Genomic DNA, 288,358 nt, shown 5'->3' on the forward strand with positions numbered 1-288,358 from the left:
GCTGTGGCTACCTCTGTGTCGGCACTCGGCAGCCCGTCCATAATTGTATATACCACCTAACCGTGGTTTTTTTTTCTTTCTTTATACATACATACTAGTTACGAGTATACTATCTCTTTATCAACCAGTCTATATATTAGCAGCAGACACAGTACAGTGCGGTAGTTCACGGCTGTGGCTACCTCTGTGTCGGCACTCGGCAGCCCGTCCATAATTGTATATACCACCTAACCGTGGTTTTTTTTTCTTTCTTTATACATACATACTAGTTACGAGTATACTATCTCTTTATCAACCAGTCTATATATTAGCAGCAGACACAGTACAGTGCGGTAGTTCACGGCTGTGGCTACCTCTGTGTCGGCACTCGGCAGCCCGTCCATAATTGTATATACCACCTAACCGTGGTTTTTTTTTCTTTCTTTATACATACATACTAGTTACGAGTATACTATCTCTTTATCAACCAGTCTATATATTAGCAGCAGACACAGTACAGTGCGGTAGTTCACGGCTGTGGCTACCTCTGTGTCGGCACTCGGCAGCCCGTCCATAATTGTATATACCACCTAACCGTGGTTTTTTTTTCTTTCTTTATACATACATACTAGTTACGAGTATACTATCTCTTTATCAACCAGTCTATATATTAGCAGCAGACACAGTACAGTGCGGTAGTTCACGGCTGTGGCTACCTCTGTGTCGGCACTCGGCAGCCCGTCCATAATTGTATATACCACCTAACCGTGTTTTTTTTTTCTTTCTTTATACATACATACTAGTTACGAGTATACTATCTCTTTATCAACCAGTCTATATATTAGCAGCAGACACAGTACAGTGCGGTAGTTCACGGCTGTGGCTACCTCTGTGTCGGCACTCGGCAGCCCGTCCATAATTGTATACTAGTATCCAATCCATCCATCTCCATTGTTTACCTGAGGTGCCTTTTAGTTGTGCCTATTAAAATATGGAGAACAAAAATGTTGAGGTTCCAAAATTAGGGAAAGATCAAGATCCACTTCCACCTCGTGCTGAAGCTGCTGCCACTAGTCATGGCCGAGACGATGAAATGCCAGCAACGTCGTCTGCCAAGGCCGATGCCCAATGTCATAGTACAGAGCATGTCAAATCCAAAACACCAAATATCAGTAAAAAAAGGACTCCAAAACCTAAAATAAAATTGTCGGAGGAGAAGCGTAAACTTGCCAATATGCCATTTACCACACGGAGTGGCAAGGAACGGCTGAGGCCCTGGCCTATGTTCATGGCTAGTGGTTCAGCTTCACATGAGGATGGAAGCACTCAGCCTCTCGCTAGAAAAATGAAAAGACTAAAGCTGGCAAAAGCAGTAGCACCGCAAAGAACTGTGCGTTCTTCGAAATCCCAAATCCACAAGGAGAGTCCGACTCCAATTGTGTCGGTTGCGATGCCTGACCTTCCCAACACTGGACGTGAAGAGCATGCGCCTTCCACCATTTGCACACCCCCTGCAAGTGATGGAAGGAGCACCCGCAGTCCAGTTCCTGATAGTCAGATTGAAGATGTCAGTGTTGAAGTACACCAGGATGAGGAGGATATGGGTGTTGCTGGCGCTGGGGAGGAAATTGACCAGGAGGATTCTGATGGTGAGGTGGTTTGTTTAAGTCAGGCACCCGGGGAGACACCTGTTGTCCGTGGTAGGAATATGGCCGTTGACATGCCTGGTGAAAATACCAAAAAAATCAGCTCTTCGGTGTGGAAGTATTTCACCAGAAATGCGGACAACAGGTGTCAAGCCGTGTGTTCCCTTTGTCAAGCTGTAATAAGTAGGGGTAAGGACGTTAACCACCTCGGAACATCCTCCCTTATACGTCACCTGCAGCGCATTCATAATAAGTCAGTGACAAGTTCAAAAACTTTGGGTGACAGCGGAAGCAGTCCACTGACCAGTAAATCCCTTCCTCTTGTAACCAAGCTCACGCAAACCACCCCACCAACTCCCTCAGTGTCAATTTCCTCCTTCCCCAGGAATGCCAATAGTCCTGCAGGCAATGTCACTGGCAATTCTGACGAGTCCTCTCCTGCCTGGGATTCCTCCGATGCATCCTTGCGTGTAACGCCTACTGCTGCTGGCGCTGCTGTTGTTGCTGCTGGGAGTCGATGGTCATCCCAGAGGGGAAGTCGTAAGCCCACTTGTAATACTTCCAGTAAGCAATTGACTGTTCAACAGTCCTTTGCGAGGAAGATGAAATATCACAGCAGTCATCCTGCTGCAAAGCGGATAACTGAGGCCTTGACAACTATGTTGGTGTTAGACGTGCGTCCGGTATCCGCCGTTAGTTCACAGGGAACTAGACAATTTATTGAGGCAGTGTGCCCCCGTTACCAAATGCCATCTAGGTTCCACTTCTCTAGGCAGGCGATACCGAGAATGTACACGGACGTCAGAAAAAGACTCACCAGTGTCCTAAAAAATGCAGTTGTACCCAATGTCCACTTAACCACGGACATGTGGACAAGTGGAGCAGGGCAGGGTCAGGACTATATGACTGTGACAGCCCACTGGGTAGATGTATGGACTCCCGCCGCAAGAACAGCAGCGGCGGCACTAGTAGCAGCAACTCGCAAACGCCAACTCTTTCCTAGGCAGGCTACGCTTTGTATCACCGCTTTCCAGAATACGCACACAGCTGAAAACCTCTTACGGCAACTGAGGAAGATCATCGCGGAATGGCTTACCCCAATTGGACTCTCCTGTGGATTTGTGGCATCGGACAACGCCAGCAATATTGTGTGTGCATTAAATATGGGCAAATTCCAGCACGTCCCATGTTTTGCACATACCTTGAATTTGGTGGTGCAGAATTTTTTAAAAAACGACAGGGGCGTGCAAGAGATGCTGTCGGTGGCCAGAAGAATTGCGGGACACTTTCGGCGTACAGGCACCACGTACAGAAGACTGGAGCACCACCAAAAACTACTGAACCTGCCCTGCCATCATCTGAAGCAAGAAGTGGTAACGAGGTGGAATTCAACCCTCTATATGCTTCAGAGGTTGGAGGAGCAGCAAAAGGCCATTCAAGCCTATACAATTGAGCACGATATAGTAGGTGGAATGCACCTGTCTCAAGCGCAGTGGAGAATGATTTCAACGTTGTGCAAGGTTCTGATGCCCTTTGAACTTGCCACACGTGAAGTCAGTTCAGACACTGCCAGCCTGAGTCAGGTCATTCCCCTCATCAGGCTTTTGCAGAAGAAGCTGGAGACATTGAAGGAGGAGCTAACACGGAGCGATTCCGCTAGGCATGTGGGACTTGTGGATGGAGCCCTTAATTCGCTTAACAAGGATTCACGGGTGGTCAATCTGTTGAAATCAGAGCACTACATTTTGGCCACCGTGCTCGATCCTAGATTTAAAGCCTACCTTGGATCTCTCTTTCCGGCAGACACAAGTCTGCTGGGGTTGAAAGACCTGCTGGTGACAAAATTGTCAAGTCAAGCGGAACGCGACCTGTCAACATCTCCTCCTTCACATTCTCCCGCAACTGGGGGTGCGAGGAAAAGGCTCAGAATTCCGAGCCCACCCGCTGGCGGTGATGCAGGGCAGTCTGGAGCGACTGCTGATGCTGACATCTGGTCCGGACTGAAGGACCTGACAACGATTACGGCCATGTCGTCTACTGTCACTGCATATGATTCTCTCAACATTGATAGAATGGTGGAGGATTATATGAGTGACCGCATCCAAGTAGGCACGTCACACAGTCCGTACTTATACTGGCAGGAAAAAGAGGCAATTTGGAGGCCCTTGCACAAACTGGCTTTATTCTACCTAAGTTGCCCTCCCACAAGTGTGTACTCCGAAAGAGTGTTTAGTGCCGCCGCTCACCTTGTCAGCAATCGGCGTACGAGGTTACATCCAGAAAATGTGGAGAAGATGATGTTCATTAAAATGAATTATAATCAATTCCTCCGCGGAGACATTGACCAGCAGCAATTGCCTCCACAAAGTACACAGGGAGCTGAGATGGTGGATTCCAGTGGGGACGAATTGATAATCTGTGAGGAGGGGGATGTACACGGTGATATATCGGAGGGTGATGATGAGGTGGACATCTTGCCTCTGTAGAGCCAGTTTGTGCAAGGAGAGATTAATTGCTTCTTTTTTGGGGGGGGTCCAAACCAACCCGTCATATCAGTCACAGTCGTGTGGCAGACCCTGTCACTGAAATGATGGGTTGGTTAAAGTGTGCATGTCCTGTTTTGTTTATACAACATAAGGGTGGGTGGGAGGGCCCAAGGACAATTCCATCTTGCACCTCTTTTTTCTTTTCTTTTTCTTTGCGTCATGTGCTGTTTGGGGAGGGTTTTTTGGAAGGGACATCCTGCGTGACACTGCAGTGCCACTCCTAGATGGGCCCGGTGTTTGTGTCGGCCACTAGGGTCGCTTATCTTACTCACACAGCTACCTCATTGCGCCTCTTTTTTTCTTTGCGTCATGTGCTGTTTGGGGAGGGTTTTTTGGAAGGGACATCCTGCGTGACACTGCAGTGACACTCCTAGATGGGCCCGGTGTTTGTGTCGGCCACTAGGGTCGCTTATCTTACTCACACAGCTACCTCATTGCGCCTCTTTTTTTCTTTGCATCATGTGCTGTTTGGGGAGGGTTTTTTGGAAGGGACATCCTGCGTGACACTGCAGTGCCACTCCTAGATGGGCCCGGTGTTTGTGTCGGCCACTAGGGTCGCTAATCTTACTCACACAGCTACCTCATTGCGCCTCTTTTTTTCTTTGCGTCATGTGCTGTTTGGGGAGGGTTTTTTGGAAGGGCCATCCTGCGTGACACTGCAGTGCCACTCCTAGATGGGCCCGGTGTTTGTGTCGGCCACTAGGGTCGCTTATCTTACTCACACAGCGACCTCGGTGCAAATTTTAGGGCTAAAAATAATATTGTGAGGTGTGAGGTATTCAGAATAGACTGAAAATGAGTGGAAATTATGGTTTTTGAGGTTAATAATACTTTGGGATCAAAATGACCGCCAAATTCTATGATTTAAGCTGTTTTTTAGGTTTTTTGGAAAAAAACACCCGAATCCAAAACACACCCGAATCCGACAAAAAAAATTCGGTGAGGTTTTGCCAAAACGCGGTCGAACCCAAAACACGGCCGCGGAACCGAACCCAAAACCAAAACACAAAACCCGAAAAATTTCCGGCGCTCATCTCTACTTCCTGGTGGTACTTGTAAAGTTGTAAGTGCTTAATAAAAGTTTACTTTATTTTAATTATAGTAAATACAGTATATATCCATGTGCATGCATATATACACACACACATGTATATACATACATATAAACACACACACACATGATATATATACATGTGTATATATACGTGTACTGTATGTATATATATATATATATATATATATATATGTATGCATGTTTAATATGCTATGTATATATATATATGTGTATATACGGGTGTTGTATGGTATGCCGGCGGCCGGGCTTCCGGCGACCAGCATACCGGCGCTGGGAGCCCGACCACCGGCATACCGACAGCGTGGCGAGTGCAAATGAGCCCCTGTCGGTATGCCGGCTGTCGGGATTCCGGCGCCGGTATACTGTGCGCCGGGATCCCGATAGTCGGTATACTGAAGACCACCCGTATATACGGTATATATATATGTGTGTGTGTGTATATATATATATATACACACAGACACACTAGTTTTACGGACCCAGCATATACTGGGTCACCTCAGTCCCCACCCCCAGTGATTGGCTCCACCCAGTTCTGGAAACCCCCCCATGCAAATCCTGCGTTTGCCACTGGGGAGAAGGCCAGGAATCTCCATGGTAGAACGAAGATTTCCTGGCCTCTGCGACGGGTGGCTTGCACGGCACCATGTGTGCCACAAGCCTCCTGATGGTGAGTCCAGTGATCCCATGGATGCAACTTGGATCACTACTGCACCAGGAGGCATCTGCTTACAATAGACGCCTCCTGCTTCCTCACCATACAGCGCTATCACTGCTGCTTCCAAGGAAGTGAGAGCACCTCCTACCACAGCTGAATTAGGCCCAGTGTATTGTACTACAAAAGGAAGAGAAAGTACACAATGATACATTGCACTCTTGCCGAATGTACACATTCCGGAAGAACACATCGCGTCCACCCACATCACAATTTTGCACACCCAAGTAACTGAATCTCCCCATAGAATTAGAGTTAGATAGAATTAGATGGGCCTTTTTCTCAGTTGGGCCTGGTTTTACATGTTGCCCACAAATGCTGGGCAGCTTTTGTCACACTGCAACTTAGATTTCAAGCTGTACCCCTCAAGATCTACAGTAAATCTCCCTGCACGTGTTACATCTGCCCCACCTGCAGTGCAGCATGGTGTTGCCCTGGTGCCCAGTTACTGGCTCATTTTGCTTGCCCCACTTCAGATCAGACCTTCTGCCTCAATTAAACAATGCATTTGTTTAACATTTTCCTGTTATTCTATATATTACTCTGAACAAATAAATCTGCTATCAAAGGAAAGCGACCTGTCCTTTACACATTTGAATTTTGGGCCTAATTCAGACCTGACAGGATAATTCCCGCCCAGCCAGAGTGAAACCCCCCCCCCCCCCCCCCCTGCAAGTCTGCGTACTCTGTGCAAAAAGCTTTGCAAACCCCGGCCAGCTGAAAATCCATTCGCAACTCACTCCATCGAATGATTTCTCCAGTCTGTGCAGTCTGTGTGCGTAGCCCAGGACTTACTACTACAGTACAAAAAAACAGACTGATCGTGGCCGGAGCTGCATACTTACCAACTTTTTGGCTGCTCTCTCCGGGAGAGAGCAGCCAGGTCGGTTCGGCAGGGGGGCGGGCTGCGATGTGAGTGCAGAGGGGGGCGGACCGGAGGCGTGGCGTAGGTGGGCCGGGGGCGTGGCTATGGGAATCATCCTGTGTAAGCCCCGCCCCCACTGTGTAATGCCGCTATTACCGGCATTATACAGCAGGGGGCGTGGCTATGATGACGCGATTCAACAAGAATCGCGTCATCGCCTGCCAGGACCGCCCACTTTACTCGCTAAGTGGGCGGCCGGGCAGGGGGGGACCCTTGTAATCGGGAGACTTGCCTGCAGTTCCGGGGGGCCGGGAGGGTCACCCGATTTTCGGGAGCCTCCTGGCCATTCCGGGAGAGTAGGCAAGTCTGGGGAGCTGACGTCACACACCCGCCCTGAAAACGCTTGGGAACGCCTGCGTTTTTCCTGACACTCCCAGAAAACGGCCAGTTACCCTCCAAACGACCGGTTCCTGTCAATCAATCTGCGAACGCCAAGCGACCAAAAAAGACGCAGGATTTTTTTCCGCAGTTTGGCCTTATTGACGGCCTATTGAAGAGTAAAACACTGATCACCAATTAGTTAAATTTGGGCTACGAAGGTCAAGAAGAGATATCATAGAGGACCTTTCACCTTTTACAAGGTAAGCCTGTCTGCTATAATATTCTACAGCATTTCATGTATTTCCCAAAGCTATATTTTTTTTTACCCTGACCAGTTCCATAGATTTATTAAAGCATAAATTGTTATTTGGCTTTATTGTGATCCGCGTGTACCGTAACAAAAACAAGCTAATGGCCAATTCAGGAGAGGAACCGCGCTGTGATTTTACAATGGGATAAGAATAGATAACGTCATTACTGGTGCTTTTAACATAAATCACATGTAATGAATATTATGAGTTCTGAACAGAATTGATAAATGACTCCTTAATATATACTCTGCAGTTTGTCATTAGGAAGCAGAGGACTCGTCCAGCTTGTTGATGTCCCTGTATACGTCATCGCTGTGTAACACTGATATTTTTCTATATAAATCTAATTCTTGTGTGATTCCCGAAACCAGTTGGCTGATCTAGAGACGCTCCATCACACTGTAGGTAAGTTACTCCTACTCTTCTGCTTACCCTTTAACTTAAAGGAAACATAGAAAACATCAGATGTATTATACAGTAGCTAAAAAATAACGTATAGAGGTGTAGAACATTTCATAAAATGTTTGTGATGACATTTGTAAGGCTTGTTAGATCATTCGTAACCTATAGTTTTTCTGATGTTTGATTTTTATACTTTGTTTGTTGATCAGTTTAAAACGCAAGGTGATATTATAAAGAGGATGACATAATTGCCTGGTAGTTAGTAGCAAGGATGGTATTTAGAAGGGCAGGGTATGTATATATATATATATATATATATATAGGGAATGTCCCACACTCTCACCCAACAAAGGTAGCGGCTGGGGTGCCAATTCAAAGCCTGACCCAAATCGTGGAATCGGACCCATAGTACAGTGCAGTGTTTCTCCACATAAAGAGGAAAAGGATAGCATTCTCCAGACTTATATCATGAATGTAAACACCATAAGTGATTTATTGAAAAAACGGTTCCAATACAATTCCACGTCACAAAAATGGAAATGGCTCACCAACGTTTCGGTCCTGAGGTAGGACCTTTCTCAAGGTAATTGCCAGTCAGTAAATAATCCAAGTAAACAATGGCAGCATCAGCAGTATATAGCAGGAACCGGATACATGTATGTATATATATTATCTTAACCATTGTTTTGGTTTTTTTTTGTAATGCTTTGCAAAATTAGTTTGATCCATTTTAAGAACTGTCCTGGTTTAAGCACTCTAATGGCCCCCAAACATCAGCAGCCGTGATTCCCTGACCCGCTGGCACAGCGGATCGGCGAATAAAATACAGCGAAAGGAACGTATTGTTGTAAACGTTTACTTTTTTGAGCTGATAAGGATGTGTTTTTGAGGTTGGCCCTATAAAAAGTTGGTCACCCTAAATTATTGTTGTATCTGCCCTGTATTACGAACTTTGTTACAATTGCTATAAACCTCTTGTTGGCTCAAGTGTCCTTCTGACAGCTGCTGATTTTTGGAGCACAGCCTGTGCTAGACAAACTCATGATTGCGCTATATTCTATTTCCTTATGAAGGACTTGACAGTGCACCATGGTACAGTAAAAGTCGTTGAAATTGTTTTATTTCCTTTTCTTGATTAATGCTTTTCAACATTTTCTCAGATTTGCTTTGAATGTTCTTAGGTCTTCATGGTGAAACCCTATTTGAAAAGCCACTAACTAGCTATGGTGTCTCTTACAGATAGTTGTATTTAATTTGAAATAAATTAAAATAATTTAATTGTATATACAGTACATGTGGTCAATTAATTATAGGACATCTGGAGACAGCTGATAGAACCAACATTTATTTAATGTGTATAACAACAAAAATAGTGAATACTTATAGAATCATTATTTCTGGTTTTCATTAGTAATTAGAAGCTGTAAGCACTATTTTTTTTTTTATTTGTTACATTGTATTTTCTGTTGATTAGTGTTAAGGATTCCCAAATCAATTAATTTTGATATCGTACTATCAAAATACACAGTGGGGGGAATAATTTTTATATCTACTGTATTTTATATAGATTACATTTCCTTCTTACATTTTACCATTGGATTGATACACCCACTAACAGGGTGTATCCTGATATCAAGTTTGTACATAGTGCTGCCGGGAGGTGATAGAAAGCCCCATACACAGGTACCACTGATGGTGTCCTTGCTTGTAGGCATCCCCATACATACTTACCCACCTCTGCTTGCCCACCATTCACCTGAAAACAGCAGGTTTGAGTACCACAACACAATCACAGTATTTTGATGTTTGGTAATTATTATCAAATGATGCAGTGACGGGTAGCTAGGAAACGGGCTGGGTATGAAATGCCAGCGCTTGGGAAGCCGGCGGTCACATGACTGACCGCACCATCCTGACAGTGAGAATCCCGACACAGGTTGTGGGTAATTTTTTTACCCCCCACTCCAAACCTAACCCTCCAGGGGTGTCGGTTAGGGTTAACCCTCCGGGGAAGTCGGCTATGGCTAACACCCCCCCTAGTGCCTAACTCTAACCCCCCCTAGTATCTAAACCTAACCCTAAACCGCCCGGTCCCTAACCCTAACTCCCGCCCGGATACTAACATTCGGGATGTCAGCTGTAGGTGTTCTGGTGCCGGTCTCCTGAGGGGTTTCGGGATTCTGGTGTCATATGACCGATGGCATCTCGACCGCCGGGATGCCAAATGCATCCCCTAGGAAACAGCGAAAACGTAACTTTTTAAATAATTTTAAGGTATAAAATATTTTCTATCAATTTATTCCAGTATTTAATTAAACATTGCCAGTAATGCTGGATACACAGTAGGCCATATCTTGCCTCAATATATCACTATTGGGTTGGCAGGTTTATGCAAACAATATGTCTCAGAACGACATCATTCACAGATATATCTCTTTGGCCGTGCAGCACAGCTGGTGGCTAATATATCTGGCTGTGTGTACGGGCGTTCCACCAGCCACCCATCCACTTGCTGCTGGGGATGACATTAGAGATGTGCACTTGAAATTTTTCGGGTTTTGTGTTTTGGTTTTGGGTTCGGTTCCGCGGCCGTGTTTTGGGTTCGACCGCGTTTTGGCAAAACCTCACCGAATTTTTTTTGTCGGATTCTGGTGTGTTTTGGATTCGGGTGTTTTTTTTCAAAAAACCCTGAAAAACAGCTTAAATCATAGAATTTGGGGGTCATTTTGATCCCAAAGTATTATTAACCTCAAAAACCATAATTTCCACTCATTTTCAGTCTATTCTGAACACCTCACACCTCACAATATTATTTTTAGTCCTAAAATTTGCACCGAGGTCGCTGGATGACTAAGCTAAGCGACCCTAGTGGCCGACACAAACACCTGGCCCATCTAGGAGTGGCACTGCAGTGTCACGCAGGATGGCCCTTGCAAAAAACACTCCCCAAACAGCACATGACGCAAAGAAAAAAAGAGGCGCAATGAGGTAGCTGTGTGAGTAAGCTAAGCGACCCTAGTGGCCGACACAAACACCTGGCCCATCTAGGAGTGGCACTGCAGTGTCACGCAGGATGGCCCTTCCAAAAAACACTCCCCAAACAGCACATGACGCAAAGAAAAAAAGAGGCGCAATGAGGTAGCTGTGTGAGTAAGCTAAGCGACCCTAGTGGCCGACACAAACACCTGGCCCATCTAGGAATGGCACTGCAGTGTCACGCAGGATGTCCCTTCCAAAAAACCCTCCCCAAACAGCACATGACGCAAAGAAAAAAAGAGGCGCAATGAGGTAGCTGTGTGAGTAAGCTAAGCGACCCTAGTGGCCGACACAAACACCTGGCCCATCTAGGAGTGGCACTGCAGTGTCACGCAGGATGGCCCTTCCAAAAAACACTCCCCAAACAGCACATGACGCAAAGAAAAATGAAAGAAAAAAGAGGTGCAAGATGGAATTGTCCTTGGGCCCTCCCACCCACCCTTATGTTGTATAAACAGGACATGCACACTTTAACCAACCCATCATTTCAGTGACAGGGTCTGCCACACGACTGTGACTGAAATGACGGGTTGGTTTGGACCCCCACCGAAAAAGAAGCAATTAATCTCTCCTTGCACAAACTGGCTCTACAGAGGCAAGATGTCCACCTCATCATCATCCTCCGATATATCACCGTGTACATCCCGCTCCTCACAGATTATCAATTCGTCCCCACTGGAATCCACCACCTCAGCTCCCTGTGTACTTTGTGGAGGCAATTGCTGCTGGTCAATGTCTCCACGGAGGAATTGATTATAATTCATTTTAATGAACATCATCTTCTCCACATTTTCTGGAAGTAACCTCGTACGCCGATTGCTGACAAGGTGAGCGGCGGCACTAAACACTCTTTCGGAGTACACACTTGTGGGAGGGCAACTTAGGTAGAATAAAGCCAGTTTGTGCAAGGGCCTCCAAATTGCCTCTTTTTCCTGCCAGTATAAGTACGGACTGTCTGACGTGCCTACTTGGATGCGGTCACTCATATAATCCTCCACCATTCTTTCAATGGGGAGAGAATCATATGCAGTGCCAGTAGACGACATGGCCGTAATCGTTGTCAGGTCCTTCAGTCCGGACCAGATGTCAGCATCAGCAGTCGCTCCAGACTGCCCTGCATCACCGCCAGCGGCTGGGCTCGGAATTCTGAGCCTTTTCCTCGCACCCCCAGTTGCGGGAGAATGTGAAGGAGGAGATGTTGACAGGTCGCGTTCCGCTTGACTTGACAATTTTCTCACCAGCAGGTCTTTGAACCCCAGCAGACTTGTGTGTGCCGGAAAGAGAGATCCAAGGTAGGTTTTAAATCTAGGATCGAGCACGGTGGCCAAAATGTAGTGCTCTGATTTCAACAGATTGACCACCCGTGAATCCTTGTTAAGCGAATTAAGGGCTCCATCCACAAGTCCCACATGCCTAGCGGAATCGCTCTGTGTTAGCTCCTCCTTCAATGTCTCCAGCTTCTTCTGCAAAAGCCTGATGAGGGGAATGACCTGACTCAGGCTGGCAGTGTCTGAACTGACTTCACGTGTGGCAAGTTCAAAGGGCAGCAGAACCTTGCACAACGTTGAAATCATTCTCCACTGCGCTTGAGACAGGTGCATTCCACCTCCTATATCGTGCTCAATTGTATAGGCTTGAATGGCCTTTTGCTGCTCCTCCAACCTCTGAAGCATATATAGGGTTGAATTCCACCTCGTTACCACTTCTTGCTTCAGATGATGGCAGGGCAGGTTCAGGCGTTTTTGGTGGTGCTCCAGTCTTCTGTACGTGGTGCCTGTACGCCGAAAGTGTCCCGCAATTCTTCTGGCCACCGACAGCATCTATTGCACGCCCCTCCCGTTTTTTAAATAATTCTGCACCACCAAATTCAAGGTATGTGCAAAACATGGGACGTGCTGGAATTTGCCCATATTTAATGCACACACAATATTGCTGGCGTTGTCCGATGCCACAAATCCACAGGAGAGTCCAATTGGGGTAAGCCATTCCGCGATGATCTTCCTCAGTTGCCGTAAGAGGTTTTCAGCTGTGTGCGTATTCTGGAAACCGGTGATACAAAGCATAGCCTGCCTAGGAAAGAGTTGGCATTTGCGAGATGCTGCTACTGGTGCCGCCGCTGCTGTTCTTGCGGCGGGAGTCCATACATCTACCCAGTGGGCTGTCACAATCATATAGTCCTGACCCTGCCCTGCTCCACTTGTCCACATGTCCGTGGTTAAGTGGACATTGGGTACAGCTGCATTTTTTAGGACACTGGTGACTCTTTTTCTGAGGTCTGTGTACATTTTCGGTATCGCCTGCCAAGAAAATTGGAACCTAGATGGTATTTGGTACCGGGGACACAGTACCTCCAACAAGTCTCTAGTTGGCTCTGCAGTAATGATGGATACCGGAACCACGTTTCTCACCACCCAGGATGCCAAGGCCTCAGTTATCCGCTTTGCAGCAGGATGACTGCTGTGATATTTCATCTTCCTCGCAAAGGACTGTTGGACAGTCAATTGCTTGGTGGAAGTAGTAAAAGTGGTCTTACGACTTCCCCTCTGGGATGACCATCGACTCCCAGCAGCAACAACAGCAGCGCCAGCAGCAGTAGGCGTTACACGCAAGGATGCATCGGAGGAATCCCAGGCAGGAGAGGACTCGTCAGAATTGCCAGTGACATGGCCTGCAGGACTATTGGCATTCCTGGGGAAGGAGGAAATTGACACTGAGGGAGTTGGTGGGGTGGTTTGCGTGAGCTTGGTTACAAGAGGAAGGGATTTACTGGTCAGTGGACTGCTTCCGCTGTCGCCCAAAGTTTTTGAACTTGTCACTGACTTATTATGAATGCGCTGCAGGTGACGTATAAGGGAGGATGTTCCGAGGTGGTTAACGTCCTTACCCCTACTTATTACAGCTTGACAAAGGCAACACACGGCTTGACAAATGTTGTCCGCATTTCTGTTGAAATACTTCCACACCGAAGAGCTGATTTTTTAGGTATTTTCACCAGGCATGTCAATGGCCATATTCCTCCCACGGACAACAGGTGTCTCCCCGGGTGCCTGACTTAAACAAACCACCTCACCATCAGAATCCTCCTTGTCAATTTCCTCCCCAGCGCCAGCAACACCCATATCCTCCTCATCCTGGTGTACTTCAACACTGACATCTTCAATCTGACTATCAGGAACTGGACTGCGGGTGCTCCTTCCAGCACTTGCAGGGGGCGTGCAAATGGTGGAAGGCGCATGCTCTTCACGTCCAGTGTTGGGAAGGTCAGGCATCGCAACCGACACAATTGGACTCTCCTTGTGGATTTGGGATTTCGAAGAACGCACAGTTCTTTGCTGTGCTTTTGCCAGCTTGAGTCTTTTCATTTTTCTAGCGAGAGGCTGAGTGCTTCCATCCTCATGTGAAGCTGAACCACTAGCCATGAACATAGGCCAGGGCCTCAGCCGTTCCTTGCCACTCCGTGTGGTAAATGGCATATTGGCAAGTTTACGCTTCTCCTCCGACAATTTTATTTTAGATTTTTGAGTCCTTTTTTTACTGATATTTGGTGTTTTGGATTTTACATGCTCTGTACTATGACATTGGGCATCGGCCTTGGCAGACGACGTTGCTGGCATTTCATCGTCTCGGCCATGACTAGTGGCAGCAGCTTCAGCACGAGGTGGAAGTCGATCTTGATCTTTCCCTATTTTTGGAACCTCAACATTTTTGTTCTCCATATTTTAATAGGCACAACTAAAAGGCACCTCAGGTAAACAATGGAGATGGATGGATACTAGTATACTTATGGATGACGAGCGACTGCCGACACAGAGGTAGCTACAGCCGTGGACTACCGTACTGTGTCTGCTGCTAATATAGACTGGATGATAATGAGATAAAATTAAAATATATATATAAATCACACTAGTACTGCAGCCGGACAGGTATATATTATGTAATGATGGACCTGCTGGACACTGTCTGTCAGACTCAGCACTGCAGACTCCTAAAGTAAGCTACTAGTATCAAGAAGATAGAAAGAAAAAAAAAACCACGGGTAGGTGGTATACAATTATGGATGGACGAGCGACTGCCGACACAGAGGTAGCTACAGCCGTGGACTACCGTACTGTGTCTGCTGCTAATATAGACTGGATGATAATGAGATAAAATTAAAATATATATATATATCACACTAGTACTGTAGCCGGACAGGTATATATTATGTAATGACGGACCTGCTGGACACTGTCTGTCAGACTCAGCACTGCAGACTCCTAAAGAAAGCTACTAGTATCAAGAAGATAGAAAAAAAAAAACCACGGGTAGGTGGTATACAATTATGGATGGACGAGCGACTGCCGACACAGAGGTAGCTACAGCCGTGGACTACCGTACTGTGTCTGCTGCTAATATAGACTGGATGATAATGAGATAAAATTAAAATATATATATATATCACACTAGTACTGCAGCCGGACAGGTATATATTATGTAATGACGGACCTGCTGGACACTGTCTGTCAGACTCAGCACTGCAGACTCCTAAAGTAAGCTACTAGTATCAAGAAGATAGAAAAAAAAAAAACCACGGGTAGGTGGTATACAATTATGGATGGACGAGCGACTGCCGACACAGAGGTAGCTACAGCCGTGGACTACCGTACTGTGTCTGCTGCTAATATAGACTGGATGATAATGAGATAAAATTAAAATATATATATATCACACTAGTACTGCAGCCGGACAGGTATATATTATGTAATGACGGACCTGCTGGACACTGTCTGCAGAATGCGTTTATAAAAACACCACACGACGAGTGTTTAACTTTTTCAGGCAGACAATCACAATTATACTGGTGGTCAGCAGACAATCACAATACTGGTGGTCAGTGGTCACTGGTCAGTCACACTGGCAGTGGCACTCTGGCAGCAAAAGTGTGCACTGTACTTAAAATATGTACTCCTGCTATAACTGCTCCCCAGTCTCCCCCACAATTAAGCTGTGTGAGCAGTGAGCACTCAGCACAGTCAGATAATGATATACAGTATTACATATGATGCAGCACACTGGGCTGAGCACAGATATGGTATGTGACTGTGTCACACTGTGTATCGTTTTTTTTCAGGCAGAGAACGGATTAATTAAACTGGTGGTCACTGGTCACACTATCAGCAGCAAGTAGTACTCCTCCTAATAATATGCTCCCCAAAATTTGTGTCTCTCTCTAGTACTCTAGTCTAAACGGAGAGGACGCCAGCCACGTCCTCTCCCTATCAATCTCAATGCACGTGTGAAAATGGCGGCGACGCGCGGCTCCTTATATAGAATCCGAGTCTCGCGATAGAATCCGAGCCTCGCGAGAATCCGACAGCGGGATGATGACGTTCGGGCACGCTCAGGTTAACCGAGCAAGGCGGGAAGATCCGAGTCGCTCGGCCCCGTGTAAAAAAACCTGAAGTTCGGGCGGGTTCGGATTCCGAGGAACCGAACCCGCTCATCACTAGATGACATCACAGCTGGGCGGGCAAATTCAATTGTCCGCCCAGCTATTATGCAATACCAACGCATTGAGTGGCTGATCGGTAAGTCTACTTATATATTTACCTGGATTGGCCGCTCTGTAGGCGCAATGGCGCATTCACGACATCTCTGTCTGGTGTGCACCCAGCCTAAGTCACCACACCAGGAAGGTTGGAAAATATATGATACTGTATGTTCTAAAGATATAAGTTCAGCTACATTTCTCTTACGTCCTAGAGGATGCTGGGGTCCATATTAGTACCATGGGGTATAGACGGGTCCACCAGGAGCCATTGGCACTTTAAGAGTTTAATAGTGTGGGCTGGCTCTTCCCTCTATGCCCCTCCTACCAGACTCAGTTTAGAAAATGTGCCCGGAGGAGCCGGTCACAGCTAGGGGAGCTCTACAGAGTTCTCTTAGAAAAAGTTTTTTTATTTCTTTTCAGAGTTTGTTATTTTACAGGGAGGCTGCTGGTGACAGCCTCCCTGCAGCGAGGGACAGGGGGGGGGGGAGCAGTGTCCGCCCTACGGGGTTTGAGCCACTGCTCCCGCTGACTGGACATTGAGCTCCAGAGGGGTCCGATCGCGCCCCGCTGCAGGGGAACGCTCGCCCCGGCAGCCAGCCGCCACCCCCTCAGGGAGCTGAAATGTGGCTAGTGAGTCACTATCCCCCTTGCAAGAGGGGGGACAGTGTGAAGTGGGCGGCTAGAGGGTAGGAGCGCGGTCTTAACCGCGCTCCTGGAAGGCTCAGCGGTACTGCGGTGCGGCCCTGGAAGGGGCGCCCTGGGCCAGCTCCGGACCTTACACTGACCACTACAAGCCTGTCGGGGTCTGTGGATCCAGGCCAGCATAAATCCTCTGGCCAGTATAATCTGTCAAAGAGCGGGAAGACAGCGCCATTGAGGGGGCGGAGCTTCTCCTCAGAGCGGACACAGCAGCATTCAGCGCCATTTTTCCTGCGTGCACTCACTACCAAGTGGATCCAGGTCCCTCCAGAGCAATCTCCAGCTATCTGTACGGTACCAGGGGGTTGTAGAGGGGTGGGGGGGGGGGGGGAGGCTGTATAAAGACTGTGTCACCTATTAAGGGACACAGTCAGCGCTGGTTAGGGACTCCCTATACCTCTAATAGCGCTGTGTGTGGGTTGGCTCCAATCTCTGTGTCTCTCTACCATTCTTCGGGTGAAACTCTGTCTACATAATACCCTGTGTGTTTGTGGGGTGTTTGGGGGTGTGTGACAACATGTCTAGGGACACTGTTTCATATGCTGCAGAGGATTTGTCTTCCCTGGCAGACTCCATTCCATGTAATCAGGATTGCACTGTTTTAGCACAGATCCCAGCTAGAGAGCCAGAATGGTTAGTCTCTCTGAGGGGGACTATTTCTCAGATTTCTGATAGAGTTGCTAGGACTGAGCATGCCACTCAGGTCCTCCAGTCCTCTATGGTTGTATGGTCTGATACTGCCTCCTCAGGGTCCCCTGCTGTACATTCTCACCAACGTGCACTTGCAATTATGCAGGATGACACGGATACCGACTCTGACGCTGCAGACGGTGACGGGGATGTGTTGAGGGGGTCAGCATCACTTGCCAAGGGGGTGCAGTTGATGATTGGGGCTGTTAGGGATGTTTTACACATTTCGGACACAGCTCCGGAACAGGTGGAAGAGGCCTTCTTTACAGATAATAAGAAGCCTCCCCTCACCTTCCCGGCATCCAAAGAATTAAATGCTATCTTTGAAAAGGCATGGGAAACTCCGGAAAAGAAATTCCAGATTCCCAAGAGAGTCTTGGTGGCTTTTCCCTTCCTAGAGGAAGATAGGAAGAGATGGGAGTCCCCACCGATAGTCGACGCCTCTGTCTCCAGGCTGTCCAAACAGGTGGTGTTACCGGTCCCGGGATCTACCGCGCTAAAGGACCCGGCAGATCGCAAGGTGGATGCTACGCTGAAATCCATTTACACGGCTTCAGGGGCTATATTGCGGCCTTCTATAGCCTGTGCTTGGATCGCTAAAGCTGTTGGCAGGTGGTCAATCACTCTGCAGGAGGAATCGACTACGCTGGATAAAGGTGACGTTGATTTATTTTTACGTAATATTCAGGATTCTGCAGGGTTCCTGGTGGACTCCATGAAGGACCTGGGTTCCATGGCTGCGGGGATCTCCTGCATGTCCGTCTCGGCTCGCAGGGGTCTCTGGCTGCGCAACTGGTCTGCGGACGCGGAATCCAGGAAGTGTGTGGAGGGCCTACCATACGAAGGTCAGGCTCTCTTTGGGGAGGCGCTGGATGCGTGGATTGCCACGGTTACCACGGGTAAGTCTCCTTTTCTCCCCTCAGCTGCACCGGCTACGAAGAAGCCTTTTTCATCAACCGCATCACAGTCCTTTCGGCCCGCGAGGCCTAGAAAGAATAAGCCTTCGAACACCTTCTTCAGAGGTGATCGTGCCAAAGGAAAGAAACCTGCTCCTGCAGGTTCCCAGACCCAGAAGCCCGCTTCTGATACCCCTAAGTCCTCTGGGTGTCGTCGGGTCTGGACCCCTGTTTTCTGGATATAGTGTCCAGAGGGTACAGACTGGAGTTTCAAGATCCCCCGCCTCACCGTTTCTTCAAGTCAGGCTTGCCAGCCCTGCTGGCAGACAGGACAATTCTTCTGGAGGCCATCAGAAAATTGGTGGTGTCTGAGATCATTGTTCCGGTCCCACTTCAGCAGTGGAACAAGGGTTATTATTCGAACCTTTTTGTGGTACCAAAACCGGATGGTTCGGTACGGCCTATTCTAAACTTAAAGTCTTTGAACCCTTATCTCAGGGAGTTCAAATTCAAGATGGAATGTCTGAGAGCTGTCATCGCAGGACTGACGGAGGGGGAGTTCCTGGTGTCTCTGGACATCAAGGATGCTTACCTCCACATTCCCATTTGGGCGCTGCATCAAGCATATCTCAGATTTGCGCTGATGGACGATCACTATCACTTCCAGGCGCTGCCGTTTGGCCTCTCCACAGCACCGAGAATCTTCACCAAGGTGATGGCGGAGATGATGGTTGTCCTCCGCAAACAGGGGGTGAACATAATTTCATATCTGGATGATCTCTTGATCAAGGCGTCATCCAGGGAGAGGTTGTTGCGGTCCATCGCGCTCACGACACAGCTGTTCGGGAAGCACGGTTGGATCCTGAACCTTCCAAAGTCTCATCTGGAGCCGACAAGGCGGCTGTCTTTCCTGGGAATGATCCTCGACATGGAAGTACAGAGTGTATTTCTCCCGGTGGAGAAAGCGTTGGTGATTCAAACAATGGTCCGGGATGTCCTAAAGCCTACCCGGGTATTGGTTCATCAATGCATATGCCTTCTGGGGAAGATGGTTGCCGCCTACGAGGCTCTGCAGTACGGCAGGTTTCATGCTCGACCTTTTCAGCTGGACCTCTTGGACCAGTGGTCGGGCTCTCACCTACACATGCACAAGAGGATACGCCTGTCTCCGAAAGCCAGGATTTCACTCCTCTGGTGGCTGCAACTTCCGCACCTTCTGGAAGGGCGAAGGTTCGGAATTCAAGACTGGATCCTTTTAACCACAGATGCAAGTCTAAGAGGTTGGGGAGCAGTCGCTCTGGGGGAAACCTTTCAGGGACGTTGGTCTGATCAAGAATTACTTCTCCCAATAAACATCCTGGAACTCAGGGCCGTGTACAACACCCTTCAGCAAGCAGCACACCTTCTACAGGATCGGGCTTTTCAGGTGCAGTCGGACAATGTGACCACAGTGGCCTACATAAACCGACAAGGCGGAACGAAGAGCAGGGCTGCCATGTCATAGGGGTCAAAAATCCTCATCTGGGCAGAAAGGCACGCGGTGGCGATGTCGGCAATCTTCATTCCGGGCGTAGACAACTGGGAAGCAGACTTCCTCAGTAGACATGATCTCCATCCAGGGGAGTGGGGCCTCCATCCGGAGGTGTTCGAGGAGGTAACCGGTTGGTGGGGGGTTCCTCAGATAGACATGATGGCCTCCCGCCTCAGCAAGAAGCTACGGAGGTACTGTTCCAGGTCAAGATACCCACAGGCAGTGGCGGTGGACGCACTGGTAACACCGTGGGTGTTCAAGTCAGTTTATGTGTTCCCTCCACTTCCTCTGATACCAAAGGTTCTTCAGCTCGTGAGAAGAACGAAGGTTCTGACAATCCTCATTGCTCCTGACTGGCCAAGGAGGGCTTGGTACGCGGATCTGCTGGCTCTTCTGCTGGAAGATCCAAGGCCTTTACCTCTTCGGGAGGATCTGCTCCTGCAGGGGCCGTTCGCTTATCAAGACTTACCGCGGCTACGTTTGACGGCATGGCGGTTGAATGCCAGATCTTAGCTCGGAAAGGTATCCTGAGTGAGGTCATTCCTACCCTGATACAGGCTAAGAAGGGGGTAACGTCTAAACATTACCATCGCATTTGAAAGAAATATGTTTCTTGGTGTGAGGCAAAGAAGTTTCCGGCGGTGGAGTTTCAACTTGGACGTTTTCTCCTTTTCCTGCAAGCAGGGGTGAATATGGGACTGAGATTGGGCTCCATCAAGGTCCAGATCTCTGCTTTGTCCATCTTCTTCCAAATACAATTGGCTGTTCTTCCTGAGGTTCAGACCTTTTTGAAAGGGGTTCTGCACATCCAGCCTCCCTTTGTGGCGACTACGGCACCATGGGATCTTGATGTGGTGTTGCAGTTCCTGCAATCTGCTTGGTTTGAGCCTCTACAGGAGGCCGATCTCATGTTTCTCACGTGGAAGGCGGTCACCTTGTTGGCCTTGGCTTCTGCACGACGCGTGTAGGAATTGGGTGCTTTATCTTGTAAAAGCCCTATCTGATTTTCCATGAGAACAGGGCGGAACTTAGGACTCGTCCACAGTTGCTGCCTAAAGTTGTGTTGGCTTTCCATATCAACCAACCTATTGTGGTGCCAGTGGCTACTGACTCCTCAATTACTTCAAAGGCCTTGGATGTTGTGAGGACTTTGAAGATTTACATGAAAAGGACAGCTCGTCATAGGAAAGTGACTCTCTGTTTGTCCTCTATGATCCCAAGAAATTTGGATGTCTTGCTTTTAAGCAGTCGATTTCACGCTGGATCAGGTTCACTATCCAGCATGCCTATTCCACGGCAGGATTGCCGTGTCCGAGATCTGTAAAGGCCCACTCTACTCGTAAAGTGGGCTCCTCCTGGGCGGCTGCCCGGGGTGTCTCGGTGGTACAACTCTGCCGAGCAGCTACTTGGTCTGGGTTAAACACGTTTGCCAAGTTTTACAAGTTCGATACTTTGGCCTCTGATGACCTCAAGTTTGGTCAGGCAGTGTTGCAGGAGCCTCCGCGCTCTCTCCCGTACTGGGAGCTTTGGTACATCCCCATGGTACTAATATGGACCCCAGCATCCTCTAGGACGTAAGAGAAAATAGGATTTTGGTTACCTACCGGTAAATCCTTTTCTCGTAGTCCGTAAAGGATGCTGGGCGCCCGCCCAGCGCTGCGTTTTCCTGCTTTGGTTTTATAGTTCAGTTCTGCCTGGTTCCTAGGTAAGTTCTGCATTATTTACGGTTTTCAGCTGTTGCTGAGGTTTTCCGGCATGTTGGCCGGATTTGCATTTTGTGTGAGCTGGTATGAATCTCGCCACTATCTGTGTAATTCTTTCTCTCGAAGTTTGTCGTCTCCTCGGGCACAGTTTCTAGACTGAGTCTGGTAGGAGGGGCATAGAGGGAGAAGCCAGCCCACACTATTAAACTCTTAAAGTGCCAATGGCTCCTGGTGGACCCATCTATACCCCATGGTACTAATATGGACCCCAGCATCCTCTACGGACTACGAGAAAAGGATTTACCGGTAGGTAACCAAAATCCTATTTTTCCATGTTCAGAATGTCGACAGACAATTTTAGGGTTAGGGTAATGGGGCCCATACATCAGTAATCAACTGGGACAATTCTGCTTTCCACAGATGATTCTGTAAAAAAGAAATCAGCAATGCATGGAGTACTGTACACTGATTGCTGATTCAGATCTCACAATGTGATTGGAAATGGTAAACCAGGCTGCCCAACATGTTGGGTTACACCGGCCAATCAGGGCTGTAGTTTACTAGTGTATAGCACTGTACTCAGGCCCTCATTCCGAGTTGTTCGCTCGTTCTTTTTCTTTGCATCGGTGCGATTAGTCGCAAACTGCGCATGCGCAATGTTCGCAGTGCGGCTGCGTCAAGTAAATTAGCACAAAAGTTTGGTATTTTACTCACGGCATTACGAGGTTTTTTCATCGTTCTGGTGATCGTACTGTGATTGACAGGAAGTGGGTGTTTCTGGGCGGAAACTGGACGTTTAATGGGAGTGTGCGAAAAAACGCAGGCGTTTCGGGAAAAAACGCGGGAGTGGCTGGAGAAACGGGGGAGTGGGTGTGTTTGTGACGTCAAACCAGGAACGAAAAGGACTGAACTAATCGCAGTGTAGGAGTAAGTCTCGAGCTACTCGGAAACTGCAAAGAAATTTCTATTCGCAATTCTATTCGCAATTCTGCTAATCTTTCATTCGCAATTCTGCAAAGCTAAGATTCACTCCCAGTAGGCGGCGGCTTAGCATGTGCAATGCTGCTAAAAGCAGCTAGCGAGCGAACAACTCGAAATGAGGGCCTCAGTGCGGGTTGCAGCAAGCATTGCATTTTCTTGCCATACATCTGCCACTCGCCGGATGCCTATCAGCATTTACTAATACCATATGCATGAATAAAATCACGATGGACAGTTCTTGCGGGAAGAGCTATCCTTTGCGATCTGTGGATTCTTGGTTTCTGACCCGGAGTCCTATATGCGCGTTTTTTTCGACTGATGCGTGAGCCACAGGGGGTGCAGGGAAGGATCTGGGGAAGATGGCATTGCCCACCACATCCAAGCCCTGGAATCTATTGCATTCCATGGCTTGGTGACTGCATATGCCGTACGCAACTAAAACCTCCAGAAAAGGTATTTTCAGAGTGTTGCCCGTATTTTTCAGCTTGCTGCATCTCAGAAGGTTGACATTAGGTTAGTGTAAACATTGCGAATGTCAGCATCTGACATTTTCGACATGCTGCCCATGTCAAAATATTGAAGGTTTACATTCTCGCGTTGACATTCTGACAGTCAGTTTTTTCGTACCACAGTCCTACTACATAGACAGAGAAGACACATGCAGCAGCAGTGTGGGGACAAGTGAGTTGTGAGCCCAGGTGCAAAAATATAATTTGGGCCCCCCTCCTCCACTGCAACCCAAGTTCACAATATGCCACACAAGGGTAATAGGGGGAGGCAGAAGGTGACAGTGGAAGGGAGGTGGAGGCAGAGGGTGACAGCGGAAAGCAAGGGGAGGCAGAGGGTGATAGGGGAGGCAGTGGGTGACAGGGAGAGGCAGTGGGGCCCACCCTGCTCTCTGTACTGGGCTATTCAGCTGACATTGCTCAAAATGGTCTTCGGGGGGGGGGGGGGGGGGGACCGGACCAGGGGATAACTCAATTCTGGTCTGGGCAGCAGTGGACCCCTTAGTCCACAGGGGCCCCGGTGCAATGCACCTGCTGCACCAATGGTAGTTCCGCCTCTGTGCAGCAGTATCTCCTAACAGTACGGATTCTTGAGGAACATAAACTATTAATATCAACGTGTTCAAATTGCAAAGATGACAAAGTCTCTGGCAAACAATATTCATACTATACTGTGTATTTGTTTTATATGTATTATATAGACTTCTTCAAACATGATGCTCCATACTGTCCTGCTGTGTGTGGATATGTCCTTAGCAATCCAGGCCATGCTGACATCAGACACTGGCAATGGGAGACTTGCGGACTTTAACTCTGGAACCTATACTGGCAGATACAGCTACCCAGGATTACTGCGCAAAGTGAAAGAGTCCGGGCCTGTCGTGCCAGGTAAGAGTCATACAGGGGGAGGTTTATCAAATCCTGCAGACAGAGGTGTCATTTACTTATGAAACACCTTCTGCGGCTTCTATAAAAAGGGCGTGGCTTTGCATGACCTCGTCAGAAGGGGTGTAGCTTCATTCCAAGGGCGTGGCTACACTTCCCGTCCCCCGTTTCCATCACTACGGGGGTACGGAAGGTGCCGGCTTCTCCGCGGTGACAGAAGCCAGGCACTGCACGTAATGTTACAGTGCAGCACCCGGCTCCTGTCACTAAGCAGGAGCCCACACTTTGGTGACTCCCCCCCCCCCCCCCCCCCCCCCGTTGTGATGGCACTGCCTGGAGAGAGATAAAGTGGAGAAGTTGCTCATAGCGAACCAATCAGCTGCTGTCCTTTTTTTTAGCACAGCCTGTACAATGACAGAATCTGATTAGTTGATACTTTATCTCTCTCCAAGTTTTGATCAAGATAAAAAAATTTTTTGTATGAAACAACAATATTCAAAAACGTTACCTGATTTATAAAAAAAAATAGCTGCACTTTCTCTGGGCACATGACCAACTTCGGTGAAGATCACCCACTATGTCCAACATTATAAACTATTATATCAGGAAAATAAATACAGCTTCAAATATCCAACACTGCCTCAGGAAAGGACATGTTTACTATATACTACATATAGGAATCATTTCACTGTAGGTTTAATAAACATCCTAATGATACTCTGTGGACCCCTTCATTCAAAGTAAAGCATTCAGTACCTCTAATACCAAGAAATAATGACACGGAGACTTGAATTTGGCAGAAAAATTGCTAGCTATTTATTTGACCCTAACCATAGCAAACCTGTAAATTGAAAAATTTTGTTAACATGCCGATTCAGCCGGCATATGGTGGCAGAAAAAAGAACGGCTCTATTGAACTGATGCTAACCTTAAAAACGTTAAAATTCAAAACTATCCTAATTTAAATACAAACTATAAAATCGGTAATAGGTGCCCAACTCAACCCCCACGGTGACTACCCACCCTGATGGGTGCCTGCCGCTGCCCCCGGACGGGTGGTCGAGCGGCCCTAAAAGTCGATGGAGGTGAGTGCACCTAAACCACACCAAACTGTAAATCACTACAGCTAACAATACAAACTACAACCTGACGTTCTTTTCCGCCAATAAATAGCCAACGATAAAACCAGCCAACAATTCAACGCCAAGGCACTCCGTGCCAGAACCTCTACCAACAGGGCGGGAGGGCGGGAAGGCAATTCAGAAGCAAGAGAGACCAAGCTGGCCTAGCATTCACTATATATATTAACCCTCCCCTTTTTCCAAAGGCTGTACTTCCTAACAGCTAGGTCCACCCCTCACAGGATGTTTAACTCTTTCCATTCCTATGCAGTCATTTCTCTCTCCTACATAAAGTATATTAATCTTACTTGCGACTTTCTGCCTGCCTCCTCTGGAGGGCGCAGCCAGGTGAGCACAGGGGAGGGGGGGGGGGGCGTGGTACAGGAAAGGTGGGCAGTGTGGAGGGCACAAAAGCCCCACCCCCCACTATACAAAGCTGATGATACTGACAATGTAATGCGGAGGGGGGGGGGGGGGCACTATGACGTGATACTTGAATTGCGTCATTGGCTGTTTCGACTGCCCAGTTTACTCTGGAAGTGGGAGGCGCTGGGCATCTGCGGGAGACTTGCATGCAAGCAACGTAGGGAGTGGGTGCTCTCCCACACGCCCTACCTGCCAGTGGCAAATTTCCCACTAGGCACTTGAGGGACGGGCCTAGGGGCGACACTTGGATGCATGTGTTGGTAATGTCATGCCAAAAAGTGCCAGCTACTGCAACTGCAAAATATTTCCACTGTACTGTACCATATGCCATCTTGAATGGAGTGGAAACAGGTAGGACATGAACACACTGCCCCTGTAAGCTGTCCTACTTAGTAATTATGTATACATAATAAAAAACATAAAAAAATCATAGTGGCTTTTTTAAATCATTCTATTAAATTGACTATCATCAAAAGAGAGCTTATATTAGGTAGGCGGGGGTGACGGTTACTGTTGCACCCAGGGGCGCCCTTACCCCTAAATCTGCCCCTGCCACCTGCCTCCCCTTTATTAAAATGGTGACCCTCTGTGGAGCACATGGGCCAATTCTCAACCCTTCAATTATTCTTTTTTACCATTCATATTTTTTAAGGGATGTGGACCTGCCCCCTTTATAGACCACGCCCCCACATTTATTACTGGGGCTTGGCGTGGCTCTCTATGCCCCCGCCAACCAGCTCTTTTTCAAACACAGCCTGTAACATGGCAGCAAGGAGCTGCCTTGGTACTTTGGGGTCTATTTACTAAGCTTTGGATGGAAATAAAGTCGCTGGAGATAAAGTACCAGCCAATCAGCTCTTAACTGCTATGCCACAGGCTGTGTTTGAAAAATGACAGCTAGGAGCCGATTGTCTGGTACTTTATCTCCAGAGACTTTATCTCCATCTAAGGCTTAGTAAATAGACCCTTTAATCACCATCCACTTATTTCTCTCCAAAGCTTAGTACATATACTCCTTAGACCTTCATCTCATTATGTTGTAATAAACTTTCTTCATGCGTGAGACTGTGACGTATCAAAAAGTACAGGTGGAGAGACTGCCCATAGAAAGTTTGGAAACCAATCAGCATCTAGCTATCATTTTATGGAATGGGTGCACTAGCTCCCCTTTACTTTGCTTGCTTCCTCCCCTTCTGGTCCTCTGAAAATGTGGACATCTTGCTTTGTAAACTTACACAGTTGTTTGCTACTGTACCGGCAGGGCCGGCCCAAGCTTATTTTTTTCAGTAAGCAAAAAACTATTTTTGCGCCCCTTGATGGGATAAAAGGGGTGTGGTCTTACAAGAAAGGGGTGTGGCTACACAATTGTACTCCCCGTTGTATAGGGTGATAGTGGGTGACAGGGAGATAATAGGTTACTGGTCAGGCAGGGTGACAAGGAGATAGTGGATGTCTGATGTCCCCAGTGCCAGATACACATGCCCCCACAGTGCCAGATATGCCCCCAGTGCAGATACACATGCCCCCACAGTGCCAGATATGCCCCCAGTGCAGATACACATATCCCCACATAGTGCCAGATATGCCCCCAGTGCAGATACACATGCCCCCACAGCGCCAGATATGCCCCCGGTGCAGATACACATGCCCCCACAGTGCCAGATATGCCCCCAGTGCAGATACACATGCCCCCACAGTGCCAGATATGCACCCAGTGCAGATACATGTGTCTCCACAGTGCCAGATATGCCCCCAGTGCAGATACACATGCCCCCACAGTGCCAGATATGCACCCAGTGCAGATACATGTGTCCCCACAGTGCCAGATATGCCCCCAGTGCAGATACACATGCCCCCACAGTGCCAGATATGCACCCAGTGCAGATACATGTGTCCCCACAGTGCCAGATATGCCCCCAGTGCAGATACACATGCCCCCACAGTGCCAGATATGCACCCAGTGCAGATACACATGTCCCCACAGTGCCAGATATGCCCCCAGTGCAGATACACATGCCCCCACAGTGCCAGATATGCACCCAGTGCAGATACATGTGTCCCCACAGTGCCAGATATGCCCCCAGTGCAGATACACATGCCCCCACAGTGCCAGATATGCACCCAGTGCAGATACACATGTCCCCACAGTGCCAGATATGCCCCCAGTGCTGATACGCATGCCCTCACAGTGCCAGATATGCCCCCAGTGCAGATACGCATGCCCCCACAGTGCCAGATATGCCCCCAGTGCAGATACACATGTCCCCACAGTGCCAGATATGCCCCCAGTGCAGATACACATGTCCCCACACAGTGCCAGATATGCCCCCAGTGCAGATACACATGTCCCCACACAGTGCCAGATATGCCCCCAGTGCTGATACGCATGCCCCCACAGTGCCAGATATGCCCCCAGTGCAGATACACATGTCCCCACAGTGCCAGATATGCCCCCAGTGCAGATACACGTTTCCCCACAGTGCCAGATATGCCCCCAGTGCAGATACACATGTCCCCACAGTGCCAGATATGCCCCCAGTGCAGATACACATGTCCCCACAGTGCCAGATATGCCCCCAGTGCAGATACACATGCCCCCACAGTGCCAGATATGCCCCCAGTGCAGATACACATGTCCCCACAGTGCCAGATATGCCCCCAGTGCAGATACACGTGCCCCCACAGTGCCAGATATGCCCCCAGTGCAGATACACGTTTCCCCACAGTGCCAGATATGCCCCCGGTGCAGATACACATGCCCCCACAGTGCCAGATATGCCCCCAGTGCAGATACACGTTTCCCCACAGTGCCAGATATGCCCCCAGTGCAGATACACATGTCCCCACAGTGCCAGATATGCCCCCAGTGCAGATACACATGCCCCCACAGTGCCAGATATGCCCCCAGTGCAGATACACATGCCCCCACAGTGCCAGATATGCCCCCAGGGCAGATACACGTTTCCCCACAGTGCCAGATATGCCCCCAGTGCAGATAAACATTTCCCCACAGTGCCAGATATGCCCCCAGTGCAGATACACATGCCCCAGTGCCTCCCACAGTGGCAGATATACCCCTAGTGCTGATACACGTTTCCCCACACTACCAGATATGCCCCCAGTGCAGATACACATGCCCCCACAGTGCCTTCCACAGCGCCAGATATGCCTCCAGTGCAGATACACATGCCCCAGTGCCTCCCACAGTGGCAGATATACCCCCAGTGCTGATACACATGCCCCCACAGTGCCTCCCACAGCGCCAGATATGCCCCCAGTGCAGACACACATACCCCCAGTGCCTCCCACAGCGCCAGATATACCCCCAGTGCTGATACACATGCCCCCACAGTGCCTCCCACAGCGCCAGATATGCCCCCAGTGCAGACACACATACCCCCAGTGCCTCCCACAGCGCCAGATATGCCCCCAGTGCAGATACACATTCCCCCACAGTGCCAGATATGCCCCCAGTGCAGATACACATGCCCCCAGTGCCAGATATGCCCCCAGTGCAGATACACATGCCCCCACAGTGCCAGATATGCCCCCAGTGCAGATACACATGTCCCCACACAGTGCCAGATATGTCCCCAGTGCCAGATACACATGTCCCGACACAGCGCCAGATATACCCCCAGTACTGATACACATGCCCCCATAGTGCCTCCCACAGCACCAGATATGTCCCCAGTGCTGATACACATGTCCCCACAGTGCCTCCCACAGCGTCAGATATGCGCCCAGTGCTGATACACATGTCCCCACAATGCCTCTCACCCTCCCCCCCAACAAAAAAAAAAGTGCTGCTCACCTGCTGCTTTGAGGGGAGGAGAGCGCAGCGTCCGCCTCTCCTACCCCTCAGTCTCCAGCGGCGGTGTCTATCTTCAATTCGCCGCCGGCCTGTGAGCCAATCAGAGCTCGCGGTCCGGCAATCAATCAGGAGCCTCAGCTGCCGGACCGCGAGCTCTGATTGGCTCACGGGCCGCCGCCGAATTTAAGATAGTCACTGCCGCCGGAGACGTCTGTGCGTGCCTTGCAGCGGTGGCCGGGAGCGGATCGAGCCGATTGCTGGCCACCGATGCTGTAGAGTGCCCTCTACTGCCTGGCGCTCAACGCGGCTGCGTAGCCCGCGTATGCGTCGGCCCGACCCTGTGTACCGGAATGGCTGGGAGGCTCCGAATCTTGGGTGGTGCTCCCAGCTGCCTGTAAGAGCATTCAGCTCTCCCGCAGCTGCCCACCATCACTACTTCCAAAGTAAAGTGGGCGGGTTCAGCAGCCGATGATGTGATTCACGAAGAATCGCATCATCATAGCCATGCCCCCCGCTTTACAATTCCAGTAATCTAGGTATTGTATAGCCAGTGGCAGGACCACGATGATCGAATGCACCATCACGCCCCTCTCGTTGACTACCCCCCACCTCCCCCCAGCCGCGCGCGCTGTGCCAACCTAGCTGCTCCCTCCCATGGTTGGAATGACAATTTGATATTGGATGAGAGCAAATTACCATTTGCTACCAAACACTGTAAAATGTACAAAACCTGTCATCCAGACAAATTGGTTAAATCCGTGATTTAACCAATTTCTATGAACAACACTTTTTATCCGTTTTCCAGTGTTTGGAAGCAAATGGTCGATTGTCATTTGCTCTCATCCATTACCAGATTTTCATTCCAACCAGCCAGATCTGGCAGATGATCACCCAAATAGTTGTATAGTGTATGCCCAGCATTAGTGATGTCCCTTCATACGCGCACATAGGGGGGTTTCCGAGTACCTGGAAACCCCCCCCCCCCCCCGCCCGACAATCCATTGGCGCAGTGGACAATTTTTTTGAATGAGCAGAGTGCAGGCATTTATGTCAGCAGCGTGGCAGAGCTGCCATGAGAATCCGCTTACTGAATGTAGCTTCTCTCAATCATTTCCACTTCCCCTGGGGCTGGGCTGGCTGGGTGAGAGGCAGCGACTGTCTCCCTTGACTCTGGTGAGTGTGTCGCTGTGATGTTAGTGTATTAGAATGCAAAGGTCCTCTCCACGAAGGGAAACTAGACGCTACTGCGCGATGACGTCATCGCGCACCGCACAGCAAAGATCCTCTCCACGAAGGGGAACTAGACGCGTAGTGGAGAGGACCTTTGCTGTGCAGTGCGCGATGACGTCATCGCGCACCGCACAGTAAAGGTCCTCTCCACGAAGGGAAACTAGATGCTACGCATCTAGTTCCCTGACGCCCTTTACAGCGGGACGCAGTGGCAGCGGGACGCAGTGGCAGCGGGACACAGCGAGGGGCACAGCACTGCAGTAGCAGATCTTGCCATGGTGCGGCGCCCTCCGGATGGCGCCGGCGCCCACCGTAAGGCGGCGCCCCAGGCAAAAGTCCTGCTTGCTCGTGGCAAGATCCGCTACTGACGCTACCTTACACAAAAAACACTGTTTGATACCCTTCTTTCTCAGATGGAAGATAAATATTCCTTTTCAAGAGACTGTGGCATTTACATATACGGCAATAAGTCTGGCAAACTTTTATCCCGTTTGTTAAAAGGCAGACACCCTAAAGTGGTCATTCACTCTCTGCTCACCTGATAATGTCGATATCTTAAACCATAAAGCTATACCTCTAAATATACTTTTACCTTGGAGCCGCTATGGCCGCTAGACTGAATATACACGCTACGCACTTTGCACGCTATTTGCGTACAGAGTCCCGTAAGTTGTACGGTCTTAGCGTACCAATGCCGCGCTGGAGGTACAAAGTACACAAAGCGCGCGCACACTCAATTGATAACCTTTAAACCTTATTAGTAATACAATGCAATGATATGGTTACACTTTAAACCTTTATGCAGCAAAGCACTGCAATGATGTTATACCTTAAACCTTAAGTAGCGCTGACAGTATAAAGTACCAGCAGTGCGTACACCTTATCAATACACTCTTAAACCTTATACAGTTAAATACGCTTTAAACCCTAGCAGGGAAATGAGGACACACACAACACCGATATGTAGTGAACCACAGGGTTCTAAGGCCACAGTGGATTATTTCAAAAGGGATAACAGTACATATTATACACTACAGGCTAACAAGATAAATCTACAACAGAATAATGGGTACAGTCAATGTACATACGTGAGAATGTTCGCTTGCGCAACCTGGACCAGTCCTCCGCTTATCAGGTAGAAAGCGTTCAGAGTCTTCTGACCAGCCAGGCAACAACGGGCTTTTTATACACAACTTCCATACACAATACAATGGTTACTGTAATCTCATTGTCCATTGGACACAGAGATGCATCTTTACATTACAGGAGAGGTCATAGGTTGATTTGAAAAGGTGGGCGATGTCTTTCTCAACTGCTCTTGGGGGTGGTATCCTCTGGATTCCCGCCGCATACATAATATACAGTAAATACAGTTTATATCTATATTCTACTTCTGCACATAACTATACGCTGGAACATGCGATCTTTCTCTAACCAACACCGGAATGTTACCCTTAAAATACCCTACAGCTGGATACTAGACATCACCTTCTAACCTTAGTCTGACCCTTCCTATCATGAAAAGGCGAATCCCTTAGTCCTGGAACTATTTAAACTGTTGATACTTGCTGATGTGGTGCAAGGGAGCTATATCTAAAATGTGCACTATTTGGGTTAAATATGTAATGATCTAATAACCCTCTATGCGTTCACAAACTCCGCCATAAATACACATACCACGCGCAGGAACGCGGGAGCAATCATACGCAAATTGCGGATATGTGAACGCACGGCGGAACAAGTGCACACGCAGCGGGCATGTGTGTGGGGTTAGTACATGGTGTATGCATTACAATATTTTTCGACTTTGACAGTCCACCCTTTGGCAGTCAACAATAACTGCCACTATCAGAACATTAAACAGAAAAATATACAATACAATATCTACAGAAGATTGGATAAAAATATACAATGCAAATATCTACAGATGATTGGATGGTAGGAGGAGAGGTGTAGGTGGGAAATGTATGACCTAGTGGGATAGTAAAAGCATGTATGTATGAAATCCATGTCTGAGGGGCATGTATCATCGTGCCGTACATGTTCTAGATAAGCTTCGAGGTATTGCGAAGTATACATTAAATCCTTCTTATCCCGTATTAAGGGTCTGTAAGTGGGCCAACAAACACTACCGAGCTCTTTTCGGCTTCTTGTTCCAACAAATGGGGTGTACATTTAGTTGATGATACATGGAGGGGGAACATATGTGAATGCTAATATATAGATATCACCTGTCGACTATGTGTGTCACTACCTGAAGGTTGTAGAGATGAAGATAAGAAACATATCAAAAATACATTCACATAACATTTGCGTAATCATTCTTGGGTGTTAATTGGAGTCTTTTCCGGATGGGTGTCTTTTTGCTGAGGGAAAACAAAGGAAAAACGGGTGAAAGAAACGGACCGTGGCATCACGTCTTATCACAACATTGTCTCTATTGATGGGTCATAAATTAAATCTGCTGCTGTACCAATGCCCCCGCTCCTTAAACTCATCACTTTGGTACCGTGCTTGCGCCGCGTTAAAATTCGAACACACATAAATATCAAGCCAATAATTATGACGACTCCCAGGATACAAAGGAGAAACTTTCCTACACTCATGATAACATTTTGAGCCCATTCTCCTAAACCTGAGAACCAATTGCGTGGGTTCAACCATGAGACCCAGCCGGTCAGTTCATTACTCACAGCAGTAAGGGTAAGGTTGTGTCTCCTTCGGAACTCCCATTTCAACTGCAAGATATCATCCATCTTTTGATCTATGACCTCGGTTGGGTCATCAGTGCTGTTTGTAATATACGTGCAGCACTTCACACCATACTGAGTTGCCAAAGTGACACAGTACCCGCCTGTCACTGCTGTGATATAATTGAGGACCATCCTGTGCTGGATCAGTTCCGTTTTGTAAGCTTGCAACTCCCTTCCTGTATACCTGAAGGTGTCATCATACATCTCGGTGATATTATCTATCAGGTTCGCTAGCGCGTGGATATACCTATAATTTATAACTCCTCTGGCGGTGCGGGTGATGTCTAGCGCGAGTTGGAATTGAATCCTGGTGATTCGTGGATTAAATCAGAGGCTGCGTGCTCTGTCCAATCTATGAGGTGTCTCTTAACGATGTGTTCATAGTGAGTATGAGTATAAGGAGCTTGAGCACTGCGGTGAACATCTTTCATCTTATCATGGGTTATGGTCATTACTTCTGGCAACACTCTTCCAATGTAACACAATCCCTCTGAGTTTGGGGCAAGCCACTTATACGCCTTCCTCCCGCATATGAAATAGGTATCATCGAGGAGAACATATGGGAAAGAATATGACATTACCATATTGCAAACTTTCCAAGTGAAAAACCCAATCTCTAGTTCTCTCATCTGTTCAGTACACGTATCAGGCTATATGATATGCGCACAGTACCCTGGTGATACTTCTCCAACCCGCATGGTCTTACTTCCTAGGGTATACCTATACCGAAAATACCTTCCACCGTCGGCTATTTGGCGTATATGTTCAGAGTCTACGGGTATCCTATCAGCTCTGTGTGAAAATGCCATGGTCTGGTTATTCCATGTCACCTCCCAATTTCCCGGCTTTCGGGAATTGGAAATGTTGAAACACACTAAGGATCTATCTACATGGTACTGGTGGAGCTTCAAACTAGGGGGCCTAGAAATATTGAATTTCTTGTCCACCGGTCTCCCACCCCGTAATTCAAGTACCTCATCTATTGTTAAAGGGTATGGTACTATTTCTGACTTGCTCTGACCTTGAGGTACTTGTGAGCACACCCAGCATTCTGTTTGGTTTAAAACCTTACCCACTAGTGAGTGATAATCACTCAATGGATGATGGTCCATGTTGATATTAAGGCTGGACTGACATCTCTGGATGCACCCGTCCTCAACTATGTTTTCACAATTCCTACAAATGCAATTTTCCTCAGCCAATAACCCTTCACAGTGCCTGCTAGTTTCCTGACTACCAGATCATTTTCTGATACTCGCCTTTGCTCGATGGATGTGTTGCTCTTGGAATTCTACAAATCCGTCCTTGCCATCAGAACCCATTCCAGATCCTTTCTCAACCTCTCTGGTACTCTCACCAAAAACAGACTGCTCTGGTCAACAACAGGGTCAACAGGAAAACCCGGAACGCAGTCTCTTGGGGTAAGTCCATCTTGTTAAAGGAAGAGAAAAGGGAACAAGAAGGGGGAGGAAAGGAGGGTAATGGGAGATGGAGAAAATAATAAAAAGGAAAAAGAAAATTGGTGCGACAACCGCCTCTGGTCTTGTTGTTCTCCGTGCTCAGGTGCCGTGACAACAGTCCTGCCTCTCAACCTTCCCGGAACAGACACTCCAGTGATACGATGTTCTCTACACTCTGCTCTTTGTCACGGGTTCTCTCTGGGTCAGCGACCTTCTTACAGTGGGACGAGTGGACCCAAGTCTCTCTTTCGGCAACCTTTAATGCTGTCGTGCTGGTTAGTAAGACTTGGTACGGTCCTTCCCACCTGTCAATAAGGCAACCTGAGCGTAGAAAATTTCTAATCATTACATAATCCCCAATTTCAATGTCATGACAATTGCTGTTTGGTAGGTCAGGAATCACCAGTTTTAGATTTCTGTTTTGATTCCTCAGCTGCTGGCTCATCTTAACCAAATATTTTACAGTCACCTCATTATTGCATTTCAAATCATCCTGGGGGAATATCATCAGTGATGTGATATCTGTTTGTATGGGGGTGCTGGCTGCTGATTTACCAAGTGACACTGGGTCTTGACGGTAAGTGTGGGCTTTGCACTTGATAACAGCCACTCTGTCAGGTTCCTGTATCGCTGTTAGAAGCCTTTTTATGTGGGATGCATGCGCTACAGGTGTGCCAGCTGCCGTCATGAAATTTCTGAGGCGCCATAGGGCCCCGAAATCATGCACTACTCCAAAGGCATACCTAGAATCTGTATATATATTGGCTGACTTACCCTTAGCCAGTTCACACGCTCTGGTTAGGGCGACCAGCTCAGCAACTTGTGCTGAGTGCGGTGGGCCCAGGGGCTCAGCTTCTATGATACCTCTGTCATCTACGACTGCGTATCCAGTACACAAGTCTCCCGAGTACGTCTGTCTGTGGCAACTACCGTCAGTGTAAAAAGTAAAATCTATGCCTTCCAGTGGGTTGTCACTAATGTCGGGTCTTGCAGTGAAAGTTTGGTTCAGATATTCCATACAATCATGTGTGTCAGTGTCTATTCTAAATCCTCCTTCACCATCATTCTCATCCTCCACTCTTTGTGCCTGTCCAGGCACACCTGGCAGATAAATTGCAGGATTTAGTGCGCTGCATCTCTTTATGGTGATGTTTACAGGGGCCATTAGTGCTAATTCCCACCTTGTAAACCGTGCTGATGAGACATGACTGGTTTGGGCAGAGTTCAGTAAGGCTGACACTGCATGAGGTGTATGGATGGTCAGGTTGTGTCCTAACACTACGTCTTCTCTTTTACTCACTAGCAAAGCTATCGCTGCAACACTTCGCAAGCATGTGGGGAGAGACCGGGCTACGGTGTCCAGCTGTGCACTGTAGTAAGCTACCGGCCTGCTGGCATCACCATGTCTCTGGGTTAGGACACCTGCCGCACACCGAGCACTTTCCGTACTGTACAATTCAAAGGGTTTCCCATAATCTGGCATGCCTAATGCAGGTGCCTGTGATAGGCATTGTTTAAGTCTCTCAAATGCCAGTTCGGACTCATCTGTGTAAGAGATCCGATCTGGTTTGTTAGAGGAGACCATTTCCTGCAAAGGTAAAGCCAGTATGGAGAACCCTGGGATCCAGTTTCGGCAGTACCCACACATTCCAAGGAAAGTACGGATCTGCTGCTGGGTTTGTGGCAGAGTCATGTCGCGAATCGCCTGTATTCTATCAGCGGTGAGGTGTCTAAGTCCTTGTGTCAAGCAATGTCCCAAATATTTTACCTTGGTCTGGCACAGTTGCAACTTATCCTTTGAAACCTTGTGTCCCGTATTAGAAAGGTGAAACAGAAGCTGTTTCGTGTTTTTCAAGGACGACTCGAGTGAATCTGAACACAGCAGTAAGTCATCTACATACTGTATTGATACTGATCCGCTCTCAGGTTGAAAGGATTGTAAACAGTCATGCAAAGCTTGGGAGAAAATACTTGGGCTGTCAATGAAACCTTGGGGTAGTCGAGTCCAGGTGTACTGTACTCCCCTCTACGTGAATGCAAACAGGTATTGGCTGTCAGGGTGCAGAGGGACCGAAAAGAAAGCAGAACAGAGGTCAATGACAGTGAAAAATTTCGCAGTAGGGGGAATTTGCATGAGGATGACAGCTGGATTTGGCACTACGGGGAATTGGCTCTCAACTATCTTGTTTATCCCCCTTAGATCCTGCACTAGCCTGTAACCCCTCCCCCCACTCTTTTTCACAGGGAAGATGGGACTATTGGCAGTGCTGGACGTCCTAAAAAGGATGCCCTGTTGTAGCAAGCGCTCTATGACTGGGTACACTCCTAATTCCACCTCTGGCTTCAGAGGATACTGTGGGATTTTTGGAGCTATCCTACCATCTTTTACTTGCACAACTACAGGAGCTACATTCTCCATCAATCCAGTGTCTTGTCCATCTTTGGTCCAGAGGGATTCCGGTATCTGGGAGATCATTTCCTCTACCTTGGATGGACACCTGTCTATAACAGCAGAGTGTGACATTAACCTTTGTGGGGTGTCTAGCATATCCTGCACTTCCTGAACGTGATTCTCGGGTATATCTAAGAAGACACCCTCAGGAGTACAATATATGACACACCTCATCTTACACAATAAATCTCTCCCAAGTAGATTAGTCGGAGCCGATGCAGCTAGCAAAAAGGAATGCTTGGTCTGCAAAGGCCCTATCGTAATCTCCGCTGGTCTAGTTAAAGGGTAGTGTTGCACTATTCCTGTAACGCCCATTGCTGAAATTGTTTTACCCGTGGTTTTCATACCTACCGTTGAATTTAACACCGACCTGGCCGCCCCCGTATCTACAAGGAAAGGTAGTGATCTATTAGCTACATCAACTGTGACCTCGGGTTCATTTCCAAGGCTAGCAATCAACTTCACTGGCTGCAGACTACAGGTGTGGCCTAACCCCTATTGTATGTTGTGACCCTCCCGCAGTGCGCTGGCAGCTACAATATGTGAGGGGGGTAGCTGAGAATTTTCAGAGGTTTGCTAGTCCCTCCTAGGTGGGTACCTCCTTGTTTCCCCTGCATGTGGCTCATAACTCCTCCTATGCAATCCCTGATCCCTATTACGTGTATCATAATGCGGTTCATGTTCTGGTCTAGGGGGTCGATATACCTTATGTGTGCCTTTATAATTACAGTTCCGTGCGTAATGTCCTTCCCTCTGACAGTTATAACATTTTACTACATACGACTTACAATCAGGGGTCTGGGGTTTCGGCTGATGCGGCTTCGTTGTAAGGGCTTTTACACTTACTGTCATCAGCTTATCCCCCTGTGACTCCCTGTGCTTAATGATGTTCCGATCGTGCTCGATAGCGGACTCTCTTAATGCAGCCACCAAGATACCTCTCCAGTTAGGTTGAGTGGTTTGTACCCTTGTTCTCAATGTTTCTTTTAACCCGTCCATTAATACTGACACAGCTACCTCCCTATGATGTACATTTTCCTTAATGTCCTCGACCCCAGTGTATCTAGCCATTTCCTGCAGTGCTCGATGGAAATATTCAGAAGCAGTTTCACCTTCTTTTTGTCTTATGGAAAAGATTTTATTCCATTTGACAACAGTAGGGAAATATACTCCTAATTGTAGATTGATCTGCCGTACATTCTCCTGAGTGTATTCATCAGTGAGAGGTACTTCTATGTCTAATTTACAATCAGTAATGAATTTCATGGGGTCAATATTGGAGGGTAAACATGCCCGTAGCACTGTTTGCCAATCTTTGTTTGTGGGTTCGGTGGCGTTACCTAATTCTCTAATAAACCTCTGACATGCGGCTAGATCCTTTCTGGGATCGGGAAATTCAGACATAATTGTCCTCAATTCTGTCCGGGACTAAGGACAATGCATAGCAATTTTCCTGATGGGAGTGATTCCCTGAGCGACAGTCTTCCCATTGGGGACTACGATCACCCTGACAGGATTTAGTTCAATGACATCATTTTGTGTTGACTCTACAATCTGAGGTGCTATTGTCTCTGCATAATGTACGGTACCGTACTTACCTGTGGACACGACCTCACCTGTCCCTCCGCTAGGGGCCTTTGCTACTGCTCTTACTGGTTGGGCCATGCCCACTTGGGTGTCTTGTATGGTGGCTGCTAGAGAGAGTGCCGATATCGTGCTGGGCTCATCTTCTTGCTCGCAGTCCTGAGGGAAGTTTAAAATGGGATACAACTTGCACGGGTTAGCATTAATACATTTATCAAGTTCACTCTTATCATATATCAGTATGCCATTGTCTGTAGCCACTTTCTCCCCTGTATTATACGGTGGTGGTGGTGGTGCTGTTGCCATCAGTTTCCTGCTAGGTTTGGAACCGGCTGCCTGAGCTAGTTCCCTCTGCATATCGCCCTCTTGCTGCCATAAATGTAAACAGTTTGTGTGTCTGACCCTTTGTTTTCGGGATTTTATCAGACATATCCTAAACCTTAAATTCTGCAACACCTCTGGTTCAAAATTGCCTACCTTAGGGAATGGTTCCCTATCTTCCGCAGTCATACGTTCCCATTCATTGATTAAAACCTCTGTGTGTGATCCATACTTCTCACACATTATGTACCTCGCCGACCCCTTGGGCCGCGGAATATCAACCTGAACCCTGGTTGATCGTCCCTTACTTGAGCAACTGGCCCCCATATTTTGCAGGTATTGCCTTCTCAGCTAATTCCTACAAAAAAACTAAATACTCAATATAAAGCAACGGTGAAAGTTTAACGAGTGCTCTCACCCACTCACGCCCACGTTGGCCAATACTACCATACACTGTTGATAGCGCAGGCAATGTACCCAACCTAGGGCCCCTGTGTAACCTCTATTCACTGAAAGTATCTGGGAGTGACTTACCCTTTCCAGTAAATATTGGTTGTTGCAGATTTCCTGAGTGACCAGCGAAACTCCCTTAAAATAAAAAAATGTACACAAATCACGCTTGCGTATGCTACACCCAGCGCTTATGATCCCGCGATTTTACGCAAAGCTCGTAAAAAGGGTATCACGTTGCGCTAAGTATTGCACCCACGAACGTGCGGTCCAATCGCACAGCGTATAGGTAACTGTAACTTATCTGCCGTACGACCAATGGAATCGATTGTTCAGGCTGCGAAACCTCAGCCGGAGCGTATCTAAACGGGCCTATATGGGTTCTTCGCTAACCCCCTGGGCTGCGGTCTCTAAACAAAAACCTCGCTGACCTTTGGTCTGCAGTACTCTAAACCTTCACTGACCTTTGGTCTGCGATATCTACTACTTTGCTCCTTTGTACTTTAATCAATGTTAACGTGAGCAAGCCACTCTCACGCCACCAAGTGTCCACTCACCTGGTGTGGTCTCCTACGGGATCCCGAATTCCCTGGGTCCACAAAACCTTTATTGTTTGCACACTCACGCTCCTTCACTCATATACACTTTGGTTTTTCTGTACAGAAAATTTACTTTCATTCAGATAAAACAGCCTTAGTACCAGAGGTAATACAGTAAAAAAGGATTTATTTAAACTAAATCTTGGACACTGAGCAATTTGTGCTATTATCGCGTGGCTACCGTCTCACGCCTAAACTAAACAATGCTATTGTGTAATTTGTACGTAGCAGTCGTACCTTTACGCACGTTGCGTGAACACGCCACGTGCGTATGTCTTTACGTAGCGTATGCAGTCCCGTACTTTGTCCGAGACACGTGTACAAAGACCGTACATCCGCAGTAGTACACTTCTATAAATGTAAGCGATATTAACTATAATCGCTCACTTAACACCACACACAGTTTCTTCTGTATAAACCTTTACAACTAGGCCACGCTGCATGTGCGTCTTACACTTACTTCCTTAAATATTAACTCTATATTTTAACTAAATAGCAACAAATTTTTCAGTACAGGTCTAAATGAATCTAGTAATCGCTACTTATGGCAATAATGCGAGCAGATATGCAAAGCACAAAATACAGGTGTATGCGTGTGTTGTGTGCGCATTTGGCGCCAAACAGAAATTTACAGACTTTAAAAATAGCTTTGCGTTCTTACCTTACGGATCCCACCAGCATCCCTACAAACCATGCAGAGCAGACGCCATCATATCGGCAATTGAGGTAGGGTTTATCAGTGTATTCCACGACCAGGAAAAGGCTTACGTGGGATACCTGGATACCTTTCCGCCCTTTGCTGATAGATGAAGTCTGCTTTAACCTGCTAGGTTGTGGGTATGAGGAAAAACCGGACGATGCCCCCAATTGATAATGTCGATATTATCTTAAACCATAAAGCTATACCTCTAAATATACTTTTACCTTGGAGCCGCTATGGCCGCTAGACTGAATATACACGCTACGCACTTTGCACGCTATTTGCGTACAGAGTCCCGTAAGTTGTACGGTCTTAGCGTACCAATGCCGTGCTGGAGGTACAAAGTACACACAGCGCGCGCACACTCAATTGATAACCTTTAAACCTTATTAGTAATACAATGTAATGATATGATTATACTTTAAACCTTTATGCAGCAAAGCACTGCAATGATGTTATACCTTAAACCTTAAGTAGCACTGACGGTATAAAGTACCCGCAGTGCGTACACCTTATCAATTCACTCTTAAACCTTATACAGTTAAATACGCTTTAAACTCTAGCAGGGAAATGAGGACACAACACCGATATGTAGTGAACCACAGGGTTCTAAGGCCACAGTGGATTATTTCAAAAGGGATAACAGTACATATTATACACTACAGGCTAACAAGATAAATCTACAACAGAATAATGGCTACAGTCAATGTACATACGTGAGAATGTTCGCTTGCGCAACCTGGACCAGTCCTCCGCTTATCAGGTAGAAAGCGTTCAGAGTCTTCTGACCGGCCAGGCAACAACGGGCTTTTTATACACAACTTCCATACACAATACAATGGTTACTGTAATCTCATTATCCATTGGACACAGAGATGCATCTTTACATTACAGGAGAGGTCATAGGTTGATTTGAAAAGGTGGGCGATGTCTTTCTCAACTGCTCTTGGAGGTGGTATCCTCTGGATTCCCGCCGCATACATAATATACAGTAAATACAGTTTATATCTATATTCTACTTCTGCACATAACTATACGCTGGAACATGCGATCTTTCTCTAACCAACACCGGAATGTTACCCTTAAAATACCCTACAGCTGGATACTAGACATCACCTTCTAACCTTAGTCTGACCCTTCCTATCATGAAAAGGCGAATCCCTTAGTCCTGGAACTATTTAAACTGTTGATACATGCTGATGTGGTGCAAGGGAGCTATCTCCTATATAATAGCCCAGATCTGTGACTTTGTGCTTCATTTGCTAACGCTGGGCGGAGTCAAAACACTGGGCGGAGTTAGTCAAATGAGTCACAGATCTGGGCAAATCTATAGGAGACTTGGAGCAGGAGCAGGAGCAGATGGTATGGGCATGGCACAAGCAGGGGTGCATACCTCCCAGCTTTCTTCAGGCAGTAGGGACACACGCACAGCAAAAAGGGGGAATGGCCAACAAGAAAGGGGGCGTGGTTTCGCGGGTGGACCCGCGATCGCGAGCCAAGCCCCTGTTTTCGTTAGTGAGGGGGCATGCCCAGCGCTCTGTGAGCTGCTGGCATGCCCCCAGCGGCGGATTATGAGTCCGGGGGGCCCAGGGCACTTGAGACAGGAACCCTATCTCATTGCTGTGCCTGCTGTGGGTTTGGGGGCGTGGCCTAATTGCGGCCCTCGTGGCCACGCCCCTTATGCAGATTCCGGATTTTATTTTATTTTTAATGGGATTTTGGCCCCTCAGCTAGGGGTAAATCCAGAGGGGGTGGTTGTTCCCCCCTACACACCCGCACAGGTAGAAGAAAGCAGGAAGGCTGCTGCCTCCCTGCTACACCACAGACCTGCCAACACGCAGCAGTGTGTGATGACTGTAGCACAATGCTGCTGCTGTTACTGGCAGGACGGGGGAGCTTCAGAGCTGGGACAGAGCTACTCCAGCCGGGGGGCCCCCTTAAACTGTGGGGCCCGGGGTACGTACCCCCTGGGCCCACCCTTAATCCATACCCCCTGATGCCCCCTCTCCCTCTTTCCCCACTAAATAGACGCTGTGTGCATGCTAAGCAGAACAGCAAGTACAGGAGCTTCCCAACTGCCCCCCCCCCCCCACCACCACGGGACACTGCGGCCCGCGGGTGGGACAGTGGGACAGACCCGGAAAAATGGGACTGTCCCGCGAAAATCGGGACAGTTGGGAGGTATGGGGGGGTGTGAGGGGGTACGCCATACAGACAGACGGGCACCGGCTCACTGTGTGCTTGACCCCCCACATCGGCATACTCAGCAGGGTCTCTCTGACGCGGAGGAGCGTCACTTTCTGGCACACTCCACGCTTCTTAGCTGCAGTTTTGTGGGGCACCTGCCACTGTGCAGGTTCCGTACTGCCTTTGTTATCTCCAGCCCCGGCAACCCCACCGCTAGCTGCAGCGCTGCCGCCCGCAGTGAGGTGCGCCCAGCTCCTTCACACACTTTAGCCGGCGGGCAGCGCTGCAGAAGTCCGCGCTGCTTGCAGGCTCCGACCCCCTCCTCCCTCCAGCCGCAAAGTCTCCTGGGGGCTAACCAGTCACTCCCAGTCTCCCCTTACCACAGTGCCCGGCAGCTGTGACAGGAGGAGTCCTGTGACTGAGGAAGCAGGACTCCAGCCTGAGAGAGTCAGCCATGCCAAGTCTCCACCAGCAGCAGATCCAAACAGGTTGGAGTGGAACAGTAGCAGCCAGCAGCAGTGACTCCGGTAAGACACATCTGTCTGTCACCACTGTTTTGTCCCTAATACCAATCTCTCCCATGCCCTGTGTTCTGTCATGTCCCTGTTTCCCCTGGCCTTGCCCTGTCACCCCTGGCCTTGCCCTGTCACCCTTATCCTGGACCTTTCACCCTTATCCTGGCCCTGTCACCCCTATTCTGGCCCTGTCACCCTTATCCTGGCCCTGTCACCCCTATCCTGGCCCTGTCACCCCTACCCTGGTCCTGCCGCCCCTACCCTGGCCCTGTCACCCCTATCCTGTCCCTGTCATTTCTGTCCTGGCCCCGTCACCCCTGTTCTGACCCTGTCACCCCTGTCCTGGCCCTGTTACTGCATACCCTCCAACTACCTTTTTGGCAGGTACAGTACCCGCAGCGCCTCCAGACCCCACCCCAATGCACCACACCTCCGCACCTTCCCCTCCACCACATGCGACACTCCACCCCTCCCCCACACGCTGTGCCTCCAGAGCCCCTACACCACCAGCGGCTCCCACTCCCCCACCCCTCCACCACCCACAGCACCTCCAGAACCCCTCCACCATCCATCCCCCATATATGTCTCCCCCCACACCTGCCCCCCTCCACCCACAGCATCTGCAGACACCCTCCTCCATTTGCGGTCCCCCCCTCACCCACCCACGGCACCTCCGCACCTGCCCCTCCACCACCTGCAGCGCCTCCGGACCCCCTTCCCCGTCCGCCGCACCACCCGCACCTGCCTCTCACCCACCGCGGTGCCTCTGGACCCCCTACCCCACCCCCGGCACCCCCGCCCCTTCCCATCCCACAGCACCTTCGGAACCCTTCACCCATCCGCAACATCCCTGCACCTGCCCCCCCCCGTGACACCCCTGCCCCTCCCCCACCTGCAGTGCCTCCGGACCCCTCCCCCATCTACAGCCCCCACTATTCTGTCTCTACCCCACCCGCAGCACCTCCCAACCCTTCCCCATCCGGGCCCCCCCGCATCTGTCCCCCCTCCACCTGCAGCATCTACAGACACCCTCCCCCATCCGCAGTCCCCCCCGCACCCGTTCATTTTGTACATCGTGCCCCGCAGGTGCTGTTCACGCCATCGCAAGGGGCTGCGCCTCCTTCACCATCGCACGCCCTTTCATTTTGCAATATTTAACCACTAACAAAGGAATGCAGGTAATACTCCATAAAATACAAATATTGAACCCCATATAGGCATGCAAGGGTTAAAGGGGCGTAGCCCCTTGCGACGGTGTGAAGAGCGCCCGTAGGGCGCGATGAAGCACCTAGTATCTAAAATGTGCACTATTTGGGTTAAATATGTAATGATCTAATAACCCTCTATGCGCTCACAAACTCCGCCGTAAATACCCATACCACGCGCAGGAACGCGGGAGCGATCATACGCAAATTGCGGATATGTGCACGCACAGCGGAACAAGTGCACGCGCAGCGGGCATGTGTGTGGGGTTAGTACATGGTGTATGCATTACAATATTTTTCGACTTTGACACACCCAAGGTGGGGACAGAGTACGGACCTCTGCCGAGATTGCTGAGGTGCTACAGTCTTTTTACACCAATCTTTATGCACGCCCCGTTATTAACCAGACTCACAAGTCTGATTTTTGGTCTTCAACTGATCTGCCCCAAATGTCAGAGTCGCACTGTGCCTCTCTTCTGGCACCTATTACCACTGAGGAAGCTTCTGCTGCAATAGCTGGCCTTAAGACTGGGAAGACTCCGGGCCCTGATCGTTTCACCAATGACTACTATAACATTTTATCTGCCAGATTATGTGAACCTCTTTCTGTTTTATTTAATTCTTTCATGCAGGGTGTTCCCTTGCCTCAATATTTTAATTCCGCAGTCATTAAGGTTATCCCGAAGCCCGGCCGGGATCCTGAGTCTCCCAGTTCTTATCGTCCGATCTCCCTCCTAAACACGGATTATAAATTGTTCACTAAAATCCTCTCGAATAGACTTAAATATATAGTTCCTGATATTGTTCATGCAGATCAGACAGGATTTGTTTGGGGTCGGCAATCAGTAAGCAATATACGAAAGGTCCTGGCTGTTATGCAGGCTTTTCAGCTCTCCAAACCCACTGACACGAATGTATTATTGTCGCTTGATGCCGAAAAGGCGTTTGACCTGGACACCTGGGACCATTTGTATGAAACGCTCCACTGTTTTGGTGCACCTGAGGACTTTGTTTCTCTTATTTCCTGACTATATGAATCTCCTTCCATTCAAGTTTTGGGGAATGGTATCCTCTCTTCCCCCTTTCTTATCCAGAGTGGCACATGACAGGGCTGCCCCTTGTCACCTTTATTATTTGCCTTAGCTTTAGAACCCTTAGCTGTTTCCCTGAGAAATTCTCCTAGATTTACAGGCATAAAAATAAAGGACACCATGGCAAAATTATCACTGTATGCTGATGACATGCTTTTATTTATTTCCCATCCTGATAAGTCCATCCCTGAGATCGTCTCCCTGATTGAACAATTTGGTTCCTTTGCGGGGTTTAAAATTACTATATATATAACGCCGAGCTTCTCCTCCTTTCAGGTGACTCTTCCCTTTTTCCATTACACCCGGTCCTGTCCCGATTTCCAGTGGCTCGAGACAGTCTTAGATATTTAGGGGTTCAGATCCCTACTTCTCTCCCAGATCTATATGCGGTTAATTTTGGTCCTATTTTGTCCAAGGTGTCTAAAATCCTTACAGACTGGGCGTCTCTGCCTTTGTCTCTCATGGGTCGTGCAGAAGTTATTAAATCTGTTGTCTTTCCCAAATTTCTTATTTTCTTCTTATGCTCCCTATTGCTTTTGTTGAGATGGATGTCCTTTTTCTTAAACAGTGTTTCACTAGATTTTTATGGGCGGGTAAACGACCTAGAGTCCCCTACGCTAGGTTGCAGCTGTTACGTGAAGAAAGAGGTATGGGGATCCCTGGTCCTGTTTTATTTAGTAGAGCAGCGATGTATCGGTATATCACAGACGGTTCCGGTATGAATGGTCGACCATGTCATGGTCGACAGTCATTAGGTCGACCACTATTGGTCGACATTGACATGGTCAACATGGACACATGGGCGACACATGAAAATGGTCGACACATGAAAGGTCGACACATGAAAAGGTTGACATGAGTTTTTTTACTTTTTTGGTGTCGTCTTTTGCATAAAAGTGACTGGGAACCCCAATTAGTGCACCGCGTCCCCTCGCATGGCTCGCTTCGCTCGCCATGCTTCGGGAATGGTGCCTTCGCTCCGCTACCGCTTCGCTCGGCACAGATTACCGTTCCAATCGTAGTCCACGTGGAGCGTAAAGTATGGAAAAATTCCCCAAATGAAAAAAAAGTTTAAAAAACTCATGTCGACCTTTTCAGGTGTCGACCTTTCATGTGTCGACCATTTTCTTATGTCGACCATGTGTCCATGTCGACCATGTCAATGTCGACCAATAGTGGTCGACCTAATGACTGTCGACCATAACATGATCATCACAGACTGGCTTTGGGGCAGATCAGTATTTACGAACTTGCCACTTGAACTGGCCATATTCCATCCTTTCTCCCCTGCTGCACTCTTACACACCCCAAAATCCCGACTCCCATCTGAGATTAAACACAATATTTTATTTTGGCATACATATCAAACATGGCAGGCCACTCATACTAAAGCCCAGAGAAAACCTGACACCTCTCTTCACACTACGTTTTGGGGAAACCCATGTTTCATCCCTGGCCTTGATAACGCACATTTTCTGAGCTGGAAGGAAAAGGGGATCGCAGCTATTAGAGACATATACGACCCAGGAGGCAACGCAGTGCTTTCTTTCTCTGATATCCAGATAAAATTTGGTATTTCCCACTGGGAATTTTTTATGTACCTGCAGGCTAGACACTTTGCTCAATCCCAGTCTCACCCAATGATTTCTGAGGCTACCACAGACCCGCTGCGCACCTTAATGGTGCTCACTAAAGATTGTCCTTACCATCTTAGTTACTTCAGATCCACCTTTAGGGTCTCATATAGAGCCCGGCTCTGGGATTCAGCGTTGTCCTCCTGGTCCAGAGATATTCCCAATATGGGATCGTGCGCTGAATTCTTAGATAACATTTTACCCATTTTTAGGTTCCTATACTCTGCCTCTTTGCAAGAAGTTCACTTGAAGACGCTTCAAAGGGTATATATAGCGCCTAACCAGAGGGCACACATGGTCCCCGACGACACTGGCTGCTGCATCAAATGTACTGCGCAGAGTGCCACCTTGTACCACAATATGTGGTCTTGTCGGAAAATATCTAAGTTTTGGTACAAAGTGGTCGCTTATCTCAACACAGTATTTAACTTACAGCTAATTAAATGCCCGAAGGCTTGTCTGCTACTTGATTTTAGGGAATAGTCTCTTGGGCCTGAGGATAGGGATATTGTCCCAGTGCTCTCGGTTATTCTGACAATTGCCAAGAAACAAATTCTTAATCATTGGATCAAGCCGTCTACCCCTTCTTTGATGGCTGTGAAACACATGACTCTCCGGATTATTTATTTTGAGAGACGTGCTACTCTTCCTGATATTGAATTGGGGGTCAGGCGGTTTGCCAAGAAGTGGGAGAAGTATATTGATACTCTAGACATAGATGTACAGTCGTTCATCTATAAACTTTTTGAGACCACAACGTGGTATCTACACAGACAAATCGATAGGGCCCCTTAACAACCTAGGCTCATAAGCTGTTTTCCTTTTAGGACCTCCTGCTGTTTTCTTAGGAAATGCAATTATATTAATTATGATATCCCTTGCTGTATGTTTGGTCTGATGCCATCGGAGTACTGAGCCTTCTCTTTTGCTAAAACTGCTAATCGTGCCTGAATTACTTCTCTAATAACTTTACTTAGGACTTCTCTGGCCGCTACTCATTCATGCTATGATTATATTTGTATTGTCTTTCCCTAATTGTTTCTTCCCCCCCCCCCCCCTCCTGTCTGTCTTCTTTATTGACCTTTCGTGTATATTGATGCCCTATGAATCCTCAGGTGGAATTGTATGTCTAACTTTTTGGCATAAGGTGATTTTTCTTATGCTGAGACGCAAGTAGGTAATGTGTCCATCATTTCATAGACCTCATATTTGGTTGAAATTATTTATCTTTTGCCTCTTACGCAAGGTTACAATAATCTACTATGCATTTGTTATCTCACTGCTGTGGCTTAAAACCTCCTTATGATGGATTATTGTGACTATGGAGGTCATTCCGAGTTGTTCGCTCATTGCCGATTTTCGCAACGGAGCTATTAAGGCGAAAATGCGCGTGCGCATGGTACGCAGTGCGCATGCTCTAAGTATTTTAGCTCAAAACTTAGTAGATTTACTCACAGCAGAACGAAGAATTTCCATCGTTGAAGTGATCGGAGTGTGATTGACAGGAAGTGGGTGTTTCTGGGCGGAAACTGACCGTTTTCAGGGAGTGCGGAAAAACGCAGGCGTGCCAGGAAAAAACGCGGTAGTGTCTGGAGAATCAGGGGAGTGGCTGTCCGAACGCAGGGCGTGTTTGTGACGTCAAACCAGGAACGAAACAGGCTGAGCTGATCGCAGTGTAGGAGTAAGTCTCGAGCTACTCAGAAACTGCTAAGAATTTTCTATTCGCAATTCTGATAATCTTTCATTCGCAATTCTGCTAAGCAAAGATACACTCCCAGAGGGCGGCGGCCTAGCGTGTGCATTACTGCTAAAAGCAGCTAGCGAGCGAACAACTCGGAATCACCCCCTATGCCGGTTCCTTTCCGGCTTTTGTGTCATAAAATGGTGATGAAGTCCAGATAGGACGAAACGCGTTGGTGATACCTACCTTCTCTAAGTTAAGATAATTATCTTTTATTTACGTTGGTCTTATATTAACTTTTATCATTTGATAATTGGGTCCTCCTATGTTGTAGAATTATTTTTTAGTACTATTATATATGAATTTGGTTACTTTTTTACATCTCCAAAGACATTTTAAACACTTTTATTGGTTTTCTTTTTATATGTGGTTTTGTGTTATACTTTTTAGTGGTGCAAATTTTATTTGATTAAAACTTTTTAATATAGCCTCCTTTTTAAAATTTTATGACACCATTGGTCGCTTAGAAGCATCTTATCCACTGCATTTTTTACATTATTTATAAAGCACTTTACCAATGCTTTTTACTTAAGGTGTAGCTGACACCCGAACTTAATAGAGGGAGTGTCTTTTAAGGAGGGTATTTTTCTGTTTATTTGCACTAGGACTTTGGTCTACATACTAGTACTAATAGGTTATCGCTAATTCGCGCTGTTAAGCTTCTTTCTTTTCACACACACACATATATATGTATATATATATATATATATTTATTAGAGATGAGCGGGTTCGGTTCGTCGAGATCCAAACCCCCCCGAACTTCACGTGTTTTACACGGGTCCGAGGCAGCCTCGGATCTTCCCGCCTTGCTCGGTTAACCCGAACGAGGCCGAACGTCATCATCCCGCTGTCGGATTCTCGTGAGATTCGTATTCCATATAAAGAGCCGCGCGTCACCATCATTTTCACTCGCGCATTGGAGATTGAGCGGAGATAACGTGGCTACGTTCTCTGCCTGAAAAGCTCAATATCTGTGGTCAGTGTGCTGCAAATATCTGTGCTCAGTGTGCTGCATTGTGGTGACCACCAGTATATTATAGTAGTTCAGTACAGAAGGCCATTGCTGTATCTTGCAGCTCCGTGTCAGACTCAGTTCTAGACAGTATCCTGATCAGTGCTCAATATCTGCTGCATTGTTGTGTGACCAGTATATACTATATAGTAGTACAGTGTAGCATTTTGGTGACCACCAGTATATAGTAGTACAGTACAGTAGGCCAATGCTGTATCTTGCAGCTCTGTGTCACTTCTAGTATCCATATCTGTGCTACATTGTTGTGAGCAGTATATTGTAGTACAGTGCAGCATTTTGGTGACCACTAGTAACTATAAAGTAGTACAGTAGGCCAGCGGTGGCCAACCCGCGGCTCTCGAGCCGCATGCGGCTCTTTCATCCTCCGCATGTGGCTCAATCCGCTCCCAGCCACCGCTGCTGCCCGACACAGCCTGGTAGGCTTCTTGGTCTCCTCCGGCGGCGGTGATCATCTCAATTCAGTGCCGGCCCGTGAGCCAATCAGTGCTCACGGTCCGGCAGCTAAGGGTCCTGATTGGCTGCCGGACCGTGAGCTCTGATTGGCTCACGGCCTGGCACTGAACTGAAGATAGTCACCGCCAACGCCGCTGGAGAGTGAGGCTGAGGAGCAGGCCCTCCCCTCATATGCAGCAGCGTGGTTAGCAGCTCAGGGGGGAAGCGCACTGTGGGGGCATATCTGGCACTACAGGGACATATGTGGCTGGCACTGGGGGCATATCTGGCACTACAGGGACGTATGTGGCTGGCACTGGGGGCATATCTGGCACTACAGGGACATATGTGGCTGGCACTGGGGGAATATCTGGCACTACAGGGACATATGTAGCAGGCACTGGGGGCATATCTGGCACTTCAGGGACATATGTGGCTGGCACTGGGGGCATATCTGGCACTACAGGGACGTATGTGGCTGGCACTGGGGGCATATCTGGCACTACAGGGACATATGTGGCTGGCACTGGGGGCATATCTGGCACTACAGGGACATATGTAGCGGGCACTGGGGGCATATCTGGCACTTCAGGGACATATGTGGCTGGCACTGGGGGCATATCTGGCACTACAGGGACATATGTGGCTGGCACTGGGGGCATATCTGGCACTGCAGGGACATATGTAGCTGGCACGGGGGGCATATCTGGCACTGCAGGGACATATGTGGCTGGCACTGGGGGCATATCTTGCACTGTGGGGACATGTGTATCTGGCACTGAGGGCATATCTGGCACTGGGGGCATATATGTATATGGCACTGGGGGTATATCTGGCATCGTGGGGCATATGTATTACTGGCACTGTGTGGCATATCTAGCACTGTGGGGACATGTGTATCTGGCACTGGGGGCATATCTGTATCTGGCACTGGGGGCATATCTGGCACTGTGGGGACATGTGTATCTGGAACTGTGGGGGCATATGTATCTGCCACTGTGGGGGCATATGTATCTGGCACTGTGGGGGCATATGTATCTGGCACTGTGGGGGCATATATTTATCTGGCACTGGGGGCATATATGTATCTGGCACTGTGGAGCATATGTGTAGCTGGAACTGAGGGGCATGTGTATATGGCACTGTGGGGGCACATATGTATATGGCACTGTGGGGGCACATATGTATCTGGCACTGTGGGGGCACATTTTTATCTAGCACTGTGGCGGCATACATGTATCTGGCACTGTGGAGGCACCCGTTTGGCGTTTTGATATGTATGTGGCACTGTACTGGGGCATTATATGTATGTGGCACTGTACAAAATGAATAAAAACGGGGTTATGACACAACTACAAACGTCATACCGAAAGGTGTGCGCACAAAAATGGGGTGTGGCTTTGTGACAACTAGGCCACGCCCCAATTTTTGCACGCGTGCATGATAGTGGCTCTTCCCCTTGGCTACAGATCTTTTCTGGCTCTTTGCCTCTGACTGGTTGGCCACCCCTGCAGTAGGCCATTGCTGTATCTTGCAGCTCCGTGTCACTTCAAGTATCCATATCTGTGCTGCATTGTTGTGAGCAGTATATAGTAGTACAGTGCAGCATTTTGGTGACCAACAGTATATATAGTAGTACAGTACAGTAGGCCATTGCTGTATCTTTCAGCTCCGTGTCACTTCAAGTATCCATATCTGTGCTGCATTGTTGTGAGCAGTATATAGTAGTATAGTGCAGCATTTTGGTGACCTCCAGTATATATAGTAGTACAGTACAGTAGGCCATTGCTGTATCTTGTAGCTCCGTGTCACTTCAAGTATCCATATCTGTGTTGCATTGTTGTGAGCAGTATATAGTAGTACAGTGCAGCATTTTGGTGACCACCAGTATATATAGTAGTACAGTACAGTAGGCCATTGCTATTGATATATTACTGGCATATAATTCCACACATTAAAAAATGGAGAACAAAAATGTGGAGGGTAAAATAGGGAAAGATCAAGATCCACTTCCACCTCGTGCTGAAGCTGCTGCCACTAGTCATGGCAGAGACTATGAAATGCCATCAACGTCGTCTGCCAAGGCCGATGCCCAATGTCATAGTAGAGAGCATGTCAAATCCAAAAAACAAAAGTTCAGTAAAATGACCCAAAAATCTAAATTAAAAGCGTCTGAGGAGAAGCGTAAACTTGTCAATATGCCATTTACGACACGGAGTGGCAAGGAACGGCTAAGGCCCTCTCCTATGTTCCTCATGACTAGTGGGTCAGCTTCACATGAGGATGGAAGCACTCATCCTCCCGCTAGAAAAATAAAAAGAGTTAAGCTGGCAAAATCACAGCAAAGAACTTTGTTCTTCTAAATCACAAATCCCCAAGGAGAGTCCAATTGTGTCAGTTGCGATACCTGACCTTCCCAACACTGGACGGGAAGAGGTGGCTCCTTCCACCATTTGCACTCCCCCTGCAAGTGCTGGAAGGAGCACCCACAGTCCAGTTCCTGATAGTCAAATTGATGATGTCACTGTTGAAGTACACCAGGATGAGGATATGGGTGTTGCTGGCGCTGAGGAGGAAATTGACAAGGAGGATTCTGATGGTGAGGTGGTTTGTTTAAGTCAGGCACCCGGGGAGACGCCTGTTGTCCGTGGGATGAATATGGCCATTGACATGCCTGGTCAAAATACAAAAAAAAAAATCACCTCTTCGGTGTGGAATTATTTTAACAGAAATGCGGACAACAGGTGTCAAGCTGTAATAAGTAGGGGTAGGGACGTTAACCACTTAGGAACATCCTCCCTTATACGTCACCTGGAGCGCATTCATCAGAAGTCATTGACAAGTTCAAAAACTTTGGGTGACAGCGGAAGCAGTCCACTGACAGCTAAATCCCTTCTTCCTCTTGTACCCAAGCTACTGCAAACCACACCACCAACTCCCTCAGTGTCAATTTCTTCCTTAGACAGGAACACCAATAGTTCTGCAGGCCTATGTCACTGTCAAGTCTGACGAGTCCTCTCCTAACTGGGATTCCTCCGATGGATCCTTGAGTGTAACGCCTACTGCTGCTGGCGTTGCTGTTGTTGCTGCTGGAAGTCGATCGCCATCCCAGAGGGGAAGTCGGAAGACCACTTGTACTATTTCCAGTAAGCAATTGACTGTCAAACAGTCCTTTGCGAGGAAGATGAAATATCACAGCAGTCATCCTGTTGCAAAGCGGATAACTCAGGCCTTGGCAGCTGTGTTGGTGTTAGACGTGCGTCCGGTATCCACCGTTAGTTCACAGTGACTTAGAGAATTTCTTAAGGTAGGATGTCCCCGATACCAAATGCCATCTAGGTTCCACTTCTCTAGGCAGGCAATACCAAGAATGTACACAGACCTCAGAAAAAGAGTCACCAGTGTCCTAAAAAATGCAGTTGTACCCAATGTCTACTTAACCACTGACATGTGGACAAGTGGAGCAGGGCAGACTCAGGACTATATGACTGTGACAGCCCACTGGGTAGATGTATTGCCTCCCGCAGAAACAACAGCAGCGGCGGCACCAGTAGCAGCATCTCGCAAACGCCAACTCGTTCCTAGGCAGGCTACGCTTTGTATCACCGCTTTCCATAAAAGGCACACAGCTGACAACCTCTTACGGAAACTGAGGAACATCATCGCAGATTGGCTTACCCCAATTGGACTCTCCTGGGGATTTGTGACATTGGACAATGCCACCAATATTGTGCGTGCATTACATGTGGGCAAATTCCAGCACGTCCCATGTTTTGCACATACATTGAATTTGGTGGTGCAGAATTATTTAAAAAACGACAGGGGCGTGCAAGAGATGCTGTCGGTGGCCCGAAGAATTGCGGGTCACTTTCGGCATTCAGCCACCGCGTGCCGAAGACTGGAGCACCAGCAAACACTCCTGAACCTGCCCCACCATCAGCTGAAGCAAGAGGTGGTAACGAGGTGGAATTCAACCCTCTATATGCTTCAGAGGATGGAGGAGCAGCAAAAGGCCATTCAAGCCTATACATCTGCCTACGATATAGGCAGAGGAGGGGGAATACACCTGACTCAAGCGCAGTGGAGAATGATTTTAACGTTGTGCAAGGTTCTGCAACCCTTTGAACTTGCCACACGTGAAGTTAGTTCAGACACTGCCAGCCAGAGTCAGGTCATTCCCCTCATCAGGCTTTTGCAGAAGCAGCTGGAGAGATTGAAGGAGGAGCTAAAATGGAGCGATTCCGCTAGGCATGTGGGACTTGTGGATGGTGCCCTTAATTCGCTTAACCAGAATTCACGGGTAGTCAACCTGTTGAAATCAGAGCACTACATTTTGGCCACCATGCTCGATCCTAGGTTTAAAGCCTACGTTGTATCTCTCTTTCCGGCAGACACAAGTGTGCAGATGTTCAGAGACCTGCTGGTGAGACACTTGTCAAGTCAAGCGGAACATGACCCGCCAACAGCTCCTCCTTCATTTTCTCCTGCCACTGGAGCTGCCAGGAAAAGGATCAGATTTCCAAAACCACCCGCTGGCAGTGATGCAGGGCAGTCGGGAGCGAAAACTGACATGTGGTCTGGACTGAAGGACCTGCCAATGATTACTGACACGTCATCTACTGTCACTGCATATGATTCTGTCACCATTGAAAGAATGGTGGAGGATTATATATTAGTGACAGCATGTTTAGTGCAGCCGGTCACCTTGTCAGCGTTCGGCGTACGAGGTTACTTCCACAAAATGTGGAGAAGATGATGTTCATCAAAATGAATTATTCATCCGTGGAGACATTTACCAGCAATTGCCTCCAGAAAGTACACAGGGACCTGTGATGGTGGATTCCAGTGGGGACGAATTAATATTCTGTGAGGAGGGGGATGTACACAGTGAAAGGGGTGAGGAATCGGAGGATGATGATGAGGTCGACATCTTGCCTCTGTAGAGCCGGTTTGAGCAAGGAGAGATTGGTTGCTTCTTTTTTTGGTGGGGGCCCAAACCAACCAGTCATTTCAGCCACAGTCGTGTGGCAGACCCTGTCGCTGAAATGATGGGTTTGTTAAAGTGTGCATGTCCTGTTTATACAACATAAGGGTGGGTGGGAGGGCCCAATGACAATTCCATCTTGCACCTCTTTTTTTTTTTATCTTTGCATCATGTGATGTTTGGGGCCAATTTTTTTAAGTGCCATCCTGTCTGACACTGCAGTGCCACTCCTAGATGGGCCAGGTGTTTGTGCCGCCCACTTGGGTCGCTTCGCTTAGTCATCCAGCGACCTCGGTGCCAATTTTAGGACTAAAAATAATATTGTGAGGTTTGAGGTGTTTAGAATAGACTGGAAATGAGTGGAAATTATGGTTATTGAGGTTAATAATACTATAGAATCAAAATTATTTCCAAATTCTATGATTTAGGCTGTTTTTGAGGGTTTTTTTTTTTAAAACACCCAAATCCAAAACACACCCGAATCCAACAAAAAACTTTAAGGGAGGTTTTGCCAAAACGCGCCCTAATCCAAAACACGGCCGCGGAACCGAACACAAAACCCGAAAAATTTCCGGTGCACATCTCTGTATATATATATATATATATATATATATATATATATATATATATATGTGTGTGTGTGTGTGTGTGCGTACTGTTTGTTTGTATGTATGTATGTGTGTATATATATATATATATATATATATATATGTACACACTCACACAGAACCCCCGCCCCTATACTTCCTGAAAATCCTGTGATTATACCAACAAAAACAGATTGCTGTATCATTTATCAACCTTCGTTAAAACTCTGCCCTGAGCGCATTACATCTCTGTAGCAGGGTTATGTGGTAATAAAAATGAATCTGCACATTTCAGGAAGCTTGGCGAGATCTGAACTGATCAGAATGGACACAGGAACAGCAGAAGAAGATCTAATGGAAGATTACAGCCTACTGGACCCAAGGGTAACCCTTTAAATAATAATGAATATTTAAAAAGTACCTATTACCTACAGTACACTCAATGGAGGCCTTAAACAATTCCCTAGGAGTCAGGAACATTACCAGCATAGGAGCTTAGTGATGTTCCTGGATAATAGTGAATTGGATGAATTCTGAAGACCAAATTGACTGTCTCATTAACGCATGTAGACGATGAGTATACATTGTACTTACCTATACTGCCAATATGTCATCCAATTATCAACTGTTCTCCTCCTTATTTTTAAATCACTGTGTGCACTCGCGAGAGTTGCTATGGACGCTTATGACGTCATGACGCTCTCGGGAGAATGTGGCAACAGGAAGCAATGTTTGTTTATTATGCCACCCCCGGAAGTGATGTAAAAATAACCCGGAAGTGATGTAAAAAAATAAGCAGTGAGGTGGGAAAACACACCACCCAATTATACCATTAGAATGGGTATAAATAAATGCATAGGGGAACAGGACATTACACTCCTGATGAAGTCCAGGCCTGAGAAGCCAGAAGGACGAAACGCGTTGAGTACAATTGACCAGATTCTATCAACTGTATACCAGATAAGCTACCTTTATATTTATTTCATGTACGGGCATTTGATATATCTTGTAAACCATTAAATTTGTGTTAAACGTTATCACACTATTTTGGTTACCTTCTTTCCTATTTCCATGTATGAGATCATCAAGTACTAGAAGGTCCTTGTGGTTTGGGAACTGAATATGAAACCTGTTCAAACTGTGAATCCAATCTGCATCGTGTGTGCTTAAAAAGTGGATTTATCCACTTATGACGGTACTTGTGCATTACAAGGGTGTCATTTAACTGGTGAAGGTTCAAAAGATACTTATATACTACACTAGAAGGCACTGTTTTCACTTTTTCCAGATCCAATAAGACAGACCAATTGAACATCGGTCACCAGGATTACGGCTGCCTTCCTTTAAACAGGGAGTGTGGACTAGAGACAGAAAGTCAGACATTATAGTTGTCTTAGGACAGGCATGTCCAAACTGCGGCCCTCCAGCTGTTGAGAAACTACACATCCCAGCTTGCTTTGACACAGCTTTAGCATTCTCTGACAGAAAAACTGTATCAGGGCATGCTGGGATATGTAGTTTCACAACAGCTGGAGGGCCGCAGTTTGGACATGCCTGTCTTAGGACTAAGACTCTTCTTGACTTACTTATTTGGTGTAGCGCTGAGTGCCACCTATATATATATATATATATATATATATATTTACATATATATATATATATCAATACGTTTTACCTTTTATCCCGTGCTGTGGTATGGCTGCACCTCACAAATACCCTCCCACTAGTAGAGGGTCAAATAGAGACAATATATACAATATTGTGAGGGCGCACAGTGTTATTGTTTTTCCCAAACTTTTGACCAGCAGAAAACAGAACTTAGTATAACTTACTTATTTAAAACAGATATATCATGTAACAGCTTATCATAATACAATATCCATTAAAATAGTTTTACACCGACCATAATACAATTCAGTTTGTTCAGATGAAATTGTTCATAAAACCCAATGCGTTTCGTTCACGAGGGACTTCATCAGGGGTATACGTTTCTGCTGGATTTTTTACAAGGAGGAAGAGAGAAAACATGAAGAGAATTATGTATATTGTATCATAAATTATATCTAGTAGTCCGTATTAACCGAGTGATGTCTTATGTATGACAGCATGAAAAAACCATATCTTAAGCCGTTTAGGTCAATACGGTACATCTACTAAACCTTTTTTACTTAACAAAATGATATCAAATATATACAGCATTATTTTTAGAACATTGAAGGAAAAATATGTCTATTTCATTGACACAAGGTCGATCAAGCCAAATATGACACATGGGTCACACGTATTTATACTTAAAAACTATGTATCATTAGTCCACCAGCATATGGGTCTCAAAAGCAATCTCACGGAAAAAAATATTTCATACAAATTTTTGATCATTTTTCATAAATTTTACTCAGACTACATGTCATTACTTACATGTCACACATGTGGGATCTTAATGCCCAATAGGGTGATCGATCGGGTATCTGCGCTTAATTCAAAATTTTCCCTCGGTTAATATGAACTACTAGATATAATTTATGATACAATGGCCCTCATTCCGAGTTGTTCGCTCGCTAGCTGCTTTTAGCAGCATTGCACACGCTAAGCCACCGCCTACTGGGAGTGTATCTTAGCTTAGCAGAATTGCGAACGAAAGATTAGCAGAATTGCGAATAGAGATTTCTTAGCAGCTTCTGAGTAGCTCGAGACCTACTCCTACACTGCGATCAGTTCAGTCAGTTTCGTTCCTGGTTTGACGTCACAAACACACCCAGCGTTCACCCAGACACTCCCCCGTTTCTTCAGACACTCCCGCATTTTTCCCTGAAACGCCTGCGTTTTTCCGCACACACCCATAAAACGGTCAGTTTCAGCCCAGAAACACCCACTTCCTGTCAATCACACTACGATCACCAGAACGATGAAAAATCTTCGTTAAGCCATGAGTAAAATACCAAACTTTTGTGCTAATTTACTTGGCGCAGACGCACTGCGAACATTGCGCATGCACAGTTTGCGACTTATCGCACCGATGCGAAGAAAAAGAACGAGCGAACAACTCGGAATGAGAGCCTATATACATAATTCTCTTCATGTTTTCTCTTTTCCTCCTTGTAAAACATCCAGCTGAAACGTATACCCCTGATGAAGTCTTGTACGCTTTCCCTGATAAATAACAACTTTATTACTTTTGCATTGTTTAGCTCCGAATCATTATAGAGCCATTGAATAATTTTACTTACTGGGAAAATGGTTCCAAAAAGAGGCTTTCCAGGCAGGGGTGTGCCTAGAATAGATTGAGAATGTGCAATGCAGTGCACATGGAATCCTGTATATTTACCTGTCCGCCACTGCTGCAGAGGTCACTGGGAAGATTGTGCCGCAGCTGCTGCCATTTTCCTGTATATACAGTATGCACATGTGCAGTAGTCTTTGACGCTGTGCCAGTCTTCTCAGTGCCTGCCATGGTGCAAAGGAGAGGTGCCTGCACAGAGCCTACACAGTGGGCCCTTCCTCCAGGGGTGCCGATAGCGGTGCCGGGCCCAGATAATGGGAGGGGGGGGCATGGCCATTTTAAGGAGGTGTGGCCAGCCGCCCTGCTTCTGAAATGATAAAAGATTTGCAATTGTGCGGCTGCAAAGTGGGGGGGGGTGCTGGCATGGTGGCAGGTGGTGGGAGGGTGCGATGACACCCGCACATCACGCAGCATGCAGGGAGAGAGAGGAGTGACTGCTTCTGCAGCTGCCTCTCTCCCCAGCGCAGCACACAGCAGAGTTTGTGCTGGACTGGGGAGAGAGGCTGCTGGTGCAGTGGTCACTCCGCTCTCTCCCTGCTCCCTAGTGCTGCTGCCTAAAACGCAGTGGGCAGCAGAACCTGGGCCCCCTCCAATAGGTTCGGCTAAAGAGTACCCCCCTCTCGGCAACACTGCCCTCCTCTAATAAAATTCCTATGTGTCCTGGTGGACTACAGAGTACAGCTTACAACAGTTAAAGTAGCATTAATAATATCTTTTGGGGAGGGCAGGGGATCAATGTGGTTTTGTTCACTGCCAGATAAATGATGACTCTTGTAGCTGGGTGTGGTATTGAAAGTCGACAGTAACTAGGTCGACAATGTCTAGGTCGACCACTATTGGTCGACAGTAACTAGGTCGACAGGGTCTTTAGGTCGACATGTTCTAGGTCGACGGGTCAAAAGGTCGACATGAGTTTTAATGTTATTTTGGTGTCGTTTTCTTCGTAGAGTGACCGGGAACCCCAATTAGTGCACCGCGTCCCCTCGCATGGCTCGCTTTGCTCGCCATGCTTCGGGCATGGTGCCTTCGCTCCGCTACCGCTTCGCTCGGCACAGATTACCGTTCCAATCGTAGTCCATGTGGATCGTTAAGTATGAAAAGGTTCAAAAAAAGAAAAAAATTGTGAAAAACTCACGTCGACCTTTTGACCTGTCGACCTAGAACATGTCGACCTAAAGACCCTGTCGACCTAGACACCCTGTCGACCTAGTTACTGTCGACCAATAGTGGTCGACCTAGACATTGTCGACCTAGTTACTGTCGACTTTCAGTCCGGATCCCTTGTAGCTAACAATAACTTTTAAGACTCTGGGGAGATGTATCAAGACTTGGAGAGCAATCAAGTGGAGAAAGATAAAGTACCAACCAATCAGCTCCTGTGATTTTTGTAGCACAGCCTGTAACATGGCAATTAGGAGCTGATTGGCTGGTATTTTATCTCCATACACTTTATCACTCTCCAAAATCTGACAAATTTTATGTTTAATGTGACTTATGATCTAGTTTTTCTCTTCATCAGGTGCTGTCGCTGGAGGTCTCTTCCCGCGAGGAGCGTTCGCCAAGGAGGTGCGTTCAGCTTCTGGAGTCATGTGTGGGACACCTGCCTTGCTGCAGCCCCTGCGCTACCTGTTACTGCCGTTTCTTCAATGCCATTTGCTACTGCAGAAAAACTAGCACCAATTGCCACCAAGGCAAGAATTAGCAGCGTCTGTCTATTCGGAGGCCCAGAAGGATGCGCTACTATATAATGCTTTGTAATATTATCAAACTGTATATTTACCTCTATTTTCTCTACACAGATTTGTTACTTGCTTTATACAAACTCTATATAAAGGTATAATAATATGTAGAACCAGTGATTAGCTATGTCTGTATTCACGTTATTTCTTCTGCTCCTTTCTCAGTAGAAGACCCTGATCTTGGGTTAGAAAAAGTATTATCACTGAACCAATGCTGCCATATTAACAAAATGTGTCATTCATTGTAAGATAGGTGAATATACATTACAAATAGCTTGTAATACTTCTTTTAATATATATATATAAGATGAAGTCACAGTTTAGGTAATATAAAATCAGATGGTCAAATGTAATAGGCTCCGATTTTCTAGTATTGCAGCAATTATGTCAAAAAAGCCATAAGATTTAAAGTGGCGATTTGTTTTGAGGTAAAACTAGGTTGATTTCCTGTTGAAACAAATTGCTGCTTTAAATCCATTGGCAATAACGTAGGAATCGCACCAGCACCAGTCGGAACCTATTACATATGGGCCGGTAAGTCTTTGCATTTTACAGTTCTTTGTCGAATATGAGAAAAACAGTAACAGTTTTCAAACAGCAGCCGATCAGGTCTGAACTGCGCATGCGCCGACGCCGCAGTGCGCCGGCGCGGCTGTCTCAGCCCTGCGATCGCCTCTGCCTGACTGACAGGCAGAGGCGGTCGCAGGCCGGGAGGGGGCGGGCCGGCGCCGTTTGGTCGCCGTTTAGGAGGCGCGGTCAGGGCTGTTGGGGGCGGGCTGTGGTGTCTGCGTGGCATCACAGGCAGCCGCTGCGACCCTCACAGCGACAAGTAACTCCTCCTAAAGTGCGATGCTTTTGTACTTGTGTGTGTGTGTGGGGGGGGGGGGGGGGGGGGGGGTTGGGTGGACTAACCCTGTGCTGGGCGTCCCCTCCCCCCCGCATGTCTGTGTGACTGATCGTAGATGTGCTAAATTTAGCACATCTACGATCAGGTCTGAATTTAGCCCTATGGGGGTCATTCCGAGTTGTTCGCTCGCTAGCTGCTTTTAGCAGCATTGCACACGCTAAGCCGCCGCCTACTGGGAGTGTATCTTAGCATAGCAGAATTGCGAACGAAAGATTAGCAAAACTGCTACTAAATAATTCTTTGCAGTTTCTGAGTAGCTCTAGACCTACTCACAGATTGCGATCAGCTCAGTCTGTTTAGTTCATGGTTTGACGTCACAAACACGCCCAGCGTTCGGCCAGCCACTCCCCTGTTTCTCCAGACACTCCTGCGTTTTTCCCTGACACGCCTGCGTTTTTTAGCACTCTCCCGGAAAACGCTCAGTTACCACCAAGAAATGCCCTTTTCCTGTCAATCATTCACCGATCAGCAGTGCGACTGAAAAGCGCCACAGGAACACCAGCAAATCTGCTAAGTTTTGTGTTAAATAACTAAGCACATGCGCTCTGCATACCATGCGCATGCGCAGTTAGCAACAAATAGCAGCATAGCGAAAATCGGCAACGAGCGAACAACTCGGAATGACCCCCTATGTACTAAAGCCCCATACACACTAGGCGAGAAAGTGAAAGAACTCGCTCAGAAGGGCCGATCTGAGTGAGATCTTTTACAATGTCGTCCAGTGTGTACACTCAGTGGGGGTGATTTCGATTTGTTCGCTCGCTAGCTGCTTTTAGCAGCATTGCACACGCTAAGCTGCCGCCCTCTGGGAGTGTATCTTAGCTTCACAGAATTGCGAACGAAAGATTCGCAGAATTGCGAATAGAAAATTCTTAGCAGTTTCTGAGTAGCTCGAGACTTACTCCTACACTGCGATCAGTTCAGTCAGTTTCGTTCCTGGTTTGACGTCACAAACACGCCCAGCCACTCCCCCGTTTCTCCAGACACTCCCGCGTTTTTCCCAGAAATGGCAGCGTTTTTCCGCACACTCCCAGAAAACGGCCAGTTTCCGCCCAGAAACACCCACTTCCTGTCAATCACACTACGATCAGCAGAACGATTAAAAAACTTCGTTACGCCGTGAGTAAAATACCAAACTTTTGTGCTAATTTACTTGGCGCAGGCGCATTTGCGACTAATCGCTCCGTAGCGGAAAAAAAATAACGAGCGAACAACTCGGAATGACCCCCAATGTCTTTAACGATGCGTGCTCCCCTTCGTCTGAACATGTACAGCTGAGGGAGGTCCTCGTTAATGTTAATGCAGCATGGCCGTCGTTCCCCCCGCAGTAACCCCCCTCCCCGCCATCGCTCCCTTCCCCGCCGGCATCAACAAGTGTGCATCGGCGTTGGCGGGCATCGGCTAGTGTGTACTGGACTTAAGCCTTGGAGAGAGTTACAGTGGATAGAGATAAAGGGGTCTATTTATAAAGAAAGCAAAAACGAGAATTGTTACCTTTCACTATATATCCCACCAGGTTGAGGCAATACATAGCTTAGTTAAGTAGCAATTCATGTACACTTACCTTCCCGGTGATGCGATCGTGTATCCAGGGCTCCAGCGGTCTTGTCCTCCAGTGATAGAAGCGTGGAGAAAAAGGCAGGTCCTTCCTGCGCATTCGCCGGTGGATAAGGTCAGGAGAGGCTGCAGTGGCTGCTGGGACATCAAGGGGTCAGAGCCAGATCGGAAGTAAGCATTTACCCTGCCAGTTTGGTCACGGTGTTCATACTACGCTATCCTGAGATCGCGAATCTGAACGCGCTGGAGAAGCAGAAAGCTGGTGCCATTCATCCACATGGCGGGTGTGCCACTGGGGAAGTCAGGAACTTCTCCACGGTAACCCGTTCTGTGAATAGCACTTAACACAAAACAGGGCTTTTCTCTAATCCATGAATAGAACCCAAAGTACCAGCCAATCAGCTCCTACCTGCCATGTTACAGGCTGTGTTTGAAAAATGACAGTTAGGAGCTGGTTGGTTGATACTTTATCTCCATCTACTTTAGCTCTCTTTAAGGTTTAGTACATAGACCCTTTGCAGGCCTATTATCCACTATTGTCATTGCCCAGTTATACATATGGGAACCTTGTCAGTTTCCACCACGGCTGATCTCCCTGTCCTCTAGGATCACACAGCGAGCAGGAGTCAGACACAGAGGGAGTTCCGGGTCATAAAAGTGTTGTCCTATTGGTTGGCAGATAACTCCTGGGGTGGGAGAAAAATGTAATTTAGCGTTCAGTAAAAGGTAATGCCTTCAATCATTTTCCTGATTAATTAGATATATATTTTGTTTTGTTGTTGTTTTTTTCTCTTTTTAACTCTGGGAACATGTTTTTCTCTTCTTTGTCTTACTGTACAAGTTATTCGAATAAACTAGCTACAACATGAAGACCCCATTTCTATAAATAATTCTTCTTTGTTCTTCCTCAATCCTGAGATATTATTTACACTGACATACTCAGAAGAGCCCTGTGTGCAAACTCAGTGTCGGACTGGGGCATGAAGGGCCCACCGGGGGGGGGGGGGACTGGAGTAGGGGCCCATGTTTTGGGGGTGGCCAGTCTCCAGAGGGGGTGTGGCCAGCTGCCACAGAGGCTTGGCTAACTATTAGAGAGTGCATAGTCTGGGCCCCTTGCTAAATATATACTTTACAGTTTAATTATATGTATATAGTATAAGTATTATACATATGTATAATGTATAATTCAAGCGCACAGTCTGGAACTTGATCCCTAGAGGAGGAGGTGGGCCCCAAGGCAGTAGGGCCCACCGGTGGTTTCCCCTGTGCCCCTATGGGCCAGTCCAACCCTGTGCAAACTTCACCAACGGTTTTCCTACTCTGTTGGCTTCAGTTGGAAGGAACAGATATGTATCACGTGTATTCATCAATCTAGTTAACCTAATGGGCCCTACACACTGGCAGATCCGCCGCCAAGCTGCCCGACAGCGGATACGGCCGACGGGCGACCCGGCAGCGGGGGGCAGTGACGGGTGGAGTGAAGTTTCTTCACTCCCCCCGGCACCCGGCTCCATTGAAGTGCAGGCAGATATGGACGAGATCGTCCATATTGGCTGCATGCACAAGCGACGGAGCACCAGCGATGAACGAGCGCGGGGCCGCGCATCGTTCATCGCTGGAGCCTCCACACTAAAAGATATGAATGGTATCTCGTTCATTAATGAACGAGATCGTTCATATCTTTCAGTATTATCGCCCAGTGTGTAGGGCCCATAATGCGTCCTCATGTGTCTGCGATCACGACATAGGACAGCAATTTTCTGCTGAATTTAGCCAGTAGCGGATCTTGCCACGGGCAAGCAGTGTGCCCCCCAGCAGTGCCCCCCCCCCCCCCCCCCCCGCTGTGAAAAGGGAACCCTTCGTGGCGCTGGTCCCCCCCGCTGTAAAGGGAATCAGACGCTAAGCGTCTAGTTTCCCTTCATGGAGAGGACCTTTGCTGTGCGGTGTGCGATGACGTCATCGCGCACCGCACAGCATTGTGGTACAGACGCTAGGGGTCATAATTGACCTCTAGTGCCTATGCTGTGCTATGGGAGAGACGTCATGACTGACGTCTCTCCCATAGATCCGAGGAGAAGAGCGGCGCCGGCGGAGGTCTGCAGGTCTGGAATCAGGATCGGGGATAGTAAGTATACTTTGTTTGTTTTTTTTTAATTTCCTTTCAGCAGCGCTACAAATGGGGGCGTGACTGACCACGCCCTCGTACTAAGCCACACCCCTATCTTTTGCCCGGGGCGCCACAAGGGCAAGAACCGGCCCTGAATTTAGCCACTCACACAAAGCACCAGCTGGATGCAGATCTAACTAAAAATTGTCGTCCTATGTCGTGGTTGCAGAGCTCCACAGCACCACACAGTGGGAAAATCATATTATACAGTACATAAAACAGCACCATGCAAGAAAATACAAGCAGAGGGTAGGGAGAGCTTTGTGGCTGAGAGTGGTTAATTTAAATTGGATTTTGGAGCACATCATGAGAGCACAGTGTAAGGATTTACAGAGTGATGGGGTAGAAGTGGCATGGGGAGAGTCAGACAATCATACTCTCCCCTGTACGTCATTAGTATGTGTGTTTGTCCTAATTATATCTTTCTGGGTGCTTAAGTTCCATTTCCGATGCATTTATGCTTTATCGGTGCTCACAAATTGTCTACCACGAGGTATATGTTACTGAAATGAAAGTTACATTAAGCCGACGACTTCCTCTGCGGAGGACCGCGATCTTCATTGACAAAAAAGATGGTTCATTACATGCCTGCATGGATTTCAGTGCTACACTAAAGGCGACATTCAGACACATCCTTTTCCATTCTATCCTGGTCTGCTGGAGTGTATACGATCAGTTAGCATGTGCACTAAATAAGAACTGCTTGTAGTACAGATATGATAAATGAATGACGGTCTGATGAGGACTTTTATGCAAGACCCTTCAAAACTATCCAACTTCACATTGATGAAGGCCAGGGGCGGATTGGCCATAGGAATCGCTGCTGTTTATCACAGCCGAGCAAACGGGTCTCTACTGCGCATACGCCGGCGCCGTAGTGCGCCGGCGCATGCCAGACGACCGAAGGCCGTGGCAGGGCTGCGATCGCCTCTGCCTGATTGACAGGCAGAGGCGGTTGCTGGATGGGAGGGGGCGAAACGGCGGCATTTGGGCGCCGTTTTGTAGGCGTGGTCCGGCCAACGCAGGCGTGGCCGGACCGAACGGGGGGCGGGCCGCAGCGGCTGCGTGACGTCACACGCAGCCGCTGCGGGCCGGGGAGCGAAGAGTAACTCCCGTCCAGCACGCTAAAGCTGCGCTGTCCGGGAGCTACTCTTGAAGTGCAAAGGCATCGCCGCTGTACGATGCCTTTGCACTTCTGCGGGGGGGCCGGCACTGACATGCGGGGCGGGCTAGCCCTGTGCAGGGCGTCCCCCCGCATGTCAGTGTAAATGATCATAGCTGTGCTAAATTTAGCACAGCTACGATCAACTCAGAATGACCCCCTATGTCAGGTCACTGCTACAAAAGTTTACAGGGTCACTTTTCGTTCCCAATCCACCCCAAATCTGCAGCAAAAGATGCAAGGAAGGCCGCATTTGTGTAAATCAGACCCTATGAGGAGGAATCCTGCCCCCCGCAACAGACCCCACCCCCTCATCAGACCGCACCCCCCAGGCTGCTTCCATAAATTTCCAAGACTGGTTTTCCATCCCAATCTACCCCTGATGAAGTGTCTAATAATTTGTTGGCTTGCTTTGCAATTATATAATCTATATGAAATCCTAATTGATAGTGACATCACAGTGTGGCAAAGTATTCCATCATCTCTGACTTCATGTTCTTTTAGCAAAATCGTAAAAATACCATTTTGACATCTAAACTGAAGAATACCTGCGCCATATTATGGCCAGGATGTAATGAAGTCCGAGTTTGGTGGCCATGCGGGATGCCATCTGAACGCAGGCATTTTTTTTAAAGGGGCAGTCATGTACAATGCTAAACCATGCCTTGTACAAGATTGCCTCTTTAAAAAAAAAAAGTCTGAGATTGGCCGGCAGCCCGCACGGCCTTTGAACTTGGACTTCATTTCTTCCTGCCTTATGGGGTACAGCAGTGATAAGAGTGGAGAAGTGAGCCAGTGGAGAAGTGGCTCTATCAACCAATCAGCAGCTCTGTATCATTTTATAGTATGCAAATTATAGATGTTACTTCAGTGCTGATTGGTTGCCATGGGCAACTTCTCCACTGGCTCACTTCTCCGCTCTTATCACTGCTTAGTAAATGTTCCCCTAAGTCTCTTAAGGGAATATTATGGCTCCAAAAAAAAATAGAAATATATAGACGCTAATTCCGTGCTTAATCACCATCTTTCAAGAAAATCCCTTTCAACAGCAGCCATGCAAAAAAGAAAAAAATCTGCCAGCCTGTAGCAATGTCACCTATAGCAAGCTGTACATAAGAGCCATGGTAAATGAAACTGATGAACTTGTATTAATAAAACCAAATTTTATTATGTTGTATAACTTACAAAAACAACATGAAAAAATATAGCAAACCGTGGCTGAGTATTATATTTAAGTTCCTTATTATAGAAAAATCAACACAGGTTTTCCAATGTCCTTGGAATATAGGGCCTAATTCAGACCTGATCGCTAGGGGGCGTTTTTTGCATCGCTGCGATCAGGTAGTCGCCGCCCACAGGGGGAGGGGTGCAATCGCATGTGCAGAAGAGCTGCACAAACAGAAGTCTCTGCTCAGTCCAGGACTTACTCTTCCAGTGCGGTAATCGGGGGCGGAGCTGACGTCAGAAACCCTCCCTTCGAACACCTGGTCCCTCCTGCTTTTCTCCGGACACTCCTTAAAAACGGTCAGTTGCCAGGGGTTTCATGCACTGGGTGTCATGCTTGTTGCCAGGGATTTCATGAGCTGAGTGTTGTGCTTGTAACCAGGGAGTAATGCTTGTTGCTAGGGCTGTGCTCTTAGTGCCACATATGCCCCCAGTGCCAGATATTCCCCCACAGTGCCAGGTACACATATCCCCCAGTGCCAAATATGGCCCCCCAGTGCCAGGTACACACATACCCCCAATGCCAAATATGCCCCCCCCCCCCAAGTGCCAGGTACACACATACCCCCAGTGCCAAATATGCCCCCCCCCCCAGTGCCAGGTACACATATACCCCCCAGTGCCAAATATGCTCCCCCCCAGTGCCAAATATCCCCCCCCAGTGCCAAATATGCTCCCCCAGTGCCAAACATGCCCCCCCAAGTGCCAAATATGCTCCCCAAGTGCCAAATATGCCCCCTCAGTGCCAAATATGCTCCCCCAGGGACAAATACGCTCCCCCAGTGCCAAATATGCCCCCCCAGTGCCAAATATGCTCCCCCAGTGCCAGGTAAACCCCCCGACTCCCCAGCTGCTGTGCGTTTTGGGAAGGAGCTCACGAATGGGCACTTCATTTAACAGACACGCCGCTGCCGCCGGAGACCCAGAAGGGACACACAGGAGAGGCGCGCGCTGTGCCTTCCGTGTCCTTCCCAGCAGAATTCAGTGGCGGCTAGGGCGCCCGGCAGCCCTGCGCACCTCCAAGCGACCGCAGTGGGTGCGGACCCCTTGTTACGCCACTGAAGTGCTGGCTGTGTTACCCAGGGATCAGCAGCGCTGCTCTGTTTCACTGAGCCGCCACTACACAAGACACAGCGCTAAGCTTGTCTAGCCAATGGGAGTTTGGGCTTAAAACGTGTGTGTGTGTGTGTGTGTGTGTGTGTGTGTGTGTGTGTGTGTGTGTGTGTGTATACACTGCTCAAAATAAATAAAGGGAACACTAAAATAACGCAGCCTAGATCTGAATGAATGAAATATTCTTATTAAATACTTTGTTCTTTACATAGCTGAATGTGCTGACAACAAAATCACACAGAAATTATCAATGGAAATCAAATTTGTTAACCCATGGAGGTCTGGATTTGGAGTCACACTCAAAATTAAAGTGGAAAAACACACTGCAGGCTGATCCAACTTTGATGTAATGTCCTTAAAACAAGTAAAAATGAGGCTCAGTAGTGTGTGTGGCCTCCACGTGCCTGTATGACCTCCCTACAACGCCTGGGCATGCTCCTGAAGAGGTGGCGGATGGTCTCCTGAGGGATCTCCTCCCAGACCTGGACTAAAGCATCCACCAACTCCTGGACAGTCTGTGGTGGATGGAGCGAGACATGATGTCCCAGATGTGCTCAATTGGATTCAGGTCTGGGGAATGGGTGGGCCAGTCCATAGCATCAATGCCTTCGTCTTGCAGGAACTGCTGACACACTCCAGCCACATGAGGTCTAGCATTGTCTTGCATTAGGAGGATCCCAGGGCCAACCGCACCAGCATATGGTCTCACAAGGGGTCTGAGGATCTCATCTCAGTACCTAATGGCAGTCAGGCTACCACTGGCGAGCACATGGATGGCTGTGCGGCCCCCCAAAAAATGCCACCCCACACCATTACTGACCCACTGCCAAACCGGTCATGCTGGAGGATGTTGCAGGCAGCAGAACGTTCTCCTTGGCGTCTCCAGACTCTGTCACATCTGTCACATGTGCTCAGTGAGAACCTGCTTTCATCTGTGAAGAGCACAGGGCGCCAGTGGCGAATTTGCCAATCTTGGTGTTCTCTGGCAAATGCCAAACGTCCTGCACGGTGTTGGGCTGTAAGCACAACCCCCACCTGTGGACGTCGGGCCCTCATACCACCCTCATGGAGTCTGTTTCTGATCGTTTAAGTAGACACATGCACATTTGTGGCTTGCTGGAGGTCATTTTGCAGGGCTCTGGCAGTGCTCCTCCTGTTGCTCCTTGCACAAAGGCGGAGGTAGCGGTCCTGCTGCTGGGTTGTTACCCTCCTACGGCCTCCTCCACGTCTCCTGATGTACTGGCCTGTCTCCTGGTAGCACCTCCATGCTCTGGACACTACGCTGACAGACACAGCAAACCTTCTTGCCACAGCTCGCATTGATGTGCCATCCTGGATGAGCTGCACTACCTGAGCCACTTGTGTGGGTTGTAGACTCCGTCTCATGCTACCACTAGAGTGAAAGCACCGCCAGCTTTCAAAAGTGACCAAAACATTAGCCAGTAAGCATAGGAGCTGAGAAGTGGTCTGTGGTCACCACCTGCAGAACAACTCCTTCATTGGGGGTGTCTTGCTTATTGCCTATAATTTCCACCTGTTGTCTATTCCATTTGCACAACAGCATGTGAAATTGATTGTCAATCAGTGTTGCTTCCTAAATGGACAGTTTGATTTCACAGAAGTGTGATTGACTTGGAGTTACATTGTGTTGTTTAAGTGTTCCCTTTATTTTTTAGAGCAGTGTGTGTATATAGTGATGTGCATCGGAAATTTTTCGGGTTTTGTGTTTTGGTTTTGGATTCGGTTCCGTGGCCGTGTTTTGGATTCAGACGCGTTTTGGCAAAACCTCCCTGAAAATTTTTTGTCGGATTCGGGTGTGTTTTGGATTCGGGTGTTTTTTTACAAAAACCTCTCAAAAACAGCTTAAATCATAGAATGTGGGGGTCATTTTGATCCCATAGTATTATTAACCTCAATAACCATAATTTCCACTAATTTCCAGTCTATTCTGAACACCTCACACCTCACAATATTATTTTTAGTCCTAAAATTTGCACCGAGGTCGCTGGATGGCTAAGCTAAGCGACCCAAGTGGCCGACACAAACATCTGGCCCATCTAGGAGTGGCACTGCAGTGTCAGACAGGATGGCAGATTAAAAAAATTGTCCCCAAACAGCACATGATGCAAAGAAAAAAAGAGGCACAATGAGGTAGCTGTGTGACTAAGCTAAGCGACCCAAGTGGCCGACACAAACACCTGGCCCATCTAGGAGTGGCACTGCAGTGTCAGACAGGATGGCACTTCAAAAAATACTCCCCAAACAGCACATGATGCAAAGAAAAATGAAAGAAAAAAAGAGGCGCAAGATGGAATTGTCCTTGGGCCCTCCCACCCACCCTTATGTTGTATAAACAGGACATGCACACTTTAACAAACCCATTATTTCAGCGACAGGGTCTGCCACACGACTGTGACTGAAATGACTGGTTGGTTTGGGCCCCAACCAAAAAAGAAGCAATCAATCTCTCCTTGCACAAACTGGCTCTACAGAGGCAAGATGTCCACCTCCTCCTCATCCTCCGATTCCTGACCCCTTTCACTGTGTACATCCCCCTCCTCACAGATTATTAATTCGTCCCCACTGGAATCCACCATCTCAGGTCCCTGTGTACTTTCTGGAGGCAATTGCTGGTGAATGTCTCCACGGAGGAATTGATTATAATTCATTTTGATGAACATCATCTTCTCCACATTTTCTGGAAGTAACCTCGTACGCCGATTGCTGACAAGGTGAGCGGCTGCACTAAACACTCTTTCGGGGTACACACTGGAGGGGGGGGGGGGGCAACTTAGGTAAAATAAAGCCAGTTTGTGCAAGGGCCTCCAAATTGCCTCTTTTTCCTGCCAGTATACGTACGGACTGTCTGACGTGCCTACTTGGATGCGGTCACTCATATAATCCTCCACCATTCTTTCAATGGTGACAGAATCATATGCAGTGACAGTAGACGACATGTCAGTAATCGTTGGCAGGTCCTTCAGTCCGGACCAGATGTCAGCACTCGCTCCAGACTGCCCTGCATCACCGCCAGCGGGTGGGCTCGGAATTCTTAACCTTTTCCTCGCAGCCCCAGTTGCGGGAGAATGTGAAGGAGGAGCTGTTGACGGGTCACGTTCCGCTTGACTTCACAATTTTCTCACCAGCAGGTCTTTGAACCTCTGCAGACTTGTGTCTGCCGGAAAGAGAGATACAACGTAGGTTTTAAATCTAGGATCGAGCACGGTGGCCAAAATGTAGTGCTCTGATTTCAACAGATTGACCACCGTGAATCCTGGTTAAGCGAATTAAGGGCTCCATCCACAAGTCCCACATGCCTAGCGGAATCGCTCTGTTTTAGCTCCTCCTTCAATGTCTCCAGCTTCTTCTGCAAAAGCCTGATGAGGGGAATGACCTGACTCAGGCTGGCAGTGTCTGAACTGACTTCACGTGTGGCAAGTTCAAAGGGTTGCAGAACCTTGCACAACGTTGAAATCATTCTCCACTGCGCTTGAGTCAGGTGCATTCACCCTCCTTTGCCTATATCGTAGGTAGCTGTATAGGCTTGAATGGCCTTTTGCTGCTCCTCCATCCTCTGAAGCATATAGAGGGTTGAATTCCACCTCGTTACCACCTCTTGCTTCAGCTGATGGCGGGGCAGGTTCAGGAGTGTTTGCTGGTGCTCCAATCTTCGGCACGCGGTGGCTGAATGCCGAAAGTGGCCGGCAATTCTTCGGGCCACCGGCAGCATCTCTTGCACGCCCCTGTCGTTTTTTTAATAATTCTGCACCACCAAATTGAATGTATGTGAAAACATGGGACGTGCTGGAATTTGCCCACATGTAATGCACGCACAATATTGGTGGTGTTGTCTGATGTCACAAATCCCTAGGAGAGTCCAATTGGGGTAAGCCATTCTGCGATGATGTTCCTCAGTTTCCGTAAGAGGTTGTCAGCTGTGTGCCTCTTCTGGAAAGCGCTGATACAAAGCGTAGCCTGCCTAGGAACGAGTTGGTGTTTGCGAGATGCTGCTACTGGTGCCTCCGCTGCTGTTCTTGCTGCGGGAAGCAATACATCTACCCAGTGGGCTGTCACAGTTATATAGTCCTTAGTCTGCCCTGCTCCACTTGTCCACATGTCCGTGGTTAAGTGGACATTGGGTACAACTGCATTTTTTAGGACACTGGTGACTCTTTTTCTGAGGTCTGTGTACATTCTCGGTATCGCCTGCCTAGAGAAATGGAACCTAGATGGTATTTGGTACCGGTGACACAGTACCTCAAGCAATTCTCTAGTTTCCTGTGAATTAACGGTGGATACCGGAAACACGTTTGACACCACCCAGGCTGCCAAGGCCTGAGTTATCTGCTTTGCAGCAGGATGACTGCTGTGATATTTCATCTTCCTCGCAAAGGACTGTTGGACAGTCAATTGCTTACTGGAAGTAGTACAAGTTATCTTCCGACTTCCCCTCTGGGATGATGATCGACTCCCAGCAGCAACAACAGCAGCGCCAGCAGCAGTAGGCGTTACACTCAAGGATGCATCGGAGGAATCCCAGTTAGGAGAGGACTCGTCAGACTTGCCAGTGACATGGCCTGCAGGACTATTGGCTTTCCTGGGTAAGGAGGAAATTGACACTGAGGGAGTTGGTGGTGTGGTTTGCAGGAGCTTGGTTACAAGAGGGAGGGATTTAGTTGGCAGTGGACTGCTTCCGCTGTCACCTAAAGTTTTTGAACTTGTCAATGACTTCTGATGAATGCGGTCCAGGTGACGTATAAGGGAGGATGTTCCGAGGTGGTTAACGTCCTTACCCCTACTTATTACAGCTTGACAAAGGCGACACACGGCTTGACACCTGTTGTCCGCATTTCTGTTAAAATAACTCCACACCGAAGAGGTGATTTTTTTTGTAATTTGACCAGGCATGTCAATGGCCATATTCGTCCCACGGACAACAGGTGTCTCCCCGGGTGCCTGACTTAAACAAACCACCTCACCATCAGAATCCTCCTTATCAATTTCCTCCTCAGGACCAGCAACACCCATATCCTCATTCTGGTGTACTTCAACAGTGATATCTTCAATTTGACTATCAGGAACTGGATTGCGGGTGCTCCTTCCAGCACTTGCAGGGGGCGTGCAAATGGTGGAAGGTGCCACCTCTTCCCGTCCAGTGTTGGGAAGGTCAGGCATTGCAACCGACACAATTGGACTCTCCTTGGGGATTTGTGATTTAGAAGAACGCACAGTTCTTTGCTGTGCTTTTGCCAGCTTAAGTCTTTTCATTTTTCTAGTGGGAGGATGAGTGCTTCCATCCTCATGTGAAGCTGAACCACTAGCCATGAACATAGGCCAGGGCCTCAGCCGTTTCCTTGCCACTCCGTGTCGTAAATGGCATATTGGCAAGTTTACGCTTCTCCTCAGACGCTTTTAATTTAGATTTTTGGGTCATTTTACTGAACTTTATTTTTTGGGATTTTACATGCTCTCTACTATGACATTGGGCATCGGCCTTGGCAGACGACGTTGATGGCATTTCATCGTCTCGGCCATGACTAGTGGCAGCAGCTTCAGCACGAGGTGGAAGTGGATCTTGATCTTTCCCTATTTTACCCTCCACATTTTTGTTCTCCATTTTTTAATGTGTGGAATTATATGCCAGTAATATATCAATAGCAATGGCCTACTACTATATATACTGCGCACAACTTAAATGCACCACAGGTATGTATGGATGGATAGTATACTTGACAACACAGAGGTAGGTAGAGCAGCAGCCTACTGTACCGTACTGCTATATATTATATACTGGTGGTCAGCAAAATTATGCACTGTCCTACTACTATATATATACTGCGCACAAAAACTTAAATGCACCACAGGTATGGATGGATAGTATACTTGACGACACAGAGGTAGGTAGAGCAGTGGCCTACTGTACCGTACTGCTATATATTATATACTGGTGGTCAGCAAAATTATGCACTGTCCTCCTACTATATATATACTGCGCAAAACTTAAATGCACCACAGGTATAGATGGATAGTATACTTGACGACACAAAGGTAGGTAGAGCACTGGACTATTGTACCGTACTGCTATTTATTATATACTGGTGGTCAGCAAAATTATGCACTGTCCTCCTACTATATATATATACTGCGCAAAACTTAAATGCACCACAGGTATGGATGGGATAGTATACTTGACGACACAGAGGTAGGTAGAGCAGTGGACTACTGTACCGTACTGCTATATATTATATACTGGTGGTCAGCAAAATTATGCACTGTACTCCTACTATATATATACTGCGCAAAACTTAAATGCACCACAGGTATGGATGGATAGTATTTTAGGACAAAGAGACTCCCGCACCAGATTTCATCAATAAAAAATCATACAGGGAATATTAATGGCGTACCAATCTATGTTGATAAATCAAATGTTCCAACATAACGCACATATACATGGTGCTGCTTGTTGATTGTGTATTATATAGCAATTTTAAAGAGAAAGAAGTCGGACTTCCGCTTCCGGTCTCATGCAGGTCGCAGCATAGCTCCGCTGCTCCGTTCAGGACCCGTCAAACTAAACTCTAAAAGGCTGCCGAACGCCTTCATCACCTCTCCACCCTGCAGCATAAGAGAATACTGAACTCTGATGGAGAAGTATCTCGCTTCCCCGCCCGCCGCCAAGCCGCTGCAGCCCAGACAGGAGAAACGGCGCGCTGAACCCATCATGGCGCCGGACGCTGACACAGCGCCCAGCGTCCCTGCACACAAGAAAGCTGCTGCAGCAGCTTCAGAAGACCCTGACTCTCCTCAGGTACGGTGCTCCTCTGACTCCCCTGTGACATATAAAGACATAGTGGAAGCAATGCAAACCACTATGTCTCCATTACTGACACAGGCAGTGTCAGAAATAACCCAGCAGATACAGAATCTACAGGGCAGGCTCTCAGACGCAGAGAATCATATAGGAGCAATCTCCCATGATGTCTCAGAAGCACAGTGTCAGATCCTCAGACTCCAGAAAGAAAATCATCAGCTTTGGAATAAAGTTGATGATATAGAGAACAGATCAGGAAGATGCAATATTAGAATTGTTGGAGTCCCAGAATCCCTAAAAGGGCCGGATATCACATCCTTTATAACCATCACCCTCCCGAAACTCCTGAAGATAGAAATGGAATGCAAAGACCTAGTAATTGAAAGAGCCCACAGAGTAGGCCCCCCTCCTAAGCCTCATGACAAAAGGCCTAGGGTTATTATTTTTAAATGCCTAAACTACTTGCACAAGCTTGCTATCTGGAAGGGATCAGTACTAAATGCCGCCGGTCGGAATCCCGGCGGTCGAAATACCGACGCCGGAATCCCGACCACACAATCCCGACAGGGGTGGTGAGCGGAACAAAGCCCCTTGCGGGCTCGCTTCGCTCGCCACGCTCGGCACACTATTATATTCTCCCTCTATGGGTGTCGTGGACACCCACGGAGGGAGAATATGTCGGGATTGTGGCGGTCGGGATTGTGGCGGTCGGGATTGTGGCGGTCGGGATTCCGGCGTCGGTATTTCGACCGCCGGGATTCCGTCCGGCGGCATCCTGACCGCATCCCATCTGGAAAGCTTCCAGAAAGATTCCGGATCTGGTATGGGAAGGTAAACGCATACGTCTCTTTCAAGACTTCTCGGTTGAACTAACCAGGGCGAGAAAAGACTTTTCTCCAATTTGCTCCTCTCTTGTCTCAGAAAAACGAAGATTTGCACTCATGTACCCGGCGCGCCTGCGCATCTTCTACGATGACAAACATTATGATTTTAATTCCCCAGATGATGCACAAGCCTTTCTGAGAGAAGAGCACCGCCAGATACCAGAAGATATCTCAGACCCACAACCTTCACAAAAATAGGACGTTCTTCTAATACCCACTTATAGCTATGTGTCGCTTTCTGGTATTATTATAAGCAAGTTTAGCAGTTTAAAAGACTGAATTTCCCTATTTCACTAGTTATGCCTACTCTAAGTTAGTTATCACCTCTGATGTATGAATACTAAGTCTACGGAAAGTCTATTACACACACACATCCCTCCCCCCCCCCCCCCACACTCTTTCTACCTATTCCCTTCTTCCCCCCCCCCCCCCTCCCTCCTTCCCACTCCAATACACCCCTCAATACAATTCTAAATACTGCTTTCTACTTCTGACTACACAGACTAAACTCTATTAGAGGCCCTCCCCTCTGCATACCTCGAGAACTCATACTCCCTGCCTATCACACTGTCTGTACCTTTATGGTATAATACACAACCTACATCTATGCCATTCATAAAGAGGTCTATTTTAACAACTTCTAAGTGTTCTAGAACACCTGTAATGTTCCGTTATGTACCACTCTAGTTTCCTACACACTTTGATTAGTGTTGTTGCGTTATATATAAGTTTTAATAAGCTGTGGAAGATCTATGCCACCAGGCAAACAAATTTTCTGTTTACCATGAGGTACAAACCCATGGGAAATGTGTTGCATTATGTTGTTGCATTGTCTTGTCTCCCCCTCCCTTCTTGTTTCTTCCCCTTATGTTTCCCATCTGCACCCAGGTCTACCGTCATCAAAATCAAAGTATGTACTGTGCTGCTGATACTCCTAACTCCCTATCTCCCATGTCATCTTTAAAGATCGGATCGATCAATGTGGGAGGTTTCAACTCTCCAGCAAAGCGCCGTAAGGTACTGGTTTACTTAAATAGACAACATTTGGACATAGCATTCATCCAAGAATCTCACCTCATATCCGAGGAAACAGCCAAACTGCAGATGCTCAATTGGAGACTCCTAGAGCCTCCTCCCCCTTTAACTCCAAATCTAGGGGAGTTGTCATACTGATCTCGAAAAATATTCCATATGATACATTGTCCACTGAGGTGGATCCAGAAGGCCGATATATTATAGTTTCGGTTAAGATTTACTCCACCGTATACACTTTATGTTCCCTATACGCTCCTAACTCCAAACCCCAATCTTTCCTACATACACTAATCCAGAAACTGCTACCCTTTGCCTCCTCTAATATGATCCTGGGAGGTGACTTTAATTTAATTTCCCATCCCCATTTAGATAAATCCCTACCTGTGGCTTCATCCCACCCCCCACCTAAACAAGGTATTCCTTCCTTTTTATCTATGCTTCAGCTGGTTGACGTGTGGAGAGCTCTCAACCCTACCGAGCGTGAATACACCTGCTTATCCTCTGCTCACAATACCCTTTCCCGTATTGACTATATTACTCTATCTAATACTCTCTTTACCCAAGTCACAGACTCAGGTATTGAGCCAATAATAGTGTCTGATCATGCATTGGTATGGCTAAAATTAAAAACTCAAAATGAGGTCTCCACACATAGAACATGGAGGTTTCCAGCAAATCTGATTAATTCCCCGAAATTTATTGTTTCTCTAAATAAAGCTTGGGAAGACTACCATGAACACAACAAACACCTTCTTGCCTCGGACCCATCCCTATACTGGATGACGGCGAAAGCAGTCATTAGAGGATCTGTCCTATCCTATGAATCCCAGGCAAAAAAGCGAAATTCTGAATCATATATCTCCCTTCAACAAACACTTACGAGCACCTATTCTACCTATACTCAAAACCCTTCTAGTACCAATAAGTCCATATACCTGACGGCCAAGATTAAATTTGATGAACTACTACAATCAATGGCAGATAAATATCAATTTTCCTCCAATTTTCGTTATCATAGGTATGGAAATAAAACCAGCAAATTTTTAACCAATATTTTAAATGGAACCAGACCTCCAATGAGGGTACAACCATTAATACTACCTGACGGGAGGCACACTTCCTCAAATAAACAAATAACCCAAATAATGAGTGAATATTTCGCTAACATATTCCAATAGTCAGTCCTCTCTTCCCCCCCCCCCCCTCCACCACCACTCCCCCAGACTTACCTCCTGATACACCTAACACTACTAATGCATCAACCCCGGATATTCCCCTATCTATCTGGCAAGACTTACTATACCCTCAAGTCCCACAAGATCTAATCCCCTCCCTAACTCCCCCAATCACAGTCGAAGAGGTCAGACAGAATATTAAGTCCTTGAAACCTGCCAAGGCACCTGGCCCGGATGGATACTGCGGAGAATTTTATAAACTGTTCATAGATCAGGTTTCCCCAATTTTAACGACATTCTACAATTTTATTTTATATAAATGTTCACCTCCCTTGTATTTCAATTCAGCAATAATTAAATTAATTCTAAAGCCAGGGAAAAACCCTGCTCTTCCAGGCTCGTATAGACCCATTTCATTATTAAATTGCGACTATAAACTCCTCACAAAAATCCTCGCCACTAGACTAAACCCAATCCTTCCTGCGGTGATCCATCCGGACCAGTCAGGATTCATTAAAGGAAGACATTCCGTCACAAACATTCGCAAAGTGCTGGCTACACTTCAAGCTGACGAGGTGGGAACAGATGGGTCCAATGGAAAAATCATACTTTCCATAGATGCCGAGAAGGCTTTCGATCTAGTACAGTGGTCCCATCTGTTCCTTACATTAGAACGCTTTGGCTTTCCCCCCACTTTCATAAATTTCCTCAAGACATTATACACATTACCAACATCCCAAATAGCCTGTAATGGCTTCCTCTCCCCCCCCCCCCCCTTCTCTATACAGAAAGGAACACGACAGGGATGCCCTCTTTCGCCCCTCTTATTCGCCCTGGCAATAGAACCCTTAGCAATGGCACTTCGCTCAGACCCAAGATTCACAGGTATATATATTTCATCCTTAGAATTAAAAATTTCATTATTTGCTGATGATATGATTCTCTTCATATCCAACCCGACAGTATCCTTACCAATAATTCTAGGTATTATTACTTCCTTCAGCCCCATCTCCGGTTATAAAATTAACATTTCAAAATCAGTTATCCTACCCATTCATCCTTTGAATTCCGCTCTCCGAACCCATCCAGCCTTAACCCAATTTCAGATCCAATCCTCACAAATCACTTACTTAGGAATTCAAATTACTAATAGTCCCTCGTCACTTTATTCGGCCAACTTTACCCCTCTACTATTAAAAATCCACTCGCAACTTAAATCATGGACCAACTTACCGTTATCTCTATTTGGTAGAACAGCAGTTTTAAAGAGTGTTATATTTCCAAAAATATACTATATTCTACAAATGCTACCATGCCTCATTACAAAACATGATATACAAAATTTAGAAAAAGCCTTCTCTTCCTTCCTATGGAATGGCAAAAGGCCGAGAATATCCTTACAAAAACTCTATAAAACAAAAACCTCAGGTGGACTTACTCTTCCAAACTTTAATCTATATGCCCTTACCACTCACGTTCGTTATATAGCGGATTGGCTCATGGAAACCTCCAACTACACGGACAAAACACTAGAACAACAGGTTTTTCGCCCTTTCTCCCCTGGGGCGCTTCTTCAAACGCCAGCCAGCCTCATACCTAAGAAAATACTGAACCATATATTATTCCGGGATACCTACTCTAGCTGGATTAAAATTAATAAAATTCTCAAATCATCTCACACTAGAACCCCATTCATTCCACTCTGGGGTAACCCTAACTTCATTCCATCCATCTTAGACAACACCTTTCACCAATGGTCTGAGAAAGGACTCAATTTGGCAACAAAATTATTCGACCCAGGAGAAACCATACTCCCTTTCTCTTCCCTAAAAGAGGCATATACACTCCCTAACTCCCAGTTTTATCTCTACCTGCAAGCCAGACACTTTGCCCTTTCCTCAATGCCAAACAACACTAAGCCCAAGATAACTCACCCTCTGGATCCCTTCTTCAACTCTCTCTCCAAGAAAACTTTCAAATCCAAGGCACTTTACCTCTTCCTTATGAATTGCAAAACTGATAATCATATTAACACGCTAGCCCGTTCATGGAGCACAGATATACCCACAATCTCAGCCCATAATCTATTTAACGCCCAGACCCCTAAGATAATGAGCATATTGCAATCGGTATACCTGCAAGAAGTTCACTTCAAATCACTACACAGAATATATATCGCCCCTGCCCAAAGAAGGTACATGTCAAATGTGGAATCGGGCATATGCCCCAAATGCTCAATGTCCAATGCGAAATACTTTCACTCTATCTGGGCCTGTACTAAGATATTGAAATTCTGGCGAAAAGTCCTAGCTTTTCTTGAATCCTCAGTTCAAGTGAGGTTAGCACTGAACCCATTAGCCTGTCTATGTTTAAGTTTGGAGACTTGGAACATTCCCACAACAGATCGTATCCTCACCCCCTTCCTTATCGTCACTCTAACCATGGCAAAGAAACTCATCCTAATACACTGGACTGTTAAATCATCACCTTCAATTCAAGAATTGAAACACAAATTACTACAATTGATTTACTTCGACAAGAGAGCACTCTTTCTCAATCCCGATGCTCAAATAAACAAATTTACTCAGAAATGGGGACGATACATCACCTCTCTAGATGATGAGACAAAAAAAGATATATGGTACAATTTAGCTCCTATATCTGATCTTTGATACTCATGATCCACACCTTATATCGAAGATCAAGCACACTCATACCTATCGATCTATCTTGACCTAGGATACTTCTCCCCCCCCCCTCCCCCCCATCCCTTCCCTACCCTCTCCCCACCCACAGTCTTCGTCTTATTGTATGTCTTAATTAACTTCTTCTATATCTTTATTATCTGACTTTGATTCTATGGTGTATTCAATTTCCGAAATATTACCGGCTCTATGTTTTCTAAACAGTAACGATATATATGACAATGTAAATTCTTTTGCTACCTTATACATTGTAATACTCCTTATCATTTCGGCTTTTCCCAAGTCTGTTTGTATGCAACGCTAATTTACATTACTCCTCAAGGATTATTCAGTTCAAAAGACAATTTATGTTAAACTATATTGCACTTTTGTGTTAAAAATGAATAAAATCTTTAAACAAAAAAAAAAAAAAGAGAAAGAAGTCAATCAACTTGAATAGCAGCACTCTTCCCTTTCAACAAAAGATTCAATTCTTCTTTAATGAAAAAAACAACATTTTCTGTATTTTATTATTAAAATTGAGGTTACGATACCCATATGTGATGTGAATGTATTTAATATTACCACATATGATGTATTATGTCCTTTTAAAGAAGGATATACAAGTGAAATATAAAATCAATAGAGACAGAATAACGTGTAAGAAAGAAAAAGATTTTTTTTTAAATATGTTACGTGAATAAATTTTATTAAAAGAAAATGCCTGCGTGCTGTCTTTATTCTGTAATTTTAGCAAACACCTATGATGGAAGAAGTAATAAGATAATCACTCAAGACTACCACTGACTGTTATTGCCAGTGATGTCTATAATATAGCTACAGATGTAAAAAATCTTGCAACATTACTGACACTTTCTTTTGCAAAGAATCACAGTGTAATATTTGTTGCTAAAGGGTGAAGAAATTCCAAACAATGCTGCTCATACCAGATGACAGTATAATTGTCTGTAAACGTACTACTCTAAGGCTCGTATTGCCCTGTGTAACTTCAATGTTTATTAACACTTTCAGTGACCGCTGATTTTTATATCTAAATAATAATTCCGCTACCTGTTATTACACAAATGTGAGATTCATATTGTCAGGTAACTTTACTGTGTCAGTGGGTCTTCAAAGTTGCCACTAGTGTTTAATAGTATTGTGAGTATTAATTAATAACACTCGCTTGGTCCTGAATACACCAGCTTTTTGACAATCTTTATATGATGGAGAGATGTAGGATTAGACCATATGCTATAATTATCTGCCTGGCAATAATATGAATAGACTAATATGTCATCAGACTTTTATTGCCATTTTAAATTACAAACACCATAAACTACATTTATTGAGTCATAATTCTCTCACATATTTTGATGACAGTTCCACCTCTATTGTACCTCTCTGCCTTATCGGTGTTACTCTGAATATTTATAGGTACATAGTTATTGGACCCTAGGCACATAAATTGCAGTTCATCAGGCATCTAACGTAGCTGAAAACGGCCACACTAATCTCTATATCTTACAGTGGCAATATACGTGACCCAAACTGCTGCTAGACACTCCTATCTCATATTATTGCAGCCAACGAGCATCTCGTGTTATAAACAATGATCCCCTCTATATTTACATTAGTAGCCTATATTATTCAAAATTCACAGGTATTTAGTACATTTTTAAACAGTATAGACAGCGCACAGCGATGCCAATGCGCATTTCACTTTGCTAAGCTTCGTCAGGGCTATAGTCAGGGCTACTATGGATAGTATACTTCATGACACAGAGGTAGGTAGAGCAGTGGACTACAGATATTTGCAGCACACTATCACAGATATTTGCAGCACACTGAGCACAGATATTTGCAGCACACTGAACACAGAAACTGAGAGAACGCCAGCCACGTCCTCTCACTATCATCTCCAATGCACGAGTGAAAAATGGCGGCGAAGCGCGGCTCCTTATATAGAATACGAATCTCACGAGAATCTGACAGCGTGATGATGACGTTCGGGCGCGCTCGGGTTAACCGAGCAAGGCGGGAAGATTCGAATCTGCCTCGGAACCGTGTAAAATGGGTGAAGTTCGGGGGGGTTCAGATTCCGAGGAACCGAACCCGCTCATCACTAGTGTATATGTGTATATATATATATATATATATATATATATATATATATATATATATCAGAAAACAGTTTATGCGCAATTACCATTCCTCTTTGCAAGTGTTTTACTGTGGAACCACAAGTCCCAGTTTCAGCTGTAAAAAAGGAGAATGTCCATGCTTTCAAATGGATTCAGATGTATCCCCTTAAGCCCCAAGATTCTTTGAATCGGCAGCTCCACTGGACACCAATACCCACAGTTGGTAATGAATTTTGTAATTAAATGGAAGAAAAGGAGCGCTCCATAGTGCGTATCAGTTTTAAAATTGTAGTTTATTACAACAATCCGACACACAAGAGGTAAGAACACGTACCACAAGTGGCGGTATAAACCACCGTAAGTATAACAAGTGCAAGATCAATACCGGACTATTCGCCGCAGCTGTTCAGGAATATCAGAAGTGGTGGATTCAGCCTTATGGGAATTTAAATGTTCCTGTCGCCTCAGCGATCGTCCCAGGCGGTGTATCTCGACCTTCCACTCCAGAGGGTCTGCCGGAACTGTGGGAACAAAGGACAGGCCCCTCGCCAACAGGCGGTATTCTTGATCAGTTAAAGGGACGGATGATAAATTAAATACCAACTCCTTCAGGCTCTCGGTGGTTTTTGTGCGGGCAATTCTTTGATTTTGGCGCAACCTCCGCGTCCTCTCCCTCTTCTTGAATGGGGAGTGCGATTGGAGCGGGTCCGCACGCCTGATGGACCTTGGCCTAAAGGGAAGTTGCCATCAGACTGGGACATGGACCCGGACACACCTTCTGAGTCACTCGCAGAGGTGGTTGCCCCCATCTGTTGCTCACGCCTCCTCCGAGAATTGGAACGCCAATCCGATTGTGGGTGGTCCCTAGATGTCCTGGTACTGCCTAACCAGGGGTACACCTCACGTTGTTGGTAGTCTCTCTGAACTGTAGCCAGTTTTTCTTTCTTAAAGCGCACCAGGTCCTGGCGATACTGTTCAATCTGAGTGGTGAGCTTGGTTGCCCAATCTGTTTGTGTGTCCTGCTGTAGCGTAGGCTTATGTTCACCCTCAAAAAGCTGGATTTGTTCCCGTACTAGATTGAGCTCCCGTGTCGACTGCTCCACTACCAACAATAACAAGTCCATGGAACATTTGTTTAGGATCGCAACCCAACGCCGACAAAAGGTAGTATTAAAGCGGCCTATAGTTGGTGAGTTGCAAATCCTAAATCCCCTAGGTATCATGTTGGTCCGATAATAATCGGATAGGGAGATGCCATGGTAGAAAAAATCTACCTCCCTTTGCTTCATTCTCCACCATTTTCTGTAGAGTTCCTCACTTGTATTCTTTATTGGTTCATCCTCCAACCGTTGCCCCACAAGAATGGCATTAGCTTCAAGGTCAGAAAAGATGAGGCGCTCACTGGCATCCCTCTGTATCAAGTCCAAAGTGGCCTCACTTGTTATGGATGCTTCCATGGTGGTAATCACTGGAAATGCCTGCAGTGTTCCAAAAGCTGACAAACTGACGGTCAAGTGTGGGTATAAAACGTGCTCAAACACCATACACTAAAAAAGGCTAGCAGATAGTGGAACTGCAAGCCCAAAAATCAGTCCTGTGTAACTTAAACGGAATAGATGGTACCTTGGCATGGAAGGACAAAGCTGCACAGTAGCACTGCTAGGTAGCAACCGGCATAATGTCAATCCAAGAATGCATATTGTACTGTATGCCCGGCACTCACTCTTAACGGTAGTAAATGCTGCGGTGCCCTTCTGGAGGTAAATACCTCTGGATACTGGTAAGGAAAAAAGGCGGCACTCAGGCAGGCGTCTTAAGCAAGTAATTCCATGGTCAGTTTATTCCGACATGTTTCGGGGTAATCACCCCGTCCTCAGGGTCATCATAGCCCATACTGAACAAATGAACATACATATATACAAACACAACCTAACAATCAAGACTAAAATGTTACTCACCTGCTCCACCGCGCCATTCTGATCCGCCGGACACCCAGCAGCGCTTCCGCGTCGCCCTTCTTCTCTTTGATTTTGTTTATTTTTGGTTGCCTAGACACCATCCTGCCCCGCGCAGCCATATGACGTCACGGGCCGGCAGCGCGATGTCCGCAACTGCATCCAGAGTGAGCAGAGAGCGTGTCCGGTGGTTTCCATGGGAGCCGGGTCCTGGCACAGCTTAATGATGTCACCGGAGGGCGACGCAGAAGCGCTGCTGGGCATCTGGCGGATCAGAATGGCGCCGTGGAGCAGGTGAGTAGGATTTTAGTCTTGATTGTTAATTTGTGTTTGTATATATGTATGTTCATTTGTTCAGTTTGGTCTATGATGACCCTGAAGACGGGGTGATTACCCCGAAACATGACGGAATAAACTGACCACGGAATTACTTGCTTAAGACGCCTGCCTGAGTGCCGCCTTTTTTCCTTACCAGTATCCAGAGGTATTTGCCTCCAGAAGGGCACCGCAGCATTTACTACCGTTAAGAGTGAGTGCCGGGCATATAGTACTATATATATATATATATATATATATATATATATATACACACAATAGCCCAGATCTGTCACTCTGTGACTGTTAGGTTCCTGGTGCTCAGAACAAGGGAGATGTTATGAAGTGAGTCCAGAGCACCAGGACGTAATGCTGGGAAAGGGGGAATGGAAAGGGAATAGCCCCTGGCGCCCTATCTCCGTTGTCTCGCCCGTGCTGTCAGTACACTCTTGCGAGACTATGGTTGCTTGAGCCCATGGCAGCCGCGTTTGAAGGGCGGATTATGTCTGCCCAACTTCGATGCCCCCTCAGGTCTTAATGAGAGACAAAGAGTGTACCGAGACAGGGTGATAACAAGGGGCCCTCTAACTGAAACAACCAAAGCCAGGGGCTACTACTAGCCTAAAACTAAATGTATGTGCGGCTTGCCGCCAAAGGAAAAGAACAACAAAGAAAATGCTGACCACACGCCGACACAATACTCTTGTGTTCCGGCGGTGACAGCATAAGCAGAACCCTCTGCAAAACACCAGTGACAGAAATAATAACAGAATACAGCGGCCTAGGCCGACGGACGCGGCAGAGCCGCTACTCACGGAACCGGTACGAATACTGGCAAATGGACAGGAACCCCCAATGCTGCTGACACAGACTCTTAGAACTGGAGGACAGGCAGAATCCCAAACGACAGACCGGTGGACACCAAGAAGCCAGAAACTCGACCAGGCATAGGCAAAGCCACTGGACTTCTGTACAGGAACACTTCACGGCAGGACACGGGATCAGACACAGGAATCGACACAGGGACTGACACAGGAATCGACACAGGAAGCAGTTCGACAGATACTGCTACACAGGAGCTCAGGAATTGGCAGCAACAAACTCAGAACTCAAGCAGACTGGAAACCAAGAAATATCACCAGCGTCTGTGACTTGCACTGAGCCAGCATATAACAGAGAGGCCTAATTAATAATATAATGCAGCTGCCCTGTTGCATGACTCCAAACTGACAAGATGCAATTAGCAGCCAGGTGAGGCTGAACACATGGGAACAAGCTGCAATTACACAGACTCACCAGCGGCAGCAACCAAGAGTATTCTTAAACAGAGCAACGGGAAATCCTGGCCTGCAAGACAACTTATAAACATAAAATAGGAATGAACCACTACCTGTGATTCATAACAGTATCCCCTCCTAAAGGGTGAGCTCCGAGCACCCCATAACACCCACGGAGAACATGAACAGAAGAATAACATAAAATACCTAACCGACATGCAAAACAGGAATGAGCCACAGCCGTGGCTCATAACAGTGACTGTGTGGCAGGGACGTGCAGTCAGGGGAGACAGGGGAGGCAGTGCATTCCCTGCCATTAATAACTAAATGACATTCTGTATCATAAGTACCTGCTTTATATTATTTTGAGCATTTTGACTTTTAAATTGGTTTCTGAGGCACAGATAGTGGTGCCTCCCGTAGTCAATGGGACAGGGGACAAAGCGGGGGGCGGGGCCATGCTGCAGGCTGTAAAAACCGTTGGAAATAAATGAAGAAGTAGCACCTATTAAAGTGCGCCACTAAATTATTCTAGCAAAAAACTGAAGGATGACTCTGTGTGCGGCCTCCTCCTTACACTGCGCTGGCTGCTGCTGTGGGTCTAATCAGGTGCAGCTACCACTATCAGGCTGTCTCACAGAGTGCCTCAGTGCTTCCTCCGTGCTAACAAGTGTAACATCATGTCATATGAAGGCACATAGGAGGCGGATGTAACTTTGGCTCCCCAAGGGGCACCCCCACGGCGGCTCCTAATAGTCCTGATGCAGGCCCCTGGCTTCTGACTCATCAGCAGCAAGCAGCACCTGACTCCATGTCTGCACCTGCAGCATCGCTGTAATGCTTCTGCCTGCCTGTGAGAGGAGCCATAGCAATTATGAAGGAAAACAAGGAAACGCTGGCCCTCATTCCGAGTTGATCGCTCGCTAGCAGTTTTTAGCAGCCGTGCAAACGCTATGCCGCCTCCCACTGTGAGTGTATTGTAGCTTAGCAGAAGTGCGAACGAAAGGATCGCAGAGCGGCTACAAAATAATTTTGTGCAGTTTCTGAGTAGCTTCAGACCTACTCAGCGCTTGCGATGACTTCAGACTGTTCAGTTCCTGTTTTGACGTCACGAACACACCCTGTATTCACCCAGCCACGCCTGCGTTTTTCCTGGCACGCCTGCGTTTTTTTGAACACTCCCTGAAAACGGTCAGTTGACACCCAGAAACGCCCTCTTCATGTCAATCACTCTGCGGTCAGCAGTGCGACTGAAAAGCTTCGCTAGTCCTTGTGTGAAACTACATCGGTCGTTGCAATAGTATGACGCGCGTGCGCATTGCGCCGCATATGCATGCGCAGAAGTGCCGATTTTTTGCCTGATCGCTGCGCAGCGAACGATAGCAGCTAGCGATCAACTCGAAATGTGGGCCACTATTAGGTAAGTAACCCATGGGGGTTTCTGCAGGACCACAGACAGTGCAGATCTTATAGCCTGGTGGGTGGTTTGTACTTGTAAACAGCATAATAGGGAAACACAGGCACTGGGGTACAATACAGTACATATGGAGGAGGGGGGTCAGTAATTAACTTACAGATGGGGGGATGGAACACAATAAGGAGCATACAAATATATGTATAACTAGGTGATTAATTGTGCCCTATGGGCGCTCTTCACACACCCCCTTAACCCTTGCACACCCTTGTGGCGTGCAATATTTTTATTATATGGAGTATTACATCCAATCATAATTGTGTGAGTGGTTAAATATTGCACGGACAAAGGGCGTGCAATGGTTAAGGGGTGGAAGCCCCTTGCAACGGCGTGAACAGTGCACGCAGGGTCTGGTGAATCACCTAGTAGGTGCTTTGGTTGGGGGAGTAGGGGGTGCGGGGAGGAGACGGATGGGATCCAGTGGTGCCGCAGGAGGGGCGGTGGCGGTGGTGCTGCAGGTGGGGGAGGGGCTGGTGCGTGGTGCTGCAGGTGGGAGAGGGTGCGTGGGTGCCGCAGGTGGTGGTCCGGAGCCACTGCAGGTGGGGGAGGAGCAGTTGCGGGGTTGCCAAGGGTGGGGGAGGGGCGGATGCGGTGGTGCAGCGGGAGGTACGGGTGCGGGGTCGCTTCGGGTGGGGGAGGGGGTCCGGAGCTACGGCGGGTGCTGGAGGGGGTGTGGGGGGGTGCCGCGGATGAGGCCCGGAGGTACTATGAGTGAGGGAGGGGCGGGTAATGCTTCTCGTCCTGTCAGCAGCTAAGCTGCTGACCTCCTTTTGGCAGTGGCTCTCCCAGAGACTCGCACAGCAGTCAGTCACTATTGTTAGCACCGGTGTCCCAATGCGCCGCATTACAGGGAAGAAGATGTACGCAATAAACTACAGCTCCCAGCAGCCCTAAGGGCTGGAATGCTTTGGCGCTAAGGGCTGCTGGGAGCTGTAGTTTATGTAGTGCGTCTACTTCCCTGTAATGCGGCGCGTTGGGACACTGGCACTAACAATAGTGACTGGCTGGCAGAACTGAGTGACTGGCTGAATCAATGTAAAAGGTGAGCGTGCAGTGCAGTGTCAGTATCAGTGACACTGCACACAGGACCGGCGCTAGCCGCTCAGCAAAGGGATGCAGTGCAGGGAGGCACCAGGAAAGAGAGGCGTTCTCCCTGCTCTGCATCCCTGTGCTGAGCTGCTGCTGCAATCCCTGCTGCTGCTGCCGGCCAGAGCCGGCCCTAACCAATATGATGCCCTAGGCAAGATTTTGGCTGGTGCCCCTAGCACCACCGCTAGTTCAGCCTCTGACCCTGCACCCCTTTCCCAGCACCATCACCCCCACCCATAGCAGTCCTTTTTTTTTTCCTACCCCCTGTAACTTAAATAAGAACAGTGTGCACATTCGGCGCACAGCACAAAAAGGTATGTGTTTTTGCTGGCAAGGGGCATGGCCACACAATAGTACCTTATATACGACACTCCTCACAGTAGTGCCCCTCATTCACATAACATCATACTAAATTGCTCCTTATTTACATTACACCACACCATATTGCTTTTTATTCTCATTACACCACACCGTATTGCTGCTTATTCACATTACACCACAACATATTGCTCTTTATTCACATTAGACCACACAGTAGTGCCCTTTCTATACGTTATGCCACACAGTAGAGCACCATATACACATGCCACACATTGGTAATGCATTTATCCACATAATACAACACAGTAAAGCCCCTTACACATACAGGTATGACACACATTATTAATGTCCTTATAAACATAATGCGCCTTACACATTATGCCAACCCTTATTAATGCCCTTATACACATAATTTCCCTTACACATATGCCGCACATTATTAGTGCCCTTATACACATAATGACACACATAGTGCCCCTTACACATGTGTTACACATTATTAATGCCCTTATACACATAATGACACATATAGTTCCTGGCATGAGTCAACTAGCAGCTCTGCTAATGTCGGGTGCCTATTTTTTATGAAAATGCATCTTATTTGCATTGCTATGTGGCTAGGATGCACAAGCAGCTTCTGCTGATTAAAATGATATGCGGCATGCCTATGTACTGTGTGCGACTGTGGCTGTATCTGCATACAGAATGCTACACACAGAATATAGGCATGCCGCATATCATTTTAATCAGCAGAAGCTGCTTGTGCCCTAGGCAATTGCCTAGTTTGCCTATGCCTAGGGCCGGCTCTGCTGCCGGCTGCTGTCACACATGCAGCGGCGCCGGCAGTACAAAACCTCCTCTCATCCTCGGCGCCGGCAGCACAAAGCCTCCTCTCTCCCTCCCCTCCCCAGTGTGACATTCAGTGGCCGGACTGGTGCCAAAGGGGGCGGAGCTAGACTGGACCATGCTGCAGCAGGAGGATGAGCTGCTACAGCTTCAGCCAGCCAGACTTCATTAGATAAGTGTCTGGAAAGAGAGTGAGTGTGTGTATATACAGTGTCTGTGTATACTGTATATATGTGTAACTGTGTATGTGTGTAATGTATGTAAAGTATGCATGTGTGTGTGTTTGTATATACACAGTATATGTCTGTTGTATGTGTATGTGTGAATGCTGCATAATGTGTGTAAGCGTCACTGGTACAGGAGGCGTTACGTGTGTAAGCGGCAGTGGTACAGGGGGCGTTACGTGTGTAAGTGGCACTGGTACAGGGGGGCATTACTTGCGTAAGCGGCACTCCTACAGGGGGCGTTACGTGTGTAACTGTCACTGGTACGTGTCTAAGCGTCACTGCTACAGGGTGCGTTATGTGTCTAAGCGTCACTGGTACAGAGGGCGTTACATCTCTAAGCGTCACTGGTACAGAGAGTGTTACGTGTGTAAGCCTCACTGCTACAGGGGGTGTTACGTGTGTAAGCAGCACTGGTACAGGGGGCGTTACGTGTGTAAGCGGCACTGGTACAGGGGGCGTTATGTGTGTAAGCGTCACTGCTACAAGGGGCGCTATGTGGGTAAGCGGCACTGGTATAGGGGGCGTTACGTGTGTAAGCGTCACTGCTACAGGGGGCGTTACGTGTGTAAGCCTCACTGCTACAGGGGGTGTTACGTGTGTAAGCGGCACTGGTACAGGGGGCGTTACGTGTGTAAGCGGCACTGGTACAGGTGGCGTTACGTGTGTAAGCGGCACTGGTACAGGAGGCGTTACATGTGTAAGCGGCACTGGTACAGGTGGCGTTACGTGTGTAAGCGGCACTGGTACAGGGGGCGTTACGTGTGTAAGCGGCACTGGTACAGGGGGCGTTACGTGTGTAAGCGGCACTGGTACAGGGGGCGTTACGTGTGTAAGCGGCACTGGTAGAGGGGGCGCAACGTGTGTAAGCGTCACTGCTACAGAGGGTGTTACGTGTGTAAGCGGCACTGGTACAGGGGGCGTTACGTGTGTAAGCATCACTGCTATAGGGGGCGTTACGTGTGTAAGAGGCACTGGTACAGGGGGCGCAACGTGTGTAAACGTCACTGCTACAGAGGGTGTTACGTGTGTAAGCGGCACTGGTACAGGGGGCGTTACGTGTGTAAGCAGCACTGGTACAGAGGGTGTTATGTGTGTAAGCGGCACTGGTACAGGGGGCGTTACGTGTGTAAGCATCACTGCTACAGAGGGTGTTACGTGTGTAAGCGGCACTGGTACAGGGGGCGTTACGTGTGTAAGCAGCACTGGTACAGAGGGTGTTATGTGTGTAAGCATCACTGCTATAGGGGGCGTTACGTGTGTAAGAGGCACTGGTACAGGGGGCGTTACGTGTGTAAGCAGCACTGGTACAGAGGGTGTTATGTGTGTAAGCGGCACTGGTACAAGGGGCGTTACGTGTGTAAGCGTCACTGCTACAGAGGGTGTTATGTGTGTAAGCGGCACTGGTACGGGGGGCATTACATGTGTAAGCATCATTGCTATAGGGAGCGTTACGTGTGTAAGAAGCACTGGTACAGGGGGCGTTACGTGTGTAAGCGGCACTGGTACAGAGGGCGTTACGTGTGTAAGCGTCACTGCTACAGGGGGCGTTACGTGTGTAAGCGGCACTGGTACAGAGGGCGTTACGTGTGTAAGCGTCACTGCTACAGGGGGCTTTACATGTGTAAGCGTCACTGCTACAGGGGGCATTACGTGTGTAAGCGTCACTGGTACAGGGGGCATTACGTGTGTAAGCGTCACTGCTACAGGGGGCATTACGTGCGTAAGCGGCACTGATACAGGGGGCGTTACGTGTGTAAGCGGCACTGGTACAGGGGGCGTTACGAAGCGTCACTAGTACAGGGGGGGCATTACGTGTGCAAGCGTCACTGGTACAGGGTGCGTTACGTGTCTAAGCGGCACTGGTACAGAGGGTGTTACGTGTCTAAGCGTCACTGCTACAGGGGGCATTACGTGTGTAAGCGTCACTGCTACAGGGGGCGTTATGTGTGTAAGCGTCACTGCTACAAGGGGCGCTATGTGGGTAAGCGGCACTGGTATAGGGGGCGTTACGTGTGTAAGCGGCACTGCTACCGGGGGCATAACGTGGGTAAGCGTCACTGCTACAGGGGGCGTTACGTGTGTAAGCATTACTGCTACAGGGGGCGTTATGTGTATAAGCGTCACTGGTACAGGGAGGCGTTACATGTGTAAGCGTCACTGGTACAGGGAGCGTTACGTGTGTAAGCGTCATCGGTACAGGAGGCATTTCGTGTCTAAGCGTCACTGGTACAGGGGGTGTTACTTGTGTAAGCGTCACTGATTCAGGGGGCGTTACATGTGTAAGCGTCTCTGGTACAGGGGGGATTACATGTGTAAGTGTCTCTACTACAGGGGGTATTATGTGTGCTGTGCCTTTGTAAAGTATGCAAGGGTGCAAATTTATAGTTTGTAGGGGGGCGCCGAACACCGTACCACCAGGCCAGACTGCACACCCACTGCACTGCACAGCACTGTCACCTTTTACATTGATTCAGCGTCCAGATATCAGACACTCTATCTGTTAACATTAGCCATCTCTGGGCTTCCAGGCCGGCAGGCCAGGTGCTGTGTTGCGGAGTCAGGGCCTCTGGGGAACCGTGCGCGGCTGTGTCCGGGAGGCACTTCTGTGACTTCACGCACAGAGGAGGCTCCGGGGCTCAGAGAGTATGCGGCGCAGGGAGGGCTATGAAAGCCTTCCGCTGCGCCGCTTTCATACACATCTGTGCCGGTGGCCGCAGCAGCTTTTGTTCCACCTGCGGCGCGGCTAGGGAATGGGGATTGTTGATGCCGGAGGGGGCAGGTGGACTGGCAGCAGGACACAGGACGCTCCAGTTAAAGGATGTTTTTTCCCTATCTACAACGCAGAGACTTGCTGCAGATGCAGTGGCATACCCTCCAGCTGGACCTTTTTGGCAGGTACAGTCCCTTTTTTTATGGTCTGTACCGTTTTTTTGACTCTCCAAGCCTCCATTGAAAGTATATGAAAAGGGGCGTAGCCACACTGCTGTACCCGTGGCCACGCCCGCTTTTCGAATGTGCATCAATGTTTATGTGTAAAGTGTTGGAGGGTGTGTTGCTGCAGATGCAGTGGGCCTATTTTGGGGTGTGGGGCTTTAGCTGCAGCTCCATCAATCCCATTGCTAATCCTGCTCTGTGAAAACACAGCAGGCAAAGGGCCGAGCCTCCCATTGGATGTAAGCTGTGTGGGAGGGTGTTTCTAACCCAATCAGCTGTGGACTGGGTGTGATAGACCTGCTGCTAACCCAATGAGAGCTCCTAGCCACGCCCAGCATTAGAGTTCCAGGCACAGAGTCACAGGGCTATTATATAGGAGATACTGTATGTAAGTATTGTATACACATACAATTAAATATCCCACCAGACCCCATATACAGATGCAGTGTATACAGGACAGATAGATAGATAGATAGATAGATAGATAGATAGATAGATAGATAGATAGATAGATAGATAGAATTGTTATCCCAGCACTCAGCAAAAAAAATTAAATTGGCCTCAGTGTCCTATACAATTGCCTATATGAAGCGTTCACAGGACTGTGGTTAGCATTTGTAACACTTTACTTGTTTTTGTTTTTTTATAATGTAGACTCTGAACTTCTGAAGACATCACAGTCACACTTATAAAGACAAATGTACTCAGTAAAAACTGGAAGCACATTAAAAATAACAGGCAGCTGCACTCCTCAGTATCACCTATAGGGGGAGCTGCTTCGAGCGGTGCGAGTGCTGGCAGTACCCACTCACAACCGTCAGCTGCCGCTGCGGTGCAAGCCTCATTATGGCTGGCGACGTCACTTGCGTACAGCGATGCCGATTGGAAGCCCCGGGCCTCCACCATCCTGACAGCAGGCTCGTCATGTGACCTGGTGGTGGGGCTGTTATCACGTGACTCATTCCAGCTGCTCTCCGGGTCCGGCGGCCGCTGCACTGACGTCATTCATCCCTCCGCCGGGGCCTCACGGATACCGATCACTGCTGTTCCCCCCCGCCGCCGCCATGACGTCCTTCTCCGAGCTCTACTTCAACGTGGATAGCGGATACCTTGAAGGCCTGGTCCGCGGGTTCAAGGGCGGGATCCTGTCACAGGGGGACTACTTGAACCTGGTGCAGTGCGAGACCCTGGAGGGTGAGTAGTGATCATGGACTGTCTGTATCTGTGTACACCTTGGGAGGAGGTTCATAATGCTGGGAAGGGGAGGGAGGTGCTGCTGTTGCCAGTCACCCTGGGGTCATACTGGGTTAATCCATTCATCCCATCACCTACTGGTTCCCTGTGTCATAGGGAGGCACTATCATGTGCCCTGTATCACAGCACGCCCACCACCTGCGCCCGTATCCGGCGATAATGGTAGCCCTGGCAGTGCAAGTTTTCCTGCGCGCCTCTGTGGGTTGCGGCTCCCCAGGAAACGCTTGCAATGTATATTGACGCAGTGTGCCATCTTGGAATGTATCCATCTCGCTGAATTTAATTCTCCCACGTAATGTCTCCTGGGGTAATTCAGTGGCAGACGATGCTAGCGGTCTATTTCGTGCCTCACTGTAGCCTTGAGATCGTGTATTTTATTACTCCCCTATACGGCTCTGAGCAAATAAGCATGAACCGGAGGCGATTTGGTGTTGCGCTGCGTTCCAGCATCGTTGCAATGGCACAGCTTATTTGAATTGACTGCTATATCCCTCTTCCAGCTCCAGACCTCGCCAGGAACACGGTTGACCAGGGATCTTTCATAGGCAGTCCTCATAATAATTAGAATTTTTGTCTGGAGTAATTATGGGGTGCGTACAGTAGCGGTCCTCGTCTAGATCGATCGTCATGGCTGCTCCTAGTCCTCTAAAGCAGGAGATGGTTCCGCCAGCCGGTATGACATCCCAGTGTGTCCAAGTTTGTGTTATGATTCAGTTTTATGGAAGATCCATTTGGTGATCGCAAAGATTACCGCAAGGGATCCTCTTTGTTTTACGCTGCTGAAGGGCAGATTTAACAAAGAGTGAAAGAGTGATATCCTTGTTATCATTCATTACGGATGATAAATGGTGTTCCAGCCAATCAGCTCCTAACTGTCGTGTGTGTGAAAAAAAAATGACAGAAGCTGATTGGCTGGAGCACCGTTTATAATTTGCAACGAGTGATAAGACTATCACTCTTTAAATCTGCCTCTTAGTATGTGTGATCTGTTCAAACTGAGGGGGACATTTACTAAGCCGTGATAAGAGCGGAGAAGTGAGCCAGTGGAGAAGTTGCCCATGGCAACCAATCAGCACTGAAGTAACATCTATAATTTGCATACTATAAAATTGTACAGAGCTGCTGATTGGTTGATGGGGTAACTTCTCCACTGGCTCACTTCTCCGCTCTTATCACTGCTTTAGTAAATGTCCTCCTGATGATACTGTGTGTATATTGTATTTCATACTTTGTATCTCCCCTATCTCCACTCACTGCTTGTTACAGCCATTGTAACCCTATGTACTCCACACAAGATGGCGGCCTTGTTTGTGGGCGGGGTGGAGAAGCCATGGAACTAATGAGTCTGACTACTGGCATCATATGTGTTTTTTCATGTTCACGAACTGTAAACTTTTTAGTGCCCCCAAGATAGCTGCCATCTTTGCTTCCTTTTAGAGACAGGCGCTATATAAATAAACATTTATTATAGTGTTATTACTACTAGAATGCTGCGGAACCCGTTGTTTACTTGCGTGGCTACTGATCCCGAATATTGGACTTGACACTGTAAAATCAAATCAATAACTATGGAAGTAATCTTCTTTATCAAAGAACCAACTAACAAGGATTATGATACTTATAATAACTATCAGAAAATGTTAGAGGATGTACTAATGACCTTTCGTTGGACGTTTACTTGAATACACACCTTGTTGGGTGTTCATGTTGAATACGGGAGAGAGTAATCAAATCGTGGAGGAGTTGCTTATATCAACCAATCAGCATCCTAACTGTCATTTATCTAGCACAACCTGTGAAGTGACCATTATAAGCTGATTGTTTGGTATGGGAAACTTCTTCACTTAGGGGGTCATTCCGACCCAGCCGCATTGCGCATGCACGTCGTTGCCTGGCGACAAACGTCGCCAACGAGAAATGTGATCACAGCGGCGACCGCAAGAAGATGGACAGGCGGGAGGCGTTTCGGTGCTGATACTGTTTTCCAGGCGTGGCGAGTCCAACGCAGGCGGATTCAGGCGTTTAGAGGGCGAATGTCTGACGCCAGGACCGGGATCTTCATCGCTGGATCCGTCGTACTGGGTAAGTAACTGCAGCCCTGGTCTTTTGCGTGAAACTTTTTTAGCATAGCAGGTGTGCACAAGCGATCGCAGCCCTGCTATGCAGAAATACACTCCCACCATAGGCGGCGTCAGGTTGATCGCACGAGCAGCAAAAAGTTGCTTCGTGCGATCAACTCGGAATGACCCCCTTAGTCTCTTTCCAGTGTGTGACAAACACAGCCATACGAATATACGGAACATCAGGACCTTTCTTATCTCTTTGCAGAAGTGAGACTACAGACTAGGAAGTAGTTACTTTGCTCTCGCAATTGGCGTCCTGTGTGTTTCTTTTCTCTCCTCCAACTAAACCTCTGCCCATCCCACACCGTATGACCGTGTTATACTCATTGGAGTAGTTGGATTGGGCAGCTCATATAGGGTTTGATGAACAATGTAACATATTCCATCCCTTTTGTTCCAGAATCTTATTAATATTACATAAGATCATAATTGCCATGGAAATTCTTGATATTGAAAGTGCTGTCTTAATCGGGTATTGTAATGAAAAACACATAGGGAGGAATTCAATTGCTGCGCACATGTGGGTCCGTTACGGTAACAGGACATTGCAAATGTTCCTGCGCATTTCTGTGGCGTGCGGGGCATCTGTATGGGGTTTACCTGCGATGCAGATGTTACCAAGCCATAAAACTACGCATTTCTGCTGGACGGAATAAATAATATCACCTGGATCCCACAGAATGTTACTTATTCAATGAATGAAGGGGAGGGCAGTAATGTTATTGAGCGTTCCAGTGGGGCGCTGCGCTCTCCCTAATTTTAAAGTACTGACGTGCTTTGTTCTTATGGAGGTACCCTGCTGATCACATAGTGCCCTGCCTCCACTGTGCTGCGGCTGGTGTGGCTCTCCCTGTCCCGCGTCTGCCATGGTAGGTCCACAGCAAATGTACTCGTGGAAGGGGATCGGGAGATAAAGGGCACCACATGCCAGTTTGTTATGGTGAGTATATTGGCACTGACTGTACCGCAGCTACTACATCACAGGCTGGATTCCATTAAATCACGAATGTTGTATACAGTTATTGTAGTCCTGTTCCATGGTCCGGCCTATCCGTGCCCTGCAGAGCTGTGCCATGTACACAGGCTGTCATTTGTGTGGTAAGCGACCATGAAGTGTTGTTCTGAGCGGCCTGTTACTTGCTGATTATCAGAGATTTCCCTGTTAGCTTTAATATAGAAGTGTGCTGTCTGTATAAGTCACTGTGGACGTCTTTCATGTAGGCCGTACATTATTCAGTGCCAATCTCAGGCTGTGGAGATCGGGTAAATACCAGTCTTTTGTTTCTGTTCTCGTAATATTTACGTGAAAGAAATAACATTCAGAAGTAATGTTGCTTTATTAGGAAATCAGTAAAAGCTAGTGTCTTGTCGCTACTGTATTGTTTGTGTTTATATTAATGCTGCTCTTATTTTATTGAATTCGTCTTCTTGGGACTGTTACTCTAGCTCATGTAGTTTCCCTTCCTCAGTCATGTGACCTATGTGCTGATAATCACATGACTGCATTCCTGTTACTTATTGCAGCTCCTGGTTTCTCAACATGACATGAGAAGTCTCTCTCTCTCTCTCCAGAGTAATTTTTTTTTTTAACCCACCGTAACAGACATGGCTCCTCTGCCACCACCCTTGTAGTTGTGACTAGTGTCCAGGATAGCACATTGTGGTGGCTAGTACACAAACCAGCACAATTCTGGTAAGTGACTATAAAGCATAGTATTTGGCTCTATTCATCTGGGGCAGTGGTTCCCAAACATGGGGGGTGATGTGTGAAAAACGTCCTAACAGACGTTATGTGCTTGGGGGCGTATCCCCACATTATCGTGTTGATATGCCCTCACCCACCACCACAATGTATGATATGTGTGCCTGCCGATGTGGGAGGGCGTTATCTCACCTGTCCTGCGATAGCGCTTCTCCCACATCGGCTAGGCTGTTATCGGCGCCGCAGTTGTTCGCATGCGCCCTTCTCCCCTGCTTCCAGACTGCGCCGCTGGCGGCCCCCGGCGCATGTGCAATTAGGCTGTGTTGGATACCTGCATAATGTCCACGTTCAATAAAGTTTCGTTAAAAAAAAAAAACAATGAAAAGAAAAGAAAAATATAGACTGAGCGATTGCACATTTTGCACCCATCGCCAGACTGGGGGAGGCGAACAGGAGCATCGCGGTTAAGAGGCGAAGACTGCCAACAGAGGCAATCATACATTGCCGCTGCCCTTCGTCTGTCATTCACCGCGGAGGGGGCGCACGGCTGTCACTGCACACAGCGTTAACACGCCTTCATACATTATTGGGAAGCGCTAAATGCAGCCTTTAGGTGCGCTGTGGTCAGCAGAAACCATAGCGCACTTTCATACATCACCCCCATGGTTCTCAAGCCACCCCAACAGTCCAGGTTTTAAGGATATCCATGGCTGAGCACAGGTGGTTAAATCAAAATGTTAAGGCACCCAAACAGCCCAGGTTTTAAGGATATCCAAAGGTGGTTAAATCAAAATAACCAATGTACTAGTTAATTTACACATGCTCCGTCATGAATATCATTAAAACTTAGACCGTTGAGTTGTCTTTGCGGACATTGAAAGTGAACTATCCCCCCTCTTCGTCGATTACTCCCCCTCCCCATAAATGGCAGCTGAGCTCCTGTGTTCTGTACTGTACTTGCCACCGTGCAGCTGGATGGTTAGTATAGGATCTGATCCTTTAATCAGTGCACTGGACTAGAGAGTAGGTGCCAGGAAGAAGAAGCCCAGCGCAGCATGGTGAATGGAGAGCAGGAGGCATTCGTGTTAACAGCCACTATACAGCCTAGTGAGCCAGTATATCACCCCACACTATCCGGACAAACAAACCAGAGATAATCAAGCGTGTTGCACGGTGCGATGCAGCCAGAGGCAGGGCGGGGTGCGATGGAGCCAGAGGCAGGGCGGGGTGCGATGGAGCCAGAGGCAGGGCGGGGTGCGATGGAGCCAGAGGCAGGGCGGGGTGCGATGGAGCCAGAGGCAGGGCGGGGTGCGATGGAGCCAGGGCGGGGTGCGATGGAGCCAGGGCGGGGTGCGATGGAGGCAGGGCGGGGTGCGATGGAGCCAGAGCGCGATGCAGCCAGAGGCAGGGCACGGTGCGATGGAGCCAGAGGCAGGGCGGGGTGCGATGGAGGCAGGGCGGGGTGCGATGGAGGCAGGGCGCGTTGCGATGGAGCCAGAGGCAGGGCGCATTGCGATGGAGCCAGAGGCAGGGCGCGTTGCGATGGAGCCAGAGGCAGGGCGCGTTGCGATGGAGCCAGAGGCAGGGCGCGTTGCGATGGAGCCAGAGGCAGGGCGCGTTGCGATGGAGCCAGAGGCAGGGCGCGGTATAATAGGAGTACCATTCAGTGGGTCCCCGGAATCGGTGCAATCCTATTGTTGTTCTGAATCAGAGTTAGCTTTATTGGCCAGGTGTACTCACGTACACTAGGAAATTTTTGTGGTACAATGCATCGCCAAGCAGCAACATGAAGGGGAAAAACGTAGCTAGATGTGGGTGAGAATCTTCTATAAGTCTGAGTGAATAAACACTTATAGGGGAATATGCAATTAGCGGCGAATCGCTGCAATTTTTCGGCCGTTTTTTAATTCGACCGTCTAATTTCGGCAAGTGGGTGCCGAAATTGACCATATTCAATAAAAATTGGATTCGACAGTCCCGCTGACGAAAAACGGCCGATTTGACGGATTTTGTTCCGTTTTTTTAAAAATTGCGTGGGGTCCCTCCTCCAAAGCATAACCAGCCTCGGGCTCTTCGAGCTGGTCCTGGTTCTAAAAATACGGGGGGAAAATGGACAGGGGATCCCCCGTATTTTTAAAACCAGCATCGGGCTCTGCGCCTGGTGCTGGTGCAAAAAATACGGGAGACAAAAAGAGTAGGGGTCCCCCGTATTTTTTACACCAGCATCGGGCTCCACTAGCTGGACAGATAATGCCACAGCCGGGGGACACTTTTATACAGCGCCCTGCGGCCGTGGCATTAAATATCCAACTAGTCACCCCTGGCCGGGGTACCCTGGGGGAGTGGGGACCCCTTCAATCAAGGGGTCCCCCCCCAGCCACCCAAGGGCCAGGGGTGAAGCCCGAGGCTGTCCCCCCCCCATCCAAGGGCTGCGGATGGGGGGCTGATAGCCTTGAGAAATTGACAAGAATATTGTTTTTTCCTGTAGTACTACAAGTCCCAGCAAGCCTCCCCCGCAAGCTGGTACTTGGAGAACCACAAGTACCAGCATGCGGGAGAAAAACGGGCCCGTTGGTACCTGTAGTACTACTGGGAAAAAAATACCCAAATAAAAACAGGAGACACACACCTTGAGAGTAAAACTTTATTTCACACCTGCCGACACACACATACCTATGTTGACCCGCCGACTGCCACGTCTCCTGATCCGACGATCCGGGGTACCTGTGAATAAAATTATACTCGCCTCAATCCAGTGTCCAGATATAAATCCTCGTACTTGGCAAAGCAAATAAACGAACAGCCGACCAAGCCGGACTGAAAGGGGTCCCATGTTTACACATGTTTACCCTTTCCCCGAATGCAGAGACCCCCCCCCCCCCCCCCCCCCCCCCCGTGACTGCTATCACAGAAAGGTCTCTTAAGCCAATCAGCGAGCGCAACGTCCTGGCACTCTGCTCATTGGCTGCACGTCTGAGCTGTCAGACAGCGCATCTCAAAGCCTCTCCATTATACTCAATGGTGGGAACTTTGCGTCAGCGGTGAGGTCACCCGCGGTCAGCGGCTGACTGCGGGTAACCCCACCGCTGACGGCAAAGTTCCCACCATTGAAAGTAATGGAGGGAGCTGTGCGATGCGCTGTCTGAGCTCACACGTGCATACAGCCAATCAGGTGAGTGCAACGAAGTAGCGCTTCCTGATTGGCTGAAGGGACCTCTGTGACAGGAGTCACGTGGGGTCCCGGCATTCGGGGAAAGGGTAAACGTGTAAACATGGGACCCCTTTCAGTTCGCTGGTCCGGGTGTTCGTTTATTTGTTTTGCCAAGTACGAGGATTTATATCTGGACACTGGATTGAGGGGAGTATAATTTTATTCACAGGTACCCCGGATCGTCGGATCAGGAGACGTGGCAGTCGGCGGGTCAACATAGGTAAGTAGGTGTGTGTCGGCAGGTGTGAATTAAAGTTTTACTCTCAAGGTGTGTGTCTCCTGTTTTTATTTGGGTATTTTTTTTCCAGTAGTACTACAGGTACCAGCGGGCCCGTTTTTCTCCCACATGCTGGTACTTGTGGTTCTCCAAGTACCAGCTTGCGGGGGAGGCTTGCTGGGACTTGTAGTACTACAGGAAAAAACAATATTCTTGTCATTTTCTCAAGGCTATCAGCCCCCCATCCGCAGCGCTTGGATGGGGGGGACAGCCTCGGGCTTCACCCCTGGCCCTTGGGTGGCTGGGGGGTGGACCCCTTGATTGAAGGGGTCCCCACTCCCCCAGGGTACCCTGGCCAGGGGTGACTAGTTGGATATTTAATGCCACGGCCGCAGGGCGCTGTATAAAAGTGACCCCCGGCTGTGGCATTATCTGTCCAGCTAGTGGAGCCCGATGCTGGTGTAAAAAATATGGGGGACCCCTACTCTTTTTGTCCCCCGTATTTTTTGCACCAGGCGCAGAGCCCGGTGCTGGTTTTAAAAATACGGGGGATCCCCTGTCAATTTCCCCCCCGGATTTTTAGAACCAGGACCGGCTCGAAGAGCCCGAGGCTGGTTATGCTTTGGAGGGGGGACCCCACGCCATTTTTTTCCGGGATTTTACCATTCCATCTAAAAAAAATAAAAAAATATTTTTAAAAATATATAAATAATAATACTTGTGCCTCCCAAAAAGACAAACCAAGTACCTAATCCCCTCTAATATAAATGGATATGCTATTACCAATAAAAAAAACACCAAAAAAAACATGTTTTAATTTTTTTTTATTAGATTCACCCACCAAAGTGTGGCGGATTGAAAATGACGAATTTACTGTCTAAAAGCACTGTTGTCGAATTTCAAAACTTCAATTGAATATGCTTTTGTCGAATTGCCGCATTTGTACCATTGCAGAAAAGTCGAATTTGACAAATGTCGAATTTTGAAAGTCCGATTTTTTGACGGAAAGTACTGAATTGCATTGTCGAATTTTTTTTTTTTGGCGAAAAAGACCCGTTTTTCGGGAATTCGACCGCAATTGCATATACCCCATAATGTTGAGGCTGCTACCAAACACAGCAGTGTGATTTGTGATCATACTAATTGCATGCTTTTATAGACTGCTGACTACACGCAGCTGCACAAAGGAAGGAATCACAGTAATGAAAGACTGCTTTTCCTGCTTCTTGCCTTACTAACACGTCCATGTTCTTTTTATAGGGCCGATTTATCACCATCCGCATACAAGGATGCGGGTGACAGGTGATAAAATCAACCTAATCCACATGCACAGATGTATCAATTATCGCATGCAGGGACAGAGCTTGTGAGCAAGCTCCGTCTCTGCGATGACAATCCGCAACAGTATCGGGATATTTTTCAGGAAAAATACCCCGACGTCCTGCTGAACATTCACTGACATGGCCACTACCGCCGCTGGGTCGTCTCCTCCGTCGCAATTACATCCCCCTATGGTAAATATACTTACCAGTCCAGGGAGCCGGTGATCGCTGCTCCTGCAGAGGGCTACCGGGCATCAGATCCTGTGCGCTGCCCTGACCCCTGGTGCTGTAAAGTGAGCTGCCATTTTTCAGCATCACTTTACTGTACCGGGGATCACAGCAGCGCACAGGAAATCCCGATGACCGGCCTGCGCCGATCACCGGCTTCTGGGACTGGTAAGTATGTTTTTTTGTTTTTTTACCAGTTATCAGCCTGTGTGTCCCATCGGACACACAGAGCTGATTACACTGGCTGGGTCCCGCACAGCTTTCTCCACCATGGGGCAGAGAGAGCCATGCAAAAGGCTGCATATCGCAGTGCTGCCCTGTGATTTCGCTAGCCTGTGATGTGGGTAACTAAAAAATGACAATTAAAGGGTTTGGAGCAGTTTTTCATGAAAACTGCTCCAAATGCCCTTTAATACATTGGAGTGATACTACAATAATGTGAAAAGGGTGTGAAAACAGAAAACTCCCTTATTCACATTATTTTTGTAAAAATTATCTAAATAAATAGGCCCCTATGTGTTTTAAACGTTTTTTTTATGATGTCTGTCGCTTAATTTGCGGAGAAACTAATGTGATTTAATTACTATTGGGCGATAGGTACGATAAATTTGTTGAATAAATAACACCCTTGATTATCTGGACAGCGCTTTCTATTCTGTTCTTTTTATGGTTTGTCGAAGTCAAAAATATTACATAGAACATACAGACTCCACACATATAAGTCGCTATGCTTGCAAATACAGCAATATATGGTAACATACGCATTTACACGGACATGCCACAGAGATAGATTCGACACATATTTCATACAGCACATAATTATAACATATCAAGCGCCAGACATCATAATGATTTAAAATTATATAATGGATTAACGTCATGTATGCGTATTATTGGAGCAGCGCAAGATAGACCTGTCATATTTGGTATTAAAGCAACCAGATTAATGTGTAGATTAATTTGATACTTGTTATTAAGTTGTAGGACATTGCTATGAGTAGTTATGATTAAATGTATGAAAGCTAAAGTCACTTTTATTAGAACAATGGACAGGAAACTCAGCCAGCCCTTTTGATGTCTTCAAGGCTGAACCTGGTTAGCATACAAACAGACCAGTGACTCATCATGAATGAGAAAGTTCCCTCCCTTAGACTAGATGTGTGCACTCCCCCAAACTAGATAACGCATTACAGAGACACACAGGAGTTAGTTGCTGTTTTGTCCCAGACGATGGTGGAGATGTTGCTAGACCAGTTCCTGTATTTATTTGCTGAGAGAGAGAGAGATATATATTAAGAGGAGGATGCATTGAGGGAATGGTAATTGTATCGCTGGCCTCTAACTGTATGTATTAACTGCTTACTGTATATAGTGTAACCATGTAACTATATGTATACTGTACATTGTGATATATTGAATACATATCCTTTTAATATACATCAATGAGCTTTGGAACTCAGATAATGTGTGGGTGTATTGTTTTCTCTTATGGGATGCAGTGTTTTGCGATGTATAGCGCACAATCATGGCACATGGTAATAAGATGTGCAGGCGTCTACAATATATATTAGAGCGGGCATTTTAAATATTAGAAAGCAATTTGGTATTTACAGGTTATTTATTGAGGGTCCTCATGTCATTTGAAAAGGGCAGTCTATTTCAAGGGGGTCATTTTTAATGAATTCCAACATTCAAACAAAGCGCTTTCTATATTGGTTTTTTGTTGGTATATTGGCAGGGATGCTTGTGATTGGCTGTATGTCAATGTGACGCTGTTAGATGTTTTCTCCTTTGCACGTGCATATGTTACTTTTTTACAGATTGCACTTTACGCCTGTGATTTTGGGCGCAATTGCTGCAACCCTGTTATCTGCGCATCCCGTTTATGCGAATTACAGAAGAAGCTGCTGGAGCAGCGTTTGTGGTTTACTACAGTGGGAATATGAGCGGCATGGGACACTAAGGGGGGGAATGCAGTTGTTTTGCCATCGGGCGTGAGTGCCACAGGTGGGCATGATATCTGCTCGCTACCTCCTGAGGTGACAATCAGACATTGGAAAAAAGACAGGTTTTTGGGTGCCCAAACCGTTTTTGGCAGCGCATCCAATGCTTTGCATGGCTTTAGCCTCTTTACATGTGCGTTTCGGTGCGATAAGTAAAGGCACTTGCAGTACAAATAAAAATTACTTCGACATGGTCAAAAACAAGTGAATTCTCTCTCTAAAATTGACAGGGATGATACAGTAACCATAGAATCCACACACAACAGGCCAGATTTATATGTGGGCGTGGTGCCGTCCTGTGGAGCAAATTACTGATAGTCAGTACTTTGCGCAGGGCCCGTTCTGCACAACCGGGTCCTTTAATGCCGGATGGCAGCAGACCGTCAATGATTGACAGTCCGCTGCTGTGTGGAGGGCGGGGAGGGGGCAGCGATGTTTGCATAGAAACAAACTACGCATGGCTACTATGGGATCTCAGAGTTATGGGGCCAATACATCACACATAATAAAAACACATTCACTGATTCTGTTCCCTCCCCCCTCCTCCCCAGATTTAATGAATTTAATTTCAGGGGATGGTCCGCATGGTGCTTAGACCTACTCGAGTGTCCGTACATCTCTGCATAAGGTTGTTGGGGAATATGGTTGCCTCATACGAGGCGATCCAGTATGGGAGGTTCCATGCCAGACCGTTTGAGTTGGATCTCCTGAGCATGTGGTCCGGATCGCAACTACAGATGCACCGGATGATTCGTCTGTCACCTCAGGCCAGGATTTCCCTCCTGTGGTGGCTACTGTCCTCCAATCTCCTGGAAGGCCGGAGTTTCAGGAATTGGGATTGGACCCTCCTCACGACGGATGCAAGTCAGCGGGGATGGGGAGCTTTCACCCAAGGAGTGTAGTTCCAGTGCAGGTGGTCAGCCCACGAGGCCCTCCTTCCGATCAACATTCTGGAACTTCGGGAGATCTACAATGCTCTGCTTCAGGCCTCTCCTCTGCTCAAGGATCACGCGAACCAGGTACAGTCTGACAACGCCACGGCAGTGGCGTATGCCAATTGTCAAGGAGGAACAAAAAGCAGAGGTGTGGACAACTGGGAGGCGGGCTTTCTGAGTCGTCACGATCTCCACCTGGGGGAGTGGGAGCTCCACCATCTGGTGTTCCAGTAGATCATCGACTGGTGGGGTTGCCCACAAATAGACATGATGGCTTCTCGGCTCAACAAACTTCCCTGGTATTGCTCACGGACCAGGGACCCTCAGGCGAGGGCAGTCGGCACATCGGCTGGTCTACCTGTTTCCAATTCCTTTGCTCCCAAGGGTGCTAAAGCGGATCAGGAATCAAGGTGTCCAGGCAATTCTGATTGCCCCAGAATGGCTTCGGAGGGCGTGCTACGCGGATCTTCTGGACATGTCCGTCGAAGACCCTTGGCCTCTACCACTGAGAAGACATCTTCTTCAACAAGGACCATTCGTCTACCCGGATTTACGTCGTCTTTGTTTGACTGCATGGAGTTTGAGTGGAACATCCTAACTCACAAGGGCCTTTCCAAGAAGGTTATTACTTCCATGGTTCAGGCCAGGAAACCTGTGACGTCAAAACACTATCATCCGTTTCTGGAGGAGATATGTCTCTTGGTGCGAGGAATGCACGTATTTGACTGCAGAGTTTCCCTTGGGACATTTTTTACGTTTCCTGCAGGCTGGTGTTGATAAGGGCTTACGTCTGGGTTCCATTAAGGTCCAGATTTCAGCCCTCTCCATTTTCTTCCAGAAGAAATTGGCAGTGTTGCTAGAAGTTCAGACCTTCTTGCAAGGGGTACTCCACATACAACCACCTTTTGTGCTGTTTGGGATGTAGTGTTGGCATTTCTACAGTTCTCCTGGTTTGAACCTCTGATGACGGTAGAAGACCAGTACCTCACGTGGAAGACTGTGATGTTACTGGCCCTGGCTTCTGCTCGATTTATCTCAGAATTGGGGGCCTTATCATGTAAAAGTCCGTACTTGGTCATTTACGAGGACAGAGCGGAGCTCAGGACTAGACACCAGTTCCTGCAGAAGGTTGTCTCCGGTTTTCACCTGAATCAACCTATTGTGGTTCCGTCCAGTTCTGACGCTTCTGCTCCTCCAGAGGAATTGGATGCTGTGCGTGCCTTGAAGATCTATGTCAAGCGCACTGCTCGGGTCAGATAAACGGATTCCTTGTTCGTGCTCTGATGCGCAGAAAAGGGGTTGCCCTGCTTCAAAGCAGTCCATTGCTCGTTGGATTCGGCTTACTATCCAACAGGCCTATGTGTCGGCAGCCTTACCTGTTCCTAAGTCTATGAAGGCCCACTCTAGTCTCGGCCTTGCAACTATGCCGAGCTGCTACCTGGTCGGGAAGAACACCTTTGTGAAGTTCTACAAATTTGATACCCTGGCCAAAGAGGATACCCAGTTTGGGCAGGCGGTGCTGCAGCAGTCTCTGCCCGTTCTGGAAGCTTTGGGACGTTCCCATCATACTAGATTCCCCAATATCCCTTATGGATGCTAGAGAAAATAGGATTTTAATACCTACCGGTAAATCCTTTTCTCGTAGTCCGTAAGGGATATTGGGCGCCCGCCTCAGTGCGTGGACTTTTCTGCAGGTTCTTGTTTTATGGTTAGCTGTTGCTGTTTGTTGTTACCAGCTGTTGCTGGTTGTTATGTTAGTGGTGTGCTGGTGTGTAAATCTCACCACTCATTGTCATGATCCTTCTCTCGTATATGTCCTTTCTCCTTCGGGCACTGTATTACCTATAACTGCCTGTGGGAGGGGCATAGAGGGGAGGAGCCGGCACTCCCAGTTGAAGAAATGTAAAGTGCACTGGCTCCTTTTGACCCCGTCTATACCCCATCGTACTAGATTCCCAAATATCCCTTATGGACTACGAGAAAAGGATTTACTGATAGGTATTAAAATCCTATTTTTGTTGCTCTAATATCTGTTTATCCCTTTTGGACCCATTGCATGTTTCCGGTGTATCCCAGTGATGACACTGGTAAAGTAGATGAATGAGTCCCTAAGTAACCTCCCAAAAATACGATTTGGTCATTTAGATCCAACGTCCATCCTAATGGACAACGATTTGCTGGTGTTGTAGCTCGTACATCAAAACACTGCGAATCGTTCTAATTCGATATGTTGATACTGCAGCGATATTCGATTGATATAGTATGTGGTTTTACTTGTAATGTGGGATACTCTTTGTGGCTTTCTTTCTGGGTGAAGCCATCTTTCAGTTACAGCGTCCGTTACAAGCCGGTGCTGCCATCTGCCGGAATATATTTTGACAGTATTTTCGGACGTTTAAATTGACATTGTGCTTTGAATGGCAGCCTTTCATCACAATATAGGAGAGTATTCATTTAAGTGCCATTTTTTTCTGCAAAAACTGCACTAATTCGACCATCTCTATTCAATAGTGGGGTTCTGACGTTTTTTTAATCTTTTTCTCGATTTTATGACTCCAATAGGGGTCATAAAGGGGTTACAGGACAATATTAGTTTATTCTGACAGCATGGTAGTTCAGATTCAGTGCAGGGATGTTAATGGAGCTACAGATTAATGTACAAGATGGATTGTGATCATGTGTCTTCCTGAATATGGTGTGACCAGGAGGCAGCAGATCAGGAGCGGATTTCCACATCCACATGTATTATAAGAAGTCTGGTAAAAGCACCCACACAACTCAGATGTGGGATATTACTGTTATTCTTTATATAGCACCACTATGTTTTATGCAGCCATCAGAATGTTTACTCATTCACATCTGCCCCTTTCCCAGTGCGGCCCCAACACCGGAATACGCCCATGTCTTACACAAGATGTTACCAAATATATTCTTCCACCTCTGTCTGTCTGGTATCCCCCTCACCCATCTATCTTTAATGCTGCAGCAAAACTGTTCTTCCTCTCTTTGCACCACTATGCAAATCCATACACTGGCTCCCTGTGTCCCCCGCAGTCCTGTTCAAATGACTCGCCCTTACCTCAATATCTTCTCCCCTATTAGATCTACCTGTAACCTGCACATTGTCTCTGGCATCCAGCTGTCACTCCCTGTAATTAGACGCTGCTAGCACACATTGGGGGAATTCAAATGTTATTGCACCTTCTATCTCCCGTCTAAATAAGTCTTAATAGGTCAAACAGGGATATTAGTGAGAGAGGCTGTATTATGTATGATGGGGGGGGGGGGGGGGGGAGGGACGGAGGAGAATAACAGTCGGTAAGGTTAATTCTAGAAACGCACTAGAAAATATAGATAAGTTAGCAATAAAACAAACAGACAAGGGAGATGCTAAGCTAAATTGTATACTTGCGAATGCAAGAAGCCTATTGGGTAAAATGGGAGAATTGCTTGTATCACAGTCTCAGACCTGATATTATAGGTATTATGGAAACATGGTGGGACGACTCTCTCACAACTGGGTTGCGAATTTGGAGGGATATTCACTTTTCAGGAGGGATAGTGCTACCAAAAGGGGAGGAGGGGTATATCTTGATGTAAAACCATCTCTAAAACCTAACTTAATAGATGTTATTTACGAGGGGACTGGAGATAACGTGGAATCGCTATGGGTTGAGCTCACAAGTGGGGGCATTCAAGCAAAGAAACTAGTTATTGGCATGTGCTACAAACAACCGGATATTAGCGTTCATGACGAGGAACAACTTTTACAGCAAATTGAAAAAGCTGCGGGAATGGGGGACATCCTAGTGATAGGGGATTTCAATTATCCTGATATTAATTGGAGTAACGATTCATGTGTAAAAGCTAGGAGCTGCCGGTTTCTAAACACTTTAAAGGATCAATACTTGACTCAATTAGTCGAGGACCCAACCAGAGGTAATATCCTGGACCTAGTTATTACCAATAATGTGGACATTATATCAAACACTAAAGTTGGGGAGACCTTGGGAAACAGTGATCATTATATGATCACATTCGACATCAGTTTCAAGAAACATAGCTATAAGGGATCAACCAAAACATTAAACTTTAGAAAAGCTAACTTCAATATGCTGAGACAGGCAATAAACAACATAGACTGGGAAGTTTTGTTTCATGGTAAGGACACATCGGAAATGTGGGATGCTTTAAAAGGGTTGCTAGATAGCAACATTCACAAATTCATTCCCATGAGCAGTAAACGCAGGAGTACTAAACTCAAACCAATGTGGCTTAATAAGGATGTCAAAAAAGAAATGGCTAAAAAGAGGCGTGCTTTCAAAGCATTTAAATCTAATGGAGAGGAGGATTCATTCCGGTATTACAAGGAATGCAATAAAAGATGCAAAAAAGTTAAAAGAGCAGCTAAAATTATAAACGAAAAGCAAAACGCTATAGAGCATAAAACCAATCCTAAAAAGTTTTCTAAAAAGGTTAATGAAGGAGAAAGTAGGCCCATTAAAATATGAATTGGGAGCTTTGATAAATGACGACAAATTAAAAATATTGAACAACTTTTTTTTCCCTCCGTATTCACCAGAGAGGATGAGCCGGTGACAGTAGTGCATGGCGACAGGGAAGGATATGAGTCGTGGCTTGATGCTTGTTTAAGTGAGGAAGTAGTCCTGGAGAGAGACTAAGCAAGGTAAAGATTAATAAATCACCGGGCCCAGACGGTATTCATCCGAGGGTTATTATGGCACTTAGGTCACGGCTAGCAAAACCCCTATACTTGATTTTCCATAGTTCAGTTAGATCAGGCATGGAACCGAGGGATTGGCGCATAGCTGAGGTAGTGCCTTAATTTAAAAAGGGAACAAAAAGTAATCGTGGAAACTATAGACCAGTTCGTTTAACCTCTATAGTGGGTGAAATATTGGAAGGTATTTTGAGGGATAGCATAGGGGATCACCTACAGGCTACTAAGTTTATTAGGAAAAGTCAGCATGGGTTTGTAAGGGACAGATCATGTCAAACCAACTTAATCAGCTTCTACAAGGAAGTCAGCAAGAATCAGGGTAAAGCAGTGGATGTGGTGTATTTAGATTTTGCAAAAACCTTCAATGCAATGCCACATAGGAGACTGGTCCACAAATTAAGGGAACTTGGCCTAGGAAATACTATTTGTAGATGGATGAGTAATTGGCTGGATAACAGAGTACAACGAGTAGTGGTCAACGGGATGTTCTCCAGTTGGGCACCAGTAGTCAGCGGAATACCACAAGGGTCCGTTCTTGGCCCACTGCTGTTCACTATATTTATCAGTGATCTAGGAATAGGCCTGGAAAGCACAGTGACAATCTTTGTAGACGATACTAAACTGTGAAAGGTAATTAATTCAGAAAGAGATGTGGAGTCTCTACAGAATGACTTATTTAAACTTCAAACCTGGGCGTCTAAATGGAGAATGAGGTTCAATATAGAAAAATGCAAAGTTATGCATTTTGGGACAAAAAACACATTTGCATCCTACCTGGGGAAAATATAGGAGTAACTATGGTGGAAAAAGATTTGGGGGTGCTCATAGATAATAGGCTTAATAACAGTACACAATGTCAAATTGCAGCAAAGAAGGCAAATAAAGTGCTTGCGTGCATTAAACGGGGCATTGAGACAAGGGACGAGGATGTAATCCTGCCACTCTACAAATCATTGGTACGACCGCACCTGGAATATTGTGTTCAGTTCTGGGCATCATATTATAAAAAAGATATCGGGAAACTAGAAAAGGTTCAAAGGTGAGCTACTAAATTGATTAAAGGGTTGAGAGACACTGGAGTACGAGGAAAGACTTACTAGGTTAAATATGTATACACTAGAAAAGAGGCGTCTAAGAGGAGACATTAATATATTCAAATATGTAAAGGGTCATTACAAGGAGCTAGCAGTGGATTTGTTCATTAATACAACTCCGTATAGGACGCGTGGGCACTGACAGAGGCTAGAGGAGAGAAAATTCTGCACACAATGTAGGAAAAGGATCTTCGCGGTAAGGGCAATAAAGATTTGGAACTCCCTGCCGGAGAAGGTAATAATGGCAGACTCTGTAAATGCATTTAAAGACGGACTGGACAAATTTCTAACTGGAAAACGTATCCAGGGTTACAGCATTCAGCAGAGTGACATTAATATCTGGGAGTGGTAGAATCGTAGTTGTCAATTGGTATTAAACCATTCATTCAGCAGGTGCATTATAATATGAACAGATTAACACCCGGCACTCTGTCTCAACCCCAAACTTACTGCGTTCCTGGCACACATTCCTCCTCCCCTTCTGGCTCCCTAGCAGTGAGAGCCAGGACCGGATTAAGGCTTGTGGGGGCCCAAGGGCGACAAAGTTGTGGGGGCCCCCACTAATCGCACACAAAGCAGTGGCACACAGTACCTTTTCCCCCAAACCCCCCTTACCCCCCCCCCCCCCACAGCCCACAGCAGGAGTACACGGCTCTGGTGCTGCAAATTGGTCCGCCACCGCACAGGGAGAAGGGGGACAGGGTGGCTGCAGCAGAGAGGGAGGGAGGGCTGCAGCCCACTTACATGATCCACGGGCCGGAGGAGAAGGGAGGGCAGCCAGATCTCTCCAGCGGTGACCACACGGACACGGAGCAGCAGCCAACGCTTAAACCAGAGCACTGGAGCACACCTTGCTGCCGTCTCCTACTGTCTTCACTTGCTAACAGGATAACATTTGGATATGATGAAGCGACAGCGGATTTGCACCAAGCGGTCGATGCTTTTCAGCCTCCCAGCATCCAGCGGGCCCGTCCATATATCCCCGCCTCCTTGCTCAGGCAAATCCGTTCTTTGTTTGGTGCGGCAGTAGCCGGACCATGGTCACAGGGCTGCTGGTTTTTAGCAGCCCTAAGCTTTCTTATTTTATTTTGATAGTCTTACTATGTGATCTTTCTAAAAAGCGTCTTATACGTACCTTAGAAAGAGTCGCTCCAGCAACTCCTTGCCGGGTCGCGACCGCGCTTACCCACAAGTACGGTGCTGTTTCGGCGGGCGTCTGTGTCAGATATACTAGCAGGTCCACCAGACGTTACCAGGCTGTGGCCGGAGCACGGGGAGAAGGTAAGGCGTCGGTTCCGCTTAGAGGGGGAACGTGGACACAGCCGCACTGTTTTGGGAGGAGACTATCAAACAAACAGTCGTTGACGCGGCTGCCCCTTAGGGTGCACCAGCGCTAGGCCTTAGGGATCATAAGTGCCAGGGATAGTATGATCCCTAGGGTTGATTCAGACGCTCCCCTGGGCGCCCCTCCCCCCGGTTCATGACCAGTTTCCTCAGAGTCTCCCGCCGTCCCGCTTCCGTCTGAGATGCTGCGTATCTAAGGGAACCCAGTCACAGCATAGGCGGCTGTGTGACTAGTGCGTCGGTGTTCACTATAGATTCACGAAGCGGTGGTGTACACTATTAGCGTCTGGATCCACTCAGCGCTTGTAACGTATTGATCGGTCCTGGAAGCGGGGTGAGTCTCCCTGTATCTCACTCTCAAGTGCAGAACAAACGATATCTGACGTCATATATAACCCGACGGCTCGTACGATATATCGGGTGCACATCGGACAGTGTGTACCCATATGTGTAGATATTGCACAGTGCCTCTATGAGGTTTATTTATGGAAATGAAACGGAGTTGTATGTTTGCATATAAAACACGAGTATGTGATTGTCTCTGTAGTGCGCAGTAGCTATCATTTATTTACTAGTTATCTGCCCATGGCTCCCAGCTCTTACCATTCATATCTCTAATTACTGGACCTCGGATTCAGGTCAGTGGGCATTTCTCTAGTATATTTTAATGAAGCCTCTCTTTGGTAAGGCTGGTGCACACTTTTACATGACCTGTCTGCCGACTCCTGTATCCGCAGGCTGAGCTGACAATTCTGGTGAGCATACACACTTCCCAATCGGCCGCTAGTTTTGTCTGTGCGGAGAACAGAACACGGTGGGCATTTGAATTTGCCCTCCCAGTTGAGATGTCGGCCACCGGCGGTCCCTGTAGCAAGTGTACAGGCGGTCAGTGGGTTGTCTGAACACAGCCAGGTGCACCGATATATCTGCAGATGTATCGGGCATTGATTGTGCTGCAGGGCTGACGGGATAGGTCTGTGAACGACTTCATTCACAGATGTAGCGTGTGTACACACCCACCGATTCGCAAATTTACATGTCATCCACTGTGTAACTGTAGCCATTACCATACAGTGTGTGCATGTATCTGCTGATGCTGTGTGTACAGGTTATCAGCTACCAGATCAGAGAGGTGTACTGCTGCCACCTTGTGGCCATTACTATACAGTGTGTACAGAAACAAAAAAGGTGAAGATCAACTGCGCCCACAGATGGCTGCAGTGAGGGCGTACAGGGAGAGGTCACTCTCTCTCCACCACAGTAATAACAAAACAGATACAAGAGTCCGCCTTCTGCTGCGCTATCCGCAAGTCCTCAAGTAGAAATAGTGGCGATCTTTCAACAGGAAGAAAGTCCCGAACTCCAAAACCCAAACGAGAGGGTCACAAACAGTCTGAATAGTTCAAAATAGATTGTATAGAATATCACGGATGGAAGTGATTGACAGATATATATCGCGAGGGGATGCCGGGAAAACTTTTAACAGGTACGCACCGTACTCATATGTACAATGTGCGGAAAGTGTCCATAAAGGTATCTTTTTTTCCTCCTGGACTGCAGTGGATTTTATTGTTCTTCTTTCCTTTTTAGTCGCCCCTCATAAGACAAAAAGTAACAAACAGGGGTGGAAACCCCAATGGTGTAATACGTTCGTGGAACAGATTTACAGAAATCTATGGGATGATCTTATTTCAAGTAGGAAACGTACCCCACTTACATAAAAACACAATAAAATACTCCTATAAAGGTATCTTTAAATAACAGGAAAAGGTGAGGCGTACCCCAAACTCACGTTCTGTGGGTGTTATGCAGACACATCAAGGTTTCTTTAAAAGATGGCTTCCTCCTTCTTCTTTATGCAGTTCTCATTGAAACCATGAGGTCTTTTTGCATTTACACATCTGCAGATAATATTCAGCCTTTTTCCACTCACCAATTCCCTAAGTTTCTAGGGAACTTAGGGAATTGGTGAGTGGAAAAAGGCTGTTTTAGTGCTGAATATTATCTGCAGATGTGTAAATGCAAAAAGACCTCATGGTTTCAATGAGAACTGCATAAAGAAGAAGCAGGAAGCCATCTTTTAAAGAAACCTTGATGTGTCTGCATAACACCCACAGAACGTGAGTTTGGGGTACGCCTCACCTTTTCCTGTTATTTAAAGATACCTTTATATGAGTATTGTGTTTTTATGTAAGTGAGGTACGTTTCCTACTTGAAATAAGATCATCCCATAGATTTCTGTAAATCTGTTCCATGAACGTATTACACCATTGGGGTTTCCACCCCTGTTTGTTACTTTTTGTCTTATGAGGGGCGACTAAAAAGGAAAGAAGAACCATAAAATCCACTGCAGTCCATGAGGAAAAAGATACCTTTATGGACACTTTCCGCACATTGTACATATGAGTACGGTGCGTACCTGTTAAAAGTTTTCCTGTCATCCCCTCACGATATATATCTGTCAATCACTACCATCCGTGATATTCTATACCATCTATTTTGAACTATTCAGACTGTTTGTGACCCTCCCGTTTGGGTTTTGGAGTTCGGGACTTTCTTCCTGTTGAAAGATCGCCACTATTTCTACTTGAGGACTTGCGGATAGCGCAGCAGAAGACTATACAGTATGTATTCATGTATCTGCTGATGCTGTGTGTGCAGGTTATCAGCTACCAGATCAGTGAGGTGTACTGCTGCCACCTTGTGGCCATGCTGAAATGTTCAGAAGATATTCACTGTTAAGATCCCCATACACTTATGTGACTTCTCTGATGGGAGAAGTCATATAGGATTCCCTAGATCTCACGGGCGGCAGGATCACAAATGATACATAGTATGCGGACCTTTTGCATACGATGTATCGTATGCAATCCCAGCCAACGCTCTGGGATCTGACTTCTATAGTGCAGCCCTTGCGATCTCCGACTCCGATGAGCACAGGGCCGCGCATAGGAACGTAATCGGAGGTAAAACACCTGCGATTTGCCACTTTTCTTCCGATTTCTCATCTTGATTCGTTGAAATCTGCCAAGTGTATGGGCACCATTAGATTGGCACAAGGAAGATGTCAGTATTGCAGCAATCTGTAATAGAATCAGAGGACATTTAATGTCTGTAATCAAGGAGAGGGGCAGCACTGTGGCACAGTCATTAGCATTGCTGCATGTGATTCCAGCCAGCGCTGTAAGTGTGTGCTGTCTGCATGGGTTTCCTCCATCTACTTTGCTTTCCTCCCACAGTCCATAAACATACAGGTAGGTTAATTGGCTTCTGACAAAAAAGAACAAACAACATTAATCCCTATGTGTGTATCCATGTTGTGGTAAATATAGATTGTAAGCTTCACTGGGCCAGGGACTGCGAATAATTTACATATATACAGTGGGCTGCGTAATAAATAGTTTATATTGCAGTGGTATAATGGGTTAACACGTAATAAAGTATTTTATGCTCTTCGCTTATATTTGGCCAAAAACAGTTTGTCTGGGGAACTTTTAAACCTGGCCAGTATGTATGACTTCTTATTCCACCTTTCATTCTTTACACTGACTGCATCATACAGTATATACATGGTTGAGTCACATTATTATGACCACCAGCTAATAGCCAGAGTGACCGCCGTGTGCAGCGCGGACAGCAGCTAGACGGGCTGAACTGTCATTTTATACACACGTCTGGTAGCCCCCAGGTTCCTGCGGACGGTGAGCTGCTCCACTATAGCATGTCGGTCGGCCCTCATGCACCTTCGTAACCGACTTTCACCCCTCACATAAATGGCGTGTGGTGCTCCGCAGTTCCCACGCCGAAGATTCGCAATGAAGTCCAGTCGCGATACACCCTTCACCACAGCAGCACATGGACAGGGCACACACTGCGCTGTGTCAGAAATACTGCCGCCCTAGGCCAAAAAAGTTTATAATCATCCCTTTTTGCAACCCTGATAAATCGCCCCTTTTACCCATGACAGTAACATGCGATATGTATGCAGACGGCCAATCGCACACAATATACCCACCAAGCCAGTGCATGACACGTGACGTACTTCGTGGGCGACGCGCTGCCGACATCACATGTAGGAGGTGGTCATAATAATGTGACTTAACAGTGTATATATAGTACTGTGCAAAAGTTTTAGGCAGGTGTGGAAAACATGCTGCAGAGTAAGAATGCTTTCAAAAATAGAAGTGTTTAATAGTTTATTTTAATCAATTAACAAAATTGATCTGAAGTCAGGGAATGTTAGTTCGTGTAGGGACTGACCAAAAGGGAATGGCCGTGACGGGGCTGGTCAGCTTAACAAACTATTGCAATAACATTCCCTGAATTCAGACGAGGTACGGTGTGAAGTGTTATTGGGTGAGTGCTGAATTTGTATGATTTTTTTTATTTAAATGCTGTGGTCACAATACTACTGGCACCGCAGATGTACGAGTGCTTTGTATTAAAGCTTAGTGTGTGTGTGTGTGTGTGTGTGTGTGTGTGTGTAATGCTAAAACTGTGGCAGGGCATGCTGGGATTTGTAGTTTTACAACAGGTAGAAGAGCAATGGGTTGGCTAGGCCTGTTCTAGATTACAGCAGGGGTTCTCAACCAGTTCTCAGTGCACGTTATCAGTCCAGGTTAAGGATAGCCGTAATTGAGCACAGGTGATTTAATTAGTACCTCAGTTATTTTGATTTGACCATCTGTGTTCAAGCATGGCTATTATTAAAACCTGCACTGTTATAGGCCCTACACACTGGCCGATCCGCCGCCGAGCTGCCCGACGGCGGATACGGGTGACCCGGCGGCAGGGGGGCAGTGACGGGGGCGTGAAGTTTCTTCACTCCCCCCGTCACCCGGCTGCATTGAAGTGCAGGCATATGGACGAGATCGTCCATATTGGTCTGCATGCACAGCCGACGGAGAACCAGCGATGAACGAGCGCGGGGCCGCGCATCGTTCATCGCTGGTGCCTCCACACTGCACGATATGAACGTTATCTCGTTCATTAATGAACGAGATCGTTCATATCGTGCAGTCATGTCGGCATGTGTGTAGGGCCCATAAGTGTGCCTGGAGGACGACGGCTGGGAAATACTGGATCACATATTTGGGTATAGAAGAATAGCTGTCCATTATATTACAGCGAGAAGTCTTAAGGTGCATACACACGGGGAGATCCTTACGATGGGCGATTTTGACTATTCTATTTCCCTTGAACTCCCCCAGAGCCCAGATAGTACAGAATTTGACTAACTGTGCTTGAGATTGGGCCTATGTACGATATTGACTAAAGGGCCCTACACACTGGCAGATGTCACTGCATGATATGAACGTTCTCATTCATTAAACTTCACTCCCCCCGTCACCTCCCCTCTGCCGCCGGGTCGGCCGTCTGCCATATCGACGGTCTAGCAGCGCGGCGGCGGGTTGCCCATGCTGTAGGGCCCTTAAGTGCCAATTGTGACTATACTTTGTACTAGAATCAACTAGATAGTCAAGATTGACTTGCCTGCACAGTCTGTCTAGCCTTACGATACTGACCCCACGGGAGCGCGCATCGGGATCAAATCGGGATCGCAAGGTGGACTAACTTTAAGTACCGACCAACCAGCTCCTTAACTTGTTGGCTGGTAATTTCTCTCCCCACTTTACCTCTCTCCAAGGCTTAGTAAATACACTTCTTTGTTCCTATTGCCAGTGTGCTGTGTGGATATTGTTTCAGTCCGGAGAGTTACTGCTGCTGCTGTGTGTGTATGTAACAGCTGAGCTACAGAGCCCCTATCTCACAATCGGGTGTGGATTATTAGATCTACACCTAAGAGGTCTTCAGTCAATAGGTCTACCACTGGGTGGTAGTATCCCATATCCAAATGTTCTGAAATACGGAATGCTGAGAGTGAGATTATGAAACCTTTGTTTTCTGATGGCACAATGTACACAAACTTTGTTTAATACACCAAGTTATTAAAAATATTGGCTAAAATGACCTTCAGGCTGTGTATGTGTATATAATGTGTATATGATGTGTATATGATGTGTATAATGTGTATAATGTGTATAAGGTGTATATGATGTGTATGATGTGTATATGATGTGTATATGATGTGTATAAGGTGTATATGATGTGTATAAGGTGTATATGATGTGTATAAGGTGTATATGAGGTGTATATGATGTGTATATGATGTGTATAAGGTGTATATGATATGTATATGATGTGTATAAGGTGTATATTAATATTATTATTATTACATTTTATTTACAAGGCGCCACGTGTTTCGCAGCGCCGTACAAAGGACAGTACAGGGGACAAAACATTGCATTACAGTAAATAAATAACAGAAATAGAGTACAGGTAACAGAGCACCACACATTCTCAAGACATAATACAGCTAAGATGTAAGTATTGAGGGAGTGATCATCGTACTACTAGAGGCTGGTGGCCATAGATGGAGATGAGCCTTTACTAGTAGGATAAAGATGGTCGTTGAGTAGGGGAGAGCTGTGAGTGAAATGTGTTGAGACGAGGGCTTAGATAACAAGAGGAAAGAGGGCCCTGCTCTGAAGAGCTAACAATCTATTGGGGAGGGGTGACAGACAGATGACAAGAGGTGCAGGTAAGTGGGAGGTAGCCTGATGGCAGTATGCAAGCAAAGCTGAGATGTTCACGGCATGAGGCAGGGGGGCGGAGGCGCGGCTTAAACACTGGGTTATGCATCGGGAGGGTATGCTTTGATGAATAGGTGGGTTTTTAGTGCCCATTTGAAGCTTTGCAAGGTTGGGGAGAGTCTAATGGAGCGGGGGAGTGCGTTCCACTGAAGGGGTGCAGCACGGGCAAAATCCTGAACTCGTGCATGGGAAGCAGTGACCAGGGTGGTGGAGAGGCGACGGTCATTAGTCGACCGTAGGGGGCGGGAGGGAGTATGAAGGGAAAGGAGGTTAGAGATGTAGGGAGCAGTGGAATTAGAGATGGCCTTGTATGTGAGGGTGAGGAGTTTGAAGAGGATTCTGTAGGGGAATGGGAGCCAGTGTAGATTTTGTTGAAGGGGAGTGGCAGATGTGGTGCGGCGGGAGAGGAAGATAAGCCTAGCTGCGGAGTTCAGGACAGATTGGAGGAGCAAGATGGGAGCAAGCGAGGCCAGTGAGGAGGACATTGCAGTAGTCAAGTCGTGAGATGACCAGTGAGTGGATGATGAGTTTAGTTGCACTCTGGGAGAGATATGGCCTGATACGAGCAATGTTGCGTAGCTGGAAACGACAGGATTGTGCCAGAGCTTGGATGTGGGGTGCAAAGGAGAGGGAGGAGTCAAGAGTGACGCCCAGGCAGCGGAGTTGGGGAACGGGGGAGATGGTGGTGTTGTCAACAATGATGGAGATATTGGTCGGGGGTGTTGCTCTGGATGGGGGGAAGATGATGAGTTCCGTTTTGTCCATGTTGAGCTTTAAAGAGCGTTCAGACATCCAGGAGGAGATTGCAGAGAGGCAGCTGGAAACCTGAGAGAGGACAGAGGGGGACAGATCAGGAGATGAGAGGTCGAGTTGTGTGTCATCGGCATAGAGGTGGTATTGAAGGCCAAATGAGTTAACGAGCGCACCCAGGGAAGAGGTGTACAGGGAGAACAGAAGGGGTCCAAGGACAGAACCTTGAGGGACACCAACAGGAAGGATGGAAGGGTGTGAGGTTGTGCTTGAGGCAGACACAGAGAAGGAGCGGTTAGTGAGGTAAGAAGAAAACCAGTCAAGGACAGTGCTAGAGAGGCCAGCGTTTTGGAGTGTGCTGAGGAGGAGAGGATGATCTGCGGTGTCAAAGGCAGCAGAGAGGTCCAGAAGGATGAGCAGAGAGAAGTGGCCCCTGGATTTGGCCGAAAGCAGGTCATTGGTGACTTTCACCAGGGCAGTCTCAGTTGAGTGGAGTGGGCGAAAGCCAGATTGTAGTGGATCGAGGATGGAGTTGTCAGAGAGGTAGCTTGTGAGACGGCTGTAGACTAGTCGTTCAAGTAATTTGGAGGCGAAAGGGAGAAGAGAGATGGGGCGGTAGTTAGTGGGTGATGAGGGGTCGAGGTTGGGTTTTTTGAGAATAGGCGAGACCAGAGCATGTTTGAATGGTGAGGGGAAGATGCCGGTGGAGAGGGACAGGTTAAAGAGGTGAGCAAGGTGGGAGCAGGCAGTGGGGGAGAGGGAGCGGAGAAGACGGGAGGGAAGGGGGTCCAGGGGGCAGGTGGTGGGGGGGAGGATAAGATGAGGGAGTGGACTTCCTTTTCTGAAGTGGGATGGAAGGAGGACAGGGTGGGATTGATGGAGGGGAGGGATAAAGGGGGCAGGGGGGTAGCAGAGGGGTGACGGCGGGAGATGTCATGTCGGATATCCTCAATTTTGGAGATGAAGAAGGAGGCAAAGTCAGTGGCAGTGAGGGAGGATGGGAGGGGAGGAGGAGGGGGGCGAAGGAGAGTGTTGAAAGTTTCAAAGAGACGGCGTGGACAGGAGGACTGAGAAGAGATGAGTGCTTGGAAAAAGGATTGCTTGGCGAGGGAAAGAGCAGAGCTGTAGGAGGAGAGAATAAACTTGAAATGGAGGAAGTCCGCCAGAGAGTGAGATTTCCTCCAGGAGCGTTCAGCAGAGCGTGAGCATTTTTGTAAGAAACGTGTTAGATTGGTGTGCCAGGGTTGGGGTTTGGAGCGGCGGAGGGGGACAGAGGAGAGGGGGGCCACAGAGTCGAGAGCAGCGGTTAGGGAAGAGTTATAGAAGGTGGCTGCCTGGTTGGGACAAGTCATAGTGGAAAGAGGAGAGAGGAAAGTCTCGAGGGAGGACATGAAAGTGGGGTTGAGAGACCCGAGATTGCGTCTGGTGGTGGTAGGTCTGGGCGTGGAGAGGAGGATGAGAGGGTGAAAGAAAGCAGATGGTGGTCAGAGAGAGGGAAGGGAGAGTTTGAGAAATCAGAGAGATCACATCGGTGGGTGAAGACAAGGTCGAGGGAGTGGCCGAGATTGTGAGTAGCGGTGGAGGTCCATTGAGAAAGTCCAAAGGAGGTGGAAAGGGCGAGAAGATTAGTGGAAGCGGCATTAGTGATGTCAATAGGGATGTTAAAGTCTCCGAGGATGACAGAGGGGAGGTCAGAGGAGAGAAAGTGGGGAAGCCAGGCAGCAAAGTTGTCAAGGAAAGGTGAACAGTGGCCAGGGGGGCGGTAGATCACTGCCACAAGAAGGTGAATGGGGTAGAAGAGGCGGATAGTGTGGACCTCGAAGGTGGAGAAGGTGAGAGAGGGCTCCGGTGGGATGACACGAAAGGTGCAGTTAGGGGAGAGAAGGACGCCCACGCCTCCACCCTGGCGACCATTAGTTCTGACTGTGTGGGTGAAGGCGAGGCCTCCGTAGGAGAGGGCAGCAGGGGAGGTGGTGTCAGAGGAGGAGAGCCAGGTTTCAGTGATGGCGAGAAGGTGAAAAGAGTGGGAGATGAAGAGGTCGTGGATAGTTGGCAGCTTGTTGCAGATTGATCTAGCATTCCAGAGTGCACAGGAGAAAGGAAGGGGAGGGGACAGGGGAGATAGGGATAAGGTTGGCTGGGTTCTGAGTGAAACATAAATGCATTCTGTGCTTAGACTTGGGTCCCATCACCATGATATCTCATTATGGTATGCAGTTATTCCAAAATACGGAAAAATCCCATATCCAAAATACTTCTGGTCCCAGGCATTTTGTATAAGGGGTACTCAACCTTCAGTATGGCGGCTGTTGGGATCCCCGGTGCTCAGTATACCGGCGCCGGAATCCCGACACCCGGCATACCGACAACTATTCTCCCTCTTGGGGGTCCACGACGCCCCTGGAGGGAGAATAAATAGCGCTGAGCGCAGCAAACCCGCAAGGGGCTCATTTGTGCTCGCCAAGCTGCCGGCATGCCGGCAGTCAGGATCCCGGAGCTGGTATGCTGGGCGCCAGGACCCCGACCACCGGCATAATATACCACACCCCTACCACTAATGGTAGACATGCATTTGGTCGACACGGTCAAAAGGTCGCCATAGAATAGGTAGACAGTAGGAATGGATGACAGGGTCAAGAGTTAGACATGGAAATGGTCGACACAAAAAAAAGGTAGACCCCAATTGTACCGTGTCCCCTCGCTTTGCTCGCCATGCTTTGGGCAAGGTGCCCCGTTCCGCTACCTCTGCGCTCGGCACAGGTTACTATTCCCAATCGTAGTCCACATGGATGGTAAAGTATGAAAAAGTTGGAAAAATAAATAAAAATAAAACGTGTCAACCTTTTGACCCCGTTGATCTAATGCATGTCTGCCATTAGTGGTAGCCATATTGACGGTAGACCTTTTTAGTGTAAAGTAATACTTCAGAACTGTGTCGGCTGTGCTTTGTTTCTGTCTTTTCTAGAGCGATGAATGACGGCGTTTTTAGTGTGTTTGTTTTTTTAAGACCATTATTTTGTTTTGTGTTTTCTCTTCTGCATCATGTGACTGTATCACTGCACGTAGGAACATTTATGGCCAGTAGAAAACCTACATCACTCAACGCTGTAATAGTATCCGTTCTGTAGCACTCAGTGGATCTTATCCACATTATAAGTTCTCAGCGGGAATGGACTAGGACTGTAAAACAACCCTGGGGCGGCGCTATGCGCGAGTGGCTAGGGGGGATTTCCAGGGATGTTCTTTGTCCCAAATCTTTGACCTATTTATATAGTGCCACACAGGCTCATCAGTACCATAGAAAGGGCTAAAACATACATGTGTACAAAATGGCACCAACAAGAATATTGCTTGCATATATACTTACTTTCAGTCCTCCGAATACTTAATGACGTAGAGACTACAGAGGGGAGAGACTTATTGTCGCAGTGCGTCTGAGCCCGGCTCCCTCTTACCGTGTCCCCGGTCGCTGCGGCTCAGCTGTGGGTAGGTGCTGTCTGTCACCCGCCTTAGTAGGTACATCCTTCCTGACACCAGTCCCTCTCCCCAGCAGCTGCGGGGCTGCTGGCATTTCCTTTCCGGCAGCTGCTGTAGGTGGCTCTGGCTCCCGGTTATAGCGTATATTCCCATAGGAATGCACGTGCTGCTCTGTCAAACATTTAAATGCCCTCCATAGTTAAGACTTGATAGTTAAGACATTAGACTCCGCCTATACTTCAGCATCTATTCTGATAAAGCACCCGTGTAGCATACACACCATCCCAGCAAGAGTTGAGACACAATCTAGGAAATATAATAGTTCATAAATGGCTTATTTAACCTTGCCCTCCTATGCTTGCTGTGTAACGTGGATCATGTCGCCCACCCAGCCATTTTTTTTTTCCAGTTGCATCTGGCTGGACCAATACCTAGTACGTGGCCCTTAACCTCTTGTGTTAAACTACTGCAAGCAGGGGCCTGTTACCTCTCTGTCTTTCTTTAACACACACTCTCATTTTATGACTCTTGTCTTCAATTGTAAATTGCAATAGCATGTGCTCCATTTTCCTTACGTTTTCAATCTCTGCCGTCTGCCCTGCATGTATATTTTTATAGCACTAGGTGGCAGCAGAGTACTGCGGTTGCTGCTGACATCTGGCTTCTCCAGGTGTATTGTCACGGTGTTGGAACTGAACAAGATGTTCAGCAAGCACTGGGCTGTGGCCAATGTGTACTAGATGAACTGTAAGATGGCCTCACAGTGAAGGAAGCTACTTTACGCCTGTCTGTCGATGCGCCCCCCCCCCACCACTCAGGCTTGTCCCCCTTCGACCACACAGCACCCATGTTTTCTTTCCATAACGGTCAGGAACATCCAAATTATTGTTTCTCTGACGTCCTAGTGGATGCTGGGTACTCCGTAAGGACCATGGGGGTATAGACGGGCTCCGCAGGAGACTGGGCACTCTTAAAAGAAAGATTAGGTACTATATCTGGTGTGCACTGGCTCCTCCCTCTATGCCCCTCCTCCAGACCTCAGTTAGTATCTGTGCCCGGCCAGAGCTGGATGCACCCTAGGGGCTCTCCTGAGCTTCCTAGAAAAGAAAGTATTTGTTAGGTTTTTTATTTTCAGTGAGATCTGCTGGCAACAGACTCACTGCTACGTGGGACTGAGGGGAGAGAAGTGAACCTACCTGCTTGCAGCTAGCTTGGGCTTCTAAGGCTACTGGACACCATTAGCTCCAGAGGGATCGAACACAGGCCCAGTCCTCGGTCGTCCGGTCCCGGAGCCGCGCCGCCGTCCCCCTTGCAGAGCCAGAAGAACGAAGAGAAGTTGGAAATCGGCGGCTGAAGACTCCGGTCTTCATTAAGGTAGCGCACAGCACTGCAGCTGTGCGCCATTGCTCCCTTAGCACACCACACACTCCGGTCACTGATGGGTGCAGGGCGCTGGGGGGGGGGGCGCCCTGTGCAGCAATAAGATTACCTTACTTGGCGAAAAGCACATAATACAGTCTGATAAACTGTATATGTGCATTAACCCCCGCCATTAAAGTACATAAAAGGACAGAAGCCCGCCGCTGAGGGGGCCGGGCCTTCTTCCTCAGCACACCGGCGCCATTTTCTCTTCACAGCTCAGCTGGAAGGAAGCTCCCCAGGCTCTCCCCTGCAGTATCCTGGTACACAAAGGGTAAAAAAGAGAGGGGGGGCACATAAATTTAGGCGCAAAACTGTGTATATAAGCCGCTATAGGGGAAAAATCACTCAGTATAGTGTACATCCCTGTATTATATAGCGCTGTGGTGTGTGCTGGCATACTCTCTCTCTGTCTCTCCAAAGGGCCTGGTGGGGGAACTGTCTTCAAATAGAGCATCCCCTGTGTGTGTGGTGTGTCGGTACGCGTGTGTCGACATGTCTGAGGTAAAAGGCTCCTCTAAGGAGGTGATAGAGCGGATATGTGTGTGGGAGGGTGTCTCCGTCGACAACGCCGACACCTGTTTGGATATGTGTAAGTGCTGAGGTAAAATTATTGCACAAAAGGTTAGGGAACAGAAAGGAAATCTACCCTGGTCTGTCCCTATGTCACAGAGTCCTTCAGAGTCTCTCTATGTTCACTATCCAAAATAACAAAGTATCGACACGGAGTTTAACTCCACTGTCGACTACGATAATGCAAAGTTACAGCCAAGAGGGCTAAAAGATATTCAATATATGATTATTGGAATAAAAGATGATTTGCATATCACTGATGACTCATTTGTCCCTGACATGAGAGTACACATGTTAAGGGGAAGAATGCTGAGGTAAATTTCCCTCCTCTCATGAGGAAAAAGAGCGGGAATCTCCAGACAAGAGACGGCAGCTTCCCACAAGAGAATTCTCAGGCTGTATCCTTTCCCCACTAGGGCCAGGATGTGTTGAGAATCTTCCCCTTGGGTGTCCTGTTTGCACTAGCTATTCTCAGGGATCCTACAGATAGTGTGCACATTCAAGTATACTACCCAGACCGGCGATTGTGTCGGCATGGGTTTATAGCGCTGTGGCAGCGTGGACAGGTACCTTATCAGCAGAGATTGAGACCCTAGTATGCATATAAATATTTTAAGATGCTGTCTTAAGTGATAGATATATAATTATAAAGCATGCCCAAAGGGACATGAGTATACTGGGTCCTAGAGACAAAAGCTATGTCGATTTCTGCTTGACGTGTCCTGTAGAATATACATTGGACAGATGATGCCGACTTAAGAGGCATATGGAAGGCTGAGGATTGTGTGGAGAAAGGTTCTCGGGCCTGGTCTCCACAGCTATAGCTGGTAATTCTGATATTTTGCCTTATATTCCTGCACAGCCTAGGAAAGCACGACATTATTAAATGCAGCTTTTCGAATAAAGAAACAAGAAAGTCTGAGGTGCGTCCTTTCTTGTCAGAGTCGGGGGCAGAGGAAAGAAGCTGTACAACACAGCTAGTCCCCAGGAACAGAAGTCCTCCCCGGCCTCTACAAAAATCCACCGCATGTCGCTGGGGACACACCTTCGTCAGTTCAGCCACAAGTGGGTTCACTCCAGGGCTTAAAGTGGTCCTGGAGAGGTGGGGGAACTCACCTCGCCCGCAACACCGTAGAAAGGGGTGTGGCCTCACAAGGAAGGGGCGTGGCCACACACTACCACCAATTCAAAATAATGCTTCACAGTAGGACAATCTTATTCACATTTCCCGCCTCACATACTAGTGCCCTTTACACACACAATGCCCACAATAGCAGAGTCCCCCTTTTACACAGTACGGCAGACAGAGCCCCCTTTTACACAGTACGGCAGACAGAGCCCCCTTTTACACAGTACGGCAGACAGAGCCCCCTTTTACACAGTACGGCAGACAGAGCCCCCTTTTACACAGTACGGCAGACAGAGCCCCCTTTTACACAGTACGGCAGACAGAGCCCCCTTTTACACAGTACGGCAGACAGAGCCCCCTCCAAGGGCAAACGCAGGATTTTATGAGGGGGTTTTCCAGATAGATATACGTATATATATATAGGCACTCAGAGTTTTGAAAAAGTGCAAAAACAGACAAAAAGAGTGAGAGAGAGAGAGAATTAAAATATCACCAGCAGCAGCAGCAGAAATACTGGGCACCCAGAGCTGTGATATGTAGCAGCAGTTACCTGGAGGTCTTCATGTGGAGGGCGAGTTGTCTCTCCTGCAGACGCCATGGGGTGTGCCACGGTTAGGGCCTCGGACTGTAATGCACAATCACGTGCAGACAGCGCTCCGGTGGAGGTGGGGAGAGCATTACAGGCCGCGGGTCACTAAGCCTAGGGGTGGGGTGGACTTTAAGTTGCTGCGCTGGCAGGGAGATGTGGAGTGGGCACGGACATTACTTCCCACCGCGCAGCCTCACCTCAGTTTACTACTCCGGCTGCGGGGGGGATCGGGCATTACAGGCCGCGGCTCACACTCCGGAGGCTGCTGCAGCGGCGGAGGGGGGGGGGAGGGCACTTTGAATCTGGCGCCGACTGTGCGCCATTCACGGCTCCTGGACCGCCAGCTAATGAGAAGCTGCCACTTGGCAGCTTCTCATTGGCTGGCGGTCTGCGAGCCGTGATTGGCTCACGGCAGATTTTAAAAAAACCTTCCCTTCTTCTGATTGGTGCTGCAGCCGGTCCGCGAGCCATGATTGGCTGGCGGCCGCTGCCACCTTTACAATGGAACAGGGACATGATGCTGTGGCCTGGCGGAGGCGGAACTGGTTCCGCCTGCAATTAGAGGTGACGGAACGCAGTTCCGCCCCGTTCCGGCCCACTTTAACCACTGGTTCACTCCCTGTTAGATCCCTGGGCAATAGAAATTGTATCGCAGGGATACAGGCTGGACTGTGAGAAGATGCCCCCTCACCGAGGACCCGGCGGGCTTCCCCCCACGAGAGGGAGCCAGTGTTAACTGCAATTCGTAAATTGTATCTTCAACAGGTGGTGGTCAAGGGTCCCCTCCTTCAACAAGAGGGTGTTATTATTCGACCATGTTATAATCCCGAAACCAGACGTTTCGGTTAGACCCATATTGTATTAAAATCCCTGAACATATACCTGAAAAGGTTCAGGTTCAAGATGGAATCGCTAAGAGCAGTCATTGCAAGCCTGAAATGATTCGGGACATAAGGGATGCATACCTTCGTGTCCCCATTTATCCACCTCATCAGGCGTACCTCAGAATTGCGGTACGGGATTGTCATTACCAATTTCACCAAGGTAATGGCGGATATGATGGTGCTCCTGCGGAAGCAAGGTGTCACTATTATCACATACTTGGATGATCTCCTCATAAAAGCGAGATCAAGAGAGCAGTTGCTGGACAGGGTATCACCTTCTCTGGAAGTGAAACGGCAACACGACTGGATTCTATATATTCCAAAGTCGCAGTTGGTTCCTACAGCTCATCTGCCTCGCCTAGGCATGATCCTAGACACAGACCAGAAGAGGGTTTATCTCCCGATAGAGAGAGCTCAGGAGCTCATGACACTGGTCAGGAATCCATTGAAAACCAAAACAGGTGTCAGTGCATCACTGCACTCGAGTCCTGGGAAGGATGATGGCATCATACGAGGCCATCCCCTTCGGCTGGTTCCATGCAAGGACAATGGAACTTACTGGACAAGTGGTCCGGATCACATCTTCAGATGCATCGGTTAATCACCCTATCCCCCAGGGCCAGGGTGTCTCTCCTGTGGTGGCTGCGGAGTGCTCACCTTCTCGAGGGCCGCAGATTCGGCATTCGGGACTGGGTCCTGGTGACCACGGATGCAAGCCTCCGAGGGTGGGGGGCAGTCACACAGGGAAGAAATTTCCAAGGGCTGTGGTCAAGGCAGGAGACTTGCCTTCACATCAATATCCTGGAACTAAGGGCCATATACAACGCCCTAAGTCAAGCGGAGACCCTGCTTCGCGACCAACCGGTTCTGATTCAGTCAGACAATATCACCGCAGTGGCTCATGTAAACTGCCAAGGCGGCACAAGGAGCAGGGTGGCGAGGGTAGAAGCCACCAGAATTCTTCGCTGGGCTGAGAATCAAGTAAGCGCACTGTCAGCAGTGTTCATTCCGGGAGTGGACACGACCTCCACCCGGGAAGGTGGTGACTTCATCAGGAAGTTTTCACGCAGTTTTGCAAATTGATGGAAACTGCCTCAGGTGGACTACATGGCGTCCCACCTCAATAAAAAGATAAAAAAGGTTTTACGCTGGGTCAAGGGACTCTCAGGCGATAGCTGTGGTCGCACTAGTAACACCGTGGGTGTTCCAGTCGGTCTATATATTCCCTCCTCTTCCTCTCAGACCCAAGGGCTGAGAATTGTAATAAACGGAGGAGTGTGAACAATATTCTTTGCTCCAGATTGGCCAAGAAGGACTCGGTACCCGGAACTGCAAGAAATGCTCTCAGAGGACCCATGGCCTCTGCCTCTCAGTCAGGACATGTTGCAACAGGGACCCTGTCTGATCCAAGACTTACCGCGGCTGCGTTGGACGACATGGCGGTTGAACGCCGGATCCTAGCGGAAAAGGGCATTCCGGATGCAGTTATTCCTACGCTGATAAAGGCTAGGAAAGACGTGACGGCAAGACTTTTTCACTGTATATGGCGAAAATAGGTTGCATGGTTTGTGGCCGGGAAGGCCCTACAGAGGAATTCCAGGGGGGTCGATTCCTGCACTTCCTACAGTCAGGAGTGACTATGGGCCTAAAATTAGGATCCATAAAGGCCAAGATTTCGGCCCTATCCCTTTTTCTCTCAAAAAGAACTGGCTTCACTGCCTGAAGTTCGAACGTTGTTATAGGGGTGCTGCATATTCAGCCCCTTTTGTGCCTCCAGTGGCACCTTGGGATCTTAACGTGTGTTGGATTCCTAAAATCCCACTGGTTTGAGCCACTTAAGACCGTGGAGCTAAAATATCTCACGTGGAAAGTGGTCATGCTTTTGACCTTAGCTTGGACTAGGCGTGTGTCAGAATTGGCGGCTTTGTCATGTAAAAGCCCATATCTGATCTTCCATATGGAAAGGGCAGAATGGAGGACTCGTCCCCAATTTCTCCCTAAGGTGGTATCATCGTTTCATTTGAACCAACCTATTGTGGTGCCTGCGGCTACTAGGGACTTGGAGGATTCCAAGTTGCTGGACGTAGTCCGGGCCCTGAAACTTTGTTTCCAGGACGGCTAGAGTCAGAAAAACTGACTCGCTATTTATCCTGCATGCACCCAACAAGCTGGGTGCTCCTGCTTCAAAGCAGACTATTGCTTGCTGGATCTGTAGCACGATTCAGCTTGCACATTCTGCGGCTGGACTGCCGCATCCTAAATTAGTAAAAGCCCATTCCACGAGGAAGGTGGGCTCTTCTTGGGCGGCTGCCCGAGGGGGTCTCGGCTTTACAACTTTGCCGAGCTGCTACTTGGTCGGGTTCAAACACTTTTGCAAAATTCTACAAGTTTGATACCCTGGCTGAGGAGGACCTTGAGTTTGCTCATTCGGTGCTGCAGAGTCATCCGCACTCTCCCGCCCGTTTGGGAGCTTTGGTATAATCCCCATGGTCCTTACGGAGTACCCAGCATCCACTAGGACGTCAGAGAAAATAAGAATTTACTCACCGGTAATTCTATTTCTCGTAGTCCGTAGTGGATGCTGGGAGCCCGTCCCAAGTGCGGACTCTCTGCAATACATGTATATAGTTATTGCTTAACTAAAGGGTTATTGTATGAGCCATCTGTTGAGAGAGGCTCAGTTACTGTTCATACTGTTAACTGGGTATAGTTATCACGAGTTGTACGGTGTGATTGGTGTGGCTGGTATGAGTCTTACCCTGGATTCCAAATCCTTTCCTAGTAATGTCAGCTCTTCCGGGCACAGTTTCCCTAACTGAGGTCTGGAGGAGGGGCATAGAGGGAGGAGCCAGTGCACACCAGATATAGTACCTAATCTTTCTTTTAAGAGTGCCCAGTCTCCTGCGGAGCCCGTCTATACCCCCATGGTCCTTACGGAGTACCCAACATCCACTACGGACTACGAGAAATAGAATTACCGGTGAGTAAATTCTTATTTTTTGCATCGTGGTTAATTCAGGTAATCATGTTTTTATAGCCGATTGTTGTATTTGTGGGTCACGGTGTTCTCTAATTATTTTCAGCAACATCTTTATGAGACCTGTTTCTATATTTGTGTGTGTTTTGGGCTACTTACAATTTGTCATATTTAGCTATTTGGTCGACTGTTGCACACATTACAGAATGCTTACATAGTTGGAGTCTGCGGCTTTAGGGAACCAGGAATATCTCCGAGGCATGGCGTTTCTGCAGAATGTGACTTCTCCCTGGTTAAAAAAAAAAAATGATTAGGTAAACTAAAATAAGCAGTAATGTAAAAAGTCTCCTGTAACTAATACCCCTTTTCTACTAGCTCAAAAAACACGGGTTTTTGCACGGTGGCGCACATTTACCCATGTTTTTTGCTAGTGGAAACGGCTTTCTCTGAAAAAACCCGGGTCAAGTGATCCGGGAATCCTACCCGGGTAGCTACCTGGGTAGGACACGGGAATGACCCGGGTAAGGTGTAGTGTAAACGGGTTACCTGTTTACAGCATGTGAAGATCCCATACGTCCCTGACAGCAGGGTCTCGCGGGCGGTCGGGAGGTTGGGGGGACACACCACATGCTGTCAGCACTTCTGTCTCTCCTGCTATGCAGACAGCAGCGCTGGCCGGGAAAGTGTGTGCCGGAGGCTGGGGGCAGCCCAGCAGCTTCCAGAGTGCTGGGCTTGCCCCCAGCGTGACTGTGGGCAGCATGGAATTGGGTGCGTGGCCTAACTGGCCCGAGGCAATGCCCCGGGGGTCCCGTTCTGCCGGTTTTCCCTGCGCTTGGAGATGACGTCTTCTCCAAGCGCCGTGCAGAAGACACTGTACCCGGGCGCAGTGTAAACGGCGCCTACACTGGATATTCCCGGGTCGGCGCCGTAGTGGAAAAGGGGTCCGTCTCTGGTCTGACCTGGCTTGGAACTTTGGGGCAGATGTATTAACCTGGAGACGGCATAAGGAAGTGATAAACCAGTGATATGTGCAAGGTGATAAATGCACCAGCCAATCGGCTCCAATATGTAAATTAACAGTTAGGATCTGATTGGCTGGTGCCTTTATCACCTTGCACATATCACTGGTTTATCACTTCCTTATGCCTCCTCCAGGTTAATACATCTGCCCCTGTGTTTTCAAATCCCAGGTCAGACCTGAGACTTCTAGTGGAAAAGGGGTATCAATAATGAAATATTTGGGGCTAAGCACATTGTTTAAAATGATCTCCTTTCCCACCTGTTTAATTACCAGCAAATAAGGTGTCTAAGGGGCCTAGTCCTCTCGCAGTGAGTTACATTGGTGGATACTAAATTACTGGAGCAGTTTAGCATTGCTTCAGGGTGGGGACAGTTACTTTTCAGAGTAGCCGTGTTACTTACCGCTGCCCGTCCAGCCTGGTGCACATGTGCGCTGAGGTCACACTTGTGCACAGGCAGAGGTCGCTTACCGCAAAGGCGGCGGAGGGATCCCACTGGTTGTCTGCGCCCGTTCCCCCAGTCCCCCCCCCCCCCCCCCCCCTGAAATTGTGCGGTAATAAGTATATCCTTATCCATTAGGAATTTGTCTAACCCATTCTTAAAGGTGTTGACTGAGTCCGCCATTACAACTCCCTCAGACAGGGAATAACAAACACGTATTGTCCGTACTTTGAAAAAACCTTTATGCCGCATTGTGTGGAATCTCCTCTCGTCTAACCTAAGAGTGTGTCCACGAGTCCTCTGTGCTGATCTTACCAAAAACAGGTCCCGGGCAAGCTCTGTGTCTTGTCCCCTTATATATTTGTAGACCTTGATCATGTCTCCTCTCTTCCAGTGTAAACATGCCTAACCTTGCAAGCCTTTCCTTGTATTCCAGCTTCTCCATGCCCTTAATTAGTTTGGATGCCCTTAATTAGTTTTGTTTATGCGGATTTAAATAAGTTTTATGTAGTATGTTTAAAAACATTTCCCTGTATCTGGTAGAAGAAAGAGTCGTACATGCTTGGAAATGTGCTTTTAACAAATCCTCTATCTGTATATGAGGAATATATGTTTGCCAGGTCATTATACTGTCAACTCTAGTCGAGTAGCCCAATACTGTCTGAAAATGTTTATAACCTATAGATATGGCTTTTTTCTATAATGGTTCCCGCTTCAGCATATCGTCAACCACATTTTGCCAATCATCTGGAGAAAAATTTCTGATAAGAGATTTAATGTAATGTTGGGCCAACAAAAAGGCTTTTGGGTACCGCTCTACCACTGGAAACTTGTCAGTTTGCTTCCCGGAACGTCAACGGCCGCTGGTGTTCAGAGTTTTGTAAGCTCCCTATGTTAGTAATTCCACCCGCTCTCCATATGTTAAACGGGTGGCCAGCCTGCCCTTCTTGAAACTCGGGGTTATTTATAAAGGGAAGGAATATAGATTTGTGAGCGTTAATATTGCGTTTGTCTCCTACCCATCCATTACTTTTTAACATGCCATAGGAGTGGATTTTTCTTAATGTGTGAGGGGACCTCTTGTTCGTGCATATGTAAGAAACTTAATAAATCATTGCCCTGCAAAAATTATCTTTCCAGGAGGTCTATTCATGAAGCAGTGAAAAGAGTGGAGAAGTGAGCCTGTGGAGAAGTTGTCCATGGCAACCAATCGGCTGCTCTGTATAATTGTATAGTATGCAAATTATAAATGTTACTTTAATGCTGATTGGTTCTTCTTCACTGGCTCACTTCTCCACAGTTTTCACTGCTTCATGAATAGACCCCTAAGTCAGTGTTGGCCTAGATTTCCTTGTTGTGAATCCAATCTTGAAGGTACCTCAGTTGGGCTGCTTGAGAATACCATTGGACATTAGGGAAGTTCAGCTCCCCCATTGGCAGCTGTTTGTTGTAATTTGATTAGATTTATACGTGTTTTTTTACCCTGCCATATGAACTTACGATATAAAAAATTAAGACGTTGGGTGTCTTTAGGTGTACTTACATTTGGAAGGGTTTGAACAATATACATGAGGCGTAGAAATGAAACCATTTTTATTAAATTAACCCTACCCAGGTAGGGCAATTGCAGTGATTTCCATCTCTCCAGCTCAGCCGCCATTTTAGAGATCACAGACGTAAAATTTAAGTCGTAAAGATTCTTCGGGTTCCTAGGGATGAGTATACCTAAGTAGGTCATGTAGTCTGAAGCCCAGGTTAAAGATAGATTATCTAATCCTATCCTCGGGAAGTTATGAGGACCCAGACGAAGCTCTACTGATTTTGACCAGTTTGTACAATATCCGGAAACATAGCCAAATGATTGTAAAAGATTAAAAATATGAGTTAAAGAGTTAGAGGGATCTGCAATATAATAGTAATCCCTTTAAATTGGATATCATTTTGCAAAATACGGATCATTGTATCTATAGCCAGGTTGAAAAGAAGGGGGTACAAAGGGCACCCCTGACGCGACCCTCTTTGCATGACAATAGGATCACTACAGAAACCGTTAATTAAGAATGTAGCAGATAGTAATGTATATAAATACTGAATTGTCTTAATAAAATCAGGATGAAAGTTCCGAATTAACAAGGTAGAATATAGATGAGGCCAAAGTACAGTGTCAAACGCTTTCGTGGTGTCTAAGCTCAGTAATAGGTTTCGCGAGTGTGGAAATTGAGCCGAAAACAGTCGCAGCGATAGCGGCTCGGACCCCTTTAACAGAGTGCTTGTTCTTCACGAAACCCAGTTGTTGGGAAGTTAGGGCATGAGGAAGAATCAGTTGTAACCTATCAGATAGAATTTTAGCCAATAATTTAATGTCAGTGTTCAGTAGAGTTATGGGCCTATAGGATCCAACCAATTGGGTTTTGGGATCAGAATAGTGTGTTCAGTATTGACGTGGTGAAAAGGGGTGTGATGTTGTATTATGGTGGTCATTCCGAGTTGATCCTGCTGCTCGTGCAATCAACTTGACGTCGCCTATGGGGGAGTATATTTTAACATAGCAAGGCTGTGATCGCTTGTGCAGCCCTGCTATGCTAAAAAAGTTTCCTGCAAAACAAGACCAGTGTCAGACCTACTTACCCCGTGCGACGGATCCAGCTACGAAGGCCCCGCGATTGACGTCAGACATCCGCCCTCCAAACGCCTGGATCCGCCTGTGTTCGCCTCACCACGCTTTGAAAACGGTGAGTAGACGCCCCGGAATGCCTCCCTCCTGTCAGTCTTCTTGTGATCGCCACTGCGATCACTTTCTGCGCTTGCGGCATCGCTGCCCGGTGACTATCGTCGCCTGGCAACGACGCACGTGCGCATTGCGGACGCCGCGCAGCCGCGGTCCCTATCCGTTCGCACCGCAGCGAAGAACCGCTGCGTGCGAACGGGTCAGAATGACCCCCTATATCGTTAAACAATTCAAGCAAAGTAGGCGGAATATGTGGATGTAAAATTTTGTAGAATTCATTTGATAGACCATCAGGTCCCGGAGATTTGTGTAGATTAAGTTTGGATATTGCGTCATCAACTTCCAGGGAGTATTTGTTAGGGAGGGTATGTCTGCCTTTCTCATCAATATCTGATGTGCCTCTCTGTCACAGGGAAGGTCAGAGTACAAATCCGTATAATGCGATTCAAAATTATTCACAATTGCGCGAGTGTCTGTGATTATCTGGCCATTCTGTCTATGCTTCAGATCCGTTATAAAGCGTTTCAATTGCTTTTTCTTCACCATAGTTACTTGATTTGCCTTTGGTTGCGACGCAGAGCTGCTTACAGTGGTTCTCTGTGCATAGGTCCTAACAGAGCCGTGATGTGACACAGGGTAACTTTTCTAATGATCTTTTCTAGATTATTTCACTTCTTTAGCTGGGCGACACTGTAGCTTTATATTTTATGTGGTACCAGACATATGACGGTTATTATAGATTTATTTCTGGCTCATTCTGGCGTAGTGCTGTTAGAACTCCTAGAAAAGAATTCTTGGCATGTTATCTTCATTTGTTATGTTCCGTGTCCTCTGATTATTGCGCATGGTGTTTTATATCTTTATTGCCTATCTGTGCTGCATGCAGACCTTTTTCCTTTCCTTCATTATAGACCGCCTCCTCCTGTCGTTACCGTTCTGCTCCTTTCCTACCCCTCCCTGTGCCTGGTTATATCTGCTTTTATGTGTTTATAGATATGCATTCTTCATTTTCACATAAGAATAGGCCATAGAAAGATCCACTCATTCCAGCTCAGTACAAGTGGCAATATCTCTGCAGTGTCCTGACAAAACAATCCTTTACAATGGACAAACTGTGTCCACGTTAATCCCCATTGTGGTGCTTGTAATACGTTAATCTCCATTGTGGTGCTTGTAATACGTTAATCCCCATTGTGGTGCTTGTAATACGTTAATCCCCATTGTGGTGCTTGTAAATGCTAATAATTACACCAATTAAAGGTGTATTTAATGCAATAAAGAACAGAAAGGAAAAATTTTGGGGGGTATCCGGTCTCTAGGTCGACCACTATCTGTCAACAGTAACTAGTTGACAGGGTCTCTAGGTCGACAGGTTCTTGCTGGAGCCGGGTGGACGCTTCCGTGAGCGGTGGCTGTGACACATCCTCCTGCTACGCTTGCTGGAGCCGCTGCTGTAGCGCGTCTCTCCCCCCCATCTACCCGCGGCTCTCAGCTCCCGCATCTCAATTTGACTTTTTTTAAAGTCTGATTGGGATGACATTGAATAGGGGTTGTCGGATCCATTCCAACAAGTGCATGTCGGAATGGATCCGACTTCAATTGAATCTACCCCTATGGGGTAGAACAGCATTTTTTACGTTTTGATGAGTTTCGCACACACACACAGAATGCTTACCTCTTGCAGCAACGCTAACTAACAAACCTTAGATAATCCAACTTGAATGTCTGGAAAACGGTATTTGAAGGCAAGATAAAGCTCTCTCAAGTTTACTAGGAGCAGCCGTTTCTGTTTGAATCCTTTTTTCCTCCTGGAACTTTTACAGAAACCAACTTTATTCCAGGGCACATCTGAGAATGTTTCTCATCTTCATAAAACTGCTGTATCCGATGAACGATTTGTACAGCAAGGGCTTTCCCTCTAGATTTTTCAGGTTCTGCCAGTATTCTATGGGTTGAAGTTTTTCTTAATTGTTTTACCATGTATTCTGTGACATTAAATAAGGTAGGAACTCAAGTTATGTTTTAAGGTGCATACACACGGAGCGATATAACTGAGCGATTTTGACTATATAGTCAAAATCGCTCAGAAAGTTAGTGCAGATCGCTCCGTGTGTACACAGCCAGCGATAGCGATGCGCGTCCCCGCTAGGTCGCTATCGCTGGGAAAAATAGTCAGTGCAGGCAAGTCAATTTTGGCTATGTCGCTGCAAAAGTTAGTCAAAATCGCTAACACTTTAAGAGGCCAGCGATTTTTCCCAGCGATAGCGATGTGCAGGCGGCGGTGGTGCGGGCGGCGGCGGGTTGTGTGGGCGACGGCGGGTTGCGGCGGCGGTGGGTGGCGGTGTGGGCGGTGGCGGTGCGGGCGGCGGCGGGTTGCGGCAGCGGTGCGGGCGGGGGAAATTTACCTTTCTATTGCAGAGTTTGGCAGCAGAGCGGTACCAGTTTCAAAAATGGCGCCTCAGCGTCATTTTTGAAATTCAAGATGGCCGCCGCGAGCCAATCACGGCTCGCCGCGTCATCGCCCCGCCCCCTCCCGCTGACTTATATAAGTCAGCGCGAGGCAGCGGCTGTCAGTCCGACGGCGGAGGAGGAGCGGAGAAGAGCTCCTGAAGACGCCGTGGAAGTCCTGGATGGGCGGCGGCTATGCAAAAGAGCTTAGCAGCCGCCGCCCACCAGGTGAAGATGCTGGAAGTCCTGGGAAGGCGGCGGCCATGCAAAAGAGCTTAAAGGCCGCCGCCTCCCAGGTGAAGACGTCGTGGAAGTCCTGGATGGGCGGCGGCTATGCAAAAGAGCTTAGCAGCCGCCGCCCACCAGGTGAAGACGCCGGAGCAAGACCCCAGAAGCCCTGGGGAGGTGGCGCCCCCCCAGGTGAAGACGCCGGAAGCCCTGGGAAGGCGGCGGCCATGCAAAAGAGCTTAAAGGCCGCCGCCCCCAGGTGAAGACCCAGTTTAATAAAGGATTTTTAAAAGAATGTGTTGTGGTTTTTTTTTTATATTTTCTTTACAGGTGGACTACAGGTGCCAGCGGGCCCTTTATGTCCGGGCATGCTGGCACTTGTGGTTCTCCCAAGTGCCAACATGCTGGGGCAGGCTTGCTGGGACCTGTAGGCCTCCTGTAAAGAACAATATTACTATTGAAAGGCTATCAGCCTCCCATCCACCGGGCCACGGATGGGGGGGACAGCCTCGGGCTTCACCCCTGGCCCTTGGGTGGCTGGAGGGGGGGACTCCTTGATTTAAGGGGTCCTCACTCCTCCAGTGTACCCCGGCCAGGGGTGACTAGTTGGGGGGGTAATGGCACGGCCGCAAGGACCAATATAAAAGTGTCCCCCGGCTGTGGCATTATCTCCCTGGCTAGTGGAGCCCGGTGCTGGTTTGGAAAATACGGGGGACCCCTATGTCTTTTGTCCCCCGTATTTTTTAAACCAGGACCGGACGCAGAGCCCGGTGCTGGTTGTCTAAATATGGGGGAACCCTACTCATTTTTTCCTCTGTATTTTAACAACCAGGACTGGCTCAAAGAGCCCGAGGCTGGTTTTACATAGGAGGGGGGACCCCAAGCAAATTTTTTTTTTTAACTTTCAGCTATTTAAATACCAGCCACCCTGTAAAATCGTCCTATATATGACACTCATCCCCTTATTTAAATGAGATAGTCAAAATCTCCCATAGCCAAAATCTCCCATAGCCAAAATCTCTTGCATAGTTAGACAAAATCTCTGGTAAAGTTAGTCAAAATCTCCTACTGCCAGTTCAAGGGAAAAGTTAGTCAAAATCTCTCATAGCCAAAATCTCTCCGTGTGTATGCACCTTAAGTTTTAAAATTTCATGATTTCTTGTGTTCATTATGTTTGTGATACAACAGTAATTGAACTTTAACTTAATGATTTTTTTTTTCTCTCCACTATGAAACAGAGTACCATGCTGATTTTTTTTTAATGTGCTAATAATGTACCTTTGTTAAGCACATAAAAAAATTGGGCTATCTAATGTTGATTGAACTTAACGTTTTTAAGTATGTTTGAAAAACGTGCTTTTTTTTTTTTAACCGTAATTCAAAATGTAAAGCAGATAAAGTAATTTTGTTTGGATTTTTGGATTCGGCAGGAAGCGTTACCATAGGGGTCCAAATTTCAATGGTGATTGCTTAACTACTTCAGTGACGATTCCCCCCCCCCCCCCCCCAAAAAAAAAAACTGCTCTGAAATTGTCATTTTTTTCAATGAGTAAACTAGGTGAAGAACATGAATTTAACCCTATCCAAAAAGATTTTAGTAAAAAAAAAAAAATTATATATATATTTTTTACAAATATTTTCCCCCGAAACTTTGATCGAGAACATCGCGACCATCGAAAACATTGCGGCTTTCACTTTTAAAGCCGGGACAGCCTTCAGGTATACAGGGAAGGGTCTAGGGGTGGCTTGGGAGGTTAATTTACACTTCCCCAGGAGTTGCTATTGTCTGCAACCGCTGGAGGGGGTGTGTCCTGCCATGCTGACCAATCAGTAGGAGGGAGTGCAGAGAGGCAGGGGGGACCTTCCGGTCCCTCTGACAGCAGCAGCGGAGGGAAGTTTCTCTTCCCTGCCAATGCTAACACTCTCTATCTGACTGGTCACATCCTGTGCCACCAGGTCAGATAAAGCACTTGCAGGCATGGTCACATCTGATGCCACCAGGCCAGGAAAGTGGTTAATAAACACCCGTGATACTTCAAATAAACTGGATAAAGAAGTTGCGATTAGTAAATAATTTAATAAATTGAAAAGTCAATATTTAATAAACTGTCAGACAGTCAAGATATTTGGCAGAAATAGTTGTTTTGACATCCGCTCTTAACTTTAAAAAAAAAAAAAAAAAATCTTAAAAATCTGAGATGGGTGGTGGACATTTTTTTTTTTTTTTTTGTTTAGATGATTTGATGTGGATTGACCCAAATACTTTTAGGGCGATTGTTCTTTTTATTAGGTTTTACGTTTTACAGATATTTTTATTCGGTTTATAAAAGTAAAATGATAGTGTTTAGGTCAGTGGTTCCCAAACTTGGTCCTCAAGGCACCCTATGCCTGGTACACAATGTGTGTCCCAGCCGACCCGACGCCCAGTGGAAGGATATATGGGGCGGCTGTACACATGACCAAGCGACATATCCTTCCATCCCGCATTCAGCTGCGTGGTGTCGTCAGTATGGTTGGCCTGTATGACGTTCGGCACATCAGGACGACCCTGTTGATGATGCGTGTGAATGCACGATTGAGTGTATACACTGAGCGATATGGACAATTAATCCTTCCGCTTCACGTTGGAACGATATATCGTTGGATATGTTGTAGTGTTCACGCCACGCCCTGCTCGATTGAGAAACAGCAGAATGCACCATATCCTTTAGCGGCACCCTACTAAAACCGCCTGCCCTGTGCCTTCCCCACCTGTGGGCTGCCCGGCCAGCCATGCACAGATAATCTGCACCACTGAGCCCTGCCCTTCCTTAATGCTAGTGGGAAGACTATATTGCCTAATGTATACCCCACCCAACAATCCAAGTTTTAAGGATATCCATGCTTCAGCAAAGGTGACGTAATTAGTACCTCAAACATTTTGATAATACCATCAGTGCACAACCATGGGTATCCTTAAAACCTGGACTGTTAAGGTGCCTTGAGGACCGAGTTAGGGAAACCCTGGCTTTAGGTGCATTTTTGGGAAAGTATAATTGATTCTACATTTTAATGATCTACTATCCCTCCATTGGTGGATCATTTTTATTTATTTCATTATATCTTGTAATTTTAATCCAAAAATATTGCACATGTAAATTGTTATTTATGTATATAGAGCTATAATGAACCGCGGAAGATGTGAGCTGCACTTCTACTCTGTGTTGATTGGTGTATATTTTGTGGTCACACATATTGCTTACGTAATTGGTTTTGGTAACATTGGTGGGTCCCTGGATTTTCAGCAGAGAAAAGTATTATACATTTCAGAGAGTGCCATTTCGCCATCATGTGGCAGCCTAAGGCATTGCACCCTGTGTGGCTTCTCATCAGTTGTCACGTAGGGTGCTTTGTACGTTTGCGTGTAAACCAGTCTTTACAACCGCATCCTGCACATAAAGTAAGACTCGAAAATACATTTTGTTTTTACACATGCAAAGCAAAAGTCTAAAACACATGTTTTATTTAAGTAGAGGTTATAAATGGACTGTAAACCGGAGTGATAGCACAGTGTGCTGATCTAGTAAGTTGCTGTACATTGGCGCCCGGCGTGTTTCTCTCTTATAGCTGTAGGCCCTTCCTGTCTTTTTATTGTATTGACTTTTGCACCGTACACCAGGGAAACCTAGTTATTATTGGAGTAGCTGACATAACGAGGTCATACATCCCTCTCTCCTATTTTACTAGTATGTTTAGTGGAACAAGCTTAATTAAACACCGTCTGTTCCAGATTCGCACAGTCCGCACGCACCAGTTATCTCCATGTGAGCGGGTATGCCTGATCCAGTGTATTCACAGTCACCGGTGGCTCACTTAATGCGCAGTCTGCTGGATTCCATGACATTTATGCGCATTTCTACTTGGGTCTGACTCGGAATCAGCCCCTAAGTGTTTAAGAAACTGCAAAGTCTATTTCCAGCTTCCTACGGACACTACTTGACTCTTCAGTTGTGTTGGATTATAGAAAACTCTGTCATGTCAGCTGTTCTCACCCAGAAAGCCCCTCCGTGACATGCATCAGGTACGCTTCACATACGCATCACGATGTAGTCCTAAACACAGCAGTGTGTTCCCAGTGGTGCGGCTTACGCGAGTCTGCACGTGGATCGTGCTCTGCGTGCAGCCTGAACGCAATGGTTATCTACTTTCTCTGTGTTGGGGGGAGACGCTGGAGGAGAGTGTGTTTGGTATCTGACACACTACTACAAATTCCCATCTCCTAAACAGAAGCCACTAGCAACTAGTGCTGCCTTATGAGCAACTAGTGCTGCCTTATGAGCAACTAGTGCTGCCTTATGAGCAACTAGTGCTGCCTACTGTGGTTACCTGGAGATAATGGGCGGAGGTGGTGTACAGAGGTAATGCCAGGTCTAGTGACCACCGGCGTCTCATCCATCGGGAAATCATACTGAACCTGTAGCTACAGTCAGCAGGCAGTGGCGAGTCACAGGGGGAAGCACAAGAGCTCTCAATGATCTGGAACCCGTTGTTTGGGCGAGCAGACACTGGAGGGTGAACTAGGAAGGGGACACGTTTGGAAGGAAAGAGAAGAGTAAAGAGAGGTTTTAAGGGAAGAGAGTCAGACTTTCTGCACATTATAAATGGAATCCCTACGACACTAAGCATTACCTCTGTACACCTCCTCTGCCCATTATCTCCAGGTGGGGTTCAGTATGATTTCCCGATGGATGGGCTGCTGGCGGTCAGGTTACTGACAGAGGTATCCCGACCATCAGAATCCCAACAGCAGCCTGTAATGTACTCCGGGGGTAATTCAGAGTTGATCTTTAGCACATCTTACATGTGGGGGGACGCCCAACACAGTACAGGGCTTGTCCGCCCCGCATGTCAGGCCCTACCGCGCCCCCCCGCACAAGTACAAAAGCATCACACAAGGCCGACGCTTTTGTACTTGAAAAGTAGCTCCCTACCTGCGCAGCTCCTGCGTGCCGTCAGGGAGCTACTTGTCGCATCCCGGGTTGCAGCGGCTGCGCCCACCCCCTGCACGGTCCAGGCACGCCTGCGTTGCCCGGACCGTGCACCCAAAATGGCGTCCGAATGCCGCTGGGCCGCCCCCTCCCGCCCAGCGAACGCTGCTGCCTGTCAATCAGGCAGATGCGATCGCTGGGCTGAGATACCGATCGCATCTCTGGCATGCACATGCGCACTGTGGGGCATGCGCAGTTCAGACCTGATCGGCCGCTGTGCGAAAGCGCACAGCAGCGATCAGATCCGAATTAGACCCCCTAACCCTTGCGGGTGACTAAACCTAACCCTCCCCAGTGGTGCCTAACCCTCACGGGTGTTGTCTAACATGAACCCTCCCCACTTGGTGCCTAACCCTAACCTTCCATTCTAACTGCCTATAAACCTAACCTTCCCGCCCCTGCACCATAACCCCCCTTCCCCACCCCCTTCCTCCAATGGCAGGAAGCCAGGCCATCCCACTGGAAGGACATTCGGAATTCTGGCTGTCGGTATTTTGACGCCAGGATCCGGAGCAGCGTCGGTATTTAGACGCCGGTCTTATAGCATCCTCCGGGATTCCAGCGTCAGTTTATTGACCGTCAGGATCCCGTAGTTACAGCAAGTTTTCCTGCCCTCCCCTCTAGTCCTTGTTTCCCCCCCCCCCCCCCCCCCCTCTTCTGTGGCTCTATTGTTTCTGCTTTGTACTGTGTCCATACTGTGTTCTGTATTGGCTTTTCTCTGACGTCCTTGTGGATGCTGGGAACTCCGTAAGGACCATGGGGAATAGCGGCTCCGCAGGAGACTGGGCACAAAAGAAAAGCTTTAGGACTACCTGGTGTGCACTGGCTCCTCCACCTATGCCCCTCCTCCAAGCCTCAGTTAGATTTTTGTGCCCGACCGAGCGTGCCCGACCGAGCAGGGTGCAATCTAGGGGGCTCTCCTGAGCTTCTTAGAAAAAGTTAGTTTTAGGTTTCTTATTTTCAGTGAGACCTGCTGGCAACAGGCTCACTGCATCGAGGGACTAAGGGGAGAAGAAGCGAACCTGCCTGCTTGCAGCCAGCTTGGGCTTCTTAGGCTACTGGACACCATTAGCTCCAGAGGGACCGAACACAGGCCCAGCCTCGGAGTCCGGTCCCAGAGCCGCGCCGCCGGCCCCCTTACAGAGCCAGAAGCAAGAAGAGGTCCGGAAAATCGGCGGCAGAAGACATCAGTCTTCAACAAGGTAGCGCACAGCACTGCAGCTGTGCGCCATTGCTCCTCAGGCACACTTCACACTCCGGTCACTGAGGGTGCAGGGCGCTAGGGGGGGGCGCCCTGAGCAGCAATAAAAACACCTTGGCTGGTGAATATACATCACATATAACCCCCAGGGCTATATGGATGTATATTAACCCCTGCCAGAATACAGCAAAAAGCGGGAGAAAAGTCCGCCGAGAAGGGGGCGGAGCCTATCTCCTCATCACACTGGCGCCATTTTCCCACACAGCTCCGCTGGAAGGACGTCTCCCTGACTCTCCCCTGCAGTCCTGCACTACAGAAAAGGGGGGGGGGGGCACTAATTTGGCGCAGTAATAATATAAATAGCAGCTATAAGGGAAAAACACTCTTTATAGTGTTATCCCAGTATATATATAGCGCTCTGGTGTGTGCTGGCATACTCTCCCTCTGTCTCCCCAAAGGGCTAGTGGGGTCCTGTCCTCTATCAGAGCATTCCCTGTGTGTGTGCTGTGTGTCGGTACGATTGTGTCGACATGTATGAGGAGGAAAATGATGTGGAGGCGGAGCAATTGCCTGTAATAGAGATGTCACCCCCTAGGGAGTCGACACCTGAGTGGATGGGCTTATGGAAGGAATTACGTGACAGTGTCAGCTCTTTACAAAAGACGGTTGATGACATGAGACAGCCGGCTACTCAGCTTGTGCCTGTCCAGGGGTCTCAAAGGCCATCAGGGGCTCTAAAACGCCCGTTACCTCAGATGGCAGATACAGACGCCGACACGGATACTGACTCCAGTGTCGACGATGAAGAGACGAATGTGACTTCCAGTAGGGCCACACGTTACATGATTGAGGCAATAAAAAATGTTTTACACATTTCTGATAGTACAAGTACCACTAAAAAGGGTATTATGTTTGGTGAGAAAAAACTACCTGTAGTTTTTCCTGCATCTGAAGAATTAAATGAAGTGTGTTTTGAAGCGTGGGTTTCCCCCGATAAAAAACTGATAATTCCTAAAAGGTTATTGGCATCATACCCCTTCCCGCCAGAGGATAGGGCACGTTGGGAAACACCCCCTAGGGTGGATAAAGCGCTCACACGTTTGTCTAAACAGGTGGCACTACCGTCTCCTGATACGGCCGCCCTAAAGGAACCTGCTGACAGAAAGCAGGAGAATATCCTAAAATGTATATACACTCACACGGGTGTTATACTGCGACCAGCAATCGCCTCAGCCTGGATGTGCAGTGCTGGGGTGGCTTGGTCGGATTCCCTGACTGAAAATATTGATACCCTAGATAGGGACAGTATATTACTGACTATAGAGCATTTAAAAGATGCATTTTTATATATGCGTGATGCACAGAGGGAAATTTGCCGACTGGCATCAAGAGTAAGTGCGCTGTCCATCTCTGCCAGAAGAGGGTTATGGACGCGGCAGTGGTCAGGTGATGCGGATTCCAAAAGGCATATGGAAGTATTGCCTTATAAAGGGGAGGAGTTATTTGGGGTAGGTCTATCAGACCTAGTGGCCACGGCAACTGCTGGGAAATCCACATTTTTACCCCAGGTAGCCTCTTACCATAAGAAGACGCCGTATTATCAGGCGCAGTCCTTTCGGCCCCATAAGGGCAAGCGGGCAAAAGGCTCCTCATTTCTGCCCCGTGGCAGAGGGAGAGGAAAAAGGCTGCAGCAAACAGCCAGTTCCCAGGAACAGAAGCCCTCTCCCGCTTCTGCCAAGTCCTCAGCATGACGCTGGGGCTTTACAAGCGGACTCAGGCACGGTGGGGGCCCGTCTCAAGAATTTCAGCGCGCAGTGGGCTCACTCACAAGTGGACCCCTGGATCCTTCAGGTGGTATCTCAGGGGTACAAATTGGAATTCGAGACGTCTCCCCCTCGCCGTTTCCTAAAGTCTGCTTAACCGACGTCTCCCTCCGACAGGGAGGCGGTATTGGAAGCAATTCACAAGCTGTATTCTCAGCAGGTGATAATCAAGGTACCCCTCCTGCAACAGGGAAAGGGGTATTATTCCACGCTGTTTGTGGTACCGAAGCCGGACGGCTCGGTGAGACCTATTTTAAATCTGAAATCCTTGAACACTTACATACAGAGGTTCAAATTCAAGATGGAGTCACTCAGAGCAGTGATTGCGAACCTGGAAGAAGGGGATTATATGGTGTCTCTGGACATCAAGGATGCTTACCTCCATGTCCCAATTTACCATTCTCACCAAGGGTACCTCAGGTTTGTGGTACAGAACTGCCACTATCAGTTTCAGACGCTGCCGTTTGGATTGTCCACGGCACCCCGGGTCTTTACCAAAGTAATGGCCGAAATGATGATACTCCTCCGAAGGAAAGGAGTTTTAATTATCCCTTACTTGGACGATCTCCTGATAAGGGCAAGATCCAGGGAACAGTTGGTAGTCGGGGTAGCACTATCTCAAGTAGTGTTGCGGCAGCACGGTTGGATTCTCAATATCCCAAAATCGCAGCTGATCCCGACGACACGTCTTCTATTCCTAGGGATGATCCTGGACACAGTCCAGAAAAAGGTGTTTCTCCCGGAGGAGAAAGCCAGGGAGTTATCCGAGCTAGTCAGAAACCTCCTAAAACCAGGCCAAGTCTCAGTGCATCAATGCACAAGGGTCCTGGGAAAAATGGTGGCTTCTTACGAAGCAATCACATTCGGCAGATTCCACGCAAGAACATTCCAGTGGGACCTGCTGGACAAATGGTCCGGATCGCATCTTCAGATGCATCGGCGGATAACCCTGTCATCAAGGACAAGGGTGTCTCTCCTGTGGTGGTTGCAGAGTGCTCATCTTCTAGAGGGCCGCAGATTCGGCATTCAGGACTGGGTCCTGGTGACCACAGATGCCAGCCTGCGAGGCTAGGGAGCAGTCACACAGGGAAAAAATTTCCAGGGCTTGTGGTCAAGCCTGGAGACATCACTTCACATAAATATCCTGGAGTTAAGGGCCATTTACAATGCTCTAAGCCAAGCAAGACCTCTGCTTCAGGGTCAGCCGGTGCTGATCCAGTCGGACAACATCACGGCAGTCGCCTACGTAAACAGACAGGGCGGCACAAGAAGCAGGAGGGCAATGGCAGAAGCTGCAAGGATTCTTCGCTGGGCGGAAAATCATGTGATAGCACTGTCAGCAGTGTTCATTCCGGGAGTGGACAACTGGGAAGCAGACTTCCTCAGCAGGCACGACCTCCACCCGGGAGAATGGGGACTTCACCCAGAAGTCTTCCACATGATTGTAAACCGTTGGGAAAAACCAAAGGTGGACATGATGGCGTCCCGCCTCAACAAAAAACTGGACAGGTATTGCGCCAGGTCAAGGGACCCTCAGGCAATAGCTGTGGACGCTCTGGTAACACCGTGGGTGTACCAGTCAGTGTATGTGTTCCCTCCTCTGCCTCTCATACCCAAGGTACTGAGAATTATAAGACGGAGAGGAGTAAGAACTATACTCGTGGCTCCGGATTGGCCAAGAAGGACTTGGTACCCGGAACTTCAAGAGATGCTCACAGAGGACCCGTGGCCTTTACCTCTAAGAAGGGACCTGCTCCAGCAAGGACCCTGTCTGTTCCAAGACTTACCGCGGCTGCGTTTGACGGCATGGCGGTTGAACGCCGGATCCTGAAGGAAAAAGGCATTCCGGAGGAAGTCATCCCTACCCTGATCAAAGCCAGGAAGGATGTAACCGCAAAACATTATCACCGCATTTGGCGAAAATATGTTGCGTGGTGCGAGGCCAGGAAGGCCCCAACGGAGGAATTTCAACTGGGTCGATTCCTGCATTTCCTGCAAACAGGAGTGTCTATGGGCCTCAAATTGGGATCCATTAAGGTTCAGATTTCGGCCCTGTCGATTTTCTTCCAGAAAGAACTGGCTTCAGTTCCTGAAGTTCAGACATTTGTCAAGGGGGTGCTGCATATACAGCCTCCTTTTGTGCCTCCAGTGGCACCTTGGGATCTCAATGTAGTTTTGGGGTTCCTCAAATCACATTGGTTTGAACCGCTTAAATCTGTGGATTTAAAATATCTCACATGGAAAGTGGTCATGCTGTTGGCCCTGGCTTCGGCCAGGCGCGTGTCAGAATTGGCGGCTTTATCCTGTAAAAGCCCTTATCTGATTTTCCATTCGGACAGGGCGGAATTGAGGACTCGTCCTCAGTTTCTCCCTAAGGTGGTGTCAGCGTTTCACCTGAACCAGCCTATTGTGGTGCCTGCGGCTACTAGGGACTTGGAGGACTCCAAGTTGCTAGACGTTGTCAGGGCCCTGAAAAGATATGTTTCCAGGACGGCTGGAGTCAGAAAATCTGACTCTCTGTTTATCCTGTACGCACCCAACAAGCTGGGTGCTCCTGCTTCTAAGCAGACCATTGCTCGCTGGATCTGTAATACAATTCAGCTTGCGCATTCTGTGGCAGGCCTGCCACAGCCAAAATCTGTAAATGCCCACTCCACAAGGAAGGTGGGCTCATCCTGGACGGCTGCCCGAGGGGTCTCGGCGTTACAACTTTGCCGAGCTGCTACTTGGTCAGGGTCAAATACCTTTGTAAAATTTTACAAATTTGACACTCTGGCTGAGGAGGACCTTGAGTTCTCTCATTCGGTGCTGCAGAGTCATCCGCACTCTCCCGCCCGTTTGGGAGCTTTGGTATAATCCCCATGGTCCTTACGGAGTTCCCAGCATCCACTAGGACGTCAGAGAAAATAAGAATTTACTTACCGATAATTCTATTTCTCGTAGTCCGTAGTGGATGCTGGGCGCCCATCCCAAGTGCGGATTATCTGCAATACTTGTACATAGTTATTGTTAACAATTCGGGTTATTGTTGTTGTGAGCCATCTATCCAGAGGCTCCTCTGTTATCATGCTGTTAACTGGGTTCATATCACAGGTTGTACGGTGTGATTGGTGTGGCTGGTATGAGTCTTACCCGGGATTCAAAATCCTTCCTTATTGTGTACGCTCGTCCGGGCACAGTATCCTAACTGAGGCTTGGAGGAGGGTCATAGGGGGAGGAGCCAGTGCACACCAGGTAGTCCTAAAGCTTTTCTTTTGTGCCCAGTCTCCTGCGGAGCCGCTATTCCCCATGGTCCTTACGGAGTTCCCAGCATCCACTACGGACTACGAGAAATAGAATTATCGGTAAGTAAATTCTTATTTTCTCTACCTCTTGTACTGCGCTGCCTACTCCTTGTGCCACATAAAAACAATAAAAAGGTGATAACACCATATATCTGCTAATATCCTACTCTGCTATGCAGTATGCATTATCCATAGCATATTATCAGCTTTATCCAGATCAGTGTGTAAGAACTCCATATGCGAGGATATGATCAGAAAAAACTCAATGCGTGAATCCCTAGTAATCGTCAGCTTGTCCCCATTTTCCGTTACTTCTGTCTTATTTCTGGATCCATGGTCGCTTGGAGTAAGTCGGTAGCGATGTAACGCCATGCAGCCAGCTAGCCCACTTGGCAAGGCCGTCTTGCCCTAACTTGACCTATGAAATATCTTGGGCAGTGTTTCCTAACCTCAGTCTTCACTAACAGTCCAGGTGTTAAAGTGTTTCAAAAGTGCCCCAGTTCCTGCTTTAAATTTTAGGTACTTATCCAAAAGGGTTGTAATCATGTGACTGGTGGTCGGGATCCCACCGGTCACTATACCGACGCTAAAATCCCGACCGCAACAAATGCCGAAGTCGGCATTCCGACTAACAGGGAATAGAACCTGTGGTGAGCCAGTGAGCCGGCAAGGGGCGTCGTTGCACTCGCCCCAATCTCCCCCTCCCCTGCTGGCAGTCTAGCGGTCGAGTCCCTGCGTCGGTATACTAACCACCGGGATCCCGCCAGCCGGCAAACCATACCAACCAAACCCATCCAAAATGTATCAGGTGACTTAAGTAGTATTGTGGTTATTTGGATAAAACCTCTGATCAAGCATGGCTATCCTTAAAACCTGGGTTGTCAGTGTTCCTTGAGGACTGAGGCTGGTAAACGCAGATCTAGGGGTTCACCTTCTGAAAAATACTCATAAACTCTATTCCTCAATATATACCCGTAAATCACCTCTTCGCTGGCAGAACTGCTTAATTGACGTAATCTTCCTTTCTTATATGGACAGAGCTAATTTTACTGAAGATGATCATATTTCCCTATTCTGTAACATCCACTCCAGATCCTTCTGTTAATACCCCTCAAGCTGCCTGGTCGTGCATTTTGGCGTTTCGTCCGACATAATAAAAGGCCGTGCATAGTCCTCATTAAGCATCAGCAGAAGATGGTGGAGGGTCGTCTTAATGGTCCATATTTACATCTATGTAGTTTTGCTATCTAAGGAACATTAGGGATTGGCAAACCACTCTGCTTCCACAGTCTTTATTTTCCTGATGTGTCTTTGGTTCTTTTTCTTCACTCTGAGTGCCGAGCGTCTCACGGAGGCTTCCGGCACTCCCTCGCTAAGGACTACCTGGGTAGCATGGAAGCATCTTCCAAAATGATGGCAAAATCACTCTTTCTACTTCTCCGCAATCCTGGCTTTCAGCATGGCAAAGCCACCTACCCCTGCAATAGATGGGCTGCTCGTGGCCTCATGTATATATGCCAATTTGTTTATATGGGATGTAGTTGTGATGCCAGCGGCCAGAAGACCAACGCTGGAATCCCGCCACCTGCCGGAATGCCCATTCTGGAATCCTGACAGCTGGAATCCCTACTGTACTATGCTGGGGAGGGTTAGGCTGCGGGGTGGGTAGAGGATAGGGTTAGGCCGCGGGAAGGGGAGGGTTAGGTGTAAGGTAAGGGTAGGGTTAGTTAAGTTGCTCAGACCTGTCGGGATTAAGGCCAAAGTTTGATTTAGCTCTCACCAATCTTTTACAGTACCAATATTATACTCACCATTTAATGGCTCGCCTAACTCCGATAGATTGGTCAAATATAATATAATCATTGGTTATTGTATTCCTTGTGAGACCATTTTCAGGTAAAACATTTGATGTACATATTATATATTACCACTGAGAAGCTCTTATTCTTAATACTGTTCTTAGTATGTTCTTAATCCTATTCGGCTACAGAGCGTTGCGACTGGTGGGGGGATTATAACCACGCTGTACTGGTGGGGTTATTGGAGGGATGCTTGCTTATCCAGTTGTGTGTACCGCTTGCTATTGTCTTGCAGTACCCGTTCTATTCCTCTGTGATACAGTAATGAGGAAGGCAGCTAATATCCTATCCACATCCTGTATGGAATCATTTACAGGTTTTATGTCATGTTTATGGAAAACTATGGTTTAATGGGACCCCTTATTAATTACTGTATTATATACGTTGGCTTGAAGTGTATATTGATGTAAAGTATTTTTTTTCCTTGCTGCATTCCTGCCAAGCCGTTAATTAACTACGTACATACAAGTCGTCTGTATCGGTTACAGCTCTGCAGTTTTCTAAGAATCTTGAGAGGAGATACTTTAGGCCGTCTCCTACTGACATCTGGTACGAGCGCTTCACTGCGTCACTTTCTCCCAGGGCCTGAGGACCTGCTAAATTTCAGAACATTTTGTTCCAGGCGTCGAAACTGCTTTTAAATGTCCGAAAGAATACTTCAAGGGGCGGATGGGGCTTAGAAATAAAAAACATTTTAATATTTGCTTAGAGCTGTCCTGTTACAAAGCCATTTACGTAGAAAACGTCGAATCTGTTGCATCAATCCCGGCCGCAGCGAGTCTTGCAGTCTAATTTACCCGCTACGCCGACACACCAGGGCCAGTTTCATCCTAAACCATGTTAACGTTCAGTGGGTGGAATTCAATTGTTTGAAAAGTCGGTTGGGTGTCTGTATTTTCCCGTCTATTAGATATGAAAAAACAGACTCCCAACTGACTTTTTTAAAACAATTGAATACCCCCCTTCAGAATGTTTTTTGGATTGTGTGAGCAAATTGGAGTACTTGGAGAAAACCCATTCAAACCAGAAGGACATATAAACTCCACACATCACTCTCTGTTAGAATAGGACACATTGCTGCGGCGCTGTGAGTCAGCAATGCTGACCGCTGAGCCACTTTCTGTTTTTACATTATTCCTCAGCGACAACACATTTATTGCATGTGCTAGATAAATGTAATATATTTTCCTTCTAGGTGCCATGCACTTTTCTTTTCTCTGACGTCCTAAGTGGATGCTGGGGACTCCGTAAGGACCATGGGGAATAGCGGCTCCGCAGGAGACAGGGCACAAAAGTAAAAGCTTTAGGATCAGGTGGTGTGCACTGGCTCCTCCCCCTATGACCCTCCTCCAAGCCTCAGTTAGGTTTTTGTGCCCGGCCGAGAAGGGTGCAATCTAGGTGGCTCTCCTAAAGAGCTGCTTAGAGTAAAAGTTTTATTAGGTTTTTTATTTTCAGTGAGTCCTGCTGGCAACAGGATCACTGCAACGCGGGACTAAGGGGAGAAGAAGTGAACTCACCTGCGTGCAGGATGGATTGGCTTCTTAGGCTACTGGACACTAGCTCCAGAGGGACGATCACAGGTACAGCCTGGATGGGTCACCGGAGCCGCGCCGCCGACCCCCTTGCAGATGCTGAAGAGAGAAGAGGTCCAGAAATCGGCGGCTGAAGACTTCCCAGTCTTCTTAAGGTAGCACACAGCACTGCAGCTGTGCGCCATTGCTCTCAGCACACTTCACACCAACGGTCACTGAGGGTGCAGGGCGCTGGGGGGGGCGCCCTGGGCAGCAATGAAAGTACCTATGCTGGCTAAATATACATCACATATAGCCTCTGGGGCTATATGGATGTATTTAACCCCTGCCAGGTTGTCAGAAAAACGGGAGAAGAAGCCCGCCGAAAAGGGGGCGGGGCCTATTCTCCTCAGCACACAGCGCCATTTTCCCTCACAGAACTGCTGGTGGGAAGGCTCGCAGGCTCTCCCCTGCACTGCACTACAGAAACAGGGTTAAAACAGAGAGGGGGGCATTTTTGTGGCGATATTATTACATATTAAGATGCTATAAGGGAAAACACTTATATTAGGTTGTCCCTGTAAAATTATAGCGTTTTGGTGTGTGCTGGCAAACTCTCCCTCTGCCTCCCCAAAGGGCTAGTGGGGTCCTGTCCTCTATCAGAGCATTCCCTGTGTGTGTGCTGTGTGTCGGTACGTGTGTGAGGACGCTGAGGAGGACCTGGAGTTCTCTCATTCGGTTCTGCAGAGTCATCCGCACTCTCCCGCCCGTTTGGGAGCTTTGGTATAATCCCCATGGTCCTTACGGAGTCCCCAGCATCCACTTAGGACGTCAGAGAAAATAAGAATTTACTTACCGATAATTCTATTTCTCGTAGTCCGTAGTGGATGCTGGGCGCCCATCCCAAGTGCGGATTGTCTGCAATACTTGTACATAGTTATTGTTACAAAAATCGGGTTATTATTGTTGTGAGCCATCTTTTCAGAGGCTCCGCTGTTATCATGCTGTTAACTGGGTTCAGATCACAGGTTGTACAGTGTGATTGGTGTGGCTGGTATGAGTCTTACCCGGGATTCAAAATCCTTCCTTATTGTGTACGCTCGTCCGGGCACAGTATCCTAACTGAGGCTTGGAGGAGGGTCATAGGGGGAGGAGCCAGTGCACACCACCTGATCCTAAAGCTTTTACTTTTGTGCCCTGTCTCCTGCGGAGCCGCTATTCCCCATGGTCCTTACGGAGTCCCCAGCATCCACTACGGACTACGAGAAATAGAATTATCGGTAAGTAAATTCTTATTTTTTTCCTAACCTGCTTCCATCTCTAAACAACTTTTATGTCCCAGTTATTCATTCAAAAGTAATAGCTACCTGACTAGTAGTTACTGGAGTACAGCTACTGGGTGGTAGCTGTAACCACTTCCTGGCTGTAAGCGGCTACCTCAGATTTCCACTTACCCATCAGCAGGGGCGGATCCAGAAAAAAATTACAGGAGGTCACCATAAGTGGTTGTGCTATCAAGGAGAGGTGGAGTGGGCGTGACCAAGTTTCAGTGGGTGTGGCCAATTGTGTGAGGGTGTGTGGTCATGTGCTCAATGTGAGTATCGAGTGTGTCTATGGTCGAAATGCAATGCTGGAGGGGGTACAGGTCCACAGTTAGTTCTTATACATTATGGGGGTCATTCCGACCTGTTCACACGCTGCTGGTTTTTGCTGCCATGTGAATGGGTCGGAACTGCGCATACGCGGCGGACGCAATGCGCAGGCGCGTTATTGACCAGCGACGGCGGTTGCTGGGCAACGACAAGAACACTGAAGAAATCGATCACATGAAGATTGACAGCAGGAAGGCGTTCTGGGGCGGCAACTCACCGTTTTCGGTGAGTGGTGAGTCCAACGCAGGCAGTCCAGGCGTTTGCACGGCGGGTGTCTGACATCAGTTCCGGGACAAGACACGCTGAAGACATCGCATCGGGCGAGTACCGGCAGAAAGCATTCTCCCTCAGCAAAAGACCGCTCACAGCAGCACCATGCTCTCTCCCCAGGTCACCCCCACTCCCCCCCCCCCCCCCCCCCCCAGCAAAAGATCGCTCACAGCAGCACAAGTCTCCCTCCCCAAGGCAAACCCCCCCCCCCCCCCCAGCAAAAGACCGCTCACAGCAGCACCATTCTCTCTCCCCAGGTCACCCCCCCTCCCCCCCCCCCCCCCCCCCCAGCAAAAGATCGCTCACAGCAGCACAAGTCTCCCTCCCCAAGGCAAACCCCCCCCCCCCCCCCCCAGCAAAAGACCGCTCACAGCAGCACCATTCTCTCTCCCCAGGTCACCCCCACTCCCCCCCAGCAAAAGATCGCTCACAGCAGCACAAGTCCCCCTCCTCGAGGCACCCCCCCCCCCCCTCCCCAGCAAAAGACTGCTCAGCCCCACAGCAGCACCATTCTCCCTCTCCAGGTCATCCCCTGGGCCCCCCTCCCCCCTTCCCAACAAAAGACCTCTCACCAGCAGAAAGCAGGGCCAGTTAGGCAGGCGTCGTCTTTTTGGTCGGTGGGCGGCGCTGGCGGCAGCTATCCTGGATGGACCCTTGCGTTCCTATGTATGGGTGGGTAGCTGGCTGCTGGTCACACAGGTGCACAGCACCGTGCACTGCTCCTGGGTGCTGACCCTCGGCGGCGGGCTGGATCTGTGAATTTCCTCCTCCTGCTCTGCTCCTCTGCACTGACTACATGTCACATCAGGAGGAGGAACACACATGAGCAGAACACACGGGTGCGTGCAGCGGTGCAGACAGTACACAAAGAAAATGAATACAAAAAATCAATTAAAAATGACGGGGGGCACGTGACTTGGTGCCCCCCCCCCCCCCCCCCCCTTCACCCCCTAAATCCGCCACTGCCCATCAGACTGGACCCTGTGTGTTTTTTAAATATAAGGAAGTTATTTTTTATAACTGGCTCTTGAATTATCGTCCACCAATAATGGTATGTGTTTGTATGCGTGTGTTGTTTTTTTTTGTGTTTTTTTTCTTATGTCACTGATTGTTCGAAGATAAGAAATGTAACATTTAAGATTGTAAATGTAAAAAAAAAAAAAAACAGAGCACCATTATAGAATAATTTTAGTTGCTTATTAAGGGGGTTATTCAAAGTTGTTAGCAATGGGGCAAAGCCATGCAGCACTGCCGGTGGGGCTGATGTAAATGTGCAGAGATTTGGGCAGGACTTGTTTAAACTGAAATCTAAATTGCAGTGTAAAAATAAAGCAGCTGGTATTTACCCTGCACAGAAACAATATAATCCACCCAACGTGTTACATCTACCCCACCTGCAGTGCACATGGTTTTGCCCAATTGCTTACTTTTTTGGTTTGCTAACAACTCTGAATAACCCCCTGAATGCGTCCTCAGTCGATTGCTTGCCTTGAAGTTGTTTTCTCTCAGAGGTCCATAATCGGCAAAAGTATTGATATGTCCCAATTATTATCGGGCAATAGCTACACAGTATTTTCTCCTTTTTTTTTATTTAACACCGCTATTTAACAAAAAAACTTCAAAGGAAAAGCAGTAGCGGGATAACTTGCTTAACAATGCGAATAGTCTCCTGTTCGCATTGTTACGTCTGCGCAAATGTATGCCCAGTTCCAGCCTCCCAAAGCGTCTAAATTGATAAAAATGTGTATATAGGCTTTATCTTAGACTGTACACTATTATATTTATGTGGTTTTTATGTACATTTTATCTATCAATTTTATATTTAAACCACATAAATATATATTTTAATCCGTTTACTTTTTGGGAGGCTGGAACTAGACACCTGCTGCTCGTTTCAAGATCCTGCAGGGACTGCTGGGAAAATGTCCCCCTGTCCCTGCATTTTTCGTCAGATAAATGGATTTTCTTTATATAACACCATTCTGAAACGACGTTCTATGAAGTAACATTTTATTGGAAAGTTTAACGTTTTGATGCTTGCTGAATAGCCTAAAACCTTAAACCACAATAGAGATCAATAGATTGATCCCTACTGTGCGTTATTCCGCGAGAGGCGTATGACCGGAGAAGATAATTGCATTGTTTTCTTCATTTAACCCTTTGCTGAATAGCGTGGTTACGTTAAAAATGCGGAAACACACGTTTGCGCATTTTTATCGTGAAAATAATAAAATGAATAGAGCCCCATGACTGGAAGGGTGACATACTTCAGTTTTAATGATCTAGCCAAAACATTGAGTGGGAATGAACCTGATGGCGAAGTGGAAGTACTTTATTTGTTTTGTTTGTGCTTTTAAACCTTTATGGTTTTTTTTGTTTGTTTTTTTGTAGATTGCAATTTTAATTTTTTTGCCACAACGCAAACAAAACTGGAACGCTATTATAACAGATTAACTGTAGCTAGTGAAAGACTACAGAAACGTGTTTCAGGTCAATATTGTAAAAAAAGAGAAATCTGATAAGATCAGGAATAGGTAGGAAGCTAAAAAAACGGGTGTGGATCATTAGATTGACACTGTCTCGGTCGACAATGTTTAGGTCGACCACTATAGGTCAACAATCACCATGTCGACAGGGTTTCTAGGTTGACATGTGCTAGGTCGACCGGTTAAAAGGTCGACATGAGGGTTTTGGGGGGGGGGGTTTGGTGTAGTTTTCTTCGTAGAGTGACCGGGAGCCCCAATTAGTGCACCGTGTCCCCTCGCATGGCTCGCCGCTTCGGGCAAGGTGCCTCGCTTCGCTCAGCACAGATTACCGTTCCAATCGTAGTCCACATGGATCGTTAAGTATGAAAAAGTTCAAAAAAAGAAAAAAAACGACTGAAAAACTCATGTCGACCTAGAACATGTTGACCTAGAAACCCTGTCGACCTTCCAACCCTGTCGACCTGGTGACTGTCGACCTATAGTGGTCGACCTAAACATTGTCGACCTAGACACTGTCGATCTTCAGACCGGATCCCAAAAAAATTTGGGAGATAGACACGTGCTGTGAACTTGCATGGATAAAATGGCTACGGGGCTCCCAACATGAGCAGGGTGTGATACGGGTGATGCCAGCAATTAAAAAAAAAATCCAGACTGGTCTGATAAACAGGGATCCTGGCACCGGGATTTCGACTGCCGGCATCCTGATCATTTCCCAGGTGCAGCAGCGGCTGGGTGGTCTTGGCCAGTTGGTTGGCCTCAAGGCAGCCCCAACGGTCCAGGAGGTGCTGATTAAGTCACCGGTGGCCAAGCATGGATATACTTAGTGTTCATTCTAGCACCCTGCACCTTTCAAAACACGTGCAATTCCCCTTTCCTACCTGGGGTGTCGCTCTCTGTTCTGGTGCTTCTCAGAACACTCGGCTCTGTATCTCAGCACTAAAATACAGACCAGAATGTGCTGAGAAGCACCAGAGCAGAGAGCGACACCCCAGTCAGGAAAGAGGAATTGCACGTGTTTTGAAAGGTGCAGGGTGCTAGAATGAACACTATATACTTAAAACCTGGACCGTTGGGGAAGCCTTGAGGACCGCGTTTGAAAATCTCTGATCCAAGGCCATTCTTGTTGCCTTTTAGGCCGATGTATACCCATCAAATTAGCATGATACAGATGTGTCCTCATACGTCATTGCTGTAGTTACTCCAGAAACCTTTGCTGAGGACAGTACTAAATGATCATGCCATGCTCAAAGTTTGAGGTGATTTGAGTTGACGTGTACCACACGTGGTCCTAGATCCCTATCGGAAAAGAATGCAATTAATGATTTTTCTGGCTCATTAACTTGTTGAAAATAAACACGGCAATTAAGCGTCCATGTGATTACATTTAATGTCTCATTGAGAAATGTATTTGCTGCGCTGACTCTAGAAAACAGCTGAAATCTGTTCACCATAACTAGTGAGGGTCTGACATGTTAAGCTGGCCATACACGACGCAGCATGCGCAAATAGTGCATGTTTTATGCGTGATTACAATGCAACGGGAGGTCTCGACCTGCGGTTGGGTGGTTTCGGACATCTGTTGGTGTTCGGCTGGCTGCTGGGTCTCATCAGATGGGTTGGTTTCATTCTCAACAACTGTCTGACAGCAGGCAAAACAAAAACACCTGCACATTATTTATTTTTTTTTTTTTTTGGGGGGGGGGTTGTCAGCTGTTAAATATGGTGGTCATTCCGAGTTGATCGCTCGCTAGCTGATTTTAGCAGCCGTGCAAACGCTATGCTGCCTCCCACTGGGAGTGTATTTTAGCTTGGTAAAAGTGCGAACGAAAGGATCGCAGAGCGGCTACAAAAATAAATTGTGCAGTTTCAGAGTAGCTCCAGACTTAGCGCTTGCGATCACTTCAGACTGTTCAGTTCCTGTTTTGACGTCACAAACACGCCCTGCGTTCGCCCAGCTACGCCTGCATTTTTCCTGGCACGCCTGCGTTTTTTCGAACACTCCCTGAAAACGGTCAGATAACACCCAGAAACGCCCTCTTCCTGTCAATCACTCTGCGGCCAGCAGTGCGACTGAAAAGCTTCGCTAGACCTTGTGTGAAACTGCATCGGCCGTTGTGAAAGTACAGAGCGCATGCGCATTGCGCCGCATGCGCAGAAGTGCCGGATTTTTGCAGCATCGCTGCGCAGCGAACATTTTCTGCTAGCGATCAAATCGGAATGACCACCTATGTGTACTAAGCTAACGCAGTGCTGACCCACTCCTTCACCACTTAGCGGCAGATGGCGTATAAATGTGACCGTTGGTGAACTCTCCCTGTGCAGCTGTTGGGTGGGTAGCGTCTAGTTACCTTTCGTGGAGAGGACCTTTCCCATAAGCCCCTGGGTCCATGTCACAAGCTATTTGGAATAGTTACCTGTGGCGAGCGGAACGGAGTGAGACACCGCGCCCGAAGCGCGGTGAGTGGACAGTGGTGCAGAGAGAAAACAAAATAACCTCAGACGAACGGAGAATGGATAAAATATTTAGGTGCTGTAAGGGCGGAAGTTATCTACTGCCCTCTCGTGCTATCACTTCCTGGTCCTGATCACGAAGGGAACATAGACACAACCCTGTTGAGTGGCCTGGAACATGTGACCTGCTGGGTAGTCTGTAAGGTGAGGTGAAGCAGGAAGCTGCACAGACGACATGTGTTAACTTCTCGTTTGCCGGAGTGGGGGAGTGAACCACCCCCCTCCCCGCCAGCACTGATACGCTGTGTGTCGTTTCCTGGCCGGCTCCACCGGGCATGCATGAGATCTCCGCTCATCCGGGAGCCGGCACCCACAGCCAGGGACAGTACTGACCATGCTGTAGTGATGGGGAAATGATACCTGCAGCTGCGATGAAAGATCTAAAGGGCTGGTGATGGATTCCTGTGCGAGATACACCACTCAGGGAAACCTTTGCTGCGGACAGTACTAAATGATCATGCCATACTCAGTTTGAGGTGATTTGAGTTGACGTGTACCACACGTGGTCCTAGATCCCTATCAGACAAGAATGCAATTTAATTATTTTTCTGGCTCATCAACTTGTCGAAAATAAACGCGGCAATTAAGCGTCCATGTGACTAAAGTTACTGTCTCATTGAGAAATGTATTTTCTGCGCTGACTCTAGAAAACAACTGAAATCTGTTTGGTATAACTAGTGATGGGTTGAGTGTGTGTGTGTGTGTGTGTGTGTATATGATATATATATACATATATATATATATATATATATATATATATATATATATATACATATATATATACATATACATATACATATACATATATTATTTTTTATTTTTTTCCTTACCACGTGTGTTGTTAGGGTAATTATCCTGTACTATTTCGCCAAGTGTCTGGGAGATTGTCCTGTTAATCATAACTTTACTTTCTCCGTAAGACCCACCTAATTATATGCGTGATGTCACTAATGGCTCCCTGATTGCCAGGCTGCGGTATACATCCAATAAGGCACGTCTGACCAATGACACCGCAGTACATTCTGTAGATGTCTTGCCGTTTCATTTTTAAAACATACTTCAGGATCAAGTTCTATAAGGTCTCATCCATAGGGGCACTTGCATTTTGCCTGTGCTATTATCGGCCTGTGTGTGTCACCGAGTTCACAAACCATCTAAGGACATTCGTATTGACTTAAGGCCTATGTATGCTCATTGTATTAGCATGATGCAGTTGTGCCTTCATACATCAGACAGCCCCACGCAGTTCGCCAGGTTCTGTGAGATTCTGCTGGCGTCAGGCGTCTTTTCTTACCGATAGTGCATCTTAGTGATCCGGCGAGGACGCACCGGGAGACTGTGCTGATATGCGACACTTGTAAATCTGTGTGATACTGAGTCTGCATACAAAGTGCTGCGGTACAGCGGCTGTGGCTTTACTCCATGCCAAGTTCCATTGTGCTTAATGTGCAGACTCAGTCGCACACAGATATACAAGTGTCGCATTAATCAGCACAGTCTCCTGGTGCATCCTAGTCACGTCGTGCTACGATTCCCTATGCTAGCAGATTTGTACAGTACCGTCTATAGGTCTTTACTAAACCATTACATTGATAACTCTGTTCTCAGATTTGTTTTCACATGCACGGAGCTTATCCCATAGCTTTTACACATGGCACAAGCATTAGGAATACGGGTGAATCCTCCTAACTTCTGCACAGGAGTCTGTGGTACAAGAAGTGTGTTACCTAGAACAGGCCTATATGTGTGAAACGGTCAGGACGGGTCCAGTATGATTTCCAGAATGTCAGGATCTTGGCGGTCAGGTGGCCGACGGCGAAATCCACACTATTATATTCCCCCTCGTGCGGTGGAATGGGGGATTCCAGCATCTGTATTTCTACCGCCGGGATCCCGACGTCGGGGAAATTAACTGCATACCGTCAGAAGATCCTCAAGCCTAGGCGCTCTGTAATCGGCATCGTGTCCTGTGCTAGGCTGCAATGATCATGAGTGTAATCGCTTATTATTTTCTGGCAAATGAGCCGGTGTAAACTGCAGCAAGTTATTCTGCTACCCATCTGGATGTAGCGATATTTGTGTCTGCCAGTGATAAATGACATTCGCTGTCTGTGTGTGCACGATGTGTAGCACCCAAATATCTCCTGACGTATTCCCAGATCTCAGACTTCAGTGCTGGCTTTTAAGGGAAATCTAGAAGAATTTTAGCATTGCAAGGAGTGAACAAACTGTCTTGTATGGGATTCCCTAATTTGGATTACTGTATTTTTATATTTTCTTGCCTTTTATTTTAGTGTCTGAACAAAAATTGCCTGAGATTCATTTACCCTGGTTATACTTTTGGTAACTGTATTTCACATCCCTCTTATGGTAACAGATCGAGATGCTTATTTATCAAAGTTCAGGCTTCCATCAAGCCCAATAAATGCAGTCAGACAGTGATCGTAAACATTAAGTTCATGATCATCATCACCACAGATTTTCTGCAGTGGTCATTTTTGTCCAGCGCACTGACTAGTGCCCATCTGGCCTAAAACTAGCCCATTGGGCATCAGGATCACTGTCTGCTGGGCACCTGTTACCCGTCGTCCCAGTGGAAAATAGGTTCAGAGAGAGCGTTTTGTATATTTTGTTCACATTGCTGCAAGATATGATGTTATTAGATGTTAAACTATCTGCTTTCTTTCCTCTCTTGTCCTGCAGATCTTAAGTTGCACCTGCAGAGCACAGACTATGGAACCTTCCTGTCCAACGAAGCCTCGCCCCTCGCTGTTTCTGTCATCGACGACAAGCTGAAGGAAAAGATGGTGGTGGAGTTCAGACATATGAGGAATCAGTCATATGAGCCGCTGGCCAGCTTCATGGATTTCATCACGTAAGCCGCCATCTTTTCTTCACAGACTGCATCTGGGGTCCTGACTCCCCTCTATCCTTGACCTCTTCGTTCATTATAATTTAATGCGCACAGATTTCTGATAATCCTCATCTTAGATTATTAAGGGTGTTTCTGCCACCAACAAAGGAATAGCTTCTATGATTGTTACCTTGTGACTGTCCTATGGTGACCGCAATTGGGTAATGTATACTGTCCTGAATGTACCTCCTGTGTGCTCCAGTGCGCACAGTCAGGATTTAAGCAGCTGACTCTGATTAAACTGCTCTGGTTTTGGTTCTGTATAATCGCTGCTTTGCTGCAGAAGTTACACTTGGAGTGTAATGCTCATGTATAGCATTGGAGATACTCGCATTTATTCAGTGATCTGTTTACAGCTGCTTTTTGTTATGCCATTACTTTTGTAGAACATGGTTGAGGTAAGAATATCGCATTTGCCATGTCCCTCCAGGTTTTAGACTTTTCCATGCTAGGGAAATCAAGTTTTTCCTTTGCAATTTGTGTAAATATATGGTTCCTCTATACTTCGAAGAATAATTAGAGCAGATTTGGAAGTAAATGTCTGGGGATGTGATAGTTGCGTGAAAGGATTCATGAAAAGAACAAAAGATTCCTTTGCCCCTCTTACTGCACTCTTAACTGCACACTGTAATCATCTATGGTAATCTATTATACCCCCTTCACATGGCACAAATAACTCGGTATATTGCCAGGTCGAGGTACGGTGTGAAAGGTGTACGTTTCAGTTTCCCGGGTCGACGTGGTGTTTCAGCCTGGGAATAAAGCGGGTCTATTCCTGGGTTGAAGTGCAGCGTGAACGGGTTGCTGAGTCGAGGCGGCGCTATAGGGGCAGGCGGCGCTTGGAGATGATGTGATATCCTAGTAGCCGCCTGCACACACGTCACGAACCCAGCAGTTTGCCAGGTTGGTGCGGCCAGTCTGAAAGGGATCTCAAGTGGGTCGCACCTGGGAAGGACCCTTGTACAAGTCCCGGGTGCGACCGGCTAATGCAATGTGAAAGCGATATTAGTCGGCACTTGTGTACCCTGCTGTCCGCTTTCTACCTTTGTATGGAGCTACAGAAAACCTTTGTGGCACTTTATAAGTGAAAGATCATATATAATCTCTCTAGGGCCACCCACTTTATTAATTAGACATTTTGCAGTGTTCAGAGTACTGTTTGTGCGTCCCTTAGGTCTTGCATTAATAATGAGTGTGAGACATCTGGACTATTATTTTTCACTTATAGCCCTTTTCCACTAGCGTAGCACGGGTCGCAGCCGTGTCGCCTGACACGGCTGCGACCCGTGCTACAGCCCCCTGCAGACCGCGCTCACCAACCCGGCAATTGCCGGGTTGGTGACGCGCTAGTGACGCGGCAGGGGCAGCGCTGGGAGATCACATGATCTCCCAGCGCCGCCCTCCCTATGCACTGTGAACGGGAGCCGTGTCGCCTCGACGCGGCTCCCGTTCACACTAGACAGCTAGCCGGGTTGAACACGTGTTCAACCCGGATAGCTACCAGAGTAGGATTCCCGGATCACTTGATCCGGGAATTTGCCGGGGGACCCGTTTCCATTAGGGAAAAACACGGGTAAATGCGCGCCCCCGCGCATTTACCCGTGTTTAAAAATGCTAGTGGAAAAGGGGTATTATCTGTATCTCCCTGGTGAAGCTTTTCGTCTGATTCAGATGTGGACGGCGGTGCAGTTGCTACCACTGACTTGCAAGCAGAAGCAATGCAGTAGTATGGTAATGCAGCAGGACGCATCTAAGTAGACGCCTCCTGCTGCATTTGTGAGCCGTGCAACGCAGCATCGGGTCATGCAAACCGGCTGCCGCAGTTCTTACAAAGAGGCAGAGATTCTGACCTCGTTACTCCCCCCTCTACAGCGGTGACACTCCTCCGTTTTGGGAGACAGAGGTCATCGCTGCCCCCAAATGGCAACCGAATGTCAATCACTGGCAGTCTGCAGCTGTAGTGCGTCCAGCGGGTCCGGCGCATGCAGAAAGTACCAAGCATCGGTACTTTGCTGCGTGAGCCGCACTACCACCGGTACCTGAATCAGATCCATTGTTAGCAGCCAGACAAGGGTAGCTTTGAAAAAAATTCACCTTTTTGATTCCCGCTAGCTCGTTGTAAATAATCTCATCCAGAAAACTAGGTAGCCTTGCATGCTGATTTTGCACTCTTGCCTGCATACCCACATGATTGCTCATAAAATCGTGTGTTTGCATGCAAGTCTGCCTATAATGCCCCAAAAGGGCAATATTTGCTTTTGGACGCTTCAGTTTAACGAACGTCCTTTACTGTGCGTCTCTGAGGAGTACAATTATCTCTGCAGAAACGTGATGTGTTCTACGTGTGTCCTTCCTGCAATGTGCACAGGATCCCATTATCTGTATGTTCAGGATCTGTGAGTTGTCGTTGTCCCCCTTCCCCGCCTCTGTTATGTAACTGCAGATGTAAGCTGGATGCCTCAACTTCTCAGCGGGTCAGAGCCAATTGCTCTGGTTAAGGATCCTAGTAAGTAAACTGAATTTCCCACAGCTTGGCAGGCAGTCTCCATCTGGCAGAACTTCAAGTTATTCACTGACAAAAGTTTCTAGCTGTGGTTCATAATTAGCCACAGTTACACAGGCCTGCTCCCAGCCCCTAGCCAAGGAGAGCGTCCTGTGCAGTGCACACAGTGCCAAGATTTTGTGTGTGTGTGTGTGTGTGTGTGTGTGTGTGTGTATTCCTAGCGCTGATCGAGCTGTGGTGGTCATTCCGAGTTGTTCGATCGCTAGCTGTTTTTAGCAGCCGTGCAAACGCTATGCCGCCTCCCACTGGGAGTGTATTTTAGCTTAGCAGAAGTGCGAACGAAAGGAACGCAGAGCGGCGGCAAAGTTTTTTTTGTGCAGTTTTAGAGTAGCCCAATACCTACTCAGCGCTTGCGATGACTTCAGACAGTTCAGTTCCTTTTTTGACGTCACAAACACGCCCTGCGTTCGCCCAGCCATGCCTGCTTTTTTCCTGGCACTCCTGCGTTTTTCCGAACACTCCCTGAAAACGGTCAGTTGACACCCAGAAACGCCCACTTCATGTCAATCACTCTGCGGCCAGCAGTGCAACTGAAAAGCTTCGCTAGACCCTGTCTGAAACTACATCGGCCGTTGTAATAGTACGTCGCGCGTGCGCATTGCGCCGCAGTGCCGTTTTTTTTGCCTCATCGCTGCACAGCGAACGAATGCAGCTAGCGATCAACTCGGAATGATGTGTGTTCAGAAGGTTATAGCAGAGACATGCATTATGAAAGCCTTTGGGAGCAAAGTTACATGTGTGGACAATGACACGGGGTACCAAGAGCTTTGCTGAACAGTCTGTCCGCATGTGCCCAGGTTTTGAGGGTTCCTTACCCATGAAGGCTGTTCGCGCCTCCATGCAAGTCGGGATGTATTGTAGCGTGGTCTTTCCGCGTAGCATTTAAATGGTCTGTCCGCAGCTTTCCTGGTCATCAATCATTGGCCAAATAAGTGTAGCAGTGGCACCATCCCATCACTCTCCTAGACCAACACTTAACAATATAACTCGGATCCTTACTTATCCCACTATTGGAGAATATTTACAATAAAGAATATGTTTGAGTAGTTCCCCGTCCTCTTCTGTCCTGTCAGTGCGGATATGCACGTTAGGTGGGGTGTGTGCCCTGCGGCTGCGATTACATCATCACATAGATGCGATGACCTTCTTTTTATCGGGATACGAGTTTATACTAATTGAGGGTGTTTTACAAATTGACACGTGTCATATACTGTAAATGTAAAGCTGGGTACACACCACAGCAACATGTCGGCGGTCAAGCCGTAGCGCCGGCAGAGAAGCTGATTCGGGTAAGCATATACACTTACCGATTGGCTGCTCAACGTGTCGGCCCTGTCGTCCAGCTGGGTGGGCATTTAAATTTGGCTGCCCAGCTGTGACATCAGTCCCCTGCAGCGAGTACATGGGCTTTTCGGCAGATCACCTGTACACACGGCCAGATGTGCGGATAGATCTGCAGATATATTGGGCGTCGGCTGTGCAGCAGAGCCGATGTGATAAGTCAATGAACGACGTCATTCACAAACCTATTGCTTGTATACATCCGTCGTCCCACCCGCGATATACAGATGGGTCCATGTTTATCTTGACCTTTAACAGGATTAACGGAGACTGGGCAGTCGGACTTAATCCCCTGCTGCATTGTTCTCTGTATTGTCTTGCAGCTGAGAACAATAGATGGGTTTATGTTAATAAACCATGTTGTGCCTAGGCGCAGCAAACTAGCCAAGATAACTGTGGACCCATCTGTATCAGCTGTTCAGTCGCCCAGTGTGCAGCCAGCATAATGAGGTCACTCTAGAACTGGACACATTACCCATGTACACTGTGAGACCTGTAGGAAAATAAAAGTACACCCCAAAGCTGTTTATTACCGTGACCATCCGACCTGCATTGAGTTGAGGTATACATTGTTGTTTCTGAATCTCATTAGGGCTGCGTTCACCATTCTTACACGGTGCTTGGCCATACCTACAATTTGTCATCCTATCCCTCTTTATACTGCTTGAGGCCCCCAGACATTGGCTATCAATTGGGGCAGTTTGATGTTTTACAGATGATTGTGCAAATAAATCTGCAATGTATGGGGATCGCAGATTCAGACCAAAAATCCATTGGGATTGTTAAATCAGGTTGTCCAACATGTTTGATTTCACAGGTCAATTGGGCTAGCTAGCGCTAGGGTTGCTAGTGTGTGGTAACAATCAGCAGATCTGCAGACCGTCTCTAGTAACATAATGAGCCTTTCAAGACTGGCAGAGCCGTATTTGGTGAAAATGATCTGCAAATCACTGAAACATATCTAATCTAAGGGCGCAGATTGGTGGATTGGGGAATCTTTAAATCTGGGGGGAAAATCTCAGAATCTGCAAATTGTGATTGCTGATATATGGGGCCTTTAGACTAACTGGTGCAAATTGACTGCTGGACAAGCCATGTTGTAATGAGACAAGTGCAAATTTTTTATTTTGTTTAAATGCAGTGGAATTACTGCCTCAACTAATGTGCGTCTCTCTGTCTTCGCTGGGATTAGAGTTCAGCTAGGACACTTGCCCACTCCCCCAACTCTAAATCTGTGCACATATTTGAAATTGGCTCCACTACAGTCCAACATAGTTTTGCCACAGTGCGAAATGTCGCCTTCTATCTGGATTTATTCCTAGCTCTAAGGAATGTGCACCTATATTTAAATTAAGTCAGCTTCAGGAGATTATGGCTTTTTATGCATGAGGTGTCCACCTCTAATATAGATTAGCGTTCACAAGAAATCCAGCGTTCCGGTGAGGGTAGTGTGATACCTGTCCATCTGTATTGTTATATCCTTTACAAATGCAAGGAAAGTGTGATTTTCAGTTCAGTTTATCAAGTTGAAGTCGCCCTTTAAGCCATTCTGGATTCTGCTCCCTGTATGGGATGCGGTCAGCGTCGTGGCGGTATGGTGACCGACGCCGGAACCCCAATCGACGACATCCCCAAGGTTCATCCTCTCTCTAGATTTGTGTTTTGTGTCGTTGTATGGAACCAGATTTCTCTGCCCCAGCTGGCACAAGTGATCTGGGTTCAGTATGATTTACTGGCAACCAGGATGCCGGCTATCCGTATACAGACAATGGCATACCGGCCGCCAATATGCCGACAGCGTGGCGAGCGCTAAGAGCCCCCTTGTGGGCTCGGTGGCTTGCTGCTCTCGCCACAGGTTCTATTCGCACTCCATGGGTGCTGTGGACACCCACAAGTGGGTATAGTCCTGCATTGCTGGTATTCCAGCTGTCGGCATTGCCAGCTGTCGGGATTTCGGCGTCTATCCTGACCGCCGGAATCCCGACAGCCGGCAAATAAAACGTATACCAGTGATCCCTGCACTCCTAGATCTGTTGATACTTTAACAGTTTTAGGGGGATATTTACTAAGCAGTGATAAGAGCAGAGAAGTAAGCCAGTGGAGAAGTTGCCCATGGCAACCAATCAGCACTGACGTAACGTCTATAATTTGCATACTGTAAAATGATACAGAGCTGCTGATTGGCTGATGCGGCAACTTCTCCACTGGCTCACTTCTCCGCTCTTATCACTGCTTAGTAAATGTCCCTCCTTAGTGACCAGTTAAGGGTCTCCTGCTGCTTCCACAACCATAGAATTCATGAACTTTCATGACTATTGGCACACGCACGTGTTCTGGTAAATAGATGTTGCGTGATAATTCTATCATGGCAGTATGAGCGAAAGTATTGTTTTCTCAGATTGTTCACCATGAATTAATATTCTGTAACTCAGGAGTACTGTACATCACAAATCACTTTTGTATTATTCCGGCATGCGATCTGTTATATGCAGTGTTTGAAATAATTATCTTTCTGTAAGTTGGAGCTTCACACCTTAATGTAGACTAAGGGTGGAATTCAGTCGATTGTGCACGCGGCCGCCACTAGATGGCGCCCAATGAAGCAATTCACTTGTAGCTGCAGGGAGACTCATTTCAACGAGCAGGACTCCCCCTGTGTGCCAGCGAGAAGAAATGGGCGAAAAGTGACCTGTTTGGGCAATTTTCACTTTGCACTCAAAAACCTTAGACTGGCTTAGGCGATTTGTGTGGCTAGACCTAGCACTTCTGGGCACGAACAGCGCAATAAAAAAATTGAATAGCACCCCGCGATCTCCCGCCAGTTTAGATGGTAGAACGGGCGCCTTTGGGCATACATAAACAATTTAATCCCCCCCTCCTCCCATCTTTTAGCAGCACTCCTCACAGTGCCTAGAAGAAGGCACTATGGGGGTCATTCCGAGTTGTTCGCTAGCTGCTTTCGTTCGCTGCGCAGTGATCAGGCAAAAAAAGGCACTTTTGCGCATGCGTATGCGGCGCAATGCACATCGTACTATTACAAAGAACTATGTAGTTTCACACAAGGTCTAGCGAAGCTTTTCAGTCGCACTGCTGGCCGCAGAGTGATTGACAGGAAGAGGGTGTTTCTGGGTGTCAACTGACCGTTTTCAGGGAGTGTTTGATAAAACGCTGGCGTGCCAGGAAAACCGCAGGCGTAGCTGGGCGAACGCAGGGCGTGTTTGTGACGTCAAAACAGGAACTGAACAGTCTGAAGTGATCGCAAGCGCTGAGTAGGTCTGGAGCTACTCTGAAACTGCACAAAAATATTTTGTATCTGCTCTGCGATCCTTTTCGTTCGCACTTCTAAAATACACTCCCAGTGGGAGGCGGCATAGCGTTTGCACGGCTGCTAAAAACTGCTAGCGAGCGAACAACTCGGAATGACCACCTATGAGGATGGCGTCTGTGTATGAGAATACGGAGCAGCGGCAGTGAATTGCTTCATTACCTTATTGTCCGTACTCCCTGAGTAACCGGTTTCCAGAGAAGAGTTCCCATAGCTGACATTACATTTTGTTAGGGATTCACTCATTATCTGTTTTCGGCCTGTTTTGCCGCTAGCGTTTATGCGACATTGTCATTCTAAGAAAAGTTTCTGTCAGTGTAACTTTGAGCGAGTGATTAGTACAAACCCCGACCTGACCTCCTGCTCATTACGTGCCTCATTTCTGGCTGCTTCTGGAGACTGACAGGCTGTAAAATGCTGACCGTTCAGTACAGGGAACGTTTGATTGAGGTGGGCCAGGGTAAGCCGCAACCCATGTGTTCTGCGAACTTCAGCGGAACTGTATTGTTTTTACAACTGGACGTACTGCTCAATTGCCTGAGAAATAACACACCTAAAAAAAAAAAATAACAAAAACATATTAAAACACATTTCTGGTTTTCTCCCCCCAACAACAAGATCCATGTCACTAATACAAAATCACAAACAATGGATGTGCCCCCCCCCCAATGTCGGCCATCCATCCCACCAACGTCCCTTTTCCCTTTACTGGACTTTCTTACTTTCTCCTACTTTACTGGTTGAGTCTCCCATGTCCCAATTATTCCGGAAATCCAGCACTTTTTTGAGCATGACTGAGATGTGACACATTTAATTTCGGACTGTTCAGTATACACCAACCCTTCAGGCTGCATGTACGCGATGCAGATAAGGTGTATAGAAAATGTACATGCATTTCGAGTTGGGTTCCAAAATACGGAAAGATCAAAATTCCAAAATATTTCTGGTCCCAAGCATTTCTGTTATGGGAAACTCAACCTGTCCAGACATTCGGTTGTGGAGATCTAGAAGTTTACACGTTGGGAGTATGTTTCTCAGGCTGGGTTTATGTACAAATCCCGCCAGTCAGGATTCTGAAAGTCAGAAGACCAACAACAGGATCCTGACACATCCTGGTAAGTGTTTTCACCCTAACCCCAAACCCAGGATGTAATAGTTTGACGGCCGCCGATCTCTGACTTCGTTACATCCCGCCTCCCCCAGTACTTACCCCCGAGATGTGTCTGTCTGTATTTGGACCACATCCCTTCAGGATGGGCTTATTGCATGAAAGTAGCAATGAGAAAGTGTATTCCCTGTTGTTGCTGTATTTCCCATGTGTATGCCTCAGAGTCTCCCACCTATTACACCTTGGGCGCGATTCAATTCGAAGACAGTTGAATAGCGCCGGGAATTATATCCAGCGCCCTGTGACATCCAATGACGGGATTTCTTCTCGCGCACCCGTAGGGGTGCGAGTGGAAATCCGAAAAAAGTGCCATTGCGATGCAGATTTCTGCCCTCAGCGCAGTGGAAACAGCATCGCGCCGGGCACTTAAGTCGGAGAATGCCGGTTCTTCCGACAAAACACCCTGTTTAGTCCGACAGAACGGGCATTCTCAGACTTACCACTGCGCTGTATTGAATAGCCCCGGGAGCTAATTCCTGGCGCTATTCAGCTGTCTTCACATCATGTCACTTTGGTGTGAGATCCAATGGACTGTAATTCTGTAGGTGATCCTCCTGGCTGCGCATCATCAGCCTACCCGTAGCCTGACCTGTCCAGATGCAGCATCTCCCAGTAGCTTTAGGTTTTTTGTGTGTCTAAAAAAACGACCCCCGCAAGGTCACAGCGTTGCCTTCCAATATCTACAATTCTGATACGTTCCTGAAGCACATACACAGTGGATTGTAAATGTTTCTAGTTATTAGCTAGATGTAACTTGGCATTTTGTAGTTCCCAGCAGTGCTTTAAGTTCTATGTTTCAACTCGCTAGCTTTCCTGGGATGGACCTGGCCTTGTCTGTAAAACTCCCCCTCCCTCCGTTATTAAGATGATTTGTAAGCTATTAGCTTATTGAATGCACTGGGAATACATAAGCTTATATTTAAAGTTGTGGGGTTGTTGTTTTTTTCGTTTTTTTCCCCGTTTTTTATTCAGATCAGTTATCTTTCTAAATGTCTCTGCTTGGCAAAACATGTTTGGCAGACATATACTTAATTACTTATTAACCTTTACTTGTTTAGCAACAGCATATTCATCTGCGCTGTACAATTGCAGAGTCTGTCTACAACACAGGCTCAGAGGGGTATTTCAATACCTCTGCTCACTGCATCATGTGACTGTGGTTGTCATGGTAGTCCAAAGTTTTAAATCATGAATCGTATCCTGAAAAGGGGGTGGGATACCAACATTCTTCTTATTGGGTGCCACGTGATTATTTTTTTTATTCCTTAACATAAATTCTTGATTTGTTTGTTATTTTTTAAAGGGAGCACTGCTTTAATCTTTCATGAAGCAGCAAACTTTACAGGTTCTCAATCAAGAGCTTGGCAAGAAAAAGTATAGACAGAACCTTGTACTTTGCTCCGAGCTTTGGCATTTTGTTTCAAGCCACAGTATTAAGGAAGTTTCCTTGCGTCTCATGTAATGAGCTTTCCCATAGAACTTCATTGTATGTTACTGAGCACGTACGCTGTGTGTGTGTGTGTGTGTGTGTGTGTGTGTGTACAGGTCCATGTATGTGTGTGAGACACATGATTTATTTCAGATGTTGTAGTCACTGGGAACATAGCGGCTGCAGAGATCTGATCACCCCACTGTGTAAATCTGTCAGCACTAGGCCTTGTAATACAGCGCTGGAAATGCGGACAGCCGCAGGAAGAGATGAAAGGTAGATAACCAGCATTTAGGAGGTGTTTTATGATTTCCGTTACCCTAGCGCATTGTAAATGCACGCTTATGGAAAGGATTAAACAAACATAATAAAATAATACAACCGAACAAAGAAGAAAAAAAATATTTTTTTGCAAATTTTAGTTCTTCACTATTTCTGAGGCCCTCAAACAAAGCGGCCTCCGCGTTCCTTCATCTTTTCTTTGGCCTAATTGCCGTTGTATTCAAATATTTTGCCTTGTAATCCGCCTCAATTTTAAAGTAGTTTTCCAAGTAAAAGGTAACATAAAGAAAATGTAATACAGGTTTATATTCTGACCATGTAGAGTACTTAGATAAGTGTAGGCCTCTGCCCTACTGACCCCTGCTCTCCATTCAGTCATTGAGATGATGATTGATTCTATTTCGGAGTGGGAGAAGGGACCTTCTGACGTATCTAGGGGAGGAGAAACGTCACCAGGGGGAGGAGCTACGGGCGAACAGGGTACCCGAAAAGTACCATCGGTTGCTCGCTCCGCTCCGCTTGCCACCTGATTACTAAAGGTAATAGTTGGTGGCGTGGATAGTAGAGGAACTATCCCGCTGGCCTTGCTCCTCCCCCTTGTGTTGTGACTCCTCCCCCAGACGGAAAAGGTCCCTTAGCCCACTTGATTCTTTGAGGGTTGATTCTATTTCGGAGTGGGAGAAGGGACCTTCTGACGTATCTAGGGGAGGAGACACGTCACCAGGGGGAGGAGCTACGGGCGAACAGGGTACCCGAAAAGTACCCTCGGTGGCTCGCTTCGCTCGCCACCTGATTACTAAGGGTAATAGTTGGTGGCATGGATAGTAGAGGAACTATCCCGCTGGCCTTGCTCCTCCCCCTTGTGTTGTGACTCCTCCCCCAGACGGAAAAGGTCCCTTAGCCCACTTGATTCTAGCATCTACCTTGAGATGATGTCTGTCTGTCTGTCTGTCCTTTTACAAATGTTGTCTATCCACCCTGCACATGGCTTGGAGAATAGTCTATGCCATATAAAATGGACTATTTACTTAGTAATTCTTATTTGTATAGCGCTGACCTATTATGTAATACTTTACAGAGGTTATTTAATCATTCCCATCAGTTCCCCCCTCTCTCTGGTGAATGCCCGAGATACTCCTGAATCCTCGCAGAAAAGACATAACTTGACGGATCCCATGGAAAGTATGCTCCCATATATCACAGTGAGACTATGGTGGTCATTCCGAGTTGTTCGCTCGTTATTTTTTTCTCGCAACGGAGCGATTAGTCGCTAATGCGCATGCGCAATGTCCGCAGTGCGACTGCGCCAAGTAAATTTGCTATGCAGTTAGGTATTTTACTCACGGCATTACGAGGTTTTTTCTTTGTTCTGGTGATCGTAATGTGATTGACAGGAAGTGGGTGTTTCTGGGCGGAAACTGGCCGTTTTATGGGAGTGTGTGAAAAAACGCTGCCGTTTCTGGGGAAAACGCGGGAGTGGCTGGAGAAACGGAGGAGTGTCTGGGCGAACACTGGGTGTGTTTGTGACGTCAAACCAGGAACGACAAGCACTAAACTGATCGCACTGGAAGAGTAAGTCTCGAGCTACTCAGAAACTGCACAGAGAAGTCTTTTCGCAATATTGCGAATCTTTCGTTTGCTATTTTGATAAGCTAAGATTCACTCCCAGTAGGCGGCGGTTTAGCGTGTGCAAAGCTGCTAAAAGCAGCTTGCGAGCGAACAACTCGGAATGAGGGCCTATGAACGGGAAACAATAGGCCAGTGCAGTATACAGTACAGGGGTTAAGGGAAATTAGAATTTTAGTTATTTTACACATTAGGTATAGTGGACATCGCCTATTGCTATAGTGCTCATAGGCTGGACCAGTATCACGCTTGTAAATGCACACAGACGAGTAACCGTTGGCAATATGGCGTTTTATTATACAGGATTTTTAATGTACATACACCAGAAAATAAAGGCAAAATAAGGTGTGGAAAAAGTGCCTGTTTCCGCCTCCATTGCCTGTCACTACGGAGATTCCTGAATGGATTCCATGTTCTTATGTAGAAGCACTGTACTGTAGCCAGTATGTTGTGCAGTATTTCCCCTACATACAAAATATAGTTTGCATTTAGACCCCTTGCAATGCATTGTGGTTTAAAGGGAAAATGAGACTGCACACCCAATTTTTGAACATAATGAGAGGTGCTACCATGATGAGGCTTCTAGTGCCATACAGGAAAAAGAAAAATGCTGATGCACACTCTAAGCACTAAGGGTGTGTACACACGGTGAGATAAATCTGTAAGATTTTGACTATAGTCAAAATCTTATGAAAAGTTAGTGCATATCTCATGGTGCTAGGCAGCTTGCGATACAGATTCGATCCCGATGCGCGCTCCCGTGGGGTCGGTATCGTAAGGCTAGATAGACTGTGCAGGCAAGTCAATCTTGACTATCTAGTGTACTATCTAGTATAAAGTATAGTCAAAATTGGCACTTAGTCAAAATCGTACATAGACAAAATCACAAGCACAGATAGTCAAAATCTGTCCTATCTGTGCTATCTGGGCTCTGGGGGAGTTCAAGGGAAATCGCATAGTCAAAATCGAACATAGCAGGGATCTCACCGTGTGTACACACCCTAAGAATACTGATAGTCCATCAGTATTCTTAGTGCTTAGACTTAGAGTGTGCATCAGCATTTCTCTTTTTCCTGTAATGCAGTGTGGTTTTTCAGCTACTTAATTACAAATCACACCTATTGTGTTTGCTTTGCACGCTATATGTTGGTCCAAAAACAGTGTTACAGCATTGTCGCACATTCCCATGCATTGGCTCTGTTTCTTAGCTACAACACTGGACCCTTAGAGGTTTATTTCCTAAACTTTGAATTTGCATTTTCTATGCTTTTTCAGTGTATTTCAAACAGTGTTCCGGCAGGATTGCCTCCTGCCGATTTACTAATTCCAAAAATGCTGCAACCCGCTTAGAAAATCCATGTTAGAGAATAATAGAGTATCTATTTGACCTTGGATGTTTACTATTGTGGTGGTTTTATAACTCGCAGAGTAATCTGCCCAACTAAATTATCTGCCTCAGGCTGTTTCTAGGCTCTGTGCTTCTGCATTAAAAATGTGAGGTTCTCCCACCATTGGTAACCAGTCCTAGCCCTTGAAGCCTTGGCTAGATGTAGCAAAATCAGGAAGGGGAAATAGGGTGTTAGAAGCTGATGGGAACCATCGGCGGTTTCCCAAGCACAGTCAAAACCCATGTTTCGTAAATCCTGCGTTTTGTCCCCCCAAACCGCCTGCAGTGCTGATAGGTTTTAAAACAATGGCAGACCCACCGTTTAGTGTATATATAGGGCCTAATTCAGTAAGGATTGCAAATTCTGCTAATTAGCAGAATTTGAAATCCTTGTGTTAGCATGCTGGGGGCCGCCCATCGCAGGACAAGACCGCCCAGCGCGCTGACCGCCACCTCCCCCCCTTCAACAAGCAGAAATTGCAATCGCATCGCAATTTCTGCTTGTTAGCAGAAAGTAAGAATTTACTCACCGGTAATTCTATTTCTCGTAGTCCGTAGTGGATGCTGGGAACTCCGTAAGGACCATGGGGAATAGCGGGCTCCGAAGGAGGCTGGGCACTCTAGAAAGATCTTAGACTACCTGGTGTGCACTGGCTCCTCCCACTATGACCCTCCTCCAAGCCTCAGTTAGGTACTGTGCCCGGACGAGCGTACACAATAAGGAAGGATTTTGAATCCCGGGTAAGACTCATACCAGCCACACCAATCACACCGTACAACTCGTGATATGAAACACAGTTAACAGTATGAAACAATAGAGCCTCTCAACAGATGGCTCAACAACAACCCGATTTAGTTAACAATAACTATGTACAAGTATTGCAGATAAACCGCACTTGGGATGGGCGCCCAGCATCCACTACGGACTACGAGAAATAGAATTACCGGTGAGTAAATTCTTACTTTCTCTAACGTCCTAGTGGATGCTGGGAACTCCGTAAGGACCATGGGGATTATACCAAAGCTCCCAAACGGGCGGGAGAGTGCGGATGACTCTGCAACACCAAATGAGAGAACTCCAGGTCCTCCTTAGCCAGGGTATCAAATTTATAGAATTTTGCAAACGTGTTTGCCCCTGACCAAGTAGCAGCTCGGCAAGTTGTGAAGCCGAGACCCCTCGGGCAGCCGCCCAAGATGAGCCCACCTTCCTTGTGGAATGGGCATTGACAGATTTTGGCTGTGGCAGGCCTGCCACAGAATGTGCAAGCTGAATTGTACTACAAATCCAACGAGCAATAGTCTGCGCAGAAGCAGGAGCACCCAGCTTGTTGGGTGCACATATGATAAACAGCGAGTCAGATTTTCTGACTCCAGCCGTTCTGGAAACATATATTTTCAGGGCCCTGACCACGTCTAACAACTTGGAGTCCTCCAAGTCCCTAGTAGCCGCAGGCACCACAATAGGCTGGTTCAGGTGAAACGCTGACACCACCTTAGGTAGAAACTGGGGACGAGTCCTCAATTCTGCCCTATCCATATGGAAAATCAGATAAGGGCTTTTACATGATAAAGCCGCCAATTCTGATACTCGCCTGGCCGAAACCAAGGCCAATAACATGACCACTTTCCAAGTGAGATATTACAGATCCACGGTCTTTAGTGGTCCCAAGGTGCCACAGGAGGCACAAACGGGGGCTGAATATGCAGCACTCCTTTTATACATGTCTGAACTTCATGTACTGAAGCTAGTTCTTTTTGAAAGAAAATCGACAGAGCCGAGATCTGTACCTTAATGGAACCTAATTTAAGGCCCATAGTCACTCCTGCTTGCAGGAAATGCAGAAATCGACCTAGTTGAAATTCCTCTGTTGGGGCCCTTTCGGCCTCACACCATGCAACATATTTCCGCCATATGCGGTGATAATGATTTGCTGTAACCTCTTTCCTGGCTTTAGTAAGCGTAGGAATGACTTCCTCCGGAATGCCCTTTTCCTTCAGGATCCGGCGTTCAACCGCTATGCCGTCCAACGCAGCCGCGGTAAGTCTTGGAACAGACAGGGCCCCTGCTGCCGCAGGTCCTGTCTGAGTGGCAGAGGCCATGGGTCCTCTGATATAATTTCTTGAAGTTCTGGGTACCAATCTCTTCTTGGCCAGCCCGGAACCACGAGTATCGTTCTTACTCCTCGCCTTCTTATTATTCTCAGTACCTTTGGTATGAGAGGCAGAGGGGAGAACACATAAACCGACTGGTACACCCACGGTGTTACCAGAGCGTCCACAGCTATCGCCTGAGGGTCCCTTGACCTGGCGCAATATCTTTTATAGCTTTTGTTGAGGCGGGACGCCATCATGTCCACCTGTGGCCTTTCCCAATGGTGTACAATCCTTTGGAAGACTTCTGGAGGAAGTCCCCACTCTCCCGGGTGGAGGTCGTGTCTGTTGAGAAGATCTGCTTCCCAGTTGTCCACTCCGGGAATGAACACTGCTGACAGTGCTAACACATGATTTTCCGCCTATCGGAGAATCCTTGTGGCTTCTGCCATCGCCATCCTGCTTCTTGTGCCGCCCTGTTGGTTTACATGGGCGACTGCCGTGATGTTGTCTGATTGGATCAGTACCGGCTGGTTTTGAAGCAGAGGCCTTGCCGGCCTCACGGCATTGTAAATGGCCCTCAGGTCCAGAATGTTTATGTGTAGGGAAATCCACCTGACTTGACCAAAGTCCCTGGAAGTTTCTTCCCTGTGTGACTGCCCCCCCAGCCTCAAAGGCTGGCATTCATGGTCACTAGGACCTAGTCCTGTATGCCGAACCTGCGGCCCTCTTGAAGATGGGCACTCTGCAGCCACCACAGTAGAGATACCCTGGTCCTTGGAGACAGGGTTATCAGCCTATGCATCGGAAGATGCGGTCCGGACCACTTGTCCAACAGGTCCCTCTGAAAAGTTCTTGTATGGAACCTGCCTAATGAGATTGCTTCGTAGGAAGCTACCATTTTTCCCAGGACTCGCGTGCCATGATGCACCGCTACCTGTTATGGCTTCAGGAGGTCTCTGACTCGAGATGACAACTCCTTGGCTTTCTCCTCCCAGAGAAAACTATTTCTGGTTTATGTCCAGAACCATCCCCAGGAACAGTAGACGTGTCATAGGAACCAGCTGTGACTTTGGACTGTTTAGAATCCAACCGTGCTGTTGTAGCACTTTCCAAAATAGTGCTACCCCTACTACCAACTGCTCCTTGGACCTCGCCCTTATAAAGAGATTGTCCAAGTGCGGGATAATTAAAACTCCCTTTTTTCGAAGGAGTATCATCATTTCGGCCATTACCTTGATAAAACACCCTCGGTGTCATGTACAGTCTAAACGGCAGTGTCTGGATTTGGTAATGGTAATCCTGTACCACAAATCTGAGGTACTCCTGGCGAGGATAGTAAATGGGGACATGCAGGTAAGCATCCTTGATGCCCCGGGATACCATGTAATCCCCCTCGTCCAGGCTTGCAATAACCGCCCTGAGCGATTCCATCTTGAACTTGAATTTTTTTATGTATGTGTTCAAGGATTTTAAATATAAGAAGGGTCACACCGAACTATGCGGTTTCGGTACCCCAAACCGTGTGGAATAGTAACCCCGTCCTTGTTGAAGTAGGGGCACCTTGAGTATTACCTGCTGGGAATACCGCCTATTAATTGCCTCTAGCACAGCCTCCCTGCCTGAGGGAGTTGTCAGCAAGGCATATTTAAGGAAACGGCTGGGGGGAGACATCTCTAATTCCAGCTTATACCCCTGAAATACTACTTGAAAGAAACAGGGATCACCTGTGAGCGAGCCCACTAATTGCTGAAATTTTTTGAGACGGCCCCCCACCATACCTGGCTACACCTGTGGAGCACCCGCGTCATGCTGTGGACTCACAGGAAGCGGGGGAAGAATTTTGATTCTGGGAACAGGCTGCTGGTGCAGCTTTTTCCCTCTTCCCTTGTCTCTGTACAGAAAGGAAGCGCCATTTGACCCGCTTGCTTTTCTGAAGCCGACAGGACTGTACCTTTTTCTGTGAGGAAACCTGAGGTAAAAATATTTCTTCCCAGCACATTGCTGTGGATACGAGGTCCCAGAGACCACCCCCAAATAATTCCTCACCCTTATAAGGCAGAATCTGTATGCGCTTTAAGTCAGCATCACCTGTCCAGTGACAGGTCTCTAATACCCTCCTGACAGAATGGACATTACATTCATTTTGGATGCCAGCCGGCAAGATATCCCTCTGTGCATCCCTCATATATAAGACGACGTCTTTAATATGTTCTCATATTAGCAAACTAGTATGCTTAACAGGGTCACCGACCACGCTGCAGCAGCACGATCTGCAGTTTTCAGTCTAGTACCTGAGTGTGTAAATACAGACTTCAGGATAGCCTCCTGCTTTTTATCAACAGGTACCTTCAAAGTGGCCGTTCCTAAAACGGCAGTGCCACCCTTTTTTTGACAACCGTGTGAGCGCCTTATCCACCCTAGGGGATACCTCCCAGCGTAACTTATCCTCCTGGCGGGAAAGGGTACGCCATCAGGAACTTTTTATAAATTACCAGTTTCTTAACGGGGGAACCCACGCTTTTCACACACTTCATTTATTCATCTGATGGGGGAACAAAACACTGCCTGTTTTTTCTCCCCAAACCTAAAAACCCATTTTCAGAGGTGCTTGGGTTAATGTCAAAAATATATAACACATTTTTTTATTGCCGGGACCAAGTCACGGCTGTTCCTAGTGGATTTTGTATATGTCTCAACCTTGTCGACACTGGAGTCAAACTCCATGTCGACATCTGTGTCTGCCATCTGAGAGAGCGGGCGTGTTTGAGCCCCTGATGGCCTTTGAGACGCCTGGGCAGGCGCGGGCTGAGAAGCCGGCTGTCCCATAGCTGTTACGTCATCCAGCCTTTTATGTAAGGAGTTGACACTGTCGGTTAATACCTTTTACCTATCCATCCACTCTGGTGTCGGCCCCACAGGGGGCGACATCACATATATCGGCCTCTGTTCCGTCACCATATAAGCCTCCTCATTCAACATGTCGACACAGCCGTACCGACACACCGCAGACACACAGGGAATGCTCTAAACGAGGACAGGACCCACAAAAGCCCTTTGGGGGGACAGAGTGAGAGTATGCCAGCACACACCAGAGCGCTATATACTGCAGGGACTAACTGAGTTATGTCCCCTATAGCTTTATATATATATATATATATAATGTATACTGCGCCTAAATTTAGTGCCCCCCCTCTCTTTTTTTAACCCTTGTAGACTGCAGGGGAGAGCCAGGGAGCTTCCCTCCAACGGAGCTGTGAGGGAAAATGGCGCCAGTGTGCTGAGGAGATAGGCTCCGCCCCTTTTTCGCGGCCTATTCTCCCGTTTTTTATGGACTTCTGGCAGGGGTATTTACCTCATATATAGCCCCTGGGGCTATATATTGAGGTATTTTTGCCAGCCAAGGTGTTTTTATTGCTGCCTCAGGGCGCCCCCCCCCAGCGCCCTGCACCCTCAGTGACCGAAGTATGAAGTGTGTGAGAGGAGCAATGGCGCACAGCTGCAGTGCTGTGCGCTACCTTGGTGAAGACTGAGTCTTCATGCCGCCGATTTTCCGGACCATCTTCTTGCTTCTGGCTCTGTAAGGGGGACGGCGGCGCGGCTCCGGGACCGAACATCAAGGCTGGGCCTGCGGTCGATCCCTCTGGAGCTAATGGTGTCCAGTAGCCTAAGAAGCCCAATCCGGCTGCAAGCAGGCGAGTTCGCTTCTTCTCCCCTTAGTCCCTCGCTGCAGTGAGCCTGTTGCCAGCAGGTCTCACTGAAAATAACAAATTCTAAGTCTATAACTTTCTAAGAGCTCAGGAGAGCCCCTAGTGTGCATCCAACCTCGGCCGGGCACGAAATCTAACTGAGGCTTGGAGGAGGGTCATAGTGGGAGGAGCCAGTGCACACCAGGTAGTCTAAGATCTTTCTAGAGTGCCCAGCCTCCTTCGGAGCCCGCTATTCCCCATGGTCCTTACGGAGTTCCCAGCATCCACTAGGACGTTAGAGAAATTAGGGTTGCCTCCTGCCGACGCAGCTTAGCTGCACCCACAGGAGACCCACCGACCATCTTTCTGATTGCGGCGGCTGCGTGTGATGTCACGCAGCCGCCACAATCACGCCCCCGTTCACGCCGGCGCGCCCCTGTTTCCAAGCCACGGGGCGAATGGAACAATTTTGATTGGATCACGATTTAGCCCCATAGTCTGTATTTCTGGAGAGATATTGCAGCCGTTTAGGAGGTCATAGTTGCAGCCTCAAACACGCCCCTCAAAACGTCACAACATACCTGGATTTAATTACCCCCTCCTGTAACCGGCCACAAACTCTCCCTGTCTGTCAGTCACTTTGCTAATAAGTCCACTCGCGAGACCATCGCAGCACTTGTGCAGTGCAATTTAGCCGCATGCGCAGGCTGTCGACAACCACTTAATTGTCGAGCTCTGAAAAGTCAAGCCCAGAATACGCTCCAGTGACCACCACCCTACAAACAGACCCTAATCTGCTCCTGCTGCGGCTAATTCACTGTCCCTATACTTATACAGTCTTCTGATGTAGTAGCCCTTTAAACATACGGTACATTTACTAAGCAGTGATAAGAGCGGAGCAGTGAGCCAGTGGAGATATTTCCCCATCAACCAATCGGCATCTCTGTATCATTTTATAGTATGCAAATTATAGATGTTACTTCAGTGCTGATTGGTTGCCATGGGCACTTCTCCACTGGCTCACTTCTCCGCTCTTATCACTGCTTAGTAAATGTCCTCCTTAGTCCTCTATACAGAAACGTAGCTTTCAGATGCAGTGACCAGCAAGCCTGTGGCTTTGGCTCTGGAATGGGCTAATCAGTGTGTGAGGATTCCAGATATGTGACGCCAATCACGGTCTGCCGCCGCTTGTGTCTACAGAGTTTATTTTCTTTTTCAGCAGAATTTACCTCCTGCGTTTTTATTTGTTTTATTTTGACAACTTCTGTGTCTTTTGTGTTGCATTTCCCCCTACATGGAGCAATAGCTTCTACACGTGATAAAAAGCAGATCCGCACCCGTGACGGTTGGGTTGTATCCAATATATTCATCAGCGTGGGGTCACGTCTCGCTCTCTGGTTGTGGGAGCGGCCTGTTTTATTTATTCGTGCTGTATTGTTATTTTGTACACTCTAGGCCAGTGGTTCTCAAACTCTGTCCTCAGGACCCCACATAGTTCACGTTTTGCAGGTCACCCGGCAGGTGCACAGGTGTACTCATTACTCACTGACACATTTAAAACATCCACAGATGGAGCTAATTCTATCACTTGTGATTCTGTGGGGAGACCTGGAGGTTTGAGAACCTGTGCTCTAGGCAATATGCATTCAAAATATTATACTTTATATATAAATACTGTCTTTTATAATCACCTGAATGATAGGTCGGTATGGGTCGTTGGGTCGACAGTCATTAGGTCGACCACTATTGGTCGACATGCATTAGGTCGATGGGGTCAATAGGTCAATGTGGTCATTAAGTTGACATGTAGTAGGTCAAAAAGTTGACATGAGTGTTTTTGTTTTGTTTTTACTTTTTTGGTGGTGTTTTCTTCAGAAAGTGACGGGGAACCCCAATTAGTGCACCGTGTACCCTCGCACGGCTCGCTTCACTCGTTACCGTTCCCAGTTCGCTTCACTCGTTACCGTTCCCAGTTCGCTTCACTCGTTACCGTTCCCAGTTCTAGTCCACGTGGATCGTAAAGTATGAAAAAATCCCTAAAAAATAAAAAAAATGTGAAAAACTCATGTCGACCTAGTGCATGTCGACCTAATGACCGTATCCCCTCGATATTGTGTCCTATTTGGAGTCATTCAGATTGCTTGCTGCAGTTTATCGCAGCTCAGCGATCGGGTCGGAACTGCGTATGCGCCGGCGGAGCCGAAGGCCGTAGTTTGCTAGCGATCGTCTCTGCCTGATTGACAGGCAGAGGTGGTCGCTGTGCGGGAGGGGGCGGCACGGCGGCGTTTGGCTGCCGTTTTGGGGGCGAGGTCCTGCCAACGCAGGTGTGGCCGGAACGTGCGGGGGGCGGTCCGCAGCGGCTGCGTGACGTCACATGCAGCCGCTGTGACCAGGGACAGCGAAGAGGTTCTCCCGGCCAGCCGCAGGAGATGCGCTGGCCGGGAGTTACTCATCAAATGCGAAAGCATCGCAGCTGTGCGATGCTTTTGCACTTCTGCGGGCTGGAATCCGGCACTGATATGCGGGGCGGACTAACCCTGTGCTGGGCGGCGGCGTCGCCCCCCGCATGTCTGAGTGCATGATCGTAGCTGTGCTAAATTTAGCACAGCTACGAGCAACTCGGAATGACCCCCATTGTACTAGTTATTTGTACACCGCAATGAAGATGTGTCTTAAACATGTACACTAGGGTATTGTTGTCTGCAGTCAGGTACTAGTGCCAGAAGAGGTCAGTGCGGCTGAGATCCTGCAGGAACCACAGACTGTCCTCTTCTCTCCATTGTACGTCACAGTATTTCTGTCTTACAATGAAAGCATAGTAACTTGTACTGTGCTGTAGAGTTCTCTCACACTTGCTGCACGTGTCTGCTGTTCCAGATAGAACCTTTTTCCCGACAACTGGGCACTCAGACTGCACCGATGCATTGCAATAGGCTGAACTATATAATGTGATCTGCAGCACCTACAGATGTGTTCTCGTGCATCCAGCCTTCATGCACCCATGCAGCGGGAGGTGCCTAGCGTGACTGAGCCACCACGTCCTGTGCAGCTCCGCTAGCGTTGGGCATATTTTTTTTTACGTAAATGCGTCTTATTCGCAACACAACGCATCTAGGAGGCACTCGGAGGCTGTGCTGATTAATTTGATATATTTATTTATTAACCGTTTCTTATATAGTGCAGCATATTCCGTTGCGCTTTGTATAACACTTGTATGTTGTGTGTAACTAAAGCGGGGTGCGCACTGAACAATGTCTTCCTATCCAACGGACCAGGCCGACATATGGCTCACATTGGTGCATATCGGGCATTGTTTCTGCCCTTTATGCGGGTCCCGTCGGTCGCTAGCAACGTCAGATTTAATGTGCTGCACATCCGACCTAACCATGGAGGTAATTCCAAGTTGATCGCAGCAGGACATTTTTTAGCAGTTGGGCAAAACCATGTGCACTGCAGGGGGAGCAGATATAATATGTGCAGAGAGAGTTAGATTTGGGTGGGTTATTTTGTTTCTGTGCAGGGTAAATACTGTCTGCTTTATTTTTACACTGCAATTTAGATTGCAGATTGAACACACCACACCCAAATCTAACTCTCTCTGCACATGTTATATCTGCCTCCCCTGCAGTGCACATGGTTTTGCCCAACTGCTGAAAAATGTCCTGCTGCGATCAACTTGGAATTACCCCCCATATCGATTGTGTCTTGTAGTATGCTAATGAAGGATGCAACATGATCATTCCATCCTTCATTAACTTTGTTTCGTTGTGTAGGGAAATCTGGGCTGATAGGCATTTGTTCCGATGTTGAAAGAAATGCCCGTCCCTGAAGTGTGTACCCAGCTTCAGACAGTACACAGAGCAGAACAGAACTTGTATTTGAAAAAGTCTGCGGCTGCTGCATTGTAGCACTTCATGTACAGACTCAGAGACTCAGTCACACACAGATACAGGTGTCACATATCACATTAATCAGCACAGTCTCCTCGTGTGTCCTAGTCACACTGCATTGTGAATAAGACGCATTGTCAGCAATAAAGACGCCCGGCGCCAAAAGAGTCTTGTGTGACCTGGCGTGCCAAGAGGGCTGTTTGGCGTGACTGCAGCACAGATGTAGTTGGACACATCTGTACTTCTAGAGATTTTTACAAATAAATTATCTTTATGTAGAATATGGTTTTGCAAAATAAATTGATTTAGTTTTACCTTGATGTCCTATTAAAACCAAATTTATATTAAACCTATACAGAGTAATTACCCTTGACCCTTCCAATTAAAGGGACAGATTACTGTATGTATATAACTGCTGTAGGAATTAAGCTGGGGATTCCCAAACAAGTGGGAGGAATATTTGATGTAGATAAAGAAGTCCGATGTCCTAAGGACAAAGTCTACTTGGGACTCTTGGGGTTTCCATTACTGTATACTTGTACACTAATAAACTAAGTTAATAAACAAGCCATACTGTAGGCCAAGGAATGGTTTCATTTCCATGACTTATTATACCTAGTGTTCATTCTAGCACCCTGCACCTTTCAAATTCTGTGCAGTTCCTCTTTCCTGCCTGGGGTGTCGCTCTCTGCTCTGGTGCTTCTCAGCACACACAGGTCTGTATCACAGCACTGAGTAACAGATCAGAGTGTGCTGAGAAGCACCACAGCAGAGAGCGACACCTCAGGCAGAAAAGAGGAACTGCACGGATTATGAAAGGTGCAGGGTGCTAGAATGAACACTATTATACACTATTTGTAAAGCACCAACATATTGGGTACATACATGTGCAATGAATTGACAGTGCCCTTGTAGTGGGATCCCGGCGGTCAGATTACCGACAGTGGCATCCTGACGCGCAGGATTCCAACACCTACTAGGTAAGTATACTAAGCCTACCCCTAACCCTCACTCCCCACAGCCTGGCCCTAACCCACCCCTGTGGTCCCTAAACCTAACCCCCTATCCCCACAGCCTAAACCTAACCCTCCCCCACCCCCGCAGCCTAACCCTTGGTGCTGCCTAATCCTCCATCCCCGCAGCCTTAACCCTAAAGGGTCCCATACACTAGAACGATAATGCCCGATTTCAGCCAATTTCGGGCATTCGGGCCGATATATCGGGTGAAATCGGGCATTTTTTTGGCGTTCCCGTGAGGGTCGGATCGGCTTCCCTAGATAGATAGTGCTGCACTCGTGATATGTCAGTTCCCGCAGGCATTGCTGGGATCACATAAGATATATTGGGGTCGATTCAATTCGGCAACAGATGAATAGCGCCGGGAATTAAAGTTAAGTCGGCGAATGCCTGTTCTCGCCGACTTAACAGGTAGTTTTGTCGGGAGAACGGGCATTCTCCAACTAAACTACCCGCGGCGATGCTGATTCCCGACAGAATCAGCCTCGGGCTGGCCGCGCGGCAGCTCTTTTATCGGTTTTCTTCTCTCACCCCCCGGGGGGTGAGGGAAGAATTCCTGACAATTGTGGGTAACTAGTAGCTGATTTGAATAGCGTCGGGAGCTAGTTCCCGGCGCTATTCATCTGTTGCCGAATTGAATCGACCCCATTGCATGCAAAATGTACCAAATCGTATGGAACCACTCCCGGGAAGCCCCCGGGGAGAGTTAAAGGGAAATCGCCTCAGACATATTGCTGTAGTGTATGGGGCCCTTAAAACCCATAGTAAACTTGCTGTATTGTTTATAAATATTGATTTGACAGAATCTTTTTTTTTTTTTTTTTAAGAGGTTGAGGATTTACTCAATTAATTTAAACCCCCCCCTATAAAATACCGTATTTCAGTTATAGAGGAAGTTCTGCCCTCTGGAGCTGTGTAATCGGGTATAGGGCACCCTTATAACACGTGGGTGTCACCTGGCAGGGATAAAGGTTAAAGTTCCCACTGTAAATGTGGATGGGGCCTGCCCAGTTTTATTGCCACATTCCGTCACAGCGTTTTCTTCTGCACTGCAGTTCATGTAACCTCTCAACGTTCCCAATATAGATCAGCGGAGGGTTTTGTCCTTTCTCTCCAGTTCTGCTTGGGCAGCTTATCTCTCTAGGAATGGATTATATCCATGTCTGCAGCTTAGTGTCAACAAGCACAAATGTTCCTTTCAGATGTTTATGGAAAAATAAACCCTGAAATACACAAGGTTTTATTCCAGACGCTGACATGTAAATCCTGAGTACCAGTCTGCCCGTGACTTGTGTTTCCCAGCTAAACTGGTTTCCTTTAATCACTTTTATGGCCTGTTACATACAGATTCCGCGACTTAGCTGCTGCCTTCCAAGTGTTCTGCTGTTTCTGTCTCTCTCGCCATACATTACATGGGATGATTCTGTGCAGGGGTTTGTGATTCGGCCAACTGCGTGCATTTATGGTATTTTATTTCCACCGCAAAGTATGGCACCGTTATATATCACCGGTATGTCCCACTGTTGTCTACAGCACTAGCAGCTTGTGTATAGTCTATATTGTGATTGCGGGATGGGGTGGGGGGGTTGTGCTTAAATCATTATTAGCAGTATCAGTCATAATAGTGTAACTGGAAGAACTTTCTTCACTGGGATGCATTTTATTAGTGACAAGCCTATATCCAATGGATTTGTAATGCCAAGTTTAGCTGTGGCTATGGGGCGGGGGGGGGGTGTAATTCCGAGTTGTTCGCTCGTTGCCGATTTTCGCAACTGAGTGATTAATGCGAAAATGCGCATGGTACGCAGTGCGCATGCGCTAAGTATTTTAGCTCAAAACTTAGTAGATTTTCTCACGCCAGAATGAAGAACTTTCATCGTTGAAGTGATCGGAGTGTGATTGACAGGAAGTGGGTGTTTCTGGGCGGAAACTGGCCGTTTTCTGGGAGTGTGCGGAAAAAACGCAGGCGTGCCAGGATAAAAAGCGTGAGTGTCTGGAGAAACGTGGGAGTGGCTGTCCGAACGCAGGGCGTGTGTGTGACGTCAAACCAGGAACGAAATGGGCTGAGCTGATCGCAGTGTAGGAGTAAGTCTGGAGCTACTCGGAAACTGCTAAGAATTTTCTATTCGCAATTCTGCTAATCTTTCGTTCGCAATTCTGCTAAGCGAAGATACACTCCCAGAGGGCGGCGGCCTAGCGTGTGCAATGCTGCTAAAATCAGCTAGCGAGCGAACAACTCGGAATCACCCCCATGGTGTACATCTGAGATGGGTGCTTAGACTGTATATACAGGGGGCCACACTGTTCCGATCACCGTGTATTCATGTTATGAGGTCACCTGTGACAAGATCCAGATGAAAGTGTTAGATTGTGCAAGGGAGTTCCCTCCACAACAACCTAGGTGGCTCTTATCTGAATCACCAGGCCATAGGCTCTATTTAGTCCCTGTTAAAGGACCAGAGTGTGTCTCTTTGCCATCCAGAGTGGAGCCAAGTGTGTCTGTTATACCGCCCACACATGTGTACAACCTTTTTAATATTCCAGCAGTGTCGATCTAGAGCAGGGGTGGGGAACCTTTTCTTGCCAAGGGCCATTTGGAATTTTTTTACATCATTCGCCGCCCATTTTTTAAGCGCCCCCTTGGAAAGTAGGCGTGGCCTTACAAATAATGGCCGCAGTAATAGCTGCTCACACACTGCACCCAGTAATGACAGACACACAGAATGCCCCAGTATATGCACTCTCCATCACTGGGCCAGGTCCTGAATCCGCAGCACAGCCATTCCTCTCACCCACAGCCAGCAGAGCTTCCTCTCTCTCTCCAAAGATTCCTCATATCTCGAATTGGCATGGAAAGTCAGCCCGGGAAATTTTTCAAAGCAGCCCTCAAAAAGGGGGAGGAGTCTGTAAATGGGGTGGAGTCTGTGGAGGGCAGTTGGGGGAGGCATTAAATCCCCTTCTCAAAGCAAGAGCATTTTCAACATTGAAACTTCTTGCCCACAGAAATATCCCTTGCTCACTGACTCCACTCACACTCCCTTCCCCTCCGTTGTACCACACTGACACTCACACTCCCTCCCCTGTGCTGCAACACACACTCACACTCCCTCCCCTGTGCTGCAACACACACTGACACTCACACTCCCTCCCCTGCACTGTACCACACACTGACATTCCCTCCCCTGCGCTGTAACACACTGACGCACACAATTCCTCCCCTGTGCTGTAACACACACTGACACTCATACTCCCTCCTCTGCGCTGTACCACACACTGACATTCCCTCCCCTGCGCTGTAACACACTGACGCACACAATTCCTCCCCTGTGCTGTAACACACACTGACACTCATACTCCCTCCTCTGCGCTGTAACACACACTGACACTCACACTCCCTCCCCTGTGCTGTAACACACACTGACACTCTCTCCCCTGCGCTGTAACACACTGAAGCTCACACTCCCTCCCCTGCGCTGTAACACACTGACGCTAACAGTTACTCACCCTCCCCCTTGCACTGTATTATATACACACTCTCTTTTTTTTCTTTTTTGGGGGGAGATGTACTAAGCCTGAAAAGTTATAAATATCACTGTAATAAAGCACCAGCCAATAGACTCCTAACTGCCATGTCACAGGCTGTGTTTGAAAAATGACAGTTAAAGCACCAGCCAATCGGCTCCTATCACAGTGATATTTATCACTTTTCAAGCTTAGTACATCTGGCCCTTTTTCTTTACTTCAGTCCTTAACATTACATCCAGATGCCGTTCTTACCAGCGGCTCATGAGTATGCACCGGTCTTCCCTCAAGGTGGCTGCGCTGCTACCTGCAGTGCTGGAAACGGCCGCGGAGCAAAGGCCCATGGGAAGGAAAACAAAGGAGATGTAGTTTTCTCACAATGTACACTGAATACAGTGCACAGTGTGAGAAAACTACATCTCCCAGGAAGCCGTGCGCCGCAAACGGCTTTACACTCGACGGCTGCCTCAAAATGCCTTTCCAGGCCGGAGGTTCCCACCCCTGATCTAGAGGAAGGCGGTATTGTCTGGCGGAAAAGCCTTTGCCATTGGGTTTGACCATTAGGGTAAGTGATAGAGCCTGCCGGTATATTCACCTCTCTAAACCTTTCTCCATTAGGTACAGCTACATGATTGACAATGTTATCTTGCTGATTACGGGGACCTTGCACCAGCGCTCAATTTCCGAGCTAGTACCCAAGTGCCACCCATTGGGGAGCTTTGAACAGATGGAAGCTGTTAACATCGCCCAGACGCCCGCAGAGCTGTACAATGCCATCCTGGTTGACACTCCTTTAGGTAAAGTCTTCATGCTAATATACATTTCTGACTTTCAATATGCCTATCTTAGCAGCGATCGGCCTCTATGAGGACTTGACTTGTATAAGTAATGCAGTGCCTAGCGTGGTGTGCGATCCTCTTAGGTAAGATGCCCAGAGCTGTACAATAAAAACTAAAAGCATTCTCCAAAAATTTAGTGTTTTTTATTTTATTAAATGCCAGTGTTAATCCTGTAGTATCTAGTGATACTGACGCGTATTACTGTACATCTCTAACCCGTACACGTTTTGCTTTTTAGCTGCATTTTTCCAAGACTGCATATCGGAACAGGACCTTGACGAAATGAACATTGAAATCATCAGAAACACACTCTACAAGGTAAATGCTTAAGCTGAGTCTGCTTTTTTTATAATGTGGTGTTTAACAGCCTATAACAATGCAAATTTATAAAAAGATAGAATTAAACATGTTGGAGAAAAGAAATAGAGGAGGAAGATGGAAGACAGAAAAAAGTTGGTGGGTTCATAGAAGAGAGAATGGAGAGGAAACCAAGCAAGCCGCAGGTGTGACCTAATGATAGTAAGGCACAGGATGTAACACTGGTGTTTTCCCATTCAAAAAAGATGATTCAACAAGGCTACATACGCTCAAATACAGTGGTAATATAAGGGCTGTGCAAAATCTGATTGTTTTCACAACATGTGTCCATGGTAACATCTTGGGATAATCTGACCCGTCTATATGAGGGTAATCTTTTCCAGGTATTAGAAGTGATTGATTGCTAAAACTCTGCCTCCCACATAGACGGTTCGTGCACAAGCAGTCCCTGATACAGGGGTTAGTCTTTCGTAGTATGACTTTTGTCATTTCGTTCTCCCATCAGTTTTTAGAGGACCACCCATTGATGCTTACCTGGATGAGTCTTAGTAAGAAGATAAAGAAAACAACTTCTAGACTGTGTTAGTGAAGGTAGATCAAGATAAAATTAATTTGGTGACTTCAAAGTAAAACTAGCATCAGGTTAGATCATAGATTCACAAACTCGGTCCTCAGGACCTCAATAGTTTGCATTTTCCAGGTCACCCAACAGGGACACAGTTGTATTCATTACTCACCGACACATTTTAAAAGATCCACAGCGGAGCAGATTCTTTCACTTGTGATTCTGGAGTAAATGTATGGTGGCGTGTTATGGGGTTTAGTGTCAATTGCTACGCACCCCCCTCATTATCTTCAAGATATGAACGCTCAGTCAAACCGACCGTTTCAAACTTTACCTGTGATGATGTTGCCAGCCCAGACTGGAACTGCAGCAGTCTCCTCACTATTCCAAACCTTCTTCTTTTATTTTTAATTTTTTTATATGTTTGTTTTGTCTAAAGAAGCAGATGCCACTGGAAAGGGAGGGAGTGTGTGTGTGGGGGGGGGGGGGGAGTGAGTATCTGAATAGGTAGGAAGTAGCAGAAAGGAGAGTCCCTGGGGGGGGGGAAAAAGCTGTACAGCTGCCACTGGGAAAGAAATATAAGGGGGGGGGGGGTTCACTGGCTCTCTGGTGGGACTGCATAAAACCTGTTACATGCAGTCTAATTCTTCCCTCTCCTCATGAATGCCTGGCAGTATTACATGACATAAAGACAACAGATAAATGTCTGGTGGGGGACCTTTCAGTCTGTTTGTTCCTCCTGGCCCTGTTCTCCAAATCCTCCTCCAGATGATCCCTAATCTCCTCCATCTGATGATGTGTGAAGTGGCTTCTTTTAACCAGTTGTGAGATTCTACCTTTGAGTCCATGTATGCTTCTAATACAGGATGCGCACTTGCCAAAATATCGTATGTACAGCCGATGAACGATATATTGTCTGGACCATTGGCTTGTGTGTACAGCGATATGTCTGTGAGCTATGTAGTTCGCAACCCTATCAGGTCGGCTCTGTAGCATGAACGATTACGGTCTTTGGCTGGTGAGGGAATCTCTTGGGGTTAAAAGCAATCACTTGTTTGCAGCCCTATAGATTTTTTCTGGTTAGGTGGGTCTCTGAGCTTTCATGAACACGTAGATATGTGTTATGTACAGATGACAATTTTTCCAGTCGTGTAAGCCTGAAAATAAACCTGTATTCTACAATATGTCACCACTATCCAAAAGCACAACTGTAACGTAGATCATCTTAAAATGGAGATTAAAGTACAAAGTATTGTAATAATGAGATAAGGTATTGATGAGTTTTATTCCCTGTAAGCCACATTACAGTTTTATAGTTTTCAGCTCTTTGTTGAAACCTTCTAATAATGCTCTTTTAACTTTCATCTCCCCTACGATAATATAATATCGGACAGCATGGTATTATGGTTAGCATTGCTGTCTCACAGAATTGAGGTTTTGGGTTTGATTCTGTACACTGGCCTAACTGGAGCAAAGTGGAGTTTGTATATTCTCGACGTGTTTACATGGGTTTCCTCCGGGTTCTCCAGAGTCCTCCCACAATCCAAAAATGTACTGGTTGGTTAATTTTCTCCGGGTTCTCCGGTTTCCTCACACAATCCAAAAATATACTGTTTGGTTAATTTGCCACTGACCGAAAAAAAAAAATAATCAAATAAATCCTAGTGTAACTTAGAGGGAAGGTTAACACAGTGAAAAGAGTGGAGAAGAGTACCAGTGGAGAAGTTGCCGTAGCAACCAATCCGCTTTGAGGGAGCATCTATCAAGTACACTATAAAATGATAGGTAGATGTTGATTTGTTGTGTGGCAACTTCTCTACTCTTTTCAACTGGAAAGGGAGCTGCTACATTGTTATTGCCTGCTTATGGTTCTTGGCAGCATTAATGTACAGAGGGGAAAAGCGGTGTTCTGAACTCTGTGTCCTTTATAATTATCATGCTTAGTCTAAATGTGCAGGCGAGTCCATTGACTTGTACGTATATACCCTCTAATTTCTACATTTGTGTCTGATTTGTAGGCTTACTTGGAATCCTTCTACAAGTTTTGCAAAGGGCTTGGAGGAACTACCGCAGATGCCATGTGTCCCATTCTGGAGGTACAGACACCACGTAATTCATCAGTGTGGAAATAGCCGCTAATGTGTGATGCTATAGAGTTATCCAGCTTTGGTTTGTTTGTATTAATGAAGCAGAAACAATGAGTGTGGCACTGCAGTTTCACCAGCCAAAAGCAGGTGACCAAGAGTCTGTCTAGAGATATGGTGGAAAACATTTCCCCCTCCTCTGATGTGGTAAGGAGAACAACGTGCCCCCTTTACTTTATTGCCAGTCCATTAAGTTGTGTTTTTAAGAGGAATGTTTTGCTGGGGGCCTGGAATCTATAAACAAGGCTGATTGTATCCCTCGGAGCATAGGGTAACCCTCAGGAAATTAACCAATCTTTTACAGGTATTTCAAAGTAACAAAGAACTTGATAGAAAAAACAAAACAAAGAGCCTTCGCTTCATCCTGAGACCATGGAACGTTTATCATCGGGGTCTGAAAACAAATTGATTGTCAGGGTAGCCTGTATAGTGGTAGAGAAATGGAGAATTAGATGCTTTTAGGCTAAGAGAACAATCCTAGTGGTTTGCCCGACCTGGTGGTTCTCATTGTGTCCTTTTTTCTGTCATTAGAAAGGTAGAGGCTTCATGCTCTGGATTTAAAGAGTACTGTACTGACCTGCATTTTCTGAAAGTCGCAGATTTGTTTCAGTATGCATCACTGTCATTAATAAGTGATCTGGATCTTCCAAAAGGACAGCAAAGTAGGCCCCTCCATCAGATGTGATTGCTTCGATTAAATCAGTTCTACATACTGGGTACAAATAGCAGAGCCTTTAGTGGGCACACATTAGGAAGACAGGTTCAAAAGGTTGACATGACAACGGTCAACACACATGTGGTCGACACGTTTGTTAGTGGGTTTTCAAACCATTTTAAACCTTTGCTTGATTTACCATCCACGTGGGCTATGATTGGGAATAGTAGCCTGAAGCGAGCCTGCGGGGGTCTACGTTTACTATAATTGTGGTCATTTATCAGGAAACATAGAAAATGACACACAAAAGTTCCCCCTTAAAATTGTGTCAACCATTTCCATGTCGACCTGTTGACATAGTGACAATCTAATTACTGTAGAACTTCGGACCCTAGTGGGCCAATACACGTAATGCTCCTTGGAATTCCGTTACTCATAGAACGTTAGAGTTGACGTTTTGAGTATAAGACCGCAGTATGTGTCAGGTTCTGGTAGCAGCCTGTTATGGCCAATCATGAGACGTGAAGAAACCAAATTTGTTGTATACTGAGAAATGTCCTGTTCTTTCAGGAGGCTCCACAATAGTACATACTAAAATAATGTTCTATAAGAAGTATTTGCAATGTTTTAAAGGCTACTGAGCCACGATCCCCCCAAAAAACACATACCAAGTGATACATTGTAATACTGCAGCAATGCTTCCTAAGGGTTTGCACACACTTTGTAAAACTACAGCAAAACTAATTAAAAAAATAATAATATTGCAATGACTTACATTTGTCATAATGGGAATACGCTGTAAAAATGACAGTAAGAGGCCACAAGTGGTAGGTGTAAGATGCTCTCTCGGTATAACTCTCCAGTACGGTTTCTTCTGTTATATGGGTATCCGGACTGTGGGTCGACACCCATGAAGTCGACACCCTTTGGCTGACACTAGAAATAGGTCGACACGATTATTAGGTTGACATGAACAAGGTCGACATTCAAAAAGGGCTACCTGAGTCTTTAAAAAAAAATTTTTTTTTAACTCGCATACTTTACGATCCACGTGGACTATGACTGGGAATAGTAACCTGTGCCGTACGCAGTGGTAGTGGAGCGAGACACCCTGCCTGAAGCATGGCGAGCGAAGCGGTGCACTAATTGGGGTTCCTGGTCACTTTATGAAGAAAACGACACCAAAAAAACATGAACTCACGTTGACCTTTTTTGTGTCGACCTAATGGCCATGTCGACCTATTTCTAGTGTCAGCCTAGCCACTGTTGACCAATAGGTGTCGACCTAGACACTGCCGACCTTGAGTCCCATACCCATTATATGCATCTTATATCACTGTATCTTCCTCTGGTGTGTTTGTGCTACTAGACTCCCTACTGTTCCTACAACGCCCTGCATTACTTTATATTCTTTCTCTAGTTTGAAGCTGACCGCCGGGCGTTTATAATCACCATTAATTCATTTGGCACGGAGCTCTCCAAAGAAGACCGTGCCAAGCTGTTTCCACACTGCGGTAAACTGTACCCTGAAGGGCTGGCTCAGTTGGCGAAAGCTGATGACTACGAGCAGGTCAAAACAGTAGCTGACTATTACCCAGTAAGTAAATGTTATGTTCTGCTGATTTATACATGTTCCCACGGCACGCTGCTGGCTCCGTACGGATTATAGATACTGCTTATTCTGTGGACATGCTGTAATCCTCGCATACACATATACCTGGTATTCTCAGGGACCTCAATATACAGCCTGCCCCCAAATCTAATACATTTAAAGTATTGGTGCCTTGATTTTCCATAACGGAAATGTATTTTGTACCATGTACTAAGCAAGATACCCCCATACTTAGCTCACCAAGGGCCTGATAGCGCGGCGAACGCAGCGTTGATGATGGATACGAGCGGCCAGTGTTCTAAAGCTGGGTATGCACTGGTCGATATATCAGAGGTTCAATTGAATGTGCGATATATCGTGGGTTGTGTATCCCCGACGTGTCTGGGAACGACGTCGTCTTATCATGTGGGCTCTGCAGTACAGCTAATGGCTGATTACATCAGCGTATCTGGCTGGGTGTACACTTGCTGCAGAGGCCGCTGGTGACTGACAGCTGGGCAGGCACATGTAAATACCGGCCCAGTATATCAGGCTGACGATCGGTAGGAAGCGCGGGAAGTCAGTGGCGCTGTTTTTAACTAAAAGTATCATTGTGGCCCACCACCAGTACACGGTCGTGGCCACGATGACCAGATTCATGAGCCATTCCCCTCACACTTACTTCCTGAGCCTCCCCGTCCAGCAACTTTCGCTGTTGTCTATGGTCCTGATTCTGAGTTAGGAATAAGGTAAGAGAGCAAGTAACTGTGGCCTGGGTAAACCATGCACCAATACAGTGGGTGCAAATCCGTATGTTTATTGTTTGCATGTAGTCCACAAATGCTGGGCAGCTTTATTCTTACACTGCAATTTCAATCTGCTCGGACACGCCCCTCCCACTTCTAAGGCCAGGTACACACTAGGCGGACCAGCAATCTGGCCGATGGGTGGGGCGATTTCCCTTCGCCCCACGTCATGCAAGATTGCCAGTATACATTACGCGATGTGATGAATGATGGAACGATACCTCATTCCGTCCTCCATTACACCGCACCGCTCTGCATACGATATCGTCTGAGTGGCCGTTGCAGCACGGCCAACCAGAAAATATTGCATGCGACCCGTGGCAGTGCACAATTGTGCATACACACTAGGGGATATAGATGATTTGTTGTTCCAATACAGCAAATCGTCCTGTATGTACCTAGCTTAACTCTCTCTGCACATGTTCTGTCTGCCTCACCTGCAGTACGGCACGGTGTTACTAAGGTGCACAGTTACTTGCGCAGAATCAGGCCCTATGTTAAGTGCGATTCGCTCCTTTTTGCATTGAACCATTTCTGGTATTATGGAGGGTTTGGCAAATAGTGGGGCAGATGTATTAACCTGGAGAAGGCATAAGGAAGTGATAAACCAGTGATATGTGCAAGGTGATAAAGGCAGCAGCCAATCAGATCCTAACTGTTAATTTACATATTGGAGCTGATTGGCTGGTGCCTTTATCACTCTGCATCTATCACTGGTTTATCACTTCCTTATGCCTTCTCCAGGTTAATACATCTGCCCCCATGATTGAAAAAGGCAGATATTAAAGGTGTATAGCAAAATTGAGAATGTTGAAAACCAATGGCAAGCCTGATTAAGGGGGATCTCATTATAATATGGACACTAATTTATGGTGAAAGGCCCTTCTTATCCACCTGCGTGTTATTGTATATGCTGTATGTGTATATTGTAATATCCACTCACTGTTTCATATATTGTCTGTCTCCTCCCAGGAGTACAAACTGCTGTTTGAAGGAGCAGGAAACAATCCAGGAGATAAAACACTTGAAGACAGATTCTTTGAACACGAGGTAACAGTCTGAGTAAAGCCATGTCCCGTAGGTGCCGACCCTCCGCTCACACAGCTGCGTACAAGGCTGTATATTATTCCTAGCAAGGCTGCCGTAGAACTTCTCTGAGACTCCATTAACTGCGGGGAAATTGATGAGATCCAGATGAACCCTTTTAGCTCTCCCTTTCTGTTCTGTGCTTGGCCCGCACTTCTTACAGATGGCTTTTGTGCTATGAAAACTCCTTTTTATTTTTTTATATATATTTTTTTTTCCCTAACGTCCCAACTTTGCAATGGATATAAAAAGCTCCATCTGCAGCTTTGCTGAGTGTAGGTTTTTGCTGTTTCTCAAGTATCCTATAGCTGATCATTTGGAAATGTTCTGTCTTTGACACCTGCAAAGCTCCGAGGTCAGGAACGTAATAAACCGTTGGCAAACGTCTGAGTACTCCGGGGCTGTGTGCACTTATTACCTGGGCTTCACAATAGAGCCTGTGTACCGCTCGCTGCAAGGCTTGGGAACAGGTCGAACACCTCTTCACAGCAGGGTTTAATCAATGAAATGACTTGAGAGGCTCATGTGTTTTTCGAGTGACAGTTCTATAGCATAAGTGATTACAGTGTAAACACTTGTATTGAGTTAAGATTTTAAGTGATTGTTACGTTGCCAGTTGTACATTCTGTTACACCAACACAAAGTACTCATTAGGCCCATGTGTCACGTTATTGTGTTTTGTGTTTGTTTTGCTTTTTGCCAGAAGCAATAATCCATTTTGGTGACTCTGAGTCTCTATGCACCCTGCAGACAGATCCTGCTCACTGGTCATTCTCAAAACGCGTTTCGTGGAAGCGGTTGGGCCAATCCCAGTAGTTTCATAATTTAGACACCTCTTAACCTGTTCAGTAGCTAAATCCTTATTCCACTGAATAGCAGAAGCCTGTGACCCCTTCCTATTTGGGTTATTCCCAGACTGATCCTCCCTCTGCCTCTCTTATACTTCCTCTGTTGGATTGTTGATTGGTTGGCTCCTGCAGCCATACAATCCTTGTTGTCATCAGGTGTCGGCAGTATATAATAAAAAAATGTTTGCCAACCTCCGCGGTAGAATGATCCACTGCAAAACTGCCCCAGAGGTCATTGTTTTGTAAATAGAGAGGTCCTGGACATCAGACCGTTCTGCTAGTTGGAGGGGTTGCAAGGTCTTCCATGAAATATATTTAGCATTAGTGGGCATCTCTTTTAAGGCATGATATCGGTATTCAGGCGGTTGGGATGCCGACAGTGGGCCCCCGAAGCTCAGGGTCCCGACACCAAGGTGGTAAGAACAGTAGCCCTAATCTCCAATCCCCTAACCCTCACTACCCACACCCTAACCCTCCACAGTGGTGCCTAGCCCTAACCTCCCTCCCTGCAGCCTATACCTAACCTCCCTCCCTGCAGCCTATACCTAACCTCCCTCCCTGCAGCCTATACCTAACCCTCCCCCGCAACCTAACCCTCCCCCGCAACCTAACCCTCCCCCGCAACCTAACCCTCCCTATGGGTGCCTGGCCCTAACCTCCCTTCCTGCAGCCTAACCCTAACCTCCGTCCCACGGCTTGCCTCTCTGGCAACCTGTTAAATCCTCGTTCGTGATCCCGGCGCCATGATAGTGATAAATGTCGGGATCCCAGCGCCGACATTCCGATTTAGTGTTGGAGTTCCGGCGTCTGTGTTTCACTGCTGGGATCCTGACCGGATCCCTCTTTTAATTTTGCCAGCCAGTCTGCCATTTGTGTCTCTCTATGTGAGTACACTAACTTGATAAGGATTTATTTAATACGTAATAAAGAAATAATGTTTTGTGTAGATTAGCATCAGTCTGTTCTTCCAGTGACGGGGTCTTTTCTCTGCGTAGTCTGCACATACGGTTTACATTATCTCTGATTAAGCGATCAGTAACGGCTCTCACATTATTCCGTCTGACACCGGCTACAGGATAGGTTTCGTCTGGCTTTCATATGTTTGGTCCCTGAAACGTCAGTCTGGTTTTGACCTGCAGCACATTGGTAATCATTGTACGGTTTTAATTAGTATGTGCTCTGTGAAGTAATGCAGAATATAGGCCACTCTCCATCATCTTCCCAGCTTCTAGCGTGCTGGTTCTATGGGGGTCATTCAGACCTGATCACTCGCTAGCGTTTTTTTTGCAGCGCTGCGATCAGGTCAGAACTGCGCATGCACCGCAGTGCGCAGGCGCCTCGCACGGGTACAAAGCGGATCGTTACTGTGCGATGGGTTTTACAAAGAATCCATTCGCACAGCCGATCGCAAGGAGATTGACAGGAAGAAGGCGTTTGTGGGTGGCAACTGACCGTTTTCAGGGAGTGGTTGGAAAAACGCAGGCGTTCCCAAGCGTTTGCAGGGCGGGTGTCTGACGTCAATTCCGGCCCCGGACAGGCTGAAGTGATCACAGCGGCTGAGTAAGTCCTGGGCTACTCAGACACTGCACAAAGTTTTTTTTTTTGTACGGCCCGGCTGCACATGCGTTCGCACACTTGCAAAGCAAAAATACACTCCCCTGTGGACGGCGACTATGCGAACGCAGGACTGGAAAAAAACAGCTAGCGAGTGATCAGGTCTGAATGACCCCCTATGTACAAATGTGTCCGTATACATCCAGCCTCAATACGCCATGCAGTGCGAGACGCCTGGCCTGAGTGAGCCGCCAGGTCCCGAGCAACTCTGCTAATGTTTGGTGTCTTTTTTTTTTATGAAAATGCGTCTTAGTCGCAACACAGTACAACTAGGACGCACAAAGAGACTGCTGATTAATTTTATATGACACTTGTATATTGTGTGTATATGGAGTAGAACAGAACTTGTATTGGAAAAAAGCTGCGGCTGCTACATTGTAGCACTTCGTGTGCAGATTCAGAGACTCAAGGGCCCTACACACTGGCCATTTTCCGCTGAGGTGCCCCGACGGCCGAAACGGACGACTGATGACCCGGTGAGGGGAGGTGGGAGGGGAAAGGGTGAAGTTTCTTCACTCCCTGACGTCACCCGGCTCCATAGCTGTGCATGGTAATATGGACGAGATTGTCCATATTGGCTTGCATGTATAAACGAGCCGGCACCAACGATGAACGAGCGCAGGGCCGCACATCGTTTATCGCTGGCGCCTACACACTGAGCGATATGAACGAGTTCTCGTTCATTAATGAACGAGATCGTTCATATCGCTCAGTGTAATCGGTGAGTGTGTAAGGCCTATCAGTCGCACACAGATATAAGTGTCATCACGTTAATCAGCACAGTCTCGTGCATCCTAGTCACATTGCTTTGCGACTAGGATCCTTTTGTGGCAAAAAGACACCCAACAGTAAATTCTCATCTGACCTGGCGTACCAAGAGGGGCTGTTTGGTGTGGGTGTGGTATGGAAGATCGACAGGGTCTCTAGGTCGACAGGTGGAAAGGTCGACTTGAGTTTTTAATGTTTTTGTGGTGGTGTTTTCTACGTACAGTGACTGGAAACCCCAATTAGTGCACCGTTTCCCCTCAAATGGCTCGCTTCACTCGCCATGCTTCAGGCAAGGTACCTCACTCCGCTGCGTTCGGCACAGGTGACTATTCCCAGTCGTAGTCCGCGTGGATCGTTAAGAATGAAAAAGTTTAAAAAAAAAAAAAAAAAATATTGTGAAAAACTCATATCAACCTTTTGGCCTGTCGACCTAGAACATGTCTACCTAGTTACTGTCGATCTAGAGGCCGGATCACGTTTGGCGTGACTGCAGCAAAGATGTACGAGTACACATCTGTGTAGCACAATAAAATGACTCCCAGTCAGAATGGGGCATTGGTACATTTTAGATGACTTTGTCATATCTCTTCATACCTCAATGCTTCCTGTAGGAGTACTGTTATAATACTGAATGTTACCCAAGAGTCAGACCTATTCATGGGAAAAGGAAAATGCACTCTCTAGCAATTCTGTGTTTCTCTGGCAGGGTCCACAGGTTATCCACAGGATAACATTGGGATATGATGAAGCGACAGCGGATTTGCACCAATCGGTCAAAGCTTTTCGGCCTCCCAGCATGCAACGGGCCCGTCCATATATTCCCGCCTCCTGGCTCAGGTGAATCCGTTTTTTGTTTGGTGCGGCAGGAGCCGGACCATGGTCAGAGGACTGCTGGTTTTTAGTAGCCCTAAGCTTTCTTATTTTATTTTTATAGTCTTACTATTTTTTCTTGAGTGATCTTTCTAAAAAAGCGTCTTATACGTACCTTAGAGTCACTCCAACAACTCTCCGCCGTGTCGCGACAACGCTTACCCACGAGTACAGTGCTGTTTCGGCAGGCGTCTGTGTCGGATATACTAGCAGGTCCAGCAGACGTTACCAGGCTGTGGCCGGAGCACGGGGAGAAGGTAAGGCATCGGTTCCACTTAGAAGGGGAATACGGACACAGCCACACTGTATTGGGAGGAGACTACCAAACAGTCGCTGACGCAGTTGCCACCTCGGGTGCACCAGCGCCAGGCCTCAGGGATCATAGGCTCCAGAAATAGTATGAGGCCGCGATCCCTAGGATTGATGTCAGCAGTAGGGAGTCAGATGCTTTTCTGGTCGTCCCTCCCCCCGGATCATGACCAGTTTCCTCCGAGTCTCCCGCCATGAACTGTTTTCCCGCTTCTGTCTGAGACGCTGTACACAAAGGGGACCCATTCGCAGCATAGGCAGCTGTGTGACCGGTGCGTCTGTGTTCACTAAAGGTTCATGGAGCGGCAGTGTACACTAGTAGCGTCTGGATCCACTCAGCGTTCGCAAACGTATTGATCGGTCCTGGAAGCGAGGTGCGTTTCCTTGTATCCCACTCTACTGAGTACGGGTTATACAGCACTAAATCTCTATCTACCTTTTGAGTACGAATAGTTAGATAAGTGCCTATTGCATATGAGTCGGTATACTATTACTGTGGTTTCTTTCGCTATGCGTCTGAATACGTTAGATCGGTCTAAGCATGATTCAGTAATATGTTCTCCTACATACTTGAAATGTAGTTGATGATGTGCTCATATTGCCTATTATACTAATGTATAACATGTGACTGACTGCTAATGTAATTGCTGACTTTACTATATAGGGGTATATGCAATTCACGGCGTATCGCGACAAATTATCGCCGTTTTTTAATTCGACACAATTCGACAGGTGAATTCCGGCAGGTGGCTGCCGGAATTCACCATATTCAATGAAAAACGGATTCGAGATTCCCGCGGGCGAAAAACGGCCGATTTGCCGGATTTTGCCGCGAATTAAAAAAACGGGTAAAAACGGGAAAAACCCAGAAAAAAATGGCGTGGGGTCCCCCCTCCAAAGCATAACCAGCCTCGGGCTCTTCGAGCTGGTCCTGGTTCTAAAAATGCGGGACAAAATTGACATGGGATCCCCCGTATTTTTAAAACCAGCACCGGGCTCTGCGCCTGATGCTGATGCAAAAAATACGGGGGACAAAAAGAGTAGGGGTCCCCCCGTATTTTATACACCAGCATCGGGCTCCACTAGCTGGACAGATAATGCCACAGCTGGGGGTCACTTTTATACAGCGCCCTGCGGCCGTGGCATTAAATATCCAACTAGTCACCTTCAATCAAGGGGTTCCCCCCCCCCAGCCACCCAAGGGCCAGGGGTGAAGCCCGAGGCTGTCCCCCCCATCCAAGGGCTGCGGATGGGAGGCTGATAGCCTTGAGAAAAATGTCAGAATATTGTTTTTTCCAGTAGTACTACAAGTCCCAGCAAGCCTCCCCCGCAAGCTGGTACTTGGAGAACCACAAGTACCAGCATGCGGGAGAAAAACGGGCCCGCTGGTACCTGTAGTACTACTGGAAAAAAAATACCCAAATAAAAACAGGAGACACACACCTTGAGAGTACAACTTTATTACACACTGCCGACACACACATACCTATGTTGACACGCCGACTGGCACAGTCTCCGACGATCCGAGGGTACCTGTGAAAAAAATTATACTCACCTGCCAGTGTCCAGAGATAAATCCACGTCCAGAGATCAAATCCTCGTACTTGGCAAAATAAAAACACGCACACCCGTACCAACGGACTGAAAGGGGTCCCATGTTGACACATGAGACCCCTTTCCACGAATTCCGGGACCCCACGTGACTCCTGTCACTGAGGTCCCTTCAGCCAATCAGGAAGCGCTACTACGTGGCGCTCACCTGATTGGCTGTGCGCTGTCTGTGCTGTGACAGCGCATCGCACAGCTCTCTCCATTATTTCAATGGTGGGAACTTTGCAGTCAGCGGGGGGGTTACCCGCGGTCAACCGCTGACCGGCGGGTGACCCCACCGCTAACCGCAAGGTTCCCACCATTGAATATAATGGAGAGGCTTTGCGATGCGCTGTCTGAGCTCAGACGCGCAGAGCCAATCAGCAGAGTGCAAGGACGTTGCACTCGCTGATTGGCTGAAGAGACCTTTCAGTGACAGCTGTCACGTAGAGGTCTCTGCATTCGGGGAAAGGGGTCTCATGTGTCAACATGGGACCCCTTTCAGTCCGCTGGCACGGGTTTTTGCGTTTTGTTATTTTGCCAAGTACCTGGATTATACTCTGGACGTGGATTTATCTCTGGACGCTGGAAGGTGAGTATAATTTTTTTAACAGGTACCCTCGGATCGTCGGAGACTGTGGCAGTCGGCGTGTCAACATAGGTAAGTATGTGTGTGTCGGCAGTATGTAATAAAGTTGTACTTGTCACGGTGTGTGTGTCCTGTTTTTATTTGGGTATTTTTTTCCCAGTAGTACTACAGGTACCAGCGGGCCCGTTTTTCTCCCGCATGCTGGTACTTGTGGTTCTCCAAGTACCAGCTTGCGGGGGAGGCTTGCTGGGACTTGTAGTACTACTGGAAAAAACAATATTCTGACATTTTTCTCAAGGCTATCAGCCTCCCATCCGCAGCCCTTGGATGGGGGGGACAGCCTCGGGCTTCACCCCTGGCCCTTGGGTGGCTGGGGGGGGGAACCCCTTGATTGAAGGGGTCCCCACTCCCCCAGGGTACCCCGGCCAGGGGTGACTAGTTGGATATTTAATGCCACGGCCGCAGGGCGCTGTATAAAAGTGACCCCCGGCTGTGGCATTATCTGTCCAGCTAGTGGAGCCCGATGCTGGTGTAAAAAATACGGGGGACCCCTACTCTTTTTGTCCCCCGTATTTTTTGCACCAGCACCAGGCGCAGAGCCCGGTGCTGGTTTTAAAAATACGGGGGATCCCCTGTCAAATTTTTCCCCGCATTTTTAGAACCAGGACCAGCTCGAAGAGCCCAAGGCTGGTTATGCTTTGGAGGGGGGAACCCACGCCATTTTTTTCCTTGATTTTACCGTTCCAGCTATTAAAAAAAAAAAAAAAAAAAAAAATTTAAATATATAAATAATACTTGTGCCTCCAAAAAAGACAAACCAAGTACCTAATCCCTTCTAATATAAATAGATATGCCATTACCAAAAAAAAAACCACCAAAAAAAACATGTTTTAAATTTTTTTAATTGTTTTCACCCTCCAAAGTGTGGCGGATTGAAAATGACGAATTTACTGTCTAAAAGCACTGTTGTCGAATTTCCAAACTTGAATTGAATACACTTTGGTCGAATTGCAGCACTTGTATCATTGCAGAAAAGTCGAATTTGACAAAAGTCGAATTTCAAAAAGTCGAATTTTTAAAGTCCGTTTTCTCTAACGTCCTAAGTGGATGCTGGGGACTCCGTAAGGACCATGGGGAATAGCGGCTCCGCAGGAGACTGGGCACATCTAAAGAAAGCTTTAGGACTATCTGGTGTGCACTGGCTCCTCCCCCTATGACCCTCCTCCAAGCCTCAGTTAGATCTCTGTGCCCGAACGAGAAGGGTGCACACTAGGGGCTCTCCTGAGCTTCTTAGTGAAAGTTTTAGATTAGGTTTTTTATTTTCAGTGAGACCTGCTGGCAACAGGCTCACTGCATCGAGGGACTAAGGGGAGAAGAAGCGAACTCACCTGCGTGCAGAGTGGATTGGGCTTCTTAGGCTACTGGACATTAGCTCCAGAGGGACGATCACAGGCCCAGCTTGGATGGGTCCCAGAGCCGCGCCGCCGGCCCCCTTACAGAGCCAGAAGGCAGAAGAGGTCCGGAAAATCGGCGGCAGAAGACGTCCTGTCTTCAACAAGGTAGCGCACAGCACTGCAGCTGTGCGCCATTGCTCTCAGCACACTTCACACTTTGGTCACTGAGGGTGCAGGGCGCTGGGGGGGGGCGCCCTGAGACGCAATAAAAACACCTTGGATGGCAAAAAAATGCATCACATATAGCTCCTGGGCTATATGGATGCATTTAACCCCTGCCAGAATCCATAAAAAAGCAGGAGAAAAGTCCGCGAAAAAGGTGCGGAGCCTATCTCCTCAGCACACTGGCGCCATTTTCCCTCACAGCTCCGTTGGAGGGAAGCTCCCTGTCTCTCCCCTGCAGTCACTACACTACAGAAAGGGTTAAAAAAAGAGAGGGGGGCACTAATTAGGCGCAGTATTAACTATACAGCAGCTATAAGGGGAAAAACACTTATATAAGGTTATCCCTGTATATATATATATAGCGCTCTGGTGTGTGCTGGCAAACTCTCCCTCTGTCTCCCCAAAGGGCTAGTGGGGTCCTGTCCTCTATCAGAGCATTCCCTGTGTGTGTGCTGTATGTCGGTACTTTTGTGTCGACATGTATGAGGAGAAAAATGATGTGGAGACGGAGCAGATTGCCTGTAATAGTGATGTCACCCCCTAGGGGGTCGACACCTGAGTGGATGAACTGTTGGAAGGAATTACGTGACAGTGTCAGCTCTGTATAAAAGACAGTGGTTGACATGAGACAGCCGGCTACTCAGCTTGTGCCTGTCCAGACGTCTCATAGGCCGTCAGGGGCTCTAAAGCGCCCGTTACCTCAGATGGCAGATATAGACGCCGACACGGATACTGACTCCAGTGTCGACGGTGAAGAGACGAATGTGACTTCCAGTAGGGCCACACGTTACATGATTGAGGCAATGAAAAATGTTTTACACATTTCTGATAATACGAGTACCACCAAAAAAGGGGTATTATGTTCGGTGAGGAAAAACTACCTGTAGTTTTCCTGAATCTGAGAAATTAAATGAGGTGTGTGATGATGCGTGGGTTTCCCCCGATAACAACGGATAATTTCTAAAATGTTATTGGCATTATATCCTTTCCCGCCAGAGGTTAGGGTGCGTTGGGAAACACCCCCTAGGGGGGATAAAGCGCTCACACGCTTGTAAGGGCTCTACCTTCGCCTGAGATGGCCGCCCTTAAGGATCCTGCTGATAGAAAGCAGGAGGGTATCCTAAAAGGTATTTACACACATACTGGTGTTATACTGCGACCAGCAATCGCCTCAGCCTGGATGTGCAGTGCTGGGTTGGCTTGGTCGGATTCCCTGACTGAAAATATTGATACCCTAGATAGGGACAGTATATTTTTGCCTATAGAGCATTTAAAAGATGCATTTTTATATATGCGTGATGCACAGCGGAATATTTGCCGACTGGCATCAAGTCTAAGCGCGTTGTCCATTTCTGCCAGTAGAGGGTTATGGACACGTCAGTGGTCAGGTGATGCGTATTCCAAACGGCATTTGGAAGTATTGCTTTATTAAGGGAGGAGTTATTTGGGGTCGGTCTTTCAGACCTGGTGGCCACGGCAACAGCTGGGAATTCCACGTTTGTACCCTAGGTCGCCTCTCAACATGAGAAGACGCCGTATTATCAGGCGCAGTCTTTTCGTGGACAAGCGGGCAAAAGGTTCCTCATTTCTGCCCCGTGACAGAGGGAGAGGAAAAAGGCTGCAGAAATCAGCCAGTTCCCAGGAACAGAAACCCTCTCCCGCCTCTGCCAAGCCCTTAGTATACGCTGGGGCTTTACAAGCAGAATCAGGCACGGTGGGGGGCCCGTCTCAATGAATTTCTGCGCGCAGTGGGCTCACTCGCAAGCAGACCCCTGGATCCTTCAGGTGATATCTCAGGGGTACAAATTAGAATTCGAGACGTCTCCCCCTCGCCGTTTCCTAAAGTCTGCTTTACCGATGTCTCCTTCTGACAGGGAGACAGTTTTGGAAGCCATTCACAAGCTGTATTCCCAGCAGGTGATAATCAAGATACCCCTCCTGCAACAGGGAACGGGGTATTATTCCACACTGTTGTGGTACCGAAGCCGGACGGCTCGGTGAGACCGATTCTAAATCTAAAATCTTTGAACACTTACGTACAGAGGTTCAAATTCAAGATTGAGTCACTCAGAGCAGTGATTGCGAACCTGGAAGAAGGGGACTACATGATGTCTCGGGACATCAAGGATGCTTACCTTCATGTCAAAATTTACCCTTCTCACCAAGGGTACCTCAGGTTTATGGTACAGAACTGTCACTATCAGTTCAGACGCTGCCGTATGGATGGTACACGGCACCCCGGGTCTTTACCAAGGTAATGACCGAAATGATGATATTCCTTCGAAGGAAGTGAATTTTAGTTATCCCTTCCTTAGACAATTCCCTGATAAGGGTAAGATCCAGGGAACAGTTGGAGGTCGGTGTAGCACTATCTCAGGTAGTGTTGCGGCAGCACGATTGGATTCTCAATATTCCAAAATCGCACCTGGTTCCGACGACGTGTCTTCTGTTCCTAGGGCTGATCCTGGACACAGTCCAGAAAAAGGTGTTTCTCCCGGAGGAGAAAGCCAGGGAGTTATCTGAGCTAGTCAGGAACCTCCTAAAACCGAGCCAAGTCTCAGTGCATCAATGCACAAGGGTTCTGGGTAAAATGGTGGCTTCCTACGAAGCAATCCCATTCGGCAGATTCCACGCAAGAACTTTCCAGTGGGACCTGCTGGACAAATGGTCCGGATCGCATCTTCAGATGCATCAGCGGATAACCCTGTCACCAAGGACAAGGGTGTCCCTCCTGTGGTGGTTGCAGAGTGCTCATCTTCTAGAGGGCCGCAGATTAGGCATTCAGGACTGGGTCCTGGTGACCACGGATGCCAGCCTGCGAGGCTGGGGAGCAGTCACACAGGGAAGGAATATCCAGGGCTTATGGTCAAGCCTGGAGACATCACTTCACATAAATATCCTGAAGCTAAGGGACATCTACAATGCTCTAAGCTTAGCAAGACCTCTGCTTCAAGGTCAGCCGGTGTTGATCCAGTCGGACAACATCACGGCAGTCACCCACGTAAACAGACAGGGTGGCACAAGAAGCAGGAGGGCAATGGCAGAAGCTGCAAGGATTCTTCGCTGGGCGGAAAATCATGTGATAGCACTGTCAGCAGTATTCATTCCGGGAGTGGACAACTGGGAAGCAGACTTCCTCAGCACGACCTCCACCCGGGAGAGTGGGGACTTCACCCAGAAGTCTTCCACATGATTAAAAACTCGACAGGTATTGCGCCAGGTCCAGGGACCCTCAGGCTATAAGCTGTAGACGCTCTGGTAACACCGTGGGTGTACCAGTCAGGGTATGTGTTCCCTCCTCTGCCTCTCATACCCAAGGTACTGAGATTGATAAGATGGAGAGGAGTAAGCACTATATTCGTGGTTCCGGATTGGCCAAGAAGGACTTGGTAACCGGAACTTCAAGAGATGCTCACGGAGGATCCGTGGCCTCTACCTCTAAGAAGGGACCTGCTCCAGCAAGGACCCTGTCTGTTCCAAGACTTACCGCGGCTGCGTTTGACGGCATGGCGGTTGAACGCCGGATCCTGAAGGAAAAAAGGCATTCCGGATGAAGTCATCCCTATCCTGATCAAAGCCAGGAAGGATGTAACCGCAAAAACATTATCACCGCAATTGGCGAAAATATGTTGCGTGGTGCGAGGCCAGTAAGGCCCGACGGAGGAAATTCAACTGGGTCGATTCCTACATTTCCTGCAAACAGGAGTGTCTATGGGCCTGAAATTGGGGTCCATTAAGGTTCAAATTTCGGCCCTGTCAATTTTCTTCCAAAAAGAACTAGCTTCAGTCCCTGAAGTTCAGACGTTTGTAAAAGGGGTACTGCATATACAGCCTCCTTTTGTGCCTCCAGTGGCACTTTGGGATCTCAATGTAGTTTTGGGTTCCAAAAGTCACATTGGTTTGAACCACTTAAATCTGTGGAGTTAAAATATCTCACATGGAAAGTGGTCATGCTGTTGGCCCTGGCCTGGGCCAGGCACGTGTCAGAATTGGCGGCTTTATCCTGAAAAAGCCCTTATCTGATTTTCCATTCGGACAGGGCGGAATTGAGGACTCGTCCTCAGTTTCTCCCCAAGGTGGTTTCAGCGTCTCACCTGAACCAACCTATTGGTGGTGCCTGCGGCTACTAGGGACTTGGAGGCCTCCAAGTTGCTAGACGTTGTCAGGAAATCTGACTCGCTGTTTATCCTGTGTGCACCCAACAAGCTGGGTGCTCCTGCTTCTAAGCAAACTATTGCTCGTTGGATTTGTAGTACAATTCAGCTTGCACATTCTGTGGCAGGCCTGCCACAGCCAAAAATCTGTAAATGCCCACTCCACAAGGAAGGTGGGCTCATCTTGGGCGGCTGCCCGAGGGGTCTCGGCTTTACAACTTTGCCGAGCAGCTACTTGGTCAGGAGCAAATACGTTTGTAAAATTCTACAAAATTGATATCCTGGCTGAGGAGGACCTGGAGTTCTCTCATTTGGTGCTGCAGAGTCATCCGCACTCTCCCGCCCGTTTGGGAGCTTTGGTATAATCCCCATGGTCCTTACGGAGTCCCCAGCATCCACTTAGGACGTTAGAGAAAATAAGAATTTACTTACCGATAATTCTATTTCTCATAGTCCGTAGTGGATGCTGGGCGCCCATCCCAAGTGCGGATTGTCTGCAATACTTGTACATAGTTATTGTTACAAAAATCGGGTTATTATTGTTGTGAGCCATCTTTCAGAGGCTCCTCTGTTATCATGCTGTTAACTGGGTTCAGATCACAGGTTATACGGTGTGATTGGTGTGGCTGGTATGAGTCTTACCCGGGATTCAAAATCCTTCCTTATTGTGTACGCTCGTCCGGGCACAGTATCCTAACTGAGGCTTGGAGGAGGGTCATAGGGGGAGGAGCCAGTGCACACCAGATAGTCCTAAAGCTTTCTTTAGATGTGCCCAGTCTCCTGCGGAGCCGCTATTCCCCATGGTCCTTACGGAGTCCCCAGCATCCACTACGGACTATGAGAAATAGAATTATCGGTAAGTAAATTCTTATTTTTTTGACGGAAAGCACTGAATTGCATTGGCGATTTTTTTTTTTTGGTTGAAAAAGTCCCGAAATTCGACAATTTTGGGAATTCGACCGCAATTGCATATACCCCATATTCTGTCAGGTTTTTTTTCTATTTCCGATCCTCAATGCTGGTGCATGGGTAGGGTCGGATTGTATGTCACTTTAAAAAACTTAAAGTGAGTAAGTGGGAGCAGGACCTAGGCCCTCCACCTGATGAAGACTCATGGGAAACCATTAGACAAAAAGTAGCCCAATCATCAATTTCCTCTCTTGTGAAGGAAAATTCTTATAAAGTCTACACTAGATGGTATCGGGTCCCAGCAACAATGCATAAGATCTTTCCCGGGTCCTCCCCACTGTGCTGGCGTGGATGTGGCCAGATTGGAGACTTTAAACACATCTGGTGGTCATGCCCCAAAATGCACACGTTCTGGTCTCAGGTGGAAGCTCTCTTGGGCTCTGTCTTCTGCTCACGGATAACTCTGAGCCCCTGGTCAGCCTTGCTGGGCCTACCCTTACCCAACCTAGATAACCAAGCTAATAGCTTAGTTCTCCAAATCTTACATGCAGCTCGCTGTGTGGTAGCGAAAAATTGGAAAAACACCAATACCCCCCCTAGGAGCATGCTAATAGCAAAAATTTGGCTTATCTCCACGATGGTGAAAATCACAGCCTCCTTACATGACAGATCGGACAAATATAGGAGGATATGGGAACCATGGTTCACCTATACTACGCCCCCCGCTACCGGGATTTGATGGGATACGTCACATTGTGAGGCAGTTCTCTACACCACACAGGTTCCAATAAACATAAGAGGTGTAATACAGACCCCGGTTGTACAGATGGTATGATTTGTAGCTGGGAAGTATTACTCTCCCATCTCATGTATTCACCTAGTCCGCTTTTCTGACGAACCACCACTCTCCCATCCCCCTCCTCCCTTTCCTCTCTTTCCCCCACTCTTTTTCTCTCTCCTCTCCTCAGAACCTTTCTTATTATTTTCTTTTTTGTTTGTTTGATGTTTAAACATAAAAAATTGTGATGGTCGAGACATGCATATACTTTGTATTTGTCATAATATTCCCTTGATTCTGTAATATTTGGTTGTTCCTCAGGGGATAACTTGTATATGATTAAGCACTTACTTGGAGCTGTCATCTCCTGTTTGTTCTGTACTTGCATACTCGACTTTTCTTTAATAAAAAATATTAATTAAAACAAAAAACTTAAAGTGATTACAGTCACAAATTGTGTAGTACACTGTGGAAGTGTTGATTATCATGTCTAAGAGCGGCAAAGACGAGGAAGATACACTCACAGCAACACCAACACTCATATCATGTTTGTCTTGGAAAGCTGGGTTAACCTCTCAGGATCTGGTTCAGGATGGTTTGTGTGCAAATTGTTTTAGCTTTCACCAGGGTCTCTTGAAAAATGCAAGGCAAATTCAGGTGCAGGTTGATCCACCTTGGGTTTAGTTTGCATAGACATTATCCAGTATAGCTGAACGGATAATTCCTACTCCTGTACCAGTGATAGGTTACATAATTAACCCTGACATGCAGTTTCCCACCTGCGGTTTATCACCTCCATCAGCAGCCTCTCAAAGGAAACAGGCTGATAAGCCAGTGGTAAGTAAATCTTCATCCTCACAGGCTACACATGTTTCAGATGAGGATTCATCGGAGGATGAAAGCTCAATAAACTCTGCTTCGGCATACGAAGAGTAGGAGGAAGGTCTCAGCTCAGTGGATATAGCGGAGTTAATTAAAGCAATGAAAGCCATTCTATCCTTAGAGGATTCTGCAGAGTCTGTGTTAAAAACCAACGCACCTGTGTTTAAACTTCCCAAAACAGTTAAGACTGAGTTTCTGGGGTCAGATCAGCTGACTGAAATCATGGAAGAGGCTTTGGCTACGCATAATAAGAAGTTTAGAATTCCTAGGAAATGGAATTCCAATTATCCTCTTCCAGCTGGGGATTGTTTAAAAAGGGAGGTGGCTCCTAAGGTAGATATGCTTGTGATTCGATTAGTGCGAAAATCTACATTACCTTTGCCTTCAGCATCATTAAATGATGTCACGGATAGGAGAGTGGATGGTTTTATAAAAACAACAACATTTTTTTCCTGTCTGGAGCAGTCATAAGGCCAGCCATGGCTACGGCTTGGATGCAAAGGCAGTGGCTATCTGGGCTGATGCATTGGAGGGGGATTTTTCATAAGCATCTAGAGAGCAAAAATCCCATATAGCACATATAAAATGCAATGTTCTTGGGAGAAGCAGCATTAGATATGGATACTATTGCCTCCAGGGCATCAGCTTCAACAATAGCTGCTTGCAGAGCACGTGTACACAGTACGTGCAAAGCTGATTCAGAATCTAAGAAGGTTTTAGAATCTTTGCCTTTTTCTGGAGATATTCTTTTTGGTAAAGAATTGACAGATATTTTGCAGTCAGAAGCAGACTCCAAGAAGGTAAAGTTTCCTTCCACATACAATTTCAAATCTAAAGTTCCAGCTTATCGGCACTATCAGATTGGGAAATTCTGACAATGGATGCCAGCCTCCAGGGCTGGGGAGCAGTGTCAGAAAGGTTGTGTTTCCAGGGGCAATGGACCAAGGAAGAAGGTTGCCTGCCAATAAATATATTGGAACTTCGGGCCATATACATGGCACTGTTTCAGGCAAAGGACATTCTTTGGGGAAAACCAGTTCAGATCCGCTCGGACAATGCGACGGCAGTAGTGTACCTCAACCATCAGGGAGGAACTCGCAGCCGAAAAGCAATGAAGGAGGTAAGTTACACACTAAAGTGGGCAGAAATTCATCATCCAGCCTTGTCCGCAGTGTTCGTTCCAGGAGTCCTAAACTGGGAGGCGGATTTTCCCAGTCGACGCACCATTCAGGCAAGCAAATGGGCTCTACACCCCGGAGGTCTTCGAGACTCTAGTACAGGCCTGGCCAACCTGTGGCTCTCCAGCTGTTGTAAAACTACAAGTCCCATCATGCTTTGCCACAGTTTTGCTATTCGGGAGTGCTAAAACTGTGGCAAGGCATTCTGGGATGTGAAGTTTCACAACATCTGGAGAGCCACAGGTTAGCCAGGCCTGCTCTAGTAGATAAATGGGGGTTGCCAGAGATAAATCTCATGGCGCCCTATCGGAACAACAAAGTGCTCACATACGGGTCAAGAACAAAGAATCCCAGAGCGATCTTTGTGGATGCCCTGTCGGTGAGATGGGACTTTCAACTGGCCTATGTGTTTCTTCCAATCACCCTGTTACCCAGGGTGGTGAGAAAGATAAAGCAAGGAAAGGGTGGCGTGATACTAATATCGCCGGCTTGGCCCAGAAGACATTGGTACACAGATCTGCCGAGAATGTCGATGGATGCTCCACTCCCGCTCCCTCAACGTCCAGATCTACTGATGCAGGGTCCTTGTTATCACAGACATCTGGATCGACTGTCTTTAACGGCGTGGCTCTTGAAACCTCTATCCTGAAGTCAAGAGGATTCTCACAACAGGTAATTCACACTATGCTCAGAGCAAGGAAACCTTCCTCAGCTCGCATTTATCACCGAATATGGCAAACCTATATGCAGTGATCGGAAAATGTACCCTAAGTCTTTCAGAGTTTCCAGGGTCTTAGCATTCCTTCAGGCAGGAATGGATAAAGGTTTGAAGGTGGCTTCCTTGAGAGTGCAAGTGTCAGCATTGACTGTATGGTTCCAAAAGAAAATTACAGGATGTGCATACTTTTTTCCAGGGAATGCTGCGCCTTTTGTTCCTCCTACAGTGCCTTGGGACTTAAATTTAGTCCTAAAGGCCCTTCAAGTTGCCCCATTTGAACCACTTAATAAAGTGGATCTTATATGGTTGACAGCTGAAGTTCTCTTTCTGCTGGACATGGCGTCAGCTAGAAGAGTGTCAGATTTAGGGGCATTGTCATGTCGTTCCCCATTTCCGTTTTTTTTTTTATCCAGATAAAGCAGTTCTCAGAATAAGATCTGGGTATCTTCCTAAGGTGGTGTCTAAATTCCACCTTAACGAAGAAATTGTAGTCTCTGCTTTCCAGCTACCGGGCCGTTCTGCGGGAGATGCGTCGCTGGACGTGGTCCGTGCCTTAAGGATCTACGTTGATCGTACCAGTGCCATCAGTAAGACAGATTCTCTCTTCCTTCTCTACGGATTTCACAACAGAGGATGGCCTGCTGATAAGCAGACAATGGCAAGGTGGCTTCGGATGATGACTCAGAAGCATATTCTCAAGCTGATCTCCCTGTTCCGGCTGATGTCTCTGCTCACTCTACTTGTAAGTTAGGTCAATCATGGGCAGCACAACAGATATGTAAGGCAGCCACATGGTCTTCCATTAACACATTCATTAGACATTATGCTTTGATACCTTTGCCTCTCAGGACGCTGAATTCGGGCGAAGGATTCTCCTGTCCAATCAGGAGCGTCCCCACCACTAAATTGCTTTGGGAAATCCCAATGTTATACTGTGGATAACCTGTGGACCCTGCCGGAGAAATATACGTTATGGAAAGAACTTACCGTTGATAACGGTATTTCTCCTAAGCACACAGGTTCCGCAGGGATCCCACCCTGACGCACCTGATTTGAGGATCCTTTTACTCACTAACCTCTTCCTTCTTGTACGGAAGGGTGTGCATGTGTGTTCTTCTCGCCTGATTAGGGCTATCTATGATGCTCCTGCCTTGAGCTTTGGGAATACAACTGATTTGCCTGAGCCAGAAGGCGGGGATATATGGACCCGTTTCATGCTGGGAGGCCGAAAAATCTTTGGCCGAATGGTACAAATCCGCTGTCGAGTCATCCTAACCCAATGTTATCCTGTGGATCCTGTGGATTTAGGTCTCATCTCATCCACGCCAGGTACTAAAATGTTATAACTAATCCCATGTGACAAGTAATCAGTGGCTGCACTTTGTATTTATTTAGCAAAAACAAAGTTACCATTAAGAAGTGTGGTGTGTAAAAGTAAGTCTATGCTTAATGTTCATATCAATTAAAAAGGTGACAAAGCATCTGAAAGCCAACGTACGATAGTGTGTACCCTTCCCTTCCTCACTCACAGCCCACAACATACTCTTGGAAATCAGACTTCAGACCAACTCTGCCTGGTCTCGTTGTGACTGGGGAACCTGTTTAGTCTTTGCTTTGTGTATTGGTCACCAACCAGCACAAATCACACTTTTTGAAAATAACCAGCACAAAAACAATGGGTGATATCCAATTCCCCGCAATACATTACCGTGAGTAATGATATCGCCCAGGGCTATCCACAGGGATATCCACGAGCTGCGTCTTATCAGGGTTTTTTTGTACTGCACTGGGTGCCGGTTCTTGACCGCTCCCGGTGCAACGCTCCACCTCCGGATCACGTGACCGCTCCCCCGTCATGTGACCACTGGCAGGGAAAGAGCCCCCTTTTCAAGCAAAAACGGGGTTGTTTCTTACAAAAACACAAGGTATCTCTGAACCAGTGTGTTTTTGGAAGGAAAACTGTTTTTTTACGGTCGACCCTAATTGGATAGCCTGTCAATAAAACATCGGTGAAACATCTGTAAAAAGTGAGAAACTGACGTTTTTCGCACCTGATGTTTCATCTCCTGTAATAGGATATTTCCATATGTCTGTAAAAGAAACGAAACAAATAAAAAAAAACACCTAGCCCTCATTCTGGGCACTTCCTTTCACCTTTTCCCCCCTTGCCCAATGGTCAGCGATGTCTCTCTCCCTCTGAGTTGGTGCTGGGAGGTAGTGCCCCAACTGCTGCTATCAGAAGAGGGTACAGGCTTCCTGCGGCATGCCAGCACTGTGAACTTTAGAGCCTGCGTGTGCTGTACCTGGCTGATATCACTGAAGAGAATTATTAGGCCAATGCAGAAAAAATGAAGACTGTTGCCAATCTTCCTATATTAGTGCGTGTCCCAGAAAATCATCATAAAGATCACACTGTATGATGGTCTGAGAAATTGTCACTCCTAAGCAGCATCCAGTGATCTACAGGCTTCTTCCAAGATGCCTAGCGTCACAGTTACTGGGCAAGTGTTGGACGCCTAGATGGCGGCCCCTTCTGCCCAGAAAACAAAAATTGCAGCTTGGATTCAATTTGAAACGTTGTATCTGAATGGAGTGTTGGTGCACTGCAGCAGGCAAACGGGCGGTTTGGACTATCTGACTCATTATTGGATAATTTACACCATGGTTTCCAACGGCTGCCGGAGGTTACCGCAACAACAGCATTTGAATACTCCCCCCCCCCCCCCCCCCCCCCCCCCTGTGTAAACTAAATTCTGCCATTCTCTAAGCTATTGCTACATATCTGGCATTGGTAGTGAAACGAAACCGCTTCTGATACTTGCTAGTGAAAGCCTGCATAAGCACAATGTTACTGTCTATGATACATGTGTCGGTCATACAGTTTTTGCTGGAAAGGAGCTATCGGGGTGGGGTAACGTAAACGCTGATGGCACAGCTATGCCACATTTTCTAGTAATGATTTAACTTAAATCATTATTCTCATCCTATATGGGATTTTAAGCGGAACCCTAAACCTATTAAATGTCCTGTTTAGCATATCATATACTTGTCTGGGGTTTGGGATGGAGTTTTTCAGAAATATGGCATAGTTAAGCAAACATTAAGTGAAACCAGTAACTGATTGTTAAATAGAGCCTGTTCTATGACCATAGAAATGTTGGTTAACTTTAAATCCACATTACTGCAGAAGAACTACATGTCCCAGAATTCCCAGCCTGCTGTTCGCTTTAGTTTAATGAATTGTCGTTCAGTTTTAGGCTTTCTGACCATTGTTTACCTTCCATTCCTATAGGAGGGATGCGTCCTATATCTCCTATTGTTCCTACTGGTTTGTTTGTTTTTTTTATTTTTACAATTTTTTTTATTTTTGTGATACAGAAACAAAGCAAAGTAATTCCACAAAACTAGTAAAGAGCTAAATAGAAGGTTAGTTTTTTTTGCTTAGGAAGGTAGAAAAGTTTTTATCTGCTTTGTGAATTTGATGCAGTGCCAAGCCCCTTTTACACACAATAAAAAAAACAATGTTTTATGCCAAGGGCGTACAGGTTTGCCAAGGCTTTAGTGGCTTTGTAACTGGTTTTTGCCAGTACGTCCATATTGCGTCTTTCCGTTTTAATTAAAAAGTTGAAGGGATCCAATCTTTGTGCATAAAACATTTACAGGTTGATAAGGCCTTGGCGTCTGTGCCAGATTTCAGTGTGATAAAAGTCTACAGCTTCACGTGATCAAAGACACACAGGTATGATTTGGAGTTCACTGCAATCGGGAGACGTTCCCTATCGGGGAAAAGTGCCTGAAAGAACAGTCTTGACACAGTTCTGAGCATTGCGTGCAATATATTCAAGATGTCGGGATTTAGGGTAACAGGCATCAGGGCAAGTTAGCATCTGTGCGTTGTTATTGCCGTTAAACACCTGTTAGTGTTTTCAGGATCCCCCATGTACTCCGTAAGTGTAGTTCCCCAAATTTGGGTTCTCCTTGGGGCTCATACTGAGTTGTGCGGACGCAAAAAAAGTGCTGGTTTGTATTGCACGCAGAGCAGCACCCTCCTACGCCTGTATGCCGATTGGTAGTTGCACTTCCTTATACTTACAAGAACGTGAAAGTAAGTAAGGGTGTGCTCGTACAATAGCGGACTGCACGGATATGCCCGTCAGTAGCCACATCACATGGAGGTTCCGGAGGGCTGGTATGACTACGTGATGACGACCAATGTCTGTTCTAGCTTGCCGCTTCTGATTTTATGATGACCACATCCCCTCTGAAGTTCGTTCTCTCTTCATTGATTTATGGTTTCATGGGAGCATTGTACATTTGTTTTGATATGTTCGTACGTACGAGACGAGGAATAATTTATCTAGGGGCGTATAGGTTATTTTATTTTGTTTTGTTTTTTTGTCAATTAAAGTTAATAAGAAAACTATTTTTTATTATCAAAACAAAAGTGAAAAAAACATTTATCGGGTAGTGGATAAGTGGAATAGCCTCCCATCAGAGGTGGTAGAGGCTAAGACTGTAGAGCAATGTAAACATGCTTGGGACAGGCATATGAATATCCTTACAAAGAATTAAGGTTCAAAAAGGGTTGAGATTACCTAAAGGATAAAAAAAAAGGGGCAGACTAGATGGGCCAAGTGGTTCTTATCTGCCGTCAAATTCTATGTTTCTATGATATCCTGATAGTGTATGAGTGTGGGTATACCGGATGTAAACCTGTTTTATGTTGTCTCCTTGGGAGAATTGAATTTTCAAAGTTGAATCGGCGTTCCGATTGGTAGAGTTCGCTGCTATAAAGGGAAAGGAGAGAACCAGAGCCTCAAAGTTACTTCTGGCGCAGATTCTACCAATACAAAAGAATCAATCTCACGCCTTGGCATTAGGGTTCTAGGTTTATTGTTCATCGTAAATCCAGTTTCACAAACAATGTATAGGAAATCATCCACATAATATTGGATAGCTAGGCATGCACCCAATCCAGCATTATATTATACACCTAGTCATGCACCCAATCCAGCATTATATTATATACCTAGGCATGCACCCAATCCAGCATTATATTATATACCTAGGCATGCACCCAATCCAGCATTATATTATATACCTAGGCATGCACCCAATCCAGCATTATATTATACACCTAGGCATGCACCCAATCCAGCATTCTATTATATACCTAGGCATGCACCCAATCCAGCATTATATTATACCCCTAGGCATGCACCCAATCCAGCATTATATTATACACCTAGGCATGCACCCAATCCAGCATTATATTATACACCTAGGCATGCACCCAATCCAGCATTATATTATACACCTAGGTATGCACCCAATCCAGCATTATATTATATACCTAGGCATGCACCCAATCCAGCATTATATTACATACCTAGACACGCCCCCAATCCAGCATTATATTACATACCTAGGCACGCCCCCAATCCAGCATTATATTACATACCTAGGCACACCCCCAATCAAGCATTATATTACATACCTAGGCACGCCCCCAATCCAGCATTATATTACATACCTAGGCATGCACCCAATCCAGCATTATATTATACACCTAGGCATGCACCCAATCCAGCATTATATTATACACCTAGGCATGCACCCAATCCAGCATTATATTATATACCTAGGCATGCACCCAATCCAGCATTATATTGTACACCTAGGCATGCACCCAATCCAGCATTATATTATATACCTAGGCATGCACCCAATCCAGCATTATATTATAGACCTAGGCATGCACCAAATCCAGCATTATATTATAGACCTAGGCATGCACCCAATCCAGCATTATATTATAGACCTAGGCATGCACCCAATCCAGCATTATATTATAGACCTAGGCATGCACCCAATCCAGCATTATATTACATACCTAGGCACGCCCCAATCCAGCATTATATTACATACCTAGGCACGCCCCTAATCCAGCATTATGTTATATACCTAGGCACGCCCCCAACCCAGCATTATATTACATACCTAGGCACGCCCCAATCCAGCATTATGTTACATACCTAGGCACGCCCCTAATCCAGTATTATGTTATATACCTAGGCACTCCCCAATCCAGCATTATATTAGATACCTAGGCACGCCCCCAATCCAGCATTATATTACATACCTAGGCACGCCCCAATCCAGCATTATACTACATACCTAGGCACGCCCCTAATCCAGCATTGTGTTATATACCTAGGCACGCCCCCAATCCAGCATTATGTTACATACCTAGGCACGCCCCCAATCCAGCATTATGTTACATACCTAGGCACGCCCCCAATCCAGCATTATGTTACATACCTAGGCACGCCCCCAATCCAGCAATATATTACATACCTAGGACCGCCCCAATCCAGCATTATATTCTTTACCTAGGCACGCCCCCAATCCAGCAATATGTTACATACCTAGACTCGGCCCAATCCAGCATTATATTCTATACCTAGGCACGCCCCCAATCCAGCATTATATTCTATACCTAGGCACGCCCCCAATCCAGCATTATATTCTATACCTAGGCACGCCCCCAATCCAGCATTATATTGTATACCTAGGCACGCCCCCAATCCAGCATTATATTACATACCTAGGCACACCCCCAATCCAGCATTATATTACATACCTAGGCACGCCCCCAATCCAGCATTATATTACATACCTAGGCACGCCCCTAATCCAGCATTATATTTTATACCTAGGCACGCCCCCAATCCAGCATTATATTACATACCTAGGCACGCCCCAATCCAGCACTATATTTCATAGCTAGGCACGCCCCTAATCCAGCATTATGTTACATACCTAGGCACGCCCCTAATCCAGCATTATGTTATATACCTAGGCACGCCCCTAATCCAGCATTATATTAGATACCTAGGCACTCCCCAATCCAGCATTATATTACATACCTAGGCACGCCCCCAATCCAGCATTATATTACATACCTAGGCGCACGCCTCAATCCAGCATTATATTACATACCTAGGCACGCCCCCCAATCCAGCATTATATTACATACCTAGGCACGCCCCCAATCCAGCATTATGTGACATACCTAGCACGCCCCAATCCAGCATTATATTACATACCTAGGCACGCCCCCCAATCCAGCATTATATTACATACCTAGGCACGCGCCCTATCCAGCATTATATTACATTGCTAGGCACGCCCCAATCCAGCATTATGTTACATACCTAGGCACGCCCCCAATCCAGCATTATATTACATACCTAGGCACGCGCCCTATCCAGCATTATATTACATACCTAGGCGTATTTACTAATTTTGCACTTATTGCTCCTTAACGCTCCCATGAGAATCCTCCTTCGTTGGCTCAGTGCTACAACTCTCAGATGCTCCATTGTACTTCCCGATCTATGAATGCTCCTGATGGCTGTCCTCTCTTTCCATTCGCAGGTGAAACTGAATAAGTTGGCCTTTCTAAACCAGTTCCACTTCGGTGTATTTTATGCCTTTGTCAAGCTAAAAGAGCAGGAGTGCCGGAATATCGTGTGGATTGCAGAGTGCATCGCCCAGAGGCACCGAGCCAAGATCGACAACTACATTCCTATCTTCTAGATATTCTTCGCGCACCTGGTCTCCCACTGCTCTCCTCCCTGCAGACACTTCCTCTGCCTTACGGTCTGATCCAATCCATGAAGTGGGCATGACGTATAAAGTTTTAAGATTCAACAAAGTTTATTTTAACTGATCCAGTAGCCGGTTTTGCTATATTTATGGCATTTAACCACGGCGAGTTTGTCATCCCTGCAAGGCCTGCCTTTCCACTGGCTGTGAAGGAGTTAACGATCGGTTTAACCCTTCAGAATCTTCCTATGAAGATTGTGATGTATAGACCTAGATGTGTGTGTGTGTGTGCGCGCACAGACGCTACGGGTGCTGTACAAATGTCAGACTTTAGTTCTCTTACCTGAATCTGCATCATTCACCACTAGTCTTGGTGTGTTGGGATTCACTGGTCATTTCTCCGTTCCTCCCATCACTTACTGAAAGACTCGTCAATGCAGTGATAAGCGGAACAGGGAATCCCCAGTGACTCTCAACCACGGCAGGGCCTGGCTCAGTAATGATATGGGGACTCCTGTGAAGGTTGTGAACGGGTGACAAATGGTATCTTAGATGTGAGGGGACATGTTCATTGTGGTCCACTTAGCGTAGGAATATATTTGTTGTACTGTATTATGTTGTAACCTCTCTCACTGTATCATAATAGGTGTTTACACAAATAAAAGTGTCACTCCCAGCCGGCTAAAGAGTACGTCAGTGGCTGCAAGGTTACTATATTTCCATACTATAAGGCCATGTGTGGGATTACTATGTAACCGCACAACGGCGGGGACACCCCATCAATTACACCCCCTGGTTCTGGATTTTCTTTGCTTTCTTTAAGAATAAGTTTCTAGGAGCTGTAGGCATATACTGTCCTCGGAACCGCCTACTCTGGATCGTGCAATGTACTTATTTATTTATAATAAAAATTGTCAAACGCATTAATAATTGCAGCTGACGGTTGAAAGCCATCTATTCGGTTACAAGCTTTGATGCAGTGTGCATATAATCTGTCCATGCAGTAGCCTAAGAATGTGCATTTTCCTGTGCACCCCTATGAGGGTACGAAGTATAATGCATGACTTGCAGCCTGTGTACCGTCTGTCCCAATGGTGCGACACCACTACATTGCATGTGATTGGATAACCATCATCGACAGCAGGCGGAGACCAATGTGTGGATTGCCCCTCTCTAGGTGAGAGGGTATTTGCATACAGTGCAATAATCTTACACAAAGATCACCGTGTCCACACAAATCTGATTGGATGTTATTTGAAATCCCTAATTTACTTACCCTTTAATTGTTCTTCTGATATGATCTCACAGTAATGTCAATTAGTGGGTTGTCAGCAAGTTTTCTCTAACGTCCTAGTGGATGCTGGGACTCCGTCAGGACCATGGGGAATAGCGGGCTCCGCAGGAGACAGGGCACATCTAAAAAAGCTTTTAGGTCACATGGTGCGTACTGGCTCCTCCCCCTATGACCCTCCTCCAAGCCTCAGTTAGGTTTTTGTGCCCGTCCGAGAGGGTGCAATCTAGGTGGCTCTCCTAAAGAGCTGTTTAGAAAAGTTTTTTTTTAGGTTTCAATCTCAGTGATTCCTGCTGGCAACAGGATCACTGCATCGAGGGACTTAGGGGAGAGATTTCCAACTCACCTGCGTGCAGGATGGATTGGAGTCTTAGGCTACTGGACACTTAGCTCCAGAGGGAGTCGGAACACAGGTCAGCCTGGGGTTCGTCCCGGAGCCGCGCCGCCGATCCCCCTTACAGACGCTGAAGAGACGGCAGAACGGAGGTCCGGAAAGCAGGCGGCAGAAGACTCCTCAGTCTTCTTGAAGGTAGCGCACAGCACGGCAGCTGTGCGCCATTGTTGTCACACGGCTCACTGACTCAGTCACGGAGGGTGCAGGGCGCTGCTGGGGGCGCCCTGGGCAGCAATATAATTACCTTTAGTGGCAAAATAAATACATCACATATAGCCATTAAGGCTATATGTATGTATTTTAACCCAGGCCAGTTTCTTAAAAACCGGGGAAAAGCCCGCCGAAAAAGGGGCGGAGCTTATTCTCCTCAGCACTCAGCGCCATTTTCCTGCTCAGCTCCGCTGGTGAGGAAGGCTCCCAGGTCTCTCCCCTGCACTGCACTACAGAAACAGGGTAACAAAGAGAAGGGGGGCATAAATTGGCGATATTTATATATTAAGAGCGCATATATAGTAAACAACACCTTCTAGGGTTGTTTATATACATTTATAGCGCTTTTGGTGTGTGCTGGCAAACTCTCCCTCTGTCTCCCCAAAGGGCTAGGGGGTCCTGTCTTCGATTAGAGCATTCCCTGTGTGGCTGCTGTGTGTCGGTACGTGTGTGTCGACATGTATGAGGACGATGTTGGTGTGGAGGCAGAGCAATTGCCGATGATGGTAATGTCACCCCCTAGGGAGTCGACACCGGAATGGATGGCTTTAGTTATGGAATTACGTGATAATGTCAGCACATTACAAAAGTCAGTTGACGAAATAAGACGCCCGGCTAACCAGTTAGTACCGGTTCAGGCGTCTCAGACACCGTCAGGGGCTGTAAAACGTCCTTTACCTCAGTCAGTCGACACGGGTACCGACACAGATGAATCTAGTGTCGACGGTGAAGAAACAAACGTATTTTCCAATAGGGCCACACGTTATATGATCACGGCAATGAAGGAGGCTTTGCAGATCTCTGATACTGCTGGTACCTCAAAAAGGGGTATTATGTGGGGGGTGAAAAAACTACCTGTATTTTTTCCAGAATCAGAGGAATTGAATGACGTGTGTGATGAAGCGTGGGTTAACCCCGATAGAAAACTGCTAATTTCCAAGAAGTTATTGGCATTATACCCTTTCCCACCAGAGGTTAGGGCGCGCTGGGAAACACCCCCTAGGGTGGATAAGGCGCTCACACGTTTATCAAAGCAAGTGGCGTTGCCGTCTCCTGATACGGCCGCCCTCAAGGATCCAGCAGATAGGAGGCTGGAAACTACACTGAAGAGTATATACACACATACTGGTGTTATACTGCGACCGGCAATAGCCTCAGCCTGGATGTGCAGTGCTGGGGTAGTGTGGTTGGATTCTCTGACTGAAAATATTGATACCCTGGATAGGGACAGTATTTTATTGACTCTAGAGCAATTAAAGGATGCTTTCCTTTATATGCGAGATGCTCAGAGGGATGTTTGTACTCTAGCATCAAGAGTAAGCGCGATGTCCATATCTGCCAGAAGAAGTTTATGGACGCGACAGTGGTCAGGTGATGCGGATTCCAAGAGGCATATGGAAGTATTGCCATATAAAGGAGAGGAATTGTTTGGGGTCGGTCTTTCGGACCTGGTGGCCACGGCAACTGCCGGCAAATCCACTTTTTTACCTCAGACCCCCTCCCAACAGAAAAAGACACCGTCTTTTCAGCCGCAGTCCTTTCGCTCCTATAAAAAGCGACCAAAAGGACAGTCTTATCTGCCGCGAGGCAGAGGAAAGGGTAAGAAAGGGCAGCAAGCAGCCCCTGCCCAGGAACAGAAGCCCGCCCCGGCTTCTACAAAGCCATCAGCATGACGCTGGGGCTTTACAAGCGGACTCAGGAACGGTGGGGGGTCGACTCAAGATTTTCAGCAATCAATGGGTTCACTCACAAGTGGACCCGTGGGTCCTGCAGATAGTATCTCAGGGTTACATGCTGGAGTTCGAAAGGTCTCCCACTCGCCGGTTCCTAAAGTCTGCTTTACCAACGTCCCCCTCAGAAAGGACGTCGGTTTTGGAAGCCATTCACAAGCTGTATTCTCAGCAGGTGATAGTCAAGGTACCCCTCCTACACCAGGGAAAGGGGTATTATTCCACACTATTTGTGGTACCGAAACCGGACGGTTCGGTAAGGCCTATTCTAAATCTGAAATCCTTGAACCTGTACATAAAGAAATTCAAGTTCAAGATGGAGTCACTCAGAGCAGTGATAGCGAATCTGGAAGAAGGAGACTTCATGGTGTCCTTGGACATAAAAGATGCTTATCTACATGTCCCGATTTACCCCTCACACCAAGGGTATCTCAGGTTCGTGATACAAGACTGTCATTATCAGTTTCAAACGCTGCCGTTTGGGTTGTCCACGGCCCCTCGGGTCTTTACCAAGGTAATGACCGAAATGATGGTTCTTCTACGAAGAAAAGGCGTATTAATTATCCCTTACTTGGACGATCTCCTGATAAGGGCAAAGTCCAGAGAACAGCTGGAAGTCGGTGTAGCGCTAACACAAGTAGTGCTTCAGCAACACGGGTGGATTCTAAATCTTCCAAAATCTCAATTGACCCCGACAACACATCTGCTGTTCCTGGGCATGATTCTGGACACGGTTCAGAAAAAGGTATTTCTCCCGGAAGAGAAAGCAAGGGAGTTATCCGAACTTGTCAAGAACCTCCTAAAACCAGGAACTGTGTCAGTACATCAATGCACAAGAGTCCTGGGAAAGATGGTGGCTTCGTACGAAGCGATTCCATTCGGCAGATTCCATGCACGAACATTTCAGTGGGATCTGCTGGACAAATGGTCCGGATCGCATCTGCACATGCATCAGCGGATAACACTGTCACCGAGAACAAGGTTGTCTCTCCTGTGGTGGTTGCAGACTGCCCATCTGTTAGTGGGCCGCAGATTCGGCATACAGGACTGGGTCCTGGTGACTACGGATGCCAGCCTACGAGGTTGGGGAGCAGTCACAAAGGGAAGAAACTTCCAGGGCGTGTGGTCAAACCTGGAGACGTCTCTTCACATAAATATACTGGAGCTAAGAGCGATCTACAATGCTCTAAGCCTGGCAAAATCGCTGCTTCAGGGTCAGCCGGTGTTGATCCAGTCCGACAACATCACGGCAGTCGCCCACGTAAACCGACAAGGCGGCACGAGAAGCTGGAGTGCAATGGCAGAAGCTGCAAGGATTCTGCGCTGGGCGGAGAATCATGTCGTAGCACTGTCAGCAGTGTTCATCCCGGGAGTGGACAACTGGGAAGCAGATTTCCTCAGCAGACACGACCTTCACCCGGGAGAGTGGGGACTTCATCCAGAAGTTTTCCACATGATTGTGAACCGTTGGGAAAAACCAAAGGTGGACATGATGGCGTCTCGCCTCAACAAAAAATTGGACAGGTATTGCGCCAGGTCAAGAGACCCTCAGGCAATAGCTGTGGACGCTCTGGTAACACCGTGGGTGTACCAGTCAGTGTATGTGTTCCCTCCTCTGCCTCTCATACCAAAGGTACTGAGAATTATACGGAAAAGAGGAGTAAGAACAATACTGGTAGCTCCGGACTGGCCAAGAAGAACTTGGTATCCGGAACTTCAAGAGATGCTCACGGAGGATCCGTGGCCTCTACCTCTAAGAAGGGATCTGCTTCAGCAGGGACCTTGTATGTTCCAAGACTTACCGCGGCTGCGTTTGACGGCATGGCGGTTGAACGCCGGATTCTAAAAGAGAAGGGCATTCCTGAGGATGTTATTCCTACTTTAATTAAAGCCAGGAAAGAAGTGACCGCACAACATTATCACCGCATTTGGAGAAAATATGTTGCGTGGTGTGAGGCCAAGAAGGCTCCAACGGAAGAATTTCAATTGGGTCGATTCTTACATTTCCTGCAAGCAGGATTGTCTATGGGCCTCAAATTGGGGTCCATTAAAGTTCAAATTTCGGCCTTATCAATTTTCTTCCAGAAGGAATTGGCGTCAGTGCCTGAAGTACAAACTTTTGTCAAAGGTGTACTACATATACAACCCCCAATAGTGCCTCCAGTGGCACCGTGGGATTTGAACGTGGTTCTAAATTTTCTCAAATCTCATTGGTTTGAGCCTTTAAAATCGGTAGATTTAAAATACCTTACATGGAAGGTAACCATGCTGTTGGCCCTGGCTTCAGCCAGGAGAGTTTCGGAGTTGGCAGCTTTGTCATACAAAAGCCCATATCTGATATTCCATTCGGACAGGGCAGAATTGAGGACACGTCCTCAATTTCTCCCTAAGGTGGTTTCGGCATTTCACTTGAACCAGCCTATTGTGGTGCCTGCGGCTACTAGCGACTTGGAGGACTCCAAGTTACTGGACGTTGTCAGAGCATTAAAAATATATATTTCAAGGACAGCTGGAGTCAGAAAATCTGACTCGTTGTTTACATTGTATGCACCCAACAAGTTGGGTGCTCCTGCGTCTAAACAGACGATTGCACGTTGGATATGTAGTACAATCCAACTTGCACATTCTGTGGCAGGCCTGCCACAGCCTAAATCTGTAAAGGCCCATTCCACAAGGAAAGTGGGCTCATCCTGGGCGGCTGCCCGAGGAGTCTCGGCATTACAACTTTGCCGAGCAGCTACTTGGTCAGGGGAGAACACGTTTGTAAAATTTTACAAATTTGATACTCTGGCTAAAGAGGACCTGGAGTTCTCTCATTCGGTGCTGCAGAGTCATCCGCACTCTCCCGCCCGTTTGGGAGCTTTGGTATAATCCCCATGGTCCTGACGGAGTCCCAGCATCCACTAGGACGTTAGAGAAAATAAGAATTTACTTACCGATAATTCTATTTCTCATAGTCCGTAGTGGATGCTGGGCGCCCATCCCAAGTGCGGATTGTCTGCAATGCTTGTACATAGTTATTGTTACAAAAATCGGGTTATTACTGTTGTTGTGAGCCATCTGTTCAGAGGCTACTTCGTTTGTGTTATCATACTGTTAACTGGGTTCAGATCACAAGTTGTACGGTGTGATTGGTGTGGCTGGTATGAGTCTTACCCGGGATTCAAGATCCTTCCTTATTGTGTACGCTCGTCCGGGCACAGTACCTAACTGAGGCTTGGAGGAGGGTCATAGGGGGAGGAGCCAGTACGCACCATGTGACCTAAAAGCTTTTTTAGATGTGCCCTGTCTCCTGCGGAGCCCGCTATTCCCCATGGTCCTGACGGAGTCCCAGCATCCACTACGGACTATGAGAAATAGAATTATCGGTAAGTAAATTCTTATTTTTTTTGTGACCTTGTGAGAAACAAATAATTTGACATGCCCTAAACGCACCCCACCCACTTGTCACATGACTGTTTTTTGGGGGGTTTTCCATTATTGAATATGAGCAAAACCAAAGGAATATGAGAATCACTTTGTAGAAGTACTTGTCTTCATTTCAAATTAGCTATTAAACTGTTTTACTCTTACTTACTAGAAACCTAAATCTTTAGGGGTATATTCAATTAAAGTCGGATCCATTCCGACATGTATTTGTCGGAATGGATCCGACAACCCCTATTCAATCCCATCTTAATTCGACTTTTTCAAGTCGAATTGAGATGGGACCCAGAGGAGGAGTGGGGGCGGGGGGGGGGGCGAGCCGCGGTGAGACCAGCGTGGGACAGCCGCCGGCAGCTAGAGGAGATCAGCACTACAGTAGCGCTACAGATGGATGTCACTCAGCCGCCCGACCTCACGGCAGCTTCCGCCTTGCTCCAGCAGTGTGCCCGCCGGCTGTCCCCCCGTCTCCCTGCGGCTCCCCTCACCCCCCCTCCTGCTCTGGGTCCGTATCTCAGTCCGACATCATTTTGATGTCGGACTGAGATGCCCGTTTCGACACAGGCACGTGGATCGGTAGCTATTCCGCCGATCCACGTGCTTTTCGACCAGTCGAATTCATCGACTTGTTGAAAAATTTAGCTAAATATTGAATAGGTCGAATCAGGATTCGACCTTAAAAAGTCGAAAACTGCCATCTTTTCGACAGACAGCAGTTTTCGACTTCAATTGAATATACCCCTTAGTCTGCGGGTACGATTTCTAAAATGATTGGACTTTCAGCCCTATTTTTAATCTTTCCTCTTTGTATGTACCCAGTTGGGTAGCTAAGAGATAAATGTATAATAGTTACATGTAATACAGCTGCAGAACTTTCATTGCTTCCAGCTAGGTGGCTTTTCCCCTAAAGCTCTCCTATTAATCTTATTTATTTGTGACTGTAAAACAGCCTTGTAGCACAGCCTGCGGGCGCGGATGTGTGTGACGAGGAAAGTAAGAGCCGGCAAGCGGACACATAAATAACCCATGACGTTTGTACAAAGCTTATATAAAGATATAATATATAACTATCCCCTGTAAGAATAATAGCTGAGGTTTTAATGTAGATGATGTGATGTTTGTGAACCGTAAAACTTCATATATAATCACCTAAAGTACAGGACGGTAGAATGGATTTATTGCCTCCGAAGCTTCGGTGTAAAAAAAAAAAATATCCAATTGTCATTAAATTGGTTATAAATTTTCAACATTTCTATTTTCATGTTTTATAGTCAGATTTATTTTTTGCCAGAGAGATTCTTTGTGACGGTAATTGTAATTTCTCTGCTTTTACAGCGTCTGTAGTATGGTACAGGTGTTTAGCAAGGCCCTGGCTGAATGTTACTTATATGCTCGGAAACGTTCCGCTAGGCCCCAGGATGCTAAATGGACGTACACTAAAAAAGTGGGACAGCAGTGCGCAGAGTACAGTGTGATTGTGGGCCTTAATTCTGCTTGGATCGCTATGGAGACAGAAATTGCGATTTTCTCAGAACGGTTTCTGCTAAAAAAAAAAACCTGCATGTGAAGAGCCGCCCAGAAAAAGTAAGACTCCCACCGATGCATTTGTAAATTTGCATATTCATTCGCATAATTGCGATGCATACGCAGAAATAGAGTAACATCAGTAATTCCGGTTGACCTGTGCATACGCATGAGATATGCGGCTGCAGTTGCGGCGCAATGTTATGAATCGCTGTTGACAAATGCACGCCCCCCCGAAAACGGCCATCACTCGCTTCCGGGTATTTTTCAACCTTCACGCGCATTGCAATGGCAGCGCATGCTCAGTCGTCTGATAATCGGCCGACTTGCTGAATTGAATAAGGCCCTGTGTCCATATAAAAGGCAAAACATCAGCCATTCCACACATTGCCTGTAATACATAACCCAGACTGAGACCATTAATCCACGGACATCTGACTAAAAGACGACTGATTTGCGGTTTTAATGCTAGTGAAGACATTGTTCATGTTAAACATGTCCCGTTAATCAGCAGTTTTCATTGGACGATTATCCCTGTTGCTGTGTGAACGTTTTAAATAAGAATACATGGACTATAATTGCATTCAGATATCTGTGTCTCTCTCCCAATAAATTGAACTGTCTGCCATTGTGTCAGCCATGATCTTGTAGCTCTTCTATTTCTTTCATTCCTTTGCTGGAAACCTCAAGAGTGACATTTTTAGATTTCCTATGTGTCAGTGTTATGGAGTAGACCTTTCTGAGGAGCCATTGTCTGATTTGCTCTATCTGTGCGATGGATGTTTTACAATAACTTCTCTGTTTCAGTGGATGGATGCTCTTTCAAATGTTGACAGTATATAAATCTATATGTATATGGTAATAAAAAGTTTACCTCCAACGTTCATTGCAATGCTCATTGTTTACATTTGTTGTCTTCCGTTCCTTATTCTTCCTTTCTTCCCCCCTTTTTTTATATTATGGGTTTCATGCTTACAGTGGAGGCAGACATTTGGCCGATTCAGAGGTGTACGCAATTCCCCATTGCAGCTGCTTGGGTTGTTTTTTGGGGGCTGGCCATGAGAAAATATGCAAATGTCATAGCCGCTAAGTTGTGCACTGAGACGGCCACAATGGGACACTTTCTATGTCTTGCGTATGAAGACGCAACATGGTCACACGCCAGAACAAGCCGCAGGTTTCTGAAAATGGCCGCCTGAGCTAAGACGCCAGAGCCAGTGAATGGGAGTCGGAAGACGCAGCCACTGGCAAATACACACCCCAAAAATGGGTCCTTTGTTACCTCCCCCAAATGACAGCCATCTGTCAATCACTGCGCCTTAATCCAGTCTGCGACCGACGTTGCAAGACCAGCGCAGCACATATGCAGTACTAAAACCATCAGCCAGCTGCGTATGAATCAGAATTCCGTGCACCTCTGTATCAGCCACATTGGGGCTAATTCAGACCTGATCGTAGATGTGCTAAATTTATCACATCTACGATCAGCTTCCCTGACATGCTGGAAGACGCCAAGCACAGGGCTAGTCCGCCCCGCATGTCAGGTTCTGTCCCGTCGCACAAGTACAAAAGCATCGCACAGCGGCCCCCCAATGGTCCGGACGAGCCTGCGTTGCCTGGACCGCGCCCACTAAACGCTGGCCTGCCCCCTCCTCAGGCAAAGGCAATCACAGGGCTGAGACAGCCGTCAGAACCTTTGGCCCTACAGCTGTTGTTGAACTACACATATACCAGCATGCCCTGCTACAGTTTTGCTATTTGGCCATGCTAAAACTGTTGCAGGGCATGCTGGGATGTATAGTGTAACAGCTTGAAGGCCGCAGGTTCCCCACCCCTGATTTATAAGAATGTGGCATACTGTATATGCCGTAACAAGGAGGAATTTGCTTTAGTTTAAAAAAAAAAATTCTTTACATTTTATTTTTTTTGTTTCCCTGAACTTCCCCTCCGCCCCCCTTCCTTCCTCCCTCCTTCCTCCCTCCTACCCATGGTATTCTAGACATTTTTCCGTTTTAACATATTTACTGTTTTGGCTGTGCGCCTGTGGTCTGATGGATTTATTTTTATTTATAGTACTCTTAGTACTATAGAGTATGCAGTTACATTTTCTCTTTTTCTGTGTGGATCTACTATTGCCCATAAGTGTTGATTTTATTATTGTTATTATTATTATTTTTTAGTCATCATAATTTTATATATTTATAGCGCTTTCTCCAGTAGGACTCGGGTCGCTTAACAGTATGACCCTAATACAGTAAATAAACTATGAATGCGAAAAAGAAATTTAGCTTTACATGAAATACAGAGACCATGGAGATAATACACAGCCATTTTGTTTCATCAGTTGCAAAGGTTATTCAATTTACCAATGATGGATCCAGGTGAGGCAGCCATTTTGGATGCACTAAATAGGATTACGCTGGACAGAATACTCAATGCCTGGAACTGATGACACATAATGGGAGAGAGAGAAATACTAGGCGTGGTCTTTGTAAGTTCATCGGAAGCATGCATTTTTCATTTTACACTCAGCACCAGGTGAGGCAGCCATTTTAGGTGCACTACATTGGTTACAGTGTGCGAATAAGCAATACATGGAGCGAAGACATACAAAGATTTACCATTCAATCCAAAAAAAAAGGTAATCTGATGGTTAATGTCGACCAGGGGATCCTGCGGCAAGAGACAATACAGCCTCTGATAAAGCCAGTAGCCCTTATTATTGTGACCAGTGGTTAAAGGATAACCGCGCCTAAATGAAATATATTGTATTGGTGAAATACAAATAAAAGAAGAATCCGGGTGTTTGTGTAATGCTTGCCAGCTGTGCGAGGGGCCGATGCAAAGCTGATTGGTCAGTGAGTAACAGGCAAGTTTATTGCCATTACAGCATTTACAATGTAGACATCTGTATTTGGTTTGATATGAAGACATTTTAGCCTAATGTAGTTTTAGATCCATACTGCTTCACGTCCTTATATCTGCCCTTGTTAGAGGGAAATGTGATCGTTCCTCATAATTCGTGTACTCTGGTCGGTGCACACTTCCTAACTCCTTGGGTGGAGGAAGAGAGTTGACCTCAAGACAGGTGAGGTTCTCCAACCAAAACGAGTAAAATGCCAATAAATGGATGCTTTTAGATAGAAACTTTTTAGTAGGTGCTACGTAGGTAAGGAACGAGCGGACATTACTCTGGCAGGAAATAATAGCGGCAGATTTAACGAGTGATATTCTAGTTATCACTCGTTATTAATCTTAAATTGTGCTCCAACTAATCAGCTCCTGTCGTGTTTGAAAATTCACAGTTAGGAGTTGATTGGTCGGATCAACATTTAAGATTAGATAACTAGAATATCGCTCATTAAATCTGCCCCATAGCTCTCCAACTAAAGTTATTTATGACACTGAACAATAGATTGCACTATTGATACAATTAAACTTCATGTAAATCTATTCACGTTTGAGTAACCTAACCATACATTCATAGTCTTCCCCTATGTTTCTTACTTTAGAATTTCTGCTACAAATGAGTAACTAAGACCATACTCTGCACCCCTAATAGGTGTATTTGCACTAAATCGTGTAAGTGCCAGGTTAAGGGTTTCATTTTTTGTTTGTGAGCACTGTTGTGCGATGCTGGTAATCTGTGGTTTATATTGTCCAGGCCTACTGGGAAAATGGTGCCCTGGGGATATCTGGTCATTCCCCGATGTCCTGGATTGGTCATGGTAAGTCTGAAATGGTCTTTGCTGGTTTCTCTGCCTTGTATCCAAACTCTGGTAATTCCGTCTCCGCTACTCTCTTTAAGCAGGCTCCAAAAGGTGGTCAGAACCGCAGAGAAGATCATTGGGCAACGAAGATAGTAAAGGACCCAGCTTACAGCTTGGCCACAGCATGTTTATCTTGCTTCCTTCAGGCAAGCGTCACAGGGCCGTCTCCGCCAGGTCCACCAGAAGCCTCAAAAGTTTCTTTCCCCAAGCGGTCCGCCTGCTGAACTCCAGAACATTGACTGGCTAGACGTACATGTAACTCACGTGTGTCCCTACGGTATACCTATCTGTATGACTTTACACCCCCCCACACACACACGCGCACACACACACACCTGCTTATCTGTTACCTGCTTGGCTGTTGTATAGCAAACCGAAGATAAATTCCTAGTATACGCAAGTATACCTGGCCAATAAAGCTGATTCTGCTTCTTAATATACATTTCCCTTTCCCCACTGTGTGCCTCTATCTCTTTATCTGTGCAATCTGTTTAATTTCTTTCTACTTCTTATGGTCCTCAGCCTGTTTAATCTCTTCCCTATTCTCCTTATTTTAGTTGTCGCTCCCCTTCTTAAACTCTCCGGTCAGCTCTATCTCTAGAACATCCTCTCTCCTCTTCTGTAATTATTTCTTAGAAGTTTGTGTCCGCTGGTTGCCCTCCTTTAGCTCCTCTCTCAGCCCCACCATCCTATCTGCTTTCTCAACTCCTCTAATCCAATCTGCTGCTACCCTTCTTTGTTTCCTATCTGCTCTGTGTCTTTGGGTTTATAGCAAAATGTATTCAACAACATATCCCATTGCTTTCCAGATACATAAAATATTACTGAGCTACATTATCCTTTTGATACTAGTTTTTATTTCATTATAAAACTGTTTTCGTGGGGAAACGTGCTTTGTTGACATTTAAGAACATACTGAGTTAATTACTTCGTAGTTGGACAGTAATTCCGTTTCTTGTTCTGCATTTAAAATTGCATTCTCAGCTCTTGTTAATTACAAACTTGTCCTAAGTGATGGCCAAGTGTTTTTATATAGACTATAAATTCTGTGAAATTCATTCAGCGTACAAATACAACGCAGAATAACAATTTTTTAATGGATATTGCATCTCTGCACATCAATCTCCTAGCAGGAAATGTATCAAATCTTGTAGAGTGATAAAAAGTACCAACCAATCGGCTTCTGTCATTTTTCTAGAACAGCCTGTAAAATGACAGAAGAGGACTGGTTCGTACTTTCTAGGGTATTCAATTATCCGCAAATTCGCGGCAAATTTTTCGCCCGAAAAAGTTTCGCGAAAATGCTGCGTTTTTCGACCTATTTAATTCCAAACGGGTTTCACGTGAAAATTCTTGCAGTGAAAAGTGCAGGTGAAATTGGGGAAATCAGCCTGTACCCCCAAAAATGCTAAACTAACATAGGAAAACAGAAGAGAAGTGTGTTAGAGATCACATTAGAGCGTTTTTGGGGACTTAAATTGTGTGAAATGGCTGTTATAACTCGCCCTAATCTGGACGGTAGGGAGGATGGGACCATTTGCTGTGAGGTCCGGTGACCAGTGCAGGGCGGCTTGAGGTCCGGTGGGCGGCTGGCTGCACAGCGTGACCTCTGACTTCACGCTGTGCAGTGCGCCCAGCCGGAGCGAGGGGAAGCTGGGCAACTTCTGAGCCTCCTGAGGACACTCAACACTTCCCGGCATAGAAAACACTAAAGTGGTGGGCAATCCTGAAAGCCCCGGGGATTGGAAGCTCCAATCCCGTGACTAATAAATACTTGTTTTCTTTTCTCCGGTAGCACGATCAAGAAAATATTTAATGTATTTTATTATTTTGTACAAAGCAGCAATAATTGGGCAGAGAGAAGCTACTTAAGGCCTGTACACAGTAGGTGACCGCATGGGTCGATATGAACGAGAACTATCTTTTTTTGCAAGATCTATCGTTCATATCATCCTGCATGACCGGAGAGTGAGTAGGATGACGTCACTGAACGATATCGTACATTGATATTGTTCAGTGTGTATGCACTGGCGATCTCCCGTAATTAGCAATCGGCGATATAGTGCTGATTACTAACTGGCTGAGGAGACCCAGTGTGTACCCGGCTTTAAGATTGTAATCTCCCATAATTGTTTCTGGCCTGTGAGCAACTCTTATGATAAAACGTGCGTGCTTGGTAAGGCAGCGGGTGGTTTTGTTTTTATGGTCGTTGATCTGACATCAGTGTGTCTAACATAGCAATAGCGAATAGCACTGCTTACACATCTGCACTCTGACCTTTCTCTTCATTTTTTAAATATATATTTTATTCCAAATAGGCGCTCCCTTCAAACGAGGCTGAAGCGTGTGGTACGGTGGGATTGGCAGTGTCTGTAAAATGGGAACAATACAGTTTTTGTTCTTCTTAATAAAAAAAAATGCTTCTCTAAATATGAACATTGATTTTTATTTTTATTTGATTTTTCTTAAGCATTTAATGGTTCTATAATTGTATGCAGATTTCAAATATCCATTTATTTAACCTCCCTATAGGATAAGCAACTGGGTTTTTGAAGATGAGATCAGTGCAAATTGCAAAATAATCCCAATCAAGTGACCTTAAGTAATAATTATCATAATTGTTATAATTCTCATAACTAGAGAATAACAAAACCTTCAGAAGATTCGTCTTTCTACTATTTTCAGTCTTTCGGGTTCACGAAGGTCGTGGGAGAAAATAGTTTCTGAATTAGGAACTTCTGTTTTAAATTGCAGGTTCTTTTTAAACAAAACGATTTTTCAAAATGTAAATTCCGCACAATAATATATTGTATATTTTAAATTATTATTTTTGCAGTATTGGAGAGATAAGAATTGATTCGCTAAAAATTAAGCTATTGGCCGAGTATTGTCAACAATGATTGGTGGAAATAGTAGAGGGGATTACAAGGAGTGTTCCCTTGAACAGAAAGCTGCTGGAAACTGCTGCAGCCCCTCTTTGTTCCCAGCTGCTGCAGCAGAGTGAGATATTGGCGACGCACACATACTTGCATATTATAGGTAACGACTGATTTCATAAAGCGCTTTCTGAGGAATAAGTAAACATACAAGAATAGTTGTTATCGAACAGTTGCACTTTAATAGCTTACCTATAAAACTCCACAGTGACGTATGTAGCGTCGCCATGGTCACTTCACTATTGCTGTAAACACCCTGTATTGCATAGTAACACACCATGAATTCTGACACAATTATTCTTGACTTTTAGTCGGTAAAATGTTGTCCTGTTCTTCTAAATAGTCACTTGGTATAACAGTATATTGTACAGCTAAATTACTAATTATTAATGTGGTGTATGGAATATATATCTATCTACTTTTATAGTTCTTATCCTTACATATCGTCATGTATCGATACATTTTGATGCTGGTGTGGTGGTTAGGGGAATGCATTATGAACTCTAACCTAGTGAGATAGCACCACCAACTGCAACTCGGGGAGAGAGGAATTACCACAAACAGTGACCCAATGAATGAAGAGTGTTCATGCGGAGACCACATCAGACCAACTTTCCTCCAACCGTCCAAACCTCCAACCTTCCAACTTGTCAACCCAACTAAAACGGTGCCCCACACATCTAACCAACTTTTCTTCAGATCAGCCAACCTGCAAACTTTTTTTAATAGACCAGCCAACTTCTGTCCAACTTGTGATGTCACAAAAGTAGGCGGACAGTGTTTGGCCTGAATATTTAAAAACAAAAACAAACAAGTGACATGACTGTTTTTATTTCAGCGAAACTGAGCTTTTCAAATCTCATTGTGGATACATTTTTAGTAGTAGACTTACAATGTAACAATTGAGAAAGTGGGGGCAGATGTATTAACCTGGAGAAGGCATAAGGAAGTGATAAACCAGTGATATGTGCAAGGTGATAAAGGCACCAGCCAATCAGATCCGAACTGCTAATTTATATATTAGAGCTGATTGGCTGGTGTGTTTATCACCTTGCACATATCACTGGTTTATCACTTCCTTATGCCTTCTCCAGGTTAATACATCTGCCCCATAGTTTGTTATCTGCAGTTAAGGAATGGTATCCTCACTGTATCTAAATACCATTCACTATTGCATTTTTCAATGAGAATTAAGGGGGGTACACATGCAGCGATGCTTACTTAATTGGTAAGCAATCTGACTACATTACTTAGAAATGAAGCACACATTGCTGCTGTGTGTAGGGTGCCTGTGCCAGCCCGCGCATCACTATTGCCGGCTCTAGATTTGGCATGCATGCCAAATCCAGTTAGATCAATCACTTCACCGCTGAATGAAGTGAGCGTTTCTCCCCCTCACTCAGCACACATCACGCTGTGTGCTGAGCGTCCTGAGATGTGTGCTGAACGTCCTGAGATGTGTGCTGAACGTCCTGAGATGTTTGCTGAACGTCCTGAGATGTGTGCTGAACGTCCTGAGATGTGTGCTGAGCGTCCTGAGATGTGAACGTCCTGAGATGTGTGCTGAACGTCCTGAGATGAGTGCTGAGCGTCCTGAGATGAGTGCTGAGCGTCCTGAGGTGTGTGCTGAACGTCCTGAGGTGTGTGCTGAGCGTCCTGAGGTGTGTGCTGAACGTCCTGAGGTGTGTGCTGAGCGTCCTGAGATGTGAACGTCCTGAGATGTGTGCTGAGCGTCCTGAGATGAGTGCTGAGAGTCCAGAGATGTGTGCTGAGCGTCCTGTGCTAGATCGCTCAGCACACGTCTCCTGTGTGTATACCCCTTAATGCTCTCACTACACTTGCCTCATCCCTTGTACACGTAACATTATACATGTGTCCCATCGGGTTCGGTATGGAATGCCAGTGGTCGGGATGCTAGCAGTCACATGACCGACCACGGCATCCCATGACTAACCCCCGCTCCCCTAGTGTCTAACCCTAAACCCGCAAGGGCCTAATCCTAACCCTCGGGCAATAACCCTAACCCCCACCCCGATACTCACCTACTGGATGGCATCGGTGAGATGGCCCCTGTACCATGCCGCTGGAGCAGGATGGTGGCAGGTGGCTGGACCCTGGATGGTGGCAGTAAGGTGGCCCCTGGACCCTGCCGCTGGAGTGTGATAGCAGCGGAGAGATGGCAGCGTTGAGGTGGACCATGGATCATGCGGCGGGTGGCTGGACCCTCATGGCTGGACCCTGGATGGTGGCAGTAAGGTGGCCCCTGGACCCTGCCGCTGGAGTGGGATAGCGGTGGAGAGGTGGCAGCTTGTCCTGGATGGCAGCGGTGACGTGGACCATGGACCATACAGCTGGAGCGGGATGGCGGCACTGGGCTGGATCCTGCCACTGGAGCGGGATAACGGTGGAGAGGTGGCAGCTTGACCTGGATGGCAGCGGTGCCGTGGACCCTGGACCATACAGCTGGAGCAGGATGGCGGCAGGTGGCTGGACCCTGGATGGTGGCAGTAAGGTGGCCCCTGGACCCTGTGGCTGGAGCGAGATAGCAGCGGAGAGATGGCAGCATTGAGGTGGACCCTGGATCATGCAGCTGGAGCAGGATAGCGGCGGGTGGCTGGACCCTGGATGTTGGCAATAAGGTGGCCTCTGGACCCTGCAGCTGGAGCCGGATAGCACGGAGAGATGGCAGCGGTGAGGTGGACCCTGAACACTGCAGCTGGAGTGGGATAGTGGTGGACAGGTTACAGCTGGACCTGGATGGCAGTGGTGAAGTGGACCCTGCACTGTGCCGACTATAGGGATGGGGGGTGCACTGTTCTGACTGTAGAGGGGGGGTGCACAGTGCCGGCTGCATTGAGGTGTTCACATGGAACCGGCATCAGCGGCATTGAATTCAGTGTAGGTATCTGGCTCAGTATTGGAGGCTAGGGAGGGGGCATGGTGATCGCGGGTGCTGGGCATGGAGGGGGTGATCGCTAGTGCTGGTGGTCACATTGAACGGGTGTTGGGGATGGAGAGGACGTTTGTTGTGGTGGAGACAGTGATCGTGGGTGCCGGTTCAGGTGGGGTAGGATATTGAGACATACAGCAATAGCTCCGGTCCTCCACCCACCGATACAGTGATGGACTATCTGTCCGACACCAATGTCTCCTGGGGCAGGGGGTGCGGGTGAGTGACACTAAGGAGGCAGGGAGGTGGCGTCTGTACCCTGCTTCTGAGTCTGTGAGGTCAAGGTTGCCCCTGAACCTGGATGACGGCAGAGAGTTGGTGGCTGGACTTCTGTAGAGCTTGTCGCAAAGGATTAGCTGCTGGTATGCACCTGGGTACGAAGCTTCTGCTGCCCCTGGTTCTCCTCCCGCTCTGGGTTACATGGGCAGCCAGGCAGCAGTGGAGTACTGCCGCCGCTGCCCCTGCACCTCATCCCAGCTCCCGCTCCACAGTGCCGCTGCTGCCAGAGACAGGGTCAGCCCAGCCGGCAGTAATGGTAACAGAAGTAGGCGCACACTGCTACCCAGTGTCCGCCTACAAATCGTTCAGTTGGAGGGAAAGTTCCCCCTACACCTGAACGATCGGTTGGGGAAAATCAAACCGGTTTGATTTTCCCAACAAGTTGAACCAACCGTTTTGGGGTGTTTTTCAGCGTGTGGGTGATAATCATTTGCTGCCACACACTGCCCAACTATCGTTCCAACCAGCCAACTAGTTGGCTGGTTGGAACGATATCGCCCTGATGTATGGCTAGCTTTATTCATTCTAGGATTGGAAGCGTAAGGGAGGGAAAGATGATTTAGTTGGAATTTTTTTGTGGGTTTTTTTTTTGTATTGGCCCTAAAGTGCATGAAACAATGGAATAAACCATTCACAATGTCATATAGAAATGAAAATACAATGATTGCAGAGAATAATATTGTGCTGAGGGAACAGCTAAGAAATAACGTGCAATGTTTTGTGTTTGCATAAGTGTTCAATGTGGAAGAATTGTAAAATACAGTGCATCACATATTCAGAAATGAGAAGATGCTGTGTAGACTGGGTACACACTAGACAATATGTCGCACGATCCTGCGGGATCATCTGGTGTGTACCCATGATATGCGCACACCCGCGGGTCACTAGCAACCTCCTCCACCAGCCCTGCAGCAGAGCCGACGGGATATCGCACTACTGTTCGGTGTAATGTGAATAAGGTTGCGTTACTGTGTGACGCAATTTAAATTGGGGGTAGTACTGTGTGGCCACGCCCTTCTTTATGAGTCCATGCCCACTTTTTGGGGGTACTCACCGAAAAGCATGTTCTGTTCCTATTTGGACTTGTGAGTGTTATATCTAACATGGGCTATAAATCGGAAAATGGACTATATCATTCAGCAGTCCAGCTGTCTTGCATCTCAGTGTCTTCTCTGAAGCTTAATTCAGATGCAAAGCTGTGGTGTCCAGCAACATGGTCCTGAGGGTTCCTTCCAATCTGTTTCATTCTTTTGGAAGTTCTTACCCTTCTATACCCAATTTCTACGTGTTCTATACTTTCTCCAGGTGTGATCCGGAATTTGGGATGCTGGCAGTGAAAAGACAGACAGCGGCATATTGTGATGAGGAGAATCCAGACAGGTGTCTGGTAAGTAAAACCCTAACCCTCCCTGGTGGTGACTAGGGTGTGGTTCATTTTATCGACAGTATCTAGGTCGACAATGTTTAGGACGACAGTCAATAGGTCGACATGGATGGAAGGTCGACAGGGTTTCTAGGTCGACATGTGCTAGGTCGACAGGTCTAAAGGTCGACATGAGGATTTTTATTTATTTTTTCGTTTTCTTCGTAGAGTGACCGGGATCCCAAATTAGTGCATCGCTCTCCATGCTTCGGGCATGGTGCCTTCGCTTCGCTCCGCTCTGCACACTTTACCGTTCCAATCGTAGTCCACGTGAATCGTTAAGTATGAAAAAATCCACACACAAAAAATTTGAAAAACTCATGTCGACCTTTAGACCTGTCGACCTAGAAACCCTGTCGACCTTCCATCCATGTCGACCTAGGGACTGTCGACCTATGGTGGTCGACCTAAACATTGTCGACCTAGACACTGTCGATCTTCAGACCGGATCCTGGTGACTAACCCTCCCCCCCCTCCCTCTCCCCGCAGTTAAACCCCAACAGTCCCTAGAGGTGACTAACCCTCTCTCTCTCTCCCCCCCCCCCCCTCTCCCCGCAGTCAAACCCCAACAGTCCCTAGAGGTGACTAACCCTCTCTCTCTCTCTCTCTTCCCCCCCCCCCCCCTCTCCCCGCAGTCAAACCCCAACAGTCCCTAGAGGTGACTAATCCTGGGCTAGACCCCATTTACACCACGGCTGTGACCTGGGTTGGCCCCATTTACAGTGTGTCTGTTTTTGTTGGCGCTTGAAGATGACATCAGTCAGCCAGCTTTCCCTACGCTTTAAATGGGACCCAGTCAGATAACCCAGGTCACCTGTTTATACTGCCCCGTTACCCAGGTATAACCTTGATAGCTTCCCGGGCTGGATTCCCAGGTATCTGGACCCAAGTTATTATTTGGTAACCCTTTTTCACTGACACCCCTTTTCCAGTGACCTGAAAAATCCTGGGTTATTGTGCAATGGAAAAGGATCCATCTGGGTATCTAGCAGGGTTTAAACGGGGAAGGTCCTGGGTGAGCTGCAGTGTAGGCGGGTAACCAGGGTCGTCAAACCCATGACCCGTTTACAGGATAGGGAGAGTTGATCTCTCTGCGCAAGGATATGATGTCATTCTCCAAGCACCGGCACTACACACGTTTGCAGTGTGAATGGCACCGACACAGGAAATGAGTCTGACCTGGTATGGGACTGGCCCAAATGTATTAAGCCTTAACAAGAGATGAAGTGGAGACTGATAAAGAGTGATAAATGACCAGCCAACCAATCCGCTCCTGTTCTTTTTCAACAACAGCCTGTGAAATGACAGGAAGCTGATTGGCTGGTCATTTGTCCCTCTTTATCTGTCTGCACTTTAGATATATCGTCTGTTCTATTGAACGGCCGATATATTGCGGGTCCGTCAGCCAGTGTGTAGGAATGATATGTCTGTGAACGCCGTCATTCACAGACATATAGCGTCTGCCCTGCAGCACAGCCGACGGCCAATATATCTAACGATATATTGGAGCATCGTGCCGTGTGTACAGGTGGTCAGCTGACCGCCCGTAGACATGCTGCAGATGGCGGCGGTGACTGACAGCTGAACTGGGCGGGTGCGTGTAAACGCGCCCACCCAGTTCATGACGTCAGTCCTGACAGATCGGGCAGTGTGTATGCACAACACACTGCCCGGTCCGTCTGTAGATATATCTGCAGAGCAATTGATCTGCAGATATAGCTACTAGTGTGTACCCAGCACTAGGCACATGCATTACTCCCTTTTTAGTTAAACCGTGCGGAAATTGCATTAAGAATCGGGGCTATGTAACAATAGCCTAATGTAAGAGATTTCATTGAAATTTCAGCAAAGGGCTAATTAGCATTTCAGGCCGTAGTCCCCATTGTTATCAATTGAAGACTACGGATCTCATTCAGTAAGGATTGCAACATTTGCTAATCGCAATCCGGCTGATTATCGTGTGCTAGAAAATGCGTACACAATGCAATCTCAATGCAGCCACTGTTTGACGGTTTCAAACAGACAGGCGTGCCCAGGCGTTTTTAAGGAGGGCCTCTGACGTCAGCGATGACCGCTTCCAGCCTCTTGTGTCGCAAGAATTGTGGACAACCTTGCCTGCCGCAGATAGGCGAAATCTTCCATGTTCCAGTAATTGTGTATGGTTCTGCAATCAGCCCGGGTGTTGCGTTGCATTCGCAATTTCTGCAATGGGCGTTTTTTCTCTTTATTTCTGTCCGGCAGCTATTTCATCGCAGCAACTGCTTTTTAGCAGAAATTGCAATCTTTGCTGAATGAAGTCCTACATTCTGACCCCAGGGGTGGCTCAAGGCATGGGCTGACAGGGCCGTCACCTGGAGCAATGTAGCCTGGAAGGCCGCAGTCTCATGCGCCCAGCTGACCTACTTGATGTCAGGCGCTGGTTTGAGCCAGTGTTGAGAGGGGGCAGGGGTACAGGCAGCATCAGGATTTGGAGTTGTGGTCACTGGAGAGGGCAGAATCCAAGGTGCTCCAGGGCATCTGTGCTTTGTGGCGGCGGGCCTCCAGGAGCGATGCAGCCAGATCTCGTGGCTCTCCAGACGGCTGATTTAATGTGTGCAGGGGAACGGCAGGTTATATTGGTATCTACATTACTTTACTTTGCCCTACATCAGCACAAGTAGTATTTATGTAATGGTCAAAGGTTCTACCCAATGAACCGCATAGAAATACAGTATATGGTCTGAAAACAGTCCGATGAAATCGCTGCAGCCTTGCTCGAAGGCGTCCGCGTCTTAATATTTATAGAAATAATATTAAAATGCTAAAATAGGCATACATTCTATTTTAAATCGCATGCCCGTTTCAGAGTATAGAAGCCGAGTCGGTCTGGCCCACAGGGGTACCAGGGAAACCACCGGTGGGCCCCACTCCTTCCTTCCTCTAGGGATCATGTTCCAGACTGTGCACTTGTATTATACATGGTAGATATGTTGCATTACACTGCACACGACTATGGTGCATTTCAAGACTCTGTGGAGGCTGGCCATGCCCCCTTTGTAGACTGGCCACACCCCTTAGTATGGACCCTTATCACTGCATTCCCCCGGTGGGCCCTTCATACCTCAGTCCGACACTGTATAGAAGCCACATTTTCACCCAAGGAAATTTCATTTCATTTCTTGCAGCTCAGCATATGAGTTGTGTCGTACGTTCCTCTATAATGGTCTGTGACATAAGGAAGTGTGAGAGCGATTTATGAGGAGCCGTGTATTTTTACAGCTGCTGTAGAATTCAGGTCAGGTTTGTACTTTTAAGTTGCAAAGTAAAAATGTATATTTTTATTTTCCAGAAAGCTGGTGTATTGTAGCCTTCTAAAAGCTCCTAGTCTATGGGTGGCGGGTTTCCAGACTATAACAAAGGGCGCTTGACGGGGCCTCATGATCATCGAAAGCATTCTCAGAAATAAAGATTAACTTCCCAGGAAATGCATTTCCCCAAAGATGTAATCTCTAAGAAAATCTGTCTTCTTAAACTGGCTTGTATGGACAGCAATCTGCTACTCCTTTCCCGTCTGAAAGTTTAACAGGATTTGCTGCTCAAATCCCAATATATTCCAAGCCATAAAATATTCTGCAGAGTTTTCTGAGGGATACTTAATGGTATTTTAAGAAAATCCATTTAAATGTAACATCTGTGGCAGCTGGCGCTTTATATAACTGCCAGAGAATTAATAATGCATTAACGTGTAGCCCTAGACAAGTGCCAGCTGGACGAATGATCAGTGCAAATAGTGGTCAGTTGAGTTGTATGCCGTATGTAGCATTGATAGAAAGTGTGACTGCTTGCCTGATGTTCCATAGACACACGTGAAGAGCCCATATATAACTACACCCCCCCCCCCCCCCCCCCAAAAAAAGTACAAAAAAAAAATGTATTAAAAATGTGACACCTGCTAGTTCCTTCGAGGTCAAAGGGAGTAGGTGTGGTGCCGGAATCGAAACCCTAATGTGTATACCGAAACAGGGCAGACGGGACTCTCACGATAAAAGGTTATCGTAATATGTGCATGTGGAAGAGAACACTGACCTGTGCACCAGCACCACAAAGATCGGATTCAGATTTGGTGCCTGATTCAGAGATTTTTTTGCTACTGCGCATGCGTGCCGTTTTTGTCCGTACAGAGTAACTGTTCTAATTTCCAGTGTTCCTGTGCGGTGACAGGGAGGGTTCTTACACGGCCATGATCAGCCTTATAGAAGGGTACCGAGTATGTCGGTGAAAGTGGTTATGTAGACAGGGCCCAATTTAGCACTTTGTTGGTGCATTTGCAGCTGGGAGCCTGTGCACATCAGATATATGGAAATGTGCCACGGACCCTGGATTTCTATTGAGACATTCTCCGGAAGCTTGCAGATCTTTCGATTATAGAGTAACCCCATGGTTGCGCTAAATGGCTGTGGGTATCGAGGTGCTGGTAACATGTTTTGTGCTTACGGGACCACCGTTGTAGTCTGAGGCACGCCGCTCTGTTACCTCCCCCCAATTTCACTGTGAGCAACATTGCTAAGGTACCGTGTGCTGTGTAACAGGGACTCACGCGCAGTCAGACGATAATCGCTCATCTTCGTAAATATCGGTATTACGTACAAATCCGAATTAGGCCCACAGACTCTCAACCACTCTCATAGGTGGCAATACTGTACACGGATGGAGAAGCTGCACTTTTCACTGGTGTGACTGATGGTGGCATCTAAAGCTTGGTCCACACTGGAGCAACGTTGGACCGATTTGTCGTTTTGTAACGACATCACCAGCATCACTCAGTGTACAGGTGATGTGCTGCACATCAAACCTAGCGATTACGCTAGCAACCTAGTTTATGAAGATCAGAACAATGGGGGTCATTCCGAGTTGATCGCTCGCTAGCAGTTTTTAGCAGCCGTGCAAACGCATTGTCGCCGCCCACTGGGGAGTGTATTTTCACTTTGCAGAAGTGCGAACGCCTGTGCAGCAGAGCGCCTGCAAAAACATTTTGTGCAAAACAAGACCAGCCCTGGACTTTTCATGTATGTTGATTCTAACGTTGGAGGGTTGGCTTTTGACGTCACACACCCGCCCAGTGTCCGCCCAGCCACGCCTTGCGTTTTCCCTGGCACACCTGCGTTTTCCAAAACACTCCCAGAAAACGGTCCGTATACCCAGAAACGCCCACTTTTTGTCAATCTTCCTGCGTTGTGCCGTGCGACTAAAAGCTTTGCTAGAACCTGTGCAAAACCACAAATGACTTTGTACCCGTACGTCGTGCGTGCGCATTGCGGTGCATACGCATGCGCAGAAATGCCAATTTTTAGCCTGATCTTGTGTTGCGAACAACGGCAGCTAACGATCAACTTGGAATGACCCCCAATGATCGTTCCATCCTTCATTAGTTCATTCTAGTGTGTACAGGCAATCCTCGCTCAAGGGCATTCGTTAAGACAGCTGAACAAATGCCTGTCGCTCCAGTATGTACCCATCTTAAGGGCACGCCAATCTGCATTACTATGTGTACGGACCCTGACAGTGGGGGTCTCAGAACTCGCACATTCGGAAGTTCCCCAGGGACATTGGTGTCTGCCAATAAACACAGCTTCGGGTGTTTGTGTACACAGCAGAGTCTGCCCCTTGACTGCCCAGGTATAAATTATCTAAAGCCAAATTCAAATCTTGGTAAAAATATAAGAACCCATGACTGGCACTCCTCCTCCTAGAAATTCATCTGGCTCCAGTGCCCCCTGGTACAGTTGATATGCATTCCAATAGGTACAAATCCACAGCACTTAGAGACTTTCAAAATAGCCAAGTGTATTTCACATCAATAGAGTACAGAATAAGCTGTGGATTATATCTTAAACATTCTATCGAATAAGAAACAATAGGGTCCGTCTGTTAGTCCACAAATTTGGTTTGTAAACCTAAGAGGATTTAGATGCTTTAATATGGAAGAAGTATGCCTCTAGCTATTCCAAAGCGATTCTAATCTCGAGAATTACCACAGTTTTTATCACATGCAGCAAGACCTGCTTGACACATTCTTTTATACTTCATTCTTGATACGAATCTATTAATATTGTTAGCATAAATAACCCTTAAGAAGCCAATGAGAACGAAACGCGTAGGGATCGGTCTGCAATTCCCAAATTAACCAGCGGAATGACATCCACCTAGTAAGCTTATACCCTTGAGGGTAATAGGTGTTGATTAGGACATCCATTTCTCTGTAATATTGTGGAATAAATGCAGTTTACTGTATCATGAAAATTCGATTTTAATATTTGTAATTTTATGGAAAATTTATTTTCTAAAATGTATATTTATTGCTATTGGGTGAAGCAATAAATATCCTCTCCCCCCATCCCCCCCCCCCCACCATTTTATTGTGTCAACAAGTAGTAATAAATTGTTGATATTGTAGCCCATTGATTTTCATCAGTGTCCTGTCACTATATACTATATTCACTATTTAGGTCTTTGCTAACAAGGGACTGTACTGGAGGTGCTGCTCTACTTCATAGGAGAGAGATAAGTGCACTCTTTGATATATCTTTTGGGTTTTTTTTATTGCAGCACTCCATGATTTTCAGGTTTTTTGACAAAAGTGATCTTAATGTGGTTTTATGAAAAAATATGAACTTTTATTGTCTAGAAACTAGATAAGCAATTTACAGTAAAAAGCATTTCAATGCATTAGAAAAATAATTTCAATGTCTTAAAAGGACGGATTATTGCCACAAAACAGAATTATCATACACATATTACACAAGTGTGATTTAGAACATGTTCTCATAATTGTCACTTTTTATAGTGCACGACAAAATACTTGGGGCCAAATGTAATAGAGTGAAAGTTTCAAAAAGTTAGAGATCTGGTAAGGTTTTGCAGTTTTTTTTTTTAAGTGGCAATCATTTACACAGCATGATCAACCTGGTTTTGCAGTGTAAATGAATGCCACTTTAAAAAAAAAAAAACCTTACCAAATCTCTCACTTTCTGGAACTCTCACTCTATTACATTTGGCCCTTAGTCTACAAAAAATGTAAGTGACATTATAGATAATTGTTCAACATAAAATACTGCTCCAATGTTCCAAACTAGCTCCCGGTTTGCATTGCGGATCAGCCTTTTCCATCATGACTAACATCTATCTCGTTTTGGCATTCCAGATATTATTTTCAAGCAGTTTCTGTCTCTCCAGATGTTTTGGAAAAAGATGCTTCTGGTGGCCTGGCATGCTGGGTGTTGTAGTTCAAGAGCCACTAGTCATATGCTGAGCCAGGGTGCATGAGAACTCATTTAGGTCCTCTACTTTCCAACACAAGCTCAATTATCCATAAATAACTAAATCAAGACATACAAGCGCAACACTAATATTTTTAGTAAAGTTATATACATACATTGTCATATTTAAACCAGAATTTCATAAACACCAAAAAGAAGAAGACAATGAAGAAACAACTCATCTTAGATAACTGGTGCTCAGATATTTACATGATCTAGCTGGGTCTAAAAAAAACAAAAAACAACTCCTAAAATTGGTTAGATTTACAAAAAATGGCTCTCTATGGCTGTTCGAATTAAAATCAATGGGGTCGATTCATTTCGGCAATTTAAGAATAGTGCCGGGAATTAGCTCCCAACGCTATTCAATTCAGCTGCTAGTTACCCGCAATTGTCGAGAATGCTTCTCTCATCCCCGGGGGGTGAGAGAAGAAAACAGACAAAAGTGCTGCCGCGCGGCCGGCGCGAGGCTGATTCTGTCGGGAATCAGCATTGCCGTGGGTAGTCAAGTCGGAGAATGCCCGTTCTCCTGACAAAACTACCCGTTAAGTCGGGAGCTAATTCCCGGCGCTATTCTTAAATTGCCGAATTGAATCGACCCCAATGTCTACATTTCAAAGGAAGAAGATATTGAAAATCCATGGAACTCCTTCTCCATCTTGTGTTGTGGAGGTTAGTCAGTATTGAATGCCAATTGGTTCTTGCCATGGAAATATCTAGAGAGACAGACTGCTTTCACCGCTATGAAGCAGCCGGTTCGTTACAGTTGTAGTACTGCGCATATAGGGGGTGTCTTAGAGTAATGTCAATTATACAAAGATTCCCATAAAACAATGAGAGGATGTGGGTGACTTTCACAGCAGTTTTTATTTAGAACGTTATGAATTTAGGGGACAACCGATCCATAACCTTAATGTATTATCCTAGTGTCCTGCCTTCTCTCCAAGTACCCATTTTCAAACATTTCTCACCGCAGGAATATAGAAAGGTCTTTTGTCCCCGTCCCCCCTCCATCAATAATTAATATCTACAGAAGTGAAATGTGCCGTCATAGATATTCATTCCACTACACTGCCTGGAGAATCTATACGAGACCATGTTTAGTTGATAAATTTAGTTCCCGATTGTATTTTTATAAAAAAAAAAAAAAAAAAAAACTTTGTAAGGAGGCACGGGAAAACGTGAAAAAGGTACAACACAGAGCAATGAAATGGTCTCTTTTTCGTCTCGTTTCACAGCCATAGTTTTTTTCTTCAATTTGCTTGAAACACAACCGTATTGGTTCCCAGAGAAATTTGTTCAGTATAGGAATAAGGCCTCATTGTTACTCGCTGTTCTGCTTTTCAAGGGCTTTTGGCAGAGTCTTGTTCGTTAGGAATATGCTTTTGAAGAAGTTATCACTGATGCACAGCGGTAAGTATATTCCAATAAAGTACAGCAGCCACATCTTTTTCCCCGCATAATACCGCACCTTTGGGTTCTCCGACAAAATGGCATCGGTAATACTCTCTATCACAGGACTGAAGTCGGATTCTGCTTTCTCTCCATATTTCAGAAAGAGATCTTGGGTTTCACAGATATAGTCCTTGCCATACTCTTGTAGCAGTTCAGGTGGTAGATTTGCCAACAACTTTTTGTGTTGCTTCTCCCAGTGGGGTTTGTTATCATGAGCACCTAGGAACAATGACACAAACAAGTGTGACTAATGACAGTCTGGACAATTATATTCCTCATGTTCTAGAGATGTGCGGGTCGGTTCTCCAGAAATCGGAATCCACACAAATTTTGTGGCTCTGAACCAAACGAAAACCCGGTCTGGCTCTCCCGAGGAGTTCTGATCAGAGCAGAGCCCCGGTTTTGGATTTTAAACCTGAAGTTTGTGTTTTGATTGCAAAAATTGACATGACTTTAGCTGTTTTTATCAGTGATTATCGATTTTATTTATTTTTATTGATTTTTTTTTTTGTTAACTAAAAAACCTAATCCAAACATAGTGGTCTCTTTACGAAGCCTTGGATGGAGATAAAGTGGACTGAGATGAGGTACTAGCCAATCAGCTGCTAACTGCCATTTTTCAAACCCATCCTGTGACATGGCAGTTGGGAGCTGATTGGCTGGTACCTCATCTCAGTCCACTTTATCCCCATGCAAGGCTTAGTAAATAGACCCCCAAAACACTTGAGGGTGATTTAACCAAAACACTACGATAATGAATTAGAACCAAAACACAGGGGTCTACGCACATCTTTAATTCAAACACACAGTAATTCCATTGGCCAAGGAGATGGTTTTGAACCCAACTGGAAGCTTCATAGGGAAAAGATAAACATCTCACAGCATCTAATAGAAGTCAATACGAATTAGAGGCCGTATATTGGCCCATTAGTGTATATGGCAAAAGAAAAACCAATTAATTTATAGAATCACAAAGAGACCGCCAACTACTATATTTAGTATAAGCACAGACCCATAACTATAAAGAGCTGTCTCGTACCTTACCTCTAAGTAACTAAGGGGGTAATGCAGACCTGATCGCTGTTTTTTTTGCAGCGCTGCGATCAGGTCAGAACTGCGCATGCATATGCACCGCAATGCACAGGCGCTTTGCACAGGTACGAAGCGGATCGTTGCTGAGTGATGGGTTTTATGAAGAATCCATTCGCACAGCCGATCGTAAGGAGATTGACAGGAAGAAGGCGTTTGTGGGTGGCAACTGACCGTTTTCTGGGAGTGTTTGGAAAAAACGCAGGCGTGTCCAAGCATTTGCAGGGAGCGTGTCTGACGTCAATTCCGGCCCCGGACAGGCTGAAGTGATCGCAGCGGCTGAGTAAGTCCTGGGCAACTCAAACTGCACAAAGTTTTTTTTGTACCCCACGGCTGCACATGTGATCACACACTTGCACAGCTAAAATACACTTCCCCTATGGGCGGCAACTATGCGAACGCAGGACTGCAAAAAACCAGATAGCGAGCGATCAGGTCTGAATTACCCCCTAAGACCTCTGGATTTCTCTCTCATATATATATATTAAAAAAATTTTTTTGGAGTATCCTTTATTCAAAATCACACATTTTTGGTTCCCCTACTGAGATAATGACACACATTTAAGCCCCATTCTATCTCTTGCTTAGAATTACCCCTCTATTTCAAGTACCTGAAGTATATTGGGGTAATTCAGAGTTGATCGCAGCAGGAAATTTTTTAGCAGTTGGGCAAAACCATGTGCACTGCACGGGGGCAGATATAACATTTGCAGAGAGAGTTCGATTTGGGTGGGTTATTTTGTTTCTGTGCAGGGTAAATACTGGCTGCTTTATTTTTACACTGCAATTTAGATTTCAGTTTGAACACACCACACCTAAATCTAACTCTCTCTGCACATGTTATATCTGCCCTCCCTGCAGTGCACATGGTTTTGCCCAACTGCTAACAAAGTTGATGCTGCGATCAACTTGGAATTACCCCCATTGTCAAATTGATATGAGCAACTAACATTCTGTTTTTCTCTTGTATACTTTACAAGTTTGCTTAGTCTGAAATGATCTTCCCAATTCATTATAGATTTCATAGGGGTCGATTCAATTCACTGACAGTTGAATAGTGCCGGGAATTAACTTGAGCTGAATTGAATAGAGTCGGGAGCCAAGTCGGCCTAGGCCCGTTCTCGCGGACTTAACAGGTTGGTTTGTCAGGAGAACGGGCATTCTTCGACTTAACTCCCTGCCGCGATGCTGACTCCCGACAGAATCAGCCTCGCGGCAGCACTTTTCTCGGATTTCCTCTCTCATCCCCCGGGAGGGAGAGAAGAATTCCCGACAATTGAGTGTCACTTGGCTCTGTATTGAATAGCGCCGGGAGATAATTCACTTGGAGGTAGCTTTTATTGCATTGAATGCACTTGATAAATGCTACCTTGAAGCTGATTGGAGAAGTTGTCCATGGCAACCACCCTATCATTGTATATTCTAGTGGCTCCCATCTATGGTAGCCAATAGCTTTGGTGTTGCCTACCCTAAAATGTGGACAAACAAAGCACAATACTTCACCCCCCCCCCCCCCCCCCCTCTCAGTGATTCCCGCTCCTCTGAATCCTTCTCACCTATCCAATAACACAGCGGCCAGCAGGAAGTGAGTAAGGAGACCACCGGCTTCCCTCCCCAACAGTAAAGTTAATCCTGGGATCCCATCTGCAAAGTGTGGCTTTGTGGTTGGGGGTGTGGCCTCATGACTAACTTTTGTTTCTCCGGGGGTGTGCCCAGCACTCAAAGATACTGGGATGCCCCCAGGTTCTCCCCACACTTCGGTATCTGTTCCGAGTGTTGGAAGAGCGTATCCCCCCACAGCAATTAAAATGGGGCGAGGGGGGAGCTGTAGGGCCACACCCCCTATTCAGTGCAAAGTGGTAGAGAGCGGAGGGAGGGCAGCAGGAGGTGAAGCCTCACTTGTCTGATGCATGCATGACTGGGAGCAGGATGAGGAGAGGGAATACTGCACCCACGGTGGCTACGCCCTTGCTGTCCACCAACACATACGTAGATTTCGTTATGACTGGTAGGCTCCATTTAAATTAAATTATTTCACAGTAAGAAACTTTTGGCCCAGATGTGCTATGAAAAAAAAAATGCTGGGATTGAAGAGCGTTTGGGAACCACTAGTATATTCCAATAGTTTGAGATATGTGTGTGTGTGTGTGTGTGTATATATATATATATATTTCCTAGATCCTTTTGCAAACCAATAAAATTTATTAAAAATACTAATAAGAAAATTTGCCTTAAAAAAAGGGCTTTTTATATAATACTTGTGTTCTAGTACGCCTTCTGAGGATGACGTGCAGCCTTGACGTTTGATAAATAGGCTCCTCCGATGGGGTTTTTGTGCTGGCAGTAACACCATAGAGAATTATGCTAAAACAAATTCTTTCCCCAGGAACAGAACCAGCCTTCTCAGGTAAAGGCCCCCATGACTAAAAGCACTTCTTAAGTCTGTGCCGCTTGCTATAATGTGCCAGTCAGCGGCCGGCTGAGTTCCTGCGGATAAAGCGGAAATCTGGTTGTTCTTCAAAAAAACAAAAAAAAAACAAAAACCTGAAATTGTATTTAACCAATTTAACGTGTACCTATTTTACTTCAGAAGAGGAGCTTACCGCTATTAAAATTAACTAGCAAAAAATACTGTGGAAGGCAGAAAGGGAATAAAATGGAACATAAGATGCTTTTACTAATAATTTCCTCTCCCTTAAAGTTTTTTCATTTATCTGTCCTTGTCCGCTGCTGGATGCGGAGAACACTTATGTTGTGTGGATGAAAAATAACCAGTTTTAATCACTGAGAGCCAGAAGGAACACGGACACTTCACCCTGACCTAGTGTGTGTCAGCTACATTCATCTGTTGCAGTCTACCAACCCAATTAAGCCGTCTGGGCAAAATGTAACCTATTTATTTTGGATGTATTGGAGATACACCTAATACGTGCAAATATATAGCAAAAGTCGGTTACATAACAAAGTTATGTACAGTTACATAACACTGTAAAGTCACAAACTCTGTACAGGGGATTAAGAGATCACTGGTGGATCCCATACCTTCTTATATTGAAGCCTTTGTGGGGTGAGCAGATCATGTGACCTGGGCGCGTGTTGGCATGGCTTGATGGGCCGGTGGGACGTTGCAATGTGACAGAGACTCCAGGTGTCGGCATCGCAGTGGGGTAAACACAGCTGTGTACCTACAGAGGGTAATCTGTTCATCTTGGCAACCGGAGGCGCACAGTTGTGTTTACTCCCACTGCGCTGCAGACACCTGGAGTCTCTGCCTCGGTCACATTGATCATAATAGACAACCAAAGCGCCCGGTGGGTCTCCTGGGGCCCACAGCAGAACTGCGGGGGTGTAGTACGGGTGACCGGCGGTCTCCTGACCGCCGGTCACCTTACCGACGCCGGGATCCCGGCGGGGAGGGGCGAGTGCAGCAAGCCCGCTGCGGGCTCGGTGGCGACCTGCGGTCGCCACGGGTTCTATTCCCACTCTATGGGTGTCGTGGACACCCACGAGTGGAAATAGTCCCTGTTGGTCGGCATGCTGACCATCGGGATAGTGAGCCGTCAGGCTCACGGAGGAGGTCATGTGACTGTCGGTCAGCCGACCGGCGGTCACATAACTACCACCCGAACTGCGGTGATAGGGGCAGTTTGGGCCACCAGGAGATCAGGACACTTCCCTCTGGGATAGACCTCATCGGCAGCTGCCCTCACCCAGATTCTGGGTCTATGTTGGGAGCCGGCCAGAGTTCAACCTCTCCCTAAGCATCAATCCTGCCTAGTGTCTGGCTGGCTCCTCCCCCGAGACCAGCGGCCACTGTACAGTAGCAGCAGCGGCTCGTCCCCTGTTGCACTTCCTTCCTTTCCCTGCTGTCAGCACCATTCTCCAGGTAAGTACATCCTAGTTTCCATCGGTTCCGGTATAAAAGATAGTGTCTAGTTAGACCGTCAATAGATAGACACCATATGTTAGACAGACATTAGGTCGACAGGGTCAAAAGGTCGACATGAAAAAAGGTCGACACCATGTTTTTTGCATTTTGTGTGGATAGTTTTGTCATCTGGGACCCCCAATTGTAGAAAGGCATCGCCTCGTGGGGCTCGCTTCGCTCTCCACGCTTCGGGCACAGTGGCTCGCTGCGCTCGCCACAAGGTTTATAACCAACTCTATGCCGACATGGACAGAGAAGGTATGAACTAGTCCAAAAACATGTTACATTAAAAAAAACATTTGTCTATATTTATGTCGACCATTTTCATGTCGACCATTTGTCCATGTTGACCTGTCGACCTTTTTCATGTCGACATTTTGACCCTGTCGACCTAATGTCTGTCTAACATATGGTGTCTATCTATTGACTGTCTAACTAGACACTGTCTATCTATCAAACGGATACCGTTTCCATCATAACTATAAGAATACACTTATCAAATATAGGTCTCAGTGAGATGTGCCCCCCCCCCCCAATCCGCGATGCGGTACATGCCGCCACTTGCCGCAAACATACTAATCGCATATGTACCAACATATGTGATTAGTATCATGTTTGGCATTGCTGGTGAAAAGGTAATTTGCTGCTGGCCCGTTGGGAGAGCCGCTCGGTCCTCACTCCCACTTGAGGGGAGGAGCTCCAGGTGCTGAGAGGAATGAGGAGCGGGTACTAAATTACCCAGGCTTACCTGAGGGGCCTTGGGGAGCTCAGCTTTAGGAAGAGGCCGCTGCACAGTGAAAGCAAAGACTCTGGCACTTTGCGCTCCAATGCACATGCACCATCTTTCCAAATATCATTGGGTAGGAGGAGAAGAGACCCATGTCCCAGATCAAGCATGGGAAGACGTCTCCCTCTACCTCACTTTGTTAACCCGCAATGAGTGTTTTTTTTTAATGTGGATTATTTCTAGGGGATATGGATCATACAGGATGTGGACCCCTTATGTAGCCACTGTATTGGGGGCAGGTTCTGCTCTCTACGGCCCTGGCTGGTGGAAGCATTACATGAGCAAGCAGCCTTTATTAATATATGTTCTCTTCTGTAAAAGCGTTACAGCTCTTCCCAGGGAACAGCTTGGAAGAGAGGTGGTGTGGGAGTCAGCCAGCAAGTGAGAGCCAGGAGGGGCCAGGGCCTATACGGCATCTGAGGCTGTGGACACCATAGGTAGGGACTGTATAATAGATAGGATACATACATTTATAAAACGTAATATTTATATACGCACACACATACATACACACACACACACACACACACACACACACACACAGGTTGAGTATCGCTTATCGAAAATCACACATTTTTGGTTCCCCTACTGACACACACACACACACTATAATATTATATATATATATATATATATATACATATACAGATAATACATAGGTCATGATCTTAGTAGAGGACCCCAAAATGTGGGATTTTGGATAAGGGAGAGATATATATATATATTTTCTGAAGAGATTACAGGCGGCACTCACGGACTCACTCAAGAACGACCTGGGACCCCCAAGTCTGCTTACAACGTTTTGGATTTTAATATCCTGGTACCTGACGAAGGATATTAAAATCTGAAACGTTGTAAGCAGACTTGGGGGTCCCAGGTCGTTCTTGAGTGAGTCCGTGAGTGCCGCCTGTAATCTCTTCAGACTGTTGCATAACAAGAGGAGGGCACCCGGCATGTTGCTTGTTTGATTGTTTGGAGTGCCGGACGTTGCATGCTACATACATATATACATATATATATATATATATATATATATATATATATATATATACACACACACACACACACACACACACACACACACACATATATATATATATATATACACATATACATTTTTATTTGTTTAGTTTTTTCTAAGTAAGTGAGAACATGAAATCTCGGAATTGTTACGCACCTGTTTTGTAGGACCCTGGCAGAATTACACTGACGTTAACTCCCCAAGGTGTCAGCTCATGACGGAATATGTCCATAACACGACTCAGAGCAGCTTTGGAGGCCCCATACGCAGCCAAAAAGGGGAACGAATGCTCACCTGGCAAATCAAAGGCAGGACAGTTATACATTGTATCTCTAACATTAATAGGCACAATATCATTGGCCGTTGAAAACCAAATACACAATAAAATATACAGTACATTAACATACAGTATATATCATAGGACTGCCTCTACCCCAAAGCTCCTGTATCTCCTCTACACGCTAGGGATTATATTGACATTATGAATGTCTACAAAACCAGCCCAATCCGCAAACACCTATGTCTGCTGAAATACAGTATGGAGTTTTAGGTTAAACACCTATCTCATATATACCTTGGTATAAAGATACATTACGGAAAAGCCACATTTTTAGGTTAGACTGGTTTTCATAACCTTATGGGAATATTAATTACATGGGTGGTCATTCAGAGTTGTTCGCTCGGTAATTTTTTTCCGCATCGTAGCGATTTTCCGCTTAGTGCGCATGCGCAATGTCCGCAGTGCAACTGCTCCAAGTAAATTTGCTATGCAGTTAGGAATTTTACTCACGGCTTTTTCATCGTTCTGGTGATCGTAATGTGATTGACAGGAAGTGGGTGTTACTGGGCGGAAACTGGCCGTTTTATGGGTGTGTGCGGAAAAACGCTACAGTTTCTGGGAAAAACGCGGGAGTGGCTGGAGAAACGGAGGAGTGTCTGGGCGAACGCTGGGTGTGTTTGTGACGTCAAACCAGGAACGACAAGCACTGAACTGATCGCAGATGCCGAGTAAGTCTGGAGCTACAGGCCCTCATTCCGAGTTGTTCGCTCGCTAGCTACTTTTAGCAGAAATGCATACGCAAAGCCACCGCCCTCTGGGAGTGTATTTTAGCATAGCAGAATTGCTAACGAAAGATAACCAATTGCTAACGAAAGATTAGCAATTCTGCTAATATTAGCAGAATTGCTAACGAAAGCAATTTCCTTGCAGTTTCTGAGTAGCTCCAGACCTACTCCTAGATTGCGATCACCTCAGTCCGTTTAGCTCCTGGTTTGACGTCACAAACACGCCCAGTGTCCGAACAGCCACTCCTCCGTTTCTCCAGACACTCCTGCGTTTTTTCCTGGCACGCCTGCGTTTTTTAGCACACTCCCTGAAAACGGCCAGTTTCCGCCCAGAAACTCCCACTTTCTGTCAATCAGCAGAGCGATTGAAAAGCTTCGTTCGCCTGTGAGTAAAATAGCATCGTTTTGTATAAATTTGCTTAGCGCGTGCGCCCTGAGATGCATACGCATGCGCAGAACTGCCAGATTTTAGCCTATTAGCAATTCTGCTAATATTAGCAGCGAGCGAACAACTCGGAATGAGGGCCATAGTATTTGGTAATATACAAATGGTTTTGTCCTTTAACATTTTTTAAATTTCTCCCTTTAAGACATCATTTTTCTGTTAGACAGTATAGGGGTCTAGGTTAGTCTTGGAGAGAGATCAAGTAGCCTGTAACATGGCAGTCAGGTGCTGATTGTCTGGTACTTTATCTCTCCGCACTTGATCACTCTCCAAAGCGTAGTACATAGACCACTATTTATAGCCTCTCCCTCACTGCCATGCTAGTACATACTACACTTATGGGTCTATTCATGAAACAGTGAAAAGAGTGGAAAAACAGGCTAGTGGAGAAGTTGCCCACTGCAACCAATCAGCTTTGAAGGAAGCCTTTATCAAGTACTTGCTATAAAATGTAAGGGAGATGCCGATTGGTTGCCATGAGCAACTTCCCCGGGACTACCCCTCAAGCTGAGTAGGGAGCTGAGGGGCGTGCGCACCAGGACCAGACTTTGCTGGGTCAGTTCCATTGGACATTGCTGTGCACCCCACATTTTCACACCCACCCGCACTGCTCTCATGAGACCAGGACATTTATCATTTTCACAAAATAATGTTATTACAGTGTTCCTCCATCTGCTGGTTCCTGCAAATGTGTCTCTCTCGTCTCTTTCTTCTTACAGGGTACTTTCCCCCCACTGTGTGCTATTCCTGTAATGTGTACCTCCATTGGTTGCACACCCTGCCAGCAGTAACCTATGCAGTGCGCCCCACATGGCTGCCTCGGATGGTTCCTCAGTGGGCAGTGTGTGCTTCATTTGGATCTCTCCATGCAGGGTATAGCATACTCCTACACACGTGTCAGTGCTCCCATACATGCATTTGGCCCTTGTATGACTCATCTCCCACTGTGTAACCTTCGTAGTGCGCCCAACATGGCTGCCTTATCTGGTGCGCTTGTGGATGGGATGAAAAATACATGGACCTGATGGTTTTATTGGAACCCTACTCTGAACTTAAGGACTCTGCAATCTCCCCATTTTGTGTTCTCTTCTAGGGGTGGACTATTCCACCCTGGGTAATCCTACCCAGTGCGCCTAAGATGGCTGCCGCACCTGGTACCTTGTGAAGGTGGAATACACAACCCTTGGAGGTTATTACCCAAAATGCCTACACCAAACCTGCATTATGCTTTCTGTCTCTTTATTGTCTGTGTGGTTTATCTTTTGATGTGATACTTAAATCTTCTGTATTATGTGCATGGTTTGAGTTCTAGTTGGCGCCGCGGATGGCTGCCTCGGTGCTGCTCTGCCAAGCAGCCTTCGTTTTTAGTCTTACATATATAATATGTCTAATATGTCGAGTCTATCGTACAGTTGCAATGTGCAGTATGAACTCATGCGTGTAATGTTTGTACCGTATGCTACGTTTTTCCCCCTTCTTATGCTATATATTCCCCCTTCATGTTGCTGCTTGGTGATGCATTGTACCACAAAGAATTCCTAGTGTAAGTGAGGGGTATAGTATGGCTGACCGGCGGTCTCCTGACTGCCGGTCAGCATACAGACGCCGGGATCCCGACTGGGAGGGGCAAGTGCAGCAAGCCCCTTGCGGGCTCGGTTGCGACACGGGTTCTGTTCCCACTCTGTGGGTGTCGTGGACACCCACGAGTGGAAATAGTCCCTGTTGGTCGGCATGCCGACCATCGGGATAGCGAGCCTTCGGGACGATGGAGGAGGTCATGTGACTGTCGGTCAGCAGACCGCCGGTCACATGAATACCACCCTACGTGAGTACACCTGGCCAATAAAGCTGCTTCTGATTCTCCACTGTTTTCACTGCTTCATGACTAGAACCCTTAAAGTGTCTCCCTATGTAACAGGCCTCATGACTTCTCATTAACATATTATCACACAACCAGCGGCAAGGCCTGAAACTTCAGGGCTCTTATCACAATGTCCTCATATTACTGCAAGTAATAAATATTGTGACAGCGCAGTGTGAATGGACGGACTCTGTGGCAGCTCATTGTGGCTTTGTACCTTAAACAAATTGAAATTTGTACCTTTAGCAAACAATTAAGCTCGTACTAATAAAAGGTGCTGACTGTTGTGACAACAGAATGGTGGGGAATGAAAGTGCAATGACTGATAAAGACAGACATTGCGCACTTGTTACATATCAGACTTTCGGGTGCAGTAATCTTTATAATAAATGGGTGTTATTACATAACTGGGGAGGACATGCAAAGCTCTTATTAAAGGGCAGACGTAACACACCTTCTAAAAAAAAAGAAAAGGGGACGCGTTGTCCGTAGCAACCAATCCATACTTGCCTACTCTCCCGGAATGGCCGGGAGGCTCCCGAAAATCCTGGCCCCCTGGAAAAGCAGGCAAGTCTCCCGATTTCTGCGCTCCCCCCTGCCCGGCCGCCCACTTAGTGAGTAAAGTGGGCAGTCGATGACGCGATTCTTGTTGAATCGCTTCATCATAGCCACGCCCCCTGCAGTATAATGCCGGTAATAGTGGCATTATACAACAGGGGGCATGGCTTAAATGACGTGACATTAGCCACACCCCGCCTCTGCCCCCGTTCCACCTATGCTCCGCCCCCTCTGCTCATCACTACCCTTCCCCGCCCCCTGCTGATCCAACCTGGCTGCTCTCTCCCGGAGAGAGCAGCCAAAAAGTCGGTAAGTATGAACCAATCAGGTTCTAGATACCATTGCATAGCCTGTACTATATAAATTATAGCTAGAATTGATTGGTTGCTATGGGCAAACTCCACTTTTCCCCTTTAGCAGGATTATTAAATCTCTCCAGTAGAGTGCCCTATGGGTCTGATTCAGGGATGTACGCAATGCCAGGATGGATGCAGTCGAATGATTATTTGACAATAAGCACGCTCCAAAGCCAAGCCGCACTGCGCACGTGCAGCGATGGATTACGCACTGAGGATTTATTCGCAAAGTGAGTGACAGATAGCGTTTGGGGGAGGGGCTAGAAAAACGCAGGTATGTCGGGAGTTTTCTGGGCGTACCAAAGACAGCCACTGTGACTTCTCTGAGCACCCGTATTCCGATACCACCCCAACGACGTCCAATGTTCCCGCTTTGTACATATGCGGCGGATGGGAGATGCCAGCAATGGGCGTCTCTATGCACAAGACGGGTCTGAGTCATTAGCATATTGTCACATCTGCAAATTCATTTGCATAATCTCTGAATCAGGCCCTAGCTATACATTGTGAGTGCACCCAAGAAAGGCTTAGCTTAGGTCAAAGGTTTACAGTGAATAAACTTTATGTAAATAATAAAATAATATATCCCACAAGCATTAAGGCTAAATTGCACAGAACTATTATGGGGGTCATTCCGAGTTGATCGCTAGATAAAAATGTTCGCAGCGATTAAAGGAAAAAGTGGCACTTCTGCGCACGCGCAACGTACTTTCACAACAGCCAATGTAGTTTTACACAAGGTCTAGCAAAGCTTTTCTGTCGCACTGCTGGCCGCAGAGTGACTGACAGGAAGTGGGCGTTTCTGGGTGGCAACTGACCGTTTTCAGGGAGTGTTCGGGGAAAAACGCAGGCGTGCCAGGAAAAACGCAGGCGTGGCTGGGCGAACGCAGGGCGTGTTTGTGACGTCAAATCAGGAACTGAATAGTCTGAAGTGATCGCAAGCGCTGAGTAGGTTTGGAGGTACTCTGAAACTGCACAAAAATTATTTTGTAGCCGCTCTCCGATCCTTTCGTTCGCACTTCTGGTAAGCTAAAATACACTCCCAGTAGGCGGCGGCATAGCATTTGCACGGCTGCTAAAAACAGCTAGCGAGCGATCAACTCGGAATGACCACCTATACCCATGCAATTCTGACCTATAGATTCTCTTTAAAGCAAGGTACCTGCCATTTAAAAATGTCAGGCCACGATGCACAGGATGAAATAAAGAAAGATAAAGGCTACAGTAAAGTAGTTAATACATCATGAACAGCAATAGAAAGGTAGTTACCCGCAGGGCTGGTGATGGTCACGATCCGCCCTCTAGCGCTGCGTATCAGCGGTAACAGAGCTTTGGTCAGGTTCAGTGTCCCAAAAAAATTCACCTCCATGGTGCTTCTGTAGGTGGACATAAGCAGCAGCTCAGCATTGCCAAAGTGCTCACAGTATCCGGCGTTATTCACCAGCGTCCACAGACCTAAGCGACAAGAAAATCAAAACTATGAAATAACAGACTGCGCAAAAGGTTAGAAGCATCAGGGAAGTAGTAAGTGGAAACGGTTTTCTTTTCACCTGCTGAAAACAAAGCATCAGGGAAGTAATGAGTGGAAACGGTTTTCTTTTCATCTGCTGGAAACTACTTTTTATTTTATTTTTTCTTAAACCTCTGGCAACGTGCCATTCTAAGTTACTGACTAGAAAATAGAGGTATCAATTACAAATATAACTCTGTCTAGGCAAAGAAATGCTTAGCAGAACTAGCCTCAGTACACCTCCTTTAAAAAGGTGTTTATTACCAAGTGGGACAGCAAGATTTCTATCATATTAAATTATTTACTATAAAACAAGGGCCCTCATTCCGAGTCGTTCGCTCGGTAAATTTCTTCGCATCGCAGTGATTTTCCGCTTAGTGCGCATGCGCAATATCCGCACTGCGACTGCGCCAAGTAATTTTGCTATGAAGATAGTATTTTTACTCGCGGCTTTTTCTTCGCTCCGGCGATCGTAGTGTGATTGACAGGAAATGGGTGTTTCTGGGCGGAAGCAGGCCATTTTATGGGCGTGTGGGAAAAAACGCTACCGTTTCCGGAAAAAACGCGGGAGTGGCTGGAGAAACGGAGGAGTGTCTGGCCGAACGCTGGGTGTGTTTGTGACGTCAAACCAGGAACGACAAGCACTGAACTGATCGCAGATGCCGAGTAAGTCTGGAGCTACTCAGAAACTGCTAAGAAGTTTGTAATCGCAATATTGCAAATCTTTCGTTCGCAATTTTAAGAAGCTAAGATTCACTCCCAGTAGGCGGCGGCTTAGCGTGAGCAACTCTGCTAAAATCACCTTGCGAGCGAACAACTCGGAATGACCTCCAAGATTCTTTTTTTTTCCTGCCGTGCACAGATAGTTCGGACAACATAATTATATGCTAATGCATGGTCTAAAAGCTATGCCTGCATTCCAGGTGTTAGGGATATCCATGCTTGAATTTAATCATGCCATCTGTGCACAAGCATGATAGCCTTAGAACCTGGACTGTTAAACTGCCTTGAGGCATGAGCTTGGGAAACCGTAATTTAAGGAAAATAGTTTCTAACACAAAATGCTCTCTAATGCTGTGCATACATAATACAATTATCTGGGCGTTCCCTGATAGATCGCCGGATTGGGCAGATAATTGTACTGTGTATTTGCGATCTGAAACGATCGATCATCCGGCTGTCCGATAGATCCGATTGGTCTTCTGCAACAGCAGAGCCGGCCCTAACCAATATGATGCCCTAGGCAAGATTTTGGCTGGTGCCCCCTAGCACCACCGCTAGTTCTGCAGGAGATGCCTGGCATGAGTCAGCTGGCAGCTCTGCTAAAGTCGGGCGCCTTTTGTTTATGAAAATGCATGTTATTTGCATTACTATGTGGCTAGGCAGCTTCTGGTGATTAAAATGATATGCAGCATGCCTATATTCTGTGTGCGACTGCAGCTGTATCTGCATACGAAATGCTACATTACAGTGACTTCCAGGAATACACTGCAACATAGCATTTCGTATGCAGATACAGCTGCAGTCACACACAGAATATAGGCATGCCGCATATCATTTTAATCAGCATAAGCTGATGGTGCCCCTAAGCATACCAAATGCCCTAGGCATTTGCCTAGTTTGCCTATGCCTAAGGCCGGCTCTGTGCAACAGGCAGTGTATGCATCACAGCGGATGCTGCTTTCTGCTCCTGTCTAAAAGCTACCGCCCTCCTGGATATATTTGCTGTGGTAAAAAGCAGCTCTGATATTTGTAAATCTGCACATTTCTGGCGAAATTGGTACAAAAGCAATATTTACCTACCGTTGTTATGATCGGTCCCAAAGCTTTGGGCAAGTTAACGTACCAAGCAATAATAGTCTATTAACTTATTATGGTCAGCTGCCATCTTAATTAATGATTAATTTTTTTGTGTGTTCCCAGAAAAAAAGTTTGCATACTTTAAATTGGAGAACGTGGGAAACATTGAGATAATAATCTACGCCATTAAACTTTGTGGTTACACATAAAACAAAGTTTGACAAAACACGCAAGTCAGATATTTATGCTACAGACCGAAGACAGGCGCCTCGTAAAGACAAAGTAGCCGACGTATAAAGGAAGGGGATCAGTATGAAATACCTACAATCAAAATCCTGACGGTCAAAATACCGACACCAATTGACTGATGGCCACAAAATACCGACAAGGTCAAAATACCAACAAACTCAAAATACCAACATTTAAAATGTTGACAGTAAAAGTATCGACATTTACAATGTCGACGGGTCAAAAAGTCGACTCAAGTTTTTCATTGGGTTTTTTTGTTTTGTGTATGTCGACATAGGTCGACATGGACACCGTATAAGTGTACCGCATCCCCTCGCATGGCTCGCTATGCTCGGCACACTATTATATTCCCCCTCCAGGTCCACTGGGATGGTAAAGTATGAACAAGTCGGTTTCCATGACAAAATTGTGAAAAACTCATGTCGACTTTGACATTTTAAATGTCGGTATTTTGACCTTGTCAGTATTTTAACCATGTCTGTATTTTGACCTCTACGGTGTTTTGACCGTCTGGATTTTGATTGGAGGTAAATTGACCGCATCCCAAAGAAAGAATTTTGTCAATGATTCTTAGCTAAAGAAAACGGTGACCGGCTGCAGGAAAGAAGAGCCAGGAGAGGTTAGGCCGATCTGTGCAGGCAGCAGACTGACACATCCAGATCACAGCGAAAGGAAAAAGACCAGCGTATTATTTCCTACAGGAAATAAAGTTCTTCCAACGTTTGCCTGCAGGTATAAAAACCTGGTTATCACGTTCATTCTTAAGTCAGAAGATGTTTGGGTTTATTTGCTCTTCTGACGGATCAGTCTTATATCTAGACATAAATTGGGACAATGGGCTAATGAAATAGGTGTTTAAATTACTGAGAATAGAGGACACTGCTCAGTCACACAGTCCATCCTGCAGTGATTACCATCTCTTGTCCGCTAGTGACCTCTTAGTAAACAAACTTTGTTTTGCCAGTCATCCACGCCTGAGCAAATTTTGATCACCCAGAAAGATAGGTTGACCAGGCAATGCCATTGCAATGTCAGACTTGCTTTGTCCAACACAATCTTGTAAACCAGTGTGTGTGTGTGTGTGAGAGTTTCTTTGGGGCTACAACATACCAGTTTCAGCAGTCTGCTCCCTTATTATTCGGCAGGCTTTTTGGATGTCCTCAGGCTTGGTCAAGTCCATTTGGATAATGGTCAACCGATCGGAACATCTCTTCCGGAGGTCCTTGGCCCCCGGGCTTTCCAGGTCCAGCACGCTTGCAATCACTTTGAAACCCATTGCATCCATTTTATAGGCAGAAGCATTTCCAAATCCAGAGTCGCAGCCTGAAAATTAAAAGGGGACATTTGTAGCATAAGCCACGCATGGGAACAGGTTTTCATCGTAGTACAGAAATATGGGAGGGTGGATCAAACCTAAAGGACGACAAGTATTCTAACTATCTATCATCTTATAGACCGCACCAGAAACCAGATAGCTAGTCGCATGGGCAACACTTTGTCTTGTCCTCAGAAGATTTGATACGGTCCTTAAATGCGAGAAGACCTGAGAAGATTTTGACCTGAAAATGTGTCGCTAGTTATTCTTTCTTGGATGACACCATTGATTGGATAATTGCTTCTGGTGTGTGTTATACTGTATTCAGATTGAAAGTACTTCTTTGATGTGATATATGTACTTGTCGTGCTTCAATAAAGAAAACTTTGCTTTGTAAATAAATATATAAAAAAGTGGCAGTCGTAATTTGAGCGGAGGTCTAATAGAAACAAAAAGACTTACAGTATGTAATATACCTACACCATTAGATCAGTAATAGATTAGTCTACCTTTGCAAATAACATTTCTCACGTGAAATATAATTTATTCAACTAATAAAAAAATAAAAAAATGCCCAGGTATACTGCTTAGCCCTTTCTAAACCAATCCACACATTTGTCAGCCCTCCAAAAGATATCTCCAATTGCCTTCAACTGGTCAAATTGGCCCACTTTCATTCTGAAATTGTACCTTGCCGCTATGTTTAGATCAGTGATTTCCAACCCGTAGCTAGCGAGCTACCGGTAGCTCGCCGTAGTATTTTCGGTAGCTCACAGAGCGCACGGGCTTGGGCAGTCACTGGCACTCCTCCTCCCTTCTTTTTTAATGTGGTGCCGGCCGTCAGCCAACCAGAGCTCGTGGACCGACAGTGGCAGCACCTGACTGGCTGCCGGACCGCGAGTTTTGATTGACTCACTTACCGGCACCATATTTTAAATGCCCGCCGCCGCTGGAGACTGGCACCCTCACCGCAGCCGCTCTCCAGACTTCACAGGAGAGGCGCGCGCTGCGCTCTACTCCCCTTCCGTCCCTCATACAGAAGGAGCAGCACCGGTGGCAGTAGAAGAAGCCAGCATGGGTTAGCACTGTGTGGGGCACTGTATTGAACACTGCGGGGGGGGGGGGGGGCATTATATCTGGCGCTGCTGGGGGGCATTATTTCTGTATCTGGCACTACTGGGAGGCATTATTTGTGTATCTGGCACTACTGGGAGGTATTATTTGTGTATCTGGCACTACTGGGAGGCATTATTTGTGTATCTGGCACTACTGGGAGGCATTATTTGTGTATCTGGCACTGTTGAGGGGCATTATTTAAATATCTGGCACTACGCGGGCCGCATTACTTGTAGATGTGAGGCCACATTCACTTGTGAGGCCATACCTGCTTTTGCAGGAACGCACACGCATTGGAGGGAGGGGGTAGCTCCTTCAGAGGTTTTATTTTCTGAAACTAGCTCACACCCCAATTAAGGTTGGAGACCACTGGTTTAGATCAATGCCAATGAACGTATAACAAAACCTCATAGCAGTGACAATTGCTGATTTCAATGTTCACTAATTTGGTGGGAGATGTGTCAAGCCTTGGAGAAGTTGGGCAAAGCAAACCAGCTACTAAGTGGAATTTATCAAGCACGTCTTTGAAGGTCAGTTACATGCAGATTGGTTTCTTTGAGCAACTACTACACTTAGGGGCCCATTTATCAAACAATATTTGTGGCTATGGTCCAGAAAATACTCGTTTCCAGTTGTTAGCAGTAAACATTATGTATCCCTGCAATGTAAGGAGGCGGTATCGCAGCAGTTATCTCCTGTACCAGCTGCAATCCCTCTGTTGCCGCCGGCAGATGCATCTCCAATAGGTTTCTGGCCCCTGCAGCTACCACAATGAAAGATGGGCTATGGGCTACACTTTGGGCAGCGATGTATTCCGGTAGGGTTCCCCATGCGCAGCAGCCCAGCCTCCCAATTTTGGCACAGGCTCCTTTCGGAGCCCCTCTCCGTGCCAGTGCCGTGTGATACATATACCAGATATGATCGCATTCTGCAATGCAATCCTGGGCACTAATATTGCGCCAAGATCGTATTGCAAATGCGATCATTGATAACTGAGCCCCTTTACAGTATATCTATCCAAGCTTTTGGACTAGTTTGTTTATTGTAAAATGGGCCCAATACCCAAATTGTGTCTATTTCTAAAACACACTGGAAGCAGTGTGTTTTAGCATTGTAATGAGGCACAATATGAATAGGGAGCACTATATATCATAATGTGAATTGGGGGTACTGTGCGGCATAATGTGTACTGGCAGCTCTGAAATGTGACATAGGGGGAACTTAAGCACTACTGCGATTCATAAAAGAAACTAGGGCACTACTATGGGGCATAACATTAAATAAGACACTACTATTGGTCAGAAAATGAACTAAGGTACCATTATAGGGCATACAATTAACAACTGGGATGGAGGTCTCTAGAAGCATTGGGTTAGAGGCCCCTTCAAAATGTTACTATGGGGCCCACAAAGTTCTGGATACGCCCCTGTTTGGCTTGTACAAGCTGCCGCCCTCTACATAGAAACCACATAGCCACTTTGGAATGAAGTCCCAATTACTGTGTGGGAACTGTAGCTTGACGCAAAAAAAAAAAAAAAAAAAAATCTGCGTAATTTACATTAGGTCACATTTGGAAAAAAAAAAAAAAAATGTTACACCAACACATTTCCATACATAAACAGGCACGGACATGTTACAGTGAAAAAAAAAAAATTCTTGCAACAGGTAAAACTAATATAAATGTCAAATTTAGATTTCTTTTTTAAAACGTAACTTTTGTTATTCACAATCGGGCAGACGGTCCGTGTAAAAACACGGGGGGAGGGGGGGGGAATCTGCAGGATTACCGAGTCACAGTTGGCAATTTAAACGAAGAGGTTTTAATGAGAATTCCAACGTGACGTTTCCTTTGATCGTTCTGCCAAAGCTTTAGAAAGATTGGAGTTCAGTGACCGTGCAAATCTCCGTCTCTGTGCCATATATTTACTATTATGACATTATTGTCCCTATTTTTAGAGTGCTTATGGGATCATTAACGATTGTACAATAAATGAACCAGTGTCCTCAGATTTTAATACTTCTTTAGAATGCAGATCGATCCAGATTAAAACAGCTGATTACAATCTTATGATCCCAACTCATTAATTTGTTTTCACTATACATAGTAAACCATAAAAGTAATAGCAATCTTATGCCATTAACAAACCAATCTGGTTCCGATGGGGGGAATTTTTTTTTAAAATAAATAAAATGTGGTACCAAGGGGCATATGTATTAGGGTCTGAGATTGTCGTAGGTGCAGGATGCCGGCCAAGGTCGTCATTTTTTTTTTTTTAAGCGCCAATCATTTGCAAGGCAAAACCATGCCTTGTAAAATGATTGCCGGTTTAAAAAAAAAAAAAAGGTCCGAGATCGTCTGGCATACTGTACCGCCATGCTGGGCCTCTCTGGGTACTAGGGCTGGACATGAAGGCTTAACCACACCCCCAAACTGGCACAGCCACGCCTCCTCTCCACAACTTACGCAAAGGTTATCAGTTTAGTTTTGCCGAAATTCTTGCCGGCCTTGACCACCGCCAAGTGTTCTAGATTTTTTTCTTCCCCCGACACATCTCGTGGGAAGGTCATTTGTCATTACTATCTGTATAATACACTGCCTCATTATTCTTGGGGTTTTATAAAGTTTGTGTATTTAAATCAATATGCATTAAATATGCTACAAAAAGTGGCACACCCCACATTACAGCCCTGCGCACCCTATCCCCCTCCACTATACATTGCTGTTACCCGCAGTATTGTGCAGTAGTGGGGTGGTGCCATGAGGACTTGTTTTACTACAGATCGCCCCTTCAAACCCACAGACCTTCCACTACACTGGGGTAGTGGTTGGGGGATACTGTCTGAAGGGCGACAATGTTTAGGTCGACAGTCACTAGGTCGACAGGGTTGGAAGGGCGACAGGGTTTCTAGGTCGACAGGTCAAAAGGTCGACATGAGTTTCACTTTTTTTTACTTTTTCATACTTAACGATCCACGTGGACTACGATTGGAACGGTAACGGTAGCGAAGCATGGCGAGCGAAGCGAGCCATGCGAGGGGACACGGGGCACTTATTGGGGTTCCCGGTCACTGTACGAAGAAAACGACACCAAAAACCTCATGTCGACCTTTTGTCCTGTCGACCTAGCACATGTTGACCTAGAAACCCTGTCGACCTTCCACCCCTGTCGACCTATAGTGGTCGACCTAAACATTTTCAACCTAGATACGGTCGATTTGATGATCCACACCCATTGGTTGGGTACTGGAAGGAGGACGGTCTACTTTCCAGATAGTCTGACCGGCTGCACACCCTGTTGCCAATGCAATATTTTGAAAAGAAGAGCAAAGTGCCAGCTGTACTTGAATGTAGGACTGCACCCTTCCACCATAACCATTGTGTGGCGGCACCTATTGCACGAGTCTCCTCAGCAGAGACTTGCTCGCGCTCATTGTATTTTTCCATGCGGAAGACATTTGATCTGTAGTACGCAAGGTCTTATATAATAGATTCACACAGTAATCACCACATGAAACCTGTCTTTATGTGGCCGGTTACGATTTAATTGCTTTCTCAGAAATTCTCTCTCAGCTACAGCCCTGGGGAAAATATTTGTGACATAATATTTAGGCATAATGTTTTAGTTGTGCAATTGCATGGGGGTTGGCTCTTTATCTTGCCAGACCCTTAAGAAATCCTCAGCTCCGTTGCTTAAAAGATAGATCATGGAATATTTTGAAAAACAAAACAAAAACAAAAATTCAAGAAGCTTAAAAAACGGTCCACAGGATTCTAATTATAATGACATTGCTGACATTTAAAAAAATATTTTTTAAATTCTGAGGGGGAGATGTATCAAACATTGTAGAGATAAAGTACAGAGAGAGATAAAATACCAACCAATCCTCTCCTGCTATTTTTCAAACACACCATCTGTAACGTGACAGTTGGGAGACGTTTGGCTGGTACTTTCTCTTTCCACAAGGTTTGTTACATCTCCCTGTGAAAATGAAGGACCAGCATGATAGCCAATTATAGTGGCAGTAGTAGATTCTTAACCAATATTTAAAAATATATAAAATGTATTTGCTATATCATGAAGCAATACATAAATGATATGACGCAAAGTAGGTGCTGTTATCATGTACTGTTAGGGCCACCATATCAGAGATGCCATGAAGTAGGTGCTAGTTTAATCATATTTTTGCATATGTAACTGAGATCTCTGCATTTCTACTATTATATAGAATGTAAATCTCTTTACTGGTCCATTATAGTGTGCTGGGGAAATTAGGTGTTTTCTCTTGCCTAGATTAGCTCCTCCTTGCAAGCGTCTGTAACGGACTAATAAAATTGATTCGAGCAAGTTGCCATTTTTGTGCGTCTTCGATGGCTGCCATATCTCAGACATGCACAGAAGCCTGCAGCTCCCACTGCCGACAATGGGGCATACTTGCCTACTCTCCTGGAATGGCCGGGAGGCTCCCGAAAATCGGGTGACCCTCCCAGCCCCGCCCCCCCCGGAAAAGCAGGCAAGTCTCCCGATTTTTCAGATCCCCCCCCCCGCCCTGAAGCCCACTTAGTGAGTAAGGTGGGCGGTCCGGGCAGTCAACACGATTTGTGCTGAATCGCGTCATTGTAGTCACGCCCCCTGCTGTATAATGCCGGTAATCACGGCATTACAGAGCAGGGGGTGTGGCTTACATGACGTGCCACAATAACCCTGCCCCATTCTGCCTCCACACCGCCCCCGTTCCGCCTCGTATGCACGTCATAGGCCTGCCCCGCCCCCCCTGCTGAGCCGACCTGGCTGCTCTCTCCCGGAAAGCGCAGCCAGGATGTCAGCATGTATGCATTGGGGCGGGACAGTCTGCCTGCAGGAGAAGAGGGATGGGACAGGAAGTATAGCAATGTGGGTTGATGACAGGACGGAGCAGAGGATGGCTGAAGTGACTCGGGTCCATTTTTACTAGTTTCATTGGGGCAGATGTATTAACCTGGAGAAGGCATAAGGAAGTGATAAACCAGTGATAAGTGCATGGTGATAAACACAACAGCCAATCAGCTCAAATATGTAAATGAACAGTTAGGAGCTGATTGGCTTGTGCGTTTATCACCTTGCACTTATCACTGGTTTATCACTTCCTTATGCCTTTTTGAAGATTAATACAGCTGTTTGATTGGAAGCAACGGCGGCTCCAGAGATTCAAATAAAGGGAGCCACGCCAACTGCCACCCCAAACATCGCCGGCCGGGACTCAATGGCAGTAGGTGTGGCTCCCGAAACTGAATTCTGGACTGTGCTGCAGCCACATCTCTGGAGCTGCCATGGATTGGGGAGTAAAACTTCCAGGAAGTTGGCAGACAGAAAAGGTGGAACAGCACCTCTAGTGCCAGTCGTCACAAACAAATAGAAACTTCCTGGGTCTACCAAAGAATAACTTTTTTTTTTTTACTTTTTTTTTGGGGGGGGGGGGGGAGGAGCAACAGAAAATACTAAGATGTGCTTTTAAAGTACACATTATTACAATACTAGTTACCAGCCCGTCAAAATGATGGAACATCATAGCAGTAATGTCTGCGCCTGCTGTGGGGCCTGAACGGAGCAACACTTGAATTGTTCTGTTGGGCTCCATCTAGTGCCCGCCGGCTTGCAAAACACTTGAATATCCCCCATAGAGGTGAAGAGCAGCGTTAGCCTTTTATTATATAGTATAATGTCCTCTCAGTCCTTGCACAGATGTACACCAGGGAAGCACTTTGTAGTGGCATTAACATAAAGACACGACTGCGGCAAAACACTCAGATTCAGGCCCTTTTGGGGGGGGGGATGGGATTCAATTCTTGCTGAACGGATTTGCCCAGCCAATCTGCACGACACTCGCCACACTTTATGGCAGTGGGATCTACCACAGGGTAACAAGCACTTTTAGTTTATTTGGTCCAATGAATCGAGATGCGATTGCTGGTGATTAAACACAGCGGCAATTCACCCCCAATGGAAGTCCCCCCTATAAGTGGTGATTCTTTTTAAACTTTGCACAGTTGGACCGAATGGCTAAAGATAAGACTGAAGGTTTGCCTTTGGCCACACACACACACACACACACACACACACACACACACACACACACACACACACACACACACACCACACACACACACACACACACACACACACACACACACACACACACACACCCTGTATCCCAATATACACACATATACACCCTGCATCCCTATATATACACACACATACACCCTGTATCCCTATATACACACACACACATACACACCCTGTATCTCTATACACACACACACACACACACACACACACACACACACACACACACACACACACACACACACACACACACACACACACACACACACACACACACACACACACACACACACACACACACACACACACCCTGTATCCCAATATACACACATATACACCCTGCATCCCTATATATACACACACATACACCCTGTATCCCTATATACACACACACACATACACACCCTGTATCTCTATACACACACACACACACACACACACACACACACACACACACACACACACACACACACACACACACACACACACTACATATAAGTAGTATCTGTCAAACGACGATCTAGACCCTACTTTTATCACTTCATAAAAAAAAAATCAGAAGTTCATGGAAGAGGGTGATGAACCTGCTTTGTTTGTAATAAAAAGACGAGATCAGAGACTTTTCAGGCCATCACAGCCATTGTAAACCCTGTCAGACCTGGCAAACTGCACATCCACAGAAAGTAGAATGCCTTAGGGCCTGATAAAGAATGCAGGGTAAATACGGGTTATTTTTACATGTAGCCCACAAATGATGAACAGTGTTATGGTTACACTGCAATTTAGATTTTGGCTAGGATATGCCCCTCCTTAATCTATCACTCTGCACATGTTACACCTGTCCCATCAGCATGGTTTTACTCAGGTGCAGTTACTTGTTCTTTTTTTTTTTTTTTTTTGCTTTATTCCATCAGAATCAGGCCCTTGACGTCTTGCATGGTCCTTCTGCAAATGGGAAGTGAGAGCCAGGCTTCAGCACAGATGGTTACATCAAAATAACTGCTTTGCTTATTAAGTCACCTGTGCTCAAGCATGGATATCACTGAAACTGGACTGTAAAGGGCCCTACTCACTGGCCGACCCGCCGCCGAGCTGCCCGACGGCGGACACGGCGGATACGGCCGACGAGCGACCTGGCGGCGGGGGGGCAGTGACGGGGGGAGTGAAGTTTCTTCACTCCCCCCGTCACCCGGCTGCATTGAAGTGCAGGCAAATATGGACGAGATCGTCCATATTGGCCTGCATGCACAGCCGACGGGAGACCAGCGATGAACGAGTGCGGGGACGCGCATCGTTCATCGCTTAAGTCTCCACACTGAAAGATATGAACGAGTTCTCGTTCATTTATGAACGAGATCGTTCATATCTTTCATAATATCGGCCAGTGTGTAGGGCCTATTAGTGTGCCTTGCGGGCCAAGGTTGGGAATGCCTGCACTAGTGGATAAGCAGTGACTGTCTATACAGGTGTTTCCATGTGGAAGAATATTTTTACCTCACCTTTAGTGTTTTCTTTGGGTTCACACTAGTAAAAAGGTTGATGACCGTCTCCAGAACCGAAACACTGCTGTTCCAACCACACATGCAACCAATAAAACATGACTTTATTACCCCAATTGTATGGGCCAAAGGGGAATGAACCTATCATGCCTCTGTTCGCTCACCCTCTGTTTTATTGCCACCTGGCAGGTCACGTGTTCCAGACTCCGCCAGCTGATGAGTAACGAATACTGCGAGCCACTGTACACGTAGTGTAACAAGACTTTCTCTGCGGATTATTATAATGGATCACATACAAATAGAAGAAACACGCAGGATTTCACTTTGAACGTTTTGTAAACTAAGCTACACGTTTCACCATTCTGCAACCATTTTAAGGGATGTTATTGCTGAGATTTTAAAATGTATTGTTAATTGTGTTTAATCTTAATAGAAGTGCATATTCTTATGGGAGAGTGAAAAATGTACACCCCTTTTACATGGGTTCAGTATGTTTGCCGGCAGTCACAATACAGACGCCGGTATCCCGATCTTTAAAATCCCGACAGGGGCAAGGTAAGTATGTTATCCCGCTCCCCTAGCCCTTCCTTCCCGCAGCCTAACCCTAACCCTCCCCCTGCAACCTAATCCTAAACTCCCCCCTCCCGCAGCATAACCCTATCCCTGCAACCTAATCCTAAACTCCCCCTCCCGCAGCATAACCCTAACCCTGCAACCTAATCCTAAACTCCCCCCTCCCGCAGCATAACCCTAACCCTCCCCCTGCAACCTAATCCTAAACTCCCCCCTCCCGCAGCATAACCCTAACCCTGCAACCTAATCCTAAACTCCCCCCTCCCGCAGCTTAACCCTAACCCTCCCCTGCAACCTAATCCTAAACTCCCCCCTCCCGCAGCATAACCCTAACCCCAGTGGCCTAACTAGAAATTTTGCTTCCCCAAGCCCAAAAAGTTTCTGGCGCCTGTCACAACTCATGTACTTCCTCTCTCCTACCTGGGGTGTCGCTCTCTGCTCTAGTGCTTCTAGCACACTCAGGTCTGTGGGCCAGATGTACTAAGCCTTGAAAAGTGATAAACTACCAACCAACCAGATCCTGTCATTTTTCAAATAGGGCCTGTAACACGGCAGTTAGGAGCTGATTGGCTGTTACATTTCATGGTGATAAAGTATTACTTTTCAAGGCATAGTACATTTACCCCTGTATCTCAGAGCCGAGATACAGATAAGAGTGTGCTAAAAGCACCAGAGCAGAGAGCGACAGCCTAAGCAGGAAAGAGTAACTAAACGGGTTGTGACAGGTGCAGGGTGCTAGAATGAACAATTCATGATGTGGCCCAATCCATGCACCCAAGCACAGAGTCTGGTCAGAACTTAAACCTTCATCAGTCTCCCCGATTGGTGGTGGTCTACACACCTATCTCATTTTACCCAAATTCCTGCTGGAAGGGTGTATATCCTGTTCACAGAATATATATGGACACGTTTCCTCACTTGTGCTTGTAACTGGACTTCCTCAGGAGTGTCACTCCTGAGGAAGTCCAGCTACAAGCACAAGGGACGAAACGCGTTGAGGGCACTCAGATTGAGGCCTTGAACCTATATTTCTTGGACCAGAAGATTCTTCAGATAAGCCATTTTGATGTGCGGGCATTTGTATTATATTTTTGTGTAAATAAATATGTTCAAACTTTATTACACTATTGTGCCCGCTTTTTCTATCTCCTCATATATTTGGATGTGAGAAAACACCTGCTGATACATAGGAGACTGCAATACATGTGATTCATTCAGTGGTTTTACACCACTATATATGATACACCTTTATTACCCAGGGTGTCACATTTTGATGAAGTGAACGAATTGTGAATAATCGTGACATACTACAGCAGAGGGTGCTATTCTCATCTTTATTACACACACATATTATATTTATTTCAGACTCGCTGGGAGAAGATTCAATTGTTTTAATTTAAATGCCAGCCACTAGATGGCGCCAACTTTTCTGCTTGCAGCCTCCTGAGATGGCAAGCAGAAATGTGCGAGAAGTGTCTCGTTTGGGTGCCCAAATGGGACTTTATGCGTTGCGGACACTATTTTAGTTAGATTTAGCCGCTTTGTGCTGCTAAACCCAGTGATTTTGGGTGCTTAAAATAGTAATGGGTGCCCGACAGAGCAACAACTGCGCTGATGGATGCCCCCTAAAAATATTTGAATCATATGTACTAACATAGAGATCATCGATCTTCACAGACTGATGTGTGGAATGAGACTTGCGAGGAAGATGAAAGGATAAGGAGATACTTTGGTCTGTAGATTCTCTCAAGTCATTCAGTCCTACCCATTGCAGGTCTGGTGGCCCCTCAAGAAAAAAAAAAAAAAAAGTCACATCTGAGACAGTCTAGGAGACAATGGTGGTCATTCTGAGTTGATCGCACGTAGCAACTTTTTGCTGCTCGTGCAATCAACTTGACACCACCTATGGGGGAGTGTATTTCTGCATAGCAGGGCTGCGATCGCTTGTGCAACCCTGCTATGCTAAAAAAAAAAAAAAAAGTTTCCTGCAAAACAAGACCAGGGTCAGACCTACTTGCGCTGTGCGATGGATCCAGCGTTGAAGGTCCCGGGATTGACGTCAGGCATCCGCCCTCCAAACGCCTGGACACGCCTGCGGTCGGATCTCCATGCTCGGAAAACGGTGAGTAGATGCCCCAGAACACCTCTCCGCTGTCAATCTTCCTGCGATCGCGCTAGCGATCACTTTCTTCTGGTTGTTGCCCGGCGATGGCCATCGTCGGGAAACGACGTGCGTGCGCATTGTGGCCACCGCACATGCACTGTTCTGAACAACTGCATGCGAACGGGTCGGAATGACCCCCCCATGTCCACCATGGTAAATAGAGGCATGGCCACAAAGGGATGCGGTTAACATACCGGCAAAACATGGTGATACAGATATTTGGGCACTAACCTATATAAATCTACCACTATCAGTAACACAAGGAAATAAAAAATAACTACTAGATTATGGCCATTTGAGGAACTTTCAATGAAAAGGCAATTCCCACAGCAGCTACAATAAATAAATAAAAGTTCTGCTTTGTAAAAAAGTTTTCATTACCCAAACCGTTTCCAGTGTTAGATATTTCCTTAGTCATGTAGCTGCTGTTTGTTTGGGATGTGTTCCCGCTGGTTCTAGGGGCTTGTTTTTCATTAGAAGTCATGCACACAGTTCATATTTAGTACATAAACCCTTTGCTGTATAACAGAGTTTTATACTCCTAAAGAGATTTATGAGGGAAGGAGAAGACACATGGAGGTAAATTTACTAAGATTGGAGTTCTATTTAAGATGGGATGTTGCAGACAGCAACCAATCAGATTCTACTTCTCATTTATCTAGCACCTTCTAGAAGATAATACCTGAAATCTGATTGGTTGCTATGGGCAACATCCCATCTTAAATAGAACTCCCATCTTAGTAAATTTACCCCAAGGTGATTGTGAGGGGAAGAGACAAAACAAATGTACAAAACAAACCGTCACGGAGTGCTTTCAGCTTTCATCCCCGAGCCTAATACAGGACTTCACTCTAAGGGGTCTATTCATGAAGCAGTGAAAAGAGTGGAGAAGTGAGCCTGTGGAGAAGTTGCCTATGGCAACCAATCAACTGCTTCGTACAATTATATAGTATGCAAATTATTAATGTTACCTCAATGCTGATTGGTTGCTATGAGCAACTTCTCCACTGGCTCACTTCTTCACGCTTTTCACTGCTTCATAAATAGACCCCTAATACTTCAGGGGTTCTGCTGCGATTTAATAAACTCTATACCGTTCCTAAAGATTAACTGTGCGGCACCAGCAAGTGATGTGAAAATAGTTCAGTGGGAATCATGAGATGAATCAAATATAAAACAATTATATACTGTATACATTTTCCAGTTGTCCAAATGCTGCACTGGTCACGATTTAAGGCACGGTTCTTATTTGAATTGCTGCAACTCTTTGAATTGCCAACTTCACTTAAGTGAGCCTAATGGAAGCATTGGACCTGGGTCACCAGCAATAGTCATCATCATTAACTACATGCAGAAGCTGCATTCACCAACTCGCTGCCACTGGCAATGAAATTTGCTGATTTTATTTTTCAGTGCCCCTTATTAAGTCCCACAATGTATAACTAATGATCTTTCTTGCCGTCTCTGTGGCATTCACCTTAGAATTACTGTATAACATACTGACTGTGTTTGTGCTCCTGGTCTGGAGTCTAGGGTTGGAGTTGGAGTTGGAGGAGAGATTTTATGCAGACAGGTTGGTGGCTTTATGAAATTCCTGCACATGGACTAGGAAATGCTTCAGATATACATGGAAAATACCAGAAGATTAGCTGGAGAGAGTAATGAAGGTCTTTAGAAGAACGAAACCAGCTAAGCTTGGCATAGAAGCCGGTTAGCACTGGAAAGGTTTGACTCAGGGTTAAAGTCTGGGTCTGGTAGAAGATACAGGTATAAACTAAACTTGGTTTGCTCAGAGTTTATGGTCCTGGGAGTATGACTATGGTCTGTAGAACTAAAGGGCCCCATACACTACAGAGATATGTCTGAGGCTGAAGTCGGAGGAGATTTCCCTTGAACTCTTCCGGGAGTGGTTCCATACGATTTGGTACATTTTGCATAAGATATATCTTATGTGATCCCAGCCATGCCTGCGGGAACCGACATATCACGAATGCAGCACTAACGATCTAGGGGAGCCGATCCGACCCTCACGGAAATGCGCATCGGATCGGATACACCTCCAAAATGCCCGATTTCACCTGATATATTGGCCCGAATTTGGATGAAATCGGGCAGTATCGTTCTAGAGTATGGGGCCCTTAACACTTCTACATGTTGTACACTTAAGTCACCTGCATTACCAGCAAGCAGGCACCACCATGGACAGGGAGAGCGAGCCGCTGCAACAGGAGAGCAGCAGCTGAGTAAAGAGGGAGTCAGACCTCTGGTGAGTGGTGCCGAAGACCTGTCAGCACCTGGATAGGTAAGTGCTGGGGTTTCTCTGGTGCTGTGAAAGCTACTTCTTAATAATTATGAGCCGATTCCTCTGCCCCCTAGCTAGAGCCCGGGGGGTTGCTACATGCAGCGGGGTTTCCCCAGGACTCCAGGGTGAGTGGGTCTCCTTTCACCACACTGCACAATACCTATTCCACCATATGCTCCATCACTCCCATTTTTTCCAAGCATGTATGAAATAGATTTTGAACCCCTTCTCTGTACATGCTGACGTCATCCATCTATCCCCGGATCTCCTTAACAATTCCTCTGATGATTTCTCAGCCTGGTTACTACGGTTACTGTACCTTCTGACGTCTCCAGCACCTTCAGCATTTTCCTTTAGTCTCCAAACGGCTCTCCCTAGCTTCCTCAGTGGACGGTCTTTTCTACTCCTCATAACGGTCATTGACCTGGATATCTAACTGTTCAGCTTCAGATTGCTTGGATATATTTTTACCGATCAGAGACCATTGTCAGATAACCTATAGTCTCTCCACCACTTCAACCAGTTTGCACTCCAAATTCTTATTTCATTGAACTTGCCCATTATACTTAACATTTAAAATGGTACCAGTATATTATGCAGCATTTGGCAATTAAGAATAAACCCCGTAATAAAATATGAAGGGGTTCTAAAGAGACAAAGAGGTAAGAGGGCACTGCTCATAATCTACAAAATAGAAGTCTGGTAGATGAGCGTAGTGACCCTGGAATGGGAAAGGCTTTTTAGTGGGCTGCATGTTCTGATCATTAAGTTTGAGCACAGACAGTGCATGGATGTAAGTTTTGTGTAGAGGGATGGTAGCTTGCCCTGATCTCAGCCTGCACAACCTACTGGGTTATCAATGAGTCACACCTTAGTAATGATCCGGAATTTATCTTTTGTGCCACTGAAATCTGTATCACAGTACTGAGAAAGTGTTGCACCCAGTTACCACTTCTTAGGATGCATTGAACTAGGATCAGAGGAACTTTTCTTATCCTTTCCCTAGGGACGCATGGTTCAGCCAGAGTTAAAGGAGCGGCGGCAGAACATCTTAACCAATCAGAACACAGGAATCTGTACGGCAGTACAGATTATTTCAGATGAGCGAGAAGATCACGTGGGAGGCAGTGCCTGTTCGCCAATGTGATTAAGTTTGTGCCCAGGGCTGCATGTGACAAGGGCAGGGCAAAGATATATCAGATTAGACAGAGATAGCAGATGGAGCAGGATTTCCACAGAGCAAGGATATCTAGATATTTTTAAAACTGATGGAGGAAAAGATTGCGCAGTCACGGATATTTAAAAGGAAGTGAATGCATCCAACTTGCTTCATGGAGAGAAGTTTTACTGCAGCCACATTACGTTGTGTTAGTATACAACAATGTTGGGAGGCAGGATATAAGACAGAGATTCCCAAACTCTGCCAGTACAGTCCAGGTTTTAAGGATATCCATATTTACGCATGGGTGACCTGATTAGTACCTCAGTCAATTTGATTTAACCATCTGGGCTCAAGCATGGATGTTCTTAAAACCAAGGGCCAAACGTAATAGAGCGAGAGATTCAAAAAGTGAGAGATTTGGTCAGGTTTTGCTGTTGTTTTTTTTAAAGTGGCAATCATTTACACAGCTAGATCAACCTGGTAACTGATTGCCACTTTAAAACAAACAAACTGAAAAAACTTACCAGATCTCTCACTTTCTGAAACTCTCACTCTATTACATTTTGCCCCTGGACTGTGAGGAGTTTGGGATCCTCTGATACAAGATAAATATTATAGTCTTACTATAGGATTAGTCTAGGGCCTGAATTGTCCAATAAAAAGCAATGATGAAAAATAAGGCAATTTCCCATCATCCCAAAACGTTGACTGTTTTCCAATGAAAGGAAGGATAAACCATTTACAGTTAAATATTAATGCTCTGATTGGCTATTGGTTGTTCTTGCCCCACCCTCTTCTACCGCACATCTGCATGACCCCTAGCGTAATGAATGCATAAAATAGGTGCTCTGACCCTAATCATATACACCTAAAGGTTGCCTGCTTGGGTCGAGGCCATGTTTCAGTGGGAACGGTACTTGGAAAGGAGGTGACATTCAAGAAACCTGTATTATATAGGTGCACCACTTTTTATGAACAGTCACCTGTGCACTAGTCATCACACATCTCCACAACTATTTCCTTCTTAGGAATAAAATAAGTGTGCCCTGTCACGATCCGGGTATCTGGACGCCATTTCTTACCCATCAGATGCCTCCTAAGGCTGGCTCAGCGCTCCAGGACCGGATCCCATCTGTTATCCTGATGTGTACATTCCTGTATCCTCTCCTGTCACTCTGGGACGCTGTCACAGTAAACGCCATATTACACCTGGCATGGCGTCTCCCGCGGCCTCCGCCGCCGTCCCTGAACTTCTGCATGCAGAGTGTCTGAGTGGCGATTACGTCAGCCGCGGCCTCCGCTGTGTCCGCGTGGTTGGATGTGCATCTGTCAGCCTGGCGCCTCCTGTCTCCGGTGGCCGGCGCCGCCATTACTGTTTTCATTACCACATGGATTACAAACCAAACTTCCCTCCAAGTGTCTGCATGGGCGCAGCCATCTTGGATTCTGTCAGCTGATCATTTCCACCAATCTGTTCTCAGTATTGATAATCTGCATAATTGCCTAGCCAATCCCTTCCTTGCTGCAGGTATAAATACACTGTGCCTGAGCAAGGAAGGCGTCAGTGCTTTGGTTGTCAAACCTAGTTCCTGTTTGTCTCTCTCCTGTGATTGTCTTCCAGGTTCCAGCTCCTGTCTCAAGACTTCCACCATAGAGACCCGCACCAGCATTCCACCTGCGGTGTAGCCTGACTCTCCAATCCATTGTGGATTCATCTGTTTCCAGCTACAACATTACCTGCTTCCAGCTCAGCTTCCAGCAGAGTACAGCTTCTCTTAAAGGGCCGGTGTCCTTTCTACACTTTACCACTCTCCACCGGTATTATTATTTCTCCGCTCTCAAGTTCTACATTTCAGTTCATATTTCATCGCTCCCAAGTTCATTTATTATTTAACTGGTTCCAGCCAGTATCCACTCCGTGCTAACAACAGTCTGGTTCCAGCCAGTATCCACAGCAGCCGTTTTATCTTCAGCAACCCAGCTTTTCCTGGAACACCAGCTGGCACATCCTGGGTTATCTCCATTGCTACAGTCGGGCCTGGTAAGGACTTTCCATCTAGAAGATTATAAGAACTATCTCACACTACCAGTGCCCTGTGGCTCCTGCCATCCTGTAGTACCCAGGAACTGTATTTATTCTTTGCTGACTTTTACGTTTTCTTTTACTGCTGCTGTGTTGCGGAGTTGTCATAATAAACATCATTGACTTTTATCCAAGTTGTCGTGGTCACGCCTTCGGGCAGTTATTATTCATGTTACTTACATGTCCAGGGGTCTGATACAACCTCCCAGGTTCCGGTACATCTCAGCCCCTACAACTGAGGCTGCCTCCCGTCAGCTCAGGCCCTCAGTTGTGACAGTAAGCACTGACCTAATGAATCCAGCCGGAGACCAGGATCAAGCGGCCAGGCCGATGCAAGAACTGACAGCCCGACTAGAACATCAGGAGGCTGCACAGGGCCACATCATCCGCTGTCTCCAGGATCTCTCTACTCGGCTGGATGGGATTCAGACAACTCTCCGTGGATCAGGCGCGTCTGGTGCGTCAACCACAGTGACTCCAGCTATAACCCCACCCACCTTACCCATTTCTGCTCCACGTCTTCATCTTCCAACGCCAGCAAAATTTGACGGATCTCCAAGATTCTGCAGGGGATTTCTCAACCAGTGTGAGATTCAGTTTGAGCTACAACCTGGCAATTTTCCCAGTGACCATACAAAAATTGCCTACATTATTTCTCTTCTCAGTGGCTCAGCCCTTGATTGGGCATCACCGTTATGGGAGAGGTCCGACACCCTGCTATCTTCCTACACTGCCTTCGTGTCAACATTCAGGCGCATCTTCGACGAGCCAGGCCGGGTAACCTCAGCTTCATCCGAGATTCTCCGTTTACGCCAGGGGTCACGTACTGTAGGACAATATCTGATACAGTTCCAGATCCTGGCATCCGAACTGGCATGGAACGACGAGGCCCTGTATGCTGCATTCTGGCATGGCTTATCTGAGCGTATTAAAGATGAGTTAGCTACCAGAGACTTACCTTCTAAGTTAGATGAGCTAATCTCACTCTGCACGAAAGTTGATTTACGTTTCAGAGAGAGAGCAACTGAGCGTGGAAGATCATCTGCTCAAAAATCTTCTGCTCCTCCTCCTCGTCAACTGTCACCATCTAAAGATGAGCCCATGCAACTTGGCCGTTCCCGTATAACTCCTGCTGAGCGCCGAAGACGTCTCTCCGAGTCTCTCTGTCTCTATTGTGCAGCTCCGTCTCACACCATTAATGCCTGTCCCAAACGTCCGGGAAACTCCAAATCCTAGCTCACCAAGGAGAGGGCCGGCTAGGAGTAATGATCTCCTCTCCATCTCCTCAAGATTGTAATCTCCCAGTCTCGCTTCAAGTTGCTCAACGTTATCGGAACGTCATTGCCCTCCTTGATTCCGGAGCAGCTGGGAACTTTATTACCGAAGCCTATGTTAAACGGTGGTCCCTACCCACCGAGAGACTTCCTTCGTCCATTTCTTTAACTGCCGTGGATGGCAGCAAAATTTTTGATGCAGTTGTTTCTTTAAGGACTCTACCAGTTCGTCTGAGAGTGGGAGTTCTTCATTCCGAACTTATTTCTTTTTTAGTGATTCCAAGAGCCACACATCCTGTGGTCCTGGGCCTTCCATGGCTTCGTCTTCACAATCCTACAATTGATTGGACGACTACGCAAATCCTGGCATGGGGTTCCTCCTGTGCTGAGACATGTTTGTTTAAAGTATTGCCTGTCTGTTCTTCCTCCCCCAGGTCGTCTGATGTTCCACCTCCTCCATATCAAGATTTCACGGATGTGTTCAGTAAAGCTTCTGCTGATATCCTTCCTCCTCATAGAGAATGGGACTGCCCGATTGATCTCGTTCCAGGGAAGGTTCCACCTCGAGGCCGAACTTATCCGTTGTCTCTGCCTGA

At 46.9% G+C, this 288,358-nt stretch overlaps 3 protein-coding genes across 3 annotated transcripts in view; 2 read left to right on the plus strand and 1 right to left on the minus strand.

Annotated features, from left to right (window-relative positions):
- Positions 1-24,208: 24,208 nt before the first annotated feature.
- On the plus strand, positions 24,209-61,678 carry AGRP (agouti related neuropeptide). The gene is made up of 3 exons (XM_063946238.1): positions 24,209-24,380; positions 56,992-57,080; positions 61,496-61,678. Exons 1-3 carry the CDS (start codon positions 24,209-24,211, stop codon positions 61,676-61,678), a joined length of 444 nt encoding a protein of 147 aa, XP_063802308.1.
- Positions 61,679-95,913: 34,235 nt separating this feature from the next.
- ATP6V0D1 (ATPase H+ transporting V0 subunit d1) lies at positions 95,914-225,497 on the plus strand. Its single transcript, XM_063945754.1, has 8 exons — positions 95,914-96,213; positions 164,840-165,011; positions 192,999-193,177; positions 193,458-193,537; positions 196,121-196,198; positions 198,322-198,498; positions 200,271-200,348; positions 224,651-225,497. The coding sequence occupies exons 1-8, from the start codon at positions 96,084-96,086 to the stop codon at positions 224,810-224,812; spliced, it is 1,056 nt and encodes a 351-aa protein (XP_063801824.1). The 5' UTR covers positions 95,914-96,083; the 3' UTR covers positions 224,813-225,497.
- A 27,678-nt stretch (positions 225,498-253,175) lies between these two features.
- Positions 253,176-288,358, minus strand: part of HSD11B2 (hydroxysteroid 11-beta dehydrogenase 2) — a 79,533-nt gene continuing 44,350 nt past the window's right edge. The window contains exons 2-5 of the mRNA XM_063945755.1: positions 269,281-269,493; positions 265,881-266,066; positions 260,483-260,620; positions 253,176-253,720 (exon numbers count right to left, since the gene is read on the minus strand). Of these exons, the coding sequence (XP_063801825.1) occupies positions 253,371-253,720; positions 260,483-260,620; positions 265,881-266,066; positions 269,281-269,493 (887 nt within the window). The 3' untranslated portion in view covers positions 253,176-253,370. The remainder of the gene's footprint in view (positions 253,721-260,482; positions 260,621-265,880; positions 266,067-269,280; positions 269,494-288,358) is intronic.

Source organism: Pseudophryne corroboree, chromosome 11, assembly GCF_028390025.1.
Source record: "Pseudophryne corroboree isolate aPseCor3 chromosome 11, aPseCor3.hap2, whole genome shotgun sequence".
NCBI classification, from domain to species: domain Eukaryota; kingdom Metazoa; phylum Chordata; class Amphibia; order Anura; family Myobatrachidae; genus Pseudophryne; species Pseudophryne corroboree.

Coding starts and splice junctions, on each gene's coding strand:
- AGRP (XM_063946238.1), top strand. CDS start 24,209: ATGCTCCATACTGTCCTGCTGTGTGTGGATATGTCCTTAGCAATCCAG. Junction 24,381..56,991: donor GTCCGGGCCTGTCGTGCCAG/GTAAGAGTCATA, acceptor TGCACATTTCAG/GAAGCTTGGCGAGATCTGAA. Junction 57,081..61,495: donor ACAGCCTACTGGACCCAAGG/GTAACCCTTTAA, acceptor TCTCTTCATCAG/GTGCTGTCGCTGGAGGTCTC.
- ATP6V0D1 (XM_063945754.1), top strand. CDS start 96,084: ATGACGTCCTTCTCCGAGCTCTACTTCAACGTGGATAGCGGATACCTT. Junction 96,214..164,839: donor GCAGTGCGAGACCCTGGAGG/GTGAGTAGTGAT, acceptor CTTGTCCTGCAG/ATCTTAAGTTGCACCTGCAG. Junction 193,178..193,457: donor CCTGGTTGACACTCCTTTAG/GTAAAGTCTTCA, acceptor TTTGCTTTTTAG/CTGCATTTTTCCAAGACTGC.